Genomic DNA, 288358 nt, shown 5'->3' with positions numbered 1-288358 from the left:
GTGATATCAATCAAAATACCGACAGCCAACTCGCAAACTCTGAACATCCACCTAGTATATAGACCCTCAGGCTCCATCAATACGTTCTTTGAAGACCTATCCACGATTTTATTGGAAAATCTAAAAGATACCTCCCAAACATTACTGTTAGGAGACCTTAACATAGGCTTTAATGATGCTAATGACCAACATGCCACTGCAGCAGCCAACACTGTCAGAACTCGGCTTCTCCCAGAGAGTAAACAATCCAACTCACAACAAAGGGAGAACTCTTGATTGAGTTGCAGATCATAACTGCAATGTCTCCATTAACTCTATCTCACCCCAAATTTGGACAGACCACTACCTCATATCTTTCACAATAGCAACTGAAAGATCTACCCCACAGGCACCCCTTGCCCTTCCTGCACTCACAAGAAACAAGAAAAATATTACAGCAGAAAAACTACTCCCTTGCATTCTACCCACCCTCAACTCCCTACCGGACAATATGGATCCTAGCGCCCTAGTCGAAGAGTATAACAAAGCTATGACCACCACTCTCGACAACATCACCCCCGCCCCACTAAAACTTAGAAATAGTAAGCCCAAAAACCATCTCAACAACTGGTTCACTCCTCATCTAAAAACTCTAAAACTAGACAAAAGAGAAATGCAAAACTGTCTGGAAACTCCACCCTACCAAAGAAAATAAATTAAAGTTAACACAAATCTCATCCCAATACAAGAAGGATATACTTCTGGCAAAGCAAGACAATTACAATGCTAGAATCTTGCAAGCAAACTCGAGCACAAAGGAACTCTTCACAATACTAAAAGAATTAGAAAACCCCATCACAGCCCAAGACAACCGTGTCAAAGATAAAACTTGGTGCTCCGATATCAGCACGCATTAGCTAACAAAGTGGCTAACCTTCAAAATAAAATAGCACAAAAAAAGCCTCTCTTACTGTTACCACACCACCACCCAACAAAACTAGTCCACCCATAAACAATCATGTCACCTACTTTCACTTCTCTAAAGTCTCCATTATAGAAGTTGAGAAAGTTATACTGGGTCTTAAACCCTCCAACTGCAAAGGTGACCAATGCCCAGCACAATTTATCAAGGACACTGCCAGGGACCTATCTCCTTTCATCACCAAACTTATTAATGCCTCCTTCACATCCGGCATGATACCCAGCAATCTTAAGGAATCTTGGGTACTCCCACTTCTCAAAAAACAAACGCTTGACCCTGTCATACCGACCAACTACAGGCCTATCACTACAGTGCCATTCCTCTAAAAATCTTAGACAAGGTAGCATATTTCCAAATTCACAATTTCCTAGAACTCAACCAACTTTTTAGGCTCTCGTCAATCCGGCTTCCGGCCATTACATGGCACAGAAACTTCCCTCATTGATCTTAAAGCCCAAATAGACAAATTAAGAGACAATGGAAAGCTTGCATTACTCCTCCTCCTGGACCTATTGGTGGCTTTCGACTTGGTGGACCACAATGTCTTATGTAGCCACCTGGACTAAGCTGCTCACTTGTCCAGCGAGGTCATAGCATGGTTACAATCTTTTCTCAGTGACCGAACCACGAGGATCTTCTCACTCTTGGCAGCCACAGACCCCATCCCCATCACTTGCAGGGTGCCCCAGGTCTCATGTGTCTCTCCAACCCTGTATAATATATTCACCAAGCCCTTGTTTGATGAGTTGGACCGTCTGGGAATCACCTACACTAATTATGCAGATGATACTCAGATCCTCCTACCACTTACCGGGGACTACTGCAAAGACTCAGCATTGGTGAATAGAATTTACAGCATCGTTCAGACATGGATGGCCACTCACGGCCTCTGTCTGAACAATGACAAAACAGAGCTTCACATCCTGGGATCCACATCTCTTCTCTCCAGACTTGGCACGAACTACTCATCAATCATCATTGATGGGAACCTTATTAAGGTTGCCAAGGAAGTAAAAACAGTAGGTTTTTACTTAGACTCTACACTAAAATTCACAAAACAGGTAAACTCCCTAGCCTCCTCAACAGCATATACATGCAAACTAATCAGAGCTAGCAAACACTTCCTCTGAGCCAACAGTTGCATGACCCTAGCTAGAGCTCTCATCCTATCTAGACTAGACTACTGTAATGCCCTTTACATTGGAGTGAACAAATATATCACTAACAAAATACAGGCTCTCCAAAACAATGCCCTTAGAGCAGCACTCAGTATCTCTAGGAAATAACATATTGCTGAAACTAGAAGAAAACACAAGTGGCTATCCATACTGGAGAAAATAAAACTAAAAACAGCCTCCCTCACTCACAAAAGCTTAAACAACAAAGCACCACAATACCTAATAGAAAGATTTTCTAGAAAAACTTCTATTAGACCCATGAGACTAGTCAACTCTAACTGCCTTCAGGTGCCTTGCTTTAAACTATCTACTATTGGAGGTACCAGCTTCCGAGTTAAAGTCGCTCAACTATGGAATTCACTACCCACCACACTCAGAATGGACCAAACCTTTACCAAATTCAGACAAAATGTAATTATATGGCTCTTAGTGAATGCTGATAAATGAACTCGCTGAACTTGACCTTATGTGTAAATAACTGTACATTATCTCTGAATATTGACTGTCTGTTGTTTTGTCCCACCACTGTCCACTTTATGTAGCATACACTAATATTTACTAGATTAGATGTTTTTCTTAAATGCCATTACTCTGTAACTAAAGTAACCTATGTACTAAGCTGTATGACTTCTTATTGCCTGCGCCCTCATACCTTTGGGTCCGGCGTGCATAATAAATACTAAACAAACAAACACAGGCAGACTTTTGAGTTGAACTTACTGACAGACTATCTTTCGTTTCTTTGGGCAGGGAAATCCTACCTTAGCATAGGGCAAGATAGGCCTTATTCCATCCTAACATTTGAGCAATAAACCTTGGCTTTTAGAAAAAGTGAATCTGTCTGTGTCCTTTCTCATGATGCCTTCACAGTTGGTTAAATCTCTCTTTCATATAATGTTCATATTTCTTGTTAACCAGTTTCTTCAATGATATCTCGTCCTCGGGACTGGGACGAGTGTCTCTCTTCATATGATACCCGTCTTCCCCGACCGGGTTATTTGCTTTCTCTGGGTTTTACAGTTCCAATTACCATGGGCCTCATTATACGTTTTCCGCGCTGGTAAGCTACCAGCACTGTTACTACCAGACCAGCAAACTACGAATTCTGATCGCGGGTGCCTTTTCACCTGCCAGGTCTGACCTGGCTAGCGTACCGGCACCCAGGAGCAGAGCACCTCTGATGCACCGGCACCATTCACGAATGGTGCCGGTGCATCCGGCTTCCCCATTCCCATTGAGCCCCATGGGGCTCAATGGGAATGGGGAAGAATATTTTCTGGCGCCCGCGAATGGGCAATTACTGTGTGTGGCAAGGCTGTACTGATCCGGTAATTGCCCATTCCCGGGTACCAGAATTTTTTTTTTTACTGGCACGGCTACAGCCAGTTTCATAATGAGGTCCAATGTCTTCAATTACTCTCTCGTCCTTAGGACTGGACACAGTTTTTCATACATTATAATGGTTCCCCGGCAGCCTCCTGTTACCCCCAGTTCCCTCAGTAGCTCGCGTTATGCGGGGGAAGGTTACAGGACTCGTTCTCTCACTCGGGTAGGCTTTCTCTCTCTTCTCACTAGTCGGTTTCCCATTCTAGGTTCCTCGTCGGGTGTGTGCCGTACACGGGCACTGGTGATCAGAAGCTATTCACGCTTCTCGCCTTGTAGTCTCAGTCAGCGTCGTTGTTTGGACATCCTGCCCACCACTTTGCAAACGTGGTCACGCCACCACCAGGTACATTGTTCCTTTCTTCCTCCTCGTAACGCTTTCCTTGCGGCTGTACATGCTGGCTCTCCGGCGTCTCGCACTGGCCTTCTGCGTCTCGTTGAAAGTCGACGACTCTGCGATTTGCCTCGACTCCACCTGCGCAAGGCGTGATGATGTCAGGGGGCTTGCCCTGTGCATTGTACTCTTTCGTCTCCCTTTGCTTTGACTTGCTCCACGTCTCTCGTTAAAAAGACATTTTTATTTTTCCATATGGATTTCTACAACGCCTTCAGCCAAACAATGATGCCACACTACTCTTTATAGTAGACAGTCCCATGTATGCAGCTATGGTAGGTGGTTTAGGGAGTTCCTCACAGGAACATGAGTCCTTGTCCCCAAAGGGGAGTCGCTCCCGGTGAGGTCCCACTTGCCTCAACCCCTATGGAGGGTCTGGCAGAGTGGGCTTACCTCCCTACCCTCGCAGGGGAGTCTCCCCCTTAGGGAGAATGCGACAATACCTGTGATTCATCACAATGAGCAATAAGTTAGAGAAACCTCTAACAGAAAGAACATTACGGAAAGGTAAATCATTTGTTCATCACCCCAACACAATCTTGTTTTTAAAATGTATTGGACCAATCTATTTTTGGATGGACACTGAGGAAAGTGTCATTTTCTGACACCAAATTAGGATTCAAGCCTCCAAATTGGCTATCTGCTTTCATTGGATCTCGTCAAGGGAAGTGTAAATGGCACATTGTATTATTTACATTGTCCTCCCGAAATTGTCTGTGCCTGATATTGTAGACAATGCTTGTGTACGATATCATAATGTTTGTGCTACAGTATATTTAAACATTATTATAGCATGAATAGGTCGTGGTGAACATGGGGTGTGGTATAACTCAAGTGACCATGCGTCTCCTGGATGGTTATTTCTGTTAGCCTTCCTTCCCTAGTTTGTGTTTTTGAAAACCTCTCATCACTAGCCTGGTAGGAGTGTTTATTTTTGTTTGAGGAATTGTGGTTGGGATGCGACACCATTTATACTATTCTCATATCTGATGATGTTGGTGACACGAACGGCACATGAGACTTACCACCCTACTGTGCCAAAGGTTTCTGCAGCTTTTCTTTGCTCAAGAAACAGTCTTAAGTAAGAGAACTATCACCAAAACAGTTGGTAAGAATTTTATATTAGGATTTGCACCGCTGATCTCCAGACGCTCTGGTGGACATCGGAGAATGTGTGCATGTTTGATTAGTTGGGAGTAGAGAGAGGACGATTACAGTACTTTGTGTTGAGGTTGCAGAATTAATGTACCCTGTGCTCTGCATGCTTGTAAGCTTTCTAGATGTATAGTGTAGGAGATATCGAAGGCTTTGTGTCCAGAGGGGCGGGTACATGCCTATAGTTTGGGCCAGGAGCTAAGAATAACATTTGTTTGGCAGCAGTGTTGCCAAACAATTGTCCAATCGCCTCAAATAGGAAGTTCTTCATAAAGGATCATGACACATTGTCTGGTGACTTGTTTTAAACCGTGTGTTGAAAACATAAGTGGGTGGAAAACAATGTTGTATTTGCAGCACCTCATGTGATGCAAATAGACGTCACCTAAATGTGCAGGATGTTGCCTGGAATTGTGTGGACATCAAGTCTCACTGGTACGTATACCATAGGCCCATTTGTTTATTTTGCTTTTTAGGGGGCGCTTTAGTGCCTCTAGTAAGCCAAAACGACTGCATTCTTGTACAGTTAGGAGGGATATGGGATTTGAGTAGTGACACAAAGCTTGTTGGGGGTGTTTGGTTATTTGCCACCCATAGACTGCCCATGGCCATGTGGATATGCCATTCCCACTCACTACTTGCCCCTCCCGGCCCAAACACATCCTGCGATTTCTTTGAGCTAGCCCTATCAAGCAGTAACATCAAATGTTGCCCTGTCAGTGTTGTTTTTAAGCACTCTGGTGAGAGTTAATGTCTTAATTGCAGCTGTAAAAGCGCTTCAGATGTAATGAACATTTTGAATGGATTCTTTCCTCCCTCCCTCTCTTCTATGATTTCCCTATCCCAGCACAGCTGTTTTGTGGAAGCCTTTCCGCGTCTAGGGGGCGCTGCACAGCTGTGCGTCAGCATCAGCTCCAAACGACTCTATGTGCCCAGTGTCAGTCATGGTGTTTGGATCAGTATAGTGGCACCATACCTTGTGACTTCATTTACTTTTTTCAGTGCACTCAGTGCAGATCGAAACACGCTTGTCCAGCTTATATTTTTCATACGCCATGCTTACTCTGTCCAAGGCCTCAAGCCCTGAGCCTACTGCGGCCGGCAGATGTCGGTCTCGAATCAGCACCAGATTCGTTTATATTGCTTGGGCGCGGAATATGACATCCAAGGTTGTGGGTCTTTTTTTGGCTTCCCAGACAAGGAGGGGGAAATGGAGGGCGACATCTTTCGAGACGATGCTATGGACGAGCCTACCATCAACCAAGCTCATTGAGCAGGGGATGGCTCTAGGGGACCCTGCTCTGTGTTGGCCCACTTCGATTATTCTGAACAAAGGAATAGGATCCTAGAGAGGGCTAGAAAGACAGGTCCAATTGATTACAGTGAGGCCCAGGTCACCATTTTACAGGATCTCTCTGCTTTTACCCTCACGAGGAGAAGAATGTATGCCCTGCTCACAAAGTGGCTGACCGACAAGGGGGTGCGATACCGCTGAGGATTCCCTTTCTCACTGAACTTTGAATATGAAGGCCAGGACCCCACAAGTGGGGAGGGCAAGGTTGTTTGTATGTTTAGGGGACCAGTAACAACCATTCATAGGGCACAAAGTTTTCTGCGAGTTTGTTGTTTGTCTCAGGGAGGGATGGTGTCAAGAAGAGGTATGGGCACGGGGCCATGACCTCGAGGGGTGACTTGGTGGTTAGCTCTCTTAATATGATCGAGCTAAGTTTGCATGCCAAAAGATCAATGGCCATGTGGGAATTCCAAAGGGCCAAGCTGGATCTGCTGGTGCAGGAGATGCACTGGCAGAGGGGTATGGAACTGCGCTTGGGGCCGGGATGTGGAGGGAGTCTGTTTCCGGTCTCGAGCGAAGAGAAAAAGGGAAAGGTGGCTTTTGTACTCTCAGCCTGCCTGGGACTGGGGGTAGACAGGACTCAGAGGGACCCGGGGGGTTACTTCCTGCTTATTAATGGATCCCTGCATAGCAAAGGGATCACAGTGTCCTCGCTCTACACTCCCAATCTGGGACATTCAGCATTTTGGGAGAGTGTTAAAAACGAACTGAGGCTCTTCGTGGAGGGCCGATTGGTGGTGCGAGGGGACTTTAACATGGTCTTGGATCCGGTCAGAGACCGCAAGAGGATGGGGGAGGGAGGGGCGATTTGTTTAAATTCTTTTTTGAGGTACCTAACAGTAGAACGTTGAAGTAGTCTATCTTTGTTAGGATAAGGGCTCTGGCAAGGGTCAAGCAGTTTTCTGCGGAGAGGAGAGGCCTGCTTAGTGTAATTAGTTTGGCTGTATATGCCATGGAGATGGCAAGAGCGCTAATATGGTTATTCATGGTGAGACTGGAGTCAGGGTGAACTCCTAGGGATTTGACTTTGTGAGATATAGTGATGGGGGTGCCGTCCATTAAGGCAGATACTATTGTTAGCCATCCAGTTTTGGATGAGGGAGTAGATTTTGTTAATGGAAGCCGTTTCCTGTTCGAGGATACCTGTAATGGGTATAAGTGGCGAAGTTTGTAAGAATTACTCCCATAGCATTTAATGCCGCAAAGAGTAATTTTGTGTAGGCTTTGTAAAGCGTAGGGGAGAGACAGGATCCTTGCGGTACTCCCAAGGGCACACGGATGGGATCAGCTGCTTCTTTCTCTAGGGTGACTCTTGAGGTGCGGTCAGCGAGACAGGATTTTATCCAAGTAGTGGCTTTCTTGGAGAAGTGAAAGTTGGTGGTTAGGGTTTGGCATAATTTGTCATGGTCGACTAAATCAAAGGCCGCAGAGAGGTCTAGAAGTAGTAAGATGCACAGTTTACCAGAATTCCTGATAGAGTCCATCTGGTTTTTTAAATCTAGAAGGGCAGTCTCAGTACTGTGACTGGGACGGAATCCTGATGGTTTATCCCCTAGCAAGTGGTTCTGTTCTAGGTGGTTTTGAACTTGGGTATATGCTATTTGTCAAGGATTTTGAGGAGAAATGGCACCGGTGTGATAGGCCTGTAATTCGTGGGCATTGCTGGGTCTAATGAAGGTTTTCTGAGTAGGGGTGTGACGCCTTTGAAGTCAGAGGGCTTAAGAGATACTATTGTTTTGAGGACCTGATCATTGGTAACTTGAGCGAAATGGAATTTGGGTACATCAGTCCTTGTGAGGAGCTTTTTTTGCGAGGCTATTTTGCTTTGGAATGTATTCACTTTAGAGGACAGAGCATCCTGAATGGTGGTGCACCAGGCTTTGCTAGTATTAATGGGGCTGGTGGGTAGGAAGGGGGATTCTAGTTCTCTGAAAATGGTGAATAATTCTTTTGTGTTGGAGGCCGCAGGTCGTTAAGTAACGGATTTAGGTTCTCAGGGGTGAGTTTGCGTGAATTTCTGACGTGAATGGGTTCTGGGCTACATGTTTTAGCTATTGGGTCTGTGTCTAGGTTTATGTTAAATTTGATTAAGCAGTGGTCAGTCCATTGCATCTTGAGGATGTCTACTATGGTTACTGCGGCATTCAAGGTGATTATCCAATCAAGAATTTTGCCTTTGGGGGGGCGTGGCCAGTGCACAAGCCTGGGCTCCTCCAAGCACCAAAAGTATCCTGTTAAAATATCCTGATTCCATGGGTTTAACAACTGACCAAATTTGAAGCAGACTCCTGGTCGGAGTGCAGAGAAATCCAACGAGACGCAGAGGACCGTGGCCCCGTAGGCGCAAGTCCAAAATAGCGGACGCAGCCTGGAATCGACTGGACACCGGAGGGGCTGAGCCAGCCCGGCACCGTGGGCGGCCTCCAATGAACTCCTGTGGGGCAGTATAGAGAATCCGGAGACCGGCACACACCAACCTCCGCGGAATCCGCCGCAGAGCTGACACACCACATGATACACGTCCTGCCTGGCGGCGCATAGTGCGAGGTGGCTCGGGCCTCGGGGGCACCTCAACCCCATCAGCGCGACACCCAGAGACACACAGCACACACCAGCTCGTCGCTGGTCGAGCGAGCAGCGGATGAGGCAGCTCCTACGGTGACCTGCAGAGGGAGGCTGCCTGAGGCTGAGTCTAACCTGCCGTACCCGGGTGGTGAAGGAGAGCGGGGCTGCGTCCACAGCTCGGGGCGTAAACAAGAAAGTCCCCCCCCCCACATCCACCTCGGCAGCCTGCCTTTAAAACACTGGATGGGTGAAGCCTTATATACCTAGAAGGACCTGTCTCAGAGAAGGGGAAGAAGTGGACCCAAACCCCTGACAGCCTTGATCTGCCACTACCCTGGGCCACAGATTCCACCAAATACTCGCCCCTGCCAAGGACGACCCCTCACCCGCAACAACTGTACACAGACAGGACTGTGTCACGGTGGTGCAAGACAAGCCCTCAAACCATCGGCTTCCAGAAATCAGAACTGCGGCACAGGCACATTACCAAACAACAACCAAATCTCATCCACAATAGTGCTCCGCAGGGCACCGACATGAAGCAACACGACCGAAAGACAGCAAGGCCTGCGCCTCCGCGAGGCACCCAACGAACTAGGCTGGTGGGGAAGGGGGAAACCCCAGGCACACTGGTGCTGCGCACACGGGCGAGAGCCGAACCTAGAGACCCGCCACTGCTATAGGGTGGTATAGCATGGCCACGCAGACTGGTATGTCTCTAACCCGGCCTGCTAGACAACAATCGGTAAGAATCCAGGCACCCGAGTCAACAACACGATGGGCAAGGACAAGCAACAACGGAAGACAGCTACGCAGAGCAGCATGGACCAATTTGCGGTCGCCAACACCTCAGCATCGGCAAGTCACACACCGCAATCAAACCCTTCAGGGGACGAAGAAAACCTGTCACTGCGAGATGTAATGGCCGCGATAGCCAGCTCACGCTCCTCCATGGAGATCAAGATGGACAGCATAGCTGCAGACGTTTCCTTCCTACGACATGATCTCCAGAAGCTCACCGCCGTACAGGGGAGGCAGAACAGAGGACACCATCAGAGGCATCAACCAGCAACTGTCGCAGGCTCTAAATCGCCTCAAAACACTAGAAAACCAGGTGGATGAAGGTGAGGGCAGATCACGGCGCAAAAACGTATGCATTCTCGGACTGCCGGAGGGAGAGGAAGGGCGAAGTATGGAATTGTTTCTGGAACAGTGGGTAGTGGACATCTTTGCGCCCCACTCCTTCTCAAACTTTTTTTCAGTGGAAAGGACACACAGAATGCCATTGGGCAAACCACCCCCGGACACATCTCCCCGAACAGTGATTGCTAAATTGCTTAATTATCAGGACAGAGATGCACTCCTCCAAATGTCCCACACAAAAGGAATGATCACCCATAATGGATCCCGGATTGCATTCTATCCCGACTACACCAGGGAGGTACAGCGAGCAAGGCAGTCACTTGAGCCACTCAAGAGACAACTGGCCCTCATGAAATTGAAATATGAGCTACTGTTCCCAGCCCAACTCAAAATCTATTACAAAGGCTCAACGACCCACTTCACGGATCCACAAGAAGCGTGGAGGTGGGCGGAAACAAATGTCGAAGGCGACTGGTCTGCGAGACCACAAAGACGTGAAAGGAGGCCCCGACCCGGGCTGGAGAGGCCCCCCCCGGCAGACACCCAAATTCCTCTGCCGTGGACGCCATGGACCCGGTGGCTGACCAGATGGAACACTGACGGCCGCCCACGGCCCCCCCGAGTTGATGGATACCTGAAACATGGAATGGTGCAAGGCCAACCGGCTCGGAACCGCAACCTAACATGTAAACCCCGGACATATGGCGCTGGGAAGGAGCTGTAATGAAGGCTCCTCCCCAAGGGAAACCCCCCCCTCCAGACGACTTTCCAGAGAAGACCGAAAAGCGAAGATCGAGAATGAGCAGACGGAGGGAAGTTGGGTAATAGTTACTAATTAATGAGTTAACTGTCTAACTTTGGCCGAGTGTTTAATTTGTTATATGGGGCGACAGATGCTTCAAGTTGGGTGGAGTATCGGGTGGGGGGATAACATTAAGAACGTTAAGAATCACACCGTCTCTAACACACACACACACTGTAATACTCTTATTGCTAGTAAATCACACAACACGAATGCACAAGCATGTCTCAATGGGAAACCACTCTTCACATAGTCACGGCAAGCCCTTAACTATGGCGTGAAACTACACAACACCCTCAGATGTCCGACTCACACTGACATCACCTATACACAACTCAGATGGCAGGGCTTACCAATGTGAATAAAAACAGAACCATCCGAGTGATGACGTGGAATGTAAACGGGCTCGGCAACAGTATCAAAAGGCGACTGGTAATGCAATCATTGAACCGGCATGCCCCAGACGTGGCATTCCTTACGGAGACACATCTGGCTGGTAGAAATTGCACACTATTCAGACGCACTAACTACAAGCTAGCATTGCATGCCGGATTCACCATGGGATCACGAGGGGTACTAATCCTGGTACACAAAAGACTCCCCTTTGTGTCTGTGTCCATTACGCACGACACGGGAGGGAGATTTGTACACACGACAGGGACCCTCTGGGAACGCACTGTTACCATGATAGCTGTATATGCACCACCTAACTTGCTAACCCCCCTGACCAATGACATCACGCCTCTAATCGCGAACAACCCTGCAGACCTCACACTAATTGGAGGAGACTTCAACGAAGTAATGAATGTAGACCTTGATAGAACACATGTAAGATCCAGGAACCCAGTCATACGCACCAAACTCGCTACATTCACTAATGCACTGGGGCTACAAGATGTGTGGAGGACGCTACACCCCGACACAAGGGAATACTCATACCACTCCGGAGCACACGCCTCACTGTCTAGGCTAGACTACTTTTTCCTACCACTAAATAACATTCATGAAGCATGTGTGGCACAACTACTCCCCAGAGGTATATCAGATCACTCCCCACTCACAATAACGATTAAAACCGACAGATCGACCCCCCCACCCAGCTGGCGACTGAACGGCTACTACCTAGGTTTCCCAGAACTAGTAGAACACATCCAAAAGACTACTGAAGCATACTTTGAGATAAATACTGACTCTGTAGATAGCCCGGTGACTCTATGGGAAGCGTTCAAGACAGTGCTTAGAGGTGAAATCATAGCCTGGACCACAGCCCACAAGAAAAAACACCTTAAAGCAATACGTGAAGCCGAAGCAAAGGTACAAAAAGCAGAGGCTGATCACCTAACCCAGGACAAACCGAAAACACACAGTGCACTACAATTAGCACACACACAACTGCAACACATAGCTTTAGACAATGCAAAACAGGCACATACAGCGATGAGGGCAAAGATATATGAAACAGGGGACAAAGCCGGGAAAATTCTAGCATGGCTAGAACGTAGAGACCTGGGCCTCACTCAAATTAGGAAATTGACAACAGAAGAACCAGAACTACTAGTAGCAGAGCTAGATATTGCGGAAGGCTTCACAAAATACTATGCTGAGCTATACAAGCCACTATCATCACCACCCGCGACAGACATCGTGGAGGAAATTACCCTCCCCATCCTAAACGCACAACACTCAATTTATTAGAACAAGAAATCACTGAAGAAGAGCTAACCCAAACCATGTCAGAACTCCAATCGGGCAAGACCCCAGGCCCGAACGGCTTCCCCATCGAAATATGGAAGAAAATAGGTGCAAATGTAATCTCCCCACACCTGCTACGCCTATTACAACACTCACACTCACAGGGCTATCTCCCCTCAGACTTAAGCAAAGCCACGATAATAGTTCTGCCCAAGGCAGATAAACCACCCGATAAGTGCAGCTCCTATAGACCTATCTCTCTTATAAACGCGAGGCGAAAATACTGGCGAAGGTATTAGCCAACCGGCTGCAACAAGTCGTACACACACTGGTACATCCGGACCAGTGTGGATTCATGCCACAGAGGTCCACTAGGCAGAACATATACAGACTGCATACAGCATTAGAATAACTACCCGAGATACAGGATCCCCTGGCCCTACTCGCCATAGATTTCAAAAAGGCCTTCGTCTCTGTCTACTGGGAAGCAATCTTGGTAATTATGCAGCGCATGGGCATAGGACCGTACTTTATGAGCTGGGTCAAACTGCTATATAACCTCCCAGAAGCGGTAACAAAGGTGAATGGACATGTTTCAAACCCTTTCCATTTAGGCAAAGGCACGAGACAAGGCTGCCCACTATCAGCCTTGATCTTTGCTATAGCAATTGAACCCTTAGCAATTCTCTTAAGATCCACACAATCATGGAGTGGCTTCAGGTGGTCGAACGACTGGGAGGACAAGGTATCCTTATACGTGGATGACCTGCTAATATACCTGAAGGACCTACGCAAATCCTGCCACACAGTGACGTGATTACTAATTAGATACGGCGCGTTTAGTGGTCTCTGTGTCAATTGGACTAAGTCTATACTATTCCCATTGAAGCAAACAGATAACGCAGTGCCAGACGAGTGCCCCTACCGTGTGGAGAAGGAACAATTCAAATATGTAGGCATATAGATTACGAATAACTTAACAGACTGTGTGCCCAAGAACCTACACCCAATAACGGCGAGATTCAAGGAAGACGTCCGTCACTGGATGTCCTTGCCACTAACACTACTAGGTAGAGCTGCACATTTTAAGATGCTTGCGCTCCCCCGCTTTCTCTACATATTACAAAACGCACCACTACATATAGCGGCCAGTGAATTCCACAAAATAGACCAGACACTGAGGAAATTGCTATGGAATGGGGGTCACCCTCGTTTGGCACTCACCACACTACAAAGATCCATATGGGAAGGCGGAATTGGACTCCCCCGCCTGTAAACCTATTACTGTGCCAGCCAGATGGCAATAGTGAACGATAGACTCCATGGGGACAACACACTACCGCACAACAGAACGCAAGACCCCAACCAACAAGAAAGACCCATTATGAAACACCTCTACTTCAAAAAAGTCTGGTCTGCTACCCCGTCCATGATTACACACATAAGTCGCATATGGACAGATACACACAAATACTTAGGCTGGGACAAAAAGCTAACTCCAGTACAACCACTGTGGAACAATAAACACCTCCCGGAAGTGAATAAACTACCAAAATTGCACTCTTGGGCGGGCCAGTTAGGCATTAACAAAATTGGGGATGTGGTGAAAGAAAACAAAATAATATAATTCACAGACTTGGCCACTGCCTTCGCACTCCAACCAAATGAGCAGTATCACTACACCCAACTTAAACATGCACTACAGGCCCATCTCCCCAAAATGGTTGACATGCCTGACTATACCCCGCTAGAAAGCAACCTAATCCCTGAAATGATTAAGCACAAAGTTACGTCCATCATGTACAATGCCATAACCTCCTTTGCTACTGGGGAACTGTCGGGTCTGAAAACCAAATGGGAAAGGGACGTGGGTGCCATACCCCCAGAGGAATGGGTAACTGCTTTGATGTTCCCCAGAGAGTCAGCTATCTCGTCTAGGCTCAGACTAATCCAACTGAAGATATTACACAGAATTTATTACCCAAGGGTAGCATTATTTAACTGGGGCAAAACAACTGACTCATCCTGTCTGAGATGCAAAAGGGAAGAGGGCTCTTATTATCACATACTATGGGAATGTACCGTAATTCAACAATACTGGAAGCAGTGCTGCAATGAACTCTTAAGGGTCATGGTCAAGACGATTCACAGAAGCGCGAAACATCTACTGTTGGGTATAGAAGAGGAAATCGAGCTATCACGTTACGAAAAACAGTTTTTATCTACCACTACTGCACTAATCAAGAGAAACATAGCACAACTCTGGGGTTCTGAGACAACACTGAGCTACGCGCAATGGACCACGGATGTAGACATTTGCATTGCAATGGAAAAAAGAGTCTACACAGCTAGGGGATGTCCTGAGAAAGCTCAGAAAATATGGCAAAAGTGAGAAGACGCACACTGAGAGGTAATCAACATCAGTAGACCGAGCCAGCACCCAAGGACGTGCACAGGAAACTAGAATTATGAGATACTAGCGCAACAAACTCAACAAGATGTGTTTAGAGACTCCATCGCATTGGACTCATGGTGTGAAGTTGTTGTTGAGCGGGAAAGGGAAATAAGAGATACTTTGCTCCGCGAGGCTGTATGTTTTTATGTTTCCAAAAAACAATAAAATGTTTGATTAAAAAAAAAAGAATTCTGCCTTTGGAGTGGGTGGGGGTATTCACAATTTGAGTGAATTGCATCTCTTGGAATGCATTGTGGCAGGCTGTTGCTTTGCTGTCCATGGGGTCATTATAACCTAGATTGAGGTCTCCTAGGAGGTTGTACTTGGTTTTGGGGTTGAGAAAGGGTGTCATTAAGAGAGGTAAGTCTATGGCCCTCATTACGACCCTGGCGAAAGTGACTGACCGGACCGCCACAGCGTAAATAGCGTTTCCGCCATTGCACGAAGGAGCAAAGTGCGGCCCATTCCGACCCATCGGGCACGAGCACCACGCCATGGCGGAAGTGCAAAGTCCGCGATGGCGGAAATGACCCCAAAACGGCCCACACCGCCGCCGTACGGCGCCCTAGGTGCAATACCGCCACCCCTCTTAGCGGTCACCGCAGTGTGCGCCTACCGGAAAGTACGGTGACCGGAAATATACAGAAACGGAAGTTAAAACATGGCCCCGGAACGGGAAACATCCCGCCGTACACCTATAAAACCACTAAAACCACACAACCACTAAAATCACTACCCTGAGACACACCCCAACCCGTCATCCACCCTAGCGAAACCAAGAAAAATGGGAAAAGTAGCGAAGAAAGCGTGCGACCGCAAGCGGCAGGTCCACTTCTCCCGTGAGGAACTCACCGTGCTAACAGAGACCCTCCAGGAGAATGCTGCCGTCGTCTTCTCCACGCAAATGACCAGAACGGCACTTGCAAACAAGAAGGCCATATGGGCTCTGGTGGCACAGCGGGTAAGTGCGGTGGGGACCGCACCCCGCACCCCACAGCAATGCCGCAAGCGATGGGACGACCTGCGGATACGCGTCCGCAGCATACTCTCTGCCAACCGCAACATTGCCACAGCCACCGGGGGAGGTCCAGAATCACCCATCAAGTTGACCCCCTGGGAAGAAATCTGTGCGTCCACCATCGGAATGGAGAGCATAGAGGGAGTCGGAGGGATGGAGAAAGGAGTGCAGACATCCGAAGATTCAGGTAGGGGGGCCAAATAAAAAAATGCCAAATCCACACAGTCCATCCATGTGAAGTACCATGCGTCCACATAGTGCTACAGAAACACATGTCCAGGAGAACGTCCACACACATAGGCCTGACAGCGCACGGTAAAACCCACAATAAATACATAAATAATTAAAAACCCCTAAAACACGCACTACACGTGCAGCAGGCACACCCTAACTGCAGGCTGCCAAACAACTGCACCCTCACTCCACACACAAATGAAAGCACCTCCAAGGCCCCGACCCAAATCACCCTCAGGTACCACTCCAATGCATGTGATACAATGCCATTCCAATTCCCACAGACCCATCAATAACCCTCGCCCTCCTTTACTCCACCACAGGGTCCGATCCAAACGACGAGCTTCAGGACACCCCTACCAGCACACCTGCAAAGAGGGCCAAGACCAACGGCCAGAGACCCTCCACCTCAGCTGCACGCATCAAGACACGGCAGCAGCACAAATCAGGTGGCAGCACAGAGGAGGGAACATCAACAGGCACCCCAGCAGCCAGCATGGGCACACCACCACCACCACAGGTCCCCCCAATGGATGCCACAGAAGGCACTGCCTCTGGTGGCAGCAGCCCCATAGGTGACACCCCATTGATGGCAGCATGCTCGGACACCGAAGACGGGGATGTCAAAGTCAGATCCATCCATGACCTGTCCCAATCCCCCTGTCTGTCCCATCCCGTACAACATGAGGATACCACGCAGGGGCACCCACAAGACGACGACTGGCCATCCCCCACAAGCCCTGTGGCAAGGCAACATGAGGACAACAGCCCCTCTGTGACACCCCCGCAAATGGCCATGGCCCAGCAGAGGCAACAGTCCCTCGACCAGTTAATCGTGCAACAGCAGCAAATGGCCACGCTCCTCAAGGACCATGCCGATGAATGTGGGGGCACTAAGGCAGACATAGAAACATCAACTGAGACACTTAGGGCAGAAATGGAGAGAGGTACAGAGACGCTAAGGGCACAAATGGAGAGAAGCACCGAGAGCCTGAGGGGGGAACTGCATGCGACGTCCAAAGACGTATGTGCCGAACTTGCCGCAGTGCGCCGTGTGCTCACTGAGCTCTCGCAAACCCTTAGGGACATGCATGGACGTGAGCAGGCAGAGACATCATCCGTTGCAAGTTCCGTCCAGGGCAGCCCCCAACGTAGATCTGGGAGGAACCTGCGCTCCACAGGCAGGGGTGCCCCTGATACCCGCAGAGGGGGCTTGCAATAGCGACAGCCCACTGACAATGAGCATCTTTGGACACTGGTGTTCGGGGGGGAGGTAGGAGGGTGGAGGGGGTGTGTTGGGCTCACTTGGGTGGCGGGTCGATAGGGTGTTCAACATGATATCACATATGCCATAAACAGTGCACGATCAACCAATGAGATGTGTGGACATTGATCTTTGTGTACTAGGCCATCATAGGCGTACAGTCCATATTGTGCATGTCCCAGACACACACAGTGCCACGAGTCCCGTGTCCATGTATCAGCCACCAGGCGTGAGTGCTAGAAGCATGCATCAATGAGATGCTGACGAATGTCACGGGCCTCCGGTGCCTCGCAGACTCCATGAGGTGCTGCCACATCCCCACCCTCATCATGACCATCATCAGGTGCTTGCAGTTCTGCGTCAGGGGGCATGGGCACATTTCTACGTACGCACATGTTGTGGAGCATGACACATGCCATCACCATCTTTGCAACCTTCTCATGGCGGTACAGGAGTGCCCCGCCAGACCTGCTGAGGCAGCGGAAACGAGTCTTCAGTAGGCCGAATGCCTGTTCAATGACTACACGGGTACGTGAGTGGGCATGGTTGTAGTCCTCCTCATGCTGGTCCCGTGGGTTCCGGACTGGTGTGAGGAGCCATCTCTTCAGTGGATACCCAGCATCACCTGTATGTGGACGAGAAACGCATGATGTGGAATGCCATTGCTACGTACGCACACCCCCCCCCTTCCTGCCAGGTCATTGCCAAATCACATACCACACATATTCATGCATGTAATGAGACTCACCGAGTAGCCAGGATCTGTTCCCTGCGTGACGCTCCATGTAGCGTGGTATTGTAGAGTTCCTCAAGACCATAGAATCATGGGTTGATCCAGGGAATCGGGCACAACAATGTGTAATGATCCTGTTGGAGTCACACACCATTTGTACATTCAGGGAATGAAATTGTTTTCGGTTGCGGTACTGGGCCTCCATGGCATGTGGGACGACCAATTCAACATGGGTGCAGTCGATGGCACCAATGCAACCCGGTATGCCGGCAAGTGCATGGAATCCCACTTTTGTGTTGGTAATTTCCTGCTCCGAGCGTGGTAGAGAGATGTAGTCGTCTGCGTGCTGCAGGAGGGCATCGAGCACTTGAAATAGTGTCCGTGAGAACAGTGGCTGAGAAATGCCATGCAACTGTCCGACTGTGTGCTGGTAGGTGCCTGTGGCCAGGAAGTGTAGTACAGACACCACCTTCAGTAGGGGTGGGATGGCGGTTGGGCTATCTATCATGCTGACAAGGTCAGCCTGTGTCATGTCCACAATGGCGGCTATGGTGTCCCGGTCCAGACGGTAGAGGGTGTGGATCTGCTCATCAGTGAGGTTGAACGGATGTGCTCGGAGGCGTGGGATTGCGGGCTGCCTGCGTGGTGGTAGTGGCTGTGCTGGCGGCCCTTGCTGGCCCTGCCTTGGCCTCCTCCTCCTCCTGCGTCTCCTCCGTGCGGCCGGTTGTAGTTGGTGTTCGTCTTCTTCTTGGAGTTGGAGTACTTGCAGTGCTATCAGGTCCCCCAGGGCCAACATCGCGAGTCCTGCCGGTAGCATTTCGGTGTGGTTGTGGGAGGAGACTGGCTGTGCAATTTATGTGTTTTCAGGCTGTATGGCCTCCACCTGTGGTGATTAATTCCACCTGTGCAAACTGCTCTCCCCTTTGGCCGGGCACGTCCCGCGCACAACGCTGCAATTCGGGGAATGGCATCTTGCTATTGCAATCATGTATTTGTACCCGATGGCCGTGTAAGATTGGTTGATATGTTCATTCTGCTGTGGTCCCATTGTTTCACATACTATCTGTGCAGTCGCGAACAGACTTGTGAAGGGTCAGTGGAACGTAGTACTCGAGTAACGGTGGGCCCTCATGCATCACTGTACCGAGTTGCAACGACGGGCGGGGCGTCCCATTTGTGGGTGAAGGCAGTTGCCATTTTCACACACAGCCGCACTCGATGGAATAATTAGTGATTTCAAACGGCCACAGATGCCTTTTCGACGTGATGTTGCAAATGAGGAATTCGAAGGGCGGCGCTTTCGGTTTCCAGCTAGCGGCGAGGAGATGCCCACAGGTCTGACTGCAAATATAACGTTCTATTGTTCAATGTCCTTGAGACAGGCGCCATGGCGAGGAAGCAATGATTGATATGAATAGTTTGGGATGCGCAATAGCTACGTGGCCGATGAGGCCGGCCGTTCCCAAATACATGTTACTTCACGACACTGGAATTACGGGCTGGGGCACTGTGGATTTTGCAGGCTGCATAACGCACAGACTCAATGGATGTTTCTAATGTCATGTGAGTAATTATTCAGGCGTTTTGATCCCGGGATGAGGGAATGATGGATGGATGCATGGGCAGGTGATTTGATACAGAGTTTGCCATGTACAGGGCTTCTTGGGATCTATCCGCCTCCCCTACGCTATGTGATGCAGGGCTGCCATAGTGGGACCATCGTCTATCTGGCCTTGTTGAGCCCTCCCTGTCTCGACGCGCCCTCAGACACTTGTGTCCATGCACGTTAACATTCCCATCTGATGGATTCTGTTTTGACAGACGCATGCACAGGTACACTCGTTTGTGATGGTGTTTGCACCTCGATATAGATGGTTATGAGTCGCAAGTGGTTTTGGGGTGGTGATGATCCTTTGGAGTGGGCTAGCATGCATATGGCTGTGGATTTAGTGTGATCATTGAAGTGAGTTGTTGGAATGTAGTTCTGATGGCCATTCTGTTCTTTTTCTTTTCTTTTGGTTGACAGGTATCTCCTCCCCTTTTGCCACTGCCATCTGTATGCCACTCCTGCAGATGGGTTTTACTCCCGACACCTGCTGCTTCGTGTTAATCAGTGGAGCAGCATTACGATCTTATGGGACGATCGCCAATGGCCCACATGCCCTTACGCAGTACTGGTGGCTCGGAGCAACATTTCGGCCTTTCAGCTGGACTAGTGCCTCCCCATTGGGACGGCCCTGCGGTTGTGTGCGCTTCCATGTTGCCTTTTCGTACGTGAATGTGGCTCTGTGTACCATGAGGGAACAGGGCGTCACACAAGTAGTGGCTGGTCATTTCTTGCGGATGCAGCACACAATGGTGAAAAGTGTTTTGGAGTTCATGGCCTGATGGCTGTATGGGCTTGGTGATTTTGATGTGCATTAAATTTCTATTCTGATTTGGCCCGTGTAGCGTTTTTCTTTGCAAGTGATGTGGCATATGCCTATTTGGGGGGCGATGTATTGTGGGGAGATCTGCATTGGGTTCCAGCTTCGGAGTTTAGTTGCGTGGTACTGTACTGGGCGCGTTTGCCTACGAAGCCCGTGAGGTCAGGGATGGGGGCAGTTTGAATGTTGTCATGCTCAGGGGCGGGGGATTGGGTTTTGTGTAACAGATGCCGGTCAGCCAGGTGGACTGATGGAATGATGTGATTCTCGGAATATTGCTGGTCACAGGTGCCTGTGTTTGCGTGCGTTTCTTGGTGGGGGACTGTGGTCATGTCCATTGGGATGGCTTCTGTATTCGTGCCATCTGTGCCCTGCAGCTCCCATTGGCCCCTGTTGTGTTTCTTTTGTTCGTTGGCATGCATGGGTGACTTGTACATTTCAATGGTTGCATTGTGACTTCATTGCACCTACGGGGAGTTGTACTTTGTGGGCAGGGAGCGGTGTACAGGCACTCAGTGGGGCCGTTTACGGTTGATTCGCGATGCCGTACTTCTCACCATGGCGGAATGGTACATTCCGCCATGCTTCATGGCGTTAGGTACATGTCCGCTAGGGTCGGAATTGGCGTACCCTTGCGCCATGGTGGTGTTTGCGGTTTGGCATGGTGCGCGCACGCGTGCTTGGTGCAGTTAGCGTTGGCGTTCACTACGGTGTCGCTAATGGCTTCGTACTTTGCGGTGACGGGTCATAGTCGCACCGAGCGCTATTCGATGGCGGTATTGCATTTCCGCCATCGTTTTCCGAATTCCGCCAGGGTCGTAATGAGGGCCTATGTCTGGATTGTTTGAGGCACTCAGTGCTCTGTATACTCTTTAGAAGTTAATTGTTACCTTAGGACTGACGGCTAATTTAAGAGCGAGGACTTTGTAGCCAGTAAGTGTTTCCATTTTACATTCCCTAAATTGTAGTGAGGTTTTGTGGATAATGGCCACTCCACCACCTATAGCATCTAAGCGATCTGCTCTGAGGAGGGTGTACTCGGAGGGGACGGCTAGTGTGATCTGTGGGTCTGAGGCTGTGTAGCCATGTTTCAGTGAGCACTAAGAAGTCAAGTTTGAGTTCTAGTATGTGATAGTGTATATCTGCCCCAAGGGACATGACATTTAGTATGGCTCCTAATAGAGGCTGACTGGTTTTGGGTGAGCTCGAGGGCAGGGTCAGATTAGTCTGAGGGAGGGTCGCTTTGGTGTTAAGTACATTTTGCGGGGTCTCATTAAAGGTGGTAGTCCGCTGAGAACTGATGTCGGGGTACTCCTGAGTCACATGAGGTTTAAGCATTGTAGTGGAGTTGAGACAAGGAGGGGTGTGCTGGGTTTTGCTGTGGGGGTGTTGGTGATGGGTGCGTGCTGAGTGTCTGTCATGTCTTTTAGATGCAGTGATGGGTCTTGTTTGGGCTATGTTGTGTGTAGTTATGGAGGAGAAGTGTGTGCAGCGTGTTCTGCCTCGTAGCGGCAGGGTTTGGATGTGGGGGTGTAGTGTGGTCGGGAAGGCTGGAGTGCTGGGAAGGAATGGCATGGGACAGGGCATGGGGTGGTGTCTGGGGCAGTGTAGCCGGGCCAGGCCTGTCTTGAACAAGAAAAAAGCCCCTTTAGAACAAACTGTATTGTCGATGGGCCTGACTGCTGGATGACCAGTCGTAGTAAGGCAGGGTCTGGTGTTGTTGGCACTGGCTGTCATAATTTGGTGAAGTGAGGCACTATGTAATAGGAGGAGGTAACTGAGGATAGAGAAGATAGTGTAGCTTGAGGTTGTGTGGTGCCCAGACCTATTGCTAGGTGGCTCCTTAGTCTGGGGCGGGTTTACACCAATGCAGGGCGAGGCATGTATTTGCATTAGGGGGGGCGATCTGGCGAGGTGCGTGGGGTGCTATAGAGACACAATGATAGCACAGAGGGCATGACAGGTGGTTACAGTGGCGTGCTGGTAGAGGTGCGGATGATTAGAGTGGATAAGTTGAGGGCAGGGAGCATAGTACATCAGAGAACACCATACAAATAGGCTAATTCAAAATTAAGCAGTGGACCAGAGAACACCATACAAGTAGGCTAATTCAGCATTAAGCAGTGGGCCAGAGAACACCATACAAGTAGGCTAATTCAACATTAAGCAGTGGACCAGACAACACCATACAAATAGGCTAATTCAACATTAAGCAGTGGGTAGGAGAACACCATACAAATAGGCTAATTCATAATTAAGCAGTGGGCCAGAGAACACCATACAAGTAGGCTAATTCAAAATTAGGCAGTGGGCCACAGAACACCATACAAATAGGCTAATTCAGAATTAAGCAGTAGGCCAGTGGGCATTTTTGCATACAAATAGGCTAATTCAGATTTAGGCAGCTAAGCATACAGATAAGGTAATTCAAAATTGAGCATTATTCCTACAAGAGGTGAAGTGGATGCTTAGCGCATACATAGTTGACTAGTTTTGTAATAGGTACAGGTTGGGCAGTAAAAACGATAGTTGTGTAAGGAGGTGGTAAATATAACATCCTAGTGGAGTGTTAGGCAGCTTGAGTAGGTCTGCATTGAGTGATAACTCGTAGCAACGATGGCAGGCAGTATGCAGTAACCAGGGTGATTTAATTACTACAGATGGCGGGCTTTTCTTACTGTGGCTCCTAATGGTTCATGTATGGCGTCTGTATCGTACTAGAGATGTTCCGGCAGCGTGCGGTGGCCAGGTGGCCCGGCGGCACGGACAGGCAGAGACAGATACATGCCTTAAATAAGGTGCCTTTGAGGATGTCTCGGCTTGCGCCTTCCGGCGCTGTAGTGTGCAGGAAATGGGCATCTCGTGCAATGGGCGGCAAGCTCCTTCAGAAGAGGTTGCTAGGCATATAAGGTGAAACTTAAGGCTGTTCTAGTCCAGGATATGGAAAAGCAACTGCTATTCTTAAAACAGAAATAACACGAGCGAGGGGAAAAGGCGGGCAAAGTTCTGGCCTGGAGGCTACATGAGGAAAGGAAAAAAAAGTCAATAGAGGGTCATTAAGGGAGATGGGGACATGGAGATCCACGATCCGATGGGCATAAGGCAGAAATGTGCTAAATTCTATTAATATCTGTCTGAATTCAGGGGTAAAGACGAGCAGGTAGATGCATTCCTGGACCCTCTGTCCCTCCAGGCGTACTGAGGAGGGAGTCTGACCGGCTGGAGGCGCCCAGCTCTGAGGAGGAGGTTGTATGGACGATCAAGGGGATGAAGTCAGGGACCGTGGCTGGGAGTGATGGGATTTCGGTTGTGTTCTAGAAAAGATTCAGGACCACGTTGTCTCCGTACCTTGCCAGAGTGTTCAACTGTTATGCTAACCTGGTTCCCACGGGGGCGTCGATCTGAACTGGCCAGCTGTTGTTTCCACCAGTGAGATGCGTAGTGCCGAGATGATGGACTGGACTGGCCCACCCAGCTTCGTTTGTTTGACTCGTAGGAATATCCTTCTGTAATGGAGAAAGGGAATTAACTACCTGTGGAGTTCGAGCGCTAACCCCACCTTCCCCTCTCCCGTAGTTCACAGGTCACTTTTGGATTCCCTCTATGCTCTCACCTGATGGTTTGGAAAGATGAGCTCTACACCCTGCTTCGAGCGCAGGGGCGCGTAGATGACCTGTTTCTTCACTGGCTTGGAGGAGTTGGGGAGTTCCAGAACGGTATTGACTCAAAGAATGCCGGCAAGACGCCGTAAGTCTGTAGTTCGTAAGAGTTCAAAACACGTCTGACCTTCACTCTGTCCAATTCCTTTTAGGTTGCTGTATTGCCCTTATGAAGAGTTCCACGTGGCAACCGGTAAAATGCAGGTAAGGGTTTTTATTATCCAGCTCAGTTTGATACAATGGTGTCAATGTATAACATGTGGCTTTTCCCCCATTCAGGCGCTGATGTAGTATGAGGTCTTGGGGATTGATGCCTCCAGCGGTAAAACCAGGTAAGTCTATTGGGAAAAAATCGGTTTCCCCTTATTGCGCCTTGCTGTTCTGTTGTTTCCCCATAGGGGCCGGGGCACGGCGGAGATGCAGCGGAGGCTGCGCCGACCCGAAATGAGGTAAGTACCCCCTGTGGTAAATCAGGTAAGTCTTGGGGGGTAGCTTGTACAGTCTTAGAGTATCCCCTTGGCTCACCTTGCTGTTTTTGTCTCCTTAGGTGTCAGAGAGCGGCCGCGAGATGGAGAAGAGCGTGATGGAATGCTGAAGTGCTGCAAAGCAGGTGAATACAGCGCGGCGCTGCAGGATGCGAAGTAAGGCGTTTTTTAAAGACTTCTTCTCCAGCTCTGTGGCATGATGGATCAGGATTCAGGTAAAGATTAAAGGTAAAACTCCTGTTCTGACCTTTCCTCCTTCTTTCTTCTTGTTTCCAGGAGCTCCGGACTCGAGGCGGGCGTGGCTGAAGACTGGAAGCTGCTGCAGGCACGGTGAGCGTTACGCTGCTGGATGCAGAATAACGCGAAGCATGTGCTGCTGTCCAGGCGTGGTTTAAATAGCCTTGGAAGTAGTCCCTGGTAAGTATTCTTCCACAGCCCCACCCGAGTAAAAAGTAGTCCCTTAGGTAAAATAGTCCCTCATTTGGCTTGTGGCTTCTTGCAGCATGGTCTGCATCAGGTAAGTTTGCAGCATGGTCTGCATCAGGTAGGTTTTCTACTATGAGCCTGGCGCCCATGGCGCCAGGACTGACTATTCTTATGAGCCTGGCACCATAGGCGCCAGGACTTCACCCAAACAGTCCCTAGCTGGGGTTTTTGGGCTTGCTCCAAATGGCATGATGCCTGCTTCTGGGGTTGCTGGGCCTGGTCTGGTTTCCCGGGGGCAGGCATCATGACAGCACTCCCCCTCAAGGCCCCTCCTAAAGTCGTTCTTCCCCTTGGCTTTGGTTTGTTTGGGAAATCTCGGTGGAATCTCCTCACCAATTGAGGTGCATGCACGTGGTCACTAGGTTCCCAAGACCTTTCCTGTGGTCCGTAACCTTTCCAGTCGATTAGATAGAAGAGTTTTGATCTCACCCTTTTTGAGTCCAAGATGTTCTTAACTTCAAATTCGGGTTCCCCGTCTATGAGGATGAGATCTGGTGGTTTGGTTAGCCTTGTTCCTGGTTGCACTGGCTTCAAAAGTGACACGTGAAAGACGGGATGAATTCGCATATGAGCAGGTAGGTCCAACTTGACGGCCACCGGGTTGATAATGGCCTTGATAGAGTAAGGTCCCAAATACCTAGGGTTAAAGGTCTGTGTTCCCTTGAGTGGTATGTGCTTAGTGGCCAACCAATCTTGGTCCCCTATCTGGTATTGCGGTGCTTCACTTCTGTGCTGATCAGCATCTTTCTTGTATTTTTCCTTAGCTTTTCGTAAATGTGCAGTTGCTTCTTTAAAGGCTTGGTCCGAAATCAACACGGATGGAAAGCCGTGTAGGCAAACTATGTTTTCAAGGAACTCTTTGGCCAGGGCTGAAGCTGAAGGTATTCCCTTTAAAGGAACAAAGTGGGCCATTTTGGAAAAAAGATCCACAATAACTAAAATGGTGTTAAAACCATTGTACAGGGGTAGATCCGTGATAAAGTCTAATGACAAGGTGTGCCAAGGAGTAGGTGGAATGTCCAAAGGTTGTAATAGTCCAGCTGGTTTTTTCTTTTGACTTTTGTTTTGGGCGCAAATGCCACAAGACATGACAAATAACTTAATGTCTTTTCGCCAGGTGGGCCACCAGAATTGTTTTTTGATTTTAGCTTCAGTTTTTGCAATACCAGGGTGTCCCTCTATTAAGGTATCATGGTAATGGGAAATGACTAGCTCTTGTAGTTCCTTTTGTGGCAGAAATAGCTGGCCTTGGTAATAAGGCAAATCATTGGTGACAGAGTATTCCGGGCCTTTCCTTGCCCAGTCCTGTAAGGCAATAGGATCAAAGAGTTGTTGGATCTTCCCTTGAATGTCCTCCAGTGTCTGTACAGCTGTCATGCCAAGAATCCTCTGTTCGGGAATTATGGGTACGGGTTCTAGGGTCATTTCTGCTTCTCCCATTCCAATTTGGGACAAGGCGTCTGCTTTACCATTCTTACAACCTGGTCGATAGGTTATCACAAAATCATACTCGGCGAAGAACAATGCCCAACGGAGTTGGCGCGAAGATTGGGCCTTGGCTGTCTTTAGATATTGCAAGTTTCGGTGATCAGTGATAACCGTAATGGTATGCCTGGCACCAAGTAGATAGTGCCGCCAAGCCTTGAAGGCGGACTTGATGTCTAACAGCTCCTTGTCGGTAATGGCATAGTTTAATTCGGGAGCTGAAAACTTTCTAGACCAAAACGCCACTGGGTGAAGCTGGTTAGTTTCGGGGTCCTTTTGAGATAGGACAGCTCCCATGGCTTGACTGGATGCATCAATTTCCACTGTGTATGGGAGCTCAGGACGTGGGTGCCTTAATACAGGGGCAGATGTGAATTTCGCTTTTAATTCTAGGAAGGCGTTTTCGGCTTCTTCTGTCCACACAAAGCGTTTATTTTTTCACAAGAGTGCTGTAATGGGATGCACAATGTGTGAAAAGTCCGGGATAAACCTGCGGTAGAAATTGGCAAAGCCAAGCATGCTTTGTACTCCTTTGACTGAACTTGGCAAAGGCCATTTAATAATTGCGTCCACCTTACGCGTATCCATCCTGATCCCTCTCGGGGTCAGAATAAACCCAAGGAATTCCACTTCTGTGGCGTGAAAGACGCACTTTTCCAGTTTAGCATATAGTTTGTGCTGGCGTAACTTCTCTAGGACTGCTGGGACGTGTTTCACATGATCAGATTCTGATAAGGAGTATAGTAGGATATCATCGATTTAAACGACAACACAAACGTCGATAAGTTCTCGAAGGACATCATTCATGAAGAATTGGAAGGCTGCTGGTGCATTACATAGTCCGAAAGGCATCACTTGGTACTCAAATAACCCGTACTTGGTGCGAAAAGCAGTCTTCCATTCATCGCCCTCTTTGACAAGTACCAGATGATATGCCCCCGAAGGTCCAGTTTAGTGTATATGCAAGCGTCCTTCACCTGGTCTCGTAGTTCAGGGATCAAAGGCAATGGGTATCGATTCTTAATGGTTATCTGGTTCAGTGCACTGTAGTCTATGCATGTTCTGAGGTCACCTTCCTTTTTGGGCACGAAGAACAAAGCTGAAGATGCAGGGGACTTGGACGGGCGAATGAAGCCATTAGCAAGGTACTGGGCTAAGTATTGGTGCAGGTGAAGGTTTTCAGGCTCCGTAAGGGCATAGATCCTGCTGCAAGGGGGTTGTGCGCCGGGTATGAGATCTATTTGACAATCATACGATCTGTGAGGTGGTAAGGTGTTTGCCTGTTCTTTTTGGAAGACGTCCTGAAAGTCTTGGTATTCTGCAGGTAATTGCACGGCGGCTGGGGTTACTGGGGCCAGGACTGCGTTTAGTGTTTTCTTTGGGTTACAGGTGTGCGCACATTCTGGGAAGGTTATTCTCTTCTCTCGCCAATCGATACAGGGATTATGTTTTTCCAACCAAGGTATCCGCAGTATTACTTGGAACTGTGGGGCCTTGATTAAATCAAACACCATTGCCTCTCGGTGCCCATCCTGACCCAGCAATGTCATCTCTGCGGTGGAATGAGTTACGGGCCCAGAGGCAATTTCCGTTACATCTACTATGGTGATGACATCTGAGGTGGTCTTTCGGGTGAGAGGTAGATTCATCCTGGAAGCCAATTCATAGTCCACATAGTTTCCTATGGCTCTGCTATCAACGTATGCTTTTACCGCGTGCATACATGATGGCTGCTCTGGATCTACTAGGGCCATTGGTATGATGAAATGTGAGGTCTGAGTGTCCTTCTTCAAGCTCGGCAAGCGGACCTCTACGCTTGTCGGGCGTGGTCGTTTCCTGAGTCAGTTTCCAATTGGTTTTTATCTGCTGCTCCTACAATCTTCTTGGGTGGTTTTACAGGGCAGTTCCGTAGAAAATGACCAGTAGTCCCGCAATATAAACACAATTGCATTTGCCGTCTTCTTTCTTTCTGAGTTAAGGGTCCTCTAACCCCTCCGATTTGCATGGGTTCTGAGGCATCTGTTCCCTTGGGACTAACGTGGGTTTTGACCAACACCCTATTCTCAAACTTGGCTCGATCAGCCTTTCTGTTTTGAAGTCTGTGATCTAACTGGACCACTAAGTCTATGTATTCTGCACAGTCTTGAGGCGGGTTCACGATTTGGGCCAAGACATCTTTGAGTTCTCCCCGAAGCCCTTGATGGAATAATGTAATTTGCTTTACTTCAGGCCATCCGGTTTCCACTATTAATCTGTTAAAGGTTGCAATGTAAAATAGAAGATCGTAATTACCCTGCCGCAAGGACAAAAGTTCGTTATCCAGGGCCTGTCCCTGGGAGTGTCGGCCGAATAGTCTTTCCATGCTTGTTTGAAAACCCTGGAAATCCCAAAGAATTTGGTCATCTTGATTGACTAGTGGAATGGACCAATCCGCTGCACTGCCGCTGAGATATGACAGTACAAAGGCTACCTTGGCTTGATCATTTGGGAAAGCTCCAGGTCTGCATAAAAAGTGCAAGCGGCATTGATTCATAAATACGGCGAACCTTTTAGGGTCTCCGGCAAAAGGTTCGGGCGGAGCCAATGGAACGGTTCCTGGTAGGTTTATGTGCACCGGGTTACTCGATGGTACAGGAGTTGGACTTGCCCTGAGTCCTGGTAGGGGTGTTTGCCCAGCCTGGCTTTGCAATAGTTGTCTGGCCAGATCATCTGTTTGTTCTTTTGATACAATCAGTTCTCTCCTGAGGGCATTGGTTTCTTGGCCGGCGGAATGCACTTCGGCCCTCAGTTCCCCTAATAATTGAGCCAACTGATCGGTTTCCGAGGTCTCCATAACGCCCAGGTGGGTATTTGTGGGTAGTCTTCGCGTTCTGTTACGCTCACCTGGTTCCCACGGGGGCGTCGATCTGAACTGGCCAGCTGTTGTTTCCACCAGTGAGATGCGTAGTGCCGAGATGATGGACTGGACTGGCCCACCCAGCTTTGTTTGTTTGACTCGTAGGAATATCCTTCTGTAATGGAGAAAGGGAATTAACTACCTGTGGAGTTCGAGCGCTAACCCCACCTTCCCCTCTCCCGTAGTCCTTCCCACAGGTCACTTTTGGATTCCCTCTATGCTCTCACCTGATGGTTTGGAAAGATGAGCTCTCCATCCTGCTTCGAGCGCAGGGGCATGTAGATGACCAGTTTCTTCACTGGCGTGGAGGAGTTGGGGAGTTCCAGAACGGTATTGACTCAAAGAATGCCGGCAAGACGCCGTATGTCTGTAGTTCGTAAGAGTTCAAAACACGTCTGACCTCACTCTATCCAATTCCTTTTAGGTTGCTGTATTGCCCTTATGAAGAGTTCCACGTGGCAACCGGTAAGATGCAGGTAAGGGTTTTTATTATCCGGCTCAGTTCGATACAATGGTGTCAATGTATAACATGTGGCTTTTCCCCCATTCAGGCGCTGATGTGGTATGAGGTCTTAGGGATTGATGCCTCCAGCGGTAAAACCAGGAAAGTCTATTGGGAAAAAATCGGTTTCCCCTTATTGCGCCTTGCTGTTCTGTTGTTTCCCCATAGGGGCCGGGGCACGGCGGAGATGCAGCAGAGGCTGCGCCGACCCGAAATGAGGTAAGTACCCCCTGTGGTAAATCAGGTAAGTCTTGGGGGGTAGCTTGTACAGTCTTAGAGTATCCCCTTGGCTCACCTTGCTGTTTTTGTCTCCTTAGGTGTCTGAGAGCGGCCGCGAGATGGAGAAGAGTGTTTTGGAATGCTGAAGTGCTGCAAGGCAGGTGAGTACAGCGCGGCGCTGCAGGATGTGAAGTAAGGCGTTTTTTAAAGACTTCTTCTCCAGCTCTGTGGCGTGATGGATCAGGATTCAGGTAAGGATTAAAGGTAAAACTCCTGTTCTGACCTTTCCTCCTTCTTTCTTCTTGTTTCCAGGAGCTCCGGACTCGAGGCGGGCATGGCTGAAGACTGGAAGCTGCTGCAGGCACGGTGAGCGTTACGCTGCTGGATGCAGAATAACGCGAAGCGTGTGCTGCTGTCCGGGCGTTGTTTAAATAGCCTTGGAAGTAGTCCAGGTAAGTATTCTTCCACAGCCCCACCCGAGTAAAAAGTAGTCCCTTAGGTAAAATAGTCCCTCCTAAGCCTCATTTGGCTTGTGGCTTCTTGCAGCACGGTCTGCATCAGGTAAGTTTGCAGCATGGTCTGCATCAGGTAGGTTTTCTACTATGAGCCTGGCGCCCATGGCGCCAGGACTGACTATTCTTATGAGCCTGGCGCCATAGGCGCCAGGACTGCACCCAAACAGCCCCTAGCTGGGGTTTTTGGGCTTGCTCCAAATGGCATGATGCCTGCTTCTGGGGTTGCTGGGCCTGTTCTGGTTTCCCGGGGGCAGGCATCATGACATCAACAAGGTATTGTCGGGGGGGGGGGGCCCTGCCAAGCTCGATGCTGGTGGCCATGATAGTTACAATACACAAAGAGGGCAGGGACCAGGCGAGATGGGCCTCCTACCACCCAATCTTGTTAAATAATGACATCAAAATCCTGGCAAAAATGTTGGGCTCCAGATTGGAAAGCCTACTCCCCTCCTTGGTTCACGAGATCAGGTCGGTTTCATATGAAGGTGACAAGGCCCCGATACATTTCGAAAGACCATCAACCTGTTGCATCAGGTTCACACCCATGAGAACGAGGCCTGCCTGATTTCTGTCGACTCAGAAAAGGCCTTTCACAGGGTAGAGTGGTGCTTCATGAAGAAGGTGCTGGGGAGAATGGGTTTAGGCCAGGGCTTTTTGAAATGGGTAGACACCCTATATATGCGGCCCACAGCACGAGTACGGGTCAATAACATCCTGTCTGACTCATTCCGTCTGACGCGTGGCACGAGACAGGGGTGCCCCCTGTCGCCTCTGCTGTATGCCCTCACGATGGAGCTGCTGGTGATATCGATCAGGGCAAACCAGGGGATCAAGGGAATCAGGTGTGGAGAGGTGGAGTTCAAACTATCCCTCTTCACAGATGATATCCTTGGATATCTCACGGACATGGGCTCCACTCTCCCCAAATTCCTGGAGTAAATTGAGAGCTACAGACGCCTTTCGGGCCTGAAAATAAATGTGGACAAATCCAGCATTATTCCCTTTTGGCCAAAAGGTTCCAGCCTGACTGCCCATACTCAATACCTGGGGGTGAGGGTTGAATAGACGGTACTTAGGGGTGATCCTGCTGAGAAACCTTACAAGGTTGGCCAAGGCCAACTTCGACCCAATTCTGGCAAGGATCAAAGAATACCTTAGGAAGTGGGAACCCCTCAACTTGTCCTGGTATAGTCGTATGACGACAGTAAAAATGAACACCCCCCCCCGCTTGCTGTACCTATTCTCTGCCACCCAACCCAACAAGATTACCAGCGTCCTCCTTCTGTGAGTTGAAGGGCGCACTCTCGAAGTTTGTTTAGCAGAACAAGAGGCTGAGAGTCAAGTGGCTCACGCTCCTGCATGACCAGGGTGGTTTTGGCTTCCCTGACCCCTACCTATACTACAAGGCCGCCCAGCTAAGGGTTTTATTGGAACACTTGCAGGAGGACCAGAGAACATACTGGACCTACCTGGAAGACCTAGTAGTGCACCCACTGATGGTGAGGATTACTTGTGGAACTCCCATGGGCGTGTCCCGGGGGCAGCGAGGGACCACCCAACGTTGGGTACTTTGTGGGACGTTTGGAGGGATAGTAGTGTTAATAGAGTGTTCTTGTCCTGGCCTTCACCAATGGCACCACGTTGGGGCCCCCCTTTCGATCTGGCTAGGCAGGGGATGAAACATGCTCAACAATGGTCGGATGGAGGTCTTGAGAGGATGGGCCAACTCTTTGAGAGGGGTCACTTCAGGAGCTTCGAGGAGGTGCAGGAGGGCCCGGGGCAGGGCGGAATCACGATCTTTCAGTACATATGGTTAAAAGGTATATTCACGGCTCCGAAGTGGTTGGCCCGGGTGTCCCAGCATTTCACCGCATTTGAGAGATGTTTGGATGGCTCCTGCGCCCGCAAGGGCCCCCTGCCGTAGCTTATACACATTTTTGATGTCCACCACCGAGGTTGGACGATACACATTCAAAAGGAGTTGGGTGGAGCTTGCCGAGTGGAAAATCTCAGACGAGGTATGGGCTAAAATATCCCAAATTACATTCCACAGCAACCTCTTCACCTCCACCATGGAGCACAACTACAAAATATGCTATCGAAAGATGGGTATTTTCCCTACTTTTTTAGTTTTTGGGGGATCCGTTTCCGATTGGGAAAAATTAAGGAATGCACTATAACACAAGGAAACTGATTACCCCTCTCTCCAGCCTGAACATCATCATATGCTGGTTTTAAGCGTGCTAGTTTGAAACGTAACGCGCAAAACCAACATATGACAAGACATAAAAAAGAATGAGGAATGCCTTGCTAATTACAAGCACATTCTGCGATAAATATGATTAATTATAATACAACAACATAATTAAAACCCCAATGTACTGAGTTTTACCCATTTATTGATTGATCTGTCTTCAATAAAAAAAAATTGGTGAACAAATCCTTTTGAATATATGTAGTGAATCTTATGGATTATTTGATTCTGGCTTTGATTATTTCAAATACTGGATTTTGAGATGTTGTATTTTTATATGTATGTGTATTTGATATGTAGCCACATTTTGGATACATTTTGTATGTCTTATGTCTCGTGGCCGAGATCATTTTTACTGTTTAATTTGATTATGCTTTGAATTAAGTTTTACTTGAGTGTCACCAGTGCAATGCTCAGGCTGGAGAGAGGGGTAATCAGTTTCCTTGTGCTAAAGTGCAACTACAAAATATTACAAGGGTGGCACAGGGGCCCATTGAAGATATCATAAATGTTCCAAGGGGCCTCTCCCACCTGCTGCAGGAGTTGTGGTGGGGTGAGTTCCCTTAGCCACATGTGGTGGCACTGTCCAAAGATCTGAATTTCCTGGCAGGAACTGCTTAGCTGGATGAAGGAATACTTGGAGGTGCAGCTGAGCACGGACCCTCTCCAGATGGTGTTGGGGATCTCAGCAAAAGATTGGGTAGAATACAGGCTACCTAGGGTATGCAAGGCCATGCTGAGGGCTGTGAGACTGGCTATAGCGCAAAAGTGGAAGGCAGAGGAGACCCCCACGAGTAGGGAGTGGGAACAGAAACTGTGTAACATCATGGTGATGGAGAGGTTGACTGCCATGGTCAATGATTACCAGGGGTTCTGCTTGGAGGAATGGGGCCCCCTGACGGCTAAGATGGAGGGTGTCAATGTCTAGCCACTGGGGAGAAAGAGGGCCATAGTTTGCCATCACACCCCGAATGGATAGGGGAGCCATCCCAAATCCAACTCAATACTAAGTTAATTGACCCTCGGTGCTTCCTATTGATTCATGTTTCACCAACCCAGAGACTGTGTAGTTTATTATTATTTTATTTTGTCCGAAAACGCTGATGAGGGGAAAGAGTGGAGGGTCCCAAGGAGGGGAACATTCAGTTACGAGGTATGCAAAACTCTTTATTGTTGACATTGTTTAACTGCCAATAAAAACTAAAGTTTAAAAAAATATATGTATATTATCAACTAAAAACATGCTAAGTGGGCAGCACTGTGGAGCAGCCAAGCATGATGGCTATTCCGCTTTAAAATTCCTCTCATCGGCGCTGTATCCTGTGGCAATAGCCTAAGATATCGAATAGAGTTGACTGCCGCTGGAGACCTGGTGCGCCCTGGAAGGAAACGGTGCCCTGCACAGTGACTCTGGCTTGTTATAGAGGCTGGGCAACGGAGATCAACAGTGGCAGCCCACAAGGCCTGGGCAAGTTCTGGAGAGGCAGAGCAGCCGGTGAGCCCCTGTGCAGAAGGCTGCCCCCACGAGTAAGCAACGCTATGTTGGACCTGCTAATATTGTGATTGGCTTGGATGATTAAGATACTCCAGTGGTGGGAGTGCAGGCAGCCCTGTAAACCTGTGCGCAGGGACTATGAAATTGAGGCCATCGACTTCTGGGAATTAGCCGGACGGGTGGATGCTGTCGGGCAGACCCAGGCCGCTTCAGTGAAAAAGGTTTTTCCTCCGTTGAATAGACTAAACCTCCCTGCCTCCTCCACCCAAATCCTGTGTGCAGTGTGCACAACGGTTTGATTGCTTGGCTACGGCAGGAGACACTGCAGCACTGAGACTGACTGGCGGCAGCACACAGCACTATTGATTTGCGGTAGGTGCCACAATAAGCTGGCAAAAACGAAGCGTGTAGGAAGGCGAGGGCAAAGCTGATTGATCCTGATAAGGCCTACCGACAGTTTATAGTGGGATTTTCATTCCCTCAATAACCTAGTGCTGCTGGGCCATGACACAAGGGGTGGCAAGAAAACCAGCACTATGGACAGATGCACAAAATCCACCCCCAACAAACTGAAGACCCACAGGAGCACTCCCTTGCCCCTCTGTGACGCAACCAGAGCCAGCATCCTAGGAGATCCAGCAGATGTTAGAAACCATGCAGAAGGGGTTTGCTGCGGTGCACAAAAAGCTGCATGACATCACTGTATATGTTACCACCATCAGCGTGCCGCCAGCTAAAGAAGTGCAGTAGATTAATGAAGCAGAAGAAAGGATAGGTGCAACAGAAGACAACATCCAGAACCTGCAGACCACGGAGAGTAAGTTCGTTAAGGCGAAATTCGATGATCTGGAATCAAGATCCTGCTGAAATAATATTCAAATAGTAGGGGTCCCGGAGGACGTACTGTCAGGCAATATGGAGCAGGTGGTCAAGACACTCCTTAGACAGCTCCTGGATGATTCACCCTTATCCCCCATTCTTTGCTATTGAGAGAGTGATCAGGCACTCTCCCCAAAGCTAAAACCAGGCGTCTTCCCAAGACAAATAATCGCTAGGGTCTTAAGCTATTGCGACAGAGACCTCCTGCTGAAAGTGGTCAGGGAGAAACAGGAGCTACGCCTAGGGTCCCAAGTGGTTGGATTGTTTCCAGACTTCTCGACGTCTGTCCAGCGAGAATGCAGGCAATTTATTGCTGTGAAAAAACTCCTCTGTGAACGCAATCTACAGAATGCCATGTTCTTCCCAGCTAAGCTTCCAATTCAAAGAGAAATTGTACTTTTTCACGGTGCTAGAGGAAGCTATCAAGTTAATTGAAGTTGAGATTCCTCTACCAAACCGGGTGACTACCTCCGGTTCACCTAAAACCGGATATTGAGGCAGACGCTAATTTATGGTTACAATGTATTGATTTATTTTAACATTTATAGAGGTGCCCAAGACCATCAGGTATGATATATGATATAGCATTTATAACGCGCCTATACATAAGTGTTTCAAGGTGCGTCGAGGCAAGGGAGGGGGAACAGAGGGAAGACAGATAATGATCCTACTAGGCCAGGTGTCATTCAGATCGCGCAAGTGCATGGGAAGAGCTCAGGGGGAAAGTGCAGGGGGAAGGGGGAGAGGACAGTGCAGTACATGGTGTAATAGAATAAATAACAAATAAAGTACGGCCAGCAGGTGGCAAGGGTAAAGGGTAAATGCAGGCATACGCTGTAAGTGCTGGTAGTGGGACTGTAGGGATACAGGAAAACAGTCCCCAAGTGCGGGGGTTGCCATGAAGGCAGTGCAGGTAAGCGACTGGTGGGGAAGGGGACCTGGGCCCGAGATCAGAGGGTGGCCAGGTAACCTGTGCAGTCTTAGTTTCAGCCAGGGAGTCAGCAGGGGAGAGGAGGAGAAAAAGCAGAAGCAAAGAGAAAGGTTTTGAGGTGCTTCCAGAACCGGAAATGATTCTCCTAAAGTTTCAGGGGGCAGGGAGGCTGTTCCAGAGGGAGGCCCCAGCTGGAAAAAGAGATCTACCACCAACTATTTGCTTGGAGAAGCAACTGACCCTTAGGTAGTTGGAGGCGAAGAGCTCGAGAAGCAAGATATTTAGGAAGAGAGAGTTGGAGGTGTTGAGGTCCCAGGCCCCATAAGGCCTTGTGGACAATACAGAGGGTTTTGAACTTAATCCTTGCAGCCACTGGGAGCCAGTCCAGAGATTTCAGTCCTGGAGAGATACGATCCCTGGGCTTGAGGCCAAGGACAAGTCTTGCAGTCCTGTTCTGGATGATTTAAAGAGGGCGGAATAAGCAGGCAGATTTAGAAAGAGGCTGTTGCAATAGTCCAACCTAGAGAGAACCAGTGCTCGGGAGACAGTGAGCTTCTGGGGGAACGAGAGGAAAGGAAGAATACCTCTGAGGAGGTGGAGCTGGTAGTGTGACTTCTTAGCGACGTCAGAGATGTGAGGAGAGAAGGAGAGTGTGGAGTCGAAGATGAACCCGAGGTTTTAAGCCTCACAGGTGGGAGCAGGAAGGGGGCCAAGAGAGGCCGGCCAGAGAGTGACAGGAAAGGAGTGTGTGAGTGTGCCGTTGAGGAGAATCTCTGTCTTACTGGCATTGAGGCAGAGATATTGGCGGCACACCACTCCTGGATGGCGGACATACAGTCAGAGATTAGAGAGGGAGAAGAGGTGGCTGAGGGTAGCCTGAAAAAAGCTGAGTGTCATCCGCACAGCACTGGAAGTTGGGGTAGAGCGCTGAAATGTGGTGGGCAAGAAGTGCCAGGTATTGGTTGAACAGCCTGGGAGAGAGGTTATACCCCTGGGGAACACCACAGGTAGAGATAGAGGAGAGGAAGGACCCAAGTTGAACCTGGGAGGGTCGATCAGAGAGGAAAGAGGTCAGTCACGCCAGGGCTTGACCGGTGATTCCCAGTTTATCACGGAGACGGTTGAGCAGGATGGCATAGCACTAGTTACATTAAGTGCAAAGTGACAAATTATAAGGTGAGAGACGATGCATAATAGTTACAACATGTAAGAACAAGCAGGTAAAATGCAACATTAGGATGGGTGCGCAAATTGGGAAAGCCTCACCTCATGGTACTGGGGCTATATCAAATATGCAGGAACAAAGTAAATAAAATGCAACATTAAGATGGGTGCACAAATTGGAAAAGCCTCACCTGACGGTGCGGGGGCTACATCAAATATGCAGCAACAAGTAATAAAATGCAACATTAGGATGGGTGCACATCACCATCACCCGTGTAAAATATATTAGCAGCAAGGTGATGCTGAGTCAAAATCGGTGGTCAGAATACTTTGGCAGAGCTGCGCCTCATGGTACCGGGGGCTAATGCAAGAGTACAGGTAAGCATAGCATGTCATTCAGCAAAGTGCTGCTGAGATGGCAGAGGGTTCCAGGTCACATCCGAGTATAGCAGAATGCTGCTAAAGTCAAATTGGGTATGTGATGAGGTATGTAGAGTCGCGTTTCCAGGTTAGCGATAGTATGAGACTGAGTTGAGAGCGTATCTGACAAGATCTGCTGTGGCACGGGCCTAGAGTCAGAGTATGATACCAGTTAAGAAATATATACCAGAGCTTTAGGCGAGAGAGTCCGATACGTAGCATCAGTTAGCCCCTGCTACGATAGCGCATTATCTGTGGAGGAGGCGGGAGGGAGGGTTAATGTGGTTGGTGGGGACTGTTTTTTTGCATCGTGGGTGGGTTGACATTGCCCTGTTTGGGAGGGGATGAGGGTGGGATGGGAGGTTGGTTGGTTAGGAGTTAAATGGTCCAAACATTTGTCTTGGCAGACATAGGTCGGAAGTATTGAAGGCAAAATCATGTTGTTACAGGCACGTAGGTGCCATCGGGAGATTACTATTGGCAGAAGATCTGACAACATTGAGACAAGGCCGCAGTTAATGCGATGAGTTGGAATGTCCGGGGACTGGGCAATGACCCAAAAACTAGGGGGATAATGGCATATGTTAACAAGCACCAGATCAATGTAATTTTGCTCCAAGAGACACACGCCACTGCAACTGTCATTCGAAGTATGGCAACATCTTGTGTAAACAATAGGTTTTTATGTTCTACTCAACTCAGTACTGGGGAGTGCTGATCCTTATCCACAAATCACTAAAATTTACAGATAAGGGTATACACATTGACCCTTAAGGTTGCTATGTAATAGTGCATTGCATTCTGTAAGGTGTTGAGCTGCTCCTGGTTAGCACATACAGGCCGAATATAGACACCCCTGACTTCTAGGCAGATGTAGGGTTCATCATAGACACATTCTGGGCTGTGCCTGTTTTATGGGGGGGTGACATGAAGACTATCTTGGACCAACGGCTTGACAGGACTGGGACGGCCCCAAGGCCTCCATCCAGAGCAGCACATTGCCTGCAGAGCCAGATAGATAGGCTAGACATGCGAGATGTGTGGCGCACACTACACTCGCAAACGCAAGACTATACCTTCTACTCCTCGATGCATGACAAGGCATTGCACATAGACATTTTCCTGATCTCATGAGGAAGGTACTGGCCATGGATATTCTCTTTCATATACATATAGCTGCTGGGAAGTATGGCAATGGAGATCACCCATGGAGGAATCGAGCCAGATTAGTGTGTAATGAAAGGTGTCACTCGCAAATAGACTGTATACTGGATCAGCAAGGGGACTTTAAATGGACCGACGAAAACATCCTTGGAGTCTTCTGGCGTTTCTAAGAAGGGTTATACAGTGCCAGACCGCTGAAGGGTGAGCAAGCTATACACTCCCTACTGGATGGTATCCTGATATCCAGATTGTCCGCCAGGGAGAAAATGAACATGCTGGTTACGGTAGAAGATATTGTCAGTGTTAAGACTAGGGGGGGATATCTGTACTTCTGCCATCTACATGGTAGGATAACGGCACAGAACACCCCTGCCAGGGCTCTCAATTTGGTGGCAATGGACGAGCAACCAAGCCTAAGCTTTCAGGAGGTGATGCAGGCTGTTTCTTAAGTACAGTGTTTCCCCAAAGCCCCAACAAAGGAATGTCTACACACTATTTTAGGTGATAACACATCTTCTTTATTAAAATAAGGTTTGCTACCCAAAGCATATACATATAAATAATAACACTTTGTACTTGGAATACTTATTTAAAGAATGGCAAATATATACACTCTATGTGGTACCACATAATACTTAATTTCAGTAATAGATGCACTAACTGCATACAGGCATGTGAAATATTAAGTGAGGTGTATCAGCATAGAATAGGAAAGAAAGGCAGGTTATTTGTGAACAGTGGCAGAATGCTTTCTTTAGACTAGATATACAATTCTGTGTGAAGATCCCCACACTCGGAAAACTGTAAGTGAAAAGTTAGGGAGTGACTTATCTTGTCTTTTACAGCCAAGCCCAATAATGTTGAATAACCTTCTGCTTTCTTTAAAAGGTTCTACCACCCCAAAGTACTTGAGAGGCCACAGGAGAACAGGATCCAAGAATACCCTGGGACCCCTGGACGAATCCTGAGGCTAGAAGATGCTCTTCCTCGTCCTACTATCTTTGGAGCGTTGTTAGGTGAAGTGGCAGAATTTCTCAGTTTCACTCGACAATTCCCTCTGAGGATGGACCTCCCCTGGAAGAAGGAGCCACTGGGATGCTGAGTCCATGGGAAAAATGGAACCAAAGTCTTGATGAAGTGCAGCAGTTTTACTCTTCGCAGTGCTCTCTTTTGGTCAATGATTTCTCTGACTGTAGAAGTCGTGTGAAGATACAGCTTGCTGTTGGCTCCTAAAAAGCTTCGCAGATGACAGTAAGATGGAACCCTTCGATGGCTTCCGTCTGTGACGGGCGCATAGGTCACTTTTGGTGTCGGGTTTAGGAATAACGCAATTTTCCATCTTTCAATTCTTTTCTGCCTCAGAAGGGACCTCTGGACGGCTTCTGGTGACCTGGACTTGACCACTGGAGTGGACCATGGACCCTCACCAAGTCTGGACCCTCGGGACGTCTCCGTTAGCTTCTGGTGGCAGGAAACCCACCAACGAACCTTCCTCTGCACTCAGCGACTCTGGACTCTCTCAGGCGGGAAAAAGTGGTTACTGATGATGGCAAGGATGTCCCTTGAAATCCCCTGACGTCCCCTGGATGTCTTAGGCAGTTTGGAACTTTCTCAGCTCCGGGTTTCCAGCAGCACTATGCCAGTGTAACCCCTCATCTGGGTGGTAGACAGTAATGGCTTCCAGCGATCACAAAACACACCTCCGGACCCTGAGTGACACCAATCGACTTCTTTGACTAGAGATGTCCGGGCACTCCTCTTTAGGACTCACGAAGACCCCTTCTCCTGACGGCAGCCACAAAGGACTGGCTTCCATGTTAATTCAATGAAGAGTAGCAGTTTGCACGATGGTCCCTCGTAGCTCAGGGAGAGATCTCTTTTGCAGGTCATCTCTATATCAGTCCTTGGAAGAACAAAGCAGCTTTCAGATTACAGTGAAGACATTGCAGCAGCAGACTTCTCCTCCAGCTGGGCTTCAAGGAACAGCTTCTTCTTGCTAAGCTTCGACTTCACCTTCTGAACAAATTGGTAACGGAGAGGTCCTCGGATATACACATGTGACCCTCATTCATTCTGGCTGAGCCAGGCTCAGTCAGCCAATCACACAGAAGGGCATTCATGGAGGCAGGCAGCCAATCAGGCTTGCAGGCAATCAGGCTTTTCACTCCACCGAGACACCCATAATAAAGAATGGATTGGGGCAAGTACCCAGCTTTCAGCACACTACACTGCAGTTTCAGCCGGGGCTGTCTCATTCATTGTGTCACACAAACAGAAACCAGACACCCACAACAGAGAGTGTGAGTTCACTTCAGACTCCATTCATATAGGTCCCACCCCTAGGGAGTACCCACAACACACATCCCCTGGGAAGGCTCCAGTCAGTCTGACAGGAGGTAAACCCCAGAGCCATACATGGTATTTCCACCCAACAGCCAGTCAGGAGGAAAGGGAACAGATACATATATGGTGTTTCCACCCAACAGCCATTCAGGAGGAAGGGCCAGAGTCAGGGTTTCCCAGGACTTTGGGAAATAATGTAAAAGGCAATAGAAACCAAGAGGCCACAGTGGCCAGCTTGCCTTTGTGTAGGAATCCATTGATTCCTATGGCAGAGCCTGGGTATCCCAAAATGGAGGATACTCAGAGCCACTGCCAAGTCAGCATGTAGCTGCCACCAGCCCATACCTTGCTCTGTAGGCAGCACACAGATGCCCAAAACACACATTCGGGGTACACAGGTGTACCCCCACCCATGGGTGCAATAGGGTATCCCATGGGTGGTGTTCACCCAAAGGCAAAATGAAGAGTTGGACTGCCAGAGGTCCAGGCTGGACATCAGTGGCAGAAAACATAGAGAAAACACACGCAGAGAAGTGGTAGGACAAGGACAGGAGGCACTGTCCCTCCATAAGGCATTTCCAGCATCACAGTCAGTCATTAAAGAACTCCCTAGGAGGAAAGCCCTGGGCCCAGACAGGCTGACAACGGAGTTCTGTTGGCACCTGGAAACACTTTCTGCTGTATAGGCGCCTTACAAATGTTCAATAAATAGAATATGGCACTATTCTGGCCCCTCACCTCCTGCGTGTCTGGAATTAATTACTAAAAAACCCTATCCTTCAATCGCTCTGGGAGGTGTGAGAAACCAGAAGGTACTCTCACAGCTACTCCCCAGGGATCTTCTGTTCAGGTGGCCGGGGAAGGACTATCGCTTTTGGATCCCAAACCTGGGGGTGGACAAGCAAGGGAGGATCACCTGAGTAGAGGGTCCTTGGGGATTGGAAAGAGGGTACTAGAAGGCAATACATCGTATCCCCACCTTCACTAACACTGACCTACCCGACCCTCTCTCAGTCTTCATGGGATATTGTCAGTCCATTCCAGTTTTTCCCTGTAATCTCCCACCAAGTACTGAGAAGAGGAAGAGGCATTCTTCTCCCCCTCAGTAATTATTATTATAATTTTTTTTTTTTTTTCCATTTATGTATATATAGAACTCTTTTTTCAAAGAAAAAACAGCAATACAGATTGCCTATTGAGCCTGAAAAGGCACTAATTTGTGCAGTCCCTCCACATCCTTTTGATTCTTATGGCCCTAACTAATGACGTGGCAGGATATAGACTTGACCCCAGACAGCCATCTTCAGATTTTTCACTGCAGTCTACCAGACAGGGGGAATCCTCTCAGCTCTCGTTCTTTTTCTATATTTAGCTTACAAGCTACAACAGATAATTCACCTTTTCAAGGTCATCCTATCAATAACTATCATCTGTGACCTTTTGGGCTCAGATAGCCACTTTATCTGCCATTTTTACGTTGAGTTAACACCAACTGTGGACCATAACTGTGGAATCAGAACCTGCCAAGAAACCCTGCCTGTTAAGGGAGTGTAACAGGTGCAAAAAGAAGTTGGTAGACATGAAGGATCCCCATGAATAGTGCATTTACTGCCTATATCCTCATGATATACATCAGTGTGGGATTTGCAAGACCTTCTCCAATAAAACCCTGCAGGACAGGCACAGAAGGCTGCTTTTATACCTGGAGTCCAAGTGGCAATCGTCTGATGAGGAGTTTGCTTAAACTACCCCTCTGTCCTCTCACAAGGGAATTGAGAGACAATCTTCCAAGAAAAGGGCCGCTTTAGTAGACAGGGGAGGCTCCCCACCTCATAAGAGCAGGAAAAAGGTTGAGAAAGGCTCTCTTACCCATTCCTCAAGCTCTGGGGGTTCTAAAAGCCATCACGATGAAGGAAAGTTGACCTCTAAAGGTAAGGAAACGGCCTCTAAAACGTCATTTACGGAGAGGCCGTCCGCAGGGCCATTGTCAACGGGTACACCGTCTACGAGCGACCATGCTGCCAAAACTGACAGATCATCAACACCTAAACCATCTCCGAAGGACAATCCGTCCACGACTACTATAAAATGATACTCGATGACGACGAAAGAATACTTGTCGAAGGATGAATAAAAACATCACTCGTCGACAAAGCTCTTGCCCACGAAGCCCACAACGTCCTCTTCAAAGGAAAAGGTTGGTCCAGAAAAGCTGTCCACGAGCATCAAGTCAACGGGGGGCCTGCCATCCACGGAGGAAAACTCATATAAGGTAAAAGATCTGCATGAGAAAAGCCAGACTACGACAGGAGGACGGGAAGAACCTATGACAATAGCTACAATTCACCTGTCACCAATTAAGGACATGGTGGAATTACTAGACATCCTACAAGAGGAGTTTTCTGTGGTTGAAGATGTGGGTGAGCAACCCGCTCATACACAGAACGAAAATGGCCCACCATGGCAGGCTAACACGGAAGACATTGCGAACCCCGTTGATCCTACATTAATGCAGTCCATGCAACTAATTATAGAGGAGTTCAAGAGACGCAAAAGGGCTAAACCTTGGAACCCTCTAATTCCAGACATAGAAATGCATCCACAACAACAATGGGTACCAAGTCCCTGCAAAGGGACAGGTCACCTCAACACATGACACCCTCACAGGTTTCACCAGGTGGCTCTCCCACTACCTGTAGACCCTCGAAACGTAGACTATCCCTGGAGCCGCATTACAGGTCCAGGGAGAGGTCACTGTCCCGCAATGCTTCACCAACAAGTCTCTCACCTCCCACCTCCACCAAGGAGAACTTCACCCCTAAGGGATACAATCTCAGCTGTACCATCCACAGTGTCAGTGTCGGATTGGCAGGATGATCTAGACACACAGGATGAAACCTCCCATGACCCGTATAGGGATTTTACAGACACAGAGGAACGCGGGAAGGAGAGATCACACAGGACACAAAACAACATAGTGAATGGGATGACTATGTGATAGAAAAACAGCAGAAGCAAGACTCACCAGGGGAAACATCACCTCCTGATGATTTAGTGTACTTCCATACTATAATTGCCAAGGCAGCAGATCTCTTCCAGAAGCTTCAGAAGAAAAGAAATCAGTGCTCTTTGAGCACAGAAATAAATGCCAGCAGACAGTCACAACTATCCCACTGTTGGACACTATTTGGGAAACAGGCTAAAAGATTCTATCTACCCCTTTATCGACACCCACTTTAACCTCACGTCCGGAGAAAAAATACAAGGCACCGGATACAGCCCCGCTGTGTCTAAGGGGAGATACCAAACCGACTCAGTTATCACAATAGCTGCGCGAAAGAAGTTAGTGAACTCCTCTTCACCGCTGACAGCACCACCAGACAAAGAAGGCCGCAACTGGAGGCCATGGGCAGAAAGGTCTCGCTGTCGGCATCTCTAACGTTCAGGGCAGCTAACGCATTAGCTATGACCACTCGGCTTGACAGAGAGCTCTCGCTATGTATGTCCAGGCTAGCCAAGCATCTACCAACGGAATTCCAGGAAGAGGCAAAATCTATAATAGCTGATTGGGAAGCCACCTCGGAACACATGATCGACGCTGCTGTGGATGTGGCTGAATCAGGTTTTAGGCAAATGTAACGCTCACCTGACTCCCACGGGGGCGCTGGCCTGGTTCGCGCTGCTGTGACCTCGTCTAAGGTGATGCGCAGGGTTCGGAAGACGGACTGGACCGGGCGCCAGATCTGGCTTGTCTGACTCGCAGAAGTATCCTTCTGTGGGTGAGAATAGGGGGTTAACTGTCTGCGGGGTAATGCAATCGGCCTCCCATTTACCCCTCTCACCCTCCTCAAAACCCTGCTGCGCTTCCCCGTAGCGTCTCACCTTAGGGTCTTAAAGGACGAGCTCTCCATCCTGCTTCTGATGCAGGGGCGCGTTGGTATCCAGTTACGTCACTGGATTTTCGGATGGGTGAGAACCAAACTTGCTTGGCTTCCAGGTAAGTTTTTCTATAAGTGGTTCCCCTTGTGTCCATGCATTAATGTTCTAATGCTAGTGTCTTTTTCCCCATAGGGGCCGGGGTACGGAATGCCAGGGAACAGGCACCGACCCAAGGTGAGCGGTGAAATCCTTGTGGAAATCAGGGAAGTCTTTAATGAGTGTTTTGGTAATGTCTTTTCATTCACTCATTAACGCTGATGTCTTTTTCCCCTTAGGGGCCGTGGTCCGAAAATGCCTGGATGCGGCGCGGACCCGAAATTAAAAGGGAATGACCCAACAGGTAAGTCTTGACATGGAGTTTTAGCTTCCCTTTTCCCTTCTTTCTCTCACCTTTGTTCTTGTCTTTTTCTCCCTAGGCGCGGGGGCGCGACTGCGAATCCGGATGGTCGCTGCTGAACATGGAGGCGCCCTGTAAAGGTGAGTAGAATGCGGCGCTGCAGCGATCGATGCGATGTGCTTTTAAAAATAAATGTCTTCCTTTTCAGGATTGTCGGCGAAATGTCTCTGGGATGCAGATTTAGCAGGTGAGGCCTTTTCCTTCTTCTGTTCTCTTGTTCCTTTCCTTTGCAGGTGATTCAGGATGCTGGCAGGTGTGGCAGAAGTCAGGATGCAGGAGCAGACACGGTGAGCGTCCAGCTGCTAGATGCAGAACAACGCCGAAGCACGTGTGGCTGATCGGGTGTGGTTTAAATAGCCTTGGAACAATTTCCTAGAATGTGTCCTTCCTCCAATCAGGTATGTATCCTTCCCCGGCCACGCCCGGGTGGTAAATGAGTCCCACAGGTAAAGTAGTTCCTTTCAGGCCTCAAGGAGGCCGGGGTTCTGCAGCATGGTCTGCATCAGGTAAGTGCACCCAAACACTTTCATAGTGAGCTTGGCGCCTATGGTGCCAGGACTGACATTTTCTATGAGCCTGGCGCCACAGGCGCCAGGACGCTGTCCAAAGGGCCCCTATAAGGGGTTGCTGGGACCTTCCCCGGGAACTTGATGTCCGCTTTCGGGGACGCAGGGCCTGAGCTGGCTCCCCGGGAGCGGGCATCGTGACAGCAAATGGCTCATGCAACAGTGCTTAAAGGCAGGCCTGGATGAAGGGGACCAATTTTAGACCAGAGGTACAGGCGCAAATCTTGGATATGCTTTTTCATGGGCAAGATCGTTTCGCAAAAAGATTGATAACCATTTAAAAGGAATTAAATCTGCCACCACACGGCTAGAGCAATTAGTTTGCTAAAGGACAAGGATAAGGATCATCGCCCCTTTCGGTCTTTTCACGGCTCATCCGTGAGATATAGGGGATACAGCAGGTCATTTTACAACCAAAGAGCGTCAAGCAGCACGTATCAAGGCAATAAGTACCAACAATCCACCGCCAGATACACCATTCAAAGAGGCAGGCTTGGGTCAGGCCACTCAAAGGCCCAATCAAAACAAAACTGACAATCCAAGTGGACGCCCCCCACATCAAAACCCGGTGGGAAGGCGAATAGGCCAACACCATTGGCAAGATATCACATCAGACAAGTGGGTGTTGTAAGTCATTCGCAAAGGGCACATAACCGAATTCTTAGGCCGATCTCCCTCTCTACCACCACTAGAGCGCAGAGTACATGTGCTGAAACATCTAAAGTTGGAAATACACATGCTGTTGCAAAAAGCAGCCATAGAACCAGTACCGACAAACGAAAAGGGAAGAGGGTTCTATTCTTGTTTATTTCTAATCAAGAAAAAAGTCATTGGCATCCGATATTAGGCCTAAGGGACCAAACAAGTTTGTCAAGCGCATCAAATTCAGGATGACGTCCCTTCAAAATGTGCTTCCACAGACGATTTTCTAGCTACGCTGGATTTGGAAGACGCGTACTTCCATATCCCCATCCACCCATCACACAGGAGGTACCTCGAGTTTGCAATAGGAAATGCACACTTTGTTCTGTGTTCTCCCTTTCTGCCTAAAAACGGCCCCAAGGGTCTTCACCAAATTCCTAGCACCAGAGGCAGCGAACCTCAGGCGTACAGGGACAGAGGTTTTTCCATTCCTAGACCTGCCTAATAAAGGCAGGTTCACATAGCTTTTCAACTACAGCGGTGCTAAAATAGACAAACTTGCTCGAAATCCTAGATTTCTCCATCAATAAGGCCAAATCCAGACCGGTACCGGCTCAAACTGCACTGTTTCTCGGAGTGGAGCTCAATATGTGCATTCCCAGGGTACAACCGTCCTCAGACAGAATATTGAATATGTTAAAGCTGATCTCATGGTTTCTCAACAATGCCCCCGCCACGGTACGTTGATTCAAGTCGCTCCTGGGCATGATGTCCTTGTGTATATACCTCACACAACTGCAGACTAAGAATGAGACCAATACAGGAAGCCCTGAACCACCAATAGATGCAAGCCTACGGGTCTTGGGAAGATGTCATATGGCTGACACCAGCGTTTCACAAAGCACTACAGTGGTGGGGGACAGAACAAAATCAAACACAATAGGGATGCCGTTTCATGCACCCACTTAAACACTACTACGCAGGGCAGACGCATCCCTATCCTAGGAAGCGCATCTAGCAGAAATCCAAACAAAATGCACATGGTCAGTCCAAGAATCTCAGCTCCACATCAACATTCTGGAGCTCAGAGCAATCCGCTGGGCATTGAAGGCTTTCCTACCGGTAGTAGCAGGACAGGTGGTCACAATACAAATGGACAATAGAAGCTCCATGCACTATACTAACAAACAGGGAGGTACAAGGTCAGAGATTCTGTCCAAGGGGGCACAGAAGCTGTGGACATGAGCTTTGCAACACAAGATCCAGATGAGAACAGAACACCTGCTGGAAAAAGAAAATGGGCCTCATTACAACCTGCCAGTCCGTGCAAAATCCGTGACGGCGGTAAAAACGTTTCCGTGTCCGCAAGGTTGCGGAAAAATCGTCCGATTACACGCTGTCGGTCGCGCGCACCACACGGACTCGGAAACGTTGTTACCGCCGTCACGGAAAACCCCACGGAAATGGAAATAACGCAGCCACAAGTGGCGCAAAACCCGTGTCCGCCTCCGCCGCCACGGACACGGAACCGGAAATAGCATGATCGCCAAAACAGGAAACAGAGAGGCGGCCATCATATAAAAGCACAATCCATTGCCATCCAGAGCCAGCACAAGCACAATCCTAACTCTGAGAAGCCAAAAGGGACGACCAGCATGTCTGCCAGGATTCCTGCTCGGAGGCAGCGCAAACAGCGCTTCAGCGTGGGCAGAGCTAACCGTCTTGGTGGAGCACATTGTGGACAATGCAGAGATGCTGTTCAGCGCCGACCAACGGCGTGCCACACAGCAGCGGAGGAAGGAGGTGTGGGCCGAAGCTGCACGCAAGTGCACCGCTGTGGGCGTGACAGTGAGGAGCGTGAAGGATTGCCACAAGCGGTGGGACGACCTGAGGCTGAGGGTACGCAACCTCATTTCCACGCACCGCCAACGCAGCAGTGGGACAGGCGGAGGACCCCCTTCCCCACTGAGGCTGCAAGCATGGGAGGAGCGTTGCAGCAGCGTCCTCCACCTAGAGGGAATCCATGGGATCGGGGAGGCTGAGGCAGGAGTGAGCCCACCTGCAGATGCCGGTAAGTGCCCAAACATGAATGCCACATGTAAATATGCAGTTGTGAGTACTGGGCCAAAGAACCCATTAACAACCCCCCCCCCCCCCAGGCAGTGCATGTGTGGGCCAAAGGACCCATTTACAACCCCCCCAGGCAGTGCATGTGTGTGCCAAAGGACCCATTAACAACCCCCCCCCGGCAGTGCATGTGTGTGCCAAAGGACCCATTAACAACCCCCCCCAGGCAGTGCATGTGTGGGCCAAAGGACCCATTAACAACACCCCCCCAGGCAGTGCATGTGTCGGCCAAAGGACCCATTAACAACCCCCCCTCCCCCAGGCAGTGCATGTGTGGGCCAAAGGACCCATCATGATCCGTATGGCAACCAATATCACAGAATGCATACACCAGCAATCAGATGCATGTGACTAACACTATTCAATGTACAATCTTAATGACACATGTGATGCACCCATCTGCCACCACAACAACACTAATTGCATGCCCTTTGTGTCCCCACAGCCGTTTCAAGTGACAGTGATACTGCACAAAAGGCCAGCCAATCTGCACCGGCAAGTACACAAGCCACCGCCACCACACAGGAGGATGCTGCCGGCAGTTCTGCACCTCTGGCCACATTACCAGCCAGTACAGATGTGCCGCCCACCACCACCACCGACATCCCCACCGTCTCCACACTGCCTGAGTCTAGACAGGTGCCACGGGAACCTATCATGGCCACCCAACACAACACCGAAGGCAGCAGCACTGCAGAGGGGGCGGTCTGCAGTGATAACAGTGCCTCGCAAGAGCACTCGGAAACAGGGCCACAGGGGGAGATGCCCACATTGGAAGACCTGGGCTCCTTCCATGAGCTGGAGTTCAGCCCCACATCACTGGGGAGTCCCATGAGGTCGCCCACCCCATCCATGGCCGAACTGAATGCCTGCATGCAGCGGATGGAGGACCAGCAGGCTACCCTCACCCAGCTGGTGGAGAGGCAGCTAGAGGAATCCAGGCTGCAGAGAGAGAGCTACAGCGCCTCAGTGCGTCGCCTGTCGAGGTCCATCTGACGCTTTGCGAGCACTATAGTAACCCTTGCACGCCACGTGCGGGAGGGCAACGACCACACCCCCAGGCTTGTAGAGGCCATGTTGGTTGGCCAACAGGCAAATCTGGCACGGATGCCCTCAATCCCAGATTCTGCGCAATCAAACACAACCACCCCATCCAGCTCCACTACTGCCAGTCCAAGGAGGTGCTCGAGTAGGCTAACGGGTCCCTCGGGCAAGGTTGCACAGTCACAGAAGCGCACACGGAAGTGATGGCATGTGTGTGGGGCAGTGCAGGACACATGTGGACTACAAGGGTGTGAGAGGGGTGGGCATGTTTGGGTGGTGGGGTAGGTAGTTTTGGGGGTTTGAACAATGGGGTCTGGGTGGGGGTGGGCACGTTTGGGTGGTGGGTGGCCCCGGGTGTACAGCTTCCCTAACCAATGCCCCTCCTTCCCTGTTGTTATTACATCAAAACATCACCATTTCGAATCAAGACATACATGTGTGGACATTGATCATTTATTTTGCAGTGCAACTATTAATTAATTGTCGTCACCATGTTCGTGCATTTCTGTGAATGTGCTGTGACTCAAAAGTAAATGCGAATCAGGGCCTCCCGTGCTCTCTGGCCATCATGTGGACCCCCAGGAGGAGGCGGTGCCATCCCATCCCCATCCCCATCCCCACCCCCCTCATCTGCGTCTGGTGGCATTGGGATGTTCCTGCGCAGGCATATATTGTGCAGCATGGCACATACGAGCGTGATTTTACCCGTCTTGACTGGGATGTACAGCAGTGATCCGCCAGATCTGCTCAGACAGCGGAAACGGACCTTCAGCAGTCCAAATGTCCTCTCAATCATTCCACGTGTGCGGATATGTGCCCTATTGTATGCCTCTTCATGCCTGTTCTTTGGTCTCCGTACAGGTGTCATCATCCATGGCGTGAGTGCATATCCCGCATCACCTACATGGGATGTAGATGGGGGAACATGTCAGTGTTTGTGGCATCATGTCCTCATCTGCTGCTGTGCATTCTTGTATCATCATTCATTCATGCATATGTACCATGCAGTGTATGGAGGTATGTTTTGGGCATCACGATGTATGTCGCTAACTGGATATGGGCCTACACATTAACTTGCATGTTTACTGTGCCCTGCGGGTGACATTTGATTGTGTGCATGTCACGGTGCAGTGCTGTCCACACATGGCAGAGTGACTCCACTGTACGGAAGTAGCAAATACACGTCGTCTCATTTACACGCCTCTCGTGCCTTTTGAGGCAGTGTTTCAATTGAGGGTGGGTGTCTGCAGTGGCACAAGGTTCATGGGACAGTGACGGGATTGGCTGTGCCAGCGTGTGCACGGGCACATTGTGGTGCCCTGTCATGTCTTCCTTCATGATGTTTGGCTACCGCTGTGTATTTGGTAGATGGAAGGGGGGTGATGCATGTGCGGTCACAGCGGCACACTCACAATGCTCATTGGGCTGGACACACACACACCACTTAGACAGGGTTGTAGCATCGTCAGCTGTATTCACCCAATAGCCATGTGCTTTGTCCGGCATAGCATTCCATGTACCGTGGCAACGTGGAATTCCGCAGTACCATTGAGTCATGTGATGAGCCTGGGAAACGTGCGCAGCAGTGTGTAATCAGTTTCATGGCATCACAAACCATCTGGACATTCAAAGAGTGATACTGTTTCCTATTGCGGAACACCGCCTCAATTGCACGTGGTACTGTCAGCTCAACGTGGGTGCAGTCAACTGCGCCTATGCAATTTGGCATGCCTGCTATGGCATGGAAGGCCAACTTGGTGGCAATGACCTCGGGGAGGGTGCGGGGTAGGGCTATGTGTTCCGACACATGGCGCAACAGGGCATCCAGTACCTGTACCAGGATTTTGGAGAAACAGGGTTGTGATATGCCGTGCAGCTCACCAACCGTGTGTTGATAGGTGCCAGTGCCAAGGAAATGCAGTACTGAGACAACTTTCAAGAGGGGGGGGTGGCGGTGGGGGTGTCAATTAGGCTGCTGATGTTGTCCTCAATCATGGCGGTGATGTGCAGGATTGTTGCACGGTCCAGCCGGTATAGTGTGTGGATCTGTCCTGGGGTGAGGTTCCAGGGTGAGGCCCTGATGCGTGGTATTGCTGGCTGGCGGCGGGGTCGGGCTGGATGGGCAATGGGGTTTGCCATAGCTGCAGGGTTGGCTGGTTGCCGCCTGCGCCTCCTCCGCCTACGTCTCCTCCTCTGCACCATTACTGCCACCATGTGCAGTGCTGCCTGTTGGTTGAGTAGGCCCAGTCCCAGTGCTACTAGACCTGCTGCCTGCATGGTTCTGTGTTGTGTTGGGCTGGGTGTGGCCCTTTTGTAGGCTCCCAGTGGCCTGCTAGGTCCAGCTGGGCTGATTTGGTGCACATGTGCCCTGATTCAGTTCAGCAGGCAGTGTATAATGCCATGTTCGCGGTGGCGGCGGTTCCGCCACCGTGATCACGGTATTTACGCCATTTTTTTGCCGGTATTTCCGTGTCCGCGCTAGTTGTGATGCTCACGGTGTTTCGTGTTGACGGTAACGGAGGGGTTTCCGTGCAGACGGACTTAACGGGACCCCTATTTCCGCGGTGACGGTTGAGGGTGGTGCTATTACCGGGGCCGCGGGTCATGATTGGGCGGACATGGAAACGGTGCCGGTATGGTTTTACCGGCAGTGTTAATTCCGGACCGGAGTACTTGTAATGAGGCCCAATGTCTTAGTGGACAAATTGAGCAGGGACTACTCATCATCCCACGAATGGGAATTAAATGACATAGAAACACAGCGGATCTTCCGCAGATGGGGACGCCCAGAGATATATCTCTTTGCCACTGCAACAATGCAAAATGCCCTCTCTTCACCTCCAGGTACCCGGAGGCCCGGTCACTGGGGGATGCGTTCTCACTAACATTGATGGGATGGTTCTCTACGTATTCCCTCCAACCCCGCTGATGGCATGGGTCCTGCGCAGGATGAAACAGTAACCATATCAAATGATCGTCATTGCTCTGGAGTATGCTCGCCAGGTTTGGTAACCGATCCTCCTACTCCTGTCCCAAGAGACCCCCATTCAATTGAAAACACATCAGCGCCTATTGACACAGCAGAACACACATTTCTCCTCCACGATCCAGCGAGCCTGTCACTCAAAGCATGGTCCTGAGCAGAGAACGTTAACAAATCTTACATTACCTTCTGAATGTTTGGATATCATTAGAGCATCTAAGGCGCAATCCACTCGCTCAACATACGCCAAGAAGTGGACACGCTTCGCTGCATGGTGTGAGGCTTCACAAATAGACCCACTTACAACATCTGTAGAGCAAGTATTACCCTACTTATTACATCTGGCTAAGACCAGACTTTCCCTATCCTCCAATAAGGTACACCTTTCAGCCATATCAGCATATACCACAAACCTGCTTCAAGTTTCGTTAGTTGCTGATCCAGTGGTCAAAGTCTTACTCTGCATGTTTTCCCCAACACCCGAACCGGTCCCCGCTTGGAGCTTAAACACAGTCCATAGATGTGAACTACGGTTTCTGTCCTGGAAGATTGCTTTCTTAGAGGCCATTAGGTCAGCTAGAAGAATCAGCAAACTCCAGGCCCTCTCAACGGAACCTCTCTACACCATATTCCAAAAGGACTGCGTCATTCTCAAAAAGCATCCTCAATTTTTGCCTATGGTAGTCTCTGAAATGACCCTCTCAGAGTGTATTGAACTACCTACATTCTTCAGTAACCACTCATCAGCGGCAGAATGCGCATTTCACTCCCTAGATCTTGCGCGAGTCCTGAAGTTCTACATACAGTGAACCAAAGACTTCTGTACATCTCCAAGACTTTGTGGCATTCCCAGGTCGCACTAAGGGACAGTGCATTTCCAAACAAGGCCTCTCGCGTTAAGTACCACTTGCATCAGCCACTGCCATCAGTCCAAGGGTGATCCTCTCCCTGGCCCACCGACAGCTAACTCCACCAGAGGTAGAGCAGCACATGTTGCTTTCCACGCAGGAGTGGCAATAAAAGACATATGTAGAGCAGCTACCCGGAGCACGCTACACACGTTAGCCAAATATTACTGCTTAGCAAAAGACACCAACAGGGAATCGGCGGTCGGACAGGCTGTCCTCTGCCACTTGTTCGTTTAAGGTAGGATCAGCCTATTTTCTCCCTCCTTCCCTACTGTATATGTAGCTTAAAGTAAGTTTAATCTTCAATGTGTCGCCAATTATGGCATGCTTCACTGCTTGGTATTCTATTCAAGAATGTGAATCTTTGAAAGATCCAATGCTGGAGAAGTCTTAGTTACTTACCTGTAAGTGTATTTCTCCAGCATTGGTATCTTTCATAGATTCACATGTGCCTGCCCTCCTCTCCTAGGCTGCTACTCCCGTCTCCAGGTCTCCATGCGCTGTAGTTTTATGATGCTCAAAACCTGAAGATGGCTGCCTGGGGTGGAGCCTATACCCTGCCACCTCATTGGTTAGGGCCATAAGAACAAAAAGGAGTTGGAGGCACTACACTAATGAGTGCCTTGTCAGGCTCAATAGGCAATCTGTATTGCTGTTTTTTTCTTTAAAATAATAGTTATATATGTGTATATATATATATATATATATTTATTTAAAGAATTACCGAGGATTGCCATTTTGACTGGGAATATTCAAGCATGTGACTCTATGAAAGATACCAATGCCGGAGAAATAGTTACAGGTAAGTAACTAGGACTTCCTATTGTAAACACCACTCTGGTACTGGGACGAAGAAGAGGGGCCTGGAGGCACTAAGTAATGAAGATCAGGGATGTCACACTACCAGACTTACACACGGTCAGGCAATTGAGTCTAACCCTTTTCCCGGCAATTGAGTCGAACCCTTTTCACCTGCAGCCTGTTAATAATGCTAAAGCATATCAAAGGTGGAGCCCAGAATTAGACAGAGAGAGAGAGAGGGGAGAGAATTTGCATTTTTGGGACCAAGCCAAGAAGCAGAGACGCCGGCAATGATTCCCGGAGACCTGCCAGAGGGACTTTGCAGGACTGGGTGCCCTCTTATTTGAAGGCGGGTAGCAGACGCTGCCATGTAACCGAGAAGAGCCGTCCGCACTCAATCCCGGGTGTAGCTTGAGCTGCGGCAGACCATGGGGACACGGACTGCACATGGAGCAGAGCAAGGGTGCCGGGCGTGTATGGTGACGTGCCCAGCGAACTGGCAAGTTTCCTATTCGGGGAAAGCCGCTGGGAGGAGCCACAAAAGCCGTTAAGTGTCAAGAGACACTGAGTAGACTGGAGCGCTCCGAAGAAGCTCTGACCTAAGTAACAGTTCCTTCATTTAAGTAAATGCTACCCATATTGAGTACTGAACTGAAAGAAAACCGCTAATTGAGTAAACCCAAGTAAATGTTACTCATATTGAATACCGAACTGAAAGAAAGTTACCACTTAAGTAAGCACAGTAAATGTTACCTATAATGAAGGCCGAACTGAAAGAAAACTACCAAATGAGTAAACTACAATCTGCTGAATCGTGAATGAACACTCTAATAGACATGTCAACCAGCACTACCAATTAAGAGCAGTATGGACAGAATCAAAGGCATATGAAGGATTGAAGAGTTGGGGTCAGCATTTAAATACAAGTATAGAAAGTGAAAGCCCAAGGAGAAGAGTCTATAAGGGGCCCAACAGCTTTTGGGAGACTTATGGTTGCGCAAGCTGTGTTGGGTGGACCGTGCGGTCCGACAACTGCTCCTAGACCAGAAAGTCTCCTAATATGAAGAGCTATTGATTACATGACCTGTGATGGGTGGACCATGTAGTCTGACAACTACGCCTAGACCCAAACAGTGAATAAACTGCAAAGAATTGTGAAACACTTGATGAAGCAAACCTGAAGGAGGATCAAACGGCCTTCTTTTGAACTTTGAGCAAATAAAACCAATGTGAATGTTATGTTAAGGTCGTGGGGAAGGAGACCCTGAAAGTCAAACATCGGGAGAATGCCGTCTTGGGGAAGGGAGTCCCAGGACCTTTGTTTTTTGTGAACTGTGCTACTTATGAACTTTGGGAAAGAGAAGTCCCGGACCTTCGTTTTGTGTAAATAACGGTACATTTGAACAAGGAGAAGGTAATCTCAGAACTTGACCAAACACTATTGAATTGAACCTTTATTGGAACTGTGTTGAACTTGAAAATGGGAATCTTAGAAGAATTCAAGCTGAAAGTAGCGTAGTCTTTACTTTTGAACAATTCCATTTTGTTGAGAAAGATTCCCACACCATGTTTTGTTATAGTTGTGAGGTCCATAGTTATCAAGCAGGTTTTATCCCAGGTAGATCAACGGCATTAAATATCCGCCGTCTGTTTAACATCATGGCGCAGTTATCTTTTGAGGCCTCCGCCACAGCAATAATCTTGGACGTGCTGAAGGTGTTTGACATGGTTTCATGGGAGTATTTATTCACATTTTGGGGGAATGTGCAGGCTTGGCACCAATATGATAAATTACAACAAACCCCTTAATGCTCACCCAGTGGCAAGAGTCCTAGTGTATCCGCAAGTATCCAAGCCTTTCTCTCTGGGAAAAGGCAGCTGGCAGGGCTGCCCCCCTGTCATCAATATTATTCGCACTTAACATCAAACCTATGGCAGACCTAATCAGACAACGAGGAATACGGTTAACAGGTCCTCCAGAAATAATTTCCCTCTATGCGGAAGACGTTTTGCTATATGTCGGTTATCCACACTTAAATTCCGATCCGATAATGCGTGACATTACACACGTCGGAGAATACTCAAGCTTCATAGTAAATTACACCAAGTCTGAAATCTTCCCCTTAACAGTCAGTACTGAGAGAGGCCGCGCATCAAGAATACGTGGCTGAAAAATTTAACCGGTGGAAGCTCCTTTCTTGCAGCCCTGTGCGTTTCCAATGAAAGCTTTGGTTCCTCCACCTTCTGAGCCCTCTCCACAGGTTCCACTTCTGCCACCAGCCATCCTCATTGATACCGACACCAATAACTATCCAACAGGCGGTTCGCCACGCATTAACTCAACAGATGAGTTTGACGTTCTGGTGCCAGGTGACAGCAAGTCTGCAGATCTACCTCCAAGAGACTCCCCATCAGAGCTCTAAAGTCGCGAGCAGTGAAATTATTTGATCTTTTCCCAGGGAAACAGAAAAAGGAGGGGTACCAGAAAGTCAGTGGTAGCCATCCCTGTGCTAGACGATATTTGGGAGGTTGGCCTTCTGGTGATGAGGAATGTGTTCTCAGCGCCACCCGTTAAGATGGATTTCTGAACTCTGACCTGGAGGGGCAGAGGTTCAGAAGGCCAGCCTAGTTTCTTGGAACAGGGTAACCTCTGGACAAGCCAGGCCAATCAGGGTAGTTATGGCCGGCGGTCAAGACTAAGTCGCAGGAGGGGTGAGGGTGACTGAAGGACCTCAATGAACGCACACAGCAAGGACGCTTACAAATTACTCCAGACAGGCGTTATATTAAAAATATAGACACATTTATTACAAGGCCTTTGTAACATAGACCATAGCAAAAGAATCACAGTAACACTAAGTAAACCAACACATCACTATCAATACAATGTGTATACAAGACCATTGGGTTTTAAAGGGGTTAAAGGCATGCAATATCTTGAGAACCTAGATGGGAATAAAACAGGCAGTGCAGATAGTCTTTAGGCCCTTTCGACATCGGCAACACACCTAAGAGACAGTCCAAGCCCTAAGAATGGAGGAGCCTTATGCTCAATAGTACATGCAATGCAAGCGCACGCGGTTGTTCCATTGGGCAAAATAGGGTCTCTTCAGGGGTCTCTAGCAGCTCGGGAAGGTGGATGAGGCGATGCAGGACAAGTTCCCACTAATCAGGGAGGGCCTCCACTTGAAGGCAGAGGTAGTTCCAGAGAGCGTGATGGAGTCGCTAGTTCCCACTAGCAGTGGAAAGGAAAGGGACCCCCAGGGGCCACTTGTGCGTAAAAGGGGCCCTTGGTGACAGGGGCCACCGGTTAGTGTTGGCAGTACTCATCGGTCCCAGGCGCACTCGGACCCAAACCCGAACCCAAAGCCTGTTCAGTCCACTCGGGTTGCAGGTTCGAACGCAACAAAAAGGACGTCTCTGCGGCTTTCAGTTCCCGAGATACAACAATGATTCCCAAATGGGACAATGGTGATTTCTCCGCTCCTGGTGGATGAATCGACCCAGTTTCACTGCAGCAGGCTTCAGGGGCAAGAGGGTCACAAATGCAGCATACTTGCAAAAGACGTTGCCGCGGCAGGGCAACACGGTAACCGCATTTACTCCGGTCCTGGCGCACTCGTCTCACTTCAGACCTGGGAATGCCAAGTGTACGAAATTTGGTGTAAGGGTGCCGTGGACACAGAGCTAGCAGTATACCAAGTTTCGAGGGCCTCCTCGAAACAGCAGTGGTGACAGAGCAAAGCAAATGGATAAGCTGGTCAGTCCACTGGTTGGCCCACGGATACTTCTGAGAAAGCTTACGTGCAGGATTTGATGAAGCTGCCGAGAATAGTTGGTCCCACTATTCCAATGGGTCGAAGCGTCTTCGCAGACCTTCTAGGACAATCAGATGCAGAGGGGTCCCATGGGACGACAGCAAGCTCAGGGTACTAAACCTTCCAGCGGGTCACCAGCGGTTTCTCCACTCGGCTTCTTAGTTGCAGGATACTTGGATCCTATCCTTTGTTCAGTGAGAATGCAGGAGATTGACCTGGTGGTGGTGTTTTCAGCCTCCTCTTATACAAAGTTCCCTTCTCACCAAAACGGAGAGGACCCAATGGAAAATCTGCTCACAAACACACACTCCATACATGGACCAGTCATGGACTATGGTGGTCCCAGTTATTCATGGCACTCCAGACTCTCTGACATCCAGGATGTGTTTTGGACCCAGATGCTCCAGTCCACATGCTGGAGGCACACACAAAAGGCATGCAGAAGCCCGCGAAAGCATTGGGTTTGCGGGAAAGTGCATGACTAAATAAGGACTGACCCGGGTCGACTTGACCTGGGTAAGGTGAAGGGGCAAGATGGCCAAAGGACAGGACAAAGAACCTTATGGCATGGCCATTTTGAAGCCAGGCCACCTATTTGTGCCAAAAGCGGTAAACATGGCAGGAAAGGGTTTAAAATAATGCGTAAAGATAGCTGCCACCACTCCTGTCCATGATACATCTGCACAGTTCATAAAAAGTCCAACGAGAGCATCTAGGGCCTTTGGAAATTGACTAGACCCAAGTACACTGCACTGGAAGGTACATTGTGTACTTGTTACATGTTGCACAGTGGAAAAGAACTAAGGGAAACAAAGTCTCCCAATACTAACTGTCTTAAGGGCATGTCTGTTTCCCCATAAAAAGTGAGCGAAAGTCCAGAGGAGTGCAGCTGAAGGCTGTGCTTCTCTGGCAAAGTCAGTCAATGGTGTCTAAACAGCAGCAAAACCTTTGGGGGGTGTACACATGGAGGGAAATTACATACAATTATGAAATCTTTCCTAACACCACCCAAGAAAGATTGCTTCGATAAGAAGTACAAGAGGGGGATGCTGATTGATTGATTGATATTTTATTTCTATCGCGCTCGTACACAAGTGTTTCAGAGCGCGAAAAGATCATGCCATCTCCATTGCTGTGGGCATCACGGACACAGTTTTCCGCCAGATACGTAACAGGGCTGTGTTACACTGTCAAGGTTGGCTGAAAGCCACTAACTTCCAGCCGGTTCAGTCCAAGATGCCATTCGACGGCATTGATCTATTAGGCAAAAAGGTGGATGAGACCCTACAGGCCATCAAAGCTGATAAGGATATAGTTTATTCATTGGGTACTCTGCCACAGCAACACCAGCCCTTTTGATCATGGAAATCAAGATTTCAAAGGACTTGGAGGGATTATTGATCCTCTTACTGTCCGCAGACTTCCCGCTCCGGCAAAGTCCAAGAAGATTACAAGGTGAAATCTCAAGCATATATAGAGGAAACCAGTAATGACGCAAGGTTTACTCCAGAAGTCAAGTGCCCAAGCAAGCCTGACCAGGCTTGGCCTAATCCCCCAGCCCATTAGGTGGGCGGCTCACCAGGTTCGCCATGCAGTGGAAGTCCATCACCACAGATGAATGGGTGTTATTCGTCATTCAACACGGCCATACCATGGAGTTCATTGGGCCTCTCCCCTCCACTGCTCCTGTGCCAAGGATGGAAAAATACCTGCCCCTGCAGGAGGTGCAGTCCCTCCTAGCAAAGGGGGCAATCAATATCGTCCCAGTGCATCTGTGGGGCACCGGAGTGTACTCCTGATACTTCCTGGTACGGAAGAAGTAGGAAGGCTGGAGGCCCACATTGGTCCTGAGAATACTCAACAAATTCCTTTTTCATGGTGGCGCTACAGCACATCTTGGGCTAGCTGCAAAAAGTGGATTTTCTCTCTTTAGACTTAGAGGATGTGTACTTCCATATCCCCATCCATCGACAGCACAGATGTTTTCTTCGCTTCATGGCAGCAGGAAAACATTACCAGGTCAAGGCCTTGCCCTTTGTAGGCGTGGACCTTTAGCTCCGCCCCTTTATCCAAATTCGGCCCCCCCACTAGAATTAGTAAGTGCACCTTTTGTCCATAAAGTAAGTTTATTGTACAGACGGCAGGGAGGGGGCTTAGATGACATCTAAAAGTCACACTACCCCTGGTCTCCCGGAACCACACAAAGAACACACATTATATGCAGTTTGCAACAGTTAATACACTCCCCCAGATACCGTTACAAAGTTATCCCCCAAACATGATTGGTTGCCCTGTACGGAAAAATCTAAAACCCACACAGTTCATTGGACACAGATATTATAGCACAAGCCCCTAAAAACGTATAATTACAAGGTTTACATTTCCAACACACCCCTTCCCAAAACCTCTCCATATTTGGTGGCAGCCTTGCCTCTTAGTTACACAACAGAATTCCTATTAATGATGCACACAGACCTGCTCCAAAAATACCTAAGCACATGAAGACGAGAGAAAGACATATTTGTGTTTGCTAATCGCATTGCCCAAATATGTCTGTGTCCGATTCTTAGGACTGCTACCTTTCCTATTCACATAAGTTTCGCCCACTCTCTGACAACACAAACTCTCTCGTGAAATGTATTACTACTGATCTCCGCAAGTGCCCTGGGAGAGGCCACCTGTTCCAAATACACCCGCAAGTTCACAAGATGCCTATCCCTTACAACAATGAGCTCTCCTGTTTACCAGAGATCGTATATTCCCTTTGCCCTCCAGCACTTGAGCCATCTGCAAACTGACTGCAGCCACTCCATTGACCAACTTACAAAACCTGTTCCCTGACTGCTGACGCAGCCTTTGCAATCCTTTGCCACTATTGCAAAACCACCCTTCTAATTAATTCACAATACGAAGACCCATGATATACAGAGCACCCACACTTCATATATTTCGCATCTTTTAATACATTTGAAAAATACTTCCCATACATTTATACCTTTAAGTGTGCATTTTTAAACCTATTATGATCTCCTCTCATAACCACCATTCGTACAGCTAAACTCCACATGCACATATTGAATGCCTGCTTCACCTGAGTGGGGAGGGGCCGTCTGTGTGACAATGTTTCTTTTGTATTTTTATTGTGCTTTATATAGCGCCTTTGTCCAAAGCGCTTTACATAAAACGATCAACAGTACCTAAAATCAGCAATGCAAATCAGCTGTCAGATACTGCCGGTATCAGTCAATCAGAGGATAGAAGTAGGTGTGGTTTTAGAGAGGAACGGAACAGAAGATAAGAAGTAATGGAGTGAAGAGACAGAGGGAGCAGGTTCCAGTGAAGAGGGGCAAGAAGCTGGAAAGAATGAAAACAGCATTGAGCACACGGGGGACGTGGAACATTAAGTTTTAAAAGATCAGCAGAGCAGAGGGAACAAGAAGGAGCATAAAATGAAAGGAGAGATGCAAGGTAGTCAGGAGCGAGTTGATAAAGAGATTTAAAAAATAGACAAAGAAAGTTATATTTAAGCTCAGAGTAGAAAGACAGCCAGCCGAGTGAGGCAAGAGAAGAAGAGATTGAGTCCCGATAAGAGAGAAGGCAGAGTGAGCGTATAGAAGAATGATAGATTGATTTAGGAGGAGCAAGACCTGAGCAGGGAAGACCAAAGAACAGAACAGAACAATAGAATAGTCCGGAGAAAACTAACGAAGAGACAAGAAGTTTTGTGGTGTGAAAAGTAAAAAAAGGGCGGACTTCGTGAATATTTGAGAGATGAAATCGATAGGCACGCGACATAAAGGAGATATGATGGGCGAAGGAAAGATTACAAATGAAATAAAGACCAGGATTGCGGGCAGTGGGAGAAATAGAGAGACTTGAGGGAGAAAAAGAAATAGAAGGGGGAAGGGACTGTGACAAGAGAGAGTTGGCAGGAAAGAATAAGACTTCAGTCTTTCCAGCATTTAAAGTGAGGAAATGAGAGGTCATCCAGGATTTGATAGCAGAGAGGCAGGATGAGAGAGTGTGATGAATATCAGGCGTGAAGGAGTAGGAAAAGGTAAGGGGGAAGAGTTATAAGAAGGTGATGATAGAATATGCTGGCGTAAGGAGTGAACTTTAGAAGAGAAGAAATTAGCAAGATCAGATGCTGATAGGGATGAATGAATGGAAGGATCAGGTATAGGAGGAGAAAGAAGCCAAGTTAGAGTTTGAAAAAGACGTCGAGTGTGAGTAGATTGACTATGGAAAAGATCTGAGAAGTAAGTGTGTTTACAGTGTTGTAGAGGGCATGAGAAGAAAAATAGGTAGAGTGGTTAGTGGGAGAACAGAGTTTCATTGTTATATTTCTGTGTGCATGCAAATCTATAAGTGTATCACCTCTACACAAAATAACACAAAGTAACATAAATGTAACATTTATCCCATTTACCATAAATATTGTAATATTTGTAGCATTCCCCCTTTAGTTAATCCCTTAACTAACAAACCAATTTCCAAATCATCATTCTCATTATCTTTATGAAACAAATCTTCACAACTGTTTTTCCCATACTCCTCCTCTAGACAACCCCAATTTGACTCATTATTAGTTCCGCCATCTACCAATTGTTCTACACATTCTCTCCAACCTGGAGAAGGACGGAACACCCCCCACTTCAATCATTCCAAGATCAGTTTGAGTGCCCATGTGAAGAGAATTGGTCTTGTACCTAGCCTTAGACGGGGTTACAAGAAACATGGCTGTACTCATAGGCAAATGAGTCAAGCAGCATCGAAGAAATAACTGACGCGAGCAAAAAAGTACGAGAGAAAAAATCAGAACAGGTGAAAGTACCATTAAGATTATGTTCATCCATGATGGCATCCAAGAGAAAAGAGAGTCCAAAAAAGTATCGTCAGTAATTTCCGCCTCCCTCTCCATGGTCCCCTTCAGATTTGGCAATTCAATAATTGTTTGAGCCAAAGTTCCGCTATCCGAGTCCTTAGGAGTCATGTATGTGCAGCATGTGTTGCCCAATTTATGGCACATCCCATCCTCCATAGCTGTTAGATCCAAAATGGAGCGATTCTGCAGGGCTACAAGACGCAAAGCCCTAAATTCTTCTTTGATGGCACTGAACGGTAACACAAAGGAATTGACAAATAATAGCAATTCGTAATGAGTTATTGTTATGGAGAATTCTCATTGATGGCTAATTTCCCTCACATAGTGAGTCCCCCAGCAGCTTTGCTGGACTTCAGGAGTTTATTTGTTTCCACTTGGTAAGAGTGTGAGCTTTTCCCCCACTCTTACCTGTGTTTTGCCATGTATATTTCCTCTGTTTTTGTGATTGTGGACTCTGGAGTACACCACTTCAGTAGCCCCCTTCTTTTGTGTGTCACACAGCACCTTCAGTGCAGTGGCACAGGGTTGTCTTTGAGACTTCCCACCGACTCCATTTCTGAGGCTGACTACCGTCCCCCAGAAAAGGGTAAAGTTGCCATTAACTTTACTTAGTCAATCTACCACAGATCCAGTACACCCCATCTTCCATGGAGTACTGGAAAGGGTTACTTTGTATCCCTTTTTATCTGTACCTCCTAGAGCATTGTTTCGCTCTTTTAACATTTAGACTTGGCTGGTGGCAGTGGTATCTACCCTAACTTTTCTACCGCGATTATATCAGATAAATGTGGTATTGTTTTAGGCTATTATCTTAGCCTTGAACATAACATCGCTTGACCAAATTGTCTTTCTCTTGGCTCCGGTTGGGTTTATTCACCATTCTTTTTGTTAAAGTCCTTCTTGTGTTTTACTTTGCGCGGCAAACCAGGTTCGCCTTCTTTGTTCACCGTCTTTTGGCAGGCTTCTGCAGAGAAGCCCTCCTCTTGGCGCCTGGGTGTCTAGGTGGGCTGAATGTGAGGGAGGGGTGTAGTCACCCCCTGCATAGGGTATCCTAGGAAACCCAAGTCGCAATTTGCCATGATTGGCTGAGGTGGTTGTCCAGGGTGGACAACCCCCCCTGCTGGGTGATTGACAGCCAGGCTGTGTGAATGGGGGTTTTGCGCATAAAAGGCAGGTCTTTTGAAGTCAGAGTCGCCACTGGAACTACAAGGAACCGAAGAGAAGCGGAGAGAATGACAACTGCTGCAACTATCCCGTCCCGGTGAAGCCCTGCTGCAGTCCTGATCTATCTACACTTCGCCGACCAGAGAAGATCCAGCCCGGAGTCTTCTTCCCTTGAGCTGGGTGGGGATAACCAGCTCATCTTCCACAGCCAGAGGATCCTCTTCCTTGGTCGAAATCGCTGCACACTGCTGTAGTGGTCCGGATAGCCATCTGAAGAGCCTCTCCTGTTTTTAAGGAGCGCACCTTTTATTCACTGTCGTTGCTGCCGGCCTCATCCCTGTGTGGTGCAGACCCCTTCAGACGTCCTCCTTCACCTCAAAGCTCCAGGAACCGTGGGTCTGTGGGAAACCATCAGGAACAACTGCCAGGGCACCACCTGCACCATTGAAACGAGGTACTGTGTTCTGCTTGAGGAAACAGTTGAACCCCTTTTCTTCATCTCCAAGGCTTGCCCTTGTCTTCCCTCCTTCTTATAACTTTTGCTTCCGAACATTGACAATATCAAAGTACTCTTGGCTACGTTGAATCGTGAACTGTCTGCCTGTGTGATCCTCGACAACAGGCCCCCGGTGTCACTTGACCCTGGCTCCGGCCCTCTGACTCTTGAACTCCTGTCAGCGAGTGATTCTCGATTCTGTCTGCCTAACTATAATATTGCCTGTGATTTTTGCCTCCAACTCCCTCTGGGTATCTCAGGTGCTAAGTGTGTTTTTGCCCCGGTAGCATTTCATGTTATGGATACGCATTTATACAGTAGATCGAACTGTCAAAAAGTGATCGCAATTGTCTTCACGGTAACGTGTTTTGTTGATAACACCGGTCCATTCAAACACAGGGTACTTACCTTGAGACATACTGTACAAAGTGAATTGGTTAGTTGTAGTGTATTTTTCGTGTGGTTTTAAATTTAATAAAAGTGTCGTGTTTACAGCAAATGGTTTAAAAATAAATGTACTTATATTTTTCTACCTGAAACCTTGAGTCAGTGTTTGCTTGAGTCACAGTAATTGTGGTCTATTTCTGCTACTGCTCATATACTCTTGAGATAAGCCTGGCTGCTCCGCCACTGCTACCACTCTGTCATAGTAGTATAGGCTTGTACCAAAGGTAAAACTTGTATTGCCACCTGTAGTCTTAATTGTGTGTAGTGGTCCCTAAGGGCACTACACAGGATTCTGCCTAACAGTTATTTGAAGTCATATTTGTATTTACAGAGGACTGCATGCCTGGGGCCAATAGAGAAGAGAAAAAGGTTTCAGTATGCCTAAACCGTCTGAAACGTCAGGAATGTTTCTTAGAGCCCCAGAAGATGCTGCTGACAAATAGTTGGATTTTTTTGATCTCCTTAGAAAGTCTGTTTCTCCAGAGTCCTGCAAAGTTCCTAGATTGTTCATGTCTGATGACACAAGGGATGCATGGGGCACAGGACAAAGGGGGCACACATGTGGACTCAGACTGTGTCAGCCACGAGGACAGCACGTGCAAAGTGGTGATGATGCATACAGGCAGAAGGTAATTGTACGGAAAAAGGGCCCACATGACCAGAATAAATCGAGAATCGCTGCCGTACCGCCAGCTAAATCAGGAATACACAGAGAGGTGCTGCAGTTTTGATTTGTGCCCACAGGCACTGTGCCATCGCCTTTAAAATACAGAAAGAAACTTGTAAGTAACCAGATCTTAACAGGTTTCTCAGGCTCCTTGAGCCATGTCAGGAAATTCACATATTTTCTCCAAAACTTACAACATGCCAAATTAGTTTGTGTCATCCCTTCTTCAGAGAGTCCCCCATCCCTCCAGCCTTGCAACTCATTACCCCTTGCTCCCAATTGTTGTTCACAATAATTAGACCATTCAGGTGAAGCTTCACTCTTTTTGTACAACGAACATCTTTGCGATCTTCCCCATTCGAAATTGAACATTCTTTTTCGATCGGAAGGACAGAAGCTGCTACAGATTGCCCCTGAAACTGCCCGTGAACCCTGCATAGGGCTATGTGCACAGACACCGTGCATCTGCCCCTTCTACCTCATTAGGAATAAATAATATAGGGACACCAGAGGCATGGGGAATGAAGGAGCAAATGTAACATGACTCAGTTACCCTCTCTCTTCCCACTCTCTTCATGTATTACTACCATACGTTATCAGCTGCAAAAAACTGTGTGCGTCATTTACAACTTGTAAAGTCCCATAAGAATCATCAGATGCAAAATCAATTTAGAAACTTTGTTGCGTTTCTGCGTCCATTGTACCCAAATAACCCAATGTTTCCTCCCCTGTACACATTTCTTGTCCAACACATAGGACCCAAAAGAAAAAAGAAAAGAACTCTATATGCCGCTGAACACTTTGTCAACTTAATTCCTTCCATTTGTCGTGAAAAATAAAAAAATGTCCTAAATAATCCTTATACAACCAATTCCTGCTAAAACTAAATTTTAAGGCAATATTTTAAAACAATTTGGGTTTCTTACGCTCTCCTCTCCCGTGTCAGCTGGAACGAACCGTGAATCCTTAGATTCCACTTAACTTTATTAGTAGACTGCTGTTCCTCAGGCATCAGGCGGGATGTACCAGTGTCCCTCTGAACATCATGGAGATAGATGCACCCACGCTTTAATGCCCTCCACTTTCACTGCCGTAAGAGTAGAGAAGATGACCCTATGGGGTATGTGGAATCGACGGTCGTTTCAGCGACAGACAAAAGAGCGGAAGAAGACCCTCTCCCCGCGGAGTAACAACAGATGCTGATGCTTGTTTGGTCCCGCACCGCCTTCGATCTTGTTTTTTCTGATGAGATGCAGTAACCTGTGAGGACACAATTCTAACGCTCTTGGTTAAACCCCTTAAAATAGTCCCCAAATTCATTTCCCAGAATTTCTGCTGACTTATGTGTATCAGTACCTATGCGTGCAGGTGAGAGAGGTGTAAACATTCTCCGACCGTCACCACCTCATGGGGACCAAGGTGGTGATCCTTTCCAGGCTTGTTCCGCAGACAAAACAACGCCAATGGAAGTCAATAAAGCCATGATTTATGCAAATCAGAACACATTTTTGACAATTGCTTTTTCAACAAGCCATTGAGTCGTCCACAATCCACAATCCCGTTGGCCTGAGGGTGGTACAACGAGCACAACCTGTGCTGTATCCCCAAAAGTGTCAGGGACATTAGGGGACATGCAGGAAATGTTAAGTTAAGAACTAGGACACATAGAGTCTGTTTAGCACATAAGTTTGAGGGTGGTGGTGTGTAATGTTAAATGGTTATCAGTTTTCCTTAATGCTTTTTCACAGAGATTGGCTGAGTTGAGCACACCAAATGGTGATAGATGTAAACAAGTAAGGGGCAATAGACGCTCTTTTGTGATACAGGCAGGGGTGGATTGGGCTCGAACCCAGGGCAAGATGGCGGATTCCGCAGCTGAGATCTAATTCAAAATGTTGAGTGCGGATTGTCCTGGCAGTCCATTCTAAACTGCCTTTCATCATTTTCCCCTTTGAGAAACAGTACAGTTTTGATTAGCTCCCTTAAGGCCTACGCCTTTGACATTTGAGCAAGGAAATTCAAGCAAGTTTGAAGAGGACTGCTGTCTTCAACTATCTGGTGGGAGTGCAGCTTTTCTGCAAGCAACTGCAAAGTTTGTTTATTTAGCAAACACTGTTATGGAAAGCAGCACTTTAGAAAGTTGAAACTGTTTTCATAAATGGAGCTTCATTTTGTATTCTGAACTATTCTAAACTGGGTAGAAATACATGCAGTCAAATATGCGCGCTAGCAAATAGTTTATCTCATCTGTTTGAGCAGCGTAAGGTTTGCGAGGAGCTGCAAGCTGCGTTGTGTGCAAGCTGAATGATTTCGAAGGCAAGATTTTGCCGCAGTGTGAAACCGATTGACTTTAGCCCCTGAAGAGATCTCGGTCTAATGTGAGCTACGTAGTGTGGAAGCCGAATTACTTTAAAGCGTAGCGTTTCGCTGCAGCGCGATAACGGCCAGACTTTGACTTTGAAGTGATTTCTGATTTATGTGAGTGAAAACAGAACATCATTTTCACTGCGCTGAAGCCGTGTAGCCTTCGCAAGCTCAAGTGAGTAAAAGGAGTTCAGCCATGCTACGCAGCACCTCTGAAGCCTCAAGTCATCGGGAAAATGGACACACAACCACAATTCAATAACGATAGGTGCTGCACCTTTGTACCATGTCAACAAAATCAATATGCAATTCCCTAAAAGGACCTGAAGGTTGGGGTATAACCCCTCTTACTGCCCTAATAGTATTTTCTGGATTGAATTCCTTACAGAGTTTGCAATTACCAATAATTCTACTCAGCTGCTCAGAGAGGTTGGGCACAAACCAATCCTCCTGATGTTCTACTGCAATTTGTCGCAGAGGAGTATGTGCTGGGAATGCAGTTGCTCCAAAGCCACAAGAAGTAACTCTATGGGGATCACTACCTTCCATGTCAGGGTCTGTCTCCACAACAAATCTGTGGGTGAGATGGTACACCCACTTTTTGCCCAAAGCTCCTTTTACTCCTGTCGTCTTTTCCCCTGCAGTTCAAAAATATGTAACAAGGAGACAGCAGTATACAGGACAGGCAACTGTTCCTGTTGGGACATCATTTACATTTTTGGGATATCTGGGAGGGGCAAATATGCTGTTGCATTCGCTGATCGTTCTGCGGCATCATTACCAAATGCTACAAAGTCAGTTTTATTAATATGTGCAGTACATTTAACAACCCCTACAGGCAATTTTAACGCATCATTAAACGTGAGAGCAGCGCACCATTCTGGACAGGGGTCCCACCAGATCTTCTAAACTCTCTTCTCTGCCATCCAGATAACCCAGAATGTATTGTTGTTGTGACATACGCAGAGTCGGAGTAGATAGTGACTGCCTTCCCCTTACTCATTTCCAGCGCCTCAATAAGTCAGAAATGCTCAATATCATACTGTTATTAGACCAGGAAAAACTGCTCATTATGCTCGCGGACCATGGAGGGTGCTCCAGTGGAGCAATAGATTGGATCAGGTCCTTTCTTCTTGATAGGAAATCAAGAATAGTTTGGGGTAGCGCATGTTCCAAGCCCGAGTTAATCAAGTGAGGTGTCCCACAGGGAGCTTGTCTCCTCCGGGTGCTATTTAATATATTTATTTCGCACTCTATGCGATGCTCTGGAGGCCTTGGGCATGCGTTTCTCAAACTACGCTGACGATACCCAGTTCATTATAGAATTGAATGGAGATCTTAAGAATATAGAACAAGTGTATAAGGCTATCAAAATTTGGATGACAACTAATGGTTTATGTCTTAACGCAGATAAAACCGAGTTTCTTATTTTTGGCTCGACACAGGCACGTACTAAACATCTTATTAAGTATGAAGGTTTTACTATAGAAGGACACTACATCAAAACAGTGTCCAGAGTGAAAATCCTGGGAGTGATCCTGGAGTCATCCCTGGGTGCTGAAACCCATGCTAGCAGTGTAGTCAACAAAGCCCAATACCATTTAAGACTGCTCAGACTAGTGAAGCCATATGTTTCTGTGGCTAATTGTACAACACTGGTCCGAGCTGGCATAATGCTGAGGCTTGATTATTGTAGTGCGTTACTGGCTGGAGCAAGTAAGGGCTGCATCAAAAAACTCCAGATACTTCGGAATGATGCAGTCCGGAACATCAAAGGCACCACAAGATGGGATCCAGTTGTCTACATAGAGGAGAAAGCAGCATTGGCTCCCAGTAGAGGCCAGAATATGTTTCAAGTTTAATACAATTGTGCCTATATGGACAAGCACATGAGTACTTAAAAGAATGCTTGGTATTGGAAAATGATATGGAAGTCACCGGGTTTAAGGACTCGATGCGTTTGACTCAGCCTAGATGCAAACGAGGAAGGGGCAATAGACTTGATTGGTGGTTTCTGTTATGGACTGTCCCAGTGCCCTCAATTCAGCACGCCACTCCTCCCTGGCCTGCCGATTGTCCTGCACAAATTCTGTAATCAGGGCTGTGAACTGGGCAGCCTGCTGTGCATCAGCGGATGAAGCAGTGGCCCTGCTGGGGATGCTGGGGATGGGGCTGACATGTCCTGCCCACGCTTCCTCAAGGGAACTGTACACAGGACTGCCATGTCCCTGTGTTGGTCCTTGGCCAGACTGCTCCTGTGTGTCGGTCTCACCCGAGTCACTGAAGGATACCTGGGGGTTTGAGTAGGCTTCAGGGGTGTGCACGACTTCCACTGTGTCGTCCTCTGTCGCTCCCCAGATGGCATTGGGGCTGTCCTCAACTTCGAGGGGGGCCGTGGCTGCCACCTCCCCAGCCACACTGGACTCCTCGGACCGTGGCATTGGGCAGGTGTCTGCAGCCAGTGCAGGGAGGGGTGGGGGTGGTGCACCATCCACAGGCCTTTCTGGAGCTGGTGGTGTACATCCAGGTGTTGTCTTTGTCGCTGGGAGACGGTGGCCCCTGCCTTGGCCCCTGGAAGTGCTGGGACCATTGCTCTCCTGCTCCTCACTGTCATGCTCACTGCCTGTGGGGGTGGACAAGAGGGACGGCATGAGTGATGTTTGGAGAACCAGTATTCATACATGGCTACGATAGCACATTCAGACAATTGTGGGTAATCTGCATTTGTGTAGGGAACGGCACGTCATTCCATACTTGGGTGGTAAATGCATACAAATGTTGGTGTCACTCATGTTGGCCATGTACCGTGCTGTCTAACATGCACACTGTTTACATCAACTACCCTGTGTGCCTCATGGAATGGGCAACTTTGTGTGGTATGTGTCATATACTTTACGGCCTTGCACCTGGCACTGGCTTGGGTCTCACTTGCTTCAGCATGATTTACAGGGGGGGTGTGGCTGACCATGCCATGACTCCTTGGCCTGACCTTAGCAGTGACTTTCATAACAATTGCGTTAGCAGTATTTACTTTGGACACTCACCTCCATCAGCGGATGACAACGCACCACACTCCATTTCTCCGACCCCTTCAATGGATTCGGCCCCTATCATGGCCGCACATGTCTCCTCCCACGGCATGAGTTTTATTGGCGAACTTGGGCCTCCTCCGGTCTCCAAGGCCTGGTTTCTGTTCACAGAGAGGATGCTCCACACCCTCAGCCGCAGGTCGTCCCACCTTTTGCAGCAATCCTTCATGGTGTGGGGGGTGTTGCCCACAGCGCTCACATTCTGGCATACTAGTGCCCAGATTTTTTTTTTAAGCACCGCCTCCCTCCGCATGTTTCTGTTGAAAACAGTGCCAGCATGCTCATGGAGGGTATCCACAAGCATTTGCAGCTCATGTGGGCTGAACCGCTCCTTTCGGAGGCATGCAGCTCCCTTCTTTGGTGCTTTGGGCATTCCTGGGTGGTTGCAGTTAGTTTCCAGTAGGTCACCAGTGTGCCAGGGGTCCTGTCTGGTGAGGATGGCAATGGATTGTGTTTTTAAAGGTGGCCGCCGTGCACCTTCCCGTTCCTGTGGGATGATGCTGTTTCCGGTTCCGCAATTTAACAGTGAGCGTAAATAACGGTGACCGCTATTTACGCTCACCATTAATGCCGTGTTGATCTATGGCGGTAGTGTTGTTGACGGTGCGGTTGATGCCGGTAGGGCAGTTTTTGGGCCCTTTTGCGGCATGCCGCTACGTCCTTTACCGGCATGGCGCAAAGCTCGTGCCCGCGAACTCGTAATGGTGTGCTTTTAGCGGTCTATTGCCAGCACGAACACGCAATTTGCGCCATGCCAGTGTATGACGATACTTACCTCCAAACTCAGAATGAGGGCCAAACAATCATAAACATAAGCACCACCAATTCGGCTGCTTGCGCAGAGTAATGTAATTGCAATCGCTTCTCCACCTCTACCCGGTACTCACCATCCAACTGCTGCTCCTTTATGACTCTCACGAGTGTCCTGGTCAATTATTGATGATCCATCAACAAAAAGATTTCCTGCTGTCTCCAAAGCATCTTCTTTAACACTTGTATATTTTTTTCCTCGTCTCCCTCATAGGGAACACAGTCATGAACATTATCACCAGACTGAACTGGGTCAGCCAAAAAAGTCGCTGGGTTTACTACGTGACACCTCACTCATCGTACGGAAGCATTTGACAAAATAACCTCATACCCTGAAACTCTGAGTAGTCAAAGTTGATTTTGATTTTTCCAAAATTGCAAAAACTGCATGCTCCACATACAGTGTCACTGGGCAGCCCATAGTAATGGCTGAGGACTTTTGTATTGCAAAGGCCATTGCCCCAAGAGATTGCTGACACGGAAACTGACCCTCCATAACTGAATCTAACAATCCACTATACAGGCCAAGGGTTTGTGACCTCTGTGTTAGGACTGCTATAATTACCTTCCCATCTGTATGCGAAAAAAGAAAAAATGGCTTTTGGTCATCCAGAGTTGCCAAAACTAGAGCATTACTGATCGCAGTCTTGAGCTCCTGAAAACAAGTTCTCATTTCATCTGACCACTTGATCAGATTCTTCTCTTTCTGTGCTTCCTTGAGAGCTTGCAGCAGGGTCCTCGTGTGACTAGAGTAGTTGAATATCCAAGAACTACGATAGTTACAGAGCCCCAAAAACGGTTGCATCTGTTTTACCATAGTTGGTTGAAGCGTGTTCTGAGATGTGGTGTCTATCTCAGGCATCAGCCTTCTACCTGCAGTTGACAATACCTGTCCCAAATACACTACTTATATTTGACAATATTGCAGTTTTTCTTTTGTCCATTTTGTCCCCCTTCTTCGTGAATATCCCAAAAGGTTCACTGGAGTAAATTTGCAGTATAACAAGGGAGCAGATAGTTTGATTACCTACCTTGATACGCAAATCTTCAGTGTATGGAACCTATAGGACAGCCCCAGAAAATCCCTGCATGTCCACTGCTTTGCCTGATGGGGGAAATCCACCCTCCTTATTACAGGATTTCATGGCCCCTGTGTCGACCATGAAAGAGAATGTCTGTTTACCTACCTTTGCACCTATCCAGGGTTCCTCTTTTGGATCTGTACTAACCGATAGAATTGAACACATCAGAAATACCTGTGGGCTGAACTATTCCTGATACATTTGAGCACCAGGATGCAAAAAAGGGTTTCCTCTGAGTACAATGGCTCCAGTATAATGGGTACTGTCCCATTCAGTAGAGGATTCATCTCCCAAGCCTGTACCGGCGCGTAGGCTGATATGGTCAGTGCATGAGTCTGTGTCATTCCAGTTCCCAAGTTCTGATCAACCTGGACTTGCTGCAATGGCACAGAGTTCGGGGCATAGGGCGATATTTGGGTATTCATCTGGAGGGGACCTGCGATAAAATACTGTAGTCGGCTTCAACAAGCTTGTGACATATGGCCCATTCTTCCACACACCCAACACTGCACTCCATACCCCCCTTCTATAGGCCCACTGAATCAGGGCCCCATTCCTCCAAATCTGCCGAATGACTCGACACCTCGCGAAACTCCTGCCGTACTCCATGGAAATCTTCTTATTGGTCTTGGTCCAGGTACATAACCGTCTGTCCATGCTTGTCCCATTACAGAGTCTATTTGTTCTTTTTGTCCTAACTGTCCCTGCTGTCCCTCTAAGGGTCTGGTTATCATTGACCCCTCTAAACAAATCTATGCTAGTTTTTTCTGGACCAGCTTGCCCTCAGCCTTTTGTGCCTGGTTCTTACTCTCCTTTTCGTTTTCCTGTCACCTCTTGGAAAAATGCACAATGTGCACCTGTATCTCCTGCAAACACTTCACCTCTATCCCTACGACGGTGTCTGGGTCATGTTGTACTTCTTTAGGAAGTCCCTTTTTCAACATATGATAAATAGGCACATTTTGGTCCCATGCTTCTCTCGTGTCTGCCCTCCACATCTCCTGAATCAACTGAATGTGGGCAGTGGGATCCTTGTCGAACTTCACTGCTTTTGCTAAAATTGAATTTATGTCTGGCATATCAGGATACATTATCCTCAGTGCAACCCAAACCTGTGCCCTATAGTTATTGAAAGTCGCTCCATCGTGAGTGTTCGTATCTAATTGAATTCCCAGATATCCCGCCTTCTTCTTCAACTTGTCTACCCATTCCCCCATCAAGGCCGTCAAAAGGTTTTTCATGTCCCCAATTTCCAACATGACACCGGACGTTTGTTTTTCTGGAGCACAAATCCACTTCCCCGCCCCTGCAGTGTGGGAAGGAAGCATCTTCATTAAGTTATTCCGGTCCATGTGTGACCACAGGACATAATACGCCCTCCTCTGACCCTTATGGAGTAGTGGGTATTGAGTCAAGTTTGCCTTTACTAGGGTGTCCCCTATCTGTCCTTCCCCTTCCCCTACAGCCATGCGGGCTCCAGAGCTTGTTCGAAGACACCATGGCGTACTTTGCGAGTCCTTACTACAATGGGAGGCGTCACCTCTGCTTCATGTCCTCTTTGCTTGTCTGTCTCCCAGTCATATTCCTCTTCCTCCTCTGTCCCTTCTATCACATCCACTGATCCTTCTGTGGGGACGAACACACCCTTGGTGCTGCCGTAGCAGGTTGCCTCTCTCCCCCTTCGTTCTAATTCTGCATCTGTATCGGTACATTCCTTTTCCCTGTCCACAATTACTCTCTTGTACCCATGCCACTTCGCTCTCTACTAAACTTGCTGCTTCTTCCTGATTCTGTTGTTCTTGTCTTTCCACTGCTCTCTGTAATCTATCCTCTATCCAGGAACCAGGGGGCAATTCTCCCCTTGCTGACTTTCCTTCACGCCTACTCCTTACAACACTGTCTCGCTTTGGCCCTTCTAGTCCCAAGATTAACGCTGATTTATCCTTAAGATAGACTGTAAAGGAGAGGGCAGGCAGCCAGGAGTGTTGAACTAAAAAAAACCTTTATTTCAGGATACAGAGAAATAGTAAACCAATATCAAGGTTCAAGGAAAGATTTCTTCTTCTTACTGTAGTAAGGGTGAGGCTTCACGAAACGACAGCTAGTCCTCGTATGCCCAGAGCGGCTCGTGTGCAGCTCTCTCTCTCTCTCTATGTCCTACAAGAGAATGGAAAAGACACACACCGTCCGTCATTTGTTTTACCCTTATATAGGGGCTGTAGTTGGGAGGACCAATCAGTGAGGTCTTGTCCTGATTCTCCATAAATATTCCCATAAGCCCCGCCCCTTTCCTCTTGTATCGAAGGCTGCCACATTGCCTTGGCCATCAAGCCTGGGAAACTGCGGGGAACCCCTGCTTCTACGCGAGCCGGCACAGCCGGGGCTCTTGGAATGCTGTTGCGAAACACAGAAGGTGAGCGCTGGTGGAGGACCCGGGAAAAGGTTTCTGCTTCGTGGGTGTCCGTTAAGTGTTTCTGCTGTACTGAGAACGGAACCGCGTGGTAGGAAGCCGACGGTTGCCGTGGAACGTGTCCGGCCCAGTTGTTATCCTGTGTCTTGTCGTTCCGGTTGTTGGGGAGAATATTCCCTGGGTAGGCACAGGTGACCTCACAGGAAGTTATGTCATTTGACCCCACCCCGAAGTGATATCGCGCGATACGATGGAACGCGTCCTTTCACCCGCTGACAAAACAGGAAGTGCTATCACATAGCATTGTACACTACAAAAAATATGGTTACGATATCACTATAATGTGATGTACATTTCACAGAAGAATGGATCGCCATATGTATCATTAAGATCAGTGTGTATAGGCCCATATTACCAAATTACTGTGAATGCAAGCAGACGTCCATGACCAAATGATAATGATGTGTTATTATATAGCACTTATGCTTAAGCTCTTTATATAGAAATAATATACACCGAATATCACCCAACCTGTGTTGGTACTCATTTATCGACCTCAGAAGGATGAAAGGCTGAGTTGTAGCGTTTAAGAACAGACTAAATCAGTGACTCACCCCCTGAAGTGTGCCTGAAATAAACCTTTAATGAGTCTAGCAATTATTGTGTATTCCAGAAAGACACATTATTTGGTATTCCTAATCTTTCTTATTTAGGGTCAGTGCTGAAAGTGTTAGACTTGTGTCACTCCTTTTCTTATTTTTCTTCTTTTTTTAAGGGGCTTTAACAAGAAAGCCAGCCACGCCAGAACTAAAGAGCCACAGGGTGCTGGCCACAGCCCATGAGCTTGCATTACAAAAAAAAACAAATAAATAACTTATTTTTCTTTTTTCCTCCCTTTTTTTCCTAGAGGTCGCAAGGGTGACCACAGAGGTCGCAAGGGAGACCTCAGAGGTCACAGTTGCGACCTCTGGCACCCCTAAATGACGTCCCTGGGTAGGCAGAAAACAGGGGAGCGGGTATGGTCGGGATACTTTCAATCGGGGTTTCTGGCATCCCTTCCGTTGGGGTTCCCCTGCATTCCTCCATGTTAGGTTCACATAGACTTTTCTTGGGAGCGTGGCCAGCAGCACCATCGATGTGGCAGCTCTGCTAATGGCCTCCACAAGAAGCCCATCTTAAAAGCTAAAAATTAAATTCTGAGGCAGTTCTGAGGTGCCTTCTTACTCCCAGGGGGATCGGAACTGGTGCCGCTCAGAATGTGCTGCTTTTCGCTGTAATGCAGGCTGAAATCTGACCGCATTCAGCAGTGAAAGGGGAAGCGAGAGGGATGCAGTGACCTCACAAGATGGTGGAGTGCAACGGCCACGTTGAATCTAGCTACTTTCACCCAGGAGGTTCCCTCCCCTGCAAATAACTCTGCCACGGCTCTAGCAGTATATGGAGAGGCTCCCCCTGACCCACCTGACCTGCTGATTGCCGGCAGAGACCCCTGGTGAGGCGACCCGTGGATGCCTGGTGGGCTGCGGAGCGTGGAGCCCCCAGGACGTGACGCCAAGGGCTCAGGGCCTTCCTCAGTCAGCCAGCAGATGCTCTCCTGGGGATGGAAGCGCCTCTGGAACTTGACGCGTTATCCTGCTGATGGCCCTGTCTCGATTGGAACAGGCCGTCAGCCCGGTTGCTGCGACGGAGCAAGATCCAGGGAGCTCCTGTGGAGGAGGAGCTCCAATGTGTAAGTCGGGCTCTTTCCATAGACATCAGAGCCCATCCAGCTCCCAACACGAGACGCAGTGAGACACCAGCACTCTGCTGCTATAGCATTTCAGCAAGGAGGGGGTGGACCTTAGAATGGCCCTGCTGCAGCTTTGCCCTGGCGACCGGTTTTGAGGCCAGCCCCCGGTTAACAGGTGAGCCCACAGCTGCCAACCCCATCCCCCTTCTAACATCTGGTGGTGGCCTTCCGCAGATCCACTAAGTGCCCCTCGACACTGGGATTCTTCTGGAACGGAAACACTGCAGCTGGCAAAGCAATACGCCCCCTCCCCCAGGGGAGAGATACTACAAAACAAACACAAGCCTGGACAGAGCAGGGTAATGGGGATGGCAACCTAAACCCATGCGACAGTACAACGTCCAGGTGCGGAGGGGTGGAGAAGTTAGTAAGCCCCACACCTAAGAGCCTGAGACCCCTTCTCCACTGGGACAGAATAGTAACTAGAGGCTCTCTACATAACTGAACCAATCCACACATGGAGTCTAGCCACTACTCCGCCTACCTACCCCAGTAGCAACGGAGAGGAGCTTGGTACAGAGCACTTCCGCACGGATGAGAGACAGAGCGGCAACAAAGCAGCGGAAGCTGCCAGCGGACCCCTAAGAAGCATATATCTTCTCGATTTGACACTCCTTACTGAGAGACATTGCAAACATTGAGCCGGGCTGTCCCCCTTCTCAGAACATCTCCAACCAGGGTCAGCAAGATGTCCAAGCAATAGAAAGCTCAGAAGAGCGGGGACATAACCACCATGCTGCTCTCATCTGAAAAGGGGAAGAAGCAGGACATGGGGAAATCCATGCTACCCGCATCACAGAGCCCCCCTGGGCAACTCACCACTAAAGATGACATCCAGGCATTTATCCTGGACATAAAAACAGAATTCCGGAGTTGCATGTCGATGACCAATATAGAGCGCACAGACCAGAAGGTCACAGAGCTAGAACAAAGGCTTGGGGACCTAGAAGATCAATCCCGGGAACCGGCAGCCTCGCTACTGGAAGTCCACCAGAAGTTCCGCTCCCTGACAAACTAAAATGAGATCTTGGAATTCAAGCAAGAGAACCTGGAAAATAGGGCTTTGAGAAATAACCTCTGGATTAGAGGGGTCTCATCATCGGTCCAAGACCCCGACCTACCCGAACATGTGGGGGAGCTGTTCCAATCTCTGCTCCCACACCTGGAGAAATCGCAACTGCAGTTGGACCGCACCCACAGACTGCGTCCTCGAAGGGGCCTGGACTCTCTGAGCCCCCGCTGGACGTCCACTTACCAGAGTCCACTTTTACACCACGAAGCAGGAAATTCTCCCCATGAGCTGCTCCCAAGATGAGCGAACCTTCCAGGGCTCACCCTTGCAAATTTGTCAAGATCTGGCGACAGCTACGTTGCAAAAGCGGTGATCTCTTCGACCATTGACACTCTTCCTCCGAGACCAGAAAATTAAGTATCGCTGGCTCTTCCCCACAGCTGCACAGTTTTCATACAAAGGAGCCACCTGAGTGATTACGTGCTTGGAAGATGTGGGTGAGATACTCAAATATTCCCTACTGAAGGAGGATGGAGCCGCTCACCCCAAGCATCTCACTCGGAGCTAGACGCCCACCAGGGCAACAAGACCATTATGGCCCAAGGGCTAGAGGGACGGAATATCCACAAGCCGACCGCGCACTCCTGAGGGGCGACCCCCCGAAGCCCGCAGGAATGCAACCCGGAGGCACAGGAGGAGGGAAACATGCCAAGGAATCTCAAGCCTCGAAACGCATGATGATAAGATGGGCCTCATGTGGCGTAAGCCGACCCCCAGGGCGGGAGACGACCAGAATCTCCTAGGGTGGTATTTGGACAGTTCAAAATGGTTGGAGGGCTATGAGTCCATGGTTGGGACACTGCCCACACAGTTGTCAGTTAAAGTTGAGTTATTACGCAAAAACGTTGGTTGGAGCTGATTTGCATTACTTTACGACCTGGATATGGCTGCACCGGTTCCCCTGACCCAAACTTGCCCCTCCCCCGTGGAAACATCAAACAGTGGGGAGACCCCCCCCCCACCAGCTGCTACACTTTGTTTCGCTCAATGTTAAAGGCCTGAACTCTCCGATGAAACGGAAATCCATCTTAAAGCGATTGAAAGATTTGGAAGGCTCGGTTATATTCATACAGAAAACCCATCTCCTTCTCGGCTTTGCAGTAGGGACTTCCCTAAACAGTTCTTTGCCTCAGGCGACACGAAAAAAGGGGGTTCACCAATTCTACTGGCAAGGGGCGTCCCCTTTGAGTAGCTGGACCTGATCAAAGATCCAGAGGGTCGATTCATTGGAATTAAGGGACTCCTCTATGGACAACTGTACTCCCTAGTATCCGGCTATGCACCAAATATAGGCCAAGAACGCTTTCTAGAGGACATAGAGGCCTCCCTTCACCCTTTTCTGGAAGGTCTAACTGTTACTGGGGGGATTTCAACAGGGTCCCGAACCCTTATAAAGACATAACTTCCACTCCGTCCAGGGTCGAACTGGGACAAGAAATGGGCCTGGTCACCCAAAAAATAGTGGCCCACCCCTCGCCTCAAAAAAGTGGCCCACACCTCGCCTCACGACCCTGGACCTCTGATGACATCACCGGAAGTGATGACATTTGACACCACCCCAAAGTGAAATCCCAGGAAGCGATGAAACACGACCTTTCATCCCTTGACAAAACAGGAAGAGCCACCAAATAGCATTGTTCCTAAGTACACTACAAAAAATATGGTTATGATTTCACTGTGATATACATTTCATACAAGAATGGATCATCATATGTATCATAAATATCTGTGTGTATGGATCCATACTGTCAAATTACTGTGAATGCAAGCAGTCAAATGATAATTTGTTATTGTATAGCACTTAGGCTTAAGCTTTTTTTTTATAGAACAAATATGCATACAATATCAACCAACCTGTGTTGGTACTCATTTATCAACCTAAGAAGTATGAAAGGCTTTTTGAAAATAAAATAAAATGGAAATAAAATATGATTTTTTTTCAAATCATTTTTTTCTATACCGGCCCAGGCGTGGCCACAAACCGGCCCGCACTCCCCAGCGACGATTTCGGCCCAGCCACGGGCTGAAAGGCCGTGGGGCCAAACCGAAACTGACTCTGTCTTCAAAAGATTATCCTGCACCTCTTTAGAACACTGGGAGTGGTCGACACCTGGAGAGTTTGACACCTGAAGGAGAGGGATTTCACATTCTTCTCTCATGTCCACCGCTCCTCATCCCGAATTGACATGATTCTGGCCTCTCTGCAATTGTTATCCTATACAAAGCATGTGGTGATTGCCCCAAAGAACCTTTTGGACCATGCCCCAGTGTGGCTACAGACCAGGTCTTGGAACCCAGCACTGGAGCCCAGACCACAGTGGCGCCTGTATGACCCAATTTTAAATGACTTAGCCTTATGGGGCGAAATTGCCAAAGCAATCAAACAATACTTTCAAGAGAACCCTACAGAACTCACCTCCCTAGTGATCACCTGGGATGCCATGAAAGCTGTTATCAGAGGAGTGCTGATCTCACACACAGCGGCCCACCACAGACATAATCGACAGATGAAAGAGAGCTTAGAGCAGGAGATCCTGGAGATTGAAAGCGAGTACAAAAACGGTTGGTCCCCCAAGGTTCACGCTGCCCTCCGTATCGCTAGGAATAAACTGGAGGGCTTATATGCTGAGGAAACGACTCACACCATTAAAGTGGTGAAACAGAGCTATTATATGAAGGGCAACAAGGCCAACTGCCTCCTAGCCAGTAAGTTGACACAGTCGAAAAAGCGGATCTTCATCGTAGGCCTCAAGGATCGGAATGGAGCCACCCACAATGGGGAATAGGACAAATTGCGCCTGACACAAGAGTATTTCCTGGGAGCCATTTGGACCCGGGAAGATCGCCCGCAGCACAGAAGGAATACATTGCAATGGCAGCCCTACCGCATTTTACCAAAGAAGACACAGAAGTGGAGGTGGAGTACGTCATCAAGGCCTTTACACCGAGAGCACCGGGCCCAACGGTTTCTCCCCGAAAAGGTTTACACATTTTCAGCACCCAATTGGCTCCCCCCTAAAAGCTCTCTTTAACACGTTTGCTGCCATGGGTACAGTGACGCCATCAATGAAGACCTCAGCCACTATTTGAATCCTCAAACCAGTTCAAAATCCCAAAGAATGTGCTTGCTACAGGCCAATTTCTCTCTTAAATATTGACACTGATATCTACTCGAAGGTACTGCCTAACCTCCTGGCTCCCCTCCTCCCTTCCTTAAACGACGCTGACCAGACGGGGTTTATCATGGGAAGAAAAACTAGGGACAATATTAGGAGAGCCCTTAACTTTATTGAAGTTACCACTGGGGCGGAAGGAGAAAATGGCTCTATTGGCGCTAGACGCCATCAAGGCGTTTGATAAGATAGATTGGTCCTTCCTGCACCTGATGCTGGAAACACTTAGCTTTGGTCCCCAATTTAGTAACATGATCATGGATAACTACGCCTCCCCGAACACCCTACTACATATTAACCATATGCGCAGCCCCGATCCCCCGACATGTGATACACGACAGGGCTGCCCTCTTTCCCCTCTCCTGTTCGCCCTGGTTATGGAACCACTAGTGCAGCATGTCCGGAGTAACGTTTTGATTAGAGGGGTACAAACTCAGGATTCCTCACACAAGGTTTCTCTTTAAGCTGATGATGTCCTTCTCATCATCTCTGACGTCCAACCATCTTTTGAGGCAGCCCTTCAGGAACTCAGGGCCTTCAGTGACCTAGCAGGCTTTGAGATAAACTACGTGAAGTCAGAGGCCTTCCAACCCATCTGCCTTATTCACTGGGCCACAAGGAATATTGAATACCTAGGAGTCCGACACACGGCCTCGCCAGCAGATCTCTATGCGGCCAATTTTCCCGCACTTTTCCAACAGCTTGAGAAAGACTTAGACAGATGGACAAAAAAGAGATATCACTAATGGGCCGGATAAAAAATGAATCTGCTCCTTCGCCTACTGTATACCTGTGCCTCCCTCCCAGTGGCGAGCCCCAGAAGGGCAATAGATCATCTGCAACAAAGCGTCCTGGGATTCATCTGGTGGGGGCAAAAAGCTAGGATACCTAGGAGAGTTATGTTGGGCGGGGACCACTTGGGAGGTCTGGGAGTCCCAAATATTCCAAAATATTGTGAGGCAGCCCAACTCTCACACTTAATGACATGGACATCTGAAGCATCCCCTCTGAAATGGATGGAGATTGAACAATCACAATGTTTGCTCCGGCTCCACTTTCTCCCATTTATCCCGCATACACAACAAAATCACTGACCTCTTCTCCTCACTGCAACTAAGGTCACTCTGAAGAGCTGGGATGAGGCACTAAGGGGGAAAAAGATTCCGCGAGGTACCGGTCCACTCCTTGATTTTTGACAACTCCTCCTTCACCCCAGGTTTGCCCCTGGGTGCATTTGGAAACTGGAAACGGGGGTTGGGGAGGGGCTGCAAACGCTTGCCCAATTATATGTGGGAAATCTACCCTGCACGTTCGAAGACTGTAAGAGGGAATTTCACCTACAGGAATCAGACAGTGTCCATATCTCCAGCTGCGGCATTGGATCACGGACCCCGAGACCAAACACAAAGCCACGCGCCCCATAAGCCTGCTAGAACTAACGATTTCAGAGGGTTCGAGCAAGAGGGGCATCTCAAGACTATACAAACATTTGAGTGCAGACCTATTAACCACCCGTAGACCAGCCTTCGTGCCCCGATGGGAAACTGATCTAGGACTTCAGCTAGAGGAAACTGATTGGTTGGATATCTGTGCTAGAGCCCACTCATCCTCCAGATGTGTTACAAACAATGAGTGTACCCTGAGGCTGATATTTCGATGCTACTATCCCCGACCCAGATTTATCACTTTTAAGCTTCCATTCCCTCCACCTGTTGGCGGAACTGTGGTGCACAAGGGATGTATTTTCATATGTGGTGGAGCTGCCCCTGGGTTCAGTTATTCTGGGAGTCTATTGCAAGGGTAATAGAAGATATAAAGGGGAGCAAACTCCTGTCTGCCCCAAAACCATGTTGCTGGGATGCCCGGTGGATGGGCTCTATCCCAAAATGGGGGTACGTGCAAAATTTCTGACACAGTTGTTGATGGCGGCACGCATCACCATTGCTCGGTGCTGGAATGCCCCACAGGGCCCAGATATAATCTTTTGATTGTGCAAGATTTGGGATGTGTTGGTGTCAGAGAAGGTAACAGCGGCTGGAGAAGGGAAGCTGCACCCATTTCACGCAATTTGGACACCGCTACTTGAGTTTGATGACAAATACCCAGCTTTGACCTTTAAGCCCCAGTTGGCCCAACTGTATCTCGGTCGGGATGATAAAAGCGTGGAGTGTAGCGAGATGGAAAATATCAGGGAAATTCAGGCGGAAATGGGGGCGGGGAGCGACTGCACACGTTGATTTTACCAGAATGTTGCCTATCCTTGTTGGCACTGTATTGTTGTTCGCTTCTCCAACCATTTAATAAAAAATGTGTTTAAAAAAAAAAAGACTTTTCTTCTTTCCTCTTCCATTCGGGGCCAATCAACAATCTTTAATAAAGAAGGCATTACCCTTCTGCTTCCCTCATACTCCAGTCTCTCGAAAATTGGTGCCACGGAGTTGTTACCCCAGACCGTTTCACCAGAGTAGTCATTAGAGAGTATGGAGGTTCAATCTCTGGGTTTGTATACCCGTCTGCGGGCGACAAAGGATAGCACCCATATGGGGACGGTGCAGCAAAAATTAATCCACCCTTCTTCCACAGATACGACCTTCTGGGCCTTACCGCCCTTCTCATATAACCTCCATAGCTCCATGATATTCAGTCTATTGTCCAATTGTGGCCCCTTATATTTAGTCCCTAAGAAAGTACGCAGATTTTGTAATATATCCTTAGCATAGGACCCCTCACTAGGCCATGGTTTAGACATCTTACCCTTCGTTTCCCTCAACCATTCTTGATGATATTTCAAAATCTTCATTTTATGTCAGTGGAGGACTTGACATAAATAATTCAATGGCGTTTCCACGTTTCAACAAAAATCCACAGAAATATCGAAAACCCAACCCGTCAACACAACAATTACTACCCAAAAATTCCTTTTCTGTCCGTTAAAAGATTTTCCCCACACTCACTATCCACACTCACTTCTTTATTATAACCGCCTCAATAACTATTTATTCCTCAATCGCACACAAAAGACAACATCTTATTAAAACACGTCGGCCAAAATCCTTTCCATTCCTTTGAGATTTCACCTTCAATCGAGCATAGAAGGAGCGCAATGTTTTGCACTACAACACTGCTGTATCTCTTCCTCTTTTCACAAGTATGGCCCTTTCTACTACAGAGCCATCTTCCCTGAAACTACCAGAGGAGACCAACACTACGTTAGACTATCCAAGAAACTTGAGGTGCTGGGTCTGCCCGCGCATTTAGTACAAGTAAGGCCATACCAAGATATGCCTCAGAAAGGTATCTACGGTTTGGTCTTACCATAAGATGCCACCTCGCTCTAAAGTGTGGGCTCCACACAAACAACCTGAAGGGTATCGAGACTATCCCCACGAGTAACACGCTGCGCTGAAAGAATACCCTTCTACAATAACAAACTAGATAATAAAGAAATGTAAAAACACAAATTGATTCACACACTTCCTAAACACAATCACTCTTCAACCTCCTTAGTCCCTTCTAATCCCACAAACACATCTCTTGCCCTACCTAAAAAACCAAGTTTTCTTTTTCTCCTATTACACCCCACTTGCTTTACCTGAAAAAGATGCACTTACGTGGATGACGAAACTTTGAAGTGCTCCAAACTGGTGCTCCCACAATCAGTTCTGCTTCACAGCTGTGCTGCAGAACTTCCGCCTGGGGACCAGATAGGCCTCTTGGTGCCTGCCTCTCACTTCTTTTTCGTGCACGAGCTTGGCCCTGCAGAGAAGGACCACAGACGAGCTGGACCAACAGGAGACCCACAATATTTCTGGAGAGCCTAAGCTCCTACCTGGCTCGCCATATTTTAGGTGTGGACCTTTAGCTCTGCCCCTTTAACCTAATTAGGCCCGTCTCTAGAGTTACTAAGTGTGCCTTTTGTCGATAAAGTACGTTTATTGTACAGACGGCCGGGAGGGGGCTTAGATGACATCTAACAGTCACACTAACCCTAGTCTCCCTGAACCACACAAAGAACACACATTATATACAGTTTACAACAGTTAATGCACTCCCCCAGAAATATTACAATGGCATCCCCCAAAAAATGATTGGTTGCCCTGTACAAAGAAATCTAAAACCCACACTGTTCATTGGACACAGACATTATAACAAAATCCCCTAAAAACATATAACTACAAGGTTTACATTTCTAACACACCCCTTCCCAAAACCATTTCCAACACACCCTTCCCAAAACCTCTCCATAATTGGTGGCAGCCTTGCCTTTTAGTTACACAACAACAGAATTCCTATTAATGACGCACACGGACCTGTCCCCAAAATACTGAAGTACATCAAGACGAGAGAAAGACACATAGATTCCCTTTTGACCTATTCGTGTTTGCTAATCGCATTGCCAAAATTTGTCTGGTGTCCAATTTTTATGACTGCTACGTGACTGACCTTCCCTATTCACATGAGTTCTGCACAACACAATCACTCTCCTGAAATGTATTACTACTGATCTCCGCAAGTGCCCTGTGCAAGTGCCTGGGAGAGGCTACCTGCTCCAAATACCCCCGCAAGTTCACAAGATGCCTATCCCTTACAACAATGAGCTTTCCTGTTTACCAGAGATCATGTCTTCCCTTTGCCCTCCAGCACTTGAGCCATCTGCAAACAGACCGCAGCCTCTCCGTTGACCAACTTATGAAACCTGTACCCTGACTGCTGACAGGGCCTTTGCAATCCTTTGCCACGATTGCGAAAACACCCTCCTAATTAATACACAATGCAAAGACCCATGATACACAGAGCAACCCCCCTCATATATTTCATATCTTTTAAAAAAAAGTCAAAAAATACTTCCCATACATGTATACCTATGTGTGCATTTTTATACCTATTATAATCTCTTCTCATAACAGCCATTCATACAGCAAAACTGCACATGCACATATTGACCACCTGCTTCACCTGAGTGCAGAGGGGCCCTCCGTATGACAATGTTTAATCGTTCTGTTTCTGCATGCATGCAAATCTATAAATGTATTGCCTCCATATAAAATAACACAAAGTAACCTAAATGTAACTTATCCCATTTAACCATAAATATTGTAATATTTGTAGCAATTTACGAATGTGATAGAAATGGCGATGATGACGTGTCCACCCCCCAGTCAGTGGAATGGTGCGCAAAGTTTGAGGTTTTCCAATTTCCCAACACCTTCGACCAAAAATCAGCTTGACGAGTTTTCACCAAATGCCTTGCTCCAGTCGCAGCCCACCTCCAATGTTCAGGAATTCACGTTTACCCGTGTCTGGACAACTGGTTGGTGCGGCCCCCATCATTTCCATTAGTGGCTCAGCTCACCAAAAACACAATCCTATGCTTGACGTCCCAGGGTTTCTCAGTCAACTTTGCAAAGTCTTTCTAAAAATCAACTCAAAACTCACTGTTCTTGGGCTCACAACACATATCTGGAAGCCAAAAATACTGAGAAGAACGGCGAGCGAGTAATGAAGAGTGATCTGGAGAAAGGAAGAAATGACTATGGTCCTCCACTGGGGAGGACCCAGCTAGTGCAACTTGAAAGGGAAGGACTAACTTTCTGGGAATTTGCAGCCCTGGACTTTCAAACATGCAAGGAAGAAGCTGCCGAATCCCAGGGTATCATCAGTTGAGAGGATTTTGCCACTCGGCAAGAGACGAATGCAGGGAGAGGGCAGGAAGCCATACCATGCATGCTCGAGGTCAGAAAAGGCAGTGACATGACACAGAAGAGGTGGACAGAGCAACCCTTGAACTTCACCGAGACCGCTGAAGCATTTTCTCCACAGAGCCGCGAGACTCACCCACGATGAATGAGGAGTGAACGCCGTCCCAGTGAGGCAGCTCCATTCAAAAGGAGGTAACAGGGAGGGCAGGAGATCCGGGGAGAAGGGTGAACATTATAATTGAAATAACTGGACAGGTCAAAGTTACGAAGACTAATGTAATGAGTGTAGTAATCTTACTCATCCCAGTACTAAGAAGGGTGTTGATAATTACTGGGCTAATCATACTCGTCCCAGTATTAAGAAGAGTGAAGATAAACACAGGGCCCATCATGGACGTCCCAGTACTAAGAAGAGTTAAGACTACTGGGTCAATCAGTCTCATCCCAGGTACTACGAAGAGTGAAGATAACTACTGGGTTAAACATACTCGTCCCAGTACCAATACAAGTGAAGAAAAAGGACCACAACATCCCAGTACAGAAAGTGATATAGAGACACTACAAGTTAACATTGAGGATAAGGGTAAAAGCCCTAAGTTGAGAAACCAAGGACCATTGGTTCATAAGAAAAAGGGGATATCCTGGAGGTGGAAGGGTCCCCTAGAAGAGTTGAAGGCACTGGTTTAGAAAATGACCACAATCTATTTGAAATTAAGATATTGAAGTTGACAAACCCTGTCCAGAAGAAGGGAGTCATTCTCCAGGACCTCTTTTGTTGTTTTGCGAGCACCATAGATAGTTTTGTGTTAAGTAGGGAAAACCCATAGAATAGGGATAGAAATGCCTTTTCCCTATCGTTTGAATAAAGCAACACATTTCAAATGCCACCATTTGGTCCGTCTTCTTCACTTAACCTACAACAGCCAGCTCTTTGCCAAAAAAGGCCATTTTGACATACTTGACCTTGCAGTTTGTTTTTAACCAGTGTTACAGAATAAATATTCTTTAAAATGCACAATTTGCAACACGTTACCAAAATGTCCCTTTGGGTGCTATTCAAACAGTCTGGCATTACAGGAACACATTGTCATCTGTATGCACCAGTCTTACCCTGGTTGTGACAGGGGGCAGACTGCTACACAGTGAAAATGTTTTTCTGCTAGAGCAATTCACAAGTCTCAACACTGAATGCTTTCCCCTAAGATAAGAAAGGGAAGCCTGCAACAATCAGGGCTGACCTATTCACATCCCTGCTATTATTTGCTATGGTTGGAACCAATACATAAGCAAAGCACTGGTCCAATCCAAGCGCCACCATAACTGTGAACTGTGGCATAGTCGCAACACTGCTACAACCGTAATCCTGTGGGTAAAAGAAGCCCTTGTTAAATATATGCCATATTTCGCTCAACCAGAGAAACCTTTGCGCAATAATCTTAACCCTGGAGATAATTTTAATCTTAACCCTGGGGATCTCACAAACCTCCAATCTCTATGTGCCAACCATAGGATTCGGATTAATGAGGTAAAAGCTGCTTAATACTCCACCATACTTGTAGCCGCCTCTAACAGGAGCAGTGTCAGAAACTCAGATATTATGCAATGGAATCAACATATTTTTAATTGAATAATAGACTAAATCCAACCTCTGACAGAATTAGCGCCCTACACTTGCATGCCAGCATGCACACTGCCCTATGGACCACATTCTCTCCTCTTAGACCCCTAAAAACAATAGTCTCCCTCAAATCTACCACCTACTCTGACGATATCCCAGCCTCCATTATTAAACAAATGATGGGCCCGGCGCTCAACGTACTCTTTAGCATCATTAATGCCTCCCTCACAGAAGAATCATTATCAGACACCTTCAAGACTGATCTCATGTGACCTCTTCTGAAAAAACGGACCCTAGACCCAGGCGACCTGGTCAACTACTGGCCCATTACGAACCTCCAGTTTATTGGCAAAATCTTGGGAAAAGTAGTCTCTACACAACTGTTCACCAGAATCGACAAAGTCTTTTGTTCCACCTAAAGTGTAGCATCAATGCAACCACCATCCAGGTGAAGGATGATACATTCCAAATCATGAATACCAGTGACTCATGTCTCCTCTTCCCCCTTGACATCTGGCCTGCATTCGACACAGTCGCCACTGAATCGTCCACCGCCTTCTCACAGAAAAGATGGGATTATCTGGTACTGTCCTGGTTTGGATTAGCTCCTACCTTTCGGGCAGACACGGGGCCATCCATTTGAACATGTTGCATTCTAACCAACTCGTAGTCTCCTGTAGAGTCCCCTAAGACTCTATCCTCTCACCGATCCTTTTTAACCTTTACATGGTGCCTCTGGCACACTCCTCAAAGATCCTGAAATATGCATCCACCAATACACAGATGATAGTTGTACATAAGTAAAAGGCCCACAGGACATCAGCTTCCATGGTTACCTAGCCATCATCCAGTCCTGGATGTCGACTGCCTACCTCAAACTTAACCTACCCAAGACCAAATTCATCCTCATCGATTCAAAATCTAAACAAGAATTCGTTCAACAATCGCTCAGTTATATTTCCCTAGGATTTGATCCACAGCTCTTGGATTCAGCTTAATCCTTGTGCTTCACCATTGACAGCAGCCTGTCCTTCCAGAAACACATAGCCAAGAAGGCCCAAACGGCTTGGCTTCAAATCTCCACTCTTTGCAAAATCAAACCATTCATCCCTTCGCAGAACTTCCAGACTAGTGGTCTGGCACATTGATGGGGGAAATGCCGTTAGGGCTCCCAGCTGCTTACTTTGCTCCCCTAAAAGCTGTCCACCACAGCACGTCTTATTATGGGTGCACAGAAATTTGACTGAATCATCCCCATTCTATGCGAAGTACATGGGCTTCCTCTCCAAGCCAGGATACTGTACAAGACTGCCTGTATCCTCTACAAAGCAGTCACGAGCAGCACACTAGCGTATCTGGTGGCAAAGCTCCCCATATCGGGTGGCACATGCTCCTTACAAGGCAAATTGCCCAACCGGCTATAATCTCAGCTCGTTTTCAAAGATGGAACTTGCAAACAATCCTTCTCTTATCACACATCCACCCAATGGAACTCGATCCCAGTATAGGCTCGGAATGCCCTCACATTTCTCCAGTTTAGCAAAGCTCTCAAAATGTGGCTTTTCAATAACCCCTGACCAAGGACTAATCTCAATGGACGCACAAGTTGCTTGTGATGAAATGCGATCTGGAAAGGGTATCAAAGCCCTGGCTTTCTAGATTTTTGTATTCAATAATAAAATGATGCGACTAATTCCATCTCTGAAAGGGAAATCTGCTAATGAGATTCCTCTTTCATAAGCCCCATGCCAAAAGCATAGCGTATTCTTGTGCCATGCTGCATCATTAACCTGATATGCAGCACCTGCTCTACTAGCAGCACAGAGTAGGTTCAGAGGTCCTAGGTGCCCTCTTGACAGCTGCAGTTGCACCGTAGAGCATTTACAATATGACCCCTGTTCCAAAAACTACATAACTCTGAAGATGTTGTCCTGGTGGCATTTAAAACTGTAAATAAAAGTGATACATGAGTTTGGGTATGGTGGTGAGCATCTCTGAGTTATCACAGCCACATTAAATTGATATCGCACATGTGTCAGACCTGTGGGCCCAGTTCTGCTGTGGAAGGTTTATGTGTACTCGCCCAGGCAGGCTGGACCCTGCACTACTAGCAGGAAGGTGGCCAAATGGGATGATTCTTTGTTCCTTCAGAAGGTATGATGAATCTGGCGATGTCATTGTTCTTTTCTCAGGAAAAGTCTCCCCATGGGGCCAGAGAAAGGCAGAAGCTACCTGACTCTTACCCCGTTGGTGGCTACCTGTGTAAGGACCACATGGGGAAGGGCAAACCCCGGGGAGACAACGCGAAACCGCTAGGTCAGATCAGACCCTACCTGTGTTCCTTGGTGACACCCATGGGCCTTTACCCCATTCTTGAATGGCATATTGTAGAGTGGATAAAGAATCTCCATCCTTTTCAGACACCAGCCTTACTTTTATCCCCCCCCTTTCATGATGATGAGATGAGTAAGAGGGATGGAGTAATAAGGATCACTAGAAGCAGTAAGCCAATGCTACGTTCTAGTCATTGGAGGATGTTAGCAAGTGCTGACTCATTCAAATATGGCACACCTGAACAGAGAAGAAGACTCACTTCTCCTAACACTGGTTGGGACCGCGGGGCGCTTCAGGCCAATGCAGCATACCTTTAATGGGGCGAGTGAGCCCAGATAAGGGAGCTGGGACATTTGATACAGAGATTGCGAGACTGTTGCAAAAGGGGCGGTGACCCGATTTATGAAGAATAAAATTTCCTGGATACACAAGATAGTGTATTCTGAACTGAAGTCCTGGCAGGAGAGTAGACCAGTAATAATAGGAAATTGACCAACAGATAATGATGACAGGATTCGGTATGTATATAGTCAAAACCTTTTACCAATACAAAATATTCATTTTATTATAAATTTCCATACTCATACCAACAACTATATGTTAGCATAGGGGTCTATTATAACCATAGCATTGACTGCATACTAATTGAGATGACCAGGATACCTAAACCCATTGTAATTAGTTTATTATTGCAATTGTAGATCACAGGGCTCACCCCATTCATCATAGAGGAAAACAACACTTATTTGTTGTCCTCCTTCCTGAGGAAGGTTGGCTGAACAATCGGGTCAAGATATTCTGCACCCACAAAAATACAACCAAAACACGTGTCGACAAACAATCATCCCCTATATGTGTATAAAGGACAAAATGTGTTATGTATTTTGGCTATGGTTATAATAGACACCTATGCTAATATATAGTTGTTGGTATAAGTATGGTATGCATGAGTTGTGAATGAAGGTTGAATGGCTAAGAATTATGCAAGTTGGGTCTATGATCTATCTGATGAACTATTGGAAATGTATAATGAAATGAAATGAATATTTTGTATTGGTTAAAGTTTTTGACTATATACATACGGAATCCTGTCATCATTATCTATTAGTCAATTTTCTATTATTACTCTGTATACTCACCTGGAGGACCATAGACTCTCACCAGGTACCCTTTGTGTATTTTTATATAGGAGAGTTGACCAGGCAAGCAGCAAGTCTGGGACTTTCACCCATGTAAGGAGACACAAAACCGTGATAGAAAAGTGAACAGGCACACTGCGAGTCTGGGACCCGGAGCCAAGTAGCTAAATCATAAGACCCTGGCAGGAGAGTAAACCAGGGACAGGAGGCAAAGGGGAAAGTTCCCCAAATATGAAACCGTGGAAAATGCAGAGAAGGCTTGGGAACAGAAAGCCCCCCTCATTGAGTTGTGGAAAAGTAAACATTCTGAAAGGGAAGAACCATACCCCTTTGCAAAAGAACATTCGAGCTCCAAAGAACAAGAAACTGAATATCCCAAAGAACTATGTGATTGAAGGAAACTCAATGGACGATTCATCCCCCTTGTGATTGAGGAGTATATTAAAATTTTGTGTGATCACAGAAGCTCAAGGGAAGAGACATCCATCTTGGGATTGTGGAACTTTATTTGTTTTCTTTTCAAACATATCAAAGGTATTGTGAAAATCCAGAAGAAATATAGGGGACGGGAAGACCACTTTCATGGTGGAACTTTATTCCTTCGTTTTGTTGGGGCAGGTAAACCCATCCTAGAGTTAGGATATATAGGATTTCTGCAACCCCCTTTTTTTGGTGAGAATAAAAGTCTGTGCCCACCACCAAAATGCCACTGTGTCCGAGTCTTACTGTTGATCCCTTAGAAAAGGCAGGTAACACCTTCTCCCTGAGACATCCACTCCACAGAATGCTGGCCTAGGAGAAGGAACCAAGAGGCACACCCATACACAGAGAGCAAGGCCGCTCACCAGGGGGGCTGTCTTGGTTTCTATTGTGAAGGAAAGGTGCAGGTTTAGTATAGCCAGGGAGAGATTTGTACAGTTTGGTGAGAGTTTTGCCATTTTGTTTCTCTATGCCTCTCTTTCCTCTACTCTCCACTTTCAGTAGCACAAATCACTTTGAATGTGATGTCAGAAGGGCAAAGTCCACTAATTTCAAGAGCAGGGATTGGGCCCCTAAAAGTGGGCTCGCTTTAGTCCAATCACCTGTGGGCTTGCGCCTTTAAAGGAAAGGGTCCCACACTTCCCTGTATCATCTTGATCATCACCTGAGAAGATTTCAATGGACCCTGCTGAGAGATCAGTCCTTTCTAAAGTCCTCCATTTGTCACATCGCAACTCACGGTACTGCGCTACTATTAAAAGATGCTAGCCCAAATACTCTCTATCCACACCTTGTACAGTGCTCTGCTGCCCTTGAGCTAGGTCCGCACTTTAAACAATAAACAAAAATCATTTAGAGGCTTTTCATTTGTAACAAAGTGCTTTGGGGTCTGAAAAAGGTTGAGTGTGAGCATCCCCAAATGTATATTGCTCTTCTTACCCATCCCTACCAAAGGCTTATAGGTGCCAATTTGGGATATTGCATGTTCCTATGCAATATATACCACATATGTTGTTTTCATTATGCAGCTCTCATAGGGAAACGGCTGAGCCAGGCCCCATTTTACTGCTCTCCATAAGGTAAAATGGCTGGGCCAGGCCCACCTGACATGTGGCTGCTTCTACGATCAGCAAATAATTTTAAAGGTACTGCTATGAAATACTCCCACATTAATCAAGGTTCACTCTTATTTGCCTCCCCCCACCCCCTTCTCACACATGGGTCGAAATTAGGATTGGTCAGGAACAAAAACAGCTCCTGGGTATCGGTCATCACCCTTTAGGCAGGAGATAGGTCTGGGGAACCAGGAGCTGGTACATAGTGCATGTGATGTAAGCTAAATTTTTCTTCATTACATATTATCCAATGCGGTTTAAATGTCTCTTAGGTATGTCTTTTATACACATTACTAAGCCTAGACACAGTTAATATCACATAGCTATGTTGGTTTGGCATCACTTGCCTGGGGAGTCACCAATAGCTCCTGGTAGCGCCGGGTTCCAAGCTAACCAGGCCCCCCTTGGCTATAACAAGGAGCTAAATAGCTCCTAGCAATTTCGAACCCTGGCACACCTCCACCTACTAGCCTTGTGCTGCAATGCCAACGTCCCTCTCCTCCATTTACCCAGTCTCCCACGTACCTGCTGCATCTGTTTGCTTCCTGCCCAATATACAAAACTAGTCAAAGCTATCGGCTTTGGTAATCCTAGTTTCCTTAGGCCAGTGTGCTGTCAAGGATGAGAAATGTAAGACATAAAGAAAAGATACGTGACCCCCACTCTATCAATAGTCACCCTTTTAAATATAGTTGCTACCTGAATGTTCACTCTTTCAAAACGAGTCTCGGCTGTACCACTTCTCCACGTTTTCAAGTGGTCTCTCCATTGCCTTTAGTACATTCACTCTACCAGGTGTACTCGCTAAACTCCAACTTGCTCATTACATCAGTTTTCAATCTTTGAGTCGCACTCCAGCTCTTTGTTTATGACACCCATCTCGCATAGAAACTGAAGCGCATTCCTTATGAGCGTCACTCATTGTCGCATCCCATGCTTTAAGCATTACACTTGACAAGGAGACCAGGCAGTCCGTACAGCACTCTGCTGCACAGTTTGCTGGTCCTGCGCGCTGAGCTCTTCGATTGCGTTTCTTGTGCTTTGGTCCACAATAGAAAGAATGCGTGTTCCTTATTTGATCGTGCCGGCGTGTAAAGGAAGTGACATGGCGTCGACAGCTCATGACAGGAAGTCACCTACTGCCCGTAATAACTCATGACAGGACGTGATTTAAGAGGATAAGCACAAACACAACTTCCCATTTTGTAGAAACATTATTAGTTTCCTTTCTAAGAAAATTGTGTGTAAATAGAGAAGAGTGGGCGGCTACTTTTCTAGAAAACGGATTTTAAAAAAAATGGGCAGTGAAATAGGCAAATGCACAATCATGCAGCTCTGGCAGCATCCACGAATCATGTGCATAACCATATGTCCTGACTGCTTGCCCACTGAAAAAAGTGTGACAACATTGTGACAACAGTAACATTCGTTTCAGTTAGTTGCTTAAAATGTTTGTGGCTGTGATGTAGGGTGGTTAGGCCTTGCTTAGCCGGCTGCTCCAATGAAAGAAACACACGCACACCTGCTAAGCTATGCGGGTCGATGATCCCGTTTTGGTGTGGAATGCCTCATTTTATTCTCTTAGCCGCGTCACGCTGTTACACTTCATGAAGGCTACCGATCCACTCTTTTGCACCACATCCCTTTCCAACATAGATGATAAACCAAAACAACATTCAGTTTACGGATGATTGTTGATAAATTACATGCAGGACAAAACCCCTCAGCTTAGTCCACGGCTGTGGCTGTTCTCTCAGCAAGTATCTTGATCTGTTTTCTCAGGATATCTCGCTGGGCTCGTCCTCAACTTCTTCTCTTCTCTGCCTTGATCTTGGAGGGGTCTGGACCCCATTCGGTGGATTTCCAGGGTCTTATGATGATCATTCTCAGTCTCTGTTCCTGTTGTCTTGGGGAGGTTGCCTCTCATTGGCGTCATCGTGCGTGCCCCTGATAGAGCTTCCTTTCACATGGAGGCTGCTACTGTCATGCTTTTCTCGTCACCTGTTCTTGGTCTCTCCTCACTGTCACCATCCCATGGTCATTGCTTATTATTGTCCAGTGGTTCATATGACAGGGCCAGCTTCTTCGGCTGAGACCTATTCCTCACTAGCACAGTGTCTCTGGGGGTCAGGTCACTGGAGTGGGCTTTGTGATCTGCTTTCCCTCTCATTCCTGTCCCGCTTGGCTTCTCCACTTGCTCGTTGTCTATGTCCAGTGCTATCTAGCTGGGGTGTAATGGAAGTCCCACCTGTATGGGGACCCCGAACATGAGTCACTGGGCTCATTTGTGTTGAGGAATACAGTGTCTGGCAATATGTTCGAGGAATCTGTATAACTCTGGTAGCCATGGGACTTGTTGCTCTTTTTCATGCAGGATCAGTCTTGACTCTTCTAGCCGTCGTATCACTGCTCTCAGACGCGTGTTGTGTTCTTCCTTCGAAGTACCGATATACAAAGATGTCATAAGTGACATTTGGGGCGCCGGGCAGGTTTTGCAGTACCTTGCCAATTTGATTTTGGAAGACCTCGGCCGCTGACAAAATGCCAAAGTTGAGTCGGCGGTATCTTCGGCACCCCATGTGCAAGGAGTAGGGGGTGATGTACCTGGACTCCCTGGCCAGTGTGATATGATGGTAGACTGACCAGAGATCCAATTTGCTGAAGACAGTAGCTCTGGTCAAATCAATAATCAGTACATCAATCGGGGTACTCGTATGTCCTGTTCCCTTTCCTCCATCTTTGTGGGCGTCCCCCAATATGGGGATGGTACCGAAACCTATTGGCAGCGAAAAATATGAGCTACCCCTTTACATTTAGTATAGCGTGTGGGGATGAGGCCCTGGGTGTAGGAATTACCCCCTGCCGTCCTGCTCCTCACCTCAGTCCCTTTTTCCGCACGGACAGTGTCGTACCTGGCAGCATGGCGCAGACACTTTTTTTTAACATTCCGCATACTTCGCATTCTTTTCTTTTCTAATTTCTTCACCTTCTCTGGATGCCTTGCTTCCCCCAGCGCATGTCGGCAGCAGGAGGCTTCACGAGATGTGCATCCTAGGATTAGTCGTTCCCCGCCTTGGACTCCCATGCGCTCTGCCTTGAGTGCTTGGAGCCCGACCATTGCTGAGACGCGTGCACCGCTTGTGGCTCTCTCTGTCATCGTTCGTTGAAGAATCGGCTTTCCTGCTGGAGGGGGATCTTCCCCACGTCACCCTCCAATTATCTGAAGGACTTTGTGGCCAAGACCTTGCACCACAAGAAGGTAGGTCCTCTATTCTATAAGCTACCCCAGCTTGGACATTTCTTCCTGGAGCATCCGGCTGGGAGTGGTCTCTCTGGCTCTAACACTGGTGGCAGGCCTGAGCCCCGCAAGGCAACCATTTCCCTAGCCAAGGGGCCCAGGGGCTCCTCCAAACAAGCCACCAAGGAGCGGTCCAGCTCTTCTTCTTCTGCAACAGGCTCCAAGGGGCTTTTGAGTTCCGGTGCCAGGTGTAAGCTTGAGGGGCGGTCCCATACGGCTATCAGCCCGGTGGCTGAGGGCAAAAAGCCTCTCAGAGCCCACTCTGAGGCCATGACACAGGGGGACAATTCGACTTCCAGCCCGCTGGCTGAGGGCCCTATTCCTAACGGAGCCATCTCCGAGGTCGGCGCTTCTGCTTTAGGGTCGGGCGCAAACAGTCCTCACCTTTGTTGGACCCAGCACAGGGTTCAGGGACTTCACACCCTTCCTCCTAGGGCATGGCACAGGCTCCCTAAATGGCAGACAAGCACATAGCCGAGCCTGCAGGGCCAGCAGCCATCTTAGATTCTGACATTAGGCCCCAGGCGACCCATCGCACTCAGAATGAGTGGCACAGGGGGGATCCAGTCCTCTTCTTTCGGGAAGTGACTCAGGGCCTCTGGTCCCAGGCGGGCGGTCCCCATAGGGCTATATTTATGTTACCCAGTCTTAGTGATATCCATCTCAGGTGGTTTGAGCAGTACAGGAGGCCCAGCGCATCGGAGGGTCAAGCTCCCTTGCAATCTAGCGGCCTGTGAGGTCCGTTTTTTCCAAGCGCCGCCTCCTGCTTATGCACTCTCCACAGATGGCGGAGTTCCTCAAGGATCTCATTAAGGAGCTGGTCCCCCAGGTGGTGCCTCCTAGGCCCCCTCCTCTGGGCCCTCTGCCGGTCCCACCAGTGGCTCTGATACTGCAGCAGGCGGTCACGCCGTTCCAGATCCCCCATCTCCTCCAACTCCTTAGGCCCTGGTGGCCACTCCACTGCTTCCAACGCCTACACCTTTGCTGTAGACTCCAGTTTCTCTGCATCCCTCTCTGGGGGCAGACCGGGTGGGGCTCCTCTGACTCCGCCTCAGCAGGATCCGGACTCCCCTCCGCCTAATAAAAACGGGGGATGAAGGGGACGAGGACGATGAGCAGTCAGGGGAGCCTTCTGTGTCGGTCAAAGCGTTTCATGACCGTCTTCAGGGCCTAGCAGAGTTCTTGGGGGTGCACCATCTGGAACAGGCCCTACAAGAGCCAGGACTGCTTGCAGAGGTTGTGAACATGCGTGCCACGGCCACTCTGGCATTCCTGTGCAAAACAACATACTCTTTGGCCAAGAAGGTTTGGGAAAGGCCACGGGCAAACACCCAGATAAACAAAAAGCTGGTTGACCGTATACGGCTTCTGGAGGGGGAATCAGTCCTCATAGCCTCACACGCTCAGCCACATTCTTCAGCTGTTGCGGCTTAATCTTTAGATTCAAAGTCTTCCTCATCTTCTTCCGTGGCCGGCGCCGCCTCCGCCTCCAACTTTTTGTCCAACAAGGACAAGGTAGGGGATTTCATCCCCTTCCCCATTTATGCCAACACTCCCCTTGTCAAACAACAAATCCAATGCATCCCAGTCAGGGAGAGTGGCCATGGTGGTCCAAGAGGAAACTTGTCAGCCTCACCGTGCCCGCAGCAGCCTCAGGTGCAAAGCCCATCTGAAGGTGACTTCCGCCATATATCCCCTGTACTATATCTGAGGCGCTTGAACTTCTATTTGCGCAAGGGAAAATTCAAGATGCTTACTCTAGCCCACTCGTCTTTTAACTTTTTAGCCTAGGCCCCCCTGAGCAAAATGTGGGCAGGCCGGGTCTCGCCCAAAAATGCCAAATGCACAGTAAGTCAAAATGGCTATGAACTATTGCGCCTGGGCTCCCCCACCTGCTCCTATCATAGTCTCTGGGCTCCCTCATCTCACTCCTAGCCCAATCCCTGGGCTTACCCCACCCCATGACAAACCCTGGGCTCTCCCCACCCTGCTCCCACCACTATGCCTGGGCTCTTCCCACCCTGCTCCCACCACTATTCCATGGCTCCCCCCTCCTGCTCCCACCACAGTCCCTGGGCTCGCCCCACCCTGCTCCCGGCACAGTCCTAGGGCCAGTGGCAGCTGATGAATTGTTTAAGTGGAGGGGCATAAATATTTCTCACAGATATGCCACAACAACTAAGAGTAGCGAGGGAGACAGAGCCAATGAAAAGTTTCAGGGGGGCAGGGTTTCTCCCCCCCTGGAATATTTTTTAAATAATGGGTTCAAATATTGCATGTTATTTAGAGTATACTTTTAAAAAACATTGGGTAAAAAGCTAAACAGTTTGTAATTGGCGCTGGGGGAGGTTCTAGGGGATGGCAGGGTTGCTATTATGATAGATGTCCAGTAAAAAGATATCATCCCTCTCCCCTGGGCCTCACAGCACCACACACTCCAGAGCTTCAGTTTGTGGGATTACTAGTATAGAGTGATTTTATATGCACGGTAATCAAAAGGATTGTTAATTCATTATATGGTGTATCCTCAAAGATTTGAATCGTGGCCATGGTATCTCACAGGTAGGTTGGGGTCCTCTGGCTCAGAAGTTTCAGAAAGTAGTCTATGAATTTCCATGGGGGGCTCCAGGATTGAGCCGCACCCGGACACTAGGGTCTACCTGGTGGTTTCTGTGCGTCATTAAGGATTTTAGGCAGGGCGTAAAATGCAGGTATTCTGCCTTCTGATGTGTTGAGGAATGCTTCCTCTTTCTTTGTGATCCATTGGTGCTCTAGTGCAAATGAGGTAATTTCTTGAATCTGCTGCTTGATCATTGATGTTGGGGCCTTTGTCAATTTTTTGTAATTGGTTTCATTGTCCAAGAGCGCCCTGACCATGTTTTGGTATTGACTCACATTCTGAATCACAATCCCTCCCCCTTTGTCAGCTGTTTTGATCACAATGTGCCTCATTACGATTCCGGCGGTAGCTGTGCCGGAAAAACCGGCAGGCTGCCGCCGGACCCAGAATGAATTACCGCCTTTGGACTTGCCGGATTTACTGGGACATTACAACCCCGGTGACCCGGTAATTCCGGAGGCAGAATTCCGTGAATCCCCATTCCCATGAAGTCCGATAGGACTCCATGGGGATGGGGACCATGGAAACACCAGCACCGTAAATAACGGTGCTGGTGTTTCCATTTCCGTCTGCAGGCAGGTGGCGTTACTCCCGCCAGGTCAGACCTGGCGGGAGTGACACCACCCGCCTGCAGAACTCTTAATCTGCCGGTCCGGAGACAACGGTGGCGGCGGGTTTACCGCCACCATTGTTTCTGGACCGCCAGGATCATAATGAGACCCAATGTCTTTGTTGTCTGCTAATGATTTTAGGGCTTTGCGTTCATCGTTGGTCATGTTTTGTCTCTTGTTCTTGGAGCTTGATTGCAGTTTTTGGATCTCTATTGTGACACATTTCTCAAAGGTAATAATGGCGGGTGGTTTTGTTGTCGCTGGGGCAGAAGGATGATTTGGTTCTGAAGCCTGTATCTGTCTCTGGATTCTCATCAATTGTATCCTCAAAGAATGATTTTAATCTTATCTTGCGAAAGAAGCTTCTAAGTTCCATATCAATGTTGAACCAATTCGTAGGATTAGTAGGGACGAAAGAGAGGCCTTTCGCGAGGACTGCTACCTCATCATGTGTTAGTGTTAGACCTGAGGGGTGAAGATAGGAATCTCATTGCTGTCTAGTGTCCTAGTTGTGATCTCCTTCTGCCCCTCGGCTGCCTCCATCCTGGGAACCCGAACATCTGCATTGGAGGGGGGACCCCAGTGTGCTCCTCTGGAGTCCCCTCGTCCTAAAAAAGGCGGTTGTTGTTGGTACGGTCTTGGATATGTATTTGGCCCATAGTTAGTGAATTGGTTGTCCTCTCCCGAGTCTGAGCTTGAGGTGTCCAAAAAATTAACCAATTTTTTCTTCTGCCTTGAAGCTGCTCCAATATTTTGTGCCCTTTCTTTTTCTTTATTTTCTTTATATTCTGCAACAAGATACGGATAGGCATTTTCAATTTTGAAATTATTTGTCTTTTGCCAGTTTCTTATGTTTCTTTTCAAGGGCCTCTGACATGAAATGATGCATTGTATTATTTATTTCTTTTAGTTTGTCCTGTGCGTTCTCAAGGGAGGCGTTGTTAACAAATTTTTCTTCTTCTCTTTCAAGTTCTTCCTTGATTTTCAAATGGATTATTTGGGCTGTAGTAATGGTTAAAACCATCAAGTCCCTACCACGCCTTCCTGATCAATCATCTCTGTGACAACTTGGGCATCACGGATGAGGCCCCTATCCTGGTTGACTTCCTTCCTCTCAAGTCAACCCTCCAAGGTCCAACTGGGGTCCTTTCTCTCCACCACTTCTCTCTCCACATGTGGTGTTCCTCAGGGCTCTAACCTCTCACTTTGGCTCCTCAACCTTTACTTGGCACCTCTGGCCCATCTCATCTCATCTCTACTTCTCTCTTAACTTTCAGTGTTATGCAGGTGACACTCAGCTCTCCTTCAGGCTACCCTCAGCCTCCTCTCCTCTCTCGCTCATTCCTGATTGTCTGTCCGCGATTCAGGAATGGTGTGCCTCTAACTATCTCTGCCTGAACGCCAGTAAGACTGAGATCCTTCTCATTGGGACTCCTGCTTTCCCTCTTTTACTCTGGCCGCCCTTCTTGGGCCCTCTACCTGCGCGTTCCTGTGAGGTAAAAAACCTTGGTGTCATCTTTGACTCCACCCTCTCCTTCTCTCCTCACATCACAGACCTCTCTAAGAATTCCTACTACCAGCTGCACCTCCTCAGAGGTATTCTTCCTTTTCTCACTTTCCCCCAGAAGCTCACTGTCTCCACAGCCCTGGTTCTCTCTAGGCTAGACTACTGCAGCAGTCTCTTTCTAAATCGACCTGCCTCTACTCTTAGCCCTCTGCAAACTATCCAGAACAGGACTGTGATGCTTGTCCTTAGCCTCAAGCCCACGGATCATATCTCTCCAGCCCTGAAATCGCTCAACTGGCTTCTGATGGCTACAAGGATCAAGTTCAAGACCCTCTGCATTGTCTTCAACGCTTTCTGGGCCGGCGACCACAATATATCCAACTCTCTCTTCCTAAACACCATCCCACTCTTACATCCCGTGCCCTTTCCTCCATACTGCATGGGCGTCCCTCGTTAGGGATGGGAGATGGAACCATTTTCGCCAGAAAAAAACCTTCTTCCCCTTTAAATTTAGAGGCATGCAGGGGCACGGTCCTGGGAGCATGCGCTCCCCTGACTCTACCCACCAGCGCCTCTCCCCATTCCCCTTTTCCTGTGGCGACGGGAACGGGTCGATTTCACCAGCTCTCCTGGGTTTGGCCCTGCCATGTAATACCACGCGCACTTCCCCGGATTCTTCTGCTATCTTTTTTTCTTTTCTTTGTCATTCAGATACTTGGTCCTCCAGCGTCATGCTCCTCCCCGGCGCATGTCGACATCAGGTGGCTTCAGCAGGTGTCCAGCCTGCGAGGGGCTCTTCACCACGTCCGACCGCCCTGCTCTTTGCCTCCACTGCCTTGGCCCCGACCACGGCTGGGAAGGTTGTCCGCGTGCGATGCATTGACTCCACGTGCACTCAAGAACAGATTAGCTAGGTGGAGGGAGCTCTTCGAAAGATCACCTCCAGAGAACTTGAAGCAGACAGAGATCGAGGCCCAAAGGAGGCCGCTGTTTTCCATTACACCCCGTAAGGGCGACTCCTTCCTGAGGAAACGCCCGAGTGGGAGGAACCTCTCCGGTTCTGGTACCAGCACACACACAGAGGTTAGTCCAGCTACTGGCCTCATGCATGAGGGGTCATCAGATCCTTTCCAGAATCAGTGCTGAGGGGCCGCAAGGTTCTTTTACCGGGTGTGCACCTGAGGGGTTCAATGTCTTTAGGGGGCGCCTGCACGCAGCACTACCGGCGACACTGGCAAATAGTTCAACACAAGCCATCGTCCGCGGCAGATCCAAACTTGCTGTTAACACCTCCTCCGGCTCACGCAATCCAGCCCCCTTGTCTCCAAACCCCATGGCATTAAAAACACAATCCATAAGGGGCAACAAGCTAAGCAGCATGCTCTGATTGTCCATTAAGATATTTTCACTCGCGATTCCTGCTCCCGAAGCAGACATACTGCTCACACTATTCAGACCACGTCTTACCTGAAGTCGTGTATGAGCACCTCGAGCACTGGCAGCGGTTTTGATTTGCTGCTGGTCACTCAGTGCTCTACCTCCACAAACCTCACCACACTCCAGACAACTCCATTCAAACTGTAACCTTTTACCACTTTCTGCAAGGATCGCTGTGCCTTTCCCCCCGCCGAACACCGCCAAACACTTTCTCTCACTTCCGCTTCGCTTCAGCTCGTATTTGCAGTATTTAACTCCTGCAGTGCCTGGAGTTTGAGCAGGGTTAAAGGGCCAGCCAGAGTCCAGTTCTCCTTCAATGCAAAACGAAATCAAAAAAGCATCAAACACTTTTTCTCACTTTGACCTATTCACAACGGCGGCAAACTCTAAGTGTCAGGTTCGCCAGCAGCTTCCCTCTGCCATGGAGCATGAGGGATGCTTTCTCATTCCCCTTCCCCTGGGAAGGACTTTTCCTGTACGCTTTTCCTCCGTTTTCACTCCTGCTATGAGTGATCAACACACTTGGACAGTGTCACTGCAGGATGATACTCGTCGCTCTGGCATGGCTGCGACAAATCTGGTATCCAGAGCTGCTACATCTGTCAGCGGCCCATCCATCACACTGCCACTACTTCCTGATCTTCTCGCCAGATATAGAGGAGAAATTCTACACCATGACCCAGCATTGCTTAACCTTAGGGCCTGGCTCCTGCAGCCCTATAATTTGGACATTATTCTTTGCCAGTGGAACTTAAGAACATCCGGGCCAAGGCTAGAGCCTCTTTAAAGTTAATGTCCTATGGCCATAAGTGGAAGTGCTGCTCCGCATGGTGCCGGGCTCAGAAGATTACTCCACTGCGTGCCACAGACCATTTTACGTGACATCCACAAAGAGTTGTCGGAAGACCTATCAGTTTTTCCTCCATTTTGGACCTGTTAATCACAGGAAGGCCTTGTCGAAGGCCTCTATCTCCAGGTGGCTCTCTAGCTGCATCATGCACTGTCATCATTTGGCTTACAGACCTCTTCCAGGCTGGCCGAGAGCCCACTCCACCAGAGCCATTGCCGCAAGGAAGGCTTTTCTCTCTGTTGTGCCCCTGCCCGACATCTGCAGGCCTTCTATGTGGAGGTCCACGAACACCTTCACAAGGTTCTACTGTGTCGACAGGGATTCCAGTACCGGGTCGGCCAAGCGGTGCTACGCAACCTGTTCACTTGCGGTGAGTCTGTTCCAAGGGTGAGTGTTGTAACTTCTGTTGAGCCTTGCCACCTCCTGTGGTTGTGTATTTGTACTGCTGTGTGATCTTTATTCATGAGTATTTTGAATCCATGCCAGACCCCATGCTGCAGAAGGTTTATGTTACTTAGCTGTAACTTTTGTTCTCCAGCATGGATTCACAAGCAAACCCTCCCTCCATCCACTCAGTGGCTCTCCTTGCCTCATACTGCCACTTTACATGCTTACCAAGTCTTAAGATGGCCACCAGGGGTGGAGTTTAGGGAGAGGACTCTCATTGGTTGGGGGGACGGTATGACCCAGAGGACAGTGATTGGTTTAGAGGAGAAATACAGTTTTCAAGCTAAAGTGAAACTGTTTTTTCTTTTTACCGAGGATTCCCAGTCTGACAGCGGGAAATATTCATGAGCATGTGAATCCATGGCAGACCCATGCTCAAGAATAAGAGTTACAGGTAAGTAACTTAAACCTTTTCTTAAATACACAATGGATTCAGACATACATCATCAGCTAACTCAAAGATGTCCCTCCCATCTCACGAAAATCCTCCATAGTGATAAACATGTTCTTCATAATCCAATTTAACAATGTCTAATCTGTACATATCTATTTGGATGGTAGAGTGACTGCCAATCCTCCATATTTTTTCCAACTACACATTGGGCCTCATTACGAGGTGGGCGGTAAGGGATTACTGGCATCGGTAAGGGCACCGGTGCCGGTAATCCCTTACCGCCCTACTATGAGTTCCCTTTGCGGGTCCATCCTTAACGCCTGTTTTTTACAGGCGTTAAGGAAGGGACCCGCAAAGGGACTCTAGAGCTAATAACGGTACCGCAATTTGCGGTACCGTAATTAGCGCCTTCCCCATTCCCATTCAGCCCTATGGGGGCTCAAATGGGAATGGAGAATGGCCCTGGTGAATTACCGGTCCTTCCGACCTCGGAATGGACCGGTAATTTCTCCATTCACCAGGGCAGAGTCGGAAGGGTTTTGGAGGCAGCCATTGAGCTAATAACTAATAGCTCCATGGCTGCCTCCAACCTCGTAGTGAGAACCATTGTTTTTCGTAGGGTGGAGGGGCATTTTCATGTTATTTATAGCAATCTCAGGGGTCAGTCTAGCAGTGTCAACTCAACTGAAAGATACATGTTTGATGCCCCACAATGCAAACGTTAACTTGACTGGAGAAACCATGGGCCTTTCCAGAGCACAACCACCTGCTGTGAGGAGTACAGAGGTCCAAACCATAATTTGATGGCTAACTACTGCTAGTTAATAAGGCTTCACATAAAGAACTGTTAACCCCTCCCCCATCTTTATAGGGTAAGATTGGACTCTCCCAAGCAACCCTAGCTATCTTTGAGCCCATATCCGTCTCGAAAACATTGTTTTCAACTTCTCATAAACTTGTGCAGTAGTAGAGGAATGATAAAGCAAGAAGTACAATAGTTTAAGTAGACTCCCCTGTCTTAATAATGGCAACTCTAGCTAACACGAATAATGGCAATTTGAGCCAGTTGTTTATCCTGAATTCAAATTCCTAAAGTAGAGTATAATATAGCTAACATATACCTTATGGATGTCGCTTGACACTGTCACTCCTAAGTATTATTTCCTATTTGGGCACCATTGAATCACCATTGGACAGCTCGTATCATCAGATGGTGGTAGTAGTTTGGATTTTGATTAATTAATTCTCGTAAGTACTTCCCAAATTCAACCACCTCCTAAATTTTCAGAGTGATATTGGTGTCAGGATTCATGACGTATATCATTAAGTCATCTGCATACAGCGACGCTCCCACCTAAGTAAACAAGCCCAATGATTCTATTGCTAGCGTGAAAAGTAATGGTCACAAGGGGTATTCATGCTCAGTGCCTTTCTACAATTCAAACTGCGAAGACATGACACCATTTATCAACAGCTTAGCGAAGAGGTAATAATACAACAGTTTAACCAGTGATAAGCAAGTATACCCCACCCCCAATATCTGGAGAATTATGAATACAAACTCCCAGTTCAGTGAATCAAGGGCGATTTCAGCTTCAAGAAACATAGCTGCTACTTGTAACTCGGGGCAAATTGTAATCTTACAACAAACGGATGCCTTAGATTAAATTGAGTTCATCAACCTGGGATAAATCCTGAATGATCAGGCAAACTAACTTATCCATTAATGAAGCCAATGTAATGGCCCAATACTTGAGCCAGAATGGTATCCAGATGTAGATAATGGCCTATTAGAGGCACATTGAGTTACTTCCTTAGTGGGCTTTAGTAAAAGGTATCATGTTCCCTTCACGCATGACTTGTGTAATCCCCTCCCCCTACTTTCTGAACTACAGAATATATATCAACTATCTTTGTGCTCCTAAGCATATGTGCTCTTTGTACTATCAGGACTGGGGTATTACTCGCTGATAACTCTGCAATGGCTGCTGCAATTTCAGATACCCCATTAGGTGGATTAAGTGGCTCGGGATGGGGGTCTACTATCCAAGCCAACTTGTCTCTCTATAGATAGTAATGAATACCAATGTACACGTTGGTAGCTTCTGCTTTGTATAAGTTAGAATAATATTTCTCAAATATCTTCATAATGCTATCTTGGTCACTAGTCTATATCTCACCCCATCTGGCAGGATAACAACTTTCCTTGGTGTTCTCCCACTACATAATTTCTAACTGTTATTTTACTCATCATGAATCTGACTTCTCGTTCTGCAGTCATGTGAAATCAATCAACCTTGTCTCTAATTTCTGCTAGTGTTTTATTTTGATTGACCTCATGATGTGTTTCTAGTCATTTAAGCACTTCCTCAAGCTCATTCGCTGTAGCTCTAAATTATTTCAACCTTCCAGCTGCATTTTAGATACAAACCCCTCGCAAATAGATTTTACATGTCTCCCAAAATAGAGCAATTGAGGTCACCAACCCTTTATTTTTTTTCACATATTGTCATTTCTTGATTGTGTCCAGCTTTAAATGCTATGTCCTTCAGCAACTCCAGCTTATATCTCCAGTTTTGAAATAAAAACTTCATGTTTGGAAGATTCAAGCATAAAATTATAGGTGAATAGCCTGATTTTGTTCCTGGCAATATGGTTCTTTTCTCAGTCCACAATGAAAGTGGCTGAGATATGTACCACCTCTCTATTCTTGAATGGGAGTCATGAACGCTAGAATAAAACATGTTATCTCTGGCAACTTTCTTCAGCACTCTCCAAGCATCAATCACACTGTATTGATTACACATGCACAATAGTGATTTGGCAGTCCCCTCTGCTGGTAATGAGGAGCGATCATGCCGTAAATGTATTAAATGATAATACTAAATCCAATAAATGGATGTAGTTTGGCTGAAATTGTGTCAAATAGGGGCACTATTGAGCCATGAAACAAGACGTGTAATGGAACGTCCCCGTCCACTGCTGCAGTAACGCATTCGTCCCTGCTGCTTCCGGGTCTATCCTCCAACGGAAGAACTTGGGGGTCTGGACGTTGTGCCTGGAAGTGAATAGGTCAGTATCTATGGGCCCCCAGACCTGCTGAATCCGAGCAAAGATGTCTGGGAGTAGCCTCCAGTCGCTGGAGTCTACCAGATATCGCGAATTCCAGTTTGCCACTAAGTTCTGGGCTTCTGGTAAATACTCTCCTGACACTGATATCTGCTGCTGCAGACAATGATGCTTTTGCTAATTCTGCCAACATCTTGGAAGAGGTTCCTCCCAGTTTGTTTATACATTGGATGGCCGAGATGTTGTCCATCTTGAGGAGGACACAACAGTTGGCTCGGGCCCTGGTAAAAGCTTGCACAGCGAAAGACCCTGCCAGCAGTTCCAGTTTATGTGGAGAAAGAGCTCTTGCATCGACCATTTCCCTCCAGTTTCTAAACTTCTGCATCACGCTCCCCAGCCTGCTCTGCTTGCGTCTGACTCTATCACTAAGTCTGGGGTATTTCCAAAGATCACCCTGCCGTTCCAGGCTTCCCTATTTTGAAGCCACCAATGCAGCTCCATAAGAGCTTCCTGATCTAAGGTAACAAACTGGTGGTAGACTAATCCCCCTCTGAGGTGCCTGATCTTCAATCTCTGAAGAGCTCTGTAGTGCAATGGTCCTGGAAAAATTGCTTGTATAGAAGCCGCGAGAAGGCCCACTATCCAAGCTAGATTGTGAAGTGACATACATTTTTTCGCTATCACTGTTCTCAGTTCCTTCTTTATAGTTTTTATTTTCTGTGATGGCAATTCAAGTGAGGCCTTCGTGGTATCTATAATGAACCCTAGGAACTCTATCCTTTGGCCGAGTCAAAGGTCTGACTTGTCTGCGTTTATGACGAAGCCGAGGGAGGACACTAGGTTGAATAATCATGCGGCTTTATCTCACAGGTGCATGGCGCTCTGCCCTAAAATAAGGATATCGTCCAGATAGATGATTATCCTGATTCATCTCTCGCAAATGGCTGCTGCCACTGAGTGCATAATCTTGGTGAAGGTCCACGGGGCAAATGCTCGGCCAAAGGGGAGACATGTGAATCTCCAGACCTCTGCACCCCTCCTGATGCAGAGACATTTCTGGTGTTCTATCGCTATTGGGATAGTCAAATATGCATCTTTGAGGTCTAATCGGACGAGCCAATCTTCTGTCCTGAGTAGGTCTTGAAGAAGGTGTATACCCTCCATCTTAAAGTGCCGGTATATAACCCATTTGTTTAACCCCTTCAGGTTTATCACCGGTCTGACCTTCTCCCCTCTGTAGACAAGGAACATATTGCTGACAAAACCTCGGTCCTCCTGCACTTCTCGTTCTATCGTCCCTTTGTCTGCTAGACTGCACATTTCACTGAAGAGCAGCGCCTGCTCGCTCTGAGGCATGAACATTAAAGCTGGTCCTTGCGCTTGTGAGGGTGTGCCTATAAATTACTAGATGCATGCCTGTGACCGCTTGCAATACCCATGCATCGTTGGATAATTTGCGCCATGCCTGCAAAAACCAGGTTGTCCTGCCCCCCATTTTTGAGGTTGGTGCTCCCATAGTACTCACCTCCTGGAGTGCTTTGATGCCTGTAGGCTCCCCTCCCCTCCTGCTCCTGGAAAATGGGCTCTAGCCTGGAAGAAATTATCCTGTTGACGGTTCTCCCAGTATTGTGCCCTGGGTTCTTGGGATCTTCTGTGTGCGCCAAAATGACCGGACGCCCGACCCCTCTGCCGCCTGGTCCGGCGAAAACCCGACCGGGAAATATTCTCCAAAAGGAACTCTGTGCCTTCTCTAGAGCAGAATATGTCCCTTCGAATTGGCTCATTTCCTTGGTGAAAGCTTCGTATGAGGACAGGTCGCTAAACTTGCTGTCTATTTTTAAGAGCACACCTCTCCTTCTCTCAGAAAACAGGGCGCAATTTGTGTTCCCTAATAAACAGACCAGCCTTTGGGCCCAGTTTGCCAGGGCTCGAGGGTGAACTGGGGTGTTCGTATCCATGGCTCTCTCGGCCAGGTCCATAATTATAGCAAGCAGGCCTGGGAGATCCACAAGTTTATCTTGGCAACCTCGCCACGCTCGGTCCAACCCTTTTTGAACATCCTTGGATGCTTTGGTGACAAAGGTCACAATTTTTGGGTCGAGGTCGGGGCTGTCGGTCACTTTGCCCGGCAGCTCAGGTCTGGGGCACTCTGCCCTCATTTTGGTCCGTATCTCTCTGTCCAAAGGCTTTCTTATATTATGTGTCATATACTGTGCCACCCTGGGCGATAGAACCCAATCCGTAGATCTAGGATGCCTTATTGCCTCTGGGTCGAACATGTCGACTAGACCCTCCTCCGCTCCTTCTGGAGGATGTTCCGATACTTTGGGTTTTTGAGGGGCTTCCTCCTCCTCCCTGCTTTTTCTACCCCTGTGTTGTACACCCATGGGGTATGGGGTTGAGAGCCTGACACTGTCGCCCTCTTTAAAAAGGCCTCTTTAAGCCTACTGACCGTGTCGACTGACTCTTGGGGTCCCAGGTCTACCCCGTCCGAACGGCTCGGGGGCGGCGTCATAGAGTTATTACTCTTCTGAGCCTTCTTACCGCCCTGTTGGTCAACCCCTGACTCGGGGTGTCGTGCTGATGTTCTTTTGCCGGGGCTGAGCACCCTCCTTCTCTTGTACCTCTCCTGCTCTGCCTTCTGCTTATTAAGCATGGCTTCCAACTGTTATAGTCTCTGAGATAAGGGCAAGACCCCTTCAGACACAGCCTGTGACAATGGGTCTCCCAGTCCTCTTCTAAAACTGAGAGAAAGGTTATTTTCCTCTCCTGTGGGCTCCTCCACCCATTCCTCTGAGCTCGACTCAGGGGATGTGCTTGACCCTCTGGGCTCTTCATAATGTGCCTTAATGTAAAGGCGCTATGAAACCACAGCAGTTAATTTGCCCACAAAGTGTCAGGCTAGCGTTGTAGATATTCTTACTATATCCTTTTTGTTTTTGTTTTTTGTTTTTGTAATTCTTTGTCAATCTCCTTTCATTCACGCTGTGCCGTTAGAAAACACTTGCACACCTGTGGTTTAATGGTTCGCAGAGGCGCAGTGGCTGGTGGGGCATGACCGTTGTGCAATATCTGTTCCCACGGGGTCCCAACGCCCGTCGGTAGTCTGCTCTTTGTCTGAGCGTATCCCTTAGTATAAGGAGGCGGGCCAGCTGCCCTACGTGGGCATGTTCGCCCGCAGCTCTGGCCTCCTAAAGTAAGAAGATAACAAATCTAAAGCTCAAGAAAAGGTTGCGGACAAAGCAAATGATGCGAAGTATCGTGCTTGTTCCGTACGCTCATGCAGGTGTACCTACTGGTAGTGTGAGCGCTGCTGAGGTAAACAATCAATTATGAAAAAGTAACGTATTACCATATAAGCAATATCGCGATTAAATTTTTACAAATGTAAATACGGGCGCGTTCAGACTCTAATTCTCTGTGTTACTGGAACACAGACAAAACATGAAATTACAATGATAAACTCATGACGTTATGGAAAACTACTTGTCTTGTGGAAGCAGCAACAAAGAAAGAGGAGTTGAGCTGGCAAGGGGTTTCACTTATAGGCAATGCCAGAGCCTGATTGGGTAAATGGGACAGACCAGGACTACTCAAGCCCAGAGGATTATGGGGACTGGTAGTTTATGGAGATATTTTACCTTCAGTTTAAAACTATGCTACCCCCTTTTGTGTTTTAGCCTCCAAAGGATCTTGGAGGAAACAAAAGATGTGTTGACAAGTTTTAAAGAAAGTTTAAAAATGTTTAAAGTTGAACTGCTGTGGGAGCAGTAATAAAGAAGTAAAGTATAATGCTTGCCTCCTGTCTCAACATAGAATTGGCACAGCACTGTACACCAACATGCAGTTGCTTCAAGAGATAATATAGCAAATATCTACTTTTAGTTATTGAATGCAGATTCAATTGAATTCGAAATAAACATGTTTGGCCTGTTTGATAGCTGTCTTGTAATGTTTTCTAATGATCAGCAGAGTTTGTGTAGATGACAGGCTTTCATTTACCCTAACATCATTGGGCTTTTCACATTTTCCTTCTAAATATAACGAAGTTCTCGAGTGTTCCAAGATTGCTTTGATATTCTCGAGTTTGTAGATCTAGTTGTCATAGGTACCAAGTCATCTACGATCCTACTTAAAGCATTATTCTACCAATGCAGGTAAAGAATTGGTCATACTTTCTCGTTCATATTAGTTTTGAATTAAAGGCTTTACCTTCGCTGCTTTAAGGTTCTTAAAATAATGCCCCGGCTTAAAAATATTGGTTGGTTGTAAAAATGTCAGATACAGGCAAATTTAAAGAAAACGTAATTCAAAAAAGGTGGTCTGTCCAATCAAGCCTGGTAACTTTCAGTTTGGAGATGCATAGTTTTTTTCGGTGAAGATCCCAGGAAATCATGTCTCTTGCTCCAACTGTCCTAAGATACATTGGACAGTTGGAGCAAGAGACTAGTCTGCCCATAAATACAAATTTGCTATGATTAAATCCCCCGGGTTCCTCTTTCTACTTAATACAAAAAGTGGGTGCTATAGTAGTTTAAAAAAAAAGAAACTTAACAGAAACTGTATTGGATATTCTCTTGTTGCACCGAGGTGCAGGTAGTCCATTTTCAATGTTTATTACAAAACTGTAATAAATATTGCAGAAGGGGACTACTGGTGATATGAGGCTGGGAGCATGGTGTTAGATAGCAATTTTCTTCTGTTTCTCCATGCTCTCCCCAGAACACTTGGAGCCTTTTACATGGAGCATGACCTTTTTAAGTAGTTCCATGTGATTAGTGTCTTTTTGAAGCATTTTAACCAGTATTTTTAAGGCAAATTGTATTTAATGTATTTATCAGAGTCTTCTTGGTGTGCCTCTATCTGTAAAACTGTATTTCCTGTCTCAAAAGGCTAAACCAGCCGAAGGTGTCAATAAATAAATCTAATTGTGAATGGGGTGCATTGACCTATGTATACAAGTTTCGTTTTTCCTAATGCTTTAGCACTTGGGCTTGTTCTTTGAAGTTGCTAATTGGTTTTGTGGTTGGGTGAGAGCGCATGGCTCAGAGGCGTTGGTGGGGGTTGCGCACATCTAAGACTTCTTGGAATGCTGACTTTCACCAGTCTTCGAGCAGCCCAATTGGCTGAGTGCCTTTAGGCAGGCATTAATGATGATCAAAGCAGTGATTTGATAAATCATTGTTGGTGTTTGCAGATTAAGGCAGTCAAGTGGACCTTAGAGAGAGAGAGGATAGGTGCAGTTCTTTTAAGGGTGATTCAACTGTTAGCTGTTGAATTGGCCCAAAGACTCTTGCTTTCTTTTCTTTTTTGCCTTCCAGAATGTTTTGGTAAATGTTGACTGATTTTTGTAATCTGATAATGGTGACAGCAGAAGGCACATCTTTGTGTTGGTGCTTATTGGCTTTTGTGTTCTTCAACCGTCATCTTTAGTTTTCGGTTTTCCATGTGTTTACACTTCTCTGATTGAGTACTACAAAGGTTGTCAAGTGGGCCGTTGCTTGAGGCTTAATGCACTCATGCTGAACTCAACCCCTTCAGCTCTTCTCAGCAGGAGGCGCGTACGGACAACCACCCAATGCTCTTTAAGGTAGCTAAGACTGTGCCCAAACCTCCACTCCGCACTAGGTTTTTCCCCAATTGGATTATGCCCCCAATTCTCTCTGCTGTAATGCTATAACTTAAGTACATTGTCGCTTTAAACATGCCTATGTTAAATCACATTAAAACACGCGTTGTGATCTTTGCACGCCCTACGCTACCTTTACCATATGTTCTGATGTGTCTGCACAAAGATAACCATCACCAAAATATGTCATAAATGTAAAAAAGACAATGGCCCTCATTACAACCCAGGCGTTAAGGGGTTACCGGCGCCGTAAAAGGTGGCGGCGCCGTTAAACCCTTAACGCCTGATTACGAGGTCCCTTTGCAGGTGGCACTTTAACGCCTGCTTTTAGAAGGCGTTAAAAAACCAACCCGCAAAGGGACCTTGGTGCTAAGTACGGTGCCGCAATTTGCGGCACCGTACTTAGCGCCTTCCCCATTCCCATTGAGCCCTATGGGGCTAAAATGGGAATGGGAAGGGCCATGGCGGCATGGGGAATTACCGCCCCGCCAACCTTGGAATGGGGTGGGAATTCCCCTTTCCGCCATGGCGGAGTCGGTAAGTTACCGGCATGGACCATGGTGCTATTAGCACCATGGTCCAACGCCTGGGTCGTAATGAGGGCCATTTTGTGGTGTTGCCCAATAAATAGATCTGCAGCATGGAGTGGCGGTTGGCAGAATGAAGGGACACGGAGAGTGAAGATGCGTGCAGCCGGTGGGGTGCTAACATTTATTATTATACGCGAAATAAACAGTAACTATACTTTGGTTCGAAGAGATACTACACATTACTGATGACCCCTTACTCAGACCTACGGCTCGGTGGACTAATGCATCCACTACAGGGCCTGTTTTTGACCTCATGGTCACAGGTTTGAATCCTGGCACGTCCACTGAGGTTGATAAAATGATGTGACGGATTTGACTGAACGTATGCAGACAGTGTTGTATGCCGGCCACCCCCTTTCCACTGCCAGACTGGAAAGATTTGATAAGAAATAAAGTTATTAAGAAAACCAAAAAAAGCACTTTTTGCCTAGTCACCATTCGTTTATCCACAGGTAAAAAAAAAGGTACATTTTTGCTCCACTGCACAGCCCAAACCGATGGATGGATTTGGACCACGTCTGGAACAACTTGGGCACCAAGCATTGCCTGGCGATTCTTTTGTAGTTTAGGGTTATTTGGTCCATTCGTTTTTTTAATATTTGACAGTCATTAACAAACAGATTTCTTTTAAACATTTGATATTTATACAGCTACAGTGAGGTCGGGGGTGAACAATCAGTGGCTTGGTGGCGTTTTGAACGCTGAAGGCCTGGTACTGTTGTAAAATATAAAGGCGGCATCTAGGCTTAAATTTAATGCATAATGCTATCTATGGTAACATCATAGTCACAAAGATCACCAAAGCAAGACAGCTGACCTTCCTGACCAAACGCTTCTTGATAGGATATGCGGGCTACTCATTACAGGGCATTCTTATGATATACAAACAATGGTTCTGCCCGACTATTCTATACGGGCTGGAAGGTTTAAAATTGGCAAACTTGGAGTGGCTAAAACTAGTCGAAGGCAGATTCTGTCGTTGTATGCTTAACGTGCCCCAAAGTACACAGATGGAGTACCTCCGTCTTGAACTTGGGCTTTTATCCCTTCAGGCAATGTTGCTTAAACGCAAAGGCACATTTTTCATCCGTTCCCATTTAGCTACTGAAACTTCCCTTATGGCATGGGTGGTCTGTTATCAAGATGGTGGGAACAGGCAAAATGACAATTACTTAGAGTTCTTTGCAAACATAAATTGGAAACGTGACTACTCACGTGGATCAAATTACATAAAATTAAAAAGAGTATTTTCACAGAAGTTAAAGGAATGGGACTGGCTGTGTAATTATGTGCACCTGGGTACATTACAGGGATACCCACCAGGCTCAAAAGTATTACACCAGTTTATACGTCCTCAACGCTATTTAGTTCTCTGCCCAGACCCTAAAGTAAGGCGTTTATATTTGCTTACTAGGATAAACCAAATGCTGGTGCGGTCAGTCATGGCGGGACGACTAAAACTGCGCTTTGGTGGATCGGTTCGGCAGAATCTGCAAAAATCCATCTAATTTTGAAATGGTGAAACATATTTTCACTGAATGCCCGAACCCGGCCCTCTTTACATGCTACGCCTGGGACATTTGGTCCATAATTATGAGACGATCTTGAATGAAGACCCTTGGACTGGTTGTCTAAACTCAAAATTCTACCTCTATTCTCATCGCTCTATATCAGATCTGGGAAGCTATTAAAATTCATTTTGAACAATGAATTTATGTTAGTAAGGATTGTGGTATTATTAAGGATGGAATTGGTATTTTATTTTGCTGGTTCGATGAATTTGTACCTAGTATATGAGATCGAAACGCAACAAAACCCTTGAAATTCAGCGCATTGGGAATCTCTGTGCCGGCTTCACTCAGCGCATTCACGTTGCAAAGCCCAAGAGAACATTTATATTATAAGAGAAGGGATTCACAATGCCATACAAAATGCCATTATGGGGGACATGTCAATATGGGGGAGATCAACTGGAACGTGCTGAGTTGAGCCGGTCCTCGGTTTCCCAATGCGCTGAATTTTAAGGGTTTTGTTGCGTTAAGTTTAGTCACCTTAACTGCACTTCCACTAAAGTTTTGTCCTTGAATACATATATAGGTGCGCGCAAACAAGGGTTTTGATTCATATAAAATGGAGAGTGAGTAATATTGCAAGTCTTCTAGTTTACCAAAAAAACGCCTTCAAGTGTTTTTGGAGATTGCATTGATATGACCTCCACCTCTGCTTGGAATTGGGAACTCCTTTCTAAACAGTAGAAGAAATCTAGGTGCACACCACAGTTGGAAGTTATATAAAGCGTGGAATGTCCTTTCGGGCGTAATTAATACATGTGTTATAAGGTGGTGGTTGCTGCCACTTTATAGTTAAGCTAAAACCTATGAACCTTTGACATTTGCAAACACTCGATTGCGTATAACGTTTGACTCACTGGACGTATGTGGCTGAAATTTGGGGGGAAAATGGACTCCCGCCAATTGGAACAGTTGGGGCAGATTTGTAGAACGGTTTAGAAGTTAAGCATAGAAAAAGGCACTGTTTTTCAACCGATACCATTCATGTTCACGTAGGCAAAAGGAGCACACAGCCAAAACTGCTGGAAGCATGGCTACAAAGGGAGCCAGATGTGCCTTTTGATGGTTTGATGGACATCTGTCCAGTAGTTATTGAAAATATTTGACAAAAAAGGACTGTCCAAAAATCTTTTATGTCTCCCCTGGTACTTTACAGCAATGAGGCTTTTCTGAAATTAAAAGCTGCTTGTTTTTTTTCTAGATGCAAACAGTTCTTGCAATAATTCCACCGGAACTGACGTTTGACATCAGAGAGGATGTGGGGAGGAAGAAAGAGGATCAAATGACGAGTTTGAAACTTTGGAGAGGGTTAGAGAGACCTTTTTCAGTCAGATCATTTTCATTTGACCACATGAATCTTGCAGGAAAGAAAAAGGTTTTAAGGGGAGGACCTGAGCGCAACTTTCACAATAGAGTGGAGGTGAGAGACCAAAAAAGGAGGAGTGAGGGGGCTGTGGAAGACATCTTAAATGTAAGGTGTTTTTGTTAAACCACGTTTCTGCGGTATCCATTCTGGTGGGGCCGCGCAATGGTTTTCGCGGTTATGCACCAGCGGTAATTCTCGTGGAAAATCTTGCAGGAATGAAAGAGGGGAAACAAAAAATGGGGAATACACTTAACAGTGAGCAACAGTGTTTAACTCTAAACAGGTGGAAAGAAGCATCATCATTGGTGCAAAGGGCCTAAAGCCATAGCCAATGGGTGATGGTTATTTGATACTAAAGGAGATGGAGACCACAGCCAAAGGCTGGGGCTACTGGACGTGGCCAACTGGACGTGGCCAGTTACCACAGACTTTTACTGTGATTTGGGCAAAGTGGAAGGGGCCTCGGCTAAATGCCTTGGCCTTTGGGACATGGTTATTTACTTCCGAAGGTGATATGGGCCACAGCCATAGGCCTTGGCCAGTGGGTCATAGTTTTTTTTATAATTAGTTCAAACTGGTGAGTGAGCTGCGGTCATTTACTACTACAGGTGGGGTGAGATATAGCATAAAGAAACCTTGACATTCAGTTAAAAAAAACTGTAGCCAAAAGACACTTTGGATTGAAGCATTTTTTGGTAAAAAAAAACCCTGTGAAATTAGGCAGGTGTTGACAGTCACTACAATCTTAACTCAGAGTCCCTGTTCCCGTTGGTCAGCCCGTGAGCACATAGCGTATCAACATAAAAGGCATCAAAAGTCATGTTATGTTATCTGCACTTGTAAAGCGCACGGTAGCCCGAAAGCATAATGCGCTGAAGAGGGAGGGCTGACCTATCAACAGAGGCACATAAGGTAAGGTGCTAGAAGAGAGTGGTCTTAAGCGCTCTTCTAAAGGCAAGATGACTGGGAATTTTTCTCATTACGGAGGGGAGACCGTTCCAGAGGGTGGCCACGGCTATGGAGAAGGCCCTGCTTCCAGCCATAGCATGATGATATGTAGGGACAACAAGATGGTCCGCAGTGGATGAGCGTAAGCCCCCCTCTGGGAGATAACGAAAGAATTTGATCTGCAAAATCTCAGCCCCTTGACCGTGGATAGCCCGATGCACTATACACAGGGCCTTGAAGCGGACACGCTGGCAGACTGCCAGCCAATGGAGTGAGCGCAGTACCAAGGTGATATGGGCTCCATACGGAGTGCCCGTCACCAGCCTAGCCGCCAGATTCTGTATACGCTGTAGCCATTGTATCAAGCCAATAGGCTGCTACAGATACAGCGAGTTACAGTAATCTAAGCGGGAAAGAACTAGTGCTGCGACTACCGGAGGGCGCAAAGGTTCGGGTATCAAAGGTAGAACCTTCTTCAAAACTCTGAGTTGGTGGTGACCGGCTTGGCACACAGCTGCTATTTGATCAGACATGGAAAGGGAGGCAGAGAGAATAACGCCCAGGTTTTTCACTTTACTTACTGGGCTGGGAAGCGGATCCAGGGAGGAAAGCCAAAAGGCAGTGGTCCACAGTGAGGAATCCGGGAGCAGGCCACCACCATCACCTCAGTGTTGTCACCGTTGAGCTTGAGCCAGTTCTGATACATCCAGTCGCCAATGGCCCTCAGACAGTCACAAAGGCACGACAACACTTCAGCTTGCTCCTGATCCAGACGGATCAGGATTTGGGTGTTGTCGGCGTATGAATAACAATTGAGGCCGTGGGCGCGGATGAGGCATATCAGTGCCCAGATGTAAATATTAAACAAGATCGGGGACAATGAGGAGCCTTGCGGGACACCACATGTGAGGAGACAAGACAAAGAGAGGAAGATTCTGAGTGCGTTCTGATAGAAAAGAAGTAAACCAAGCAAGAACCTGTCCAGATATTCTGATCTGTTCCAGGCGTGACAACAGGATGGGGTGGTCGACCGTGTCAAACGCGGCCGAAAGATCCAGCAGAATCAGTGCTCCGACCCCACCTGAGTCAACCAACCTGAACATATCATCCTGCACGGTCACAAGCATGCTTTCAGTGCCTCTACCAGGTCTAAAGCCTGCTTGTGCAGGATTAAAGATCTTTGAGGATTCCAGGAAGGAGGATAGTAGGGGGTTAATGAATGATTCTAATAATTTAGAGAGAAAAGAAAGCAGAGAAATCAGATGAAAATTAGCAGGGACCGTAGGGGCGAGTGAGGGCTTTTTAAGAAGGGGGATAACCCTCGCAGATTTCAACTCTGGGGGGGCGAGTCCAGATTGGCAGGAATTATTTATTGCCAATGTAAGTTCAACCAGGAGATCAGGAGCGATCTTCTTCATGGTTTCAATGGGAATAGCATCCTCGGGGGAGGATGATTTAATTCTTTGAATAGCCGCTAGAACTTCTGCCTCGGTGAAGAGGGGGAAGGATGACCAATTAGTAGAGAGTTCAGTGGAGAGGAATCGATGTAGCCAATGATTTAGAAATATTGGTCCGGATAATTTCAATTTTATTAATGAAGAAAAGAGATAGATCATCGCACAGCTTTTGAGACGGTTTAAACCCTTGAGGTGAGGGTTTCAGAGGAGGCTAATGACTTCACAATAGAGAAGAGATTTTGTGACATGAGAAGTTACATAGATGGCATCAAAGTTGGGACTTGTATTTGGACTTGGTTGTTGTCACTTGCAAGACATGCTTTCTACTTTTAATTTTTTTTAACTGTTTGGATGTTATTCCAAAGTAAAAAAAAAAATAAACCCAACAAAAAACACGTGGTAGCCTTGCAACCATTGCTATTCGCATGGTCAAAGCCTTTGATACAGTGTATGAAGAATCATGATAAACAATGAAACAAAATCCAAGAGCAAAGCAACACCCTACTCAGAACAAAATAATACAACAGCAAAGGAAACTTAATAACACCTGCTCGTAAAATTCCAGTCCAAAGCTACAGCTAATCTGTAACAGAGGTCCACATATCTATCATAGGGGGGCACGTAGATGTAAGCACTGGAAAATGATTATACCATGTCCAAATGAATCCTCTATAGGGGCATTTCGTTAGAGGAGGCAAACATTGCCTACGTCAGGGCATTCCAAGCCTCCACATCAACACTCACTTCTCTATATACAGCTTTGTACCAGTTCGAAGCTTCCACCACTGTCCACCTCTGTAAATAGCACCACCATGCCTCCACACTGGGTCCTCCCCTCGCCTTCTAGGCCATTTCAATCCTATATTTAACAAGCACACAAATCAAGTCTTTCAACCTTCTGAGGTGTGTAGTGTGTTTCTTACTCCGTGGAAACATCCCCAGGAGACAGGCCTCGGGAGGCCACAAATGCATCTCGATGCCCCAGCGGGCTCCTTTGTCTGCGATCGCCGCCCAAAGAGTCTGAAATACCAGACAACTACAAAACATGTGCAACACTGTTAGTCTGGGAAATCCTCTACCATAGCATAGATGATATATTATGTTGGCCAAAAACCAACCGCATCGTATGACTAGCATCGTCAGTACAGAATTGTCAGCATAACCATAGAGCGTCCATTTTGTAACACTGGAATTCGCCATTTTGCAATTTTGCTATTTCCTCGCTTCTGTTCAAATGCTTTGCTAAAAGTGAATTCTATTTCGTTCTGCTCATGTACAGAGCAAGGCCACAAGTTACATGTTGAGAGACTTGCCCAGACAGCGATGCACTGTTTCCCTTCCTCCCTCCCTCACACGTCCTTGGAAGTAAGCAGAAAGGCCTTTAATCACTAAGCAGGTACTAGCTAGTCTCTCTGGAACGGAAGAAACTGTAGATATAGGCAGTTAATGGCTTGAATTAAACTCTCTTTTGCGGCCCCCCTTTTCCTGGGCCCTGCTAGGCCGAGCCGACCTTTAACTCACAAATAGAAACCAAGAGATAGTAAGGCTTGGAATGTGTCCCTCCTACGAACACAGCTTGCTTGCAGAACAAGAGCACTATGTTCTGCACTTTCAGAGATTGCAAATGTTGTTGAATAAATGTCTTTGAGGGTGTCACTTTCATCATAATTGTCGATCATAGAACCATTGCAAAGAAAGATACGTTATGGACGGTTTGGATGTGTCACTACTGATAATATGATGGTCATTTTGTATATATGTAAAATGTTCGCTCTCATGTGTCCCACGAGGTCTGGGTGACGCACGTTGCGGGACGTGAGACCCAGTCGGCCGACTGAGACTATTTACTTTGCAATAAACCCTAGATTTTGGGAATTGAACCTCGTGTCTGGTGTATTAGTTTGTGTGTGGTGATTGTGCCTTGTTTCCATTCACGAGGGTCCCCTAGGGGCCACATCAAAATGGTGCCCGAATAGGGACCCTCCCCCACTTGCTCCATCGTGTACGTTGTAATTTGAAGAAGGCTGAAAAAACGAATCGAGGACGAGACCGTTGAGCCGGGATCGAGAGCTGTTCGGGGCGCGCCTGTGAAAGTGATGAGAGACTCCTTTGCAGATCTGTACACAACCGGTCCCTGATCGACGTGTCCGGCCAGAGAGCAAGAAGGTGAGGGTCCTGAAACGAGGCAGAGTGAGCCAGATACGCAGACACGACGATCCTTGGTTGCGTCAATATACGGATGAATTGCATCTTGAAAGACGACTTGGTTGGTCAGGTGAGTCGTGCCCTGATTCTAATAGCCCTGATATTGGTTGAGTGTTGCTCTTGCAAGATCAAACACCTAGGGTAAGGTACGAAAAAGTTTAAAACATGCCTGGGAAATTGCCTTTCTGTTTAGTGGGATTTTTCCACTGGGGTAGACAATCTTTGGAAACTGGCCAGGCTGCGCCACCCTTGGGGTCGCCAGCGTATGAGATGTATGTGAAGTATGGAATAGGGGCAATAATGTTTTGTGAAATTTGGCATAGGCAAACCAGACACGAAGAAGATTTGCAATGGCCTAAAAATGGGAGTTATGAGATGATGCGTATAGATTATTTGGAATCAGTATTGCTGCGCAAGAAAGCACGCCCTGCGACATTTTACGTCATTAGAGACTGGAGGAAGGAAGCTATCCTCCGTTTGAGGAGCCGAGAGAAACATGCACGTAGGCACAAATCTAGAGAAGATAAAGCGCTAGATCAGGAAGAAAAAGAATGGGATGAGCAAATTAGAAAGGCGGATAGAAGTCTCCAAATGGGAATAGACAAAATATATCCCCAACAAGAATTGCATTCATCAGATGAGTTAATCAATAAGATTTTAAATGAAAAAAGGCAAGAATGTCCCAAAAGTAAGACTGACATAATTGCATTAGCACCCATTGCCCAGCCCATTCCCGTTGTCCAGCCTCCATTACAGCCGCAGCTACCACTCTCCCTTCCAGTTGTACCATCCGCACCAGCCCCTCCTTTGCCCATAGTTTCACTTCTCCCTCTGCCCACCAAGCTTGAATCTACGGTTATCAGAGAAGACAGGATGGGAGGAGTGGGGCCTGTACAAGGTGCGTACGCTAGAATAACCCGTAGTGTGGTAAGCAAAGAGAGGAAGAAGGAGCTGAGAGAACAGGCAGAAATATATATTGACGGGAATGATGAGACCTCAACGATGGAGTCGATGTACGACTATAGGAAGCTCAGTGAGAAACAGGTATTGTTGGAATGCATGGGGGAATATCTGATGGAGAGATGGAAGCAATTAATTGGTATGGTGCCGCCGCAGAAGTTACGGGACTTGAATGCCTTTGCGCGTATAAGAGAAAGTAATTCAGAAATGAAGGAACATGTGGATAGGCTTTTTGAGTTTAAAAATGAACTTGATGAATTGTAATCTGAAATGTTCTCTATGCCTGGGTTTCGAAATGAAGACATAAGAAGAGGTAGGCAAGAGGCGGTACCATTTGTGCAATGGCAATTTTTTCCGCCATCAAAGCATGCTAGTGAAGAAACAAAAATATGCACAAGAGAGGCGCTTAGATGGATTACAGATGCCAGCATTCCTACAATGGAGGTGCATGAGACATTTGATCAGTATACATTAGGAATGCAAAGGAAGGCATTGCAAGTAATGGTTGAATATTTACAGGACAAATATGTAGATAATAAGCAAAGTTGTCCACCTGAATTGATGGCAGTGTATAAAAGAGCATTTACAGGAGATACAGGAGAAACTGCCTTATCCCTTGATTTGGCAATAGTGCTACATATGAGAGAGGGAGAAGTAAAAACGAGCGCGATATTCCCCATGAGGGAGGTTCACCCACTTTTGTGCCAAAAGTAGAAGTTCCTGGTATTAACGGGGCACCAGCGCAAGTGACAGAAGCACATTATACAGCACAGTATGTGCATGTCCCTTTCTCCAGAGAAGAGGTGAATAATATAAAACAAACGATCCCTGATTTGAGAAAAAATCCGGTGGGATTCTATAAAGAAATAGAGTCCTATTTGAAATCGTCCATTTTTACTATGAACGATATTGACCTAATAATCCCAGTAATTTTACCAGCAGATATATGGAAACAAATAAGAAAAGTAGATGATCAGGATAGTTTCAGTGATAAGTAGGAGAATTTAGCAAAAGAGGACGCAGACAGGAAAGCAGGCGAGAAACCATTGTCAAATATGGCAGCATTACCAGCACGGATAATACAGAGATTGAAGGTTATAGTTCCAGAGAAAAGAATTGTATGGGACAATCTAACTGCATGTGTACAAGGCAAAGATGAGTTGGCTACAGACCCACTTCAACAAATTTGAGGAAGTGTTTACAGATTTTAGTGGGTAAGATTTAAGTACTGAGACGGGAAAAAGACTATTTGTTGACAAATATGTGAGAGGATTGTTACCCCCGATCCAAAACTTGATAATGACATCTGAAAGTGCATGGCAAGCAAAATCACTGAGTGAGGTATTACACATGGCCCAGTATTATGAGATCAGTGTGAATACAGAGAAAGAAAAAGAAGTGAAAGACAGAGTGAATCTAAAAACAAGGGTGTTACTACAGCAGGTTGCGGGTCATAATAGAGGAAGAGGAAATGCACAAGGGAGAGGAAGTAATTCGAACATGCATGGAGGTCCACTTGGACTAAACCAGTGTGCATATTGTAGGAGAGAGGGTCATTGGCGAGCACAATGTCCATACTTGCAAAATAGGAATGGGTATGGTCAAAGAAGACAGAACAGAGGTCGCCCGGGAACACATGGGCAGGATAGAAATAATAGTATGCACCAAAACCAGAATAATCAAGGAAATAGCAACCAGCATCAGAACCAAAACCAAAATCAGAATCAGCACAATGGAGGTGGGGACGGGAATATTTTTGATACTCAACCAAATACATACTATTCTGGTGACTATACATCAGATGGCTTATTGTTCCCTCGCTAGGATAGCCCACAGCAGGGGTCGGAACCAGTGTCTATTCCCATTAACCAGAAAGGACCCTACCTAGAAATGAAAGTTGGGAATAAGGAACACACTTTTCTTGTGGACACTGGTGCACAGAAATGCTCAATAGGCCACCACTTGGTTCCTGGGATACCACTGTCAGGGCAAAATAATGTTTCAGTAGGGTTTGCAGGCACCCCAATAATTAATCTCGTGTCCCAATCGGTACCGATAACGCTAGGACCATTCACTGAATATTGCCCGTTCTTGTTGACACAAAATTGTGGCGAGAACTTGTTAGGTTTGAACTTGTTAAAGAAATTAAGCGCGATTATACATTGACAATAATACCACAAAATGTACCAGTGTCCGAGTTCCTGTCTAAACCGCTGCCAGCAGAGTTAAGTAAGGTACCGACTTGTATATATGCAATGAATGATAATGATGTTGGGTGTTTGAAAACAGAGCCGGTGAAAATTGTTTTGAAAGAGGGAGTAACGTTGCCACAGATTCCCCATTATAAGATTTCGTTTGAAGGCGAGAAAGCATTGAAGTGTATTGTCTCAGATTTGATTAAAAGAAACGTGATTGAAGAGATTAGTGGTAGCACTTGTAAAAACCCTATTCTTTCAGTTTATAAGAAAGGAGGTAATGAAATACCGGCCTGTTTCATAATTGATTTACGCGCATTGAATAAAGTAGTTGATCCCCATTGGTCCCAGACGTCACTACAATTTCGACAATGATACCTGCTTCGGCTGCATATTTTAGTGTAGTCGACCTTAAAAATGTTTTTTTTAGCATTCCAGTACACCAGGATAGCAGATACTTATTTGCTTTCACGTTAGGCGGTCATTTACATTCACACACATCCCACAAGGTTAAACTGAGAGCCCATGTATTTACAGCAGAGCATTAAAAGAACAGATAGACATGCTAGAACTACCAGCGAGTTGTGTTTTATTGCAATACATAGATGACCTGTTAATTGCTGCTGATACAGTTGAAATATGTAAAAAGAGTACCGTTTTGTTGTTGTCACATTTAGCAGAACATGGACATAAAGCTAGTTTGAAAAAATTCCAATATTGTCGAAAGGAGGTGGCCTATTTGGGCTACCCACTTTCGAAAGAGGGGAGAAGACTGACACCGGAAAGGATAGAGAGTATCTCTGGTATGCCTATCCCAAAAACGCAGAAAGGAGTTAGAGCCATAATAGGCATGACTTCCTATTGCCGCCAATGGATAGCAAATTTTGCAATGATTGTAAAGCCGATGGTGGCATTGACAAAGAAGGATGTTGTGTTGCCTTTGCCATGGAGTGAGGAATGCCAGAGAGTGTTTCATCTGCTCAAAACTGCGTTGTGCTCCGCCCCAGTTCTGGGCACACCAAATTATGAAAAAGTGTTCAGATTATTTGTACATGAGAATGAAGGCTGCGCGTTGGCTGTTTTAACACAGGAACAAGGAGGAAGAAATAGACCATGCGGTTATTTTTCTTCCGCGCTGGACCCTGTAGCATGTAAACAGAATGCAGACGCAACACCTCACATCCGCTAGATTGACTAGATACAAAATTGTCCTGTTCGCACCAAACATTCAAATTGTGAGGTGTTGCGCTTTGAATCCTGCAGAATTAATGCCACTGCCCAGGGAAGAAATAGGTGAGAATGAATCACCTTCCCATGATTGTTTAATGGCTACTGAAGAAGAAACGAAAGGAAGAGTTGATTTAACAGACACCCCACAGAAAGAGCCAGATGGAGAACTGTTTTGTGATGGCTCCTGTTTTAAATTACCTGACAGCACGTCAACTGCTGCCTGTGCCATCATGACACTAAAAACGATTGTAGAGAGTAAAAGGATACCACATAATTCAGCGCAGGCAGCAGAGATAATAGTATTGACAAGAGCATGTGAAATTTCTAAAAATTTAAATGTAAACATATATACTGACAGTCAGTATGCTTTTGGGGTGGTACACAATTGTTGGTCGACTCTGGGCGGAAAGGTGTTTCCTAACATCATACAGAACTAGAATCTAACATGGCCCTTTGATAGCGCGCTTGCTGTCTGCACTTATGTGTCCGAAGTGAGTGGCGATAATGAAATACCAAGCGCATAAAAAAGTAACATGTAAGGTGGGAGAAGGAAATGCATTTGCAGACAAGATTGCAAAACAAACTGCCACTGACTTAAGCACAAGACTGTTGATAGTACAGTCAGACGAAGCACCCTGCAAGATAGAGAATGGGATTGCTACAGTCAAAGAAATGCAGGCGGATGCAACTGCAGATGAAATAAAAGAGTGGGCTGAGGGCTCTGTAGAATTAGACCTGGAAGGTTGCTGGGTGGACAAAAAGAGTAGAAAATGGATGCTGCCCAACTCCTATGTAACTGCAATGGTCACCAATGCCCACAGTCCCACGCACATCTGTGCGAAAACAATGGTTCAGCATTTAATTACGGTATGGCAGAACACGCACATAAGAAAGAATGCAGAAAGACTAGTTCAGAACTGTATAACATGCCTGCAACACAATGTTGGAAAAGGAACAGCTACTCCAAAAGGGAATTTTGGCCCCCACTCTATGCCTTTTGAGGTGATCCATTTTGATTTCAGAGGGATGGAGAGATGTCAGAAACTGAAATATATTTTGGTGGTAGTGTGTGCGTTCAGTAAATGGGTGGAAGCATATCCGCTGAAGGATTGTACAGCCATGAGCATGGCTAAAGTGATGCTAAAAGAGTACTTTTCCCGATTCGGCCTGCCACAGGTCATATGGTCGGACAACGGCCCACATTCTGTTGCTGCCGTGATATTAAAAATGTGCGCAGGTCTTCAGATTGATAAACGATTCCATTGTGCCAGACATCCGATGAGTGCGGGCCTTGTTGAGCGCCAAAACGGCATATTGAAGAGTAAGAGTACATTTGTGCAGGGAACAAGTTGAGATGGGGGGACGCATTGCCTTTAGCTTTGTTGTGCATGCACACATCTGTGCAAGCAAGGACTGGACTCTCTCCATACGAAATCGTATGTTTGGTGTGTGCCGCAGCCGAGGCGGTTAAGTGAAGTACAATATCCTGTGCTTAGTACATATTGTCACATTTTAATACAGAAGCTTTGTTTGATTCATCAGCAGGTGCAGGAAGCTCTTCCTGTCAGATATATTGGTCCGGGGCATTCTCTGCAACCAGGAAACTGGTGTCATAGTGCATGCTCCCAAACCCCTGAAACTGGTGATCCCATCCCTGACTCTGGCTTCCTTGGGGGCTTATCAGGCCCCAGCTAGGCTCACCTGGACTCAGTCCTGGCGCCGCTGGTGCCAGGCTCATGGTAGGTGTTAACTACATGGTCTATATACTCGGCTCTAGGAGGCTGAGCCATTCAGTGCAGGGTGTGGCTTGGGACTACTTTACCTGAAGAGGCAGGATACGGTTAAGGGGACTATTTGCCTGGAACTACTTGCAAGGCTATTTAAACCGCACCCTGCAAACTGAACACGCTTCATGTTATTCTGCCCTCCTGCAGCGTAAAGCTCACCGTGTCAGTTCAGCTCTTGCTTCCCTTCAGCCACGCCCATCCAGAGGCTTCTATCCATCGGCACCTGTGAAAAGAGAAGAACAGGAGTTATTAAAGCATTGAAGGCCTTACCTGCAGAACATCCTGGCCTCACCTTCTGCTTACCCACGGACCGCCGCATCTGTAGAAGAGCAGAACTGAAGGTACTCTCTTGGGTAGCTACTCACCTGGGGTTGGCCTCCTCCAGGAACTCCATCAAGCAGTTCTTCATCATTCTGCATAGCGCCGCATCTCGACACCGTCAAGTAACTCCGTCGAACGGTTCTTCCATCTTCTTCCTGGAATTGCGCCGCACCTGCCGAACAGAAAAGACAAAGCAGGCTAGTCGCACACAGCAAAGGAAAGCTAAATAAAGCGACCAATTAGCGTGCCTCGCACAGTGCTAAACACACCGGCAGGAATCCTGCTCATCATTGTCAGGAGAGTAAACCCATCATCCGAAAGCCGCTTAACGCCGCGCCTGAAAGACAAGAACGAACATTGGTTACTTTTGAGTGAGAAAGAGTTAAGGCAGCTATTCCAAGGAGTTATTGGAATAGAGATTTGCCTGCTTACTCCGGTCCTTCCAATTCAGCAACCTCCATCTGATCAGTGAAGTAACTTGATCTTGGAAAGACTGTATATCCGCACCCCTGCCAGAGTGTGCAGGACGGAGAGCTCACCCATAAAAAAACCAAGGCGAGCCAGAGGAAGAGAGGGAAATCGGAAGGAGGTGGAAACCAAAACCAGCTCCATTCAGTTGGCTAATATCTTGTTTCGACTTGCAGGCGAACATCTCCTGAGGTGAGAACGAAGGGAAGAAGCGGGCTAGCATCCTCATTTAAGCAGCGCAACACCTTTGCAGACATCATCCTTCGGACACGAGTATGCCCCCGTGGAGACCAGGTGAGCGTGACAGAACGCGAAGCCTTACACAAATTCTCTACCTGGGCATCATGGAAACCTCGGAAACTGATCAGCTAGCTCAGCTTTTGGGGGAACTCAGAGCCGAGGTGCATTCAGCTAGACAGGAAACCAATGCCTTGCAAAGAGAACTGATTGTAGCCAAGGATCGGACCGACGGCCTCGCCAGACAGTTGCTCCAGTCACAGGTTGGGCAAACGCAGCTACCGGGGGCAGGGTCAACGGTACTGTCACGCTCACCTGGTCTCCACGGGGGCGTAGCACGTAGTCGTATGACCGATATCTGTACTGGTGTAGTTTTGATGGTATGATGGTGTCCTCTCCCCTGTTATCTTCCCAGGAGGCGTTGGCCTGCAATGTTGAAACAAGATGTTAGCTAATGAGTGGGTTGGATTGGTCCCACTTCCTGCAACCTCCTGATGCCCAACTCCTCTCCTGCTCACCTTTGAGTTTGGTGAGGTTGGCTCTCCGTCCTGCTTCACCTTCAGCAGGGGTGCAGTAGGCTCAGTCTTTCTCTGGGCACAGTTACTTCACTGTTCCTGAGTGGCTGTTGCTGTATTTCGGGAATGCTTGGATTAATCAGGTAGGTTTCTATCCCAATGACAGCTTGGTATAGATGCTCAAAGTCTTATTGTCCCAAGGTTTATACGTGTTTTGTCTTTCTTGCAGACGCAGTTTCGTACGGAAGTTTAGAATAAGAATTGCCTCTCCTAGGATGGTGAACTGGTTGCCTCCAGGTGAGTATTAGGGCGGATGAGTGGCGCTGGATAGCTGAACAATTGTTTGTTTTTGTATTGTGCACGACTAACCTGCTGTTTTCTGTTCCCTTTTGCAGGCGCGGCGCTGCAACAACTGCCACCGATGGAGCGTCCTCACTCTTTAAGGTACTGTATTCTGCCTGGCCTCCCTTTCTTCGGATTGCTAAAGGTGACTCTTAAATCCTTGGCTTTCCAACTGGGTTGGCCCCCAGACCTTCTAACTTTGTCTTTCAAATCACCCCAACCTCTTTTGAACATTTCTACAAAGACTTGAATACATTTCTAAACCGTGTGATCTTGGGCACATTTCGCCTTGCTCCATTCAAAGGGGGCCTGGCCTATGAACTTTGGTTCTACAGTATACTCTGCCTACAACAGACTTAGTCACCACAGTCAACGGAACTGAAATCACTTCGGGTCTGGTAACACACTCTACGACAGAGATGACTCTTATGTGCCAAGACGGTCATCGGGAAACCATCGTGTTTGATATAATCAAGGCTCCACAATTTCAAATAATTCTGGGAATGCCATGGTTAGAATCACACAATCCTTGCATAGACTGGCGTGCCAAGAGGCTGACCTTCTCCGTCGACTGTGCTCAAACTTGTTATCCAACTAAACAACCTTTGGTCACTGGAGCAACAACGATCATGAAACCAACCAACTCTCTACCTCTGATATATCAAGACTATCTGAATGTATTCCAAAAGGATCAAGCCAACACACTGCCCCCTCATAGGTCGTATGACTGCCAGATCGATCTTGTACCAGGAGCACAGATTCCGTGCGGTCGAATCTATGCTCTCACAGAACCCGAGAACCTGCGTTTGAGAAAATATTTAGACCAGTACCTGGCTAACTGTTTCATTCGCCCGTCCAAGTCCCCAGCTGCTTCACCCTTATTCTTCGTGCCTAAACAGGAAGGTGACCTTAGGACTTGCATCGACTACCGCGCATTGAATCAGGTCACTGTTAAAAACCGTTACCCGTTGCCTCTAATTCCTGACCTATTGGATCAAGTTAAAGATGCCCGGATTTACACCAGGTTAGACGTCCGCGGGGCATACCGCCTGGTACGGATCAGGAAAGGGGACGAATGGAAGACCGCTTTCTGCACCAAATACGGGCTATTTGAGTACCAGGTGATGCCTTTTGGCCTTTAAGTATTCAGTAGCGGCGTTCCAGTATTTCATGAACAATGTTTTGCGAGAAATTATTGATGTGTGTGTCATAGTATACATTTACGACATTCTGGTATACCCCCGTTCAGAGCAAGAACACGTGAAGCATGTCCGGGCAGTTTTGGACAAACTTCGACAACACAAACTATTTGCAAAGCTGGAAAACATTTTTTTCCATGTTACTGAGGTCGAGTTCCTTGAATTTGTCCTAACCCCTCATGTTGTATGCATGGATTCAGAAAAGGTTGATGCCATTCTCAACTGGCCGTCGCCAACCTCGATTAAAGGAGTTCAGAGTATGCTCGGATTTGTAAACTTCTATCGTCGTTTCATTCCAGGATTTTCGCAATTAGTGCACCCCATCACCTCTCTGTTGCGCAAAAACAAGCATTTTCAATGGTCCGAAGAGGCTGAGAAAACCTTCCAGGAGCTAAAACAAAGATTCATATCAGCCCCGATCCTGAAACACCCTCGTCCAGATCTACCGTACGTGGTGGTAACGGATGCTTCCAGTCTGGCAATGGGAGCGGTCCTTTCACAAAGGGACCCCGAAACTGGTCAACTGCACCCGGTAGGCTTTTGGTCACAGAAGTTTATGGCTCCCGAGTTGAATTATGCTATTACCAACTATGAACTCTTATCCATCAAGGCGGACTTCAAAGCCTGGCGGCATTACCTCTTAGGAGCTAGGCACACCATCACAGTAATTACTGATCTTCGCAATTTACAGTACCTGAAGGTGGTGAAAGCTCAATCATCTCGCCAACTCCGATGGGCATTATTTTTTTGCTGAATTTGACTTTGTAATCACTTATCGACCTGGCTGTCGAAATGGCAAGACAGATGCACTGTCCTGAATAGGAGTAGACGAGGAATACGCCAATCCCGACCCAGTGCTCAGCATTCCTGGTGAAAAGATTCTTGGAATTACTACATCTCTAACGTTAGATGACATTCAAAAAGGAATCTCTCATCTCATGGATCCCAACACCCTAAAGAATTGGCCGACCAAAAAATCCTCACCGTTCAGTCACAAACCAATTACCCTATTTTCAAGGACGTCTCTACCTGCCCAGCAGAGAACTTCAGGAAAAAGTCGGCTCACATTACCACGACTCATTAGTAGAAGGTCATCCTGGAATCGAAAAAACTGAGGCCAAGGTCAAATAGCATTTTTGGTGGCCGACATGGCGTAAAGACATCAAGCAGTTTGTACTATCCTGTGGAGTTTGCGCTCAAAACAAGGCCCAAAAAAAATATCACCAGGCCTGCTACAGCCATTAGACATTCCACCTACACCTTGGCATACCCTATCTCTTGATTTTATAACGGACCTTCCTCCTTGTAACGGGTTCAGCACAATTTTAGTGGTGGTGGATTTGTTTTTGAAAATGGCCCATTTCATCCCACTAAAAGGATTGCCCTCAGCTTCAATTCTGACTAAAGACTTTCTGGAGCAGATTGTCCGAATTTACGGATTTCCTTCCATCCTGATCTCAGACCGTGGCAGCCAGGTCATTTCACGCTTCTGGAAGAAATGTTGTGAGTTAGCTCAAATCGACATAAGACTTTCCACCAGTCACCATCCCCAAACTGATGGTCAGACAGAGAGGACAAACCAGACCTTGGAGCAATATCTCAGGTGCATGTTACATCAAACCGAAAGCAGCTGGAAGGATGTTTTATGGATCACCGAGTATGCCTATAACAACTCCCTACATTCCAGCACAGGTCAAAGTCCCTTCTATACAATTTACGGGTTACACCCGCGAACTTCCAATCTTGACCTGCCGCAACTTCTGGAAATGCCAGCTGTGAAAAGTTTGCACTCTACCATCACCCAAGCCTTCAAACAAGCGACGGATCATCTAAAACGAGCTAAAGAAATATCCAAGAAGTCAGCCAACGTGCATAGAAGTGAAGCTCCAAGATATCAGGTTGGGGATGAAGTTTGGTTGGCGTCAAAGAACATACCAGTGAAAGGGCCTAATACCTTCAACCCCAGATATTTAGGTCCATATAAAATTAAGGCCATTATCAATCCGGTGGCTATGAAATTGAACTTACCCCCGCACATGAAGATTCATCCTGTCTCACTTTTGAAACCAGTGCAACCTGGAACACGAGTTGTGAAACCACCGAAACCGATCACAGTTAATGGGGAACCTGAGTTCGAGGTTAAAGAAATTCTTGACTCAAAAATCACCAAATCAAAACTATTTTACTTGATAGACTGGAAAGGGTACGGACCACATGAAAGATTTGGGAACCTAGCGAAAATGTGCATGCTCCACAGCTATTAAAAAGGTTCCACCGCAATCATCCGAACAAACCAGGACAAATGGGTGAGTCCGCCATTAGGGGGGCTTTGGAGGGGAGTGCTGTCATGGTGCATGCTCCCAAACCCCTGAAACTGAAGAGCCCATCCCTGACTCTGGCTTCCTTGGGGGCTTATCAGGCCCCAGCTAGGCTCACCTGGACTCAGCCCTGGGGCCGCCAATGCCAGGCTCATAGTAGGTGTTAACTACATGGTCTATATACTCGGCTCTGGGAGGCTGAGCCATTCAGTGCAGGGTGTGGCTTGGGACTACTTTACCTGAAGAGACAGGATACAGTTAAGGGGACTATTTGCCTGGAACTACTTGCAAGGCTATTTAAACCGCACCCTGCAAACTGAACACGATTTGCATTATTCTGCACTCCTGCAGCGTAACGCTCACCGTGTCAGTTCAGCTCTTGCTTCCCTTCAGCCACGCCCATCGAGAGGCTTCTATCCATCGGCACCTGTGAAAAGAGAAGAACAGGAGTTATTAAAGCGTTGAAAGCCTTACCTGCAGAACATCCTGGCCTCGCCTTCTGCTTACCCACGGACTGCCGCATCTGTAGAAGAGCAGAACTGAAGGCACCCTCTCAGGTTGCTACTCACCTGGGGTCGGCCTCCTCCAGGAACTCCATCGAGCAGTTCTTCATCATTCTGCATAGCGCCGCATCTCGACACAGTCAAGTAACTCCGTCGAGCGGTTCTTCCATCTTCTTCCTGGAATTGCGCCACACTTGCCGAACAGAAAAGACAAAGCAGGCTAGCCGCACACAGCAAAGGAAAGCTAAATAAAGCGAACAATTAACGCGCCTCGCACAACGCTAAACTCACTGGCAGGAATCCTGCTCATCATTGTCAGGAGAGTCAACCCATCATCCGAAAGCCGCTTAACGCCGCACCTAAAAGACAAGAACGAACATTAGTTACTTTTGAGCGAGAAAGACTTAAGGCAGCTATTCCAAGGAGTTATTGGAATAGAGATTTACCTGCTTACTCCGGTCCTTCCAATTCAGCAAACTCCATCAGATCTGTGAAGTAACTTGATCTTGGAAAGACTGTATATCCGTGCCCCTGCCACAGTGTGCAGGATGGAGAGCTCGCCCATAAAAAAAACAAGTTGAGCCAGAGGAAGAGAGGGAAATCGGAAGGAGGTGAAAACCAAAACCAGCTCCATTCAGTTGGCTAATATCTTGTTTCGACTTGCAGGCGACCGTCTCCTGAGGTGAGAATGAAGGGAAGGCGCGGGCTAGCACCCTAATTTAAGCAGCGCAACACCAGTGCAGACATCATCCTTCGGACACGAGTACGCCCCTGTGGAGACCAGGTGAGCGTGACAACTGGATCCTGATCAAGAACTTTGAAACAAAGTCATCTCTGGCACCAAGATGGCGTGTGCCCTATAAAGTTCTTCTGGCAACACAAACTGCAGTCCGTGTGGATGGTAGAAAGGCATGGATACATGCCACCATACTAAAAGAATTCCATCACTATTGAAAGACCTGCCTGATCCAGACGACAAGGAAGAGACAGCTGCCTCCGACTCGAAGGACATCATTGCCAGTTCTCTGCCACAAATTCTGCTTGAGCCCGAGACAAAGCCTGGAAAGATTGCCACGAACGATAAAGGGCTAAGAGTGCCCCAACTTTGCCCAGCAGAACCTGCATCACTGCAGGTAGAGACTAAACCTGCATCATCACTTTGGCGCCCACCATCTCTCGCTGCGCCGCTGACTCTGAGTCTGAATATGGAAGTGCACAAGCACTATTTGTCGATCACTCAGTACCTGGAGCAATACGGTACAACCTACGTTCTCAAAATCGGAAGTGATCAGATCTTCGTTTCATTTTTTCTTTGTTGCCTCTATTTCCCATCACGGATTGAGTGGGAATCGGAGGCCTAGGGGAGAGAAGCGTGGGGGTCGTGCAAATCTGACAGCTCTGGAACGTGGCTTCCTGAAGCTACCTTTGAAAACAAAAATCCATGTGTTGATCACCCCGTGCGAACAAGCGGGGCTCACATGGTGTAAAGGCAATTGATGATTGCTCTGGAGTCCTTTGAGCAATGTGCAATGTGATAATCTTGCCTAATGTTTAGCAATCCAGGCTGCCGAAAACTGGCCTAAACACTTTGTTAACATTTCCGAACTTACTGGTATTTCAGTGCAGTGGTGAGAGGTATTCACGACGAACATTGTTGGAGAAGAAGAATACCTGCTTCTGCCCCCACCTGCACCAATGCTGATAATGTAGTAAATATAGAGACTGTAATATTGCTGAAAAAGAATTGCCAAAAAAATGTATGCTAATCATTACGATATTCATGTGCATTATGAGTGTACTAGCACCAATATCAGTAGTCCTGGTATTATGGTATTTAGAGGAAATACATCCAATAGGGGTGTTTTTACCTATTGGGAATGTTTCTGTCACCGAGAGCCCAGTCCATGTAATCTCTTATACCTTGTCCCCCAATGGAAGAAAGACACAGGGAAGGCTATGGGAATAACACGTTACTTCTGATAATGAACATGACACACTCAATCTTGAGAAAGAACAATTGTTGGGTGTGTACCCATATACCACAACATGGTGGTAAGGGAATAGGTTGGTATGTGCAGCCATTGCCCTTAAGTAAAATTCCAGTCCAACACTACAGCTAATCTGTAACAGAGGTCCACATATCTATCATAGAGGGGCGCATAGATGTAAGCACTGGAAAATGATTATACCATGTCCAAATTAATCCTCTATAGGGGAATTTCGTTAGAGGAGGCAAACATTGCCTACGTCAGGGCATTCCAAACTTCCATATCAACACTCACTTCTCTATATACAGCTTTGTACCAGGTCGAAGCTTCCACCACTGCCCACCTCTGTAAATAGCACCACCATGCCTCCACACTGGTTCCTCCCCTCGCCTTCTAGGCCATTGCAATCCTATATTTAACAAGCACACAAATCAAGTCTTTCAGCCTGCTGAGGTGTGTAGTGTGTTTCTTACTCTGTGGAAACATCCCCAGGGGACAGGCCTCGGGAAGCCACAAATGCATCTCGATGCCCCCACGGGCACCTTTGTCTGCGATCGCCGCCCAAACTGCCTGAAATACCAGACAACTCCAAAACATCTGCAACACATTGGCCTTCTCACCCGCACATCTAGGGCAGACCTGCTGCATTGGACTGCGAAACTGGGATATTTTGTGTGGGGCCATGTATGCCCTGTGTGTTACATACAATTGTGATAACTTAAATCGGGCATTCCTGGAGACCTTCTTGGTCTATATCAAGGTCTATAAGTCCGTTTCCCATTGCATCTGCACTTTCACGGTGGGCTCGCTCAGCCTGGCCAAGACCAATTCGTACACTCTGGAGACAACGTGGCATCTCTCTGACATATTGAGCATGACTTCCAATACCGGATAAGGGTGGATACCTTCGAGGAAGTCAGATCATCTACTACCAATCTCCTTCAACAGGCACAAGTTCAATAAAAATTGGCCCTTATGTATTCTTGAAATCTGTATACGGGACACCAAGTCCATCACCTTCCCTTCCAGCAGCAGATCACCCACAATAGCCACTCCCTTGGCCTCCTAGTATCTCCTGAACCGACTTGAAGCATGCGCCCGCCAACATCACGAGAGGGATATTCAGGCAGTATGGGTCTGCAGTTCCCAGAGCCTCCATTACTTCTGCCACACATTCTTCCCCAGTGCCAAAAGGTGAGGTGAATACGAAAGTGTGTTCGTGTACCCTCAGTACATCCTTCAAAAAGTATCGCTTGAGAGAAGTTTGCAGTAAGCTTGTGCCCATAGATGGCTTCCGCCAGCCAGCCCGTAACAAACTGCAGCGGACCCAGCAGAAAATATAAAGATGTGGGAGTGTGATCCCCGCACACATATTCCCTTTTCAATATTGAAAGGGATATTGATGAAGTGATATAACAAATGGGGGAGTGCCACCATTTTCAAGAGTGCTACTCTTCCTATCATAGACAGAGGGAGCCTATTCCAGAATGTTAGAGATTTCTTTATACCGTCCTGGACCTTTTGTGTGCTATGTACATGCAAAGTATGGAAATCATGCCTCACATTTAGCCTCATGTGTCTGAAAGTGTCAGTCTCCCAGGTCAAGCCTAAATTGGATAGCTGATTCCTATGGGGGCCCAGTAGCCTGGCCCGAGGGAACAAGGAAGATTTGGTCCTGCTGACAGATATGCCTGAGTATTATGCAAATAGATCTATTACCACATGGAGATACTGCAGATTAACTTCCGGGTTTGTGACGTAGAGGAGCATATCGTCCGAATATAATGAAATCGGGTGTTGAACATGGTCAATCAGGATGCCCGCTTCTGCAAATTCAGATCTCAGGAACATAGCAAGTGGCTCTAGAGCCAGAATGAATAGCATCAGGGATAGCCAGTGTCGGGTGCTTTTCCACAATGGCCACCCATTAGAAATCTGACTGCCGGTTCTCACCTTAGCCCTTGGTTACGTATACACCAGGCGTACTCACTGGAGGAAGCCCTCTCCGATTCCAAAGCGATGCAAGGCCTCATATAACCAGTCCCACCAGCCCAAATCAAATGCATTGACGGCGTCTAATGAAGCAACCGCACAATCCAAGTCTGAGGGCCCTATTCTCAACTTGGTGCAGTGAACATGCTAAACAGCACGATTCACTGTGCCAAAAGAGGACACCCAGGTTCCACTACTATTCTCAAGTGGTCCTGGGCGTCGTCGTAGAGCACGACAGTGATCTGTGTGGATTGTGCCTGTTTTTAGTTCTAACGGGCGCAATCCAATCTCGGCAGCATTTTTGTAAAATAACGACATATTCGTTATTTTATAAAAATGCTGTCGAGTACACAGATCAACACGTTCCTATACACCAAAGTGAGCAGCTTCAACATTGCAGGATGTTGAAGCTGCTTACTTTGGTGTATAGGAAAGTGTTCATATTCACCCGTGCAGTGTATTGGAATACTTTCATTTAAAGTGATCAGCTTCAACGTTGCAGTATGCAACGTTGAAGCTGCTCGCTTTAAATGAAAGTGTTCATATACACCATCCAGGTGTATATGAACACGTTCCTATACACCAAAGTGAGCAGCTTCAACATTGCAGGATGTTGAAGCTGCTTGCTTTGGTGTAAATGAAAGCGTTCATATACACCGCACGGATGTATATGAACACTTTCATTTACACCAAAGCGAGCAGCTTCAACATTGCAGTATGCAACGTTGAAGCTGCTCGCTTTGGTGTAAATGAAAGTGTTCATATACATCCGTGTGTTGTATATGAACACTTTCATGTACACCAAAGCAAGCAGCTTCAACGTAACATCCCAGCAACCGCCACATGTATTCCGAAAGTGGCGCATTACTTCCGATTTAGGAGGAATGTGCCACCTTCAGAATAGGTCTTAAGTACCGAAAAAGGTTGTCAAGCCTTTTAACGTCCTTTTCGGTACTTAACACCTGGATGAGAATAGGGCCCTGAGTCCTTAGTACTATCTATAATATACTGGAGTCTCCTCAGATTCCATGTAGTATTCCTACAAGGGACATAACCTGTCTGGTCCTTATGTACCAGGGCTCCTATCACTCTCTTTAGTCTGACAGCCAATAAGCACCACCGTCTTGAAAGCCTCCCACAGGGTGCACATACTATCAACGCTACCAATATTGGTGTCGAAGATGTAGTGTATCACGTCCCCCATATACTCTCTAAATGTATCATCCAGCAGAGCCTCAGCCCTTTACTTCCTCTGAGGTTTGTCCGATCTTCTCAGCCATGTGAGCATTAGCGGAGCATGGTTGGAAAGGACCCTGACCTAAAAATCAGCATCTGTGAATTCCCCCAGTACTTTGTGTCCTGTGAAAATGTAATCTATGCGGGTATACAGGAGCTGCCCATCTCGTTAGTCATCTTCCATATATCCGTCAACTCAAAATTCCCCAGCAATTCATTCAGGGCTTTTGCTAGAGGAGCAGGCTTCTGGAATTTGTTATCCGACCTGTCCACTATCGTATCTAGGGTACAGTTGAAATTGCCTCCCCATATCCTCCGGGCACTTCAATACGGGAACAACCTTAAATAAATTGAAGCAAAAAAGGATGTGGCAGTGTGATTAGGGGCATACTAGCATATGATACACACCTCCTTACCCTCAAGGAGCCCCAGAACTAACACCACCATGACTTCATCATCGCAATTGGTTTCCAGGAGCCAAAAGGGGACAGTCAGAGCGATCCACACAAGCACGCGCCTTGCAAACGTGGAAAAGAGGGAACCATAAAGTTGCCCCTCACCCCCATTTCCTGGAGAGCTTGTTCTGCCGGTCCCTTGTAAGGTGTCTCCTGCAGCCGGGCAATCCCAACCCCTTTCCTGCGTAATACCCAAAGCTGTTTAATACAGCCATTCAGCCCACTGACATTCCACGTAGCCACCCACACATTGCTAGTCAAGCACCATCATTCCTGGGCCTTGCTCAGTCCCATTAGCCCCAGCCACTCCTCCGAATCCACACCTCTCATATCCCCCAGTGGCAGCCCCCTCACCAGTGCCACCTCCGTCCTCCAATCAGCCACAGGCTTGATACCCAAGAGGATAAAAACTGGTGCACGGGTATACAAAACACCCTAGCTAACAAAATCACCTATCTGAAGACGAAGATAAGCATTAAAAAAGACTCCCTTCTCTCTTCCACTAAATCTGGTATCTATAGTCCCAAAACGACACACTCCACTCGGACGCACCCCCCTGCGCCCAATCCCCACTTCAATTTCCGTAAAGTATCCACCAAAGAGGTTGAAAATGTCATTCTCACTCTCAAACCCTCGCACTGCCATTGGGACTTGTGCCCTGCACAATTGATGAAAGATGCGGCTCGTAATCTTGCACCATTTATCACCAAACTAATAAATGCTTCATTCACATCAGGCACCATACGTAATAACTTGAAACAAACCCCTCCTCAAAAAACCCAATCTAGATCCCTCTACTCCCACTAACTACTGCCCCATCACCACAGTACCGTTCCTACTTAAAATCCTCGATAAAATAACATACCAACAAATCCAACATTACCTTGAACACTTCCACCTCCTAGGAGTCCGACAGTCTGGCTTCAGGCCTCAGCACGGAACTGAGACTGCACTCATAGATCTCAAGGCACAGATAGATGAGCTGAGAGACGAGGGTAAGACTGCATTATTGCTACTTCTTGATATCTCAGCTGCTTTCGACCTGGTCGACCCTGAGATCCTCTGCAATCATCTACAAATGGCAGCCCATTTTCCTCAAGAGGCAACTGACTGGATCCAATTCTTTCTTAACAACCACACTATGAGAGTCTTCTCCCCATTAGCAGCTGCCGACCCAATGCCTATTACCTGTGGCGTGCCTCAGGGCTCCTGCGTCTCCCCGACCCTGTACAACATTTTTATGAAGCACCTTTTGGATGATCTAGATGGTCTGGGTATCACCTACACTAACTTAGCCGATGATACCCAGATCCTCATCCCGTTGACGGGGGGATTATGACCAGGTTTTGGCCTTTGTCAATAAAGTGTACCGCATCATCCAGGCATCGATGGCCTTACACGGTCTATGCCTGAATGATGACAAAACAGAACTCCTCATTCTAGGCTCCTCATCCAACCTTAATAAACTAGGCCAAAACTACTCCTCTTTTGCAATTGACAATAACAAGATCACCGTAGCCAAGGAGGTCAAAACCCTCGGCTTCTACCTAGATTCCACACTTACCTTCAAAAAACAAGTTAATGCTCTGGCATCCGCCACATCTTACACATGCAAACATATCAGAGCAGCCAAACCATTCCTTTCATCATCTAACTGTATCACTTTAGCCAGGGCTCTGATCCTGTCCAAGCTGGACTATTGTAATGCTCTTTATGCAGGTTGCAACAAATATATCACAAATAAAATTCAAATTCTACAAAAAAACGCCTTAAGAGCGGCTCTTAGCATCCCGAAGAAAGCCCATATTTCTGAGACTAGAAGATCTGTCAATTGGCTATCAACGAAAGACAAAATCTTCCTCAAATCCATCTCTCTGACCCACAAATGCCTCCACCAAGCAGCCCCTTGATACCTAATAACTAGATTCACCAGACCAGCCTCATCTCGCCCTTCTAGAATGGCTAACACTAATCTCCTCCTAGTGCCCAGATTCAAACGCAGGATGTCGGCAGGAAATAGCTTTCCTGTCAAAGCAGCACAATTCTGGAACTCCCTACCACCACCCTTTAGGGATGACCTCCCTTACCTTCAATTCAGATCTAAGACCATCCTTTGGCTCAAGGAACATGATACATAACGCCCCCCCTTGCTGCGCCACATTACAATTACTGCAACTATGTATACCCAAGTTTTCAAATGATCTTCTTAGATACAACTTATCATATAACTTGTATATATTGTATATCTCGTGTAACCATTTGCCATATTGGCTCTCATTGTTTTTGATGTTTCCAGCACTGTAACCTCAGTTGGACTTTTGCTGTTATATAACCAAGCTTCACAATTCTCTTGATGCTTCTGTGCCTTGTTACCCTTGGGTTAGGAGCGCACTATAAATACAAATACAATACAATACAATACAAGCAGGACACCACACATGAGCAGAAAAGCCTAACAAACGTGAAAACTAAACCCCCCCAGCAGCTACCCTGAACATACAGACCTAATAGCTAAAAGCATATTCAGGCCAAACTGCTTTCCATGTGTCCCCTCCCCACTTCCCGGGTAACGAACAGTAGCGAATTCAATCAATCTTGTATGTAAAGGTTCAATGTCCATAGTAGCGTGTCCACTGTAAATGTGGCGGGCAGCTAGCCACAAAAACTGGGGAAAAGTTAGCAGGCAAATGTGCCAACCACCGGGCTCCTAATTCAGCAGTTCATGCAACTTCACACAGCAGATATGACCATCATGGTGCATTATTCCGTCTTGCCCGGCAACGGAGCTATTCCCATCGAGTCCATCCATGAGTGTGCCACTGTAGTGTCCACAAAGAAGTATGATCGTCCGTTGTGCAACACTTTCAGTTTGTCGGGATAAATAAGCATGTATCGCAGATTGGCCTGACGCAGCCTCTCCTTGGTTGGGCCCAATGCTGCCCTCTTCCTCTGCACCATCTGTGTATAATCTGGATGAATATTGAGCTTCGAGGATGCCCGCTCAATCACCCCGCCCTCCCTTGAAAAAGTCAGTATCCACTCTCTATTTTGTAATTAAGGATCATAGCGATCAGTGGTCTTGTGTGGGGGCACTGAGCAGAGGTCTTTTTGCTAAGGATCTGTGGGCCCAATTCACTGCAACCCCCTGCAACAATATTCCTGAGCCTACCCCTTGTAAAAGCAAGTTCAAGTTCTCTAGATAGGAGGTGGGTTCCTGTCCTTCCTCCCATTCAGGCAGTCCTAGAATCCGTACATTATTCCTCCTTGCCCTGCCTTCTGCATCCTCTGCAAGATGTTCCAACTCCAACACTTTATCCATCAGCGTGGCCATTTCAGATTGATTACCAGCAATGTTGGATCTGTTCTCTTGCACCTGCACTTACGTAGTACCAAGACAGTCAGCGAGTGAACAAACATACTTCTAGTCTAAGAAGGCAAATGTCAACCGTAACCATCTCAATCTTTTGCTCCAGGGATGCCTGCAGTATAGCAATGGCTGCCAATGTCCAGTCCTCTCCTTGCTGACTCATTGCCACAGCGGCACCCTCCCCACCTTTTTGCAGCAGTGGCTGCGCAGCACCACCACCCTACCTCTGGGTAAAGACCTCCATGACCGTTTGCCTGTCCTTGACCCTTTTATGCTTGTCCGCCATCTGTATTTCTAGCTCCCAGCCCAGCAGATTGTGGAAGATGCTTCAACAGGGTAGCTTAGCTCACCCCCTCGCACTCATGTACCTTCACCTGAGAGCGACCGGGGCAAGGCGTGACAGTGCCAGCAGCCGTCAGCACACTCTTCCGGCAACTGCCACTCTGCGGGACCTCCAACCACCAGCACAGGTGGGCACAGCGTGTCTTCTGCCACCAAGTGCTCCTCGCTAGGGGGTCACTCAATACCTGAGAAGCAACTGGGGCATTAAATCTGCACTCCGCCGGACAGTCCCCACAACCGCCTCTGCACATTCGTCGAGTGTACAAGGGTACCACAACAGCAGAAGTCCATCAGGCCCATTCTCTTTGCCTGTGCTGCGCAAGGGCACTGCACTCTGTCAGCAGTGTAGCAGCGAGGGACCAACAGGCCAGTCGCACTAGCTGCCCCACATGTATAAAATTACCACTGTTCATGCGCAGTGGTCCTTCCTGCAGACCAGAAGATGTGCTATCACTCAAAGTATGTTCCGTGATTCCTCCCAGTTCTCCAAACCAGCTTTGCGCTGACTGCCTGGCTATTAAGTCAGGCGCCGCCTCAGGCAGCAGTGTGTCAGACCAGCTCCTTGTCTCCGCGGATGGCAGGCACTCAGGGATAGTGCTGTGTACCTGCTGTCCCCAGCAGTGGTGCATGAGGATTCCAGCAATCAGGCACATGGGCCAGGCATCTCGATAGATGGGGGCTCCAGCCCCCACCCACTCAGTGTAGCTCTCTATCGGCCGCACCAGGACCACAAGCCCGCTCCGGGAGAGTGGGTCCCGGCCACAGGGCAGGCTGTACCCTCCTGCTCCCCTCAGTCAGCCTGACAGGAGCCGCTCCTCCACCTCCCACAGCCGCAATGCACGCTTTGCTCTCCGCTATCTTTTCTGGCATTCCCGGAATTCTTACTGGCAAATGAATGGACGGTCTAGTGGGAGCACAAAGAGGCTGCTGCTCACCGCATGGCTGCTGGCCACACCGCCCACGCCCAGCTATGCTTTTACCTTTATTATCTCCTAACTAAACTTTTTTCACCAAAGTTTAAGTAACCACTGGGTTGACATTATAAATTATTAGACACATGAAAACGTTTGGGGAAATTGTGATAAAGCTGCTACTATGCTAAGAGGATGACGTTGATGAGCACAAGGGGTTGTGCGATAAGAGCATCACTCCTTGTTCTAGTTCAGTCTATGTATGTGTCAGATTTATTCAGGGCAAATCTAGCTAGAGAACACAATAGTGCTGGTGGGAGGGATACAGGCAGCTGAGAGAATGTGGAGGGAGATGTAAGTCTGTGTGGTGGAGGCCACATTGGAGCATGGAGGACCCTTGTGATTTGGCAGTCAACAAGTGATGAGGTGTTCCTTGTAGAGATGGGTCTTTAGTTCTTTCCTTAACCGAGTGGAGGTTAGTGTGTTTTGCCCTTAGATCGGCAGTTCACCTGCACAACAGAAGAAGGCCTGTTTTCTGGTTTTGTATCTCTAGCATTGATTTTCTTCAAGAAATTATGTGAATTGTGATGCTGTATTGTTAATCTCAATCTGAATTACAGCAAATAAATAAAGAACACCAGTCACGATTCATACATTAGCAAGAGTTTATTTTGCTTCAAGCGGTCTCAGGTTCAACTATGTCTGCAGTCATAGAGAAATTGAGCAATTTACATGGCGGCCAGTCAGCCTTAAGTACACTTCAGGATTGCCTCGGTTGTTGCATTATAGATAGTTTATGACCTGTGTTACATATACATTTTCTGTGAAAACACATGAGTCCTCACTCTGCATCATGTATGTACAATTTACTGTTCTCAGAACAACACGGTTCACCCGGTTCCCAGCGCAAGGAGCCATTCTTCGCATATCTTTGTCTATGTTTGTCTTTGATCAAAAGGTCAATCTGCATTTCGGCTCAGTAGTTCCCTTAGCTTTTCCTCTTCCTTTCCTATAATGTGCATAGCACATTATGTTTTCTAAACATTAGTCGCGTAATTGGTTTCGGAAGTCAGGAGCCAGGAAGATATAAACTATTAGTTATCTGGGTTTGTGCCTGATTGTTCAAGCTCGAAGCTGGCAAAAACATTTAGCTAAGCATTCCTTGCAGAGACACGTTTTCCAGCCCTTCAGGCTGTGAGCATTTTATACATGGAAATGAAAACCCATCAGAATTGACAAAGAACAAAATGGAGTCTGAACGTGAGTTTCAAATGAGTCAGCTTAGGCTAGCACAGAATGGATGACTTTTCACAGTATCTATCTCTAGGCAAGCCAGTGTCTTTGGCATCATTACCCTGTATATGATAGATCTGTTTTGAGGAGGATGAAGGCTTTGACAGGTATCGAGTGCAGCTCTGAAAGGATGGGGTGATTTGCTTGAGAATCTTCAGTCTGATGAGGTGGGTATGTTCAGCATGCTGGACCATCTCAGTGTGCCAGAAATATCATCGGGACTGCAGGGATGAGTGGGTTTGCACCAAACATAAAGGTGACAACAGGGCCTTGGAAACTGTTCTGGAGCCTGATGCCAGAGTGAGAGCTAGCACCAGTCTTTTCCAATGAAAGGTCAGAGACAATGGTGAAGGAGATGGACTATTTGTTGGGTGTGAGCTATGGAGAGGATCCATCGAGCTTCATTTCTCTCAGGCATCACTGGATCTCAGTGTGCCATGTATTGTTCCCTAGTTGGATCAATTCAATCTTTGTTGAGGAGGGGCGGAACACAACTTGTGCTTCCTCTGCCTCCTTTCCTCTCCACCATACAAATGCTCCAGCGCACATGTCGGCCAAGGTTTAATTGTAATTGTGAACACTGCTTACCATGTGCACATGGTAAGCAGTGCTTGCAATTACAATGAAAACCTTGGCCACATGCAAGCATGCAGTGTTTACTCACTTTGCACGGCGGAGTGCAAAAGCACTGGGTAAAAGGCGTTGTACACATGTGTGGGCTGTCTTTTGCCCTACACATTTGCACTCCGCTGTGCAAATGATGAACATTTGCCAGCGTGGAGCCGTTTACGTTGCAGTCCTTAAGTACATGAAACATGTGCACCTTAGTATTTTTGACCAAATACTTTTTCAGACCCTGCCAAAGAATGGTGAGTGAGAAGTTGTTTGCGCGGTACCAACACATTACTGTTAGGCAGAATCCTGTGCAGTTCCCTTAGGGAGCACTACACAAGATTAGGACTACAGATGAGAGCAATAAATCCCTTTTGGTATCAGTCTGTACCACAAAGATTTAGTTGGTAGCTGTGGCTGAACAGTCAGATGTATCTCAAGAGGGAGATGAGCAGTATTCAGGGTTTACACAATAGGCCTACAGTACTATGGCACAAGGAATCACTGACCAAAGCTTTGTATTAAAAAGTAGATATATATTTATTTTATAAACTTCTAGTTAAACACATCTATCACAGTTCTTAAAGCAAGTTAAATAAGTCAGAGGAAAAATATACACACTCAAGTGAACCAGAGTGAAAACTGAGCAAAATGGCACAGTGAAAACCACACACAAGGGTTACTCAAGTTAATATTAAAATGCACCAGCGGTATGTTAGAGGTTGTCAGAAAAAGTGGTAGCCTCGAACAATGGGAAAATCCCATAGGGAAATATTTGCGGTTGAATATTTTTGGTAGTAACCACTGCCACCAGCCAGAAACCTTTGAGAGAGGGACTGTACGATACCCTCTCAAAAATGAACATAAGGGAAAAACTATTAACTCTTTCCAGTACCTCCATAGTAAGATGGTTTGTACTGGTTTAGTTCATAAAAATTGACTAGTGAAGTCAATTGGGACTTTACATGCCCTGGGAGACAGTAGTCAGTCCCAGGGTATGGAGTCTATGTTTAGGGGTCGTTACGACACCCCTGTGTCACTGCACGGAGGGTGCTGTGTAACACATGTGAATAAAGATGGTTCCTATGGAGGGGAGAGAAACTCCATAGGCATTAAACACAAAAATAGCCTAGAACACACATAGCAAAAATGCCTAAGAGTGGGAAAAAGAGTCTCACTCTTAGCAGGAGGAAAAAACAAACCCTTAAAATCCAGTAAAGCTGCTGGGGGACTCTATAGGTAAGGGAAATTAGCCATAAGATGAGAATTCTCCCTAACAAACATCCCCCCACCCCCAGACTAAGGGATAGGATGATCTAATCCACTCCTGGATGAGTCTCTTATCTCTTGTCGGTTAAAAACATCCTAGAGAGACCATCAGCATTTTGGTGGTGACATCCTGACCTGTGCTCAATGGTAAAATCAAACCCTTGGAGGCAGATTGACCATTTTAGCAGTTTTGGGTTGTCCCCTTTCATTTGCATCAACCATCTCAAGGGTTGGTGGTCTGTTTGAATGATGAAAGTAGATCCATACAAGTATGGTCTAAACTTCTTCAAAGCCCACACAATGGCAAAACATTCTCTTTCAATAGTTGCCCACCTTGTTTCAGATTCCTTCAGTTTCCTACTGACGAAGCAAATGGGGTGCTCCCTACCTTTCTCATCCAGTTGACTGAGTACTGCACCTATACCTATATTGGAAGCATCTGTTTGTACAATGAAGGGTTGCTAGTAGTCAGGAGCTCTGAGAACTGGAGCTTGACAAAGGGCTTTCTTCAGGCTTTCAAAGGCCTGATTGCACTCCTCATTCCATTTTACCTTTTTAGGGAATTTAGGAGAAGAGATTACATTCAGTGGCGAAGCTATGGATCCATAGTTCTCAATGAAATTCCTGTAATACCTAGTGAGGCTTAGGAAGGTTTTCACCTGGTTTTGAGTAGAAGGGGCTGTCCAATTTTGCACAGCTTCAATCTTGCTGAGCAAAGGCCTTATTTCACCACCTCTTACCTCATGCCCAAGGTAGACCACTTCACTCTGACCAATTTGGCATTTACTTGCCTTTATGGTCAGATGGGCCTTTTCCAGAGCCTACAAAACATATCCTAGGTGGTCAACATATTCTTTCCAAGTAGGGCTGAACACTGCAATGTCATCCAAGTATGCCATGCTGTAACGCTCACCTGATTCCCGTAGAGGCGCCGGTCTTGACTGGGCGTATACCGTATCTGCAAAGGTGATGTGTAACACACGGCTGGCTCTTTGGGCTGGACCTCTGTGCACTGTATGTCTGACTTGAAGGGTAAGATGTCTGCAGATAGAAAATATGGGATTAAGGAACTGGGTTATTGAATGTCTCTCTCTTCTTCCCTTTCTCTTCTCCTGTAGAACCCCAAAGGTTAACGCTCTCATCTTAGGTAAGTGAACGCCGTGCTCTCCATCTGCCTCGGGGCAGGGTGCTGTAACCAGTTTCTTCACTGGATAAGGGGAGCAGGCCTCTTGACTTCAGAGGACTGCTGTCCGTCGTTTACTGCACGAACGGTAAGTTTCGAGTAATTCTAATGTCTTTAAAGTCTTTAGTAATGATGTTTCTTGTTTTGCAGGGTTCCGGCGATGGCGGATGACGGGCTGAAGTGAGTTGAAGATGGAGCCCGTGTGATGAATAGAAGCGCCTGGAAGCACCTAAGTAAGCGCTTGTTGCCTGCTTCACGATGCGCTCTAACTGCTTTTTATTTTGCAGGTACAAGTTCGGAGTGGCTGCAGGGTGCCGGAATACCCACTGGGTTAGATGTGGAAAGGAGTAATGGCACGTGAGTATTAAAGTTCCCCAATGTCTTTAAACGCACCTTGATTGTCTTTCAGATGCGGGATGCAGCGCCGAAGGCCTCCGGAGCGTGCGAAGAGTTGGTAAGCTTTTGTCTTTCCGATGCCGGAATGCAGTGTGAAGACCTCCGGAGCGCACCAAGAGTAGGTAAGCCTTTGTCTTTCAGATGCCGGAATGCAGCGCGAGGCGTTGGTGACAGCCGATGGACCAGGTAAGTGAAAAGCTGTCACTGAAGACCGTAATGCTAACCTGTTCTTTCTTGTCTTTATAGGTGTTGCTGAAGACTGGATTCAGGATGGGCGTTCTGCTGCAGAGGATGCAGAATAACGCAAAGCAAGATTCATCCATCGGGTGTGGTTTAAATAGCCTCCTGTAGTGCTTAGGTGTCTCCTTCCACAGCCACGCCTAGGTAAGAAAAGAGTTCCTGCTTTCCAGAAGAGTTCCAGTGTTCTGAATCTAGGGAGTGGCTCCTGCCCCACCCAACAGGAAAAGTAGTTCCAAACAGAAGAGGATCAGAGGCTCAACTGGCAGGCAAGTAAGCAGCATGGTCTGCTGCAGGTAAGTCCACCCAAGCATTATGAGCCCGGCGCTTCCAGCGCTGGGACTGGGCATATTTATGAGCCTGGTGCCACTGGCGCCAGGACTGGGTCCAAAAGGTCCCAATTGGGACTGGTTGGCACTCGGAACCTGGGTTATGGATCTGCTTCCAAGGGAGTTGGGAAAACCCTGACCTTTTGGAAGCAGAGATCATGACAGTACCCCCCCCTCAAGGCCCCTCCCAAACCGGGCTTCTCCGGGGGTTTTGGCTTGTCAGGAAATGTTCGGTGAAATCTTTTGATTAGGCGAGGAGCGTGGACATATTCAGCAGGTTCCCAGGATCTCTCTTGGGAGCCGTAGCCTTTCCAGTCAATTAGGTAAAATAGTTTAGATTTGGAGATCTTGGAGTCCAGAATGCTTTTGACTTCAACTCGAGTTCTCCATCAACTAGGATAGGTTTTGGAGATTTAGTTAGTCGGGTTTGAGGTTGCACGGGTTTTAATAGAGAGATGTGGAAGACCGGATGTATCTTCATGTGCGGGGGCAAGTCCAACTTGACCGCTACTGGGTTTACTATGGTAGTGATGGAATAGGGACCAAGGTATCTTGGGTTGAATGTGCGTGGCCCTTTTAGAGGTAGATATTTGGTGGATAACCAGACTTTATCCCCTACTTGATATTTAGGGGCTTCCTTCCGATGTTGATCTGCTCCTTTCTTGTATTGTTCTTTAGCCCTTTGAAGGTGAGAAACAGCTTCCTTAAAGGCTTGGGTGATTGTAGAATGCAGGTAGTCTACTGCTGGTGTTTCAAGATCTTGGAGGGGATCCAACTCCGAGGTTCGAGGGTGACTGCCGTACAAAAGAAAAAACGGGGTTTTCCCAGTTCCCGAATGGACAGAGTTATTGTAGGCATATTCGGCTATCCAAAGGATGTCTTTCTAAGTTTTTTCAGTTTGTTGCAGCATGCAGCGTAAATACTGTTCCAGAGTTTGATTGGTCCTCTCGGTTTGTCCGTCGGTCTGAGGGTGGTGACTGGTCGATAGTCTCACATCAATTTTAGCCGACCGACAGCAACTTCTCCAAAAATGAGAAATAAATTGACTACCTCGATCCAAAATTAGAACCGAAGGAAAACCGTGCAGTCGGACGATGTTTTCGAGAAATTCTCGGGCCAGAGTTGCTGCTGTTGGCAAGCCTTTGAGCGGAATGAAATGCGCCATCTTGGAGAATAAGTCCATGCTTACTAGAATCGTATTGTATCCGGAGCATGGAGGTAGATCGGTGATGAAGTCCATAGAAAGCGTATGCCAAGGGCGAGGTGGGATGTCAATAGGGCGTAAGAGGCCTGCTGGTCTTTCCTTTTGACTCTTGTTTTGGGCGCATACTCCACAGGACATTATAAAGTCTCTGATTTCTTTTTTCCAAGACGGCCACCTGAAGTAGCGCTTGATCTTTTCTGAGGTCTTGGCCATACCGGGATGTCCTTCCATTAAAGAATCGTGATAACAAGAGATTACTTTTTTCTGTAAATCTGTGCTGGGTAGGTATAATCGTTCTTGGAAATACAATAAGTTGTCCTTTACTGCAAAGTCCTTTCCCTGCAGATGCCAATTCTGTATGTCTGCTGGAGTTACAAGTTGCCTGGCCTTATCCTTAACTTCCTCTATGGATTCTGTGGCGATTACACCCAGAATTCTTTGTTCGGGAATGATTGGTACAGGTTTAGGGTTGATCAAGTGTTCTTCCACTCCCATCCGAGAAAGGGCATCAGCTTTACCGTTCTTTGTACCAGGTCGATAGGTAATTATGAAGTCAAACTCGGCAAAGAATAATGTCCAACGGAGTTGTCTAGAGGATTGGGCTTTTGCGGTTTTCAAATATTGCAGGTTTCGGTGATCCGTAATCACAGTAACGGTGTGTCGGGCCCCCAGCAGATAATGCCGCCAAGCCTTAAAGGCAGACTTGATAGCCAGAAGTTCCTTGTCAGTAATCGTGTAATTGATTTCAGGAGGCGAGAATTTGCGGGACCAAAATGCCACGGGATGCAACTGATTGGTTACCGGGTCCTTTTGTGATAGAACTGCCCCCATGGCAAGGCTTGAAGCATCAGTTTCCACGATGTAGGGGAGTTCGGGGCGAGGGTGTTTTAAGATTGGTGCAGAGATAAATTTAGTCTTCAAATCCTGGAAAGCTTGTTCCGCCTCGGTAGACCATTCAAAACGTTTGTTTTTCTTTAACAAGGCAGTGATGGGCTGGACTATTCGAGAGAATTCGGGGATAAACCTGCGGTAAAAGTTAGCGAAGCCTAACATGCTTTGTACACCTTTTACGGAGGATGGTGATGGCCATTTGAGAACTGCATCGACCTTCTTTGAATCCATACGCACTCCGCCAGGTGATAATATGAATCCCAAGAATTCAACTTCAGTTACGTTGAAAACACATTTTTCCAACTTAGCGAAAAGTTTGTGTTGACGCAATCTTTCGAGGACCATTTTCACGTGTTTCCGATGTTCAGATTCCGATGAAGAATAAACGAGGATGTCGTCAATGTAAACAACAACACACACATCTATGAGCTCTCTGAGGACATCGTTCATAAAATATTGAAAGGCGGCCGGGGCATTGCAAAGTCCGAAGGGCATGTCCTGATATTCAAATAGTCCATACTTGGTGCGGAAGGCCGTCTTCCATTCATCGCCCTCTTTTACTCGTACCAAGTGGTAAGCTCCTCTAAGATCCAGCTTTGTATATATGCATGCTTTTCTGACTTGGTCCAGGAGTTCAGGGATCAAAGGTAACGGATATCTATTCTTAACGGTGATCTGGTTCAGGGAGCGATAATCTATACAAGTTCTAAGGTCTCCTTCCTTTTTTGGAACGAAGAACAAAGCTGAAGAAGCAGGGGACTTGGAAGGACGAATAAACCCATTTGCCAGGTATTGATCCAGGTATTGTCGAAGGTGAAAGTTCTCAGGCTCGGTGAGGGCATAAATTCTACTACAAGGAGGAGTAGATCCAGGTATCAGGTCTATCTGGCAGTCATAAGACCTATGAGGAGGTAGAGAGTTAGCCTGATCCTTCCGGAAAACATCTTGGTATTCTAGGTATTCGGGAGGTAACTGGGGAGTCTCTGAAGAAATTGCTGCCAGTGCAACACCAGGTGGAGGGTGACAAGTAGAGACACATTCTGGAAACTGGACCGTTCTTGCTCGCCAATCGATCAGAGGATTGTGTTTCTCTAACCAAGGTATTCCTAGAATAATCTGAAACTGAGGGGCCTTGATCACATCGAACACGATCTTCTCATGGTGTCCATCTTGACTTACTAGCGTCACCTCTTGAGTGGTATGCGTTACTGGCCCGGAGGCTATCTCCGTACCATCCACCGTAGTAATGACGTCCTTTACAGCCTTGGGACAAAGAGTTAGATTCATCCTCAAAACCATTTCATGATCCACATAATTGCCGATGGCACCGCTGTCGACGTAAGCTTCAATTGCATGTAATCGATCCGGATTATCAGGGCTAATGAGGACCATAGGTATCACGAAATGCGAGGTCACGGAACTGGTTTTCACGCTCGGCAAGAGGACCTCTATTCTTGTCGGGCGAGGTCGTTTCCCTGCTCAGAGTTTGTAACTTTGGTAACTGCAGCTCCTACTGCCTTCTTGGCAGGTTTCACCGGACAGTCTCGAAGAAAGTGCCCTGAGTTTCCGCAATAGAGGCATAATTGCAACTGTTTTCTCCTTTCCCGCTCCTTTTGTGTTAGAGGACCTTTCAGACCCCCTATTTGCATGGGTTCCCCGGGGTCTACTCCTTTGGAAGGAGTTGGCGGTTTGGAAAATACTCGAGCATCAAACTTGGAACGATCGGCCTTCCTGTTCTGCAGTCTGTGATCTATTTGAACGACTAAGTCTATATAGTCCGAACAATCTTGTGGGGGATTCACTACTTGGGCTAACACATCTTTGAGCTCTCCACGTAGACCTCTATAAAACAGCGTAATCCTTTTGTCCTCAGGCCATTGAGTTTCCACTATCAGTCTGTTGAAAGACGCAATATAAGCCAAAAGGTCTTGATTACCTTGTCACAACGAAAGAAGCTCATTGTCCAAGGCCTGCCCCTGTGAATGTCTTGCGAACAGTTTTTCCATACTGAGCTGAAAAGCTTGAAAATCATGGAAGACCGGATCATCTTGATTTACTAGAGGGATCGACCACTCTGCCGCATTGCCACTAAGGTACGAAAGCACGAAAGCTACTTTAGCTTGATCAGTTGGAAAGGCTGCTGGCTGGCATAAGAAATGCAACCGGCACTGATTGATAAATACTGCAAACCTCTTTGGGTCACCAGAAAATCGTTCGGGCGGAGCCAGAGGTACATTCCCAGGTAGGTTGATCTGCACTGGATTCATAGAGGATGTAGAAGGAAGATTTCCCCCAGATGCGGGTAACGGGGTCTGTCCGGCTTGTGACTGTAGCAATTGTCTAGCGAGATCATCTGTTCGCTCCTTGGAAATAATCAGTTCCCTTCTTAGAGCGTTTGTTTCCTAACGGGCTGCATGCACTTCTGCCCTTAGTTCCCCAAGTAACTGGGCTAGCTGGTCGGTATCCGAGGTTTCCATAGCTCCTGGACGGGAGTTTTGTGGTAGGCTTTGCGTTCTGTAACGCTCACCTGATTCCCGTAGAGGCGCCGGTCTTGACTGGGCGTATACCGTATCTGCAAAGGTGATGTGTAACACACGGCTGGCTCTTTGGGCTGGACCTCTGTGCACTGTATGTCTGACTTGAAGGGTAAGATGTCTGCAGATAGAAAATATGGGATTAAGGAACTGGGTTATTGAATGTCTCTCTCTTCTTCCCTTTCTCTTCTCCTGTAGAACCCCAAAGGTTAACGCTCTCACCTTAGGTAAGTGAACGCCGTGCTCTCCATCTGCCTCGGGGCAGGGTGCTGTAACCAGTTTCTTCACTGGATAAGGGGAGCAGGCCTCTTGACTTCAGAGGACTGCTGTCCGTCGTTTACTGCACGAACGGTAAGTTTCGAGTAATTCTAATGTCTTTAAAGTCTTTAGTAATGATGTTTCTTGTTTTGCAGGGTTCCGGCGATGGCGGATGACGGGCTGAAGTGAGTTGAAGATGGAGCCCGTGTGATGAATAGAAGCGCCTGGAAGCACGTAAGTAAGCGCTTGTTGCCTGCTTCACGATGCGCTCTAACTGTCTTTTTATTTTGCAGGTACAAGTTTGGAGCGGCTGCAGGGTGCCGGAATACCCACTGGGTTAGATGTGGAAAGGAGTAATGGCACGTGAGTATTAAAGTTCCCCAATGTCTTTAAACGCACCTTGTTTTGTCTTTCAGATGCGGGATGCAGCGCTGAAGGCCTCCGGAGCGTGCGAAGAGTTGGTAAGCTTTTGTCTTTCCGATGCCGGAATGCAGTGTGAAGACCTCCGGAGCGCACGAAGAGTAGGTAAGCCTTTGTCTTTCAGATGCCGGAATGCAGCGCGAGGCGTTGGTGACAGCCGATGGACCAGGTAAGTGAAGAGCTGTCACTGAAGACCGTAATGCTAACCTGTTCTTTCTTGTCTTTATAGGTGTTGCTGAAGACTGGATTCAGGATGGGCGTTCTGCTGCAGAGGATGCAGAATAACGCAAAGCAAGATTCATCCATCGGGTGTGGTTTAAATAGCCTCCTGTAGTGCTTAGATGTCTCCTTCCACAGCCACGCCTAGGTAAGAAAAGAGTTCCTGCTTTCCAGAAGAGTTCCAGTGTTCTGAATCTAGGGAGTGGCTCCTGCCCCACCCAACAGGAAAAGTAGTTCCAAACAGAAGAGGATCAGAGGCTCAACTGGCAGGCAAGTAAGCAGCATGGTCTGCTGCAGGTAAGTCCACCCAAGCATTATGAGCCCGGCGCTTCCAGCGCTGGGACTGGGCATATTTAGGAGCCTGGTGCCACTGGCGCCAGGACTTGGTCCAAAAGGTCCCAATTGGGGCTGGTTGGCACTCGGAACCTGGGTTATGGATCTGCTTCCAAGGGAGTTGGGAAAACCCTGACCTTTTGGAAGCAGAGATCATGACACATGCAGAAGTCCTCCATCCCATTCAGAACTTGATTCACCATCCTTTGGAATGTAGCAGGTGCATTCTGTAATCCAAAAGGCATAACCTTAAACTGGTATAAGCCAACTGGGGTGGAGAATGCGGTTTTCTCCTTGGCATGGTCAGTCCGGGCTATTTGCCAATAGCCTAACGTGAGATCAAATGTGCTGAGGAACTTGGCTGAACCAAGTCTATCCACCAGCTCATCTGTCCTTGGCAAAGGATGGGCATCAGTCTTAGTGACTGCATTTAGAGCTCTAGAGTCCACACAGAATCTCAACTCCTTGGATCCTGCCTTTGGTAATAACACAACTGGGCTAGACCATGGACTAGTAGAGGGTGCTATTACCCCGAGATCAAGCATCTTGTTGACCTCTCCTTTGATGTGGGTTCTGACATTTTCTGACATCCTGTAGCCTCTGCTCTTGACAGGTAAAACGTCACCAGTATTGATATCATGCTGGCCCCAAGGGGTCAAGCCTGGTGCTAGAGAAAACAGGGAGGCAAAATGATTTAACACATTTTTGCACTCCTCCTGTTGCTCAGGTGTCAGATTACAAGAGAGATTAACTCCTTCTATTTTTTCATCTAAAGGTTTGCCTCTGAGGAGGTCAGGTAGAGGGTCACTCTCCTCCTCCTCTTGAGCTGAAGCTAGAAGCAGAGCTCCCAGTTCTGGTCTCGAGACATAGGCTTTTAGACAGTTGGTGTGAAAGTCTCTAGGAGCCTCCTTAGGATTGCCTAAGTCCACCAGATAGTTCACCTCTCCAAGTTTTCCCACAACCTTGAAGGGTCCCATCCATTTGTCCTGCAAGGCCCTCTGCCTTGTTGGGACCATGACAAGAACTAGCTGGTCTTGAGCGAACTCAACCATGTTGGCCTTCTGGTCATGCCAATGCTTGACCAGAGCCTGACCTTCTTTCAAGTTATCACTTGCTTCAGCCATCATGTGTGACATTCTCATCCGGAGTCCTATCACATATTCAGTGACTCTGACTGGCGTGGGGGAAGGAGCACTCTCCAACGCCTCCTTGATCAGGGCCAATGGACCTCTGACCGGATGGCCATAGAGAAGTTCAAAGGGACTGTAACCCACTCCTTCCTGAGGGACTTCTCTATATGCAAAGAGAAGGCATGGCAGTAGAAGATCCCACTCTTTCTTAAGAGGGTCCTCTAAAACTCCTATAATGCTCTTCATGGTTCTTTTAAACCTTTCTACCAACTCATTTGTCTGAGGGTGGTATGCTGTTGAGAACTTGTAGGTAACTCCACAGTTTTTCCACATGGCCTTCATGTAGTGGGACATATAATTTGACCCCCTGTTAGTTATTAGCTCCTTAGGAAACCCAACCATGGTAGAAATACCAAGGAGCCTGAGCTGTAACAGTCCTCATAGGAATTGCTTCAGGGTATCTAGTAGCATGGTCTACTACAACAAGGATAAACCTGTTGCCTGAAGAAGTTGGAGGATCAAGGGGACCAACAATGTCAATTCCTACCCTCTCAAATGGTACTCCCACTACAGGCAGAGGCACTAAAGATGCCACATTCTTGGAGCCACTTTTACCAGAGGTTTGGCAAGTGTGGCAAATCTTGCAATACTTATCTACCTCAGCCCCCATTTTAGGTCAATAAAAGTAGAGAGAGAGCCTTTCCTTGGTCTTCTTCAAACTCAAGTGACCAGCCAAAGGTATCTCATGGGCTAGTTGCAAGAATTGGAGTCGGTTTGCTTGAGGCACTACAAGTCTTTTGTAGTCCCCAGGGATTGACTCTGTTGGTTCACTATAGAAGAGGCCATCTTCCCAGTGTAACCTATGCTTCCCAGGCTCTTTGCCTTCAAGCTGAGAAGTTGCCTGGTGGCGAAGACCTTCCAGAGTTGGACATTCTCTTTGTCCCTTACTGAAGTCTGCCCTGTTGGGGCCACCTTCCGCCAGTAAAGACTGCAGCTCAGGATGGTCCACAGGATCAAGATCTCCAATGAGTTCCTGGCCTCCTACTAGATCTGAGTCCTCGGGATCTAGTTCAACCACACAGGGTTGTACCTTACTCTCAGCCTCAGCTGGAGGAGGAATCACAGGTGTGATTTTTGACAAACCAGGAGATTTCCTGGTTGGCAGCACTGGAGTGCTTTCTGCTGGTTTCTTTTTGGAAGTCTTGGGTTTCCCCTTTGTTTCTGGTTGCTTTGAAATAGCAGTTAGTAACTCCAGTGGAGTAGGAGTGATTTCTTTGTCTATCATCTCCTCAGGAGAGCCCCTCAAGGTCCTCTCCCTTGCAGGTCTGGTAAGCTCCTGTAAGCTCTTACTTGGACTCCTGGGGTACTTGACACTATTTCCTGGTCTTTCAGATAATTGCCCAACGGCACCCTTCCTGGTACTTCAGATTGTACACTCACAGGTATCCTGACTGTCATTTCATTGCACTGGATGAGAGCTGGTAATTGGGGAAGCATCTACACAGGCCCTCCAGCTAAGTTGGTGAGGCGTTTGGGTGCCTTAGCAACATCCGCCACCTTGAAAAAAGATTTGTCCACCACAGTTATGCTGGCCCCAGTGTCTCTAATGGAAGGGGTCTCCAGACCATTGACTAGGACACTGTCTTTATAATACTCTTTAGTATTTGGAGTAATAGAATTATACACACTAAATTCTGTTGTTCCCATTATCCTAGAGAGACTAAAGATGCACTAGCTGAGACTCCAATGGGGTCTTCAGCTAGTTGTTGAAAGTTTCCACTGGCCATATGTACTTCCTCCTCTGGAGCGAAGGCTAAGGAGACAGTGTGGACAGTGTGGACCCCTGAAGGTTTACCCTTACATCTGAGATCCCCTTTCACATGGTCAGTAGAGCCACAAACATAACATTTTCCAAATGTCTTTATGAATGGTGGCTTGTTCTGACCTCGTTCTGGTCTGGGACCAGAAGGTGCACTAGCCTGATTAGGTTTCCCTTGTGGTTTACCTTTAGAATTTCGTTTGGGGCCCTCTTTGGAATTGGAATTATTTGAATTCTCTTTGGTGTCTTTCTTAGGCTGCTTTCCCTCATCCTTTTTCTGAGTTACCCCTGAATCCTTGTGAGTAGCCCTGTTGGCAACCCACAAGTCAGCAGCCTTAGCTAGTTTAATAGAATCCAGTTCTTTTGAATCAGCCAAGTGCTGTCTGAGCACAGGAGAGCAGGCAACATAGATATACTCCATCATTACAAGATTTCTCATTCCTTCATAAGTGTTAACTCTATAACCCTTAATCCATCCCTCTAAGTTCTTCGAACACAAGTTCACCCAAGTAGCCCAAGGGATACTATCATGCTTTTTGAGGGTCCTAAACCTCTTAAGGTACTGGGAAGGAGTCTTCCCAACTCTAGCTATCAAAGCTAACTTTACACATTCATAATCCATCCTATCCACCTCCCCCAACTCCATTACCACATCAGATGCAACAGGGGGCAGCCTAGAGAATAACCAGGGGAACAACAGATTCCCTATGATATCCTGGAGCCCATGGTTGTATTCAAACATAGCAAACAAATCTAATACATCAACTTAGGTTCATACATACCCACAATCCCTTTAGGCATCCGGGGTCTTTTTGGACTGGAAGATCTAGAGGATTTGGGGAGAGAAGCATTTTCCGAAGAGAATTTCTTCATCTCAAGCTCATGATTGAGCTCCATTTCTTTGAGCCTTAGTTCTTGATGTCTCTGTTCAGTTTGGGCACTAATTCTTTTGAATTCTAGTTCAAGTCTCATTTTTTCTAGTGAGATAAATTCAGGACTTAATGTGGGACCTGGTAAGGGTCCAGTAGCCACAGGTTGAGGCCTTTGAGCAGGTAGAGGACCAGAGGGGGTGACATTGTTAACCTCCTCTTCCTCATCTGTTTCGACAATAACATCTTCAACATTATTTTCCTCAAGGTTTGCTACATTTGCAGGGGTAGTGGGCACTACAGCACCACTGTCCAGACTTTGTTTCTCTAACAGTCTATCAATCATTTCTGATTTCTTGCCTTTGACAGGAATACCTTTCTGTCTACACAGATCCCTTAAATAATCAGCAGTATTAGTAAGGAGGGTCTCCTGGCTGTAACTTCCCATATTTTTGACTTTGTTTAAAATAAACTTTTTGTGATAGTTAGCCTTGTGGTTATTTGACCCAAGGTACTAGCAGAACTCTAAAACTAAAATGTAAATCCAATACGTTTATCCCACGCCGCCACCAGTGTTAGGCAGAATCCTGTGCAGTTCCCTTAGAAAGCACTACACAAGATTAGAACTACAGGTGAGAGCAATAAATCCCCTTTGGTATCAGTCTGTACCACAAAGTTTTAGTTGGTAGCTGTGGCTGAGCAGTCAGACTTATCTCAAGAGGGAGATGAACAGTATTCAGGGTTTACACAATAGGCCTACAGTACTATGACACAAGGAAACACTGACCAAAGCTTTGTATTAAAAAGTAGATATATATTTATTTTATACACTCCTAGTTAAACACATCTATCACAGTTCTTAAAGCAAGTTAAATAAGTCAGAGGAAAAATATACACACTCCCAAGTTAAATTGTAGACCAAGTGAACCGGAGTGAATAATGAGCAAAACGGCACAGTGAAAACCACACACAAGGGATATTCTATCAATTTCTCACAAGGGAGGGAAAGCACAAGTTATATAGAAATAGCTTCTTACACACCCTAGCAACACTTCCCATAAGTTTGTGAACCAGATTAAGCAAGACAGTGCATCAGTATAGGCAAAACTGAGCAAAATGGCATTTCACAAGGTTTAGAAAGGGGAAGAAAAGGGTAGTTATAAGACGTAGGTGCATCAACACAGTTCTAGTTGAGAATAAATCTAAAGAAGGCAGGTCTAACAAATGTAGCCAGAGTCAGTAGGCCTGTGCCAGAGTCAGTGGTACAGGGCAAGGACCCAGGAGCAAAATGTTCTTGCAGCTGCAGTCAAGTCTTTGGTTAACGATTTCGTAAAGGTGGATGCAGAAGTTGAAAGACAATGTTAAGAGATAGGGGCGGCCAACCCAACAGGTAGGTAAAGGATTTAAAACACCTTTAGTACTACCGCAAAGAAAGGGCGGCCTCGCGGAACAATGTACCTTTAAAATGAAGAAGTGGCTCCTGCGGTGGCGGTTGTTCCTGGTAGTTCCTGCAGTTCGGGTGATCCAGCAGACGAAGAGAGGCTCTCGTCGTGGAGGAAGGTTCGAGTTACTGCACTACCCATGGATGAAACCAGCCGCTGTGCTGCCCGACAAATAAAAGGTATGCTCCTTTAAATCGCGGTCCGGGTGGACTGGTGCCTGACTATCCGGCCTCCGAGTACAGGGTATGGGAGATTCGACCAAGGCAGGTCCGGGAAGGCGATTGGCAAACTGGTTGGCGCCACCAGCTCAAGGGAAGAAGGCTCTTGCAGGTGAAGATCTTCTCTCGTCGTGTGGAGAAAAGTGGTGAGACGCTGCAGCAGGGCTTCAACGGTGGCTCAGTCATTGCAGATGTCTTTGGCTTCTCTCCTCTTCGGCTTCTTAGTTCCAGTGGCGACGTCCTGCTCTTCCAGTCCTCAGAAACCTGCTTTTATGCAAAAAGATCCCCATTCATACTCCCTAGCTGTCATTCACACAGTTGAGTGGTCCTCTTGGTGGGAGACCCTCCAGCCTATCAGGATAGAGTGCAACATGGGTTGCTGAGGCAACCCTGTCCAGGGGTCCTACTTTCCCTCCCACACAATGGACCCACCCCAGACTCAGTGGCACCAAAAGGAGGGCTTCTCGGCAGAAGCCCGCCAAACGGATGAACAAAGGATCCCTGACCTGGGTTAGGAGTTTAGAGAAAGACACGAGAAAGAAGTTATATTAAAGTTCTGGCAAATAAAACCTACCAGAGTAAAGTTAATATTAAAATACACCGGCGGTATGTTGGAGGCTGTCAGAAAAAGTGGTAGCCTCGAACAAAGGGAAAATCCCGTAGGGAATTATTTGCGGTTGAACATTTTTAATAGTAACCACTGCCACCAGCCAGAAACCCTTGAGAGAGGGACTGTACGGTACCCTCTCAAAAATGAACATAAGGGAAAAACTATTAACTCTTTCCAGTACCTCCATAGTAAGATGGTTTGTACTAGTTTAGTTCATAAAAATTGACTAGTAAAGTCAATTGGGACTTTACATGCCCTGGGAAACAGTAGTCAGTCCCAGGGTATAGAGTCTATGTTTGGGGTCGCTACGACACCCCTGTGTCACTGCATGGAGGGTGCTGTGTAACACATGTGAATAAAGATGGTTCCTATGGAGGGGAGAGAAACTCCATAGGCATTAAACACAAAAATAGCCTAGAACACACATAGCAAAAATGCTAGTGGGAAAAAGAGTCTCACTCTTAGCAGGAGGAAAAAACAAACCCTTCAAATCAAGCAAAGCTGCTGGGGGACTCTATAGGTAAGGGAAATTAGCCATAATACGAGAATTCTCCCTAACAATTACCATCTCTGTAGTCTTCCTGCTGTGTCTCAACACAGTGCCTGGATAGTGTGGTTCCCTGATCAGTGAACTATCATACTGATCTTTCCCAGAGATCTCTTGAGGGGGTTGACTGGTTCATATCAGTATTTTTGTCCTGGCAAGTCTTGATATTTGATGGCAAGCTCTGCAACGCAGGGCTTCCATGTGCTCCAAAGTAGTTGTTGCAGAAGGTAGAAAAGCTTCTCTAAGTAGGATGGCAGGGCGGGATGTTTAGATGATTGCTTAAGTGTAACTCTTCAGCTGGTAAAAGTAGTGTCATTTCGGATTACCACTATATAAAACAAAACCACTGTTATTTAATTCCTCATCATGGGAGACAATCTCTGGCTCCACAAGCTGGCCCTCAAGCTACCTAACCCCAACACAATCTTATTAACCCAGACCATGAAAACCTTGGGTTTCAGCCACTGGGTAGACAAACCCACTCCTCAAGAAGGGCACACCCTCAACATCACTTGCTCCCTTAGAATGACTCTAGAGCAGAGGACTCATTTAGATCTATCCTGTTCAGACCACCACTTACTCATGAACAAATGGAACCTTCCAAACCATTACCCACACAGTCAAACCAAATTACAGTGCCCAAACCATTAAAGCTTAATAGGACAAATGAATAAAGTAAACCAACACAACTTCAACAAAAATGTCTCCCTCCCAAGAACTGCACCACTTTGGTAAACAAGCCCTCTTCCGTATTAGATTAATTAAGTACAGAAATTATGTTTTCTGAGTGTTCAGTAATTGCAAGGACACTGCGGGTGCTGTTGGCGTACATGTTGGGAAAGCCTTTCTGCCATTTCAACTGCGGAATACATAAACACTCCCTCCGTCGCAGAGTGTTTGCTGAGTGTTCAGTACTTGCAAGGACACTGCAGGTGCTGTTGGCGTACACGTTGGGAAAGTTTTTCGGCCATTTCAACTGCGGAATACATAAACACTCCCTCCGATGCGGAGCGTCGCAGTCTTTACTGAGTATTTGTTGATGGCTGAGCACTCGGACATCTGCAGTGAGCCGGAGCCGCAGCCTCATGGAGGCGGAATTGGATCAAAAATGCGCCCAACAGACCCGTAGACAGGTATGTCTGAACTCCTAAGTCCATTGCCCCAGTTTCCATACCTGCTTCTGTGACAGAGAGATGTCCCTCCCAATCCACTAGCTCAAGGTTTGATCCGAATGAATCCCTGGCACTCCTGGTACATAAAGAAAGTCCCCTGATGGTGCGTACAGTTTGCACGGACCCCGCAGATCATTTAGATCCACTCTCAGGGGCCGCGGATATAGAAGGCTAATGGGATCCTGGCCCAACTTGGAATCCAACCGATAGCCCAGGGTGTTTGTGGGATCAGCACGTCCCCCGGTCCTTGCTAGCAGAGGATGAAAGCCTGGAGCTGAAGAAATTAAAGCTAGTAAAGCCCTGGCCCGCCAAAACCGAGATAAGCAACAGTAATGTGGAAACCTGTTTTTTTGCAGGGGCAACGGAGGTAGAAACCGAATTTCGAAATGCTTGAGATCCGTCACATTCAACGGAACCAACTCTGTTGAGTGTAAATGAAAATGTGGATCCTCTTGAAGATCTAATGCAAGCTCCCAGAACCCAAATAAAACAGGGCAATGAGCTTAAGAAGCCCCTTGTATCAATAGAACTGTCCTCGCTGGCCAGGGAAGTTCAGAACAGAAACGTTAATAAAGAACTAAAAGTGGCATCCCTATTTAAAAAAAGATGCCACTCGGTCTCCGACGTGGGGAAACTGAAGTGGCATTTTAAGAGGCTAGCCCCACAGCCCCCTTTAGAAAACCTGATCCACCAGAAGCTGAGAATAGACGCAAGGGCATAGCCGGAACTGAGGGCCCAGATGTGGGTAGACCCCCCAGGGACCTACTGGGATGAACCCTCGGACAAAGTCCTCCTGAGTGGAGTCCTGATAAGCCTGGGCTCTGGGGAGCTAGTTGTCGAGGATACAATTCCTAACAAGGAAAAACGTGGCTCGAAAGAAATGTTGTTTAAATCAGGGGCTCCCCTAAATACTTCAGAGCCACGAACGACGCAGTGAATAATCCAACAGTCCAACAGGACGTCCCTACATCAGAGGAGGCTACACAGAAAGGGTTCAACCTGGTTGGCGATAAGGATCCTGCCCCCAATTACAGAATACGAGAAAAATGGTTTCCTAATCTAGGAGACCCGCGTCCCCTGCACACTATCTATAAGACAAAAGCCTGTATGTGTATTTCTGTATTGGGGCAGGGTCTGTTGTTATAGACACCACTGAGGGAGTGAGTTATAACTCAGACCTTCCTCTTAACTTGAATGAAATTTGTTTTACAATTCATATATTTTTGACCTCATAACACAAAGGTGATTTTCAGCAATAGCACAATTAATATTCGACAATTTTTAAATTTGGTATAAAACAAGTATTTTTATTATACATTTGGTACGACTGGCCCAACGCGTTTCGAGATTGGTTTTACTCTTCATCAGGGGCAAAAAAAATGTTTTTACAAAGTTCTATGGAGAAGAAAATATTCGACTATTAATTACATATTTCAACCCATATTTCGTTCATGCATAGATAAATTTCATCACATTTCCAAAAGAACTTGATAGTATAATTTACATCCAGTGGCTCATGGCCATTATCTCCATATTTTCACAAAAAGTGCATTAAATATAATGACAAACATGTCTCTGCTAAGATATTTAGTCCAAAATCAGAATGGTAATTCACAGAATAACTGAGTGAGTTGTCACCTGGATATCGGTAATCATGAGTGTGTATGTTTAATGCATAAAACAAAAAAATGTTGGTAGACTCATAGTGACCTAGTCTTTTAAAAGAAAAAGGTATATTTGTGCTAACCAATGTGGTACATGTCATCTATTAGTGTTGCAAGCTAGCCTCTCTGCGCACAAATAGGCTACTGGTCTCTGGTCCTCTCTAGGTCTAATTTTACATAAAGGAGGTAGCTGACTTACTTGTACTCAAACAATTAGGAACTGGTTTCCGCCGAATTATGCCCAGAGTGTAGTCTACTACACCGCCAAGCTCTGGTCAGCAGATGGAGGCCAAGGGTGACGTTGCTTCTTGATACTTGTTTTCTATCCCTAGTGCCAGACATTTTAGAAGGTAATTGTCATGGGCCACAATGATAAACATAGTATTCCAGTGCTGGGAAGGGCTCAGGAACTAATGACAATCAGCATCAGGGAGACGCAAGCCACTAAAAACAAAATACTATTGTACAAAAGACTGTTGTGTCCTTTCTGCAGGAGAAACAGCTCACAGACCTCATCTCCCAAGCACCCCCGGGCAAAGAACTACATGTTGAAGCCCATGCGCACGCGTTTAACAAGAGCACGGGGCTTGTGCTCAGGACAGCAAACCGAGAAGACGTGTTCTTCGGAGCAAGGGGAAGCTCACGAGGGGCCACGCCCCATTCAACCTCCACCCGGGCCCCTCGAGCCTTTCAGATAGGTACCGCAGACTACAGGCGCGCCTTCCCTGGGGGAAGGCGCGCAGCGCTGTGCTGAATCAGAGGATACCACCAGCAACTGAGGTCAGGGGCACGCGCAGTTCCCCCCCCTGCTCCAGCAAGCTAAGTGAAAGCCTTGAATTGAATATTAACGCCATAGTGCCTGCAATTCGATCTACGCGCAACTATAGAAAAACATGCAGCGCATAGTCGAGCATGTTTTAACCCACTAACAGCCATTCATGATTACGCGTCTACCTGAGAGGCTACAACTTAAGTGTGACATACAACACGAGTTGTTGCTACGCAGAAGCCTTTGGGGCAATACAGTTTGGGCAATAACGGACGCAGAGCCACGCGCGGCTGTAATCCGCTCGTAAAGGGGAAAAGCCAGCATTACTTTTTGGGCAATAACAGACGCGGAGCCACGCGCGGCTGTAATCCGCTCGTAAAGGGGGAACGTTAACAGCTGCATGTACTAAACTACTTGAGCTTGAGCACTGAAGGGTGCATTAACTTCTAGTGTAAGAGTGAGTGAATGTAAACATTTGGTGTGTGATGTAACACGCAGATGGTAATTCCCACTCTCTTTTCAGCATAACACTGCTCCGGATTCCGGACCTGAGAGTGCGCAGGCAGGAGGCCAGCACTCACCCCTTGAGATAAGTCTCTTTCTGGTTATAACCGTTGTTGTGGGATGTGGGGGGGAAATGTGCATGTTGTGAATGTGTGTAAATACTAACTATTGCTTTGTGTTATCCTATGTCCCCTTCCCTGACCACCTCCCCTCTCCCAGTCCTCTCTCCGGTTACCCTAACTACTAAACCTATCCAACCATCGAGATGAATTCATAGATATATTCCGGGTCGCGGAAGCTTGTGTAAGTCTAAACTTGCAGGCGCCAAGACCCTGGAGGGGTAGGTTGGTTCGTGCCACTCCTGAGGCTGGAAGCTGAAGCCGTGACAGTAAGTATCTCAGTATAGATTACTCTATTTGTAGGAATCAAATTTGGTAACTTACTTGTTTATTTATTGTGGTCCACCTGACTTGTGGTCAGAAAGAGTGAAAGTAGGTTTCAAGCAGATCTATTAGAGCTTCTGTCTGTAATGAGAGGCAGAAGACCCAGGGTGCCGTGGCTTCCTGATGTTGTACTGCTGTCCCTAGTGTCAGAGAAAATAAAGGGTAATTAGTACCTGGCGAGGGTCAACCAGAATGCAACTTGCATTCCAATTGGCCCTCGCCGGGGCATTACCCGGCCGGGCATCCCTTGCACGCTGTACGTGCCTTTCCATCCCGGCAGGGGACGGGGCAACACCTTAGCCAATGATGAGGCTCGAAACAGGGCAATCCCGCTCCGAGCCTCCCCATGGCTGGAGGCTGCCTTCGTCCGCTGCCGGGGACTCAGGTAAGCTTTTTTTTCCCTCCACCCCATTCCCCTGCTAATTATCCCCTCCCCTCTCTCCCAACCCCACTTACCTTCTTTTTTCTTCTTTTCTCGGGAGCAGACACACTGGGAAGAGTGTTCCCAGCGTGTCTGCTCCCAATGGCCGCCATGAAGGGGAAACGGACTACGTTTTCCCTTTCCCGGCGGCCATTTTTAAAAACTTATTTTTTTTCTTTTCTGTTCGAACATAAAAAGAAGCAATTAGTACCCCGGTCTAACGGGCTGGGGTACTAATGGCTAAATCTACTCAAGCTTATTCGGAAAAAGGAACTCAAAGTTTTTTTCAACAACCTCAAAGATAACTTACAACCAGAAGCCCAACAAAAATTTCTAGAATTAAAAAACAAAAGCAGCTTTCATCCACAGGTCAACCATCCACTCATCAATCTCTTTAAACAGAAAACAACTAAAGATTTGAGGCACCTTAAATATGAACCACCGAAAACCCGAAATATCTGCGAACGTCAACTACTAGTGATTAAACAATTGGCTGAGGATAATAGCCTAACCCTAAAACAAGCAGACAAAGGTGGAACAGTGGTACTGATGGATACTTCTCTCTACAATATAGGCTGCTCAAAACTTCTTAATGACACCAGGACATACTTGCCACTTGATGGGGACCCAATTTTGGGTATCAAAAATATTATTAAGAAGACAGTAGACAAAGCAACATACATGGACTGGATTACTGACATAACAGCAGACTTTCTCATTCAGAAATATCCCGTTACTCCAGTGTTTTACGGGTTACCTAAGATCCACAAAAATACCAATGACCCTCCCTTTTCACCAATAGTCACAGGGACAGATAGTATCTTCCAACCATTGGAGGTCTATCTGGACACAGCACTACAACCACTAATGCAAAAAACCACAACCTACCTCAATCATACAACTCATTCATATAAAAACGAGACACCACAACCTGTGATTAGAGAAATTAAAGGTGAGGAGTGCCAGATCTGGGATAATCAAGAGGGAATAAATGATGAGTTCTGCAGATACTATAAATGCCTTTATGAGGACGTGGGGGAAAATAGAGATCAAGAGTTCCAGGAAACACTGGAAGACATAGGCTTGCCCTCTCTAGACGACTTGGAACGGGCAGACCTGGACGCCCCAATCACCTCAGATGAACTAGAGACAGTAATACAGCACCTGCCCACATGCAAAGCTCCGGGGTCGGACGGGCTCCCCAGTGAATTCTATAAAACGTATAGACATGAGTTGCTGCCGCCGCTACTGGCCATGCTTAATGAGGCTTATGAACGTGGGGGCTACCAGAATCCCTACGGGAAGCGGTGATCATCCCACTCCTGAAGCCAGGCACAGACTGTGGGTCATATAGGCCCCTATCGATGCTCAATCAGGACAGTAAAATCCTTACAGCTGTGCTGGCTAACAGGCTTAAGCGAGTCATCAGCAAACTGATACACACTGACTAAACAGGCTATGTTCCTGGCAGAAATATAACTGACACTCATAGGAGATTACATCACATTATCGACCAAACAGAGAAAGACCCCGGCGCGCTGGCAATTGTCTCGCTGGATGCGGTCAAGGCCTTCGATTCAGTGAGGTGGCCTTGGTTGCTGGCGACCTTGAAAGAATATGGGATGGGGCCGGGGTATCTGAGATGAGTCAAGATGTTGTACAGCTCCTCAATTGCAAGGGTTAAAACGGGAGCTATAATTTCAGATAAATGGCAGCTTAGCAGGGGTACTAGTCAGGGATGCCCCTGGTCGCCCATGCTATATATCCTAGCGTTAGAGCCACTAGCAGTGTGCCTTAGACAACAATACGGGGAGATAGGGATCCGCACTGCAGGAGGTACACACCTTATATCACTGTATGCCAATGACATGCTTTTGTATCTGCGCTTCCCGGAGGAGAACCTTCAATATGTTTTGGAGGTGATGGAACGTTACGCTACCCTCTTGGGCATAGCAGTGAATCCTAGGAAGTCCAGTGTGTTCCCCATGGGGAGGTATAAATTATAAATGCACTCCACTGAGAAACCTGCCCATTTTGCCAATACCATGGCAAACCGAGATGTTTCGATACCTAGGTATCGATATATACCACACGACGGGGGCAGAACACAAATACAATACGGAGAAGGCAGTTGTAGGTATTAAAAATAGCATGGGATTCTGGTCTAGATTTCCCCTGGCCATGATGGGGAGAGCGGCTTTGCTTAAAATGGTAGTCCTGCCCAGGTTGCTACACTTTTTTGTAAACATCCCGTATGTGATCCCCAAACGCTTTTTTGTCAAACTCAATAGCCTGTGCAGGGGTTTGATTTGGCACAAGTCCAAAAACAGGGTGGCCCTCTGGAAATTACAAAACTCGTATGATAGGGGGGCATAAACCTGCCGAACTTCGAGTTATATTACATGGCAGGATAGCTGCAATATGTGGCGAGGTGGTTGTCTGAAGAGGAAACGGCTGCAGCTAGGCTGTTGCGAAGGGATCCAGCTCCCTACTTCCTCAGAGATACAGTGTGGTTGCCAAAATCAAAAGTATCAGGAATGGCGAGATTGTTGGTGCTTGGCTGGGAGGTGTGGCGTAAGGCATGGCAGAATGTGGGAGACCCATCCCCGTTTTCCCTGCAGGTGCCGTTGGTGGCGTTGTGTGGGGAAGACTCCCAACTGATGAAAGGGGTCCGCAGATACTGCGAACCGGTGGGTCTGGCTACCCTTGGCGATATATGGCAAGAGGGGGTGGTATTGGACTTTCAGAGATTAATGGAGGATACCGGGGTGCATAAGGACCAACACATTACTTATTCTAGAATCATTAAACTAGTGAGAGAAAGATGGCCTGAGGCAGTGCTTGTGGAACAACCTGATGCCACCATAGAGATGATGTATGACGTCTCGGAGGGTGGGCACGAAATATCTCGTAAATATGAGTTATTGAGTACCAGGGCGGGGAGGAAATTGCTCCGACTGAGGCGAGACTGGGAGGAGGAGGCGGGTGCACCCATGACGGATGGACAAAGGGATAGAGCCCAAAGGTATCATAAGAAGGTGTCCCGAAACGTGAGACTTCAGCAGATCCAATTAAATGTCACTCATAGAGCATATTTGACCCCTGGTAAAATAGCCAGGTTTGGCGGCCCGGCGATACAGAAATGCCCCAGGTGCGGGGAGGTAGAGGCTGGGTTGCTGCATATGTTTTGGGCTTGCCCGGAGGTGGGTAGGTTTAGGACAGAACTGAAAACACGATTGGCAGACAGAGGGGTTATGCTGGATGTGGAGTCGGCTTGGGCATGTATGCTTGGGGGTTTCACCAGACCATGTAACCTGAGGCACATTAGTAAGATGAAGGGCCTGGCCTACATCTTGGCCAAACAGAGAATTGCAATGTGCTGGAAAGCGGCCCATCGGACCAGAATTGAGATGTGGTGGGCAGACCTTTTAAAGTGGGCAGAAGCAGAAACGGCTGCCTGGTATGAAGCAGTCACCAGGGGAGGGGAGGAAGAGGTGGGTCCCCTAATAGCATGGAGACAATTGGTGGCCTCGATGGTGGGTCCTTTCCAGGCCGACCACAGCAATGATGACATGGAATAGATGATGATAGTAGACACGCCTGAAGATGTACAGGTGGATGACATGGATACAGTGGCTCAAGTTAGTGGAGGGGGAATAGAAGCCCTTGAATGGTTCCTACTCTCGAACCAAGATGTCAACATACACAAAGGGTTTGCAATAGAGTTGATGAACATCATACTCTATAACAATGACTTTAGACATAACGGACAATACTATCTTCAAATATCTGGAACATCAATGGGCTCATCAGTGGTTCCGTCATATGGGAACATCTTTATGCATCAATTCGAAATTACCCATGTATTAGAGAACCCACAATAGAAGGAGAAAATCAAGTGTTGGCAACGATACATAGATGATATTTTCGGACTATGGATCGGCACTGAAAGCGAACTACTGGAATTTTGGGAGTTTCTAAATGGTTGTAACCAAAGAATCGGTTTAACAATTGAGATGGGCAGACCAACAGTGAATTTCCTGTATGTGACAGTGGAAAGATCAGGCTTGGGACTTAAAACCAAAATCTTCAGAAAACCGACCGATGTCAACAGTTGCCTTCACCACAAACATCTGAAAGAGAATCTTGCCTATAGCCAACTTCTTAGGCTTAAGAGAATAACATCCGACAAGGATACATTACAAAATGAATATGACATCATGAAGAAAAGATTCCTGGATAGAGGCTTCCCCGTAGAAACAATTGACAAAGCCATTGTGAGAACAAATACACATGAAAGGGAAGACCTACTTCTAAGCAACACCAAAACGGAACCACAGAACCTTATCCACACGCTTAAGTACTCTAGCCAGCGTTTTCAAGTGAAGAGGATTATACATAGAAATTGGGACCTCATCAAATTAGACAATGCTTTGAAAGAATTGTTCCCAGATCCACCTATGATGGCATACAAGCGAGGAAAAAACCTAAGAGATCAATTAATCAAAGCTGAAAAACCAAAAATACCAACACAAGTTAACCTATGCAAACTGAAAGTGGGCACTTTTGCCTGTCTCCTGTCACCCCAATACAGGCAAGAAAATTGTTCTCAAACACTATGCCACTTGTGATACATAAAATTAAATTTATGCCATCCGCTGCCCCTGCGGTATGTACTACATGGGTAAAAAACAGGAAAGCAAAAGAAAGGTGGACGGAACACAAGTCCTGTATTAGGACCAAAAACATAAAATCACCGGTGTTCAGACACTACAGGGATCAGGAACACAACATCTCACAAATGAAAAGGGTAAATCTAGAAGTCCTACACCCACTACCACGAGGTGGTAATTTACCAAAACTACTAGCACAAAGGGAACTCTTTTGGATCCAGAAATTGGATGCCATGATACCCCTCGGAATGAATGAAGATTACTACTTAGGACCCTTTTTGTAAAATGACAACATCACTAACCTGCTGGTATCAAGCTTAATTAATCATAGGAGATTAACAGAATCAACCCTGTTTAAACCCTAACCCACACTGGAGCACTAGGGTACCTAGTCTGTAACAAATACAAGTTACAGACTCATACCAACAAGTGGTTACATCAATGCTAAAACATAATACAGTTTTCTGAATATAATCTTTAAAGTTACCTGTTAGCCATAAGAAGTATGTCATGAGATTGTACACCCCACTATGAGGGTTAGCCACTATTTAATTATCGTACATGACCAAGAAATGTGACACAATCTTGATGTTATAATGGGACCGCTCATGTAAGGGACCAATGACAAACATGACTCAGGTAGATAGAAATATAAGTATGCTGCAATTATTTTTCATGAAATAGGATACTCACAATCTTACAGGCGGCCAGTAAGTACACATTCCACTATGATGATTCACGGGCGAAGGGTATGTGTTAAACTCCAACATTAACATTTATTCTACTCCTATTTCCCATGTCCTTCGCATATGGGTTAGCAGGTAGAACATAGCTCTCCTTATTTCTTCTTATATTGGTTCCACGCCATTGAATGCTTATTCCAATCCTATTTCCCAAGTCCTATGCCTACGGATGAGCAGGTAGTACACAGCTTTCCTAATTCGTATTTACATGGTTTCCACACTATTGCTCCCAACGTAGAGCATGTACCTTTTTACATTTCCCTAAAATGTCCAGCACGTTCAACATCTGGCTGGCACACTTGTCACCTCTATTCTAAAAGTGACGGATGAGTTCAGTTTTCTTCTCACTTTGTACCAGCAAGACAGAGTTCATATTTGTTAAATAAACATACTATTATACCATTCACGCATGTGCGAATTACGCCTTGACCCAAATTAATCTAATTTGGCTCCATTACTAAATTTGTACACATCACTCTTAAACAACCAGTTGGCAGACAAACTAACTTTATTCTATTAGGCAGATGTTTTCCACACCTTGTACATTACTTACGGGTATAATACACTTTAGATTTGTTAAATAAAACACTCTTTGACGCCATTTCGCGCATGCGCGAATGACGTCATAATCCCAAAATGGCTCCCTTAATCAAATGGGGTGATGTCATTTCACGCATGCGCGAATTACGTCACTCGCCGGTATATAAACTAACTCCTTTTGACAAAATGGCAGAAGCGGATCTGGAAGTCTCGACTGCAGACGTCTACTGCAGCTCCTGCAGGACTCCTGGATAGATGCCCTACAACATAAAGACAAGTACGTTAGCCAAAACAATCCCATTAATGGAACAGCTTCCCTAAAGCTATTTACTTACCCTTTATTTTCTCTGACACTAGGGACAGCAGTACAACACCAGGAAGCCATGGCACCCTTGGTCTCCTACCTCTCATTACAGACAAAAGCTCTAATAGATCTGCTTGAAACCTACTTTCACTCTCTCTGAGCCCAAGTCAGGTGGACCACAATAAATAAACAAGTAAGTTAGCAAACATGATTTCTACATATAGAGTAATCTGTAACTACAGAGATACTTACCTTCTAAAATGTCTGGCACTAGGAAGCAACGTCACCCCTGGCCTCCATCTGCTGACCAGAGCTTGGTGTTGTAGTAGACTACACTCTGGACATAATTTGGCGGAAACCAGTTCCTAATTGCTTGAGTATAAGTAAGTCAGCCACCTCTTGTATGTATAATTAGACCTAGAGAGGACCAGAGACCAGTAGCCTATCTGTGCGCAGAGAGGCTAACTTGCAACAATAATAGATGACCTGTACCACATTGGTTAGCAGAAACATACGTTTTTCTTTAAAAGATTAGGTCACCATGAGTCTACCAACAATTTTTTGTTTTATGGATTAAACGTACACACTCATGATTACCGATATCCAGGTGACAACTCACTCAGTTATTCTATGAATTACCATTCCGATTTTGGACTAAATATCTTAGCAGAGACATGTTTGTCATTTCCTTTATATTTAATGAACTTTTTGTGAAAATATGGAGATAATGGCCATGAGCCACTGGATGTAAATTATACTATAAAGTCCCTTTGGAAATGTGATGAAATTTATCTATGCATGAATGAAATATGGGTTGAAATATGCAATTAATATTAACATATTTTCTTCTCTAACAGAACTTTGTAAGAAAATGATTTTTTTCCCCTGATGAAGAGTAAAACTAAACTCGAAACGCGTTAGACCAGTCGTACCAAATGTATAATAAAGATACTGGTTTTAGACCAAATGTAAAAATTGTCAAATATTAATTGTGCTATTCCTGAAAATCACTTTTGTGTTATGAGGTCAAAAAATGTTGAATTGTAAAACAAATTTCATTCAAGTTAAGAGGAAGGTCTGAGTTATAACTCCCTCAGTGGAGTCTATAACAACAAACCCAGCCCCAATACACAAACACACATACAGGCTTTTGCCTTATAGATAGTGTGCAGGGGACGCGGGTCTCCTAGATTAGGAAACCATTTCTCTCTTGTTATATTTTCCAGCCCTGGTACCCAGGCTGAGAACTTCTCCCCTACACCTAAAATAGCATTTACTCGATCAGCAACTGAATTCATAGATATTTGAAGCTAACTAAACTAATTTTTGAAAAGGTGTGCTTGGCAGTGCTCAGGTTTTTTCCCAATGACAGAATAAACATAAGTTTCTTTGGGATACTATGTGTAAATCTCAGATCCTCTGAACGTTTCATACTCCCTTCAGTAACAAACGGTCATGCCTCTCCCTTCAGAAAAGATCGGATTGTGGCGCCTGGACTAGGCTGTCACCAAGTTTGGACACAGCACATGGGGATCTGGAAAAGGCCAGCAATGACTGGGAGGAACATCTGGATCTGGCTGAAGAATCAAGGAGGAGGTGTACCTTGCTAATGGAACTTGGAGACAGCACACCACAGGCTGCTCACCTTACAAGGGATCTGGCTGAGCTGGCCCTCCAACTATGCAAAGATCTGAACCCCAAAAAGGGGAAGCGCAACTATCACAAGAATAGCAAGGACCTCGAGGGGGCTGAGATCATAAAAACAAGAAAAGGGGATGATGAGTAGAACACTGGGGGGTGTTGGCCTAGCGACGCCAGTCCGGACAGAGTAAAGTCTAAGACTTTAGAATTTGTACAGAACTTAAGTCAGCTGTTGCTACCAAACCCAAAAAGGTTACTCCCTCTACCCCCTGGTAGCACAAAACTCTGAAGTCACAGAGATGGATTCAGAATTGGAAGCTCCCCCAACCAAAACAAAAAATAAAAAGAACAGAAAAGAACAGAAGACCAAAGACCAGAAAACAACTATGGAGAACCCAAATACCCAACCCAGCAACTAACATGCAAGATGCAATCCTATCAGCAGTAACCATTTCCTTAGCTCGTACCTGAAACGATATGAAAACTTGCACAAGAATTATAGGGACCAAACAACGCTGATAGCATTGATGAATTCCAAATTAATATACATGGCGTCCTTTATAGAATCCATAAAGGAGAAAAGAGAAAGAGAAAGGAATTGGAAGGGGTCATAATGAAATCTCTGATTGACTTTTTACAGGACGCCAAAATGGATAAACTTACATTCTTGGAGGGCGTCAAGGAAAATCGAATCTGCATATCAACATCAAACAAGACAGCGGGGGCGATCAGGACCCATTAGAGGAAAAAAGAGAGGAAGCTGAGAACCTGGATCCTATTTTCCCAACGGATGATTTTGAGGTGCGACCATCAAATAGGGGGGAAAGTGTGATGACTCATAAATCCATCGGAGACCTATGCCTAACGGCAAATGGCCAAACCTCTGCTGACTTTGGAGACGGATGTCACTCTGAGTCCTTGTCCCAGTGAGCAGGATAGGGCAGTAGAATCCACCTCATTGGAGCAAGATAAAACCCAAGAGCCAAGGAATGCAAATAAAAATGCCTTTACCATCTTTGATCAAACCTAGAGGATGTATAAATACTAGGGATAAGGCAAACGATCAATTGAAAAAAATCCAAAAATGTGAAGAAAACCTGCACACCCAAAACAGAGCGGCTCATAGAGTTTCCTGAGAAACCTAAAAAAAACACCAACAAAACTTACACCCAAACGGCTAGCCAGAAGAGTGAATGTCGCCTCCCCATCTCAACCAATCCTTCATTCTCCACCCCAAATAGCAGAGATCCCTCAACATCGGATGAAGTACCGCTTGAGATGGAGGAAGAGGAGGTGGATTTAATGGACCTGTCGGTATATGAAGATGAGGAAGACAGCGTAAGGGGGGGTGAGAAGGGGCAAACCCCAGCAGCAGACGCCAAAAGAACTTTTGAAAGAAATCCTACAATTCTTTGGGTGGAAAGCTCCCCAACAGGGAGGAAAAAAGACAGAGAGTGGGGGCTCAGCCAAACAAAGTGAGCAATCCCCAGAAACCCGGAAACTTGATGGAAAAGCTCATATCAAAATCCAACTCAGATCGTCAGCCAGTAACGCAGAAGATTGCTGGGGTGCAGAGAATGTCGAACGAGAAAAAGAATATAAGAAGGGCAAACGACAGGAGAGATAACAACTGTGACCAAGATTGGGATTTAAGAACCACCCTGTTCCTAGAAAAACAGATCAAATATAATGACACTTCTACACCCTATTCCCAAGTTGAGAGTGGTCAATGATATTAAAATAGTATGTTTTCCTAATGAAAGAATCCTTGACAGTGTTAAACTGCTCATGGGCTCTGCTTCCTTGACCATGCTGATCGTGGAAGCAAAGAACAAGCTCCGGAAACTGGGATTCGACGTGAAAGGGGGAGAGATACTGAGAGAGAGCCAATGGGAAGGGATGAGAAACCCTGCAAAGAATTCAGAGGACTGGAAAGGTGAGTCTCCCGACATGTCTCGACAAAATATTGATCCAGACAGAAGAAGGGACTGTTCCTTTCCAGCATCACAGAGGAACGATAAACAGGGTACACCTCATCTACTCATCACCGTAGTGGGAACAGACGGAGCTGAGAAGCATAAGAGACGAGCAACCCAAGCCCTGACCAATGTCTCCCTGACTGAAGATCCGCAATCATGGAGTTGGCTGGCTGGAGCTCTAGCCGCAAAACATTACGACTAGAGCCAGAAGGGGGGCGGAGGGAGATCCCTGGGGATCAGATCTTGGAACACGAGAGGGTTCTCCCATCTTTTCAACAAAATGGACCCTGTGTTAGCCAAGCTCGATATACTTTGTATTCAGGAAGCTTGGCTGACTGTCGTTCCAGCTCGCGACGGATACTTGGTCCTCCTGAATCAGGCAAAAAAGGGCCAACCGGTAGGCCCCTCGGCAAGCCTCCTGGTAATGATAAAAAATTGCCTCAATATGGAAGTAAAACAGACAATAAACCTGAACGCTTATTTCCAGATTATACTTATAGGCCTAGGAGAACTGGATAATAAGTATTAAGATCTGTTGCTTTTATTCAAGCTATACTGGAACCCAGACGTGAAGGAGAGCAAAACATTTGTGGAGCTTGTCACTGATTGGATTGATGAACTATATGCAAACTATAAGCATTTGGGGGTGATAATTTGCGGTGACCTGAACGCTGACTGCCTCCAAAAATGATTGGCGGAGGGGCATCGATCTTACGGCCCCAAGAGACGCAGGCGGCATGAATGGTCAGAAGAAATGGAACTAAGAGGGTTCCATACGCTTAATGGAAACACGATGGGAGATATTCCAGGAGCAACAACATGGACAAATGGGCCTAAAAAGCCACTTCAGACTACTTCTTCATCTCTGAAAACCTTCTCCATAACATAAGCTCACTAACAGTTCATCCAGCAAAGTATAACGACCACGACCCAATAATAATGAGATGCTCTAGAAAGGTTCCCTCAAATTTACCAAAGCGGCAGGCGAGGATCGAGCTAGAAGGAGGAAGAAATCGACTCTGATTATTGCCTAGTGATATCCCTGTCCTGACAGAGGACTTAGTGACTTGCCAAAAACATGATCCTGAAGATGTGGAATATAAGAAGGCTCTGACAGCCTTCAGAGAAGTAAGCCGCAGAGACATGAAACCATTGTTCAAACCACGCCACGTCTATGATAAAGAGGTTGTGGCGCAAAATAACTCCTCGGGAAGGACCTGCAAAAAATCAGGATCTCGATGGCTTTAAACATAAAAGATCTAGTACAAAAGAGGAAGAAAAAATACAAAAACTGGACCATCCATCATAAAGCAAGGACCCTCCAAAGGGACTCAGAATTAATGATAGGGGCTCTTAACAACAACAACTGCAAGATGCTATGGCAGCTCCTAAATGAAGAAGGGAGATCAATCTGTGCACACCAACTAAACCCCATATCAGAGTGGCTTGGTTGGATCATTTTGAGATGCTGTTTGACATAAACAAACTAAAATGTACAGAGAAGGACATGGAAGTTAGGAAATTGAACATCGAAATTTACAGGAATGAGATCCGGCTGTTAATTAAAAAAGCAAGCTGGTCCCAAGCCCTTGGTCCTGATGTACTTTCTAATGTCCTATTAAAAGAAGCTCCTGAACAATAGGCTGACTTCTGTCAAGTGTTGTTCCACAGGATCACTGAAAACGGGAAAATCCCTAAATCCTGGAAAAACGCAATAGTGGTCTCCATATTTAAAAAGGTAGACTGTGCATCTCTGATGAATTACAGGCCCATTGCTCTGTTTGACGTGGTGGGAAAGATCTTTGCTTCGATACTTTTGAGACGGTTGAACAAATGGATAATAACAACTAGGAATTCTGACAGCAGACAAGCGGGTTTTGTTAAGGAGGTAGGCTGTAACCTAAATCTTTTCCTGATCAACCTTCTAAAGCTTAAAGTAAAAAAGAATAAAGGAAAAAAATCCTTAGCTTGTATAGACGTTGAGCAAGCATTTGATAGTGTTGATCGGGACCTGTTGTGATAAAAACTAAGAGCTAAAGGTTCCCCAAGAGAACTGTTAGCCACAATTAAAGACCTATATACTGGAACCAGTGTGCACGGCAAGCTGGACTCCCAAGGAAACCTGACCAGAAAAATTGACACTGAGAAAGGGCTGAAACAAGGATGCCCACTAGCCCCATTACTATTCAATTTTTTGTTGAGGATCTAAACCAGGTGAATAAAACATCTTTTCCAGCAAAGATAAATGGAACTGCCCTGGGATAGCTACTTTACACCGACAATTTGGTGCTAGTGGACCAGACCCAGATTGACCTGCAGAGGAAATTGGAAATTTTGCAGGAACGCGTCAAAGCAAATGGTCTGAAGATTAACGCATCAAAGTCATAAGTAATGGTATTTGGAACTGTGAAGAGAAATGAGGGGAAGAAAGAAAGTTGGACCCTGAATGGGGAGCGTTTGGTCTCCTCACAAGAGATGAAATATCTTGGGCTAATTCCTAGATCAGCAAATGGAGAAAAGGCGTGGAGCAACTGCTCGAAGAGGAAAGTCAAATACTTGATGTTGCAGGGAATAACTATCAATACAACATTTTGAAGATTCTCTCTTCAACCAGTCATGATATTCTACAGCCAAAAAGTTGCCCCGGTTCTCACCTATTGGGCACAGACTTGTCTTGGTCTCAGTTGGGAGTGGTGGGATTATCTGGAAGGTTACTTCAGTAAACGGATACTCCATCTCCCAAAGGCTACACCTGTTGCAGTTATAAGACATGAGCTAGGCCTGCCATCACTCTATGTGAGAGTAATATGGAAAGCTCTGCAGCTGTTCAGAAAAACCATCATGCCAAACAGCCCACCCCAAATGGAGATAATAAAGACCAAAGACCCTGATACGACGGACTGGGTCTTCGGTCAGTTGAAAAACCTGTGCGTAGCAATACGACAGGAATTGTGGACTCCAATGGATATCCTATGTAAGAACCTGATGTATGTCTAAAAGATTCTTTGGGCTGATGACTGTCAGGTAACAGAAGAAAAAGAGCAAGCTCCACTACTCACACACTTTCCAAAATTAACTATGGGCAATGAAACGTCTTACCGGGATACCTGAAAAGGTTCCCGAATAGTAAGCAGCGGGAGCTCTTTTTGAGATTCAGGTTGAATGTACTCCACACCGAAACTATGCTAAAGAGATATGGAAACAATCAGATGAAAAATGTCGTCTCTGTGGAGCTCCAAGCAAATCTCTAAAACATCTGACATTGTTTTGTCCCAGTCAAAAAGACCTAAGATCAATTAATTTGTACAATCAAATGTTTGAAAAGATTGAACTGGACGCTGTACTTTGGTGGGAGACCCTGTATGGTGGGCTAAACTCTAAAATTGTGTTCGCCCTGATAACATTTTTGGAAACAATGTTTGTTAAGCTGGAGAAGAAACAGGAAATGTAACTGTCCAGACCAACTGGCTGGAAAATAGCTACCGGAGTAGCCTCAAAGTTTTTGTTAAGCAGGACTCTGAAGACTTTGGTAGATTTTATCAGGTGCTTGATGAATACATAACGGAAATTGTTAAAAAGTTTATGTTTAACTGAACAACAAATAATACAAAATAAAATAAATTATTAAGGCCCTCAATTTCATTGCCACAAAGAAGCCTGAAACAACAATCTAATCAGCACTCAAAACAATGACAGATGGTTGGATGAGGAGTTGCCTCTTTAAAATGATGGTATGCAGCCTACAACATAAATAGGGAAAACACAATCACCACATGACAAATTAGTTTCTAAAATCATAGTAGCAATGGCTTTCTAGGGCAAACACAATAATAGCCAAAGCAAGAGAAAATCATGTAACCACACTCACTCTCTGCCAACATCCCTACATTTTGTGAGTTTAACTGAAACACAGTGGATGACCATGCCAAGACCACATAGAGATGAAATACCTCTGCTGAACAACGTCACCCACGTCCAGGCATCCTGATGAAGAACTACATAGTCACTTAAGCCGAAACAATGACAGAGTTTTCTAAAACTGTTATTATTCCTGTGTTAAAAAAAAACACTTGCCTATATATTCCTGAAAACCTTAGTCCTTTTCCAACATCCGTTTCATTGCTAAAATGCTGGACAAATGGACCACCTACCTTGCCCGCCACCAGTTATTGCATGAAAACCATTCAGGTATCTGCACCTAAAATAGCATGGTTACAAGCACAGAAATTATGAAATTGCTTGACAATAACATACCAGCAGCCCACCTTCTCTACCTATCGGCTGTGCACTTTACTGTCAACCACAATACAATAAAATAAAGATTAAAAGCAAATGGGTGTTGAAGGGACAGCCCTGGACTGGATTATGAATGATCTTGAACACTGTACTTCCAGGATCAAAACATGAGATTTCAAATCATCCAATTCCTCATCATGGGAAGGATCCCTCAAGGATTCTCTTATCCATTTGTTTTTTTTGTATCTGTTTGTTAAACCATTGGCCGACATCAACCCTTTTACTAAATCTTGTTAAATCTACGCAGCTGGTTCCCATGTCGCGCTCAATTTAGAATCTGAAAACCCCAACCTATCCCCAGGGTATTGAACTCCATTAGAGAATCCAGGACTCGACCATAGATGATAATCTGTCTCAATGAATCCAATACGGAGATTATCTTTTTTGGTTTATCGACACCTGCTCCACTACCATTCAGATGGCCAGCCCTTCTCCCTAAGACCAATCTAAAAACTTGTTTGACAAACTTTCACCACAACATCAGATTGACTCACTGGCACAAACATCACTTCCAGATTCCCCATCCTTAGGAAGATTGTGCCATACCTTGACGTGAATCACAAAAATTAAGTTATCGGAGCACACGTCCACCCGCGCCTCTGCTACTGTAATAGCCTTTTGTGGGGTTCAACAAAAAATAACTTCCACAACTGCAAATAACCCTAGACAAAGCAGTGAGCCTTGTGCTGGGTCTAAAGCCCTGTGAACATACCTCACCAGGCTTAAAAGCCCCCAACTCCCCGCCAAGAGCCGAATTATACACAAAATCCTCTGCCTCATTTCTCACTTGTTGATTTCTCACTTGTTGGGAAATTACAAATCTAAATATCTAAATTCTTAAATGCACTCATCTCTAGGATAATGTTGAAGTCCACACAGAATAACAATTTAATTCTCTCAAGGTTCAAGAAAATGAGGCCTAGAGCCATTTCTAGGCCCTAAATACTAGAATAAATGTGCATTTGAACTGGAAACATTACACAACCCTAACAGATTTAAAAGAGATCTGTAACTGTTTCACTAATGACAACCCTAAACAGAAAGCCCCCCACCTCCATGACAGTATGGTTTCGTCCTACTAACCAGCAGAGACAGAATCCTCAGCATTTACCTTCACAACAGTAGCCCTTTTACAGTCTCTAGTTGGCAATAGCTATTTCTATAAACTTCTCACCGGCCCGCTTTGGGACTTCAAAAGGTTATCTTACCTCTAACTATTTTATCTCCCCTTGTTTAGTCATTAATGCAATGTTAGCTCAAGTGAAGCCTTGTTACTCATCATGATCATTGACATAATGGGCCTATCACCTACCACATGTATGTCTATACATTCTTGCTTGTTTGGGGCTTGATGTATATACTATTGCCATTTTGTTTTGCAATGTATAATGTCTGTATGACTAGTGCCTTGAAGCAGCCTAACTGCAAGTTCACGCCTTTCAAAATACCTAAATATAAATACAAATTGAGACTCTTGTCTTCTTGATTGGACTATTTCCTAATCTTTCTCACCAAGTTCAATGACCATAGCCCAAATGGCTACCCGCTTTATGGAGTAGAGTAGCGAGATAGGTAATCTCGAGAGAGTTTCCTCGTGACAATGAACATCTTGAAAGTATTTGTCTACTCCTCCAATATTGCTGCAAGATGACTTTCTAAGAGGGGCTCTGTTGCCAGTGCTTCTCTTACCTGCCTCTCTTCATTGCATGTGTGAGAAAACAGCATCATAATGCTTTGTGTGGAAAATGGCTCAGGGTTCTCTGCCAGTAGGTTGGTGCATTTGCTGAAGAAATGTGTGCCCAAATGGCAGGCCACAGTGGTGAATCCCTGCTTGAGCAACTCAAAGGTTATCCATCCTTCTGGGGTCAAACCAATGGTTACAGTAATCTCTGCTACATTCCCCAGCATCTTCTGAGTCTTGATATTTAATGATCCATGAGGTCAGTGGGCTATTCTTTCTTCACCCAACACACTTTTGAACATAGTTGCTTCTGATAAGCGACCGTATGGCTAATTGGGGTGGGACGAACGGTGACTGTTGCTCGTTACTGACTCGTTCTGCTAGGTCATTGCTTTAGTCTGGTGGTTGGGGGGTCATGAAGTGATCTCAGTCGTTCTCCCCCTCCTGGCGGGTTCCTGTTATGAGGTAATGTGTGGATGGTCCCCATATATCTTTGGGTTTAGTTTGTGGGTGCGTTCACTGCCCAAATTCCGTTCTCATTTTGTTGCAGTATAGGATGTTGTTAGGCAGAATTACATGCAGTACCCTTTGGGAACACTACACACAATTAAGACTACAAGTGACAGTACAATTTCACCTTTGGTACAAGCCTGTACTACACAGTTATAGTGGTAGCAGTAGTGGATCAGCCAGACTTATCTCAAGAGTAAGTGAGCAGTACAAGTGTTTACACAAGGGACAGCAATTACTATGGTTCAGGCAAAAACAGACTCAAGGTTTCTAAGTAAAAGAATATATAATATATTTATTTACTCAACAGTTGTATAACATTTCACTATTATAAGCAAGATAAAAATCACATTAAAAAATACACCACACCACTTCCCTTAAATTCTAGACGTTAGGCTCACAAAATGAAGTGGGAGCAAAATGGCACTCCATCAATTTTAAAAGGGAGCGAAAGACAAAGTTATTAGAAATTAGGCAAAACCAACAGCTAAGTAAGCAGGGCCACTGAACAAGAGAGACTACAGGGGTAAAATCAGATAGAAAAGGCTTAGGGCCAAAGTCAATGGTTCAAAAGTCTTTTGCTCAAGATAATAGGTTCAGTGTAGTTTGCGGTAAAGTTCGTGGCACAGATTCTGGATGAGATTTCAAACACTTTCACCGCGGCTGAGCGAAACGCACAACCGGATTTGCACAGTACCTTAAAACAGAGAGGGAGCTGTAGCTGAGGCAGATGTTCCTGGTGGTTCCTGCAGTCTCACGGTTCCTGTAGCGACTGTCGGACTGACAAGAAGTAGGAAGACTGGATGGTCCTGTGCCCCCCAGGGAAGAAACCAGCAGCAGAGCAAAACAACAAATAAAAGGTGTGCTCCTTAAAACCCAAGCAGGGTCCGACCTTCCTGGCTATCCGGCTAACTGTAGCTCGACCAGAGGAGGGGTCCTGGCTTGCAGTTTGGGTGAACTGGTTGGTCCCACCAGCTCAGGGAAGACGTTTCCTGGAGGATCTTCTCTGTCGTCGGATTTGGAGATTCGGACCTGCAACATGGGCTTCACCGGGCGGTTCAGTCATTGTAGGGGTCCTCTTCTTCCAGTTCCTCGTTGGTTCTTTCGTTCCAGTGGCGACTCTGCTCTTCCAGTCCCAGAGACCTGCTTTATATGCAGTTTTCCCCTATTCATACAGCCTGGCTGTCAATCACAGAGCAGGGTGGCAAGGCCAGTCCCCTTAGCCAATCAGACAAGAGTGTGACTTGGGTTGCTAAGGCAACCCATGGCAGGAGTCCAAAGATGCCTCCCTCACATCCTGCCCCTCTAGACTATCAGGCGCCTTAAGAAGGGCTTCTGTGCAGAAGCCCGCAAAAAGACAGTGAACAAAGGAGTCATCCCCAGTTTGGCGCGTAGAGTAAAACACGAGAAAGACTTTAACAAAAAGAAATGGCAAATAAACCCAGACGGAACCGAAATAAAATGTATTTGGTCAAGCGGGTTTATGTTCGAGGCTACTATGATAGCATAAAACAATACCACGTTTATATAGTAAAATTGCAGTAGAAAAGTTTGGGTAGATACCACTGCCACCAGCCAAGTCTTAATGTTAAGGGAGCAAAACAAGGCTCCAAGAGGCACAGACAAAAAGGGATAGGAGTCAACCCTTTCCAGTACTCCATGTAAGTTGGGGTGTACAGGGTCTGTAATTTAAAGTGACTATATAAAGTTAAAGGCAACTTTACCTGTTTCTGGGGGACAGTAGTCAGCCCCAGAAGAATGGAGTCAGAGGGAAGTTTCAAAGATAACCCAGTGTAACTGCACTGACGGTGCTTTGTAACACACACAAAAAGTGGTGCACTTGGAGTAGGTGAGGCTCCAGTGCCCAAGATCACACAAAAAGTGAAAACACACACAGCAAAACACATGTAAGAGTGGGAAAAAGGCTCACACTCTTACCAGGTGAAAACATAAACCCTAGACATCCAGCAAAGCTGCTGAGGGACTCATTAGGTAAGGGTAATCAGCCATTTATTGAGAATTCTCCCTAACAGATGTCTGTCCACCACTGCTCCACCCTGGGGACCCAGGTACTTCCCCACACCAGTGCTACCCGTCTTTTAGCTAGTAGTAGTAATAGTCCAGCCAACTTCCTAGTGTACTTAGAGCTACGCCTGGTATACCCCAAAAGTGCTATTAGTGATGACTTCTTCAAGTCCCTCCCCACTATTTCACTCAGTGTGACCAAATCTGTCTAACCCTCGGGCACCCCATGCCATGTGTAAAAAGTCTGCAGCTGATGTGGCGCATCGCGGATAGTTTTCAGGAGTCTCCGGGAAGAACATGTGTAGCATCACTGGGGTGTAGTAACACTGATGTAGGTACTTAAAGTGGATCAGCTTGTATCTGGCGTTAAGAGACACCCTTCTTGTTTCCCCACAGCAGTAGCCCCACGTCTCTACAGTCAGCGCTTCCCCTAGTGATCGTTCCCATTTTATCCGAGATGTGTCGTCCCTCCCACTTCTGTCGTCCAGGCATTTATTATACAGCGTGGACAACTCTTTGCTACCATCGTTCCTCAAGAACATATTGGCTAGTATAGGGGCCATTTCAGGTTCAGTTGGAAACTTATGGAAGATTTTCTTCAGGGAGTCACTCAGACGATAATGCATAAACATATCTAGCGGCGTAAGTTCCCCTTTACGTTTCATCTCCTCCAACGACCAGAATTGAACTTCAGGGAACTGGTCCCTGAAACTGGATGTATTCAGGCGCTTCATGAGTACAACATTCCCCTTCTCGTGGGTCAGAGGTACTCCTGGTATGTGTATGACTGGGAGATGTGGGGAGTAAATACCTTCTCCCTTTGCTTTGCGTTTGATGCAAGCCCAAGATTTGCAGATCAATTCAATCATATTCGGCGCCCTCTGAGATCTATCAGTGGATGTCAATATAGTAACCCTTGGTGGATATGGGTCCGTTAGTGCCCTCTCCACCTCGATGTGCCTTCAATCCGTCTGACCCTCGAACCAGTACAACAATAATCCCACCTGTGCTGCCTCTTAGTATATCTCAAAGTCGGGAAGTGCTAGACCCCCTTTCTCCAAGGAGGCTGCCAGTTTCTCCCAAGACACTTGTGTCTGTTATCGGCTCATATGAACTCAGAGCGTATCAGAGCCTATCTCGCAGAAGTAATCTCTGGGGGGCGAGATTAGCACATTGAGAAACACATACAGGAAACGCGGGAGAAGTAACATTTTAACCAACGATATCCTTACGCATAGATTAAGTGGCATTTCTATCCATCTATTCACTGAAGTTATGGTTTGATCTAGTAGCCTACGATAATTCTGCTTATATAGTTCTTCTACGGACCTGGTAATGTATACTCCCAGGTACCTAGTGTGAGTGTCGTGGCATTGCAATCCTAACTTGTCAGCAAACCATGTGGTGCCCACTGTGAGTGGGAACGATATCGATTTTGTAGCGCCGATTTTTAACCCGTAGTAGTCCCTAAAGTTCAACACGTCTGACATGACAGGGCCCTGGTTATGCTCCGGATCCTTGATATATAGCACCATGTCATCCACATAAAGAGAGAGGACCACCCTGTGTTTGTATAGTTTTATGCCTCTGTGGATTTTTCGGTCCCTAATCCCCTGCGCCAATGGTTCTATTGCCAGTGCAAACAGTAGTGGTGAGAGTGGACACCTCTGTTTTGTGCCGCTTCTCAAAGTTATATCTGGAGTTAGTATGCCGTTTAGCTGAATTTTAGTGCTGGGTAAGGTGTAGAGTAATTGAACCATGGCGATAAATCCCTCCCCTAGTCCCATTCTGCGGAGAATCTTGAACAGAAAGGGACATTCCACTGAATCGAAAGCTTTTGTGGTGTCCAACAGTGCCACCACTACAGGATCGTCTTGTTGTACAGCCGACGACAGCCCAAACATCCTGTGAAGTCCATAGGAGGTGAATCTTCCGGGGATGAGCCCAGATTGGTCTGCCCTGAGGCATTTGTTCATCAATGGGGCCAGCCTGGATGCCAAGATTTTTGGCAGTATTTTATTATCCAAGTTTAGTAAGATATTGGGCGATATGATGAGAAGTCGTCAGGCGCTTTGTCTGGCTTTAAGAGAATAACTACCAGTGCTTCTCGCATCGAGTGAGGCAGATGCCCAGTATCCAAACTCTGTCGATATACATACAGGAGCTGTGGGGCTAGTTTAGAGGTAAAACATTTATAGAATTCGGCTGTGTAGCCATCTGGGCCTAGGGCTTTCCCGGATGGTAGCGATCTGGTTGCCAACTGCACCTCCTCCAGGGAAAAGGAGCGGGCCAACCATTATCTCTCCTCGGCTGTACACCAGTATAATCCCACTTGGTTGAGATATTGCCACATTTCTTGTTGCAATACCTGAACAAGCGAAGAGTATAGTTGGCTGTAGAAAGCGCAGAACTCTTTGACAATGTCGGCGTCCCCGAACTTCACCTCCCCTTGCGTGTCCTTGATGGACAAGAATAAACCCTTCTGTATTTCCAATTTGACCATCCTCGCTAGTATCTTACCCGGGCGTTGTCCTTCCCCATATTGTCGCGCCACTGTCTTACCCCAGAGGAACTTCACCTCTCTCTGAGTAAGCTCATTGAACACTTGGAGTTATGATGATATGATATTTCATTATAGCACACCTATATATAAGTGTTTCACAGCGCGACGCGGCAAGGGAGGGGGAACAGAGGGAAGACAGAGACAGTGATCCTACTAGGCCAAGTGTCATTCAGATCGCGCAAGTGCAGGGGAAGGGGTTAGAGGAAAAGTGCAGATGGGAGAGGTAGGGAGGAGACAGTGCAGTACATGGGGTGATAGAGTAAATAAAACAATAAGAGAAATAGGGCCAGTTGCTTCTTAATCTCAGCGTGTTCGGCTATGCTCGCCCCTATTGATTCTGATTGTAGCTGTTGTATTTGAACCTCAGTCTCTGCTAGCTGTCGCCTAATTTATTTTTGTATTCCCGCTTCTCTAGAGATATTTTCTCCCCTGATTACACATTTGAAGTATTCCCATAGGGCTGCATGCAAACCCACCGACTCAGCATTTAGTTCAAAATAATTATCAATGACTGTGAACAGCCTATCCCGGAACGACCGTCTGACAGACATTCGCTCTTAAACACCCAGTTTGGTCTCCCCGCTATTCTATCGGGTAGTGTAAGGTTCAGGAGTACAGGTGCATGATCTGATAATGTGTGTCCTAGTGTGGTGATGTCAACTTCCCCACTTGTTAGTGTTTGGAAGATCAAGAAATAGTCCAATCTTGAGGCAGAGCCTACAGCAATGACTGAAATGTGTATCATCCTCCCTCAGGATGTCTTAGTCTCTAAATGTCATCCAATTCCCATGACCAACACATGTCTTGCAACTTATTTGTCACCTTAGATACTGTTCGGTGAATCCCACCCATTCTGCCCTGGTCGGGAACTATCATTGCATTGAAATCCCCTGCCCAGATAAGTTCCCTGGGGAGGGGCTGCTTCCACCGAGTCCTGGTTTGATCCACACCCGGCTTGTATTGTTCATTGCACAATTATGGCCCGCCCTTCCCGATCTACGCTCTGGGCAAGTAGTTGAAACCCCACATTGTTGTGCAGCATTATATACATCCCCGTGGAGTAAGAGGAAAAATAGCAATGACAGCCCCATCTTTGCTTGAACAGTACCTCCTTACCACGGGTTAGGTGAGTCTCTTGCAGAAATGCTAGGTCCACATGGTGCTGCTGCATATATACAATAACTTTGCGACATTTGGACGGGTAGTTCAGGCCCCTGACATTCCATGTCATGCTTTTCAGTGAGTTTGCCATTGCTTGTTAACAAGTCTTTGGACATCTCCACCATTCCAATACGTAACCAGTAGCAACAGCCCCTCCTCGTACCCAGTGAGATTATGTAGCACCAACAACCACTTCAAGTTACCTATGTCCCAACCGATTCCCTACTCCCCCCACCCCCACCAGCAACCCCAACCTGTCAGTTACTTCCCTCCCATATCCTTTCCACAACAAATGCTTTAGCATGGTAGGTGCTGGAAGAGCCAGCCACCCTAGCAGCCCCTTTAGCTTGCTGTGCTAAATCTGCCTGTTCCTGGGCTTGTTGTTTGTCCTCATTGTATCGGTTATCTGTAGTTTGTGCCCTAAGGTGGGTCTTCACTGCAACCGTTATCCTCCCCGTGTCGTGGGGGCTTGGGTGGCAACCCCAAGAATCTGGTAGCTTCCTCTGGGGTGTGAAAGAACTGTGCTCGGTCGTTGTGTTCCACTCTTACTTTAGCTTGGAACATCATTGTGTAATTGATATCCCATGCATAGAGTTGTTTCTTGACATCAATGATGGTCTTCCTCGATGTTTGCACTTTATCTGAAAAGTCTGGAAAGAATCGGATTGGTGCGTCTTGGTATGCGACAGATCCCAATTCTCGAGCTCTCCTAAGGGTCCAGTCTCTGTCTCGATAGTTCAGTAGGGGAGCTATTATGGGTCTCCCCGGGACTCCCGGCACCAGGTGTTTCCCGCTTGGGGTGTGATGGGCCCGCTCCACAATGAACACGTCAGAGAAGCCATTATGAGCGAGGTACTCTATCAGCAGATTTTCCACCAATGATTCTATATTGTGCTGGTCCCTGGCTTCGGGTACCCTGATAATCCTCAGTTAATTCCTGCGGGAATGAGATTCATGGTCATCTTGTTTGTCTAAGCGTTTCTTGAGGGTTCTCTTGACCAGGGACATATCCCTTGTGGTGGTGCAAAATTGATCCTCGACTGTGGACACCCTGCTCTCCACTTCATCCAGGCGGTCCCCGCGTTTATCCAATCATACTTGCATGTGGTCCACCTTACAAGTCAAAGGGCCTCATTGTGAGGTTGGTGGTAGCCGTGCCTGTAGTACAGGCACGGCTGCCGCCGGTCTCCATTTTTATCCGGCACCCGCGAATGGGAAATTACCGGGTCATGCCGAGTTTAGCAAACCCGGTATTGCACATTCGTGGGTGCCGGTAATGAGGGACTCCCCATCCCCATTCGGCCCCGTAGGGAAGGGAGTGATGGAGATTGGGCGATAGGATGGGTCAGCAGAGGGTTCCTTAAGAAGAGGGTGCACAAGGGAGTGCTTCAGGGGGATGGGAAGACTCCAGTTGCGAAGGAGTGATTGCAGAAATCAGCCAGGGCAGGCCAGGGAGCCAATGTGATCCATGATAGTTTTGGAGGAACAGGGGCGAACCACTTTTACCTATCACAGGGGACTCGGAGTCGCCCATCGGGGAGTCCTCACCTGGGGGTAGTTGCATGGATGTGGCTGGTTGTTCACAGTGTAGTTTCGATTGATGTTTGCTGTATTTTGGGGATTTTTACATGGTAACATCGGTAAATGTGGTGTCACTCGTGGCTCACTGTTTCTCCATGATTCTTGTTAAGCATGTACCACCTTTCTAGGTCCCGTTGCCCCCTCTCTTCAGCTGTGTCTCCACTTGTGGGGTGCAGGAGGCCTTGCCCCTCCAGGTGTTATGGCTCCTACAAGGAGTTTCCCTGTTACCTTGCCTACCACAATGCGGGTTGATATTATACTGAGCTTGCTTAGGGGTGCCATTATACGTGGTGTGGGCTGAGTTGGGATATGGCCCCACACCATCCGGTGAGTCACCCACTCTACTCTCTCACTGCTTTGTGCTCATTTCACAAATCCATTTTGAGCTTTGTGTACTTTACATCCTCCGCCCTAACTTCCCTGCATTTGTGCCTTTTCTTTGAAAACTGAATTTAGCTGTGTGTATTTTACACCCTGCGCCTTAGGTCCACTGCATTTGTGCCTTTTCTTTGAAAATGGAATTTAGCTGTGTGTACTTTTTATCCTGCTCCCTAAGTTCACTGCATTTGTGCCTTTTTCTTTGAAAACGGAATTTCGCTGTGTGTATTTCACATCCTGTGCCCTAAGTTCTCTGGATTTGTGCCTTTTCTTTGAAAACCGAATTTAGCTGTGTGTACTTTACATCCTGCTCCCTAATTTCACTACATGTGTGCCTTTTCTTTGAAACCGAATTTAGCGGTGTGTATTTTACATCATGGGCCCTAAATAAATTGCTTTTGTTCCCCTTTTTGTAACTACTAGCCCACCTGTGAAACTAGGCAATAACTGTGCAGTGCAGTCACCCTTCTCCCTTCAGCCTCCCCCTGCCACTCTAATGGCACTCACCATCTCTCTTATCTTCTCTAATTGCTACTCTATCTCCTACCCCCTACTCTCACTAAGTGTGGAAAGAAAAAGCACAAAAAAAGACATCCTGCGTGCAAAACCTGGCTCTCCCATTGCTGACACCTATGTTAGCGCAACTTCTAGAGAGGTCTTCACTGATTCTCTGTCCCCTCTCCAGATCTATTGACCCCTTATCTCATCTCTACTCTCTCCCCTGTGGCACCAAGTGGGAAGTCCTCTTGGCTGGTTTCTCATTCTCACAGTGCATTGTTAATCTCTTCCACACTGGCACTATCCTGGTTCATGGTCCTCAACCCAACATCCTTCTCTTTGACCGGATCCTGCATTCCCTCATTAACTTCCTTCCTTCTGCTGCCTCTCCCCATACCACTGTCACTGTCCCTCCACCTCTGACCGGAGTACCACGCCCCTGTACTCCTCAGAAAACCTTCACAGGCAGAGACCTCCTCCACCTGGCAACTCTAAGAGCCCGCTAGCCAACAAACACTCTGCCTGCATCTGCCTCCTCCTTGAAGACAGTGACCTCGACATTCTCGCTCTCACCGAGACTTGGTTCAATGCCAGCTCAGTCACTGCTTTTGACTCCCTCCTCCCTGACGGCTACAAGGTCATTTCCAAGCCTCGACCACACCGTGTTGGCGGTGGGGTCACCTTAATCTTACCTGAGTGGGTTCCTTCTTCCATTTTACCCACCCAGCCCTACTCTTCCTTTGAGAGCCAGGTATGCAAGTTGGTCATCTCTCCCTCCTCCACTCTGACCATTGCTACCATTTACCGGCCTCCAGGCACTACCACTGTGTTCCTCTCTGAATGAGCTGATTTCTGCTCCTACTTACTCTTGACCACCTCCAACCCCTCCTCTTGGGTCACTTCAACATCCAGTTGGACGCCATTGTCTCAGCATCCACTCTCTTAATTGATCTGTGCACCTCTCTATCCCTCTCCATTCTCCCCTCTGGTTCAACCCATTCGGCTGGACACACTCTGGACGCCATCATCCACTCTGACCTCTCTCTCGCCGCCCTCTGGTCACCTCTCTCTCTTGTTCAGACCATTCTCTCCTCTCCTCCCACCTGGGTCCCTTCAGCCCTCCTACCGCACCCTTAAAAGCCCTGCCGAACTTGTTCACGAACATCCACCCAATGTTAGCTGCTGCCTTCGCTTCTACCTTCATCCCCTCTTGCCCCCACCCACTCCAGACTCTTCCGCTGACTCTGCTCTCAGAAACTTCCACTTGGCCATCACCAATACTCTTGACATCCTTGCCCCAGTCATGAGGATCCGCCTGAAATCTGCTTCTAAGCGTAACACCTGGTACGACTCTGAACTTGCAGCCCTGAAACGAAAGTTCAGAGAATCGGAATGGAAGTGGCAAACCTCAGGCTCCCCCTCTGACAAACTGGCCTGCAGGCTGATCCAAAGGCAATGAAAACTCTCCATCCGTGCCAGGAAAAGGGCCACACACTTTGCCACCAAATCTCAGGACATCCTGAACAATCTTGTTACTCACCCGCCAAAACCATCCCAAAGCCATCCCACACCCCCTTGCCTCCCTTGGCCACTCACCCTCATCCTCCCAACTTCTCCTTTACCCCTGTCACACCTGAAGAAGTTCCTAAAGTTATCTGCTCCATGAAGGTTCTGCTCATGCAGAACCATCAAGGACAACATTGGCTCTCTTGCCCCTACACTCGCTGATTTCTGCAACCACTCTTTTGACATTGGATCTTTCCACTCCTCCCTCAAGCACTCCCTTGTGTGCCCATTACGGAAAAAAACCTTCAGCAGACCCTACCTGTCCAGCCAGCTACCGCCCTATTTCAATCACTCCCTTCCTGGGGAAACTGCTGGTGAAGCTGGCCTTGCCCAAACTCAACTCGCACACTGAACTTGTCAGTGATATCGGACCTTCTGAACACATGTGAAGAACTGCTTGCATCCCTGGACTCCAACTCTCCAGCTGTCCTCATCTTACTGGATCTCGCCTCTGCCTTTGACACTGTCAACCATTCCATCCTCATACAAAGGCTCCACGATACCCTTGGTATCTCAGAAAGAAGGCACTGGAGTGGCTGACCTCTTTCCTAATGGACCGCTCTTCCCAAGCCATCCTGGGCACCTTCTCTCCTACTTCCTTCTCCAACTTTGGTTTCCCCCAGGGTTCTATCCTATCCCCTGGCCCTTTAACATCTACCTTGCTCAGCTGGAACTTCTTATCTCCTCCTTCTCCCCCAACTTTCAGTGTTATGCAAACGACACTCAACTCTTTTTCAGATTTCCTGCTGACTGACTTGCACCTTACTTCATCACTGACTGCCTATCTGCCATCAAAGCCTGGTGCACCTTCAACGATCTCTGCCTCAATGCCAGCAAAACAGAGATCCTTCCGATTTGGACCCCTGCTCCCTCCTTCTTCCCTTCTCTCTGGCCTCCCTCCATGAGTTCTCCCCCTGCTTCTTCTTATGAGGCCAGAAACCTTATAGTCATCTTTGACTCCTCTCCCTCCTCCCTCCCTCACACTCAGGACATTGCTAAGAAATACTACTTTCCACTCTTCCATCTCAAAGGAATTCTCCCTTTTCTCACTTTCCCCCAGAAGCTCAATGTTTCCTGAGCCCTGGTTCTCTCTAAGCGTGACTTTTGTTATAGTGTTCGCTTGTTAGCTTGCCTGGTTATTACGTTAGGCTGTATGAAGAGCTGTGTTGTCTGTGCATTTCCATCAATCTCAAGAAGTCATCTGGGATACGGGCTCAGAGAAGATATTCCCATCCGAGGACAAGATCACGGCCATCAAGAGGGCCACGTGGCACTTTATGAGCAGAGCAGTGACCTCGACATGGTGGTATCAACACTTCTTGGGCATTATGGAACCATGTTTCCTAGCAGTGCCACACACAAGGCTCAAAATGAGAAGATTGCAGTTGCACTTCGCAGCCTCCTGGAATCAGAAGAAGGGTTCTCAGGCGGAACTTGTCGACATCCCACCACATCTCCACCAGGATCTCGTCTGGTGGAGCAGGGACAGCAACTTGCAGAGAGGACATTTTTTCCTCCTCCAACCCAGTAGTTAAAAGACACCTGGCGGGCCTCACCAGGCTCTACCGGCCTATGAAGAAGCCACACCCGTTGTGGGAATTCAATGTGGTCCTGGAGACTCTAGCGCACAAACCATTCGAGCCAATGGCGTCCACGGATATCAGGCTGGTCACCATTAAGACAGCCCTCCTGGTGGGCCTTACCTCTGCACGCAGGGTCAGTGAAATTCAAGCGCTGGTGGCTTCAGAGCCGTATAATACTTTCCATAAGGACAAGGTGGTGCTGAGAACACACCCAGCATTTTTACCTAAGATGGTCTCCTCCTTTCATTTGAATGAGGAGATAGTCCTACCAACTTTCTTCGCTGACCCTAAGGACGAGGCTCAGAGGGTACTGCACGGTATAGATGTTAGGCGAACCCTAACATTTTACCTTCACAGAACTATGTGCTTCCGCAAATCAGATGCTTGTCACCTTTTGTGGGTCAAAGCCTGGCTATCAGGCTTCCAAGGCCTCCATCGCAAGATAGATGGTTACGGCCATCAAGGAGGCATACCAGGGGCCGAACAAGCCTCTTTCATCTACTATGCATGCCCACGCTATCAGATCGAAGGCCACGGCGGTTGCCTTTCAGAGACATGTCCGTTGGCAGGTCATCAGCAAGAAGGCAACATGTGCTATGCCTTCGGCCTTCTGCAAGCACTACTGCTTGGATGCCAGCTCCAGTTTGGATGCAGCATTTGGTCAGGCAGGTTTGAGGCACTTATTTTCCTAGGAGGGTCACCTCTCCACCCTGGGGCTACATTCAGTTGCAATCACCCATACAGTATGGAGGAAAGGGGACGGGATGTAGGAGTAATTATAAGTTACTCTCCGTAGTGACTAACGTACTCCTAGTCCACAGTTCTCTTTCCTCCATATGTCCCACCATCCTCCCCCCTAATAGAATTAGTGGAATTAGGCAATGGTAATATTGTCGACGCGTCAAAGAGGACTGAGGAGTGGGGCTTGTGGGCGGTGTCAGGGGAGTGCATGCTCCATGGGCCATGCCCTAGCACGCATCTAAATTTAAAGGGGAAGATGATTTTTTCTGGTGACAAACGTTCCGTTTCCCGTCCCTAGCGATGGACGCTCATACAGTATGGAGGAAAGGGGACTATGGACTAGGAGTATGTTAGTAACTATGGAGAGTAATTTATAATCTACATGCCTATCGGAGATCTTCGATCATGCACCCAAGGATAACTGAATGTTCCACAATCCAAAAAAGCCAAAGGAAATGGACGATCTTTTGACATCATTACGGCTCTCTCATGGAATACACTGCCCCAGAAACTACCCCTGGAGAAATGTCACCTGACATTCAAGAAACAGCTGAAGACCTGGTTGTCTGAATAACCCGCCCACTCTCGTTTTGCTCCCTTGTTTCCACCTGTTTACGCTATATTAATTGTGTCTTGTCCAATGTCTCTGCGCCCTGATGCCTGCAGGCTTTGGCGCAATACAAACAATGAAATAAAAGAAGAAAAAAAAGAAAGAAAAAAAAATGGAAAATGCACTAACATGTGACTTACCAACATTAAAGTCCCCCCACCCCCTCACTGGCCTTTCTTCTGAAGTGATTTCAACTTACACATTTTCCCTAGATCAGGTTGTCACTAATACCCACATCTTAATTATTCCCCAGGAACATATTAAACATTGTCAGGCCGATTCATGGAATAATTAGCGCGGCGCAAGTGGGCAAAAACGTGCGAATCGCAGTGGAATAGCGAAAATCGCAGTGCAATTGCGAAAATCGCACGAAAAGCAGCGCACGTCCATTCATGGAAGGCCGTGCGCGAGAAAACCAGCGGATGTGCGATAAAAAAGTGCGCGGCGCACGTTGGCGCACAGGCCACAGCGAAAATCGCACAGGCCACAGCGAAATTCGCACATAGCGCGGCGCACGCAACAAAAGTAGGCGGAACACGGGCGTAACACTCGGAATGGGGAACAACTTGACAAAACGTGGGCGTCACGGGGGAAGTACAGGGCAAAAGTGCGCGGAACGCCCACACGCTCGCCTACAACACGTATTCATGGAATAGAATAGGGCAAAAAAGCGCACGCTCAAACCAGCGCACAGGCACAAACACGACCGCCACAAGAAAGCAGGCGGTAGCGTCTCTGCGGCTGTAAGAAATGTGCGCCAAAAGGTGCGCCAACAAATAGCACCTATATACTGCCATGATGAATGTCCCATACTGTGGCCGTCCAGGAAAAATGACGTGCAAAGGGGTACCCACAAATACGGACACCCGCTGACAAAAAATACGTGTGCGTGTATACCGGGGTGCGCGGGAAGTCTAACACGCGATTTCAGCAGGGTACGTGCATCACAGGGGTTCGCGTGAAGTTATTCACGCGATCGGGCCTGGGGGAGCGGGCTACGTGTATTTCAGGGGTTCGCGTGAAGTTTCACACGCGATCGGGTCTGGGGGAGCGGGCTACGTGTATTACAGGGGTTCGCGTGAAGTTCCTCACGCGATCGGGCCTGGGGGAGCGTGCTACGTGTATATCAGGGGTTCGCGTGAAGTTTCACACGCGAATAGCCTGGGCGCGTGTATTTCAGGGGTGCGCGGGAAGTTCCACACGCGAATAGCCTGGGCGCGTTTATTTCAGGGGTGCGCGGGAAGTTCCACACGCGAATAGCCTGGGCGCATGTATTTCAGGGGTGCGCGGGAAGTTCCACACGCGAATAGCCTGGGGGCGCGTGTATTTCAGGGGTGCGCGGGAAGTTCCACACGCGAATAGCCTGTGCGCATGTATTTCAGGAGTGCGCGGGAAGTTCCACACGCGAATAGCCTGGGGGCGCGTGTATTTCAGGGGTGCGCGGGAAGTTCCACACGCGAATAGCCTGGGCGCGTGTATATCGGGGGTGCGCGGGAAGTTCCACATGTGATTTGACAGTGTGGGTCCTCCCAGGTGTACCCTGTACACCCTCCACTGCCCCTGCAGGCAGCCCACACCACAGGGGACTACCCTGCATCCCTGGTCATGTCCCGCAGGCAGCCCACCCACCATGGGCATGCCCCCCAGCAAAGGCACATGTCTCCTTGAACTAATGACCACCAACTCATGTCCCCTTGCACCCCCACCCCCCAGCACTGTGGGGCACCTGCCAGCAGGCCCCCACCCATGTCCAACTCATGTCCCCCACCACCCCCACCCCCCAGCACTGTGGGGCACCTGCCAGCAGGCCCCCACCCATGTCCAACTCATGTCTCCCACCACCCCCACCCCCCAGCCACCAGGGTCACCCTCCACCAGGCCCCCACTCATGTCTCCCACCACCCCCACCCCCCAGCCACCAGGGGCACCCTCCACCAGGCCCCCACTCATGTCTCCCATCACCCCCACACCCCAGCAGTGCAGGGTCACCCTCCACCAGGCCCCCACTCATGTCTCCCACCACCCCCACCCCCCAGCCACCAGGGTCACCCTCCACCAGGCCCCCACTCATGTCTCCCACCACCCCCACCCCCCAGCCACCAGGGGCACCCTCCACCAGGCCCCCACTCATGTCTCCCATCACCCCCACACCCCTGCAGTGCAGGGTCACCCTCCACCAGGCCCCCACTCATGTCTCCCACCACCCCCACCCCCCAGCCACCAGGGTCACCCTCCACCAGGCCCCCACTCATGTCTCCCACCACCCCCACCCCCCAGCCACCAGGGGCACCCTCCACCAGGCCCCCACTCATGTCTCCCATCACCCCCACCCCCCAGCCACCAGGGTCACCCTCCACCAGGCCCCCACTCATGTCTCCCACCGCCCCCACCCCCCAGCCACCAGGGGCACCCTCCACCAGGCCCCCACTCATGTCACCCACCACCCCCACACCCCAGCAGTGCAGGGGCACCCTCCACCAGGCCCCCACTCATGTCTCCCACCACCCCCACACCCCAGCAGTGCAGGGTCACCCTCCACCAGGCCCCCACTCATGTCTCCCACCACCCCCACACCCCAGCAGTGCAGGGTCACCCTCCACCAGGCCCCCACTCATGTCTCCCACCACCCCCACCCCCCAGCCACCAGGGGCACCCTCCACCAGGCCCCCACTCATGTCACCCACCACCCCCACACCCCAGCAGTGCAGGGTCACCCTCCACCAGGCCCCCACTCATGTCTCCCACCACCCCCACCCCCCAGCCACCAGGGGCACCCTCCACCAGGCCCCCACTCATGTCTCCCATCACCCCCACACCCCAGCAGTGCAGGGTCACCCTCCACCAGGCCCCCACTCATGTCTCCCACCACCCCCACCCCCCAGCCACCAGGGGCACCCTCCACCAGGCCCCCACTCATGTCTCCCATCACCCCCACACCCCTGCAGTGCAGGGTCACCCTCCACCAGGCCCCCACTCATGTCTCCCACCACCCCCACCCCCCAGCCACCAGGGTCACCCTCCACCAGGCCCCCACTCATGTCTCCCACCACCCCCACCCCCCAGCCACCATGGGCACCCTCCACCAGGCCCCCACTCATGTCTCCCATCACCCCCACCCCCCAGCCACAGGGTCACCCTCCACCAGGCCCCCACTCATGTCTCCCACCGCCCCCACCCCCCAGCCACCAGGGGCACCCTCCACCAGGCCCCCACTCATGTCACCCACCACCCCCACACCCCAGCAGTGCAGGGGCACCCTCCTCCAGGCCCCCACTCATGTCTCCCACCACCCCCACACCCCAGCAGTGCAGGGTCACCCTCCACCAGGCCCCCACTCATGTCTCCCACCACCCCCACACCCCAGCAGTGCAGGGTCACCCTCCACCAGGCCCCCACTCATGTCTCCCACCACCCCCACCCCCCAGCCACCAGGGGCACCCTCCACCAGGCCCCCACTCATGTCACCCACCACCCCCACACCCCAGCAGTGCAGGGTCACCCTCCAGCAGGCCCCCACTCATGTCTCCCACCACCCCCACCCCCCAGCCACCAGGGGCACCCTCCACCAGGCCCCCACTCATGTCTCCCACCCCCCCCACACCCCAGCAGTGCAGGGTCACCCTCCACCAGGCCCCCACTCATGTCTCCCACCACCCCCACCCCCCAGCCACCAGGGTCACCCTCCACCAGGCCCCCACTCATGTCTCCCACCACCCCCACCCCCCAGCCACCAGGGGCACCCTCCACCAGGCCCCCACTCATGTCTCCCATCACCCCCACACCCCAGCAGTGCAGGGTCACCCTCCACCAGGCCCCCACTCATGTCTCCCACCACCCCCACCCCCCAGCCACCAGGGTCACCCTCCACCAGGCCCCCACTCATGTCTCCCACCACCCCCACCCCCCAGCCACCAGGGGCACCCTCCACCAGGCCCCCACTCATGTCTCCCATCACCCCCACCCCCCAGCCACCCGGGTCACCCTCCACCAGGCCCCCACTCATGTCTCCCACCACCCCCACCCCCCAGCCACCAGGGGCACCCTCCACCAGGCCCCCACTCATGTCACCCACCACCCCCACACCCCAGCAGTGCAGGGGCACCCTCCACCAGGCCCCCACTCATGTCTCCCACCACCCCCACACCCCAGCAGTGCAAGGTCACCCTCCACCAGGCCCCCACTCATGTCTCCCACCACCCCCACACCCCAGCAGTGCAGGGTCACCCTCCACCAGGCCCCCACTCATGTCTCCCACCACCCCCAACCCCCAGCCACCAGGGGCACCCTCCACCAGGCCCCCACTCATGTCTCCCACCCCCCCCCCCACACCCCAGCAGTGCAGGGTCACCCTCCACCAGGCCCCCACTCATGTCTCCCACCACCCCCACCCCCCAGCCACCAGGGTCACCCTCCACCAGGCCCCCACTCATGTCTCCCACCACCCCCACCCCCCAGCCACCAGGGGCACCCTCCACCAGGCCCCCACTCATGTCTCCCATCACCCCCACACCCCAGCAGTGCAGGGTCACCCTCCACCAGGCCCCCACTCATGTCTCCCACCACCCCCACCCCCCAGCCACCAGGGTCACCCTCCACCAGGCCCCCACTCATGTCTCCCACCACCCCCACCCCCCAGCCACCAGGGGCACCCTCCACCAGGCCCCCACTCATGTCTCCCATCACCCCCACCCCCCAGCCACCCGGGTCACCCTCCACCAGGCCCCCACTCATGTCTCCCACCACCCCCACCCCCCAGCCACCAGGGGCACCCTCCACCAGGCCCCCACTCATGTCACCCACCACCCCCACACCCCAGCAGTGCAGGGGCACCCTCCACCAGGCCCCCACTCATGTCTCCCACCACCCCCACACCCCAGCAGTGCAGGGTCACCCTCCACCAGGCCCCCACTCATGTCTCCCACCACCCCCACACCCCAGCAGTGCAGGGTCACCCTCCACCAGGCCCCCACTCATGTCACCCACCACCCCCACACCCCAGCAGTGCAGGGGCACCCTCCACCAGGCCCCCACTCATGTCTCCCACCACCCCCACACCCCAGCAGTGCAGGGTCACCCTCCACCAGGCCCCCACTCATGTCTCCCACCACCCCCAACCCCCAGCCACCAGGGGCACCCTCCACCAGGCCCCCACTCATGTCTCCCACCCCCCCCCCACACCCCAGCAGTGCAGGGTCACCCTCCACCAGGCCCCCACTCATGTCTCCCACCACCCCCACCCCCCAGCCACCAGGGTCACCCTCCACCAGGCCCCCACTCATGTCTCCCACCACCCCCACCCCCCAGCCACCAGGGGCACCCTCCACCAGGCCCCCACTCATGTCTCCCATCACCCCCACACCCCAGCAGTGCAGGGTCACCCTCCACCAGGCCCCCACTCATGTCTCCCACCACCCCCACCCCCCAGCCACCAGGGTCACCCTCCACCAGGCCCCCACTCATGTCTCCCACCACCCCCACCCCCCAGCCACCAGGGGCACCCTCCACCAGGCCCCCACTCATGTCTCCCATCACCCCCACCCCCCAGCCACCCGGGTCACCCTCCACCAGGCCCCCACTCATGTCTCCCACCACCCCCACCCCCCAGCCACCAGGGGCACCCTCCACCAGGCCCCCACTCATGTCACCCACCACCCCCACACCCCAGCAGTGCAGGGGCACCCTCCACCAGGCCCCCACTCATGTCTCCCACCACCCCCACACCCCAGCAGTGCAGGGTCACCCTCCACCAGGCCCCCACTCATGTCTCCCACCACCCCCACACCCCAGCAGTGCAGGGTCACCCTCCACCAGGCCCCCACTCATGTCACCCACCACCCCCACACCCCAGCAGTGCAGGGGCACCCTCCACCAGGCCCCCACTCATGTCTCCCACCACCCCCACACCCCAGCAGTGCAGGGTCACCCTCCACCAGGCCCCCACTCATGTCTCCCACCACCCCCACACCCCAGCAGTGCAGGGTCACCCTCCACCAGGCCCCCACTCATGTCTCCCACCACCACCACCCCCCAGCCACCAGGGGCACCCTCCACCAGGCCCCCACTCATGTCACCCACCACCCCCACACCCCAGCAGTGCAGGGTCACCCTCCAGCAGGCCCCCACTCATGTCTCCCACCACCCCCACCCCCCAGCCACCAGGGGCACCCTCCACCAGGCCCCCACTCATGTCTCCCACCACCCCCACACCCCAGCAGTGCAGGGTCACCCTCCACCAGGCCCCCACTCATGTCTCCCACCACCCCCACCCCCCAGCCACCAGGGTCACCCTCCACCAGGCCCCCACTCATGTCTCCCACCACCCCCACCCCCCAGCCACCAGGGGCACCCTCCACCAGGCCCCCACTCATGTCTCCCATCACCCCCACACCCCAGCAGTGCAGGGTCACCCTCCACCAGGCCCCCACTCATGTCTCCCACCACCCCCACCCCCCAGCCACCAGGGTCACCCTCCACCAGGCCCCCACTCATGTCTCCCACCACCCCCACCCCCCAGCCACCAGGGGCACCCTCCACCAGGCCCCCACTCATGTCTCCCATCACCCCCACCCCCCAGCCACCAGGGTCACCCTCCACCAGGCCCCCACTCATGTCTACCACCACCCCCACCCCCCAGCCACCAGGGGCACCCTCCACCAGGCCCCCACTCATGTCACCCACCACCCCCACACCCCAGCAGTGCAGGGGCACCCTCCACCAGGCCCCCACTCATGTCTCCCACCGCCCCCACACCCCAGCAGTGCAGGGTCACCCTCCACCAGGCCCCCACTCATGTCTCCCACCACCCCCACACCCCAGCAGTGCAGGGTCACCCTCCACCAGGCCCCCACTCATGTCACCCACCACCCCCACACCCCAGCAGTGCAGGGGCACCCTCCACCAGGCCCCCACTCATGTCTCCCACCACCCCCACACCCCAGCCACCAGGGGCACCCTCCACCAGGCCCCCACTCATGTCTCCCACCACCCCCACCCCCCAGCCAACAGGGGCATCCTCCACCAGGCCCCCACTCATGTCTCCCACCACCCCCACCCCCCTGCCACCATGGGCAGCCCCCACCAGGCCCCCACTCATGTCCCCCTGCACCCCCAGCCCCCAGAAGTGCATGGGCACCCTCCACCAGGCCCCCACTCATGTCTCCCACCACCCCACCCCCAAGCAGTGCAGGGGCACCCTCCACCAGGCCCCCACTCATGTCTCCCACCACCCCACCCCCAAGCAGTGCAGGGGCACCCTCCACCAGGCCCCCACTCATGTCTCCCACCCCCCCCACCCCCCAGCCACCAGGGGCATCCTCCACCAGGCCCCCACTCATGTCTCCCACCACCCCCACCCCCCTGCCACCATGGGCAGCCCCCACCAGGCCCCCACTCATGTCCCCCTGCACCCCCAGCCCCCAGCAGTGCATGGGCACCCTCCACCAGGCCCCCACTCATGTCTCCCACCACCCCACCCCCAAGCAGTGCAGGGGCACCCTCCACCAGGCCCCCACTCATGTCTCCCACCACCCCACCCCCAAGCAGTGCAGGGGCACCCTCCACCAGGCCCCCACTCATGTCACCCACCACCCCCACACCCCAGCAGTGCAGGGTCACCCTCCACCAGGCCCCCACTCATGTCACCCACCACCCCCACACCCCAGCAGTGCAGGGGCACCCTCCACCAGGCCCCCACTCATGTCTCCCACCACCCCCACACCCCAGCAGTGCAGGGTCACCCTCCACCAGGCCCCCACTCATGTCTCCCACCACCCCCACACCCCAGCAGTGCAGGGTCACCCTCCACCAGGCCCCCACTCATGTCACCCACCACCCCCACACCCCAGCAGTGCAGGGGCACCCTCCACCAGGCCCCCACTCATGTCTCCCACCACCCCCACACCCCAGCCACCAGGGGCACCCTCCACCAGGCCCCCACTCATGTCTCCCACCACCCCCACACCCCAGCAGTGCAGGGTCACCCTCCACCAGGCCCCCACTCATGTCACCCACCACGCCCACCCCCAAGCCACCAGGGGCACCCTCCACCAGGCCCCCACTCATGTCTCCCACCACCCCCACACCCCAGCAGTGCAGGGTCACCCTCCACCAGGCCCCCACTCATGTCTCCCACCACCCCCACCCCCCCAGCACTGTGGGGCACCTGCCAGCAGGCCCCCACCCATGTCCAATCCATGCCCCCCTGCACCTGGGTCCCAACATTCCCCAATCATGTCCGTAATGCCCATCCTCCCCTGCCAACAGGCCCAACCAACTATCACACCCACCCACATATCAAAGGCAATTACATGTTACAACCCCAATTTAAATAATGCAATTGAACACATGTCTGTCACACACAATGGCTGCAAGTGAATGACAAAACACCCAACATGACATGCCTGAAAGCAATGAGATGATAAGACACATTGAAGATTAAAAAAATAATATGTATTGAACAGCAAGTAGAATGGAAATGAAATAAGAAAAAACACAAAGCAAATCAAACAAAACAAGATGAATGTCCAAGAAAATAATCTGAAAAATTAAAATAAGCCAATGAAGAACCATGAAGAAGATCATCCTGGGTCCATGAGCCCAACCAAATTAAACCTAACTATAACTACTAACTAAAAACTGAACTATATACAAAAAAGTGGTGCATTGTCCAATCGCAACCAAAAGAAAAATCAAAAAAACAAAGGAAACCTAACCCTAACTATACAACTATATACAAAGGCAGCGGGCTATTCGGACGGCTCACTGGTTGTTGTCATGGGCCAGGGCATCATCGAACTCCTGGTCAATGGCTTGGAGGCGGGCATGTTCCCTGGCCCCGAGGTCCCGCAGGGATAACGCAGTGTCAAGCTCAAACTCCCTGCGAAGACCCTCGAGGCACTCAGCCCGCCTCAGCGCCCTCCGCATGGAGTCCTCCGCCCTGACCATCGTGAGCCGTTCCTCCTCTGCCCGCTGCCGCTCCGCACCTATCCGCTGGCACAACCGCTCCCACACGGAAGCCACTCCCATTCCAGGGTTCTCCTGCCCTCCGGCCGATGCCTGCACCCCTGATGTTGATGGCCCCGAGCCATGATGCCGCCCACGTTGAGCCTGCTGCTGCCTCCGACGCAACTGCCTGTGCCAGCACGACGGCATCCAGGCTGATGGAAACCACCGACGCCGTCGTGCACGTGCCCTGCCCGATGATGGCGTCACATCCTCCATCTGCTGGGGTCCAGTTGCTCTGGTGTCCACCCCTGCTGGATCTCTGACTCCCGACTGTGGCAGGGATGGGATCCCCACCGAGCTGGCTGCATTGGTCGGGGCAGGTCCACAGGGGACCCTGGTGGCATCTGGGCTGGAAGACGGCAAAGAGAACGACTGGTGGATAGCCTGCACAGAGGAGGAGAGGGCCGCCACATTGGCCAACACATGCAGGAAACCCCCGAACATGGCCGATCCCAATTGGGCCACGTCGGCACGGTGCACTTCGTGATGACGTGCGTGCTCCTCCCGGGAAGCACGCACGGCATCACGAATCACAGCCGTGTGCATCGCAACCCCAATCAGGACCTTCTCCGCACGGCCAGGGGTTCCCACGTCCACAGGTGGAGGGGAGTCAGGTGACATGGACATCCCCTCTACCTGCGGACAGGCCTGGGACGGGGCATCCCTGCTGGTGCATGGTGGTGCACTCACAGGGTCAGGGACAGCGACATGCACAGGCCCCTCCACGGTGACCTGTGCTGCCTCCTGCCCCTGGCCCTGGACTGCACCACTTGCACCAGCAGGGATGCCCCCACCAGGCCCCATGTGTGCCCCAGTGGCGGCCTCCTCCTCCTCTGTGCAAACCACCAACCTGGATGGCTCCTCACCGTCTCCCACTGTAGCAGGCCCCTGTGGGGGCTCACCCACCCCTTCCGCTGCAGCCGTGGGGGCATCCCCGCCGCCTTGCTCCACAGCGCCGTCTCCGCCCTCTTCTTCACTAGCCACTGCGTAGAGGGAGACAAAGAACACAAGCATCAGGGCACTGTACAATGGTCCCCTAGACAGGAAGCAATAGCAGATGAGCACCACTGTCAAAGTACACTTCCATCATGTCCCTCCACAACACATGGGTCAGTCCAGGCAAAACACACACAGTAACAGGCATGGTGCATGCCATGGACATTTCCATGCATGTCCAATGGACTCTTGAAACATTCAATGATATGTAACTCACATGCATCATGGCTCATGCCCATCACATGCACACACTTCACCTCAGTCACATCCATCTGGCCCCAAACACACCAAACACAGCGGATACAAGGGTAATTTGGCTGCTTTACTGAATCTGTGCATTGTCACACACATGTGTCATGCATCCATGGCATGCACAAGTCACAGACACGCAGGTCAGGCACACAGACATGGCTACCATATATGTACCTGGCATCAGCACCCATCCCTCACCCCCACCCATGTCCAGGTACAGAGACTGGCATGCTCTCATGTTCAAAATCTGCATAGGGCTCCCCATGCGGCATTTCAACACATGCAACAACCATGTGCATCACACATCACTGGTCGCACATGCATTACCATGATGTCCCTGCACACATATATGCATACATGGCCTATGGCACACATACAGGCAAGTATCATAGAACCAGCACACCGCAACATGCCCTGTCTCACACAGTAATGCATGGACACTTACCGCTCAACTCCAGACGGGCCTCCCTCTCAAGGATCTGGGCGTGGAGCGCTGGGCGTACGCGTTCCAGGACCCTCATCTGGATGGAACTCATGCGGCCCCGGCCCCCCTCCACGAGGCGCCGGGCCTTCACAAGGGTCCTGGACCTCAAGTCCTCCCAGCGCTTCTTGATCTTCAGGACGTCGCGGGTTGCCACCCCCTCCGCGTTGATGGCAACCACACAGTCGGCCCAGATCCTCTGCCGTCCTTCCTTGCTGGCGCGGGACGATCCAAAGAGGGCATCATACTGCCCCAGGACATGCTCCACCAGGACACCAACTTCGGTGACAGTGAAGCTGGTGCCCCTCTGCCCCTCTGGCCTGGGGTTGCCACTGGTGCCAGATGTGGAAGTGCCCGACATGGCAACCCCAGAGGCAGGTGTGGGTGGGCAACTGGGTCCTGGGGCTGGGCTGTGGAGCGATGTAATCCCAGTCGGGAGTCTTCAGTTCCAGCAGGGGTGGACACAGCAACTGGACCCCTGCAGATGGCTGATGTGCAGGCACCAAATGGCAGGGCACGGTGGCAGCAGGCAGGCAGGCAGGCAGGCAGGCAGGCAGGCAGCAGCAGATGGCACGTGGGAGGCTGCTCGGGGCACTGGGGGGCAGTAACTCGGCCTTCTGGGCAGGAGCGTGGGCTTCCGTGTGTTTTCGCGTGGCCAGCTTGATACGGAGTGATTTGGCACGTGAAAATCCTGCACGTCAGCGTGAAATCCGAGGAAAGGCCCTTAGCGCGTAAGCACGCATACGCGATTCTATTGGACCAGAGTCCCTCAGCGCGTAAGCGCGTCTGTGACGTGACCCGCACGGGTGTTCCCCACTCAGCACGTGATGACGGGGCACACGTGGAGATACTGCACGTCAGAGTGTCATCGCGTGTAATTGGACAAAAGTGTGCGTACACGCGATTGGCCTATGTACGTGTATTTAATGGGTGCGCGGGCACTTACACACGCAAGTACGTCAGCGAACCTGTATCCCGTGGTGCGTGTGAATTTCCACACGCTATTGGACTGGGAACTGGATTCCAGGGGTGCGCGGGTCACACGCTGTATCCCGTGGTGCGTGTGAATTTCCACACGCTATTGGACTGGGAACTGGATTCCAGGGGTGCGCGGGTCACACGCTCGCCTAGAACACGCGCAAAGCATAAATTTGCGGACTTTAACAATAACAAGCTCAGACGGCAGGATGAACATACCGTTCCTAGCAGCAGTGGCAGTGGGCTACCAAAGGAGGAGGAGGAGGATAGTCAGGGCCAGAATATTCACACCCAGAACCAGCCTTTTCGGGATGCCTGATGACCAGGTGTATGGGAGGTACAGGTTTCCACCACACATCATACTGGACCTGGTGAGTGAGTGGGAGGATGACCTCACATCACCCACCCTGTGCTCCCAAGCACTCAGCCCCCTGGAGAAGGTCCTCAATGTACTGCACTACTTAGCCACTGGATCATTTCAGCGGACAAGTGCCATAGTGGGTGGGGTGTCACAGGCCACCCAGTCACGCTGCCTACACCAGGTCTTGAACATCATCACTGCACGCCCATCAGTCCGCAGGCACATATACCTGCCCAGAACACCTGCAGAAAGGCATGCTGCCACCCTGGATTTTTACGCTGTGGCACGATTCCCCAAAGTGCTAGGTGCCATCGACTGCACCCATGTGGCTCTACGTCCCCCCAGGGCATCTGAGCACATCTATAGGAACCGCAAGAACTGGCATTCCATCAACGTGCAGGTAGCATGTAATGCCAAGGGAATCATCACCTCAGTATATGCCAACTATCCCGGCTCCACCCACGACAGCTTCATTTACCGAATGTCCACCCTAAGCCGGGACCTAGAAGCTGGGCGGCATGGCGATACATGGCTGCTTGGTGAGTATGTATGCCACTGCACATGCATGCATGTTGGATACTGAGCAAGGTCACAACCCCACCAATGATACCAATCACCACCTCCACAGGGGACAGTGCCTACCCTCTCAGCCCCCACATGATGACGCCAATTCGGAACCCCACCACGCCACCCCAGGTAAGATATAACACAGCCCACATTACAACCAGGGGCATAGTGGAGCGCACATTCGGAGTGCTAAAGTCACGCTTTCGCTCCCTTGACCGTTCTGGCGGGCAGCTGTTATACGCTCCCCCAGTAGTGTGCAGGATCATAGTGGCAGCATGTGTCCTGCACAACGTTGCAACACGCCGGGGCCTGGCCGTGGACATGGTGGTGGCCCCACATCCCCAACCACATGCACAGCCGCTGCGCATGGGAGGGGAAAGGGCACGGGGGGAGGCAGCCCGTACACAGCTAGTGGCTAATTACTTCACATAGAAATCACACCCCTGTGGAGTGCACACTGCCCTGGCACATTCCATCTGACAATCAATGATGACTCAACCTGACACTGATCCTGAATGTCTGGAGAATGAACCGGGAATTCCATGTCAGCCTGAGAATGTTCACCTGGAAGTGTCACAATGTGTGCATCCCTACCCACACAGACACCACCAATGCAGTTTTGTGAAGTTACACATTGAAGCAGCTAAAATGAATACCCACTTGCAAAATGCAACAAGAGGACAGTGCCATGTCAGCCAACCCAACCCCAGCACCGCCACACGACACACCGTGCCATGTCATGCTAATTGCAGGTAAACAAAGTAATCCCCACAACATGACATCAGTCTCACTATGTACAGTGGCACTATTAGAAACCTGCAACACCTGAAATGCTCACAGCAATGCCGGACCAACAACATACTTGAGCACGTAGTACCATTAACATGACATCACAAATGTTACATATTAGTAGTCTCACCACCTGGAAATGCCTGCACTCCCACCACTACCAACTGTGCAGTGTTGTCGCCATGTAGAGTTGTAGGTGCACTGCTGCCAACATGGTCCCCATCTCCAGACTAGAGGTCCTTGTGTGGACATGAGGAAGGGACCTGCAAATTGGGAGGTAGACACAGAAGAAGAGTTACACATCAATGCAACATGCAGTGTACAACACAACAGCAATATGCACTATGAATGTATACACAGTATTGACTACAGACTGGCCACACAGCTCATGGGAGTCCAACGTCACTGTGTAATTCACTGTCACTTGGGCACACCCTTTGCAAGCCCATGGAAACGGGAAGCAGGAGGGGTGTGTGTGACTCAAACCCAAGCATCTGAACCAAATACATTACAAGCCTGCATGTGCCCAGCCACAATGCAGCGTATGCCCACAGGAACCATGGAAGCCAACAGATCGTCCCAAAAAAATTGGGAATAAAAGAAATCAAAATAAAAATAAAAATAAGAAACAATCAAAAATGGCCATTGATGGGCCCGGGGGGGTTGGGGAGGCCACCCAGGAGGTCCGAGGACAGGATGCACACCAGAACCCACCTGCGTGGATCCTGGGAAGATAAAACACCTCCATGGGCTCATGGCCCACACGGCTACCCTATTGTGGGAGTATCACTGCTGTCGCTATTATCACCCTGTGCAGCTGCATCGGAGGTGGTTGCACTATGGGAGGCAGCCCACGCAAGGCCCTAGTCTGCTCCTCCATGGCTGCAAGCATGCGGGTGTGGTAGGTCTGGTTCTGGAGGATGAGTGTGCGGAGGTCCCCATGCAACAACTCACGGGATGCCCGGACCTCCGCCCTCGTTGCCTGCATCTCAGCTGAGAGCAGACGGGTGAGACGCTCCAGCTGCTGTTCTGTCCTTTGGTGTGTTGAAGCCTCAAGCTCAACAAGAGTCGTCCTGAGGTGAAGGAGCTCCTGCCTCAGGGCTTCCCTGTGGCCCTGGGACTCAATGGAGATGGCCTCCTGCAGAGTCGCCAGTGCCGCCCGCCTGTCCCTGTTGGACCCCAACATGTCCTCCCTGTGTGACTGGCAGATGGAGTCGGTTGCCTGCTCTAGTCGCTCCATCAGCCTTTCTGGGGGGACAATGGAAGTGGCCACCCTATCCATGGCCTGAGCCATCATCTCGGATGATGCAGCCTGTTGGGTTGCCATACCGTAAATGGATTGCTCCCATGCGGTATTGCCGGGTGGCGTACGGCCACCACGTCGGCGGGCACCACACCTGTCTGGGGCAAGGCGAACTGCGCCTTGCCCCCTCTGATCTGCTGGCCCAGGAACAGGATCAGATGTCGCGGAGTGTGACCCTGCATCCGTAACCACCAAAGGCGTAGCTGCCAACACTGACATCCCCATGGAGGGTCCTGACCCTGGTGCAGGTGGGTGAGACAGAACAGAATCCCTCCCTGGAACACTCACCTGCGACGGCACGTAGGTCTCATCCGAATCAACACCTGAGTACAGCTCGGGGGAGGTGCAGCCAGAGACACCCCTTGAGAGCACGACCTGCAGCACTTGTGGGTTCTCCCCCACCACCACACCACGTCCCTCACTGGTGGTTGGTCGGCCCTCGGACCCCTCCTGGGTCTGCACCATCTCCACAACCCCAGCAGTATCAGGTGCGTCTTCCCCTGCAAAGACATGAAAACAAAGAAATGGAAACAGGCATTAGCACCATGGCACACAATGAGGGCTGAGAAGCAAGAGAACCAGTACTTGATTGACACATGTCCCACATGACTAAAACCCTCCCATGCATGCACCCTCACTGCGTATGAAGTGCAGGCAAATGGCACACACTGATGACACCAAGATGGAAGATGAACACATTTTCTGCATGCTGCCTGGCAGTGGCATCACACATTGGCCTGTGATTGCCAGGTGAAACACACATGCCATCACACAGATGGCATGTACCATTGCTATTGAGTGAAGATGGAGAGGAGGGCAGCACCTATTCATTCAGTCCAGTTCCCGCATGTAATTGCTTTTCTAATTCTAACAGGTCAGATTTTTCACCTGGAGCTGCCAGTCTGAAATGGTCCAATTGCACAGGGACATGTGTGTACAAATGATATCCAGGTAACAAAGTCACTCCACTTTACCATACCCATGTCAGACATGTGACTAGTGGACAGCGACATGCCTAGTGAAAGTGGTGGAATGCAAACAAACTGACTGAATGAACAGTGAAAAATAAGCAAATATGTTGTGGCAAGGTGACACTTCAAGGGCAACTGGCGTGCAGTTGGGCTAGATGTCTACTGTTGGCAGAAGGGATACTGCTATGGCCAAATGCAGCTGCGCAGGAAGGATTGCATGAAGCACATGGCTGACCCATACGACTCAGGCGCACACACTCTCACCTGGCACACAAACAGAAGCCCTCACACACACACCATGCACATGGATGACACACACATGCATGTGCACTCACCGGACAATGCCTCGTAATCAGCCAGATCTCCCACGCCTTGGATCTGTTCCTCCGTGACGTAGGTCCCAGCGACTGACTCATGTGGAGTGAGTTCCATGTCTACTACTGGAGACCCACCTCCAGTCACTAGAGTTGCGGCATGACTTGAGGCCAGCTTACTCTTTGCCCTGCGCTTTAGGTCATTCCAGCGCTTATAGCAATCATTGGCTGTGCGCCTCACAATTCCAAGGGCACTTACGATGTCCGCAACGGTCTGCCAGTGTGCCTGGCGTTGTGCAGGTGTGGTCTTGGATCCTGCAACAATGACCATCTCGTTGTCATGTCCGGACACATACTCGACAAGTGCATTCAGTTCGTCATCCGTGAAGCTGGGCTTCCTGGACGGGCCGGACTGTGTAGCCGTGTCTGGGGCATCAGCCTGTGCCGGACGAGCACTCTTCCTCTTCCGCTTGGAAGGTGGTCGTGATCCTGAGTGTCCTGCGCCGCTCTGGACACTAGGGGCAGGAGCCCTGGTGGACTCTGTATCAGGAGTGTGGGATTGCACACTCAGCATGGGAGTTGGTGCAGGCATTGGCTCTAGTGTGATGGTGTCAGGGGGAATGTCAGCAGCATGGACTAGGACCGACACTGTCCTGGCTGGGTGTGTGAGGGCTGGGGTGGATGGAGCCGCAGCTGCCCCTGCAGCCTCTCCGCCCTGCCTCCTTGGTGCAGCAGATGACCTTGCTGCCCCAGATCCACGTGGCATGATGGCATCAACGTGCACCAGCGCACGTGTCGTAGCCCTGCTGACCTGGAAGTCAGCCATGGAGTCAGCCAGGTCTGGTGCCACAATGGGCTGGTCCAACAAGGGCTGAGCATGGATGGTGTCAGCCACATCAGCCTCAATGGGAGGGGGGGAGGGGGAGGGGATTATGGGTGCCCGTGACTGGTCCTCCACACATGGGGGGACAGGCTCACCCTGCAAGTTACGACCACGTCCCCTACCGGATCCACCACGGCCACCACTTGTGGCTCTTCCACCTTTGCCACCCTTACGGAATCCTCGCCTCCCAGCCATGGCACTGATGTTAATGTGCGTATGGGAGTGGATGTAGACTATTGTCCTGGGCAATTGGGGGTCAAAGGGGTTGGGTACCAGATGGTAATTGTACCCTAGTGCTCTAGCAAGGCTGAATGTAACCCCTGGGGAAAGATGACGGGTCACGCAACGCACAGGAGGCCCAAAAAAGGGAGATGACGTGCAGGCAACCCCTCCTAGACCACGTGTGCAGAAAGAAAAACCTGCACTACGCTGTGGCACCCAGAAACACAAGAATGAACGTATGCGTGTCACACGCAGCCTAGAATGACCTCTGAAGGGGTAGGCTACACACGGGGCAAGCACAGATGTTAGATACGTGCGTGACTCACCGTCTGCCTGGTAAACGAGCGTGTAAAAGGAGCACGTTTGGTTGGCAACACCCCCGCCAAAAGAAGATTTGTACGCTGTCTGAGGAGACAGGACAACAGTAGAAGGGAACACTGTTTGAGGGAACAGGCCCAGGTAAACCAGTAAAAGCGAAAGAAGAGAAAAAGCTGTCAGAGGTAACAGGGAATACGAACTTGAAACGCCGTGAAGTAAATCGCGTGTGAAACGACAAGAAGTACAGAATTCACCCACTCGCTCTCCACGAAAAGCACGTACAAGGAAGTGGTGTTCTACGCGTACCTTTTATACAGGCCCACACGTCCAGCGTCACTTACGCAGCATGTACGCGCTAGGGCCATTTCCACCAATTACACGCTTTGTCACTTCTGCGTGTAGGGACATTTCCTCCAATTGCACGCTTTGTCACTTCTGCGTGTAGGGACATTTCCTCCAATTACACGCTTTTTCACTTCTGCGTGTAGGGACATTTCCTCCAATTACACGCTTTGTCACTTCTGCGTGTAGGGCCATTTCCACCAATCACACGCGATGAGACTCTGACGTGCAGTCTTTCCACGTGTGCTCTGTCATCACGTGCTGTGTGGGAAACACCCGTGCGGGTCACGTCACAGACGCGCTTACGCGCTGAGGGCCTTTGGTCCAATAGAATCGCGTATGCGTGCTGACGCGCTTACGCGCTAAGGGCCTTTCCTCGATTTTCACGCTGACGTGCAGGATTTTCACGTGCCAAATCACTCCGTACCAAGCTGGCCACGCGTAAGCACACGGAAGACCACGCTCCTGCCCAGAAGGCCGAACTACTGCCCCCCAGAGCCCCGAGCACGCTCCCACCTACCATCTGCTGCTGCCTGACTGCGTGCTGCCCACGTGCACTGCCATTTGCTGCCTGCACATCAGCCAGGGGTGCTGTTGCTGTGACCACTCCTGCTGGTACCGAAGACTCCCGACTGGAATTCCATCGCTCCACAGCCCAGCCCCAGGACCCAGTTGCCCACCCACTCCTGCCTCTGGGGTTGTCATGTCGGGGCAAACACCATCTGTGACCACTGACAACCCCCGGCCAGAGAGGCAGAGGGGCACCAGCTTCAGTGCCACCGAAGTTGGTGTCCTGGTGGAGCAAGTCCTGGGGCAGTATGATGCCCTCTTCGGAAGTTCCCGCGCCGACAAGGAAGGACGGACTCGGATCTGGACTGACATCGTGACTGCCATCAACGCGGAGGGGGTGGCAGTCCGGGACTTACAACATGTCAGGAAGCGCTGGGAGGACTTCAGGTCCAGGACCCTGAACAAGGCCCGGCGCCTCTTGAAGGCAGCGGATGCCAAGAGGCGCCGGGGCTACTTGTCGGAAGAACAGATGGGGGTCCTGGAACGCATATCCCCAGCGCTCCACGTCCAGGTCCTGGAGAAGCAGACCCGTCTGGAGTCGAGCGGTGAGTGTACATGCATCCTGATTGTGAGCAGTGCGTGTGGTGATTATTCGGTATTGTGCAGGTTGCACATCTGTTTGTATGGGGTCGAGTATGGGTGGGGGTGTACATGGCCGTGGGGCTGACACATGCGAGGGCTGTAATGTGTGAGACATGGATGGTGCTTGTGTGTGTAGGCTTGCATGGCAAATGCAGTTGTGCGTGCACACATGTTTGTATGTATGTGTATGTAAGTAGACATGTCCGTGATGTCACGCATGTATGTTGTATTGGGCTGCATGTATGAGCACTGTGTACATGTGCATGTGTGTGTATTTGACAAGGGTGCAACAGTGATGCAACATGGATGCATGTGACTGCGGTATGTGTAAGCCTGATTGGCAGATGTGACATGGATGCCCGTCTGAACAGTGCGACACTTGGCCGAGGTGTACACATGCATGCAAGTGTGGTTGTGTGTGTACATGTGTGGTGCACTTCCTGTGTTGCATGTGATGTCTGGGTCACCTTTGGCTGCTCATGCTGTTGTATGTGTATGGATGGTGGTGGCAGTTGTGATATGGCTGTGGTATGGCTCATGTGTGCGAGTTGCAATGACATGTGTGTTGGGGATTGTGATGACATGTCTGAGGTTTGCCAATGCCACTCATGTGCAACTGTCATGTGTGTATGTGTCCATTGTACAGTGCCCTGATGCCTGTGTTTTGTTTCTCCCTGTGTGCAGCGTCAACTGATGAAGAGGGCGGAGAAGGTGCTGTGGAGCACAGCGGCGGGGATCCGACCGCCAGCCGGAGACGCAAGGCCCGGCTCCCCTCCCGTGTTGTCATCTCGTCGGGGAGTGAGGAGTCCGGTGCCGCGTCCCAGGCTGCAGCTGCCGGGGGGAGGTCCAAGAGGCGGAGGTTGGAGTTGGACTCCTCGGCAGCAGAAGGGGCAGCTGGGACCCCACAGGGCCCAACAGGGGAAGATGGCACGGAGTCATCCAGGTTGGTGGGGGGTCTGGTGGAGGAGGAGGCCGTGCAAGCACCAGAGACGGGGTCTGGAGGTGGGGATCCCACTGGTGCTAGTGGTGCAGTCCAGGACCAGGGACAGGAGGCAGCACAGGCCGCCGCGGAGGTGCCTGTGTGCAATCCTGTCCCCGATCCTGTCCCTGCATCATCTTGCACCAGCAGGGATGCCTACGTCCAGACCCGTTTCCAGGCAGGGGATGAGCTGACGTCAACTGGCCTTCCTCTGCCTGCGGACGTGGCTATCCAGGTCCGGGTTGAGCCTGACCTGGCTGGTGTGGCGTTGCGTCAACGGGCCATGCGAGGTGACCTGCAGTCTTTTCATGGAGAGACTGCACGTCATCTCGAATGGCTCGTTGACCACGTCAGCCTGCTGGGACAGGTCACCCAGGCCGGATTCCTCCGTCTGATGGGGCTTGCTCCGACCCCCTCCTCAACTGGACCCCCTACGCGCCAGTCGTCCTCTGTGCCATCTTCCCACCCATCAGTCACCTGGGTGCCCTGTGGAGCTGCCTCTGACGGTGCGGCCAGGCTGGTGGAGGAGGCATCCCTGCCACAGTCGGGAGTCGGTGGTCCAGCAGTGGTGGCCACATCAACAAGTGCACCCCAGCCGGCGGAGGATGTGCAGGCAGCAGGAGGCAGTGCACGGGCAGAGGCAGAGCAGCAGCAGCAGCAACATGGTGGGAGCCATGAAGGCTCGGGGCTTTCGACATCGGAGGGGCAGGCATCGGCCGGAGGGCAGGGGGACCCAGGACAGAGAGTGTCTTCCGTGTGGCAGCGGTTGGGCCACGCCATAGGTGCGGAGCGGCGGCGGGCAGAAGAGGCGCGGCTCACAATGGTCAGGGCGGAGAACTCCATGCGGAGGGCCCTGAGGCGGGCCGAGTGCCTCGAGGCCATCCGCAGGGGGTTGGAGGAGGACACAGCGTCGTCCCTGCGGACCCTCGGGGCCATGGAACTGGACCGCCTCCGGGACATCGAACAGGAGTTCGATGATGCCCTGGCCCGGGACACCACAGAGTGAGCCGCTGGACTTGCCCGCCGCCTTTGTATATAGTTCTTTAGTTTTAGGTTTCCTTTCTTTCGTATTATGATTTGGAGTCGACGGACACTGCTCCACTTTTTGTATATAGTTGATTTTTAGGTAGATTTTTTAGTAGGTTTCCTTTGTTCAGTTGGGCTCATGGACCCTTGTTATTTTTGTACATAGTTCTTTATTGCATGGAGATTTTTTTACATTTGACTTTGGACAAAAATTTTTTCTATTTGGATTTCAAGTTTCATTTTTTCATACGGACATGCAGCTTACTTTTTTCTCATTCACATTGTAGTTAGTTTTCTTTCTTTAGCATTCTTATTTTTTTTCAATACAATTTTCTTTGCATACTTCACTGTGTGGTATCATCTCATTGGTTTCATGCATGTCATGTTGTGTGTTTTCCCATTCAATTGCAACCATTGTGTGTGACGGACATGGCTTCATTAGCTTCATGAACATTGGGGGTGTAACATGTGATTTCCATTTCCATGTGGGTGAATGGGTTACTTGGTAGGGCTTTTTGGCTGTGGAGGCTGACCATTACGCACATGATTGGGGATTGTGAGGACCTGGTGGGGGCTGCCCATGGTGGCTGGGGGGTGGGGGTGGTGGGAGACATGAGTGGGGGCCTGGTGGAGGGTGCCCCTGCACTGCTGGGGGGTGGGGGTGCAGGGGGACATGAGTGGGGGCCTGGTGGAGGGTGACCCTGGATGCTGGGGGGTGGGGGTGGTGGGAGACATGATTGGGGGCCTGGTGGAGGATGCCCCTGGTGGCTGGGGGGTGGGGGTGGTGGGAGACATGAGTGGGGGCCTGGTGGAGGGTGCCCCTGGTGGCTGGGGGGTGGGGGTGGTGGGAGACATGAGTGGGGGCCTGGTGGAGGGTGCCCATGCACTGCTGGGGGGTGGGGGTGCAGGGGGACATGGGTGGGGGCCTGGTGGAGGCTGCCCCTGGTGGCTGGGGGGTGGGGGTGGTGGGAGACATGAGTGGGGGCCTGGTGGAGGGTGCCCCTGCACTGCTGGGGGGTGGGGGTGCAGGGGACATGAGTGGGGGCCTGGTGGGGGCTGCCCATGGTGGCTGGGGGGTGGGGGTGGTGGTCGACATGAGTGGGGGCCTGGTGGAGGATGCCCCTGGTGGCTGGGGGGTGGGGGTGGTGGGAGACATGAGTGGGGGCCTGGTGGAGGGTGCCCCTGCACTGCTGGGGGGTGGGGGTGCAGGGGACATGAGTGGGGGCCTGGTGGGGGCTGCCCATGGTGGCTGGGGGGTGGGGGTGGTGGTCGACATGAGTGGGGGCCTGGTGGAGGATGCCCCTGGTGGCTGGGGGGTGGGGGTGGTGGGAAACATGAGTGGGGGCCTGGTGGAGGGTGCCCCTGGTGGCTGGGGGGTGGGGGTGGTGGGAGACATGAGTGGGGGCCTGGTGGAGGGTGCCCATGCACTGCTGGGGGGTGGGGGAGCAGGGGGACATGGGTGGGGGCCTGGTGGAGGCTCCCCCTGGTGGCTGGGGGTGGGGGTGGTGGGAGACATGAGTGGGGGCCTGGTGGAGGGTGCCCCTGCACTGCTGGGGGGTGGGGGTGCAGGGGACATGAGTGGGGGCCTGGTGGGGGCTGCCCATGGTGGCTGGGGGGTGGGGGTGGTGGTCGACATGAGTGGGGGCCTGGTGGAGGCTGCCCCTGGTGGCTGGGGGGTGGGGGTGGTGGGAGACATGAGTGGGGGCCTGGTGGAGGGTGCCCCTGCACTGCTGGGGGGTGGGGGTGCAGGGGACATGAGTGGGGGCCTGGTGGGGGCTGCCCATGGTGGCTGGGGGGTGGGGGTGGTGGTCGACATGAGTGGGGGCCTGGTGGAGGATGCCCCTGGTGGCTGGGGGGTGGGGGTGGTGGGAGACATGAGTGGGGGCCTGGTGGAGGGTGCCCCTGGTGGCTGGGAGGTGGGGGTGGTGGGAGACATGAGTGGGGGCCTGGTGGAGGGTGCCCATGCACTGCTGGGGGGTGGGGGTGCAGGGGGACATGGGTCGGGGCCTGGTGGAGGCTGCCCCTGGTGGCTGGGGGGTGGGGGTGGTGGGAGACATGAGTGGGGGCCTGGTGGAGGGTGCCCCTGCACTGCTGGGGGGTGGGGGTGCAGGGGACATGAGTGGGGGCCTGGTGGGGGCTGCCCATGGTGGCTGGGGGGTGGGGGTGGTGGTCGACATGAGTGGGGGCCTGGTGGAGGATGCCCCTGGTGGCTGGGGGGTGGGGGTGGTGGGAGACATGAGTGGGGGCCTGGTGGAGGGTGCCCCTGCACTGCTTGGGGGTGGGGTGGTGGGAGACATGTGTGGGGGCCTGGTGGAGGGTGCCCCTGCACTGCTTGGGGGTGGGGTGGTGGGAGACATGAATGGGGGCCTGGTGGAGGGTGCCCCTGCACTGCTGGGGGGTGGGGGTGCAGGGGGACATGAGTGGGGGCCTGGTGGGGGCTGCCCATGGTGGCTGGGGGGTGGGGGTTGTGGGAGACATTAGTGGGGGCCTGGTGGAGGATGCCCCTGGTGGCTGGGGGGTGGGGGTGGTGGGAGACATGAGTGGGGGCCTGGTGGAGGGTGCCCCTGGTGGCTGAGGGGTGGGGGTGGTGGGAGACATGAGTGGGGGCCTGGTGGAGGGTGCCCCTGCACTGCTGGGGGGTGGGGGTGCAGGGGGACATGAGTGGGGGCCTGGTGGAGGCTGCCCCTGGTGGCTGGGGGGTGGGGGTGGTGGGAGACATGATTGGGGGCCTGGTGGAGGATGCCCCTGGTGGCTGGGGGGTGGGGGTGGTGGGAGACATGAGTGGGGGCCTGGTGGAGGGTGCCCCTGGTGGCTGGGGGGTGGGGGTGGTGGGAGACATGAGTGGGGGCCTGGTGGAGGGTGCCCATGCACTGCTGGGGGGTGGGGGTGCAGGGGGACATGAGTGGGGGCCTGGTGGAGGGTGACCCTGGATGCTGGGGGGTGGGGGTGGTGGGAGACATGATTGGGGGCCTGGTGGAGGATGCCCCTGGTGGCTGGGGGGTGGGGGTGGTGGGAGACATGAGTGGGGGCCTGGTGGAGGGTGCCCCTGGTGGCTGGGGGGTGGGGGTGGTGGGAGACATGAGTGGGGGCCTGGTGGAGGGTGCCCATGCACTGCTGGGGGGTGGGGGTGCAGGGGGACATGGGTGGGGGCCTGGTGGAGGCTGCCCCTGGTGGCTGGGGGGTGGGGGTGGTGGGAGACATGAGTGGGGGCCTGGTGGAGGGTGCCCCTGCACTGCTGGGGGGTGGGGGTGCAGGGGACATGAGTGGGGGCCTGGTGGGGGCTGCCCATGGTGGCTGGGGGGTGGGGGTGGTGGTCGACATGAGTGGGGGCCTGGTGGAGGATGCCCCTGGTGGCTGGGGGGTGGGGGTGGTGGGAGACATGAGTGGGGGCCATGGTGGAGGGTGCCCTGCACTGCTTGGGGGTGGGGTGGTGGGAGACATGAGTGGGGGCCTGGTGGAGGGTGCCCCTGCACTGCTTGGGGGTGGGGTGGTGGGAGACATGTGTGGGGGCCTGGTGGAGGGTGCCCCTGCACTGCTTGGGGGTGGGGTGGTGGGAGACATGAGTGGGGGCCTGGTGGAGGGTGCCCCTGCACTGCTGGGGGGTGGGGGTGCAGGGGGACATGAGTGGGGGCCTGGTAGGGGCTGCCCATGGTGGCTGGGGGGTGGGGGTGGTGGGAGACATTAGTGGGGGCCTGGTGGAGGATGCCCCTGGTGGCTGGGGGGTGGGGGTGGTGGGAGACATGAGTGGGGGCCTGGTGGAGGGTGCCCCTGGTGGCTGGGGGGTGGGGGTGGTGGGAGACATGAGTGGGGGCCTGGTGGAGGGTGCCCATGCACTGCTGGGGGGTGGGGGTGCAGGGGGACATGGGTGGGGGCCTGGTGGAGGCTGCCCCTGGTGGCTGGGGGGTGGGGGTGGTGGGAGACATGAGTGGGGGCCTGGTGGAGGGTGCCCCTGCACTGCTGGGGGGTGGGGGTGCAGGGGGACATGAGTGGGGGCCTGGTGGGGGCTGCCCATGGTGGCTGGGGGGTGGGGGTGGTGGTCGACATGAGTGGGGGCCTGGTGGAGGATGCCCCTGGTGGCTGGGGGGTGGGGGTGGTGGGAGACATGAGTGGGGGCCTGGTGGAGGGTGCCCCTGCACTGCTTGGGGGTGGGGTGGTGGGAGACATGAGTGGGGGCCTGGTGGAGGGTGCCCCTGCACTGCTTGGGGGTGGGGTGGTGGGAGACATGTGTGGGGGCCTGGTGGAGGTTGCCCCTGCACTGCTTGGGGGTGGGGTGGTGGGAGACATGAGTGGGGGCCTGGTGGAGGGTGCCCCTGCACTGCTGGGGGGTGGGGGTGCAGGGGGACATGAGTGGGGGCCTGGTGGGGGCTGCCCATGGTGGCTGGGGGGTGGGGGTGGTGGGAGACATTAGTGGGGGCCTGGTGGAGGGTGCCCCTGGTGGCTGGGTGGTGGGGGTGGTGGGAGACATGAGTGGGGGTCTGGTGGAGGGTGCCCCTGGTGGCTGGGGGGTGGGGGTGGTGGGAGACATGAGTGGGGGCCTGGTGGAGGGTGCCCCTGGTGGCTGGGGGGTGGGGGTGGTGGGAGACATGAGTGGGGGCCTGGTGGAGGGTGCCCCTGGTGGCTGGGGGGTGGGGGTGGTGGGAGACATGCATTGTTGATCAGTAGTGCAAGGTGACATGTGGGTTGGCTGGGGGGCATGCCCATGGTGGATGGGCTGCCTGCGGGACATGAGCAGGGGTGCAGGGTAGTCCCCCGTGGTGTGGGCTGCCTGCAGGGGCCGTGGAGGTTGTGGAGCATACACCTGGGAGGACCCACACGGCCAATTCACGTGTAGTACTCCCCAGAACCCCTGAAATACACATACCCTGCAGAAATTGCGTGTGGAACTTCCCGCGCACCCCTGGAATACACATACCCTGCTGAAATCGCGTGTGGAACTTCCCGCGCACCCCTGGAATACACGTACCCTGCTTGCACGGGGCCAATCGCGTGTGGAACTTCCCGCGCACCCCTGGAATACACGTACCCTGCTTGCACGGGGCCAATCACGTGAGAGACTTCACGCGAACCCCTGAAATACACGTAGCTCGCTCCCCCGGCCCGATCGCGTGAGAAAGTTCACGCGAACCCCTGTAATACACGTAGCCCGCTCCCCCAGGCCCGATCGCGTGAGAAACTTCACGCGAACCCCTGAAATACACGTAGCCCGCTCCCCCAGGCCCGATCGCGTGAGAAACTTCACGCGAACCCCTGAAATACACGTAGCCCGCTCCCCCAGGCCCGATCGCGTGAGAAAGTTCACGCGAACCCCTGTAATACACGTAGCCCGCTCCCCCAGGCCCGATCGCGTGTGGAACTTCCCGCGCACCCCTGAAATACACATACCTTGCTCGCACTGGGCCAATCGCGTGTGGAACTTCCCGCGCACCCCTGAAATACACGTTCCGCGCTTGGCGTTTGCTGTTTGCCAGCCCGGTGAACTGGTCCAGGGTTAGCGCAGCCCTTTGCGATGATTTAGCGATTTTGATGGCTTTTCCTTGCGCGAGGGCGTTCTTCGGGGCGTTACTGCCGCTGCTGCAGGGTCGCTGTGATTCTCTGCGCCACGGCTGGTTTGGGAGCCTAAAATCCATGAATACGCTGTGCGCGGAAATCGGTTTTAGCGCACGTGCCTGGCGTAGTCAATCACACGCGGACACTCTGCGCCAGCCGCTTGCGACAATTTTCTGCGAAATTCTATGAATTACCCTCTGTGTGTTTCTTGTGATTCATTCGTTTTATGTTTTTTTACTAAATGAACAATTAGTGGATAAAGTTGCTGAGGCAACCTGACCGCGGAACCAAACCATATTTTTGGGGGTGTTGCCCGTTGACTGTTAGCAAATTGTTGGTTTAAGACCACTCGATATTTATATTTCAGCAGCAACCACAAAAACATCTAGCGATTTCCTCTGAACCAGCTATGCCAGAGCCATCGACTTCTGGATGCTGTTGCGTGGGAAATGTGGCCTGCGATATGCTGTGTCTGGTTAGCCTCAGCGGACAACTCCAGTGACCAAGGGAGCCTGTCTGACACCCAAACACCTGCCTCTCCCCTCACCACTACCACTGCCACAGTAAAAACAGGGAGTAAGGTGTCCCGGATGCCAGAAGCCACTCCTGTCACAGAAGCCACATTAGAAAAAGGGCATACCAACAGTCAATAGACACTGGTGCCCTCCAGCTGTGCAGCAGGCACAGCCTGCCTGTGCAAATTGGATGGCCATTTCACTCAGAAGCGCCCACCAGGCCACCTTCCACCATGTTGGGGCCGTAGATGTCTTAGCATTCATCCCACACACACTGAAGTGTTGACAGTGGACCTCGAGGATGACCACTGAGATGGGGGCATAGGCACTCCACTGTGCACACCTGTTGGCGTTGTCACAGGCAACTCGCATGATGACCAGGATGGTGCCACTGGAGTGTGGTCAACTGATGCAAATGGGCTTCACATTATTAAATGCATTGGATTTTAGCCTTGTTCTTATGTAATTTTAAAGTGATACTGTATTTTGTTTATTTGTTTGTAACGTTGTAAATGTTTGTTTTAAACCGTATACAATAAACAATAATAAATAAAACTGTATTTGTAAACATGAAAAAAATGCATACTCTATTACACTTCAACATAAAATTGTGCTTTTAAGAACTCTAACACCAGGCATTACTGTTTTGCATATCATTTTTACTTATTTTGTCAATGTTTATTCTACCATTTGTGTTGATGCCTTTTTTCCCTTTGTCAAAGTGATTTTTTGATTTTTGTTTTCTTTATTTCTACCTGGGTTTTTTTAGGCCATGTTTTGCTCCCTCGATCCTACTTTTGAGTTTGGCTTCTGTGCATGAGAACCCCTGGGCTCAGAGATTACACATTTTTGAGACAAGATTTCCCTTTCAGAGGACATCTTATCTCTTGGAATGTTGGTATTAATTGCTAATAGTAGGAGGCTTTCCTCGTCATTTGAGTGGCACCATGACCTTTCCAGTGTTTTTTTAAATTTCTTTTATAGATTATCTATCTCTATTTGCTGTGCAGCGCTCTTGGTGCCCTTACCTTCTCCATTCTTATACGCAGCTGCCTCAACGTCTGACTTCTTGCCCATCATTGAAATAGAACAGGGGATCTGTATTACAAAAGAAGCTCCATTTCTATGTTGGCCATGTTGTATTTTTGTTTTGGGCTGCTAGGTGATGATATAGCGCCACCTATAATACCAAACTAGTGGCATAGGAGAAGATGGTGTGGGGAAGATGACTTGTGGAGGAACAGAAAGCCTTCGGGCCAGGTGTTTGGCTGTGTGTCCATCCCTTCCATGCCTCTGTTCATTCCATTACAGTTTAAATTACGTTCACAGGAGTATCTCTGAACAGCATTCTTTGTTTTTCAACTTTATTTTGCAATTCTCCAAACCCAGTCCTGTGGTTTTGTGTCCTGCTGTCCCTTCAGATGCCATGTACTTTCCCTATCCTTACTCATGAATTCCCCACTGTGTATAGTTGCTCCCTCTGGCACCAGGGGTGTGTTGCCATCTCTGGAAAAGATCAGGGGGCTGCACTAATGTCAGGACTCGGGGCTAGGTAGCCTTTCGGTTGTAGCCCCTGAGCTTCTATGCAGGACTACAACGAAAAGACCCGGGGCTATAACTCCATAGACTCCTCCCCCCACTAACAGCGCCTCTGTGTGGCCCTCCTTCCATTCGATTTCCCTGCCTCATACTTATGTGATGTTTCACAACAGCCACCACATGACCAGGCCCTTTCCTTTCAATTCAAAGTTGTCACTGGACAGAGTCACTGGGCAGTGCATTCACCAGCTCCTCCTGTCAACCACAGACTCTGCCTACAACAAGGGACACAGACCTACCTCACTGTGCACACCGGGTATGCACACCGGGTACCGACCTGCACATCCTAAACCTGTGCAGCTCAAAATGTCTGCTGACACATTGCATTGTCAAAACAGGTTCTTCCTTGTTCTTCCAAAACCAACAAGGACCATATCGGCACATTTGCTGCGGCCCTGGCTGATTTCTGCAATCACTCTTTTGCCACTAGAACTTTCCCCTGCCCCCTGAAGCACTCCCTTGTGCACCCCTCTTCAAGAAGCCCTCAGCCGATCCTTCCTCTACTGCTAAGTATCACCCGATCTCTACCACTCCTTTCCTGGACAAACTCTTGGAAAATCTGGTCATCTCCCAGCTTAACACTGAATCTGTTGGTTGTCTCCATGACCATCAGTCTGGCTTCAGAGAGGCCAGAAGCATGGAAACTGCTCTCCTGAACATCTTTGAAGAACTGCTCTCCAACCTTGGCTCTAACCTTCCTTCTGTCCTCATTCTCATTGATCTTTCTTCTGCTTTCGATGCGGTTAGCCATGCCATCCTGCTCAAGCGCCTCCGTGATAACCTGGCTATCACTGATCAGCCCCTGGCCTGGTTGACCTCCTTTGTCCCTGACCGACCCTCTCAGGTCCACTTGGGGTACTTCCTCTCTTCTATCTCACTCTACCTGTGGTGTTTCACAGGGGTCCACCCTCTCTCCCTGGCTTTTCAACCAATACTTGGCTCCTCACACCCACCGCATAGCTGCTCTCTGCTCCAAATTTCAATGTTATGTGGATGATACCCAGCTCTCTTTCAGGCTCCCCTCGGCTGCCTCTACTCCTTGTCTCATTCCTGACTGGCTGTCTGCAATTCACTAGTGGTGTGCCGCTAAGGATCTCTGCTTCAATGCCAGTAAGACTGCGATCCTCATCATTAGAACACCAACTCCCTCCTTTTCTCTCTCTCTCTCTCTTTCTCTCTCTCCCTTTCTCTCTCTCTCTCTCCCTCGCTCTCTCTCCCTGTCCACTCTGGGTCCTCTTCCTTCTCCTACCTGTGAGGCTAAGAACTTTGGGGTCATCTTCGACTCCACCCTCTCCTTCTCGCCTCACATTTCTGACATCTCCAAGAGTTGAAACTATCAGCTGCACCTCCTCAGAGGTATTCTTCCCTCCCTCACTTTCCCCCAGAAGCTCACTGTCTCCAGAGCTCTTGTCCTCTCAACAGCCTCTTTCTAAATCTTCCTGTCTCTACTGTCCGTCCTTTACAACTTATCCAGAGCAAGACTGTGAGACTTGTCCTTGGCCTCAAGCCCAGGGATCGTATCTCTCCAACTCTGAAATTTCTTCATTGGCTCCCAGTGGCGACAAGCATCAAGTTCAAGACCCTCTGCATTGTTCTGAAGGCGTTCCCGGGCCTGAGTCTGCACTACCGCCAACTCTCTTTTCCTAAGTATCTCCCTTCTCGAGGTCCCTGCTCATCCACCTCCAACTCTCTGAGGGTCAGTTGCTTTTCCAAGCAGAGAGTTGGGGGCAGATCTCTTTCTTCGGCTGGGGCCTCCCTCTGAAACAGCCTCCCTCCCTCTCTCAAGCTTGGGCAGAACCATCTTCGGTTCCGGAAGCAACTCAAGACCTTCCTCTTCGCTTCAGCTTTCTCTTTTCCTCTCCCCTGCGATGACCCGTCTGTTCCACGCACCTGGTCACCTGGCCACCCTCTGAATTTGGGTCCAGGTCCCTGCCTGTCCAGTTGCACCTGCACTGCCTCCTGGCCCCCCCTAGCATGTGTGGTCTGTATCTGTAGCCCTACATTCCACCCTCTCTCTACACTTATTAGCCACCTGCTGGTTGCATCCTCTGATTACCAGCACTCAGCCACCCGTTGGCTACACTCTGTTACTTGCACTTCTCCCTCTCCCCTCCCTTTTTGCATTTCTCCATCCCCATTCCTCCTTTTTCACTTCTCCCCTGCCCCCTCCATGCGCTTGCACGATCTGAATGACACAAGCTCGTTGTTTGGACCTCCCTCTGTTTCTCCCTCCTTGTCTTGTTGCGCCTAGAAACACTTGGGTGCAGGCGCATTATAAATGCCATATCATGCTGGCCACCATACCCTAGCTTATATTTACGTTTAATGTGCCACAGAGACAGAATCCTCAGTTATGCAGTTTTTGGTACAGGGTTTTTAAATGCGGCCCCTGCACTGAGATGGGGGCATAGGCACGCCACTGTGCACACCTGTTGGCGTTGTCACAGGCAACTCGCATGATGACCAGGATGGTGCCACTGGAGTGTGGTCAACTGATGCAAATGGGCTTCACATTATTAAATGCATTGGATTTTAGCCTTGTTCTTATGTAATTTTAAAGTGATACTGTATTTTGTTTATTTGTTTGTAACGTTGTAAAGGTTTGTTTTAAACCGTATACAATAAACAATAATAAATAAAACTGTATTTGTAAACATGAAAAAAATGCATACTCTATTACACTTCAACATAAAATTGTGCTTTTAAGAACTCTAACACCAGGCATTACTGTTTTGCATATCATTTTTACTTATTTTGTCAATGTTTATTCTACCATTTGTGTTGATGCCTTTTTTTCCCTTTGTCAAAGTGATTTTTTGATTTTTGTTTTCTTTATTTCTACCTGGGTTTTTTTAGGCCATGTTTTGCTCCCTCGATCCTACTTTTGAGTTTGGCTTCTGTGCATGAGAACCCCTGGGCTCAGCGATTACACATTTTTGAGACAAGATTTCCCTTTCAGAGGACATCTTATCTCTAGGAATGTTGGTATTAATTGCTAATAGTAGGAGGCTTTCCTCGTCATTTGAGTGGCACCATGACCTTTCCAGTGTTTTTTTAAATTTCTTTTATAGATTATCTATCTCTATTTGCTGTGCAGCGCTCTTGGTGCCCTTACCTTCTCCATTCTTATACGCAGCTGCCTCAACGTCTGACTTCTTGCCCATCATTGAAATAGAACAGGGGATCTGTATTACAAAAGAAGCTCCATTTCTATGTTGGCCATGTTGTATTTTTGTTTTGGGCTGCTAGGTGATGATATAGCGCCACCTATAATACCAAACTAGTGGCATAGGAGAAGATGGTGTGGGGAAGATGACTTGTGGAGGAACAGAAAGCCTTCGGGCCAGGTGTTTGGCTGTGTGTCCATCCCTTCCATGCCTCTGTTCATTCCATTACAGTTTAAATTACGTTCACAGGAGTATCTCTGAACAGCATTCTTTGTTTTTCAACTTTATTTTGCAATTCTCCAAACCCAGCCCTGTGGTTTTGTGTCCTGCTGTCCCTTCAGATGCCATGTACTTTCCCTATCCTTACTCATGAATTCCCCACTGTGTATAGTTGCTCCCTCTGGCACCAGGGGTGTGTTGCCATCTCTGGAAAAGATCAGGGGGCTGCACTAATGTCAGGACTCGGGGCTAGGTAGCCTTTCGGTTGTAGCCCCTGAGCTTCTATGCAGGACTACAACGAAAAGACCCGGGGCTATAACTCCATAGACTCCTCCCCCCACTAACAGCGCCTCTGTGTGGCCCTCCTTCCATTCGATTTCCCTGCCTCATACTTATGTGATGTTTCACAACAGCCACCACATGACCAGGCCCTTTCCTTTCAATTCAAAGTTGTCACTGGACAGAGTCACTGGGCAGTGCATTCACCAGCTCCTCCTGTCAACCACAGACTCTGCCTACAACAAGGGACACAGACCTACCTCACTGTGCACACCGGGTATGCACACCGGGTACCGACCTGCACATCCTAAACCTGTGCAGCTCAAAATGTCTGCTGACACATTGCATTGTCAAAACAGGTTCTTCCTTGTTCTTCCAAAACCAACAAGGACCATATCGGCACATTTGCTGCGGCCCTGGCTGATTTCTGCAATCACTCTTTTGCCACTAGAACTTTCCCCTGCCCCCTGAAGCACTCCCTTGTGCACCCCTCTTCAAGAAGCCCTCAGCCGATCCTTCCTCTACAGCTAAGTATCACCCGATCTCTACCACTCCTTTCCTGGACAAACTCTTGGAAAATCTGGTCATCTCCCAGCTTAACACCGAATCTGTTGGTTGTCTCCATGACCATCAGTCTGGCTTCAGAGAGGCCATAAGCATGGAAACTGCTCTCCTGAACATCTTTGAAGAACTGCTCTCCAACCTTGGCTCTAACCTTCCTTCTGTCCTCATTCTCATTGATCTTTCTTCTGCTTTCGATGCGGTTAGCCATGCCATCCTGCTCAAGCGCCTCCGTGATAACCTGGCTATCACTGATCAGCCCCTGGCCTGGTTGACCTCCTTTGACACTGACCGACCCTCTCAGGTCCACTTCGGGTCCTTCCTCTCTTCTATCTCACTCTACCTGTGGTGTTTCACAGGGGTCCACCCTCTCTCCCTGGCTTTTCAACCAATACTTGGCTCCTCACACCCACCGCATAGCTGCTCTCTGCTCCAAATTTCAATGTTATTTGGATGATACCCAGCTCTCTTTCAGGCTCCCCTCGGCTGCCTCTACTCCTTGTCTCATTCCTGACTGGCTGTCTGCAATTCACTAGTGGTGTGCCGCTAAGGATCTCTGCTTCAATGCCAGTAAGACTGCGATCCTCATCATTAGAACACCAACTCCCTCCTTTTCTCTCTCTCTCTCTCTCTCTCTCTCTCTCTCTCTCTCTCTCTTTCTCTCTCTCTCTCCCTTTCTCTCTCTCTCTCTCTCCCTCGCTCTCTCTCCCTGTCCACTCTGGGTCCTCTTCCTTCTCCTACCTGTGAGGCTAAGAACTTTGGGGTCATCTTCGACTCCACCCTCTCCTTCTCGCCTCACATTTCTGACATCTCCAAGAGTTGAAACTATCAGCTGCACCTCCTCAGAGGTATTCTTCCCTCCCTCACTTTCCCCCAGAAGCTCACTGTCTCCAGAGCTCTGGTCCTCTCAACAGCCTCTTTCTAAATCTTCCTGTCTCTACTGTCCGTCCTTTACAACTTATCCAGAGCAAGACTGTGAGACTTGTCCTTGGCCTCAAGCCCAGGGATCGTATCTCTCCAGCTCTGAAATTTCTTCATTGACTCCCAGTGGCGACAAGCATCAAGTTCAAGACCCTCTGCATTGTTCTCAAGGCGTTCCCGGGCCTGAGTCTGCACTACCGCCAACTCTCTTTTCCTAAGTATCTCCCTTCTCGAGGTCTCTGCTCATCCACCTCCAACTCTCTGAGGGTCAGTTGCTTTTCCAAGCAGAGAGTTGGGGGCAGATCTCTTTCTTCGGCTGGGGCCTCCCTCTGAAACAGCCTCCCTCCCTCTCTCAAGCTTGGGCAGAACCATCTTCGGTTCCGGAAGCAACTCAAGACCTTCCTCTTCGCTTCAGCTTTCTCCTTTCCTCTCCCCTGCGATGACCCGTCTGTTCCACGCACCTGGTCACCTGGCCACCCTCTGAATTTGGGTCCAGGTCCCTGCCTGTCCAGTTGCACCTGCACTGCCTCCTGGCCCCCCCTAGCATGTGTGGTCTGTATCTGTAGCCCTACATTCCACCCTCTCTCTACACTTATTAGCCACCTGCTGGTTGCATCCTCTGATTACCAGCACTTAGCCACCCGTTGGCTGCACTCTGTTACTTGCACTTCTCCCTCTCCCCTCCCTTTTTGCATTTCTTCATCCCCACTCCTCCTTTTTCACTTCTCCCCTGCCCCCTCCATGCGCTTGCACGATCTGAATGACACAAGATCGTTGTTTGGACCTCCCTCTGTTTCTCCCTCCTTGTCTTGTTGCGCCTAGAAACACTTGGGTGCAGGCGCATTATAAATGCCATATCATGCTGGCCACCATACCCTAGCTTATATTTACGTTTAATGTGCCACAGAGACAGAATCCTCAGTTATGCAGTTTTTGGTACAGGGTTTTTAAATGCGGCCCCTGCACTGCAGAGGCTGTCACTGTAGCTGCCAAGAGGATCCCTGTGACCTGCTCTATGCCACTGTAGGGCAGGTGCTGCCATCAGGTTACTGATGCAGCAGTGCACAGGTGTTTTTGGCATGGAATTTATGATAGAGAAATCTGATCAGCAGATGTTCCTTATTGAAATGGAATTACCTGCATCATTAAAAATACTAAAACAGGGCTTTCAAACCCTTGACAGAGGGCATTTCATCACAGTCAGACATAAAAAGAGAAGCATTTATTTTTGATAGACATGAAAAACATACCAGTTGTTTATTGAACCTTATTATAATACACTTAATGGAACAGACCTGTCATTCCTCATAGTACTGTGACATTCAGTGTTCAATAAGATTGTCCGGGCTTTGTTCATTCCTATTGTTTGTTTTTGTCACACTGATGGGGCTTGTCTAATAGCAGTGGAGTTCCTTGCATGCATCTCCGAGAAGCAAACTATGTACTTCTGATACTAGATGAACGATTCTGCACATGTACCTTCACACAGCACATGCATCCCCCTTCCCACTGCACGCACACACTCTCTGCCTGCAAATGCACCTCACACGCCCTGCACATGTGCCAACACCCTCACTAAACAACCACACACTGTGGAAACATCTACACACTGCATAAACACACAATGCATGTGCAACTATTCCAAGCACATATGCCTGCACATTGCCCATACACTCACACACTGCGCATTGCCACACAGCCCTGGTTTAATAATCAAAGCCCTGACACAATCTCGCACTTGGTTCATTAATAGATTTTCAAAAGAGTGAGGTTGGAAGTGAAACCGAATCAAAGAAGCACAACTAAATTTGAATTTCAGGCTTCCACTTTCCTTGGTTGGCAACCCTTCTGACCAGGCTGTTCTCTCTCCCCCATACTCCGGTTATTTCCCCTTTTGTCAGAGCAAAACTCAATTCGTCGGGGTGGCGCTCCTTTGGGACCTGTGAAAAGTATGGATCCTTGGCAAATCTCTTCCCAAGTTGGGTCCTTATTTCCCCAAGAGATTCAGTAAAATCAAAAAGATACTTGTTATCCTGCAACCAAAATGGAACAATAAAGTATCTTGGGATTCCTCTCACAGCACCGTTCATTCTTAGACACTACTCTTGCATCTCTTTTATAAACAAATCACTGGCTTCCAGTAGATCTGTGCTTTTGAATCTTGGTTGATCTTGCTGCGCCTGTCTTCGGACTGGGTAACAGAATTGGGCAGTCTTTTGGAGGTAGGTACAGGCCTTGGGCCTTTATAAACAGAAAGGAGTTTATGCTGGGATTACATACTGGTAAAGAGACTGTCTTGGAAGTATTCAGGGATGCCTCTCTGTGTCTTGCAATTTCGTCCTCCTCTGGGACCTGTTCTGCACGTCCATAAACCCCCCACCCCCATTGATTCTGCTCCTTGTTGACCTGGAAAGGATTACGGATCTAGAGTGGCCCTCACTATTTCTTTAATGGGCTTCTGGACTTTCATGGACTCCTCATGCACCACCTCAATGCTTTCACAACTTAATGATTCCTCCTCTCACCAATCGCACGCACCCCTAGTAGGGTATGGGCTGCCCTCTCAATCTCTTTCTCCAATCTTCTCTTCATTCCCCGCTACTTAGACTTTTTAGTTTGCTCCTTAATCCCTTATTCCACCCAGCTCTTGCGTTCACAACCTCCTCCTTTGATCTTGTTCCCTTCTTCCACTCTCCTATTTTTCCATTCACCTCCCACTCTGAATTCCTCCTCCACCGTTTCTGCTCCTCTGTTCACCCCCTGATCTGAATTTTCCCTCCCGTACTTCATCTTTCACCCCCTTTTCTTAATCTCCTTCACCTCCTTTGCTTCTTCTTGCATCTCTCTTCCTCTGATCTTAATAACCCTTGTTACAGCAGCAAGGATTGGCCCCTTGGGGAAGGCTTGGAAAAGATCAATTATGTGTGGCAAATTGATTAAAAAGGGGTGAGAACCTCCCACCCCATTAATTGAATCTTCTCTGTATTAATATAGAAGAATGATTTTGCTGGTACCTTAATTGGGGTATCAGCCGGCCCAAAGTTCACGCTACTAGTCGGATGATAGGGATCTCCAAGGAGGGTGCAAGACTTCCCAATCCACTTCAGGGGGACATCTGAAATAACCTGGTGTCAGACACTCTGCCAACTGTAAGTGGCACACTTGCAAGTGTTCTCTGGCAACCTTCCTGGCTTGGAAAGGCAGGAGGAGAACTTACCCTTCCTTTGAGATCTTGGGCAAGGTACCACAGTACCCTAGGATCAAAAGGAGAAGCCCTGGTCTTGGTCAACTGCTTCAAACTGGATCAACCACTCTCTAGTCATTTCAAGCCGCTGCAAGATCCAACAGAGCTACCTTTGACATTCTACATTTTCAAAACCGCTTTGAACCACTGCCTACCTGTTCTAAATGGACTTTTAACCAATTGCCATTACAGAACCACATTCAGTTGTTGGAGCCAGTCAAATCAGCTCACTGCTCAGGCTGAATTGCTGCACCGAGACCCATTTGAGCCGAACTGAGAGGAACTGTACATTGCCACATGTCCCAAACTCCCTTGAGTCCTAAAATGATTGCTGTTCATAGTGCACTGTGTCTGCTTCCTGAAATCACCTGTATGGCCGGCTCAATCTTGCAGCTTTCGCACCTACAGTAGAAGACTAAAAGGTAAACCAAACTGTTTCTGTCCCCCTGGCCTGGTTTGAAGGACCCTAATGACAATTAAAACTCCACTCCATACCTCTCTCCATACCCAGGGTAGCGTTTTCAAACAACATTCTTCTGATTCTGTGCATTTCATTACAGCGGTGGGATGTTAGTTTGTCTGTCATAATAGTTTGATTAAAGTCTAATTTGTTGATAGACCCTTGATTGGACATTTCTTATATGTTGGTACCACAGTACTATTGTTGTTTTGGACACGTCCTTGCTGGCTCACACCCCTCTTGAAGAGTCTATCCTACCCGCTGCCCATTCTACCTTAACGAGTTGACGGCGGTGTATCATTCAAGTTGTGCCTGTTTTACTTTTATGATTGCAATCACTGCTGGTTTATTAGTTTAAAAAGCACTTATCATCCCATGTCAATGTGTCATATCTGGTATGCTTTGTTATGATGGTTTATCAGAAGTGTTTTAAGTGGGATGAGAAATCTTTTGGAGGCCATAACGAGTCACAAAACAATATGTGTGAGCGGAACCTGGAAGTGTCTGGCATGAGTGCAGAAGTGCAAATAAGTAACGTAAGATTTAAAGAGCTGTGGCCTATCTAGGTCAAGGAGTGACCTAACGGATGAGATAGAGTTTTTGATCCTTTACAAAATATATCTTCCATTAAAGAGAGAAAAAATCCTTTTAAAGTTTTATTAACAGGACAATTGCAAGGGTCTATATAAATCAGTCAACGGAACAAGGCCAGCTGCCCGTCTTGTAAGCCCCAGCAATTAGATTCAGACCCCTGTTCTGAGTCCCTAAACAGGCAAGTCTGCATGCTGTCAGCATTTGTTGGTGCATTTTCCTGTTTTCCGGGGAGAGGTCCCCTAACCATATGCCCCAGTGTTTGCCCTTGACAATTTCCAAACCTGCCTTCATCGCCCTACACCCCCTGGGATCTTACTTACCTGTAGTTTCACCCCCATCACTGGACCCTGCTCCAGAGACAAGGGGCCTCATCACGCGTTGGGCGGTATCCCGTCGGTATTACTGCTGGGATACCGCCCGCTCTAATAGCGTTACCGCCACCCGGTCCTGCGCTATTAGTGCTGGAACAAGGGTTGGGCAGTAATGTGTATTCCCCATTCCCCATTGGGTACATTGAACCCATTGGGGCATTTTCGGCGCAATTAGTGCACACTAATAGCGCCCAAAAATGGGAATTTTTCCACTGCATTTACCCCCAGTTCGGAGCTGGAGTAAATGCTGCCAAACTCAGGTTTGGGAGGACCCTTAAATGCGGCAGTAATAGCGTTACCGCTGCATTTAAGGGCTACCGCCCAATGAGGCCCAAAGTGTCTGGACTCCACCTAGTGCCATGCCGCAGGACGCACACTTGCAGCATTTTAGCCAGTACACAGTGTTCAGTATTGGTGTGTGTATATGCCTAACTACTAGAAGACGGCTGTTTTGTTACAAAGATTTCACCTGCAACCAATTAATCATACGTGCCCGCTGATTGATCAATTAAAACATGAGATGAGTCAAAACTTTAAAAACGGATGCCATGTTGGACTCACTAACTGTGCCCGTAATCCGCGGATAGCGCGGTAAAAACATATTTAAAAACACAACATGACACTTGCCAAACAAATCAAACCATCTCTGCGGAGGTCAGGGGTGATGAGGATGGGAAAGCCATAAATTGGGTGTTTTGTCTTCTCCAATGTCCGCAAACATTTCAGATGTTCGGGGACATTGCTGTGATGTTCGCAAACTTGACAAAAGTTCAAGGACATCCATGCATATTTAGATACATTTCTTAACACCCTCATAGAAACCGTGGGCCAATGGTAAACACATTTTCTACAAGGCCATGTCATGTTGACTGGCGATTTAAATGCCAACTGTTTACAGCTTAACGATGAATGTGAGCATTGGGATGCTACTTCTGATAAAGTCCCCACAAGTACCAAAGCTCAAGCGGGCAGAACATGGAACCTTGCTATGGCAAGCTTAGGTCTGTACATATTAAACGGTAGGGTTGGGCCAGTTAGAGGTAATTAATCTACTTGGTTTCTTGGAACTAGCGAATCGACTCTGGGCTACATTTTTGCTGATGACTTGTTATTTGAAAATTGTGTTGAATTTTACATCGTAAGACATTTTTGGAGTGACCATTGCATGGTTGAGGCACACTTCAAAGTAGGCAAAAGTATTAGCCTGGAGAAAGGGCCATCTAATTTAACTGTTAACCCTAAGAAGAACGCAGTTTGCTGGTCACCTTTCAATATAAATAAACTAAAAAAGCTATTTGAATTGATGCAGACAAGATGATGCAGACAACGCCAATATGGAAACTTCAATCTTTCACTACAGACCACTACAATACCACTGTTGAAAAACTCGTGGTCCCTGTCCTAAAGAAATCTGTGATAAAAACTGGAAAAGGAAGGAAAAAACATGCTCATGCCTTTGATGAAAACTTAGCTATTGAAAAACGTTCCATGAGATATGTTTTAAGGAAAATTAAAAACTCAGATGAATCTAGGGAGATACAGGGATTACTTTTGTAAAAAGGTAAAACAAAAATATAAAAATCATTTGGAACTTAGGCGTGCGAAGCTCATGCAGGGGGATGAGGAGCTGATGCTCCAGGTCGTAATTAAGAAGGATATTGGGGCTTTTTGGTCAATTTTGATGGACAAGATGAGGCCTACTCTCTGTGTCATCTGAATGCTGATTTGGAATCTGAGTGTGTGACATTTTTTGAAGACCTATACTTCTTGAATAAAGCAATGCCTGATTCCCGGTCTAGAAACATCTGTATTAATGAGGAACTGAATTCCCCTATTGGGATCGATGTCAATGATTTATTGAATGTCCTTTATTTATTTATTTATTTAAGATTAACAGAGCGCTCCGAACCCATAGGCATCTAGGCGCTAATTACATGGAAAACAAGATGAGGATCCACATTCTGAATTAGGGAACCCTGCCGATGTACCGCTAGTTAAATGGGTGTGAGTCCTTGAACGTCAGTGCTTGTAAACATAGGGAGCTACTTTACATGCACAACGGTCGCAGTGAAGCCCATTAATCAGTGATCTTGCGGCAATAGCCACGTTTTGATTTTCCTACGGAAGGACCAGAGGGAGGTGTCAGATATTAAAGAGAGCGGGAGTGCGTTCCAGTGTTTGGCTGTTACGACTGGGAAGCTGCAGACCCCTACTTTTATTCGCTTGAGTCCAGGGACAGAGAGGAGGTGTGAATAGGCAACTCATGTCAGTCTAGAAGATTGTTGCTTGGTGAATTTGCTAGATAGATAGGGAGGGGTGGTGTTATGCGCGAGTAAGAGGGATTTAAACATGATGCGCTCGCGGACTAGTAACCAATGGGCATTTCTTCTCGCCACGGAAATGTGCGCTTTTTTCAGAATGTTTAGGGCTGCTCTTAAGGAATTGTTTTGGATCACCTGGAGTTTTTGGCAGCTACGCGCAGTTGATCCTGCAAAGAGGGCATTACAATAGTCTATCCTGGAGAGGATTAGTGCTCTGGCTATCGTGATGCACTCTCCTTGGTGAAGAATGGTCTTCAGGCGTTGATGAGTTTGATTATGTATGCTGCCACAGAAGCAATCACATTCACTTGTCTTGTTATAGAGAGTGAGGAATCTAGGTAGACCCGAGTGTCTTTACTTCTTTGGTGACTAAAATGGTGTTACCGTCTATGATGAAGGATTTGTAACTGTCTTTTAGCTTGGTTAGTCATGTTTGAGTTCCCACAAGAAGTATCTCAGCTTTTTCATTGTTTAAACAGAGGCCATGTTGGACCATCCAATCTTGAATGATATGGTATATTTTGTTCAGTTCGATGGAATCAGAATTATGGTTGCCGGAGATGGGGAGGTGGATCTGGGTGTCATCCGCGTAGTTGACACTCTGTTCATCCAGTAGGACAAAGAGGGGCTTGGTGAAGATATTATACAATGTAGGTGAGATGCAGGAGCCTTGGGGTACTTCGCAGGTGACTGGGGCATGGGGGACTGCTGCAATATTGGGATAAACCAGCTTTGTTCTGTTGGACAACAAGGATTTTGTCCAGGTGGTGGTTTTGGGCAAGAAAAAAGCTGCCGAGGTGAGGTGTTGGCAGAGGATTTTGTGGTTCACAAAAGTCAAAGGCCGCTGATAGGTCCAGTAGGAGTAGGATGGCCAGATTCCCTTTGTCTATGATTTCATCCATTTGGATTTTTAAGTCCAATAGTGCAGATGCGGTTCCATGGCCTGGACGAAATACTGATTGACGTAAGCCCAAGAGGTTGTTGGCTTCAAGGTATTTTTGTATTTGGAGATACACTGTTCAAAACTTTAAAGAGGAATGGCACTGTTGTAATGGGGAGGTAGTTTGTAGGGACATTAGGGTTGAGAGTAGGCTTTTCTAATAGTGGCAAGACCCAGGCATCCTTTAGATTGTCAGGTATGTTACCTGAGGCAAAGGAGTTGTTGATAAGGGACGCGATGAAAGGGGAGAAATCGACAGGACAGTCTTTATTAAAGGATGCTGGGATAGTTTGAGGCCTTTGATAATTATAGTGACTTCTTCGGTTGAGACTGGATTAAATTCAAAGAGATAGTGGGGTTGTGGTGGTGGAGGCCTAATAGGTAGTGATATCTTGGTTGGTGATTTATATATATTATTTTGTCTCCATTTTGGTTTGGAGTGAGGTAATTTTGTCCAATAGTGCCTTTTGAATGTTGCAACACCATGTGGTGTCTTTATGGCAGCTATCTATGGCAGCTATCTGCAGGGGTGACTGGAGATTCAAGCTCTTGTAGGATGGCAATGAGCTCTCTAGGGCCTGAGTTGGCGTTTTGTATTCTCTCGTTGTAGGTTGAGCTTTTGGCAAGGAGGATAGCTTGTTTGTAGGCTTTGGCTGAGGTGATGAAGAGTTCCTTATTGGCGGTTGACAGTGATTTTTTCCTCATCGTCTCAGCAGCTCGCTTAGTTGATCGAAGTGTTTTGAGATTAGGGGTGTACCATGAGTTTAGATGGACTTGTGGCTTAGGTTTGCATGACCTTAGCGGGGCCATCTTGTCTATGGCTAGACGGAGTGTGTGGTTGTATAGTTCCACCATAGTTTGAGGGTCATTGATGGATTGCTGGATGTTCAGTATAGGCTGCAGTGCGTGGACCATATTTGCAGGAGTGATATTATGGGTATTTCTTGATAGTGTGGCTGATGCAGGTTGCTGCATCCCCCCGATTTGGCTATCTTTTGGGATGTTAAACGTTATAATGTCCGACCAAGGGCACGAGGTGTTAGTTTCGATGTTGGTATTCCAGTTCAGGTCCGCCAGCCAGTCTAGCGTGCAAAATGTATCATGTGTAGGGCATGTAATGCGTTTGAGAAGGCTAGAGCTTCAATAGTGTTGGGTTAAAGCATTATCATCAGGTTCATGTCACCCATGAGGATGATGCGGGAGGAGTGCTTAGAATCCTTAGAGAGGAGCAAAGCAATGTCCTCCTCGAAGGACTGCAACGGGCCAAGTGGTCTGTAGATGGTGTAGATCGTGACTGTGGTGCTATTGGAAAGGGGAAATTTGATAGATAGCAGTTCTCCCGATTGGAAAACTTGGTTGTGAATTTCTCTAATGGCCAGATGGTTTTTGGCTATGATGGCTACGCCACATCCTCTGGAAAGCAGTCACTCTTTCCGGAAGATGGTACAGTTGTCTGGAATGGTGAGGCAGAGAGATGGACATGCTCCTGCATGCAGCCAGGTCTCTGTGATGGTTATAAGGTCTAGGTTGTTAGTTGTGATGAGGCCAGATATATCAAGGGCATGGACCAGGAGAGATCTGGTGTTGATGAGTGCTCCTTTAAGGTCCTCTGTTGGTGGAGCTGAGTCAGTCTCTTTGTCAGTAGATTTGTGTTTGCCCCCTGCGTAAGGGTTGAGGGCAGGGGTAATTGCAGAGGGATTCCTAGGTGTCATGCTAAATTGCCGGGGTGACTGGTTCTAGCAGGGGTGGTTCAACTGCAGAGTCGTTGGAAGCTTTAACGCAAGTGTTGACGGGAGTAGGGGTCGCAGTGAGAGAATCAGCGATTGGGGTGGAGGTGGTGGGCTCTGCCGATTCTATGGTGTCTTTTTTGATAAAGGCAGTGGTCTCCAAGATGCATGGCATCTCTGGAATGTTTGTGGCCTCACTGAGGTCCACAAGAAGATGGGTATAATTGGCTCTGGCATACATGAGACGTCACATGAACTGGGTACATTTGGCTCTGGCATACATGTGGCATCACTAGGGCATCACTAGAGGTGGGTACATTTGGTTCTACTATACATGTGGCATCACAGGAACTGGGTACATTTTTCTCTGGCATACATTTGGCATCACTAGAGGTGGGTACATTTGGTTCTAACATACATGTGGCATCACTAGAGGAGTACATATTTGGTTTTAGCATACATGTGGCATCACTAGAAGAGTGTACATGTCGTTCTAACATACATATGGCATCACTAGAGGAGTGTACATTTGGTTGTAACGTACATGTGGCATCACTAGAGGTGTACATTTGGCTCACATTTACATGTGGCACCGTTCATCATAGGTAAGGGCGGTTCTATTGTGCAGTTTGTTGCAGAGGTAATTTCCACGATGGGTTTTGCAGCACAAGCGGGCTCCGGGATCTTAGTGCCCACGTGGCATGTAGTTTGAAGTGTAATGTTGCGGGGGCACAGGGGTAGTGGTCATGTCTTGAGGTATGAATGGTGTGTAATGGTGGAGGGCCTCTTTGTGCAAGGTGTGTGGTTCCTTGAGGCCGATGTTAAAGTGCGTCGGTTTTCGTTGGGCTTCCGTTGCTGGCGAGCGCTGCCAGTGTGAGGCTGCATAAGGCTTGTAGGGAGCACCCTATCTAAGGGGCCGGATGTCTTCATACAGCGACCGTGCCATTGGTTGGGTCAGTTCGCTTTTAAGCTATGTTCAATCTCGGTGCGTAGAGAGACAAACAGGTTTCTCTGTGCTACAGGCGGCGGGTTAGCAGGGCCAAATTTGCGTAACGACGTGGTTGTGGAGGCGGTAGCCGAGCGACTATGTGGTAAGGCATTTGGTAGGAAGAGGGATGGTGGCACATCAGAATGATTTGGTAGTACGTGCAACATTGACATGCTCATGGAATAGACTGGGTTATCAACACGGTGCAAGCAAAACTTCTAGGGTGATAGGGCCGAATGGATTGACCAATAACACCTTAAAAGCTGACCCTTTAAATTGGGCTAATGCCCTAACCATATTGTTTAGTAGTATTGTTGCTTCAGGCATTTCCCCTAAAACATGGTGCACAGCTTATGTGGTTGCCATTCAGAAAAGGGGACAAGGTAATATATTAATCATAATTACTGACCTATATCATTGATAGATGCAGACAGTAAAATGTTTGCGTCCCTTCTGCCGAGGAAACCAAGAAACAAAACGAAGAACTCAAAATCCTTGAGGACAAAATCAAAGACGAATCTGTAATACCAGAGATAAAGACACACCTGGACAAGATAGAAGAGGAAATAAAGAAATTTCAAAAATTCACAATCGACAAAAAGTTGTGGAAACTACAAAATGATATAAAAACCTACAAAGAGGAAAAAACTTATCCTTATTTAGTCCCAGGCTTTTACAATCAACAGAACTCACAGGCATCAAACAATAGACAAAACCCACGGAGACAACAAAGGAACAAATTTGTCACTTTCTCCAATAGCTCTAATAGCAGCGATTCAGATTCAAGTACAACAGGGCCTGCAAATCCCCAACAATCCTCAAGTTTTCAGGGGAGAGGACAACGGGGCAGACCCCGATACCAAGGCCAGCATCCCATGCGCACACGGAATTGGACCCCACGCGCACAACAAACATGGTGATCCCAATTTTCAATCTCAGCGATCACATCTTGTCCTCCCACGAAATCAACGTTCTCAGTAAAGGCCTAACATTCATTCCGAGTTCTCGCGCTGACATGTTCAACACTGAGGTTGAATTACGCAAATTCTTTCGGACCATCCGTTTACGCTATTTTTTCAGAGATAGCCCTGAAAAAGAACTGCCAAAATCAACAGGCCTTAAACCACCATCCACTTTCACCCCCCTCTCTTCCATGGTATGTCCAGAGATCCTATCTTTTGAGAATCGCATTCTCTTAGAAATGCGGAACATTTTCAACAAACAAACCCACTTTAGGAATAACCTCTCGGCCCAACAGAGGTTGGCCCTTAAATCATTAGAAAGTAACAAACAGTTTCTCATCAAACCGGCAGACAAGGGCGGCGGTATCGTCCTCTGGAGCAACACCCTATACGACACGGAAGTAACAAGACAACTTTCTAACACTAAGTTCTACAGACCGATACCGGTCAACCCTACGTCAAGGATCCTGTCCGAAGTCATCAGTCTGATGCGTTACGCACACGACGAAGGTTGGATTGACGAGGATGAAAAAGCTTTCCTAGTCAACAACCATCCCATTATTCCAGCATTCTATCTGCTCCCCAAAATCCACAAAAACATAACCAATCCTCCGGGGAGACCTATCGTGGCCGGCATCGGATCAGTCCTGGAGCCTTTATCTATCTATGTTGATCACTTCCTAAGGCCCTTCATCAGCAAGATGCCCTCCTACATCCAAGATACCACGGCTATGATAAAAAAACTGGAGACAACGAAAGTCGAACAGGATGACTTTTTAGTTACCCTGGACGTTGAGTCCCTCTACACGAGCATCCCGCAAATGGAATGTCTAAAAGTCCTCCAAACTTACCTAGATGACAGGATAACAAGAGAACCACCCACCGCCTTTCTCCTTGAGTGCACCCGACTAGCTCTCACGGAAAATTACTTCATTTTTAAACACTCTTTTTACCAACAATGCCACAGCACCAGCATGGGGGCTACTTTCGCCCCGGACGTGGCTAACTTGTTCATGGACACTTTTGAGAGGAACTCCATCTACAACAAACACAATACCTTCAAAGACTCGATCGGATGTTGGCTAAGATATATTGATGACGTGTTCATGATTTGGAAAGGGACCGAAGACAATCTTCATGTGTTCTTGTTGTGGTTAAACTCACAAAACGAGTGCATTAAATTTACCATGGAGTATAGTCAGAATCAGATTCCCTTTCTGGACCTAGCAATATCCAAGAATCCAAACCACTCACTCAGCACCACTTTATATCGCAAACCCACATCCAAAAACACTCTACTAGAGTACTCCAGCTTCCACCCTCTAGGGTTGAAAACCAACCTACCCTATGGCCAATTCTTACGTATCAGACGTAATTGCTCTACATTAACTGAATACGAATCTAAGAGTAAAGAACTCGCTACCCGTCTAAAAGAACGGGGATACCCCAGCCATATTATTCGCCAAGCTAGAAAAAGAGTCAAACATACTACTCGCAAGGCCTGCCTCACTCCCACCGTCAGAGATCAATCCAACTCTAAAATGACCTGCGTCACTACTTTCACCCCCTTGAGTAACTCAATCAAAAAGGCAGTTCTGAAACACTGGGACAAGCTACAAACAGAATCTTTTAAACCAGAGAAACCAAGATTTGCCTTCAAACGAAGTCGCAATCTGAAAGACCGACTTGTACATACGTACACAGAAGGAGATGCCCCAGACAGTACCCAAACTACACTGTGGAACCTCCCACCCGTCAAAGGCCACTTCAAATGCGGCAATTGCTCCGTCTGCAATCTCACGGCCAACCTCAAGACCATTGATCTGAAAGGAAAACAGTGGACCTTTAACTCGTTTACCAACTGTAAAACCAAATGGTCCGTATATATCATCAAATGCCCCTGTGATCTTATTTACATAGGCAAATCCAAGAGAGAAATTCGACAACGGATCTGTGAACACCGCTCCAGCGTACGAAACCAAATAGAAGACAAACCACTAGTGGCACACTTCAAGATGATGAATCACACTCACAACGACATCTTCTGGGCAATATTGCAAACAGTAGGCAACCCCTTCCGCGGAGGCAACAGGGATCTTGCCCTTCGCAAACTCGAGCAAAAATTGATTTATCGTCTGGACTCTGTAAGACAGGGTCTTAACATTTCCATCGAATGGAACCTGTTCTTTAATAAGTAAAAGTGCGGCTTGCTCCCCTGTGCCTTGACCCACCTAAATTCCCATGGGTTTCCTTCTACTACCAGAGCACGCTCCCTTCAACCTTCAGTTACTCTGAGTCCAATCTGGGTCTTTTATTTTATTTTCAAATACTTTTTTTACTTTGAATACATCCATTATGGTCTGGTCACACCTGTAACAATTTCTAAGCGCTACAATACGAAGCACCACCAATATTTCTTATTCCTTTTTTCGTGATTCATCTATTTCTGGCACTTGCCTGTGATCAACTGCAACCCATGACTCCTTTCATTATTGTACTGTATTCATGTCCTTAATCTATCAGCACAGAAAAGACACAGCAATTGTGAACTGTTTTTTCTGGGAATTATGTTATTGATGACTCACGTTGCTTTACTGCAACACATGATTTGTAATTTTGCAGTACCAGTAGTGAATGTAACATGTACCTAGCGACTCGACAATATTCGCTCACAAGCCTTTAACTTGATTTCCTTATTGATGTTTCAAGGAATAACAATGCATGTCACAAATGGTGCCAATTGTAATTTTTGCCCATGATCAATTCATGACTCATTCAGCGCACGCACCAACGCACACATGACCATAATACATGCGCACACCGACGCATTCTGTGCGACTGCTCCCACACCATACACTATCCCCAGACGCATGCGCAGTCCCTGCAGGCACTACGGCCTCGTTTTAAACCCTGACATGCGCAGTCAGTCCAGCGCAACCGACAGCAGTGACACAGCTCTTTTTCCTGTCTCTCGTACAGGTAAGATCCGCAATACCCCGCGCTGCTGGCACCATCGGTTCTGGTCACAATCACATTCTAGCATTTATCCCAACGATTCATTCGCGGTTTTGGCCTCCGTACTTATGCTACGTACCACTGTACACTACCCTCATATCCTAGCACCACGCAGGAACGGACTCCCCACCAATTACCAGTACTGCAACTCCCACCCACTTTTTGACTCGAGCACTCCTCATCTACAAACTCTGAGTCACGGCCGCTCACTGGACATAGCAGTATGAGTTAGTCCTTGTTGTAGCCACGGCCTTATGCACAGATTAATTCGTATTAGTCATTTTTGACCTTCTTTCACTTAGATTGGGGCCTCTGACATCTGCAGATCGTCCCCCCGGCGGCTAACTCCAGTAGCTGCTATTTACTCAGACAGCCATGGCGCCTATCTACGTCCACACGGTAGGTCCTTTTGCCTTGCTCTTCTCACCATTCGTGGACATACTCTATCCTCACCGTTTTTAACATAGCCTCTTTTACCATAGGACGACACCTCACTCATTCATCCGGTCTGAACTCGACCTCCAAGTCCTGAAGACAGTTCGGTATTTTCAGTGCAGCGCTGTTCCATCCCTATCAGCTTCTGCCTTGTCAGCTATCAACCGAACCAGAAACACAAACTCAAGTGTCGACAACGTCAATGTGTTGTGATAAAAAACAACACAGTAAACAGACTGTCACCACTGTATACTAATCCTTCACAATGCAGATTTAATGTATGCATATATGCCACATTATGGCATAAAAATGTCTTCCTGTTAAATAAATTTATAATGTTTTATTTATCCACGGTGATTCTTTGTTCTGAGCTAGCAGTTATCTAGCTCCTTTTGCAAGGCTATAGCGACCTCCTGTCACGCTATTGGCATGGGAAGCCTTTGACTCTACCCCCACGTATCTGTTTGCGTCCCTTCTGCTTCAGCATCTTGAATCCTGGCCTTGCCTATTCACAGATTAAATAAACTGCAGATCGGCTTTAGAAAGTGACGCTCTACGAACATTAGTGTCATGGCAGTTAGAGCTATACAGGAATGCGCATGGTCAGAGAAAACTTAATGTACCTGTATGGCTTATGTGGACTTATCTACAGCATTTGACAGGGTAGACCATACAGTTCTGTGGAGGCAACTAGAATTGTGGGGGATCCTGCAAGGTCTCTTAAAATTGCTTATGGCTCTACATGAAGACTCTGGTATTCTTGTGAGACTAGATAAAGACGGTACTCTTTTGAGAAGAATAAAGACTGGATCTGGTTTGCGGCAGGGGTGTGTTCTGGGCTCCTGCTTCTTCAACCTATATGTTTCAGGCATCCACAAACAGCATGAAAAAGCAGCCTTCATCTCACCTAAATTGGGTGAGCTAAAAATTCCTTGGCTAATTTACGCTGATTATATTTTGCTTTTCAATAATTCTTGTGTAGGATTGAAATGGCTGCTGGTAACTTTCCTTGGTTATGCTGTAGATAATGTCCTGTTGGTTAATCCCTCTAAAACAAAGATCCTGCCCTTCTCTAGGAGTAGAAAAAGCATTGTTACGGCTTGGTCTGTGGGAAAAAAACATCTCCAAAGATGATCTATTTGGGATTCTTTATCTCTTCTCAGTATGCAATACAAAATGTGCCTCAGATCTTGAGCCAAAAGGGCACTGTATTAACTAATCAAATGATATTGCTTAATCGTAAATTTGGCTGTTGTTCAATAATCCCTGTAAGGAACTTTTGTGAGGGGAAAGCAGTCCCTAAGATAATTCATGGTATGGAACATTATATGGAACAGCCCAACAAATGGCTTGATAAATTAGAAGCTGCAACCTGGAGACATGTTTTAGGAGTGCCTAACGCTGTCCCTTTATCTTCAATTAGGTTCGAATTGGGCCTTCAATCACTCAGAACACGAGTTGCATGGAACATGCATTCATTATTTCGAAAAATCATTTTGCCTATTCCTGAGTTTCTTTTTTTTAAAACTTTTATTTTTCGACGGCAGAGGTACACAAGGCACACACATAAGGCAACAAATACATAGCAGTTACATCATAGAGCAGCACACCAAAAAGGATACAGCAATCACAGCATTGACAACTGAACGGTACCTGAAAAAGAGCAAAAAAAAAAAAATAAATAGGGCCTCACGCAGTGGGATCAGAGCCCGGCAGGGCAGGGGACAGACCAGATTCGGGAGTGCTTTGGATGCTAAGGTAAGCGTTGAATTCAGGCCAGATGTTCCTGGGACAAGATTGGGCGGGGAGCATAAAGTATTCTTCCTCGCAATTTCGTGACCAGGTGAGTAAGCGCAACCATTTCTGAAAGACCGGGGGAGAGGGGCTTTTCCAGCTCTGGAGTGTACACTTTTTGGCAATCATACAGCTTATATTTAGGAATTTAGATAGGCGTCTTGTTTCATTGGTTTTCCAGACCCCAAACAGAACCGCCAGGGGGTCAGGATCAACCACAGTTTCAGTTATGTCAGAGAGTGTTTTCAAGATGCCTTCCCAAAACCCAGATAGCTCCCTGCAGGTCAAAAACATATGCAGGTGATCAGCTTCCTCAGCTCCACAGCGAGGACACAGGGCCGCCGCGGTGCGGGTGAATGTCGAGGTCCTGTGTGGAGTGTAGTAGAGCCTATTGAGAAGTTTGTACTGCATGGCGCGGTGACGGAAATTGAGGGAGACTCTTTTTTGTGTGTAGGCACATTGCGCCCCAGGCGCCATCAGATAACTCCAGGCCCAATTCATTCGCCCAATCGTCGCGCGCCCTAAGCACTGGGACTGTGATGGACTCCTGAAGGGTCTTATATAGTGAAGAGACGACACCGTGGGCGCCGCCTGAGTTGGCAATGTATGCGATCGCCGGGTTATCCGGGTGCTCATCAGGAAATGAGGGCCATGTAGTACGGAACGCTGCCCGTAGTCTATAGTATTGGAGGGTCTCCAAGGCGGATCTGGTGTGCCCTTGTTTCCATGTTTGGGGGTCAATGAACCTACCTTCTGGGTAGAAGTCGGACAGTGCTTGATACCCCAGAGTTCCCCAGTGTTGGGCTAAGGCATTATCATATGTGGTTTCCAGGCCAGGCAGGCGCCACACCGGGAGCCATTTATAGTAAGGGAGGGATTCGGCCGTCGGATACAGCAAGCGTTTCCAGGCATGAATGGTCGCACCGACGGGGTCAATAGGAGAGTCAGGTGTATAATGACAATGTAGTATAAGGGACATCATGTTGGTGCCAGCGGCCGCAAGTCGCTCTAACTTGACATGCGGGCGCGTTGGGGAGCCCGGGTACTAGTGAGTGGCATGTTGAGCCTGGGACGCAGTCCAGTAGAGTAGCAGATCCGGAGCAGTGAGCCTCCCTTGTTTATAAGGGAGCGCCATGTCGGTCCACTTCTTACGCACTGCACCGGAGTGTCATAGGAACTGTGCGCATAGTGTATGCAGTTTAGCGAAGTAACCCTTCCCAGGCCATACGGGAACGTTGCCGAAAGTGTAAAGAAGCTTGGGGAGCAGGATCATTTTAATGAGAGAGAGCCGACCAGCCATGGATAATGGGAGCGAGCGCCATCTTGACATCTTGGCCTCAACCATTTGTGCCACGGTAGAGTAATTGTCGGCTAGCAAAGTGGATTTAGTTAAGGATATCTGCACACCCAGGTATCTGACAACGTTCGGGGACCAACGAAGGGGGTACTCAGTGGTGGGTTGTTGGGTAGATTTAGTGAGCGGGAAGATCTCTGACTTTGAATAATTTATTGTGAAGCCAGAGTAGGTGCCGATGCAGGTGATGTCCCTCAGTATGTGGGTTGTGGGCTCTCTAATGTATAATAGCACGTCATCCGCATATAAAGATATGATTTCGGGGTCATCCTTCAACCGTATTCCCTTGCGGGCATGACGAGCACGGACATAATCCGCCATCGGCTCAATTGCGAGAGCAAAGAGGATCGGGGAGAAGGGGCACCCCTGTGGGTACCCCTGAAGAGTGTGAAAGGGTCAGATGTCAATGAATTAGCCCCAACCCGAGCCACAAGTGAGGCGTAAAGTAGTTTAAGGAACCCGATCATGTTTGGGCCAACGCCCATTGTCTCCAGCACCAGCCACATGTAGTTCCAAGAGACCATGTCAAAGGCCTTCTGAGCGTCCAGAGTGACCGCCACGGCCTGGGCGTCTTGATCTATACGGGACATAACATTGAACAATTTTCTTATATTATGGGAGGTGGACCTGCCGGGGACGAAGCCCGCTTGATCCTCATGGACCAGATATGGCATAATGGGGAGAAAGCGGTTAGCTATGATCTTAGCAATGATTTTCGTGTCTAGGTTCCTGAGGGAAAGAGGCCTATAGGACCCACACTCGTCGTCCGGCTTGCCAGATTTGAGCAGTACCGTGATGACAGCTTCACGCATGGACGGGGGGAGGATGGAGAAGCGGAGTGCTTCATCCCAGACCTTGAGTAATTTGGGTGCCAGTATGGCCATGTGCTCTTGATAAAACTCGGCCGTCGGGCCCCGGCGCCTTGCCTTTGGGCAGGTTCGAGATGGCCGTCACTATCTCATCCAGTGTTACCGGGGAGTCCAGCTGGTCGCGGGCAGCAGGGGATATTTCGGTGGTAGGGATCTGAGCAAGCAACTCGCGCATGTGTCGTTCGGAGTGTTCGTTCGGAGTGTTCGGCAGGTTGGGAGTAGAGGGACCTGTAGAACTCAGTAAATACCTCCAAAATCCGTTGGTCAGCCCATTGTACATAATGACCCTCAGGACATATATAGCTTTTGTGCAGAATAAATTTAATCGATTTGTGGATCATTGTGAGGACTCCCCTGGATTGGGAGGAGTAGGAAGTAAAGAATCTAGCGGGACCCCACGAAGGGGCCATGGTGCCCGGAATGTGGGCATTGCAGTGTGTCTCCTGTAGGAGTAGTACCTTGCAGCCATGCCTATTAGCAAAGGCCATGATCTTACGGGCCTTAGTGTGATTGCTTAATCCACGGATGTTCCAGGACATTATGACGGTAGACATATCAGTGGCAAATATCTAATCTCGGTATACTCGCATCAATGAACATCCCAGATCCAGCAGTAGTGCGCATTCCCGGGGTTAAAGTCGGGAGTGCGCTCATGCTTTGCCAACGTGCGCGCCGTGAGACCTTGCATGCCATTTTTTTCAAACACCCCATTCCCACCCGCCACCCTCACCACTAACCCAAAATCAGCAGTGTGAACATCACCCACCCTCAACTGTACAGAGCTGGGCTGGCCCCAACGTGGCCCAGAATTTACAAAAGCCCAACAGGGGCTGACCCACAACAAGGGCATATCCAAGAACAGTGCAATCGCAGTGGGGTGCGCCGTTGCCATGCAGAAGCACACTTGGAACCAGCTGGTTCCGTTACAAAACGAACATTGTTAGCGGTCATATCGTGAATACCCCAGTCCTACACAATGGGGCACAGGGAACAACACACGTACCACAGGGATCCAGCAACCCAAACCAAGCGAAACAGTGAGACAAAACATGTCCCAGTGTTCGTGAATAGGGGGCAAAGGGTTGCAGCCAGAACAAGGGAGCTCTGCATGTCAGAGAACCACAGAAGTAAGTGTGGGAGAATAAACTGGACGGGATGACAGTTGCTCCCCGGCGAGCGGGTATACAGAGCGGGAATTAAACCTGCGTAGGAGAGCATTGTCTCAAGGTGAATGCAGAGGTGTGGTCGCCCATGGATGTGAACAAAGAGTGGTAGGACTAGATCTACATATAGGCATAGTATCAAGGCAGCGCAGAGCAAGCATAGGATTCACTCATTATTCATAAAGTCATCAGCAGGAGGGTGGAGAGGAACATGTGCCTCTATGAATTTAACCGCCTCAGATGGCACCGTGAAGAAGTATAGTTTGTTGTTGAACGTGAACTTCAAGCGTGCAGGGGAGAGTATGGCGTAGGGGATGTTCCTCTCCCTAAGGAGTTTCTTCACTCCAAGGAACTGGCGGCGTTCCTGCTGAACTCCGGTGGAAAAGTCGGGGAACATCCTGATCACCTGCGAGTCCATTCGTAACTCGCCCCTTTCCCGTGCGAGGCGGAGAATTTGGTCACGGTCTTTGAAGCTCAAAACCTTAGCAATGATGGGCCTCGGAAAGTCACCAGGTTTAGGCCGCGGTGACAGTGCCCTATGGGCCCTCTCAATGGTGAAGAAGGTAGACATGTCTGGATTGCCCAATAGGTCCTTTAAGAGATCCTCGACCGCCAATTCCAGTCGACCCGTCAGGGCATTTTCAGGGACACCAACGATGCGTATGTTGTTTCTATGCGACCTAGATTCGAGGTCATCGCATTTGGCCTTGACCGCCTTCATATCTGAGACCAGAGTGGACACAGTGCCCTGGAGTGTAGATATATTATCTTCATTGGTTCCAATCCTGTTTTCAGCCTCCGTGATTCGAACCCCCTGCTGATCCAGTTTGGCTCTGAGCGATGCTACATTGGCATTAATGTCATTGAGCTTTTCGTGGAAGGCTGCAAAGTTCCTAGCCATGGATTCCATTATCGCTGTGAGGTCAGTGGCAGGTGCCTCGGCGCAAGGCGGGTCGTCAGCTGGATCGCTTGATGTGTGGGCCGAGTCGGACCTCGGGGTGGCTTTAGCGAATTTGTCCATGGCCCCGGTTTTATTGGTATTCCTAGATCTGTTAGACATCGTAAATAATGTAGTGGGGGCACTGAGTGGCCAGAGTGGAGACCTGAGTAAGGGCGATGAGGCAGGAGGCCACACGGTGTGGAGGTGCAGGAGAGGCCCTGCCGCAAGTCCCGCAGTCAAAGGTCAGTGGGCCAGCCCGAAGATCCGATTTGCCCAGAGAACTCCTGGCAGAAGTGGCAGGTACAACAGCGTCAGGGAAGTATAGAGTAGCTGCAGGGATAGTGCGACCCCATCGCCCTAGTGGATGAGAACGGTGTCCGGAACAGACCCCGAGTAAGCACCACAGGAAGAACGAACAGCAGGAGCGTGGGCATTAGTGCACAGGCAGATATTGCATGGGGCAGTGAAGGCAATGACCAGTAAAGACGAAAAGCTGTGCCATAGTAGTAGTGCTGAGCTGGCAGGTGGTGCAGTGACAGGTAGAGAGCGTCGCAGCAGGGCCCCCCCCGCTCAAGGCGGGCACACTGGAGATAGCGCAGGTGTGGGCCACGGCTCCATCAATCTAGGGTCCATTAAGCCTGGAGCAAGGTGGCAGCGGGGCAATCCGGGCCCGCCGGGATGCGGAGCAGCAACAACGCCGCAGGGTATGGGCCCAGAGACCAGCAATGCGGCACGGGAGCCAGCCGGGGCTGCGCAGCGCGGGGGAGAGGCCCAGGCCGGGGATGGCCTGCAGTAGAAGAAACGGGGTCAATGCAGCTCTGGCGCGCAGCAGCCCCAGCAGCTCCTCACCTGAGTCACATCCCACGAGGATCCAGTCACGAAATGGGTGCAGCTCATCCGGAGAAGGTGCACCACCAGACGCCGGGCGGCGCGGATGCGGAGCGGACACGGGCTCCCCGGTTTCAGGCGCTGCCAGAGGCAGGTCCGATCTCAGCAGAAGTGCAGGGGAACGAGCCGGAGCGGGAAGATGCAGGCCGCAGCCCAGGCCGCAGAGGCCAGGCCAGCGGGAGTCCAGCCCGCGGCGCCTCCAAGGTGGGTCCCAGGCCAACGGCCGCCGAGCGCTGCAGCCAAGCCAAGCGAAAGGCGTAGCTCCTCCAAAAATATTGATACACCTTTGGTGACTGAGGTATAGCCTGTGGCCATAGCTAGTGGCTCCATTGCCCGGGGCATGGGCGAAGGCCATGTACCAGACAATTTGGCCACTGGCCATGGCCATTAGGGACCAGCAATGGGGTTAAAGTGGACATGGCCACCAAAGACTGACTATGTGGTAAAGTTTTTGGAAATCGGGATAGCCTTGAATGAGAATACAAATTCTGCTTGTGGCTACAGCTCGAAGTGCTGGACAGAACTGCAGCAAACCTACGCAAGGAGCATCATCAAGGACCTGAAAGTATGCCTTTGCAAATCTGTCCTTTGATTATAGTGATATAACTTTGGTGCCTGGGCAGTGAGCCTGGCCCTCGGCAAGGAAACATTTCTTCTCAGATTTTCTTATTGTGGCATGCTGCATGGCCAAAGCCCACGCCCCAATGATATGATATGATAACTCCTTTATAACGCACCTGTACACAAGTGTTTCTAGGCGCGGCAAGACAAGGGAGGGGAGACAGAGGGAGGACAAAACATACAATCTTACTATGCCTTGTGTCTTTCAGATTGTGCAAGTGCGATACGCAAAAGTACAGGGGGGACAGAGAGGGAAAGTGCCAGGGGAAGGGAAGGGGGAAGTGCAATCAGGGAAGCAATGCTTTGAGTAAGTGCAGCCAGGGCAGCGCAGCTCTGGGTAAGTGCAAGGAGGCAGGGGGCTGTAGGGTTCCAGGTACAGCAGGTAAGTGCGCAGTAGGCCTGGAGACAGTGCAGGGGCTACTGGTCAAGGGGGAGCCCGGTACCAGTGAGGCTCTGAGGGTAGCCAGGTCACCAGTCAGCGCAGCATACAGGTTGGTCAGCAAGGGAAAGAGAAAGCAGAAGTGAAAAAGACGATCTTGAGCTGCTTCTGGAACGTCAGGTGGTCTGTTTCAAGTTCGAGAGGGGCAAGGAGGACATTCTAGAAGGAGGCACCTGTAGAGGAGAGAGATCTACCCCCCCACCCTCTTCCCGGAGAAGCGTCTGAACCTCAGAGAGTTGTAGGTGCCTGAGCGAAGGGCTCGAGAAGGAAGGTGTTTAGGAAGAGAGAGTTGGATGTAGTGCGTGCCCTGGGCCCAGACGATGCAGAGGGTCTTGGATTTGATCCTTATAACCACCGGGAGCCAGTGGAGAGATTTCAGGGCTGGAGAGATACGGTCCCTGGGCTTGAGGCCAAGGACAAGTCTTGCAGTCCTGTTCTGGATTAGTTGCAGAGGGCGGAGAGTAGAGTTACGCAGATAGAGAAAAAGCTGTTGCAGTTTGCAGTAGTGCAGCCTAGCAAGACCCAGGAGTCTGGAGACAATGACCTTCTCGGGGAAAGTTAGAAAAGGAAGAATGCCTTTTAAGAGGTGCAGCTGGTAGTGGGCCTTCTTGGCAAGGTCGGTGATGTGAGGAGAGAAGGCGAGAGTGGAGTTGAAGGTGACATCAAGGTTTTTAGCCTCACAGGAAGGTGAAGGAAAAGGGTCCAAGGAGGACAGGCAGCATGAGAGAGGGAAAGCGGGAGTAGAGGTCCCAATGAGAAGGATCTCAGTCTTACTGACATTAAGGTAGAGATTGTTGGAGGTGCACCATTTATGAATCGCGGATAGAGAGCCATGAATAAGCGAGTGAGGAGAGGAGGCTGAGGGTAGCCTGAAGGCGAGCTGAGTGTCATTCGCATAACAATGAAAGTTAGAGAAGGTAGAGATAAGGTTGGCCGAAGGAGCCAAGTAGACATTGAAGAGCCAGGGTGAGAGGTTAGATCCCTGGGGAACAGCACATGTGGAAAGAGAGGTGCTGGAGAGAAAGGACCCAAGTTGGAGCTGGGAGGGTAGGTCGAGGAGGAAGGAGGTCAACCAGCCAGAGCCTGAACTATGATGCCCAGGTTCTAACAGAGACGATTGATTAGGATGGCATGATTGTGTCAAAAGCAGAGGAAAGATCAAGGAGGATGAGGACAGAAGGGAGGCTATAATCCAGATTAGTGAGCTCAGGAGAGCAGTTTCCTTGCCTCTGGCTCCTCTGAAGCAGACTGATGGTCATGGAGACAACCAACAGATTCAGTATGGGAGAGTAAGCTGGGAGATGGCCAGCTTTTCCAGGAGTTTGCCCAGGAAAGGAGTGATAGAGATCGGGCAGTAGTTTGCCGGCCAGGAAGGATCTGCAGAAGGCTTTTTCAGGAGGGGGTGCACGAGGGAGTGTTTGAGGGCAGAGGGGAAAGTTCCAGTGGCAAAAGAGTGATTGCAGAAATCGGCCAGGGCTGGAGCGAGGGTGTCAATGTGGTCCTTGATGGTTCTTGAGGAGCAGAGGAGCACTTGCTTGGACAACACTTTCATATATCGGACTTGTCTAGAAACCTTGTGGGAGTGGTCACAGAGAAAGAGGAGAAAGCAAGAGGAGAGGCAGCCAGAGGGAGCCAAGAGAGGCAGAGGGAGAGGAAGAGGAGAGAGGGGACAGAATGTCCTGAGTTTTAGTGGTGAAGTGAGAAGCCAGAGCGGTACAGAGGCCCTGGGAGGGAACAGGACATGTGGTGACTGTAGAAGGGTTAGCCATCTCCTTGCAGATTTGAAATAGTTTGGCCGTGTTGTTAGAGGGCTTAGATGTGGGCTCTCTTCTTAGTCAGGACAGAGAGTCTGTATTGCCTTTGGAGCAGGCGGCAGGCCAGTTTGTCAGAGGATGCATCCGATTCCCTCCCCTTCGTCTCAGTCACCATAGACTTGCGTTTCAGGGTGGCGAGATCGGAGTCATATCAAGAGTTGCACTTGGAGGTAGGATTCAGACAGGTTCTCATGACCGAGGTAAGGACATCCAGAGTGTTGGAGATAGAAAGATGCAGGTTAGAGAGGGCTGTATCAGGGTGTGGGTCAGCCACAGGCAAACAATGTGCAGAGAAAGTAGTGGCAAAGGCATCCACTGACAGACGCTTCATGGGCAGAATGACACAAAAAGGTAGGTGGTAGTGCTGGGGTCAGCTTCACCTGGGGGACAGAGAAATTCAGGTAAGAGGACAGCAGAAAGTGGTCCGTCCAAGAGAGAGGAGTGGTGAGAGGGTTCGAGAGGGGGATGTATGAAGAGATGAGAACATCCAAGGTTTGTCCAGCAGAGTGTGTCAGACCAGAGGGTAGAATGGAAAGAGAGAGAGTGTCGCAGAGGTTGCGTAAAGGCCCAGAAGAGGGATTAGAAGCATCCAGATGGATGTTGAGGACTCAGAGGAGGAGAAGTTGAGAGGTAGAGGCAAGGAGAGAAGAGGAGAGGTAAGTCCACTCTGAGAGGAAGAGAGCGAGCTGTCCAGGTGGCCTGTAGATGGTGGCCACAGTCAGAGAGAGTCCAGGAGAGATAGAGAGCCTGCAGACCAGGCATTCAAGGGAGGAGTAGGCCTGTGTAGGAATGACAGATGCAGAAATCCACTCCGGAAAGATCAGAGCTACTCCAGCTCCAGGTTCTGGGTTCAAAGAGGATCCTGTAGCCATCAGGGAGGAGAGTGTCAAAACTCGTGAGAGAGCTGGCTGTGAACCATGTCTCAGTGAGAGCAAGGACATCCAGGTCAAGTTCTTGAAGGAGGTGGCAGATGTAAGAGGAGTGTTTGACAGCAGAGCGAGAGTTGAGAGTAGCAACGTGGAGTAGGTTGCCACATTTGAAAAACTTCTGTGGAGGAGTAAAAGCTTGAAGCAAGCCCTGCGGACGTGGCAGAGGCACCTGAGAGTAGGCAGTGGAGGTAGAAAGAGATGGCAAAGTAGTCAGAGTGGATGAGGAACGTGGCAGAGAGGTGGCAGAAGAAGGAGGTGGCAGAGGAGCCAGAGAGGGGCTGGTAGGAGTAGCAGGAGAAGGAAGGAAGTTGATAAGACGTGGGAGACGCCTAACGAAAAGGAGGATATTGGGCTGAGGGCCCTGTACCAAGACGGTGCCATTCAGATAGACAGTAATCATGGTCCTCATTAAAGAAGAGTGGAAGGAGGCCAAGAGGATCTCTCATCGCGTGCCACCATTAATGGGAGAGGAGGAAAAAGCAGAGAGAACAGAGACAATATGAGGGGTTCAGAGGTCCGGAGAGGGAATGGCAAAGAGGATGATGGTAAGAGTCTGTCTGGAGGAAGCACTGATGTAGGTATAAGCGATAGGGAGGCCTGGGTTGGAGACCAGGATGTCCCTCTTGAACTTCTTCCTTGCTGGGAGGGATAGGATAGGAGATAGAGCAGCAGTTATAGAAGATAGGGGAGACAGCCAGCACCATAGAGGATGCAGGGAGGAAGTTGGAGGAGGCTGGAGCGAAAGAGAGAGTATGCAGGATGCGCAGGACGGGTGATACAGTAGGAAACACACCGAAGGGGCAGACAGGTACACTCAACAGTACAAAGGGTACCCCCAGCGGGGTGGGGTCCCAGAGAGTGGGAGAGAGCCTAAAGGACTCTGATCACAGTACAGCAGTAACCATAGTTAGGGGGGGCTAGAAAGTGGGATAGAGCCAAAAGGTCATAGATCACAGTACAACAGTAACCACAGATAGGGGGGGACCTAGAGAATGGGAGAGAGCCTAGAGGACACAGATCACAGTAAAACAGTAACCACAGTTAGGTGGGGCGACCTAGAGAGTGGGAGAGAGCCTAAGGACACAGATCACAGTAAAACAGTAACCACATTTGAGGTGGGGGGACCTAGAGAGCGGGAGAGAGCCTAAAGGGCACAGTTCACAGTACAATAATAACTGCAGATGAGGAGACCTGGAGAAAAGACAGAGAACACAAAGTACGGCTTACCGCTGGAAGGGAAGGGCCTAGGATTGCACAGGGACAGAGTACGTTATGTCAGACGGTTAGGTGGAAGTACGTTCAAAGGACCGGATGTTTAGTAGAGAGCAGAGAGCAGTAGTGGCTGCTCCCCCGCCCCGCACCTTTCTTACCTTTCGGGCGCAGATGGTCGAGAGCTGCATTGCACAATTGCACTCTGCGCCACTACCCCTTCACCGCCAAACACCTGCGCTGCACAACACTGCAGCCTTGTCCTGCGAGGGCTTTGCTGCAGATGATACGATCCTCGGTTCTTAAGGTTTGGATGCGTGAACATAGGCGCAACGTATTACGTATCGACGGGCATCGTCTCCTGCGCACTTGTGTTGCACAACACCGCGGCCTTGTCCTGCGAGGGATTTGCCACAGAGGATCAGATCCTTAGTTCTTAAAGGTTTGGATGCGTGAACGTAGGCGCACCGCATTACATATCAACGGGTAACGTCTCCTGTTTCGCACAACACCGCTGCTTTGACCTGCGAGGGCTTTGCTGCAGACGGTCTGATCCTCGGTTTTTAAAGGTTTAGATGCGTGGACATAGGCTCAACATATTACGTGTCGACGGGCAGAGTCGCACAACACTGCAGCCTTGTCCTGTAAGGGCTTTTGATTCTGGAGATTGCCCATGGATGGAAGCCATGAGCACTGGCCATTGGTCACATTATGGGGCTATAGTGGACACTGGACCAGGATACAGGCTAGGTGCAGTGGATAACGGGTGTGGTTTGGTGGGGCTGGAGTCATGGTCGAACCTCGTGCTCCAGGCATTTCAAATATGTCAGGTGTCACCTTGTAGAACTCACCAAAGTCAAAAAGGAGTGTATGCTGGTGCAAGAAGTAACACAATTTTATTCAGGGACACAGATGCAGCTGGGACAGCAAATTCAAACAGAACGTGGAACAGAACTGCTTGAAAAGGTGCCGTCAAAGAACCTCCCTCAAAATGAAAACCTGTATAGAAAGTAAAATAATTAGCATTTGTGAACGTGACACATAGAAAAAATCTCCCCACATAGAAATGATTGGTCCCCACACTTTGGACCCATATAAAACTCCACATGTTGCGATTGATCATTGGGTCCATGAACCTTGCCACACTGGCTGCAATTACAATAATGTGACGTTACAATCAACCCCCAATTCCCACAACACAAAATTATATGATTGAAACATTTGAGATGACCAGCAGAGCGTTATTATTCTGCCCTGGTCGCCTCTTCCTGACTCTCATGGGAACGGCTACCCACTATGACACCATCGTAGCCTAGACCCACGGATAAACTATTGAATAATGGCTGCATATTAGGAGAATTCTAACCCTCTTCCCAGGGGAAATGGTCTGCGGGCGATTTGAAACTGCCATGGGTCTTCCCGTTTTCACTAGAACATCACATTTCATGAATGATTGTGAATCATAAAATGGTCATATATTCCTCTTTCACTGGCAGACCCTCTACGCTCTAATCAGTTGACCTTAAAAAAATAATGATCTCTGTGTGCTTCTCTGAATACTTTGTTGGGGATCGTATGCTCTTTACTAATGAACCGGCTGCAGTGGCCTTTGCCAGGAACAAAATACTTGCACAAGTTTAAAGCAGAAACAGGCTTTTGTGACCTATTTTCTGCGCTTTATTCTACCACTAAGTTTGATTATACTTTTTTTTTTTTTTTAAAAAAGTTTATTGATTTTTCAACACAAACAACAATACAAACCAAACCGTAGTGCAATTAACAATATTACAATAAAGCATTTAATCATTAGTGCGCACTACCTCCCTGATCCCTCCCCCCTCGCGAGCCAGTTTCCATGTCACATTCCGTATCTGCCGCACATGAGCGGGCCTCGTTGTCATCCGACCCTCCCGAAGCCATCCCTGTCCCAAATATGCAAGATATCAAAGTCCTCCATGCCATCAAAGAGGCCAGTTCCTCCTCCTAAGACATACAACTCGCCTCCTGCCACACTGCAAGTTTGATTATACTTACTAGTGCCCCAGGATTTACAGATTTATTTTGTTAGTTTTTAAATTTCGGAGATATCAGAAAGTGCCCCGTCCCATTTTATAGCTCTACTCTCTCAGCCAGTAAGTGCATTACTTCATACCGTGCTGCATTTTATTACACAACCATGACTTGCATCCCCAGCATGCATTGTTGAAAATGACACACATGAGTATGCGCTGCAAAAAATATGTTTGTGAAAGGAGGTTTATAGTTCTTTCATATATGTTAAGAGGAATTATTAAAAGCTTATATACAGTGCTATAACATCATGAAACATTTTCACTCATTAAAACCTATGGGATGTTATGTTGAAGTTGCATTAATAAAAACGTATGAAATTCAATGGAAAAACATTGTTAAAGGGACCCACTGAGCTATCTTGCCGGCCTCTCATTGTTTTTGTCATTGTGAATCCCATCTGTTATGTATGTGTTCATGGATTTTGCAACAGGAGGACACTGAGGTAAGACGATCATCACTTGTCACATCAGCTAAATTTGAAATGTTTTGTTGCATTAAATCTGATCGCCTTGGAGGCAACGAGGGGGTGCAGGCAAAATGGCTGCCTGAGTTACGAGCTCCGTCCCTAACCTTGGTACTTTTGAGGGGGCACAGTGATTAGCAGCACCTAAATCCCTGAAGAATCGATCCCCTGATCGTGGGATGCCGTGGGTACTTGCCGGAGCCCCCATAGACTTGAGGAGCTTTAGCCTCGATCCCGCTGGCTGCGATCGACCTGGGAGGCGTCAGGCCTTTTGGCCCTGAGAAGCGGGGTTCAGGTTCCTCTGAGGGAGGAGGAGTCGGACCGAGCCGTCTGACACCCCAGCTGGAGACAGGCTGGGGCTAACGAGTGCCTCGCCTCCAGCAAAGAGGCAGGAGCGGTCACTGCCCACTTGGAGGACGCGGTGGGTGGTGCACCGGCAGCCCCCCCCAGAGGTCAGGCTCTGCGGAATTCAGTGTGGGGGATAGCCGAGTTCAAATGGATGTCCTGGGCCGCAGAAGTGGCGGACCGCAGGGAGACCCGGGAGAATCACGACCAGCACCGGCAGCAGGGGCCGCCCTCGCTCTAGCAGGAGTCAAGTGGAGGAGGTGCCCGCCGGGCAGAAGATGCGGCAGACAGGCTGCATCTGCCCTCTCAGTGTCGCGCCCTGCCTCGCTGAGGGGGCCCCATCCGCGGACTGGTAGGAGCTGAGGCTAGTACTGAGGCCACAGACCCGGGGAGGAGACGGCTCTCCACACTAAATCATACACGCCAGTCCATGTTACCTGTAGAGCTTTGATGAGTGTGTTCCCTACAAATCAGACGATGAACGTTCTTGTGATTCTACATGCCTGCTATATGGACGCATTTTTTAGCACCAATACATAAACCCTGCCCAGACTGCCAAGAAATCAGGGGAGCGCCCACAATGCTACATGCGGTCAAACAAATTTCAAGGGCCTGTTTATAAACCCATGAGCTGACCACCCCCATACAAGAGGACGGAAAAACTCCAAAAGACTGCAGGTCTGCTATTTCCTATTATTCAAAAGGGTGCATCATTTTCCTGAAAGCCAAGAGCAAAGTCCTTCTATAGACTAACCTCGTTGCGGGGGCCTGGAGTGTTGGGCCTGCCGGAACTCTTCTGACCCTGGCCCCATGACAAAGTGGAAGATGTGGGATGGGGCCCCATCATAGGTGATGGCTGCTGGGGAAGCACAAGGTCCACAACAGGAGCTGTGATAAGTGTGGGTGCGATGCACGTGCTGCCTCCACGGTGAAGACACAGCAATGATGGAAGGAGGTTCGCACGACTATCCCAGTGAGAGGCGGGTGGTCCCCCACCCTTGAGGTCTTCAGTGGCCTGGGGAGAAAACAAGGAACTGAAGGGCACACGCTGCGGCCGAGGTAGGGCTGAACTTTGGGGGTCCCTCCCCAGACTGTACTGTATCCCGCGGTACAAAGGCACAAGTGTGAATAAAAGGCCCAAACCAGACGTAGCGAAGGGACAGGCAGGGGTTTCTCCTGAGGGCCAAGATCGTGGATTAAGGGTGAAAGGAGTCAGCCCATTTTAAGATCCCAATCAGGAATCCGGCCCCTTCATCCGGAACTGAGGGGGGACCATCAACCTTGATCTTACTGGCCCACTCTGGGCCCTGCCGGGGAGGCTCTCGTGTGTGGAGTGACTTAAAGCTGGAGTGAAGCCTGAGGCTCCTCTGACCATCCCTCGGTGAGCGCAAGACGCAACGGTTAAGGACATCTATGAGCTGGCAGGAAACCTTGGCGCACTTCCATTACCAATGCACAGAAACGATGGCAAGGGCTACTGTAGGTGAAGGACCCGTTCCACCCCCAGCGGAGCTTTGTTCTATTAGGAATGACATACAGACCCTCCTGCAGGAGATTAGAGGGATGAGGACGGACATGGGGGCTAAGTTGGCGGACCTCTCGTCCAAAGTCATCACCCTGGAGAACAGAATTGATGGGATGGAGGCCAACCAGGCCTCAACTGGCTTATTGGAGACCCAGATGGAGGTGCGCTTCATGGAAATGGAGAGTTATGAGGAGGAGTTGCACCTCAAGGTTGACAAGATTGAGAACCGGGAGAGATGCAACAACCTCTGGTTTTTTGGGCTACAAGAGACGGATGCTGAGACCCCAATGGGCCTTGAACAAAAGATACAAGAAATAATAGAGATGGTCCTGGACTCCAGGGATGGAGAGAGAGTCACCATAGGGAGGGTGCACTGAGCAGGAGGTGGATCGCGTGGCCCATGCTCAGTTCTGACGTGCATGTATTATTACAGGGATAAGGCGAGGATCCTTGAAAAGGAGAAGCGCATGAAGCAGGTGACCTACTGTGACTCCAGGGTGGCCATTTTTCAAGATCTGTCAACCCACACATTGCTAGGGCGGACACAATACCTCAGTTTCGTCTCCAGGCCTTAATAGCAGTCATCCCGAATGTACGGAAGGATCAGTCCAACTATGCCTTGTACAGGCCCATATCCATCCTCAATGTGGATGCGAAGATCTTCGCCAGAGTTCTCGCATCGCGCCTGGAACTATGCCTCCCCAGGCTGATCCACCCCGACCAGGCAGGTTTTGTGCTGCATAGGCAGGAAGCGGATACTATGCGTAAAATGCTTCACATCCTTTACTCGCCGGCAGCAAAGGAGGAAGGGGTACTCTTGCTGGCCCTAGACGCTGAGAAGGCACTCGACCTGGTCAGTTGGTCCTTCATGGGGGAGGTCTTTGCGTCTGTAGGGGTGGGACAAGAAGGAACGGATGGATGGAAGTCCTGTAATCACAGCCATCGGCCAAGGTGGTGTTTAACGGAACTGAGTCACAGGGCTTCCCGCTGCAATGGGGCATGCGCCAGGGGTGTCCACGTTCCCCGCTGATCAATGCATTGGTGATGGAACCATGGGCGTGTCGGTTAGAGAAAATTAGGGCATAAGGGCGTCGTGATTGGGGAGATGAGCTGCAAGATGAGTCTCTTCGCAGACGACGCCTTGCTATATGTTACCAAACTGTCCCACTCGGTTCCCCTGGTGTTGGAAAGCCTGGAGCGATACGGGAGGTTATCGTTCAAAATCGATTTGGGAAAGTCAGTGGCATAAGTGGTGGGGAGACCGCCGGAAGGGGAAAAGGGATATATTGCGGGGCTCCCATTTAGGGTGCAGGAGGACACCTTCCGATACCTTGGGGTTCAGATGACACAACATTTTGAAGACCTCTTCCCTAAACATTTTCTCCCCCTCCGGTCACTAATAAAAAGAGATACGGAACGATGGATGGGCTCGGGACTCTCATGGATGGCCCGCTTGAATTGCATAAAGGTTGTCCTGCTCCCTAAATTTCTGTTTCTATTCCAGATGCTGCTCACAGTAATACCTACCTCTTTTTTTGTAGAAGTGAAGGTAGCCATGTTGAGATTTCTTTGGGCTGGGGCCAGGCATAGGATTGCACGTAAGATGTTGATCTTGCCAAAGGAGGAGGGGGGGTGGGGTTTCCTGATCTGATGACGTACTATAGAGCGACCCAGCTCTGGGTCGTAGTGGATCACTTTGACCCATATTCGAGGAAGCAATGGGTGGTAATGGACAACATGGTACTAGCCCCAGTCACGCTAGATGAATGGCTGTGGGTCCCTAAGGCCTGTATCCTGAGGAGAGTGTTCAATCACCCAGTCCATGTACAGTGGGCACGGGCAAACGCTGTGGTTAGTGGGCCACAAAGAAACCTATTGGCGCAACATGTAAAGGGGCCACTGCGAAGGCCACAGCTAGTGGGCGCTGTGAGAAACCCAAAGGTGTCTCCCTAACTAGTCCCTGGGGATCTGTCATCCAGGTGGCCAGGACACGGCCACCGCTATTGGATCCAGTTCCTGGGGGTGTACCAGTGCGGGAGGATCACCTGGACGGAGGAATGCTGATAAAAATGGGCGATGCCTAATGCCTCACTGAACATTTGTATTGACAAGAGTGAACCTGACAGAGGGAGGTTCACAGTGAACTGTTTAAAAAGACTCATGTATGTAACAGCAGAAGATAGTTTAAAATATCTTGGAATACAAGCCATAGTGAACCCGGCGGAGGGAGGGTAAGATACAAGAGGGGTCTGACCTTGGAAGAGGGGGACCCAAGGGTGAAGAAGCATCACCCAAAGAGGGAAGCAAACAATCGAGAAGGGTCTGAGCCCAAAAGAAGGGGATCCCGGGGTGAAAAACCATCACCCACCGACATGTAAATGTACCAGAGAAAGTTGTTTGAATACAGATCATAGTGAACCCGAGGGAGGGAGGCTAATATTCCAGAGGGGTCTGAGCCCAGAAGAGGGGGCCCCGGTGGTGAAAAATCAAGGGTAATCAAGAAGGAACTTGTGTGTAATCAAGAAGGAACATTTGTTTGTTATTTTGAACACATCAGGCCCTCAGAAACAAGATACTTAACCACTGAAGGTCCTGATATTGCTAAAAACTCTTTGTGAATCTGAGCCCCGAAGAGGGGGATCTAGGGGTGAAAGGTCATCACCCAAGGTATAGACGGAAAGGAACTCTTTGTTATTTGTATGCAGCAGGTCCTCGGAGGCAAGAGACTTTTCATAGAAAAGAGACTTAACCGCCAGAGGTCCTCATACCTGAGAATGGAACTGTAAGCTTGTGCTGGGAAAAGCTCAAGTGTGTGCTGTGGTCCGGAATCCCACCTTGTCCTGTGCTAAAACGTGGGGAAGGGAGACCCCTGGCTACTATATACTGACTAATCATTTGTGAACTCTTTCTTTCTTTCTTTCTTTCTTTCTTTCTTTCTTTCTTTCTTTCTTTCTTTCTTTCTTTCTTTCTTTCTTTCTTTCTCTCTCTCTCTCTCTCTCTCTCTCTCTCTCTTTCTTTCTTTCTCAAGAACCTTATCCCACACTTTTCTGTATTTAGTTGTAAGGATTGGCAATCGTTTTTTTTAGTATAGGCCCTTTTATTTTGACAAGACGCCACTAGGACGGCCTTATTATCATTTGATGGTCGTAGCTTGCTCCCATCTTAGATTTAGATTTAGATTAGGGGTTTTTCCAACCTGCATATTCAGTTTAATAAACACCCTTGAACTGTGATCACTTGTGTCTGTCTTTACTGTTGCCACCATGAGTTCCTTACAGCCCCAAAGAAACCTGTTGGTGCAACATGTACAGTGGGCACATGGCCCCAAAGAAAGCTGTTAGTGCACCATGTATAGTGGCCACGGCCGAAGGCCATTGCTAGTGGGTCCCAAAGAAAGCTATTGGTGCAACATGTAAAGTGGCCACGGCCGAAGACCATGGGTAGTGGGTCCCCAAGAGACCTATTGGTCCAACATGTAAAGAGGCCACCGCCGAAGGCCATGACTAGTGTGCCCCTTTAAGAAACCTTTTTCTGCAACTTCTACAGTGGCCACGGCCGAAGGCTATAGTTAGTGGGCCACAAAGAAACCTTTTGGTGCAACATGTGCAGGGGCCACAACTGAAGGCTGTGGCTAGTGGGAGGGAAAGAAACCTATTGGTGCAACATCTACAGTGGCCACTGGCAAAGGCCATGGCTAGTGTGCCCCTATGAAACCTATTGGTGCAACATGTAAAAGGACCATGACCGAAGGCCATGGCTAGTGGACCACAAATAAACCTATGCAACTTCTACAGTGGCCACGACCGAAAGCCATGGCTAGTGGGCAGCAAAGGAACCTATTGGTGCAACATCTACAGTGGCCACGGACAAAGGCCATGGCTAGTGCGCCCCAAAGAAACCTATTGGTGCAACATGTAAAGTGGCCACGACTGAAGACCATGGCTAGTTGGCCCCAAAGAAAGCTATTGGTGCAACATGTAAAGTGGCGAAGGCCGAAGACCATGGTTAGTGGGCCCCAAGGAAACCTATTGAAGAAACATGTAAAGTGGCCATGGGCGAAGGCCATGGCTAGTGTGCCCCAAAGAAACCTATTGGTGCAACATGTAAAGTGGCCACAGCCGAAGACCATGGCTTGTGGTTCCCAAAGAAAGCTATTGATACAACATGTAAAGTGGCCACGGCCGGAGATCATGGTTTGTGGGTCCCTTTAAAAAACCTATAGTGCAACATCTACAGTGGCCACACGCCAAAGTCAGTGGGCATGGCCAAAAGCCATGGCCAGTGGGCCCCAAAGAAACCTATTGGGGCAACATGTAAAGTGGATATGGCCGAAGGCAATGGCTAGTGGGCTCCAAAGAAACTAAAGTATAGCTAAACCTTTGAAATTCAGTGAAAAAAATACTTGGTTAAGAGAGAGTTAAGGTGATCAGATTTAATGCAACAAACCCCCTGAAGTCCACCTTAACTATGTTGCACAGAGTATGACCACAATGATGGCATCACAGATGACATCACTGAAGATATCACTGGCGACATCAATAATTACATCATGGATGTCCTCACTGATGAGATCTAGTGGGGCCCCAAACAAACATGTTGGTGCAACTTGTACAGTGGGCAAAGGCAAAAACCATGGCTAGTCGGCGACAAAGAAACCTATTGGTGCAATGGGTAGAGTGGCTACGGCAGAAGGCCATGGCTACTGGGCACCAAAGAAAAACTGTTGGTGCAACATGTACAGTGGCCACGGCAGAAACCCTAAGCCAATTACCATGCCCGAAGGCCATGTCTAGTGGGCCCCAAAGAAACCTATCTGTGCAACATGTACGGTATCCATGGCCAACTATCAATCTAAGAAGGCCAGACGGTATCCCCCAAGTACTAAGTTTTGTCCAGAAATGCCTGCGACTCACAAGATCGAAGGCTGATGCTACATCAATCAATGGCACAACCATATTTTCACAATCTCCATTCCAGACAAGCCCTTGCAGACACCTCAGAACAAAGCCATTCAGATTAGCACCGTGCCCCTTTCTAAATCCAGTCTGTGGTTTTTTAATTATTCCGACTATCTTCGCTCAAGCCTCTAGTTAAAATAACAAAACAGAAGCACATATTTTGCTGTGCGCAACGAGAATAGAAATAGGGCAATCATTTTTGGGATCTGTTTAAGGACCGGTTTTGTACACAAGAATAACATAAGCAGTCCGCCAGGAGAGGGAAAACACCCCTTGTCCACGATTTCCCTAAATAAAAAAGTTAGGATAGTGGCCCAAAGTCCTGGATCCCCTTTAAACAGCCTATTACAGAGTTTATTAGGGCCAGGGGCCCGAGAGTTGCTAGAGCCTATGATACGCTCTTGGACCAGAGTCTGATAAAACTAAATTCCTTTTGTGTCTACACTTTCAAATGTAGACATGTCTGTAAAGGGGGAATTCTTGTTCACTATAGTATTGAAATCTTCATTTAACATTGATTCAGCATCTTGCTACATAATATGGGCTCCCTGATGTCTATTCCAATTTTTACATTTCAACATAATCTTTTTAATTTCCACTAACATTTCTGGGCCTCCTGCGTAACTTTTTCTTACTACTTTAATACGAGATCTCGTATATCTTTTCTCCTTAGCGACAATGGGATCGAATGCATGTGTATATTTCAAAGATTTCCCTCTGTTTAGGCGGAACGGTTTATTCTTGAATAGTAAAGCCTTAAAACTTTGGTCAATAAAGCCCTCAAAGTTATCTTCACTAAATGTTGTTAGTTTCCTGCTATATAGGGTATCGTAAATAATTGTCATATTTTCATTAAAATATCTCACCCCACCGGGATGCCTGGGGGTTTTATTATTGGCTGAATTCACTGTGAAGTTGACTGAGGCTCCTAGTTGACCTTCCATCACACATAAGTCGAAAACCCCCACCAAAATGTTGTGGTCACTCCAATCAGTGTAGTCTATCCTAAAATGCTTATACAAATTATATAAAAACTGATTCTAAAAAGATGTATTACAACACTGAGGAGCTCATCCCTCTCTTCCATGTGGGCTGACTTGGCATGCCCTCCTCATGGTCCCATTCAGCATTTGAAGACTCATCCCCGCTAAGCATGAAGGCCAAAACATTCCTTGCGAGCCCTTTTTGGAAAACCTGTCCCTTGCTGGGAGACACTCCAAGTTGTTAATGTTGTCAGCCACCAGAGGACAGGGCGAATTCAGGTCCCCTGCCACCATCACCAGTCCATTTTCTGTGTTTCCGATCCAATCAGTAATAAGGATGGACAAGAAATCCAGAAATGTACTTAGTGGGAATACACCGGTGTGCCAGTAAATATTGAGAAACAGAATCTATTTTGAGTGTGAGTGCCAATATTTAATTCTACCGACAAAACCCCTTGACAAGTGTCTAGCGATCTCACATCCGTAAATTGGAAACAAGATTTAATTATCGTAAGAAGACCACCAGCCGGTCTGCCTTCCTTTCCTTTATGGGCCGGTTGGAAACAGGTGATATACCCATTGAATATGGGTCACTCAAGTAGCCAATATTCTTGAATTTACAGTGCCCCAAATCCCCTTAAATAGTTACACAGGTCCACATTCAAAAATAGGTGTGAATGCCCCAAAGAGTTCCAAGATAAGAGACAAGCAGCCAGTCTTGATAAAGATGATGGGGCATTTGGGTGTCTCTAGTCTTATTCTGTAATGAGCCAGCAAGCCAAGACTTGTCCTGTTCTTGATTCTAAAAAGCACCCTTAGAATGTGCAAACTTTATTTCTCTTTCGCTAGTGCCCCCAAAGGATACAGAAATCATTATGTCTTTCGATACTTGCACCCCCGAAGCGTGCAGACTATCCACAGTATTTTGAAAATGCTTGGGATTATAAGCTGCTATGTCAAAGCCCATTTGCCTGAGGGGGTAAGAATTCTATATCGAATGATCGACTATTTTGGAGCTGATATCTAAAACAACCATATCAGTCCTCCACTCACAAATAAAATCAACTCTGTCAATGTCTTTTGAGGAAATGGGACGCAAATTAGGAACTTCTCAGAAGAGAGCCAAAATATGAGATCTATTTAAGACTACTTCAGTGTCTTATCTAAATAGGCTCTCAAACAGGAGTCTATTTGTCAGTGTTTTACCTAGTGGGTTAATCACTAATATGGGTCACTTCCCTGCTTCCCGAGGTTAGAAGACATTGCAGTACTTAAGCAATCCATATCCCTGCAACACATTGTGTACTGTCTTACTCTCCTCAGAGACTCCCATTACAGGTTTCCAAATCTCCTGAAGACGGGAGTTCTTAATTAGTTCTCCTACACACTTTACACTGAGTTTATAAAACCATTGGGTCTCAACCATAGAAGGTCCTTTCACTGTGCCTGCACAGAGATTGCTGACATTGGACATGAGCAGCAGTGACCCCGCGGAATTGGAGGAGGAAATTATCACCTCAGTTTGAGCCGCAGTTGAACAAGTTCTTATCCCCTCATTCTTAGAGACCCTGTTCCACAAAACTTGTTGGTTGGATGGACCACACCTGAGTCCTCATCTGAAGATCTCTCTGAGTCCAGTTGCCTTATGGGTGTCACCAAAGTGTCTTTATCCTTAACCTGCTTTTTGTATTTGGCCAGGGATTCTGAATAGCGAGGTTACGAAGAAACTTCCTAGACGAGATATTGTGGAGTTTTTCCGTTTTCAAATTTTTCATTTTATTTTACTATGCACAAGGGTTTAAGTTCTTTTGCTTTTCTGTTGCCTTCCTCCCAGGAGGCTCCTGGATTCCAACTGACTTAGTTAGGATTTTGTGGCAAAAGCAGCAGGTAAGGAAGAAATCTCGAACATCCCTTCTACAATCTGCACCCTGAGGCAGAGTCAGTTAGATTGATGTTATTACTTAGGGGGAAACACTGAAGTCTCTTTTAAATTTTGATAGCGTGTCTGGGAGGTCAGACTTCTCCCAAGCTATTTATTTACTACAGAATGCTGCAGATTCTCCCAAACTGAGGCAATCTGGTCACTCTATAACCCCTCTGGCCACTCATGAATATCTTCCTGACTTCACTGAATGCCTTAGCTAAAAGTTCACTTAGATAGATAAATATAATGTCAATAGATAAATATAAGGTTCAGTACTTGAATGCCAGTTTCAGAAGAAGCTGTTAAATGTTAAAAGGCAAAAGTAGTTTACTATGTTTATTTAAGAAGTAATCTGAATATTGCAACATATTTAAAGTTGAAACAAAGCATTCCTTTGTGTCAGTTACTACGGCGCGTGTTAACGTGTTAATCTACTAATCCTTGCGTTTTTAATACCGGCGAGAAGGAATTGAGTGTGCATTTACAAAGGACTTGTAGAGATGTCAGTTTCCAGTACAATTCATTAACTTCTGCGTGTGGTACCGGCATGTTTTTCATTATCGATGCACGCGTTCAAGAGACATGAGAGTGAAGTCGCGTGCAGGTAATGATCACTAACCTCCGCTCAGGATTCCGGCGGGTGCTACTAACAGTATTTTCGCGCGTTGAGTGAAACTAGTGTGCAGGTGCTTTTCGGCAAGATGCGTTGCGTTCCTATCAGCGTGGAAAGGTTTTCCATTAGGCCTTTTCGAGGAAAGATCCTAATAAAGTGCGCGTGTGTGGCATCTTAAAGCAGGATGTTATTCTGAGGTAAACGAACACAAACAATGTAGGAGTTATTTCACTAGGCTATACACTGCAATTCAGAGTTTGCAATGTTTTACCCAACGAAAATACACGGTGGGCTTCTTATCTTGAACTAAGGAAAGAGAAGGTACAGAGACATATGGTAAAGGATTAAAATATTTTAATTCAATAGTTTTCAGTTAATGCACTGCAAGGCAGCAAAAAGATAAACCTTTAATAGAAAAGGATTTTACATGATTGATGAATGGAAGAGAGTCATCTTCAACATCTACAGAAAAAGCCTTTCAGTTGTTCAGCAAAGGCCAACAGGTAGATGGGAAAATCATTGGGAGCAATACAGATTGGAGGATGGTGAACCATAGAGCGCTGAGTTATAACATTGTTTGTGTTTCTTGTAGGTCACTTCAGCTGTAGTTCTCAGAAGAAAGAAATCAAAATAGCAAGGGCTTCAAGCAAGACAAGACCTGTCTTTTGTTATTTTATCCACTTCTCCTTTCCCCTCGGGTTTGCTAGTTCAGCAATTTTAAATTCAAGGATTGGTGGATGGGCAGATCTAGGGGGTCTGGAGGGATAGCATCATCTACTCCTGCAGGAACAGTGAGTTGGGACCTGACAAATAACACATGCATTGGCCTAGGGCACTCGCCTTACCCTTACATACCCCCCTGTCTAGGGTCAATGGCAGTTGCCACCTGTGATGGTGTACTCGCAAGGCAGGGTGAATGGAGACGCTGAAGGTGTGGTATACCATGTGCACCAGAAAGGCATATTATGCACCTTGACTATTCTGCAAATGGGCACCGCAGTGCGGGTGTTTGCAAAACCCCTTTTGAAGACCCTGTTTCTGCAATGAACATAGTTATGTGTCCATTGAATGTTGTTGCAGGCCTATTGCGCTTACACCATTCTCATCGCCCTCCTCTTACTTTTACCTAGAAGCTGAACGTGTAGAGCAACGGTACTTTGTAGGTTGTACTACTGCAACAGCCTCTTCTTTAATTTACCCATTTTGTTTCTCGGCCCACTCCAGGTAATTCAAATTAAGGCTGCAAGACTTATAATTGGCCTGAAGACCAGGGACAGTATATTTGATCCTTGGTCTTCAACCTTTATTTGGCACCTGTAGCGCCCCTAATGTCTACATTGCTATCTAACTTGAAGTTGTATACGGATGACAAGCTTCAAGCTTTGTTCCTCAGCCTCTCTTCTACTATCTCGCTTATTGATAATTGTGTACGTGTGAATTAGGAATGGTGGGCATATAACAATGTGTGCCTTAATGCCAGTAAGACTGAGATAATTTTTTACTAGACCCATGGTACTGTTTTCCCTATTTCACTCCGGCTGTCCTCTTTGGTCCTGCCTTGGTCCTGTACCTACGCCTTCTGATGAGAAAAAAACCTTGGGTTATCTTTCATTCCACCCTCTCCGTATGTCATCACATTACAGACGTTTTGAAGAAGTTACACTACCAGCTGCAACTACTAAGAGGTATTGTGCTTTTGTCACTTTCCCCCAGAACCTCACTTTCACAAGAGCTGTAGTTTGGTCTAGGCTGGACTATTGTAACAGCCTCTTTGTAAATCTTGATGTCTCTACTCTTCGACCTCTGCAGCTTATCCAGACAGCACTGCAAGACTGGTCCTTGGCCTTAACTGAAGGGATGATATATCTGCAGTCATGAAATGTGTACACTGGCTGCAATTGGTAGCTGCAAGGATCCATTTCAAGTCCATTTGTATTGTTTACAATGCTTTTGGGGGCTAGGGAGCCCACTACTTGCAAGTTTATCTTCTCAAGCATATTTGCTCTTCAGCTGTTTATTCCTGCACCTCCAACTCTTTGAGGGTTAGGCGCTTCTGTAGGTAGAGAGGGAGGGGTAGATTTCTGTACTTGGGTGGTGAATTCCACTGGAACAGATTTGCTGCCTCTCTGAAACTTGAGCAGGAACACCTAAGGGCCTGCAAGTAGTTGAAGACTTTCCTTTATGCTTCTGCTTTCTCTGTGTCTCTCCCCTGCTGAAGTTCTCGTTCTGCTGGTTACCTGGCCACCCGGTAAACCTTATGGGGACTAGGTTGCCTTATCACCAGTAACTCCATGCATTGTGTCAGGGCACACCACACACTATGGACTGTTTCTGCAAGCAGGTGGGGCCATGCCTATTTGCACCTACTTATAACTGGGCACCCCAGCGTCACTTACTGGAGGTTCGTTATTGCACTCTCCCCTTCCATCCCCCTGCCACTTCTGCTCTCATTTTCTTGCGTGATATGTATGACACAAGGCCTAGTAAGATCATTTATTCTGTTTCCTTTTGTTGTTCCCTTGCTTGTCAAGTTGCGCCTCAAAACACCTGTGTACAGGTGCGTTACAAATGACTTATTATATGAAATCATTGTTGTTTTGTTCCCTGGCCCCACCACTGTTTTTTGGTCTTGTGTGCACGTGTACATTTTTTTAATTTTGGTTTTAGGGGCTTCACAAATAACCAAGAAATATATGAATAAAGTAAATGAAGTTTGGACACGCTGGAAAGTTGATACTATGCTAAGTGGCTGCAGATTACAATAAACAAAGAGTTTATGTGCCACAGTGTTAGTCAACATTGAAGTAACGGGTGAAGGAATTTGTATTGCCAATGTGCATTATGAACATGCGACTGTGGCATTTGTACATTTACATTTTACTGCACAGGGCAAAGAGGGGCGAGTGCATGAATGCAGACATGGAAATAGATTACATAGAAGCTAGTACACTTGTACTGTACTGTTCGTGTTTTTACACTTTTACTTGATGATTGTATTTGTATTTTTGTCACTGTTCTCCCTTGAAGTTCCAGCAATTATGTTGGTCAACATGTGCGGTCTCGGTGGTTGCTTTAAGGAGGAAATTGAAGATCCTTGTATTAGCAACAAGGCTCTCCGGGCTGTGGGATCACGCTACTTGCAGCTCTTTCTGACAAGCTACTTTTCTTCACGATACATTCAATATTGCCACTCCAACTCTGTGCTAGGAAAATGATTTTCATAGCTCAGAGCAGGGGGCACATTACTATTGACGCATAGGGAAATACGTGCCTGTGTGCACCACGCATAAGGTTATTTTTGAAAGAAAATGTAAATGTATTGTAAACAGGCGTGTTGATACTGGTAAACTGGAAGTAAATATTGTGATATGTGGTTCACTTGAAATATTTAGTTGTTTTTGTAGTACACTGTTTGCCAGTAATAGTGTTATTTTTTGTGGCATGTGTTTCCAGAATCAAAACTGACTCGGGCATGCTGTGCACGCTACATGAAGTTTGGCATTGTTATGTGTCCTTCAAAACACTGGACTAAGAATTTGTGGGAGTAAATGTGTCGACAATCCACAAAGAAATGATGAGATTCACTGTATTGAAAGCAGACATCGGGAAGTAAAGTTTCTATTTCAGAAAACTGCAGTTGGTCCACTGCAACATCGGAAAAATGGATTTGCAAAATGCAATGTAATAAACATTTTTAAAAAAACGGTATTGAAGTGTGAAAAGTGTACTTTGTGCCATATGATGAACGCTTTGACGGATGAATGTTCAATTTGCCACAAAGAGTAGACTTTGTACATGTTACTTGAAACTTTCATTTATAGCCAAAATAGGAATGTATTTGTTTATTTAATTGTGCGTGTCATGGGTTCAGTCTACCGGCCGACAGCTTCTTCAACAGTATTTGGGGCAATAATTGTCAACAACGGATATACTAGAACAATTGTTTGGTACGATTGCCAGACAACAATTTGTCCTTTTGCGGTTGCAATAACAAGGAGAAATATGGTTTCATATAGGTTCTAGAGAAGTGCGGATGTGAAAGTGTTGCATTTATTTCAATTTTAAACCAGTAATTTCTCCTGCGTAATGGAGCACCATGTGCGCAGATTATTCGTCGGTTATGGGAGATAATATTTGGTGCAGAACGCAAAGACTTGTATTGATGGATCGATGATCGGATTTTGCAGTAGAAGATTACAGTTGAAAGTTTCAGTAAAAATGTGCAAGCTGCGAGGTTCGGTAGCTATGAACTGTGTTCAAAAAGGTTAACAAAGTTTTTGTGGACTTAAGTGAATGTTTTCATCGTTGTGTCGAAATGAAAAGTACTAGGCCACAAAGGTGGGGTTTTATTTTGTGCCAACCGAAAAACATATCCGTGCGCCCGGTTAGTATCTGGAGTTCGGAGAAGTGTTGCAGTTAGTGTGAGGCAAAGAGGGGCTTTTCAACCCTACCCCTTAAGAAGAACTATTAACGAAAAATGCTCCACACTAATGAACTGCGCTACAGTATGGTCAAAAATCCTTTTAATGATGGTGGTGCCCTTTGCAATAACACGTGTTTCGACACACCAATGTCCTTCTCAAATCAGGGCTAATAGATGAACTCTATTCCAAATATTAATTTGCCAGCTGGTAGGACAATGAGTCATGGGATAAATCCTCCTTTCACAATGCAAACAGTCCCCTGGCATCACGATCAATCTATTAGCCCTGATCTGAGAAGGACAGTGGTGTGTCGAAACACGTGTCATCGCAAAGGGCACCACCATCATTAAAAGGATTTTTTAATCACTAACCATACTGTGGCGCAGTTCATTAGTGTGGAGCATTTTTCATTAATCGAAATGAAAAGTATTTGTTATGGTCTCCACTATTGCTGCTTTCTTCAAAATAAAATGTTTCTATCATTTCTGTAAGAAAAGACTAAAGTTTTGCATTTGTTGTGGATGTTTGTGTTTAAGTTCCTTGTTCTGCATACAATAACTTTGACATTGGTGATGACCGTGCCTGTTTGGCTATGCTGCCCCCCCTAATGTCATTGAAATGGGTAGAGCTCATTCTGAGCGTATAGTGATGTTAGGGCTCGGCACGGGCGAATGTAATCAGTGCCACGCCGCCCTTTGAAGTTCAGCCGATAGAATCTTATTGAGTTTATCTACTTTATTGAAAATGTAAAGTAGATGGATTCTATAACATTACTTTTTTAGTTCTGTTTTTTAACTGTGAGAGCTGGTTCCTAAAGGATCTTTCTTTTTTGTGCAGGAAAGGTCACATAGTAAGGTGGGGCAGGAAATGAGGGAATAGGCACCAAGCAGTTAAATGGAGGGGCAGGTGGACAGGTGAAGATGTTGCACATGTGTTGCATCTAAGGCAGGGGGCAGTGTGGTTCATGCTCTCCGATTACAGCTTCAAAATCACTTTAGAATTGCTCCCCCCTGCAGAGTGATGTGTTGCTGTATATACAGAGGACGGTTGTCTTCGAAAGATATGGATCAACAGCTTCTTCTATTGCTTGCAAGGTAGGTGGTGGGATTTTGTGTCCCACAAAAGTAGGCTGTGTGGTTACGGTACTGCTTCCACAATATGATGTGGAGGAAGATAGCCTAGTGTTTGCTAAGAAAGGAAACACCTTTCTGAGAGCATTGCAGTGGTTGGATTGGGTGTGGCGGCGCATGGATGTGGTCCCGTAGGAGTACTGTCCAGAGTGCATTTCACTTTCGTAGCTTTAGCCATTGGTACATTCCCAACAGTGGTAAAGAACTGCCACATCCATGATTCTCTCTTGGTGCTTGAGGTAGGCGCTTCCTCTACCTCCTTTTCTTGGTCCTCTTCATTGTCTTTTGAAGTACTGCACTTTATCGTTGTGTTCATCCTGCAGCTGCTAGTGGTGATGGTGGCTCTTGGGGAGGAGGGATGGCAGTAGATGATGGCATTTTTAAGATAAATAACAGTTTTGCTAATATTCCTCCAGGTATGTGCTGTGTGCTAGATTGTTAATGGATAATGAGTAAGAGTAGGTTCAGGAACAGTGCAAGGGTACATTTTGAGCTTGAATGTTGCTAGATCAGTAAAAAGTGGAGTCCCGAGCTGTCCGCGAAGCAAGGACCCGATTGCGAAGTGCGGATGCGTCCGTGAACACCTCATCATGCCGCATGTGCACCTGACACTGTCCGGAAGGTCCGCAATCACGTCAGATGCTCGCGAAGGTTGACATACGCAAAATCAGTGGAATAAGTTGCAAAAAGTGTATAGAAGTGTTAAAAAAATGATGCTACAAGGTGGGAAATGGTAGAGTTTTAAGGTAAACTTTCTAAATTGGACATAAATGTTGCTATATTGGGGTAAGTATGATATTAGTAAATTGTAGCAAATAAGCATGCATTGGTAAAAACCCATAAAAATTCACTGAAAAAACTTTGTTAAAAGGACTTTATGGTTAAGTTGCACTAATAAAAACCTATGAATTTTAATATTCTAACTGTCAGTGAACAAAACCACTTGACCTAGATATGTCAGTGAACAAAAACAAGTGGCCCAGCTATGTGATGTGATCAGTGATGTCATCAATGACATTTGTGATGTTATCTTTGATTTCCTGAGTCTTAGCAGTGCATTGAGGTGCTTAGATTACCATAACTGGCGAATTTCTGAGGTTTTTCGGTTTTACTTCTAACCATAACATCCCTTTAACAACGTTTTTTCACTGAATTTCATAGGTTTATATTAGTGCAACTTAACAATGTTTTTCAGTGAATATATATATATTACAGGGTATGTGGTAGTGGCCCTGTAGTTATGGTTAAGTTGCTCAACTCATAGGAAGATGTCATGAATCTTAAAAGAGCACCAGGTATGTCCTTATTAAGCCAACAAAAACATTCAGACAATATAGGGAGGCAATGGACAATAAGAGTTGCTGGATGGTGTGATCATCAGTACATAGACTGTGATTGCCACAGCCAACATGGCCCCCGAGTTCAGCCACAGCCTAGGACTCAAGATGGCCCCAGGGTACCCATACAGAAAGTATCCTTGGTGGTCTAGTGGAAAGGTGCAGCCCAGGACTATAAAAAACCCACCTTGGCCTACACCCAATGCTTAGCGTTTTCTCCTCTGCGTTAGCAAGTGGTGTAACGTTTGCCCGTGACTCTGGCCCCCACGTGCCTGCAGTTTTCAGTCTTCCAGCAGTCCCGATCTGCCAACCGGGTTTCCAGTCCCTCGGCACTTCGTTTGTTTTCTCCTGCTACACTTACCTGGCAGGTACGCCGTCATCAGATCAGGAGCCACAGCAGCCTGCACATCACGTCGGAGCTTCAACTGCAGCGATCGCCTGAAAGGGAAGAAGACAACAGTAAGTTAGCGGACGTGTACTTCAACGCGGATCCCCCGGAGCCCACAGAATCCTGCTTATCTTTGAATGGTCATCCATTTTGAACAGCTGACAGTCCTCCGCACTCCCGTGTAGCATAATCAGCATCCTGTTCAGCGCCGCTGTGGACCATATTCTTCATTCTCACCAGCAGAGCAACATATCGGCTCTTCACCGCAGACGGCTCGCTACGAAAAGGAAAAACAAAGAGATTATTCAGTAACCGCACATAACATGCGCATCGCGTGTCAACAGCCATATACCTAAGGACATTAACAGACCAAGCACATTAAGGACAATCTAAAGACTTAATGAGCACTTTGCATTTCAGCAGAGCAGCGCAACAAGGAAAGACATTTCACCTACCTTTAAAGACTCACCTACAGGAAGCATCTTGTGCGCCGCAGCAGGACTGGGCCACTACCATCCAGTGACGCAACTGGAAGCTGATGTTGTCCTGCTCCTTGGTGAACACCACTGCATACAATAAGGTGAGCTCTGACTCCAACTAACCACTCAACCTAAGGGTAAAGGAAAAGGAGGTGGGGTACACAGAATAGAGTAACTGGCCCTAAAATGTCCCACTTGTTTACCTCTAGGCTCTAATAGAAAGCCCTTCATCATCAGTGTGGAATCCACCCAAAGCACTCCCTACCGCACTGCACGCTGGGAGGAAGGAGTGGTTTGGATCTGCATTGTGTACCAGAACCTGTCATGTTAGCTTGCGAAGATCTTCCCAGTGATCCAAACCTGGCACTCCTGCAGGGCACCAGAGGTAAGTCCACGTATTTCAACCCTGCCTGAGTGTCATGGCCTCAGAAGTTGACCAGTTAGCAGCCTTACAGGGTGAACTGCGGGCTGAAGTCCACGCTGCCCATTCAAAGACGAACACAATGAGAAAAGAGTTGGTGGTGAGTAGGGAAAGGACGAAAGCATTAGCAAAATGTCTAACTAGGACCCAAGTGGGTCAGGTTCCTTTACCAGGCCCGTCAGACGGTGCTGCAGCAGCGTCTGCCCAGATCCAAGTTACCAACAGCTCACTGTCCTATTACCACCACCCGAACGGTTCTTGGGGGATCCCCAGAGATACCCCAACTTCATGAACCAATGCAGCCTCCACTTTCTGTGTCGGCCAGTAGCATTCCCGACAGATCAAACCAAGGTCGCCTTTGTTATGTCGTACTTGAGTGGACACGCAGCGAGTTGGTCAGTGCCATTAGTCAATCGAGACAACCCCATTCTATATAACTTTGCGGGGTTTCAACAAGAACTCGACAAAATCTTTGCCCGCCGAACACAAGGGCAGGCCTTGGATGGAGAATTATTGACCTCAGCCCGCAGGGCAATGTTTGCGGAAAGGGAATGAAGACCTCTTGATATACATCACCACCTTCATTCACTTAGTGGCTGAAACAAATGAGCCAGAAGAGAAACGGACCACTCTGTTTTATTGAGGTCTGCGTAGCAAACTAAAGGACATGTTGGCCCAGGTCGTCAATCCACCAGAACGTTGTTCTGAGAATAGAGATTTAGTGGTGCAGTTGGACCATCGGTTGCAGGAAAGAAAATCTGATCGGTCTCGTTCCAAGGGGTGCCCTTTGTACTTACGCCCTGGGGAGGTCGCTTCCCGTCTAACAGAGGTTCCTCCAGAACCCATGCAATTGGGCAGTGTCAGAGGCCCTCTAACTAAGGAGGAATGGGAGAGGTGCAGACGACAACAACTTTGTCTATACTTTGGCAAGGCTGGACATTTCTTGAAAGACTGCCTGAGCAAATTACCCAGGAAGGCCTTGGGAGCCATCGGTTCCGGATCAACGGAAGTAGGTACACCTGCAGAAAACTGCATGGCTCGACAAAGAGTAGCGATTGGCTTGTCGAGACAGGGAAAGGCATCAACGATCTCACCCCTTATGACACCAGTGATCCTTATCTGTCCAGAGACTCAGCAACGAATGCACGCCCTTGAAGCTTACATAGACTGCAGAACAGTTGGTAATTACAAAGACATCACTGTGGCACCGAGGATGGGTTGTATCCATACAGCTGAGTGCAAAGGTAGATAACCTAGTCTCTGTGGACTCCCTGTACTCTGATCCCACCCCTCGCTGCGCACAAAAGACTGAATTACAGAAATGTTGCACTAGTGCAATTAGCACTGGCGCACAAGTTGCCCAAATAAGAAAACATTATTTAAATGCATGTTTGCACCAGGGCAATGTTTTTCCTAGAATTCGCGTGCAGTGCATACATCCATTCACATATTTTTTTGCAGAACCCTATGGCTAATTGTCCTTGCACTTATGCAAACTTTCCGTGATATGTCTCTAAGCGTGACATGGTTTGGACTAGCGCCCCAAGCGCAGCTTTTCACCCCCTCTTGCATGCCTACGACCCTGCAGTCAACCCTGCGTCTAGTCTGGCTGTTGTTGTCTGCCTTGGGCCTACCAGCATGCGCTCTAATTCCGGGTTCTTGTCTAGACCAGCAGTCAGTCGGCCGTGGAAGCTGCCAGGCCTGCTTATGAAAGCACCTCCTCATGCGTTAAGCCCATGAGCCGCCCCCTCTGAAAGTGTTGGACTAAGCCTGCCGTGCTTCTCCGGCCCACATCCCTCTGCGCGCTGCCAGGCCCAAAGTCCCGTCAACGTGTGTTGTTGTCTGCCAACAAAAATGCTGGAAAACCCCTGTTCCGAGTTGCATTCACTCAGAAAGCACCCAAAATCCCCAGACGCGCTTGCATCACTGGGCTGCGGCGAGAGTGGAGCTATGCGCGAAACGAGAGGGCTTGTGGCTTCTGCGGGCGCGCGAGTTATGACTGGGAATCCTTGCTGAACGAAAACAAATACACGGGGGCGAGAGGGGGGGGCGGTGGGGTACACCTCCAACGATGCTGTAGTTCGCATGGCACATGTACGGGGCCGCAGGTATGCAGAGTACACGAGTAACATTAACAGAGACGGTGGGTTGCCAGCCGCCTTCACAGATCATCTCGCCTTATCCCAAAAAGTGAAAGGTTTGCAGACCAGCTGTGGCTGGCGCCGCTTTCTAGCTTGCCCGGAAGAGGGAGCAGTTTGTGCAGATGTGCGCGCTGTAAATGTCAGGACTGGTGCACTTTCTGGGTTCTGAGTAGGCGACCCATTCGTTAGATTCTGCTAATTTTTAGTTTGGGCCGTTGTGCCACCTAGCCCTTTAAGCGCTTTGAAACACTTGCCCGTGTATAGGCGCTATATAAATAAACAATACCATACCACCCATATGCCAAAACAAGTTCATTAGAGATAGTATATAGAGAGAAATGGCACACGAGGGATACAAAGCGTGTATTGTTGGTGTTGTTTGGTTATTTGCCCATCCATTGACTGCACATGGCCATGTTAATCGGTATGTCCATTCCAACCGAGTTCCTGCCCCTCCCCGCCCAAAACACCCCCTCATTGGAACTCTTTGAGTTTGCTGTATTCAAGCATTATCATCAAACTTTGCACTCAAAGTGCCTACCATTGTTTCTTCAAACCAGTTACTTAATTGGAGTTGTGCATAAAAATGTCTTAACCAGGACTAGCTTCAGCCACTCTGTTAATAAGAACAATGTGTGTACTTCACTGAAGTCCTGGTAAAAACAAGCATTAGCAAAGCTTGTGTATAAGCACTAGTAAATTGCCAGGCACTGCTTTACATGCCCAGGTATGTAAATCTACTTGTATTATATGTACAGTATTAGAATTTGCGTCAGAAAGTGAGACATGAACAAAATCCTTCGCTGACTTTCCTTTACTGCCATTAGTTGCCACTGGCGTTTGCCCAGCAAGGCCTCTGAATCAAATTCAAAGAAGATAAGAAAATACAAAGCAATTATCAGGGGGGAAATGGAAAGGAGAAAATAATTACAACTGACAAATAGCAAGGGTTAAACACATGCACGCCGATGGATGTACATTGCATATGCAGTGGGGGCAGGGGGGCTAGCATCATAATCATACATCAGTAGATAGTGGTGGCAGAAACGACAGATGTTTGATTACAACTCCCAATATTCCTCACCGTTGACTTTGGAGGTAGGGTTTATGGTAGTTGTAGTCCAAAGCATCTGCAATGGCGCCCTGTTTTACGGTGTCCCGTAGCCTGATCGGACAGATTGGGGAAGAGGGCTTACAGAGAAACAGAACGCAGATGATCATGAGGTGGGGAGGATGAACGTGCTGGCCAATTCCTGAACTTCTTTTTATTTTTTATTTCTGATAAAACTCCTGCCAGCAGTTAAAGGGCTCGACGGCTCCTCCTTGCCGGCCCCCTCCAACACTTTGCATGTAAAGATGTCTTTCATAGCAAGACAACTTCAAGGAGGATGTTTGTCATGACTCATTTATTAGGTGGTAGGACATCACCTTCTGATGTTTGACCTTTTGATTGTCATAATCTTCTCCCAGGGTAGAGTGGAGTTACAGACAGGTGGCCCATCCACCCTTGTTAGTGCCAGCAATTTAAACACACGCATTGGAAAAGCAAACAGCTTTGGCTTTTGTGTGGGCAGGTGATAGACATGTCAAGGCACTGCCGTTATGGTACTACATCACCATACAAGGTAACAGCTGGCAAATGGTGTTCATATCTGGGCATATATCCTAGAGAATGTATACTAATACCTGCGCAGGAGGTGACATTGTTGGCTTTGCCAATGTTTGTTTTGACAGTAATTCTGTGCAAGGAACAGATGCAAGGACACACTTATTGCTTATACATGAAGTGGCTGAAGGAACACTTGGTTAAGCCATGTGTATTACAGCAGGAGCTGGGTTACAATTACAACTAAGCCATTATCTTTCAGAAGATTGCTTTGAAATGACATTGCCATCCCCTTAAAAGCACACAGGTAGCTCAAAGCTACTGCGGGTGTGTGTTTCAGGTGGGGGGAGAATATTATTATTAGGGCATATATCGAGCGCCGACCTATCTTCGGGAAGCAACAGAGCACTTTACAATCTTAGGGCGAACAACACGGTGAGGGAAGCAGGGAAACAAGGGAGCAGTGAGCTAACTGAGGAGAGGCAAGGTAGGCAATTTGGCAGCAAGGGATCTACAAGCAACCAGGGGAGCAAACAGTGCAGATCACCCTGTCTCAGGTAGGGTGGGGAGTGAAGAGTGTGTGGACCTAGGTGTTGGGGAGGGGCCATACCTTGAAGAGGAGGGTCTTGAGCTCCTACCTGAACTGTAGAAGCAAGGGGGATCTAATGTTGACGGGGAGGAGGTTCCGGACTCTTGGGGCGTAGACTGAGAAGGCCTGACTTCTCACTCTTTTCTTCCTGCCCTAGCGGAGTTAGTCTGCACATGTCCTTACTTATTGTGGATCATAAGGCGCCGCAGATGCTGAGTTTCTCAGTGAGGATAGCCATGTTCAGTCAATGGGCGAGTAAAAAGCCAACCATCCACAGTCTGTGTAAGCCCCTCAGTCTCCTAGTTTCACTTTTCATTCTAATTCATTGTAACTGGTTGTATGCAGCTAATATAGCGCCAGATAATGAGCCAAAACTCAACTTAAGTGAATGCGAAGAAACAATTGTAATTAAAACATGTGTTTTGGAAAGAAAAAAGTTACAAAAAATAATCAGCAGTACGAAAGCACAACTGCAGCAAATTCCACGCAGGTGAAAGTGCGTGACCTGCGCTGTTAATGCAAGAAGCTTACAGCAGTCCTGGATCAGAAGGCAAGAAAATAATGTTTTTTTTACAGACCTCAGCAAGGTCTTCAGTTGGCGAATTGAGAACTTTCTCAATGTTGAGGGGTAAGCGGGCTCTGTCCAAATAACCCTCCTTTATTTGAGGGCTAGAATCATGAACTGTGGGACAGTTGGCAGCTATGTCTCTACCATAGTGTGAAGGGACTGTGTGGAGGCCGCTCTCTGTGGCACATTCAATAAAGATGCAGTTAGTTTGTAATGCTTTTGTCATGATGCATTTTCTCCTGGTGTAGACTCTTGGTGCTGAAGACAGGAAGACAGGTGGTCAATTGATTAATCTATTTTAATTAATCTTTTATCGCATACTTAATACTGTAGACCAGTCTCTAAGGGCTGGAGCGGGATTCACACCTTTGTTGTGCTGCTGGTTTCTTGCTTCCAAGAAAAACACGTTGCCGTATAGTTATCCTCCCGGCCCATTTTAAGGGAATATTGGGGAAGAGACTGATGTTCCGTCTTGTCTGAAAGACTCCATAATGTGGTATAGTCCTGAAGTTCTCTGGAAGAGAAATCCATAATACAGGAGCCTGAAGAGAGACTCGGAGGCCTCTATGTCTGGAGGGTTTAAACTTGGAAACTCCTGTATGCATGGACTTGGAAGATCGCAGTGAACGCTGAGGTAGACATCCTTTTCCTGCAGAGCGCTTGGGCCGAGCCTGTGGAGTGCTCTCCCTAGCACTCTCTTGGTAACTGTCAGCCAGCACCCATCATGGCCTGTCCTCTTACAGAGAAGCTGAGAACTGGAAGATTCCTTTTAGGGAGTTTGATTTCATATCCCTACTGCCTTACACTGGCTAAGTGGGGTTCGATGGTTAATGTGGAGTCAATAAGAACTCCACGATTTTATCATTTTAACAGGTTCAGGGCATTCACCAGCTTGCTGTTTAGGCCCTGTTGATGAAGACCAGTTTCTGGAGAGTGCAACCACCAGCAAGATCCCTATTTTTGCTGGATCCAATATAGTTTTTCCAGTCTAAGTAGTATATGAAAGACTTGTCTATTAAAGACATGGAGGTGTGCATTAGGCTTCACTTTTCTTTTATTTCTTCTCGTGCAGCAACGTTTAAAAGCTCAATAAACCCACTCTGAAACGGGATCTCCCATGAGACCAATGAAAGAGTGTAGTTCATTAAATAAGACTCGTGATCCTGTCGGCCTCTGACACAATACATTTAAGTGTTTACGCATAAAGAGTGGGATAATACTCACCTCCGTTTTCAAGACTTTTCTAGCCAATGATTCTATAAAATCTCTATTCTACGTCAAGACAAGGGGGATCATTATGCTTTTTTAAAGCTTGCCACCAACGATGGCTTTAAGATGGTAGTTCTTAAACATTGACTCGCCCAACCAGTTCGCTGCTCTCATTATGTCCTTCAAGCGAACATATTCTTCAACACTATAGTGTCTCACGCAGAATTAGCACCAGAACGGTACGTATCGATTTCCGCCAAAGAAAGAGTCAAGTGTAACCAACGTGTCATAGTACGAGGAGAAACCACTCTGTTATGGTAACTACATTTGTAGAGCGCACTTATACCCATAGTCAACATGGAGCTGAAAGATTAGTTTGAAGCAGATGGACAGAGATAACCGGCGCAGAGATTAGTTAAATAAGAAAATCTTATGATGGCGTCGAAAGGCTAGATGATTTGACATTTTCCGAATGTCCAGAGGAAGTTTATTCCATATATGTGCTGCTGACACTGAGAGGTCGCAGCCGCCAATTCTAGTTCTTCTTATCCTGGGCACTTGAATCAACAGGTTGGTAGAGGAGTGAAGGTGTTGTGTAGGGATATAAAGGAGGAACCTATCACGTAGGTAGTCAGGGTCTTGATCATGGACAGCCCAGTGTACTAGGCAAAGAGCCTTGAAATCTGTGCAATGTGAAACTGGTTGCCAGTGAAGACTGCGAAATGTAGATGAAATATGCTCACGAGTAGATCAATTGTAGACCCGCGTGCTTAGGATTACGAGGCAACCACTGGAGCATGCAAAGAGGGTGGAAGAAATGGAAGAACTTTCCGTAATGTTTTAAGTTTAAAATGTCCTTATTGACAGACTGAGCTGATTTGGGCCTCCGTGGAGAGAGAGGCTGAGATTTGAATACCCAAGTTCTTAACTACTGAGACTGGCTGTGGAGGGGTGCCAAAAATGGAGGCCAGAAGTCGGATGTCCAAAGAGAAGCGACAGGTGGCGATACGATTATGAGAACCTCCTACTTATCACAGTTAAGTTTCAGCCAGTTTTGGCCCATCCAATCTGCAACAGCTTTCAGACAGTTGTTAATGTTGGATGCTCCAGAAGGGTTGTTAAAAGACAGAGAGACAATGATCTGCATCTCATCGGCATACATGTAGCAGCGTAGGCCAAAAGATTGAATGAGATGGGTAAGAGGTTGGACATAGGCATTAAAAAGAATTGAGGAGAGGGCCGAGCCCTGAGGTACATCACATGAAACAGATTTTGGACTTGAAAGAAAAGGACAGAGAGGAAGAGTCTGCAAGGGTTCACTAAGAAAGGAACCAAATGAGTCCAGGACCGTGGCACTGATGCCGGCCGCGGACAGTCTGTGAAGCAGGATGGAATGATCTATGTTGTCGAACGTGGCTGACAGTTCTAAAATAATTAGCACGCCACCACCACCCTGATCAGCCAGCCTCGCCAAGTCGTCCTCAACCGACACCAATACCGATTCGGTACCACGTCCTGGTCTGAAGCTGGACTGAAAAGTATTGAAAAAGGATGAGTTTTTCAAAAAGGAACTGAGCATACGAATAACTAAACATTCCAACAGTTTCATCCGGTAAGAAAGTAATGAAATAGGGCAGTAATTTAATGGAATGAGGGGATCAAGCATGGCTTTTGAAAAGAGGGATCTCCAGAGCATGTTTAAGGGTGGCAGGAACTAAGCTAGAAGAGAAAGAGTGCTTAACTGCAAAGTATACCGTTGTTCATCGACAGGCATTTTTACGACTGCCTTTTTTACGTGGCACTATCACGAAAAAGTCATCAAAAGTTTGGGGTGGGTGCGGAAAAGGGCAGATAAGGGGTTGGGGGGCTCGGGAATAGTTAAAAATAGGTGAGGGAGAGGGGCGTGCGGGGGACCCCCCCCACAAAAAAAAATAAACATTTCGATTATTTTTTTCATAATAGTGTTTAGTAAGGTTTAAATCAGTCATTGATTGTGAAAAGCGTGCAATATTTTGTGACATCGTTTTTAATGATGGAAGATTTAAGTCGCCCAGAATTCGTATATTTTGATGCTGGTGACTAGTAGAGGATAATTATGCTGCAGTGCGGGCAGGCCACATCTGTGGGGCTTGCTCACTGCTGTGAGGAGCTGCTCCTACCCCTTCCTACAAATACCCACTGTAGCAGTCGCATAAGCTTCATGCAGTGTACCATGGGTAGCTTATTATGATCTGGAAAACCGATCTAATAAATATTTGCAAATCAGGTAATAAGGAACAGTACCTAGTCTGGTGAGTAGACTCTCCATGCCAGGTCAAAATTCCTGCCATCCGACAAAGAAACCAGGCTGAGCACCATGGTCAACTTCCAGGATAAAGCCCTACAAGAGGGCTCTTGATTTGGAGGCCATGATTGGAAGAGATCAAAAACCGCATTGACGTCCCACAGGGACGAATAATCGGCCATCTGGTGTGGTACTGCCCACAGTTCTTTTAACAACGTGCACACCAAAAGATGTTCTCCTACTGATGGTCCGTCGTTCTTGCTATACCCTGACTCTGTTCATGTTAACTATTGAGTATGCTTTTCCGTTCTTTGCTAAGGAAGCCAGGAAATGTCGGTTGTCAGCTACAGGGCTTGAAATGGCATCTCTCTTACTCTCTCTCTCGTTCCAGACACAAGCTGTTCAACACTGCTCATGTAGATCTATAACACCATCAATTGGTAGGTGCCCAACTCTTCCTAATGAGTTCATGTGCTTTAAAGGCTGTGATACTCCACTGTGCCAAGTTCTTTAAATAAAAATGTCTTTTGTGATTATGGTTTAAAAACAAACCTTACACAATTTCATGACAAACATATGAAACCATGATAAATACAAATCAGCATTGTTCATACATTTCCAAACACTAAAATACATCCTTTAAATACAACCGTAAAATACATAACCAACACTGTGATATAATAGAAAATTGAATCTACATTTAATGCTGATAAAACGTTACCTTTTTCTATCCTACTAGCTGGGGTACCTGCCCTTACCGTGTCCTGATCGAGTGGTGTCTCTTGGCCCTGGAGGATGTTGCTCTTGTCCTCTTGTTGGCAAGTCTTGCTTCAGTTTGCTCTGGTGTCGCGTGTGATCTGGAGGATGTTGCTCTTGTCCTCATGTCAGCAAGTCGTGCTTCAGTTTGCTCTGGCATCTCATTTGCCTCGGAGAAGGTTACTCTTGTCCTCTGGTCAGCAAGTGGTGCTGCTGTTTGTTGTTGTGTTTCAGAAGCTCCTGATATTGATTTTTGCTTTGCATCAGATGGAGCTTTTCCAAGTGATGTTTGTTTTTTGTGCGGCATGTTTTAATCACTCAATGGCTTCAGCACATTGGAGAAAATGTCCAAGAAAGATTGACTGATTGTGCTCTCTTCTCGTG

The sequence above is a fragment of the Ambystoma mexicanum genome, chromosome 2p (genome assembly GCF_040938575.1).
Source record: "Ambystoma mexicanum isolate Mex_15411 chromosome 2p, UKY_AmexF1_1, whole genome shotgun sequence".
In the NCBI taxonomy this organism is placed as follows: domain Eukaryota; kingdom Metazoa; phylum Chordata; class Amphibia; order Caudata; family Ambystomatidae; genus Ambystoma; species Ambystoma mexicanum.
This window is presented reverse-complemented; position numbering follows the sequence as displayed.